This window comes from Salmo salar, chromosome 19, assembly GCF_965601325.2.
Source record: "Salmo salar chromosome 19, fSalSal1, whole genome shotgun sequence".
In the NCBI taxonomy this organism is placed as follows: domain Eukaryota; kingdom Metazoa; phylum Chordata; class Actinopteri; order Salmoniformes; family Salmonidae; genus Salmo; species Salmo salar.
This window is the reverse complement of record NC_138309.1, coordinates 6,532,748-6,735,000: the sequence shown is the minus strand read 5'-3', so window position 1 is coordinate 6,735,000 and position 202,253 is coordinate 6,532,748. Positions and strand designations below refer to the sequence as shown.

The 202,253-nt window shown below is 41.9% G+C and overlaps 2 protein-coding genes across 11 annotated transcripts; one reads left to right on the top strand and one right to left on the bottom strand.

Annotated features, from left to right (window-relative positions):
* Nucleotides 1-5,913: 5,913 nt before the first annotated feature.
* casp7 (caspase 7, apoptosis-related cysteine peptidase) lies at nt 5,914-38,014 on the bottom strand. 5 transcript variants are annotated; one of them, XM_014157062.3, is made up of 7 exons: nt 37,822-38,014; nt 32,334-32,443; nt 15,456-15,607; nt 14,174-14,302; nt 9,144-9,319; nt 8,430-8,568; nt 5,914-8,146 (listed from the first exon to the last, which is right to left on the bottom strand). In XM_014157062.3, the coding sequence occupies exons 2-7, from the start codon at nt 32,441-32,443 to the stop codon at nt 7,920-7,922; spliced, it is 933 nt and encodes a 310-aa protein (XP_014012537.2). In that variant the 5' UTR covers nt 37,822-38,014; the 3' UTR covers nt 5,914-7,919. The 5 variants fall into 5 exon arrangements, with proteins under 5 accessions (XP_014012537.2, XP_045557965.1, XP_045557966.1 ...); XM_045702009.2 differs by having other exon boundaries at nt 9,144-9,313; XM_045702010.2 differs by lacking the exons at nt 32,334-32,443; nt 37,822-38,014 and adding an exon at nt 17,401-17,574.
* Nucleotides 38,015-71,508: 33,494 nt separating this feature from the next.
* On the top strand, nt 71,509-200,632 carry nrap (nebulin-related anchoring protein). Of its 6 annotated transcripts, none has more exons than XM_014157056.3 (41): nt 71,509-71,833; nt 72,314-72,408; nt 73,347-73,428; nt 77,163-77,270; nt 79,677-79,784; nt 79,990-80,085; nt 80,184-80,291; nt 80,443-80,550; nt 84,013-84,120; nt 85,111-85,227; nt 86,876-86,980; nt 92,832-92,939; nt 108,456-108,569; nt 111,283-111,381; nt 115,100-115,198; nt 116,907-117,014; nt 117,169-117,270; nt 129,936-130,133; nt 130,528-130,632; nt 130,734-130,832; nt 130,929-131,033; nt 132,556-132,663; nt 132,951-133,262; nt 133,945-134,049; nt 137,405-137,503; nt 141,106-141,210; nt 141,383-141,490; nt 143,575-143,688; nt 144,558-144,755; nt 145,292-145,396; nt 151,819-151,917; nt 152,018-152,122; nt 159,164-159,271; nt 161,061-161,372; nt 161,712-161,816; nt 161,910-162,008; nt 162,323-162,427; nt 180,281-180,388; nt 191,603-191,914; nt 193,605-193,763; nt 197,905-200,632. In XM_014157056.3, the coding sequence occupies exons 1-41, from the start codon at nt 71,768-71,770 to the stop codon at nt 198,190-198,192; spliced, it is 5,292 nt and encodes a 1,763-aa protein (XP_014012531.2). In that variant the 5' UTR covers nt 71,509-71,767; the 3' UTR covers nt 198,193-200,632. The 6 variants fall into 6 exon arrangements, with proteins under 6 accessions (XP_014012531.2, XP_014012534.2, XP_082821709.1 ...); XM_014157054.3 differs by having other exon boundaries at nt 71,510-71,833; nt 197,902-200,632; XM_014157059.3 differs by lacking the exon at nt 92,832-92,939 and having other exon boundaries at nt 197,902-200,632.
* Nucleotides 200,633-202,253: the final 1,621 nt, after the last annotated feature.

The window sequence follows — 202,253 nt, the reverse complement described above, 5'->3', positions numbered from 1 at the left end:
CAAACACACAGGTACTGTCATGTTCGAAAGAACTTTCATTCTGGGCTGACTTTGGTGACAGTTTCCCACTTAAATTCACACAGGACACCGGAAAAGACAAGAGAAATACTCCAGATGTGACAGACTGACCCTAGCCCCCCCGACACATAAACTACTGTAGCATAAATACTGGAGGCATCAGGAGACACTGTGGCCCCATCCGATGAAACCCCCGGACAGGGCCAAACAGGTAGGATATAACCCCACCCACTTTGCCAAAGCACAGCCTCCACACCATTGGGCTTAGTGGCACTATAATTTGTTTTTCAACAGGACAATGTCCCAAAATCTCTAGATCACCTTTATTCCACACACAGAGACACATACAAAGCTCTTCCTCGCCCTCCATTTGGCAAATCTAACCCTAACGCTATCCTCCTGATTCCTGCTTACAAGCAAAAACTCAAACAGGAAGTACAAGTGATAGGCTCAATTCAGAAGTGGTCCAATGAAGTGGATGCTAAACTGAAGGGACTGTTTTGCTAGCACAGACTGGAATATGTTCCGGGATTAATTCAATGGCATTAAGGAGTTTACCACATCAGTCACCGGCTTCATTAATAAGTGCATCAAAGACATCATCCCCACAGTGACGGACGTACATATCCCAACCCGAATGCATGGATTACAGGCAACATCCGCACTGAGCTAAAGGCTAGAGCTGCCACTTTTAAGCAGCAAGACACCAACCCGGACGCTTATAAGAAATCCCACTATGCCCTCTGATGAACCATCAAACAGGCAAAGCATCAATATAGGACTAAGATCGAATCCTACTACACTGGCTCTGGTGCTCATTGGAGAGACAGGGCTTGCAAACTATTGCGGATTACAAAGGGCAACCCCAGCCTGTGGTGGTTATTACTGTATTATCAAATGAGGAGAGACAAACTTATCACACAAGTCAGAGTTATACTTAAACTGAATCTTTATTCAGTTATTAATAAGGGAGCAAGGTCACTACATGCACACAGAGTGAATGGAGTTAGAGCTCGAATAATAAAGGGTTTATATAGACACCCAAGAACTGCTTAGTCATGGGCAATATAAGCTACCTTGCTTCTTGTGGTTATGTGTATTGGGTCATAGCGCACCAACAAGTGATAACGTTAGTCCTTTCTCCATCAAGCTAGCTACTCCATCTCTTCTATCGCACCACAGCTGTGCCCTTGGAAGAGAGTAAAAGAACAGGATGGGCTGAAGAACTCTGGTCACTTCTCAGAGACCCTTTTCTTATGCAGTGTGACCAGGTTACTCAGAAGCAAAGAGAAATGGAAAGAATACAGGTCTATCTGTTCCTCAAGCTTATCTCAATCTCATGTCCTTGAATACACTCCTAGACCAGTTGCGGGGAGTGAATGTGGAAGAGATGAAACCTCCTTTCTTGGAAGCACAGCATTGGCACTAAATAAATGTCTTTACTATTGTTAAGCATATTAAATTGTTAACTATAAATATTAAACAAAAAAAGGTAAATACGTGATTTTTCTGCCCAGTGACAAGCCTACCAGATGAGCTATTCTCGCTTCGAGGCAAACCAACACTGAACCATGCATGAGAGCATCAGCTGTTACTGATGGCTGTGTGATCACACTCTCCATAGCCAATGTGAGCTAGACCTTTAAACAGGTTAACATTCACAAGGCGCAGGGCCAGATGGATTACCAGGACGCGTACTCCGAGCATGCGCTAACCAGCTGGCAAGAGTGTTCACAGAAATGTTCAACCTCTCCCTGACACATTATGTAATACCTACATGTTTCAAGCAGACCTCCATAATCCCTGGGCCCAAGAACGCCAAGGTAACTTGTCTAAATGACTAAGGTCCCGTAGCACTCAAATCTGTAGCCATGAAATGCTTTAAAAGGCTGGTCATGGCTCACATCAACACCATCATCCCAGACATCCTGGACCCAGTACAATTCGCATAACACCCTAACAGATCCATGGATGAAGCAATCTCTATTGCACACCACACTGCCCATTCCTACTTGGACAAAAGGAACACCTACGTGAGAATGCTCAGCATTCAACACCATAGTGCCCTCGAAGCTCATCTGAGACTGAACCCCCCCCGCAACTGGATCCTGGACTTCCTGACGGGCCACCCCCAGGAGGCGAGGGTAGGCAACAACACAAACGCCACACTGACCCTCAACAAGGGGATCCCCTCAGGGGTGCGTGCTTAGTCCCTTCCTGTACTCCCTGTTCACCCACGACTGCGTGGCCGCACATGACTCCAACATCATTAAGTTTGCCGACGACACAACGGTGGTAGGCCTGATCACCGGTGACGATGAGACAGCCGATATGGAGGAAGTCAGAGACCTGGCAGTGTGTTGCCAGGACAACAACCTCTCCCTCAACGTCAGTAAGACAAAGGAGCTGATCGTTAAGTATAGGAAATGGAGGGCCGAGCACAGTCCATTTCACATGGACGAGGCTGTAGCAGAGAGGGTCGAGTGCGTCAATTTCCTTGGTGTCCACATCACTAAGGATCTATCATGGTCCAAACACACCAACACAGTCGTGTAGAGGGCACGACAACACCTCTTACCCCTTAGGAGGCTGAAAAGATTTAGCATGGTCCCTCAGATCCTCAAATGTTCTACAGATACAGCATCGAGACCAACCAAGCAGTGATGCAGCCAGTCAACTGCTTGGCATCCGACCGCAAGGCATTAGAGGGCAGTGCATATGGCCCAGCCGATCTCCCTGCCATCCAGGCAGTGTCAGACTTCAGCCACAAAAACAAGATTCTCTGGTCTGATGAAACCAAGATTGATCTCTTTGGCCTGAATGCCAAGCGTCACATCTGAAGGAAACCTGGCACCATCCCTACGGTGAAGTATGGTGGTGGCAGCATTATAATGTCAGGATGTTTTTCAGTGGCAGGGACTGGGAGACTAGTCAGGATCGAGGGAAAGATGAAGGGAGAAAAGTACAGCGAGATCGTTGATGAGAACCTGCTCCAGAGCGCTCAGGATCTGACTGGGGCAAAAGTTCACCTTCCAACAGAACAATGACCCTAAGCACACAGCCAAGACAACACAGGAGTGGCTTCGGGATAAGTCTCAATATCCTTGAGTGGTCCAGCCAGAGCCCGGCTTTAAATAGCTGTGCATCCAACCTGACAGAGCTTGAGAGGATCTGTAGAGAATAATGGGATAAACTCCCCACATACAGGTGTGCCAAGCTTGTAGCGTCATACCCAAGAAGACTCGAGGCTGTAATCGCTGCCAAAGGTGCTTCAACAAAGTACTGAGTAAAGGGTCTGAATACTTATTTACATTTTAGTCATTTAGCAGACGCTCTTATCCAGAGCGACTTACTTATGTCATATTTCAGTTTTTTTTCATACATTTGCACAAATTTCTTAACTTGTTTTTGCTTTATGGTGTATGGGGTATTTTTCATTATGGGGTATTGTGTGTAGTTTGATGAGGGGGGAAAATTATTTCATGCATTTTAGAATAAGGCTGTAACAGAATCAGGAAAAATTTTAGGGGTCTGAATACTTTCCGAATGCATTGTATGTGTGGGTCTCCCAAGTGGCGCAGTGATCTAAGACACTGCATCTCAGTGCAAGAGGCAGCAGGTAGCCTAGTGGTTAGAGTGTTGGGCCTGTAACCGAAAGGTTGCTGGATCAAATCCCAGAGCAGTTAAGGTAAAAATCTGTCCTTGTGCCCCTGAACAAGGCAGTTAACCTGCTGTGCCCCGCTTGGCTGTCATTGTAAATAAGATTTTCTTCTTAACTGACTTGCCTAGTTAAATAAAGGCTACATTGAAAATAAGAAGTATTTTCACATTACTTGGTTCCTGCCGGATTTCTTAACCCGTTAGACTCTGGGGATCGTTTTGGGCCCTGACGAGTTTGGGAGCTAAAGGGTCAGATTCTGCTGGGGAAGGTTTTTATTTTTAGAACTCACAAAACAAATATGTTAGTATTGGATTCTTGTTGTCAAACACTACTGTAAACTATAAGGATTGTGGGAGATCAAGATTTTACTGATAAGTGGGACCAAATAACATGTCAAGAGGGATGGGCCTGATTTTGTATACAAAAGGTGTTCCTGATCGCCAGTGATATGACAATTCTAGTTGTAAAAAAATATATATATTCCTGTGCTTTTGTGGTTTGTTAGAGTAATGTTTTTTTTTTTCAGGTAGCAAAATAATTCACTCACCTAGCTGTAGCAGATCAGCCTAAATACATTTCCCAGAGCTTGAAACACCCACCTAATGGTGAAACTATTGTTTTTACACCCTTCGGACTTGGTGTGCAGGCCCTTAGGCATCTCTGAAAGTTTTCAATTGAACTGAATTGATAGATTGTAAATCCAGGATTAGCATGAGTATATGACATTAGACACAAAATGACAAATAACCACACTACTCATTTCACAATAGAATCTTCATGTTTAATACAATAAGTGTGTTAACATAGGCATTCATTTCATGTGAAGTAATTTAAACATTGTATTGCCCCAGATTCAAAGGGGGCTGCAGAGTATGGCAATATTTAGTAAATTCACAATAAAAACATTTTTTGGGTGGGGGGGATTCGTCTCCCTATACTATATATTCATTTTTCCAAATCTTTTAAAATATATTAATGAGGACAATAGCATTTAACACTGGAAAGCATTTTAAAAAAAAGTTACTTCTAAAAATATGATTTTTCCCTTAAATTCCATTCCAAAACAAGTGGAGCTAACACTCCTTTCAATACAGAATGGGCACTACATCACTGATAAGAGATTCATGTGTCGAGAGGATTCAAGAGTGCCATCTGTGTGATTGACAGGTATGTGTAAAATGTCTACTCGGTCGCCAGCGTACTGTTCACTACTGTGGTTCATAGAAATATGTAATCAGGTAAAAAAAATATTATAATAATATGACTGATGCAATTAAACTAAGATGGGGGGGAAGAAAATAGCAAAGCTAGCACCGGATGTTTTCCCAAAGTTACTAGCAATCTATGGTAGCAATCCTGTAAATTGCACTGGAACGTTGCAGCAACATTGGAAGAATGCAGTGTGCGAATTGGGACAGGTGAATGATAACACTTGTCACCACCAGTAATAGCTGCCGCTGCAGATGACAGAGTATTTCTGACTTTGTGACAAACATGCAGTGAATATGCCATGACAACCTTAAATATGTATATGTGTGCTTTTGAAGGCCACCAAAGTGCTGTCAATTGAAGATATTAATGATCAAATGTATGTTACTATTGGACACTCAAACCATTTATCAATTGTCATGAGAATAACATTTAACAAACGTTTTGTGTTTCAGTTGTATCAACTTTCATACATTTCAGGTATGTAAAATGTTAATGAATTAGATTTTTTAATTGAAGGACAACGCAAGGTGCCTTTAACCGTGGTAATAACTGTGACGATTTACCACACTGATATACAGTGAAACAATGTGGCCATTTGTGCTTTGAGACCAGATTCAATTCACTTATCACATGGACTTCCTCCATTTTGACAAACAAATTCACTTATCACATGGACTTCCTCCATTTTGACAAACAAATTCATTTTACAAGCAACGAAATGAGTGAATTTGTAGGCCAACATAAAGGGGTCTTTCAAAAGACAAGTTAAATTATCCTTGGCCATTGATAAGACATTGATAACAAGCCATATATTGATAATATATACTGGGTATACCAAACATTAGGAACACCTTACTAATATTGAGTTGCCCTCAGAACAGTTTATTGGGGCATGGACTCTACAAGGTGTCGAAAGCGTTCCACTGGGATGCTGGCCCATGTTGACTCCAATGCTTCCCACAGTTGTGTCAAGTTGGCTGGATGTCCTTTGCGTGGTGGACCATTCTTGTAAAAAATTTAAAAAAAAACAGCAGCGTTGCAGTTCTTCACACAAACCGGTGTGAAGGCACCTACTACCATACCCAGTTTAAAGGCGCTTAAATATTTTGTCTTGCCCATTCAGCCTCAATGGAACACATACACAATCCATGTCTCAATTGTCTCAAGGCTTAAAAATCCTTTCTTTAGCCAGTCTCATCCCCTTCATATATACTGATTGAAGTGGATTTAACTAATCAATTGGGATCATAGCTTTCACCTGGTCAATCTATGTCATGGGAAGAGCAGGTGTTCTTAATGTTTTGTATACTCAGTGTAAATACATTGCCTCCAGTGGATAAAGTTCGAATGACAAGCAATAAGTTGTTTTTTGCTTTACAGACAGCTTCATCATCTTCAACCTAATGAATAAATGTACATATAAACTGGCAAAATCTTAAATCCTCCTTGCTTGTGGTATGATGGAACATTTCCTGTGCCCTTGACCAAAATCCACATAAAACGTTTTTTTTTCTTTTCTTCATGCAACAGATTAGCACTCTTTCCTGACAATTGTGCCAGTGAAACTCAAAGAAATCCACAAAAAATAAATCTCACTCACAAAGAAACCTGAGGATGACAGTAAAATGTAATCTTTAACAGTCACTGCTGGGAGTGCATTCTTGGTATGAATAGTTAAATTATTCGTACTTGACTTTGTTACCGCTGTTACATGGGATCATATGACAAGTGATTGCTCTTTGAGTGAGACCTAATCCCTTTTGAGGATTAATGATATTATAAAAACATTAAGACAAATAGCCAAAAATTTAATTATACATTTTCCAGCCGCTACCCTCCTGATTCAGTTGAAATTCAGCATATTGCCATGATCTTTCATAAGGTAAGGTGCTTTTAAACTGACCCGTGTAGCCTACATTCTTAGACAAGTATTATGCTACTGCAATAAGCAAGTCCCCTCTAATAGTCTGATGTCCTTACACATCACAGCATTTTGACTTGAGACATGGCTCTCCCAACCAACCAGGATCCTTACAGCATAAGGGAATGTTTTATCTGGTTTCCGTGTGGTTGTATAACATCAGCAAATAATCCCCAAACACTTGTAGAACGTTTTAGTAGAACGTTCAAGTACGATGGTTCATAAACGTTCTCACAGTATATTATGTGAAATTTAGTATGCTTTAAAATGCCAAGATGTCATACTTATTTCAGCTTTTCATCTAGCCGAACTTGCTGCACACTACTTAGTAAGTTGACCATCTTTCAAGACCCACGTGTGTCTGACAACAGCTGATAATGCCAGGACTCGACGCAATTGCGCATTAGATTAGGCATTCTTAGTAGGATGAGCCTAGTATGCTGATATGTGTAGCTTACTGCATTTGTTTTTACTGAACAGTATGTTCTAAATAGTATGTAGTATGATCAGTACACAGTATGCAGCTTGAGTAGTAGGCAAGCCAGTTTTCAGACATGGCCAATGTCTCTAGAAATCGGCTTTTTCCATTTCAAGAAATGCCCCCTTCCCTCCAACTAAAATAAATGCCCTAAGGCATAAATAATGTTAGCTGGGATCTTGTCCAATCAATCAAATGCTTGTACGCATGTCCAAATTTGGACAAACTGGAAAATTAAGAAGAACATTTTCAGATATTACAGATTTCAGATATAACTGATTCCTAACTATTTAACAACCCTACAGAACTGGCAGCAAATTTCCCGGGTCAGTAAAATAACATGGATATTTCACACAGCCTGTTGACAAAAACCAGATCAAATGTGACATCATTATTCCTAGGAATAACCTGAAGAAGAGGCAAGTATCACCACCAACACATGAACGCAGCGTGCCACTGTAGAAATTCATTTGGAGAGCTTATTTTGTGCCCAGCTACGCTACACGTGCAAAACGGCATTCTCTCCCAAACCGCGCAGCATCCTGCTGGACCTGGATCAACCCTGAATTTTTCGACCGCTCGGTTAGTGCGTGGTTTAGTTAGTCTCGTCAGTCAGTGGTCAATGACGGTCAGTTAAAATACAGCTCCTTGGTCAGCATGGAGACCACGCAGGGGATCTGCTTCTTCTCGCTGAAACGTGGGTCCTCGGACCAGGACTCGAAGCTGGTGGCCACCATGTAGTTGACACGTGTGAGGATCTGCATGATCTCCAGCTGCTTACCAAACTCATTGAGGACGTTGCAGAGTGCCTGGACAAACCAGGAGCCGCGCCCAGGGTTCCTCCACGAATAGTACCCTGGAAGAGTAGTTGCGTCACTCTCTCCAATTGGCACTGATGCGCACACACACGCTCACACACTTTACAAGCGCACAGACAGATTCTCTCACACAGTAACAAACACACTATGAAAACAACTGGATAGTGGATGTGCGTTAGCAGCTACCATGGTTGATTGGAACAAGCAGGGTGTGAGGTAGAGATGGTGGCTGTGGGATTTCTGTCAGACTATCGGTGCAAGGAACATTTAGGAGCGGGCGAACTAGTTTAGCTGGAAATGTACAGGAATGCTGTGGGTTACCTGGCACGGTGGAGTAGGCAAAAAGGAAATCTGCCTCGACAGGAATCTTGTGCCTGGGATTTGCATCCGTTTCCAGGGTATCATTGGGGGGCCCGGAATCAGTCTGTATGCCATCATCGAACTCAGAACCTCGACAAGCCTGGTGAATCAAATGAAAGTTGAGATCAGGAATATCTTTTTCAAGGACCTAGTAAAAAGGGCAGTATGTCTTATTAAGTTCTACAAATACGGATGTATAGTTAGTAATCTGTCCATCAAGAAAAACAACAGTCACCTTGCATATAAATAGGATAACCATAATCTATATACATTTCTAAAAATAAGAGGGCCTGGAATTCAGCCTTGTGGAACACCATAAATTATTTACAAGTCCTTTTATTTCAAAACACTGGCATAAATGCACAGCTCACTTACAGACATTGGGTAAACTATCTAGTTTGCCCTATGACCTAATACTCTTCACCTCAAATAAATTCTAAAATCTCAAAACATATGAAAAAGAAAATCAGCATCTTGTATTCTAGGGTTAGACAACCTTTCACATTCTGGTTCCAACCAGGTGCCAACTGACAATATTTAACCATGATTAATCATCTACCTCTTCTATACGGTTAGGGAGCTAAGATCAACAATAAATGCTTTAATCAAGCCTAGCTAGAACAAAAGCCTGGGTTTTATGAAGCTGCCCAGCCCAGTGTTGGCTTTGTCCCTCACCTGAATGAAGAAGAGTTTGGGCTTGCCCACTAGACTCTTGCACATGTCACCCCTGAAGAGTGAGGTCATGCTCTTGATGGGCATGGCTCCGTCAGTGCCATAGATCATACCCTCCTCACCGTGACTCAGCAGGATGCAGGCAAAGCAGGAGCTGTCGCTGTGGTCCTCCTCTGATGCTAGGACACACACACACACTTTTAAAAAATTGCAATAGGCTTAAATAAATGTTTTAAATGCATTGCCATTCCCAGTTTCCTATTTGTCACCCTTATTTATGTGGGATGTCAATAAAAAGTAAGTAAAAGGTTGCAAAAAAGGCTAAATAGCTACTCCGATATACAGGCGAGGAGAAACCAGGGGATTTAAGCAATAGTATTAGGGCTGTCCACGACAAAAAAAATAAAATCTTTGTCAACCAAGAATCGACTATTCTTTCGACCAATCGACTGGCCCACATGTTCAAATAAGTATCTTTCCATATATAGACACATCCTTTCTGTGTAAAAAAAGAAAAAAAAAGAAGCTTGTCTAATGCTTTAAGCGAACTGTTTGATTAAATAATTAAGACACACAAATGACTAGAGGGAGTCCGACTAATTGATTTGATTGTGGTAAAAAGCGCTGTGTAAAGAAGAAGAAAAAAAAAAGTGAGTGACTGTGACTAGAACTCATTGTCTCTCTTTCCTCCCTGCTGTAGCGACCACCACAGAACAGAGTGTATCGCGCTGTCCATGTTGCTGAAGCTGCAACATAATTACAGCCTTTCTGACTTAAAAGTTGTTACCGAAATGCCTAATTTGTTTAGGAAAAACATTCCTTATTCCCTCAACCCTTGCACTCTTTACATGACACATGTACGCATCGCATGCACGTGACCAATAGGGCCTGACCTATAGCCTATCATAATAACATCAGTAAATTGATTATAACAAACTCTGAACACGTGACAGCAAAACGGATGCAGACATGACAAATAAACTCAAAACGGGGGAATGTTTACTGGTTGCTCAGGAGGTAAAAAGGGAATCTATGGAGTAAATATGACTAGTTGTGGAAAACACTGGAGATCAAGAAAAGAAAGTAAGGAGCAAGCTCTGTGTGCATATTATGTGTGCCAAACAGGTGCTGTTAGGTTACAATATAATTTTTCTGACCGTTTGAAACAATTAAACACAAAATAAATAAGTGTACCAGAGTCTAACGTTTTTTTGTAAAAACTTTAACACAGCAAAGACTTTTTAGTAGCATTCATTCGTGTATGCAATTTCTGAAATGGAACGGTTTAGGCCTATTTATTGTTTACGCTAATTATTCAATAATCGCTTTGTTATTTTAATTTAAAACTAAAATGCTTGATTGCATTTCAAATCATGAATGACTCGTATGCTGTGTGATGACATGAACAAATAAATGATTGATTGATAGAAGCCTAAGTAAATTACAGTATTAAGACAGGATTAAACAGGATGCGCTCTTAGGCCAGCAGCTCCATGGTGGTTATACAAGGCTGCTATACTAAGCTTACTAATGATGACATTACTGATTAATAATGATCATAATAATAACAATAGTAATAATAACAATAAGGAGATGATCAAGGAAAAAGGAGGGTTGTTATTATTATAATAAATACCACTTCGGACACTTTGGAACAGTGTAAACACTAAATCAATTCTAAGCAACACCAGAGAGGCTGTTCTAACAGGGAACAAAGTATAAAGCCTTTATTACAGCATAGCAACTTTCAAAAACAGCTGAATTTGTGAAATTGTATATCCGACATGTGGTTGCATTAGACTTGTTGCTCACGGACGCTATTAAACAAATACTCAAACAGGCAACATAAGTAGGATCTGTCTTATTTCTGTTGATGCACATTTGAAGTCGGAAGTTTACATACACCTTAGCCAAATACATTTAAACTCAGTTTCACAATTCCTGACATTTAATCCTAGTAAAAGGTTAGTTAGGATCACCACTTTATTTTAAGAATGTGAAATGTCAGAATAATAGTAGAGAAAATAATTTATTTCAGCTTTTATTACTTTCATCACATTCCCAGTGGGTCAGAAGTTTACATACACTCAATTTGGTAGCATTGCCTTTAAATTGTTTAACTTGGGTGAAATGTTTTGGGTAGCCTTCCACAATCATCCCACAATAAGTTGGGTGAATTTTGGCCCATTCCTCATGACAGAGCTGGTGTAACTGAGTCAGGTTTGTAGGCCTCCTTGCTCGCACAAGCTTTTTCAGTTCTTCCCACACATTTTCTATAGGATTGAGGTCAGGGCTTTGTGATGGCCACTCCAATACCTTGACTTTGTTGTCTTTAAGCCATTTTGCCACAACTATGGAGTATGCTTGGGGTCATTGTCCATTTGGAAGACCCATTTGCGACTAAGCTTTAACTTCCTGACTGATGTCTTGAGACGTTGCTTCAATATATCCACATAATTTTCTCCCTCATGATGCCATCTATTTTGTTATGTGCACCAGTCCCTCCTGCAGCAAAGCACCCCCACAACATGATGCTGCCACCCCATGCTTCACGGTTGGGATGGTGTTCTTCGGCTTGCAAGCTCCCCCTTTTTCCTCCAAACATAACGATGGTCATTATGGCCAAACAGTTCTATTTTTGTTTCATCAGACCAGAGGACATTTCTCCAAAAAGTACAATATTTGTCCCCATGTGCAGTTGCAAACCGTAGTCTGGCTTTTTTATGGCGGTTTTGGAGCAGTGGCTTCTTCCTTGCTGAGCGGCCTTTCAGGTTATGTCGATATAGGACTCGTTTTGCTTTGGTACCCGTTTCCTCCAGCATCTTCACAAGGTCCTTTGCTGTTGTTCTGGGATTGATTTACACTTTTCACTTTTTGCACCAAAGTACGTTCATCTCTAGGAGACAGAACGCGTCTCCTTCCTGAGAGGTATAGGGGCTGCGTGGTCCCATGGTGTTTATACTTGCCTACTATTGTTTGTACAGATGAACGTGGTACCTTCAGGCGCTTGGAAATTGCTCCAAGGATGAACCAGACTTGAGGTCTTGGCATATTTCTTTTGATTTTCCCATGATGTCAAGCAAAGAGGCACTGAGTTTGAAGGTAGGCCTTGAAATACATCTACAGGTACACCTCCAATTGACTCAAATGATGTCAATTAGCCTATCAGAAGCTTCTAAAGCCATGACATCATTTTCTGGAATTTTCCAAGCTGTTTAAAGGCACAGTCAACTTAGTGTATGTAAACTTCTGACCCACTGGAATTGTGATAGTGAATTATAAGTGAACTAATCTGTCTGTAAACAATTGATGGAAAAAGTACTTGTGTCATGCAGAAAGTAGATGTCATAACCGACTTGCCAAAACGATAGTTTGTTAACAAGAAATGTGTGGAGTGGTTGAAACACGCGTTTAAACCTCTTAGGGCTAGGGGGCAGTATTTACACGGCCGGATAAAAAACGTACCCGATTTAATCTGGTTACTACTCCTACCCAGTAACTAGAATATGCATATACTTATTAGATATGGATAGAAAACACCCTAAAGTTTCTAAAACTGTTTGAATGGTGTCTGTGAGTATAACAGAACTCATATGGCAGGCAAAAACCTGAGAGATTCCTTTACAGGAAGTGGCCTGTCTGACCATTTATTGGCTTTCTTTGACATCTCTTTCCAAAACAAAGGATCTCTGCGGTAACGTGACACTTCCCACGGCCCCATAGGCTCTCAGAGCCCGGGAAAAAGCTGAATGTCGTCATTCCAGCCCCAGGCTGAAACACATTATCGCCTTTGTCAAGTGGCCGATCAAGGGACAGTGGGCTTAGGCGCGTGCACTGGTCGCCCCCGTCTTTCTTTTTTCCCCCTCTATTTACCGAAACGCAGATTCCCGGTCGGAATATTATCGCTTTTTTACGAGATAAATTGCATAAAAATTGATTTTAAACAGCGGTTGACATGCTTCGAAGTACGGTAATGGAATATTTAGAACATTTTTGTCACGAAATGCGCCATGCTCGTAACCCTGATTTACCATTTCGGATAGTTTCTTGAACGCACGAACAAAACGCCGCTGTTTGGATATAATGATGGATTATTTGGGACCAAACCAACATTTGTTATTGAAGTAGAAGTCCTGGGAGTGCATTCTGACGAAGAACATCAAAGGTAATCAAACTTTTGTAATAGTAAATCTGATTTTGGTGAAGGCTAAACTTGCTGGGTGTCTAAATAGCTAGCCCGTGATGGCTGGGCTATGTACTTAGAATATTGCAAAATGTGCTTTCACCAAAAAGCTATTTTAAAATCGGACATATCGAGTGCATAGAGGAGTTCTGTATCTATAATTCTTAAAATAATTGTTATGCTTTTTGTGAACGTTTATCGTGAGTAATTTAGTAAATTGTTAGTAAATTCCCCGGAAGTTTGCGGGGGGGTATGCTAGTTCTGAACGTCACATGCTAATGTAAAAAGCTGGTTTTTGATATATGAACTTGATTGAACAAAACATGCATGTATTGTATAACATAATGTCCTAGGGTTGTCATCTGATGAAGATCAAAGGTTAGTGCTACATTTAGCTGTGGTTTGGGTTTATGTGACATTATATGCTAGCTTGAAAAATGGGTGTCTGATTATTTCTGGCTGGGTACTCTGCTGACATAATCTAATGTTTTGCTTTCGTTGTAAAGCCTTTTTGAAATCGGACAGTGTGGTTAGATTAACGAGAGTCTTGTCTTTAAATAGCTGTAAAATAGTCATATGTTTGAGAAATTGAAGTAATAGCATTTCTAAGGTATTTGAAAATCGCGCCACAGGATTCAACTGGCTGTTACCTGCTAGCCTTCCCTGTAGCACATTTGGGTCAGCCCTAAACAGCACTAAAAGACAATGTGATAGTGTTGGTGCCCCGTTTGAAAATGTATGCACTGGAACAGTAGGGGGCGATAGTGAGACAGGTTACTCTCACTGAAGTTGCCCCTAGAATAGATACTGATGTGAGTCCTACGGACAATATGTACTCTGTGTTGCTCACCCTCTCGGAGAAGACGCTCCATCTTCTCACACGTCTGGTCGTTGTAGATGCAGACGTCGAAGCCCAGGCTCTTAAAGCACTTAAACAATTCGCCTGCGTCTCGATCTGTGCCATTGCGTACATTCATCCCTGACAGACAATATGAACAGCATTCACTGTACTCTACATGTACAGTGTATAGCTTACACAGTGTTATACAATGCGTCTCGATCCGTGCCATTGCGTACATTCATCCCTGACAGACAATATGAACAGCATTCACTGTACTCTACATGTACAGTGTATAGCTTACACAGTGTTATACAATGCGTCTCGATCCGTGCCATTGCGTACATTCATCCCTGACAGACAATATGAACAGCATTCACTGTACTCTACATGTACAGTGTATAGCTTACACAGTGTTATACAATAGGCCACTAAAATCAAGCTATATCTAATGGCAGAGCTCCAGACTAACATTTTCCCCTATTGGCACTGGTGCCACTAACTTTTTCAGTTGGTGGCACGAGCCTATAATTTGGTTGCACCCAAAAATAAACAAAATTGCAGCGTCGCGCAATAGAAACAATAAGAGTAATCACATTATAAAGTCTTTCAAGGTGTGTAATAGAATACTGAGATGTTGAATGTAACAACTTATTTATTGAATACTATGTCCAATCAGGAATGTATGATTCAAAACATTTTGATATGCAACCTAATCCAGTGATTGTCATGAATTTCGAGTTGACAATTCTGTATTTAAGAAAATATATATTTTACTGTCAAAATAGTGTTTCAGAAAGCTGAGACCCTCCTCTCTTTAACAGGTAGTTACTTCCAAAGTTGCGTTTTTTCCCGCAATTGCATTTTGAAATGTTACACAATGCAGAGGGTGGAAGAGAGAGAATGTGCAAGGCTCCCGCATTACAGCAGCCGGCCGCAGTGAAACAGGCACAGTGGCAGGGCAGACACTTTCATTACAGGAATCATGACGTTAATGCACCTTAATGTTTGACCAAATCATAGTTTTATCCGCCTCAAAAAATGGAATGTTTGATTGAGGTGACCAGACTAGAATGTGGGGCTCGCACCGGTGTGACCAACTCAAAGTCAAAGGGTTGCAAAATGCGACTAAATGGTCGCAGTCTGGAGCCCTGAGTGGAAATCAACAATCTTATAAAGAGTAACTGTGTTACATAAGTGTATTAGTGTTGTATAAGTTTAATAACGCAGTGTGGATAATATAAAAGTGTTAGACAACCATGTATCCAAGTCAATATAAAAGGTGATGCCATACCCGTCTTTTCGTCAAAGTTCTTGTTGTTGATTATGATGCACTTGCCCACTCGCTGGTGGCTCATCTTATACTGGAATGTTGGTGAAACGATTCTGTAATGGCTTTCAGAGGAGTAGTCCTGCTCCCGCGTCTTGCCATCCTTATTCTTCTTACTGAGCAAGCCATAGAGAGAGAGAAAAAAAAAGGTTAATTCAATCAAATAAAATTTTATTGGTCACACTCGGGGCTCCCAAGTGGCGCAGCGGTCCAAGGAACTGCATCTCAGTGATAGAGGTGTCACTACAGACACTCTGGTTCAAATCCAGGTTGTATCACAACCGGCCGTGATTGGGAGTCCCATAGGGCGGCACACAATTGGCCCAGCGTCATCCAGATTTGGCCGGTGTAGGCCGTCATTGTAAATAAGAATTTGTTCTTAACTGACATGCCTAGTTAAATAAAAGGTAAAAAAAAAATTAAATACACATTTAGCAGATGTTATTGCGGGTGTAGCAAAATGCTTGTGTTCCTAGCTTCAACAGTATGTAACAATTCATAACAATACACACATCTAAAAAGTAAAATAATGGAATTAGGAAATATATAAATATTAGATTGCTCAATGTCGGAGTAGCATTGACTAAAACACAGTAGAATAGAACACAGTATATACATATGAGTAAAGCAGTATGTAAAACATTATTTAAACATTAAAGTTGCAAGTGATTCCAAGTCTATGTATATAGGGCAGCAACCTCAAGGTGCAGGGTTGCGTAACCGGTGGAAGCCGGCTAGTGATGACAAAGACGACACATATAGGTATCCATTGATACCTGGATAAATGTTTCAGGTAAAGTTACATCAAATGTATTTGAACCCAGTTGATGATGACTGACTTATGTTTGTATTACTGGCACCAACAGACCAACTTGTTTGGATAGGCCTACATCTATAACCTCTGGTAAACAACTCAACAAAATTCCTCTGCAAAGAGAATTTGGCATCACTTTCAAAGGGTGCATCTTAAAAAGGTAGTTATTTTTAAGCACTAGATACAACAGTACACCTTCAAACAGTACCCACATAACACAGGGCATTCTTAATGAAAATACATGCCACTTTTAAAGTCATTAGACATAACACACATGCTACTGAAAAAATACATACATTATTGACCCTCACTGTATTCAACATAAAACATCAGACCTCGAAATAAGAGCGAGATATCCGTAAAAACGGTATTCTTACTCGAGGCTATTTCTGGGGAAGTAGGTAGTGCCCCGCTTCCTTGAAAAGGATAACTTGACACAACTCCTTTGATTACTTCAACATTAGACAAGCTAACATTTCTCAAAACATTCTGCTGACTTCAACAAATCAGGAATGCCAAAAAGTCATCCAAACACACAGAATCCATGAGAATCAAAAACATCCTTGAACCACTTACTCAGAGACCATTGAGCACGTACATTTTCAAATGAGGCATTAATGTCATGGCCAAATCTGTTGAAGTAATCCACTGGCAGGTGAATTAAAGTTACATGTTGAGCTAGCTCGGGTATTAAGAAGTCATAAGTGAATCAAAGTATGTCCCCGACAGAGTAAATCTTCCCGAGTGACAATTCTCACAAACCTGTCATATTTCCATTCTTTAAAGGACCCATCCAGATAGGTAGGCCACAGTAGCCCATTGGGCTCACAATATCAGCATGTGTTCTAGAAGAGCCTGGTCATCAGGTTACCCAAGAACTGCAACAATGGGACCCCATACTCAGACACATGCGCACGTGCACGCTCACATGCACGCAGACACAGAAATGGCCAAACAGGCCATACTATACCCCACATGTGATCCAGAACTTTTCCATAGCCCCCCACCCCCTCCCTCATGGTGCCAGAATGCCTAGCAGTGGTCCGAGAGTGGGCAAAGAGCCCTGCCTCTGTGGGGGTGGGAGGGGTCCCTTACCTGGGTTCCTCATTAAGCGCCACGCCACTCTGCATCTGAAATACGTTGCTCCTCTTGTCTCGCTCCTTTTTATTTTTTTTTAGCCTTCTCCAAACCTCGAGGTGTTGATTTTTTTGGGGCGTGCGGAGCGGTTGGTGTGTACTAGGATCCTGACATGCTCTCTATAGACACTGGACTTGGCCTGCGTGCACTGGGGACAGGGGTGGCGCGCTGTAGCTCCCTGAGTCAGCAGCCACCACACCAAACCAGAGTTTTCTAAAGGCCTATTCAAATGACCCTGCACACTCTGTGGAGGTCAGGCAGGGCAGCACGTAGCCTTTATGGCTGCTGACAAGCACAGAATCTCTCTCTCTCTCTCACACGATTATTAACAAGCTATACTGTATGGCTATTAGCAGTTCCTGTATGTGTGGTCAAACTGTATAACAGACTGTAGGTTACTGTATGGTTATAAACAGCAGACTAGCTACATCCATAAATGGGGTAGTCTTGGAAATCTCACACTTAGGGAACAGCACTAGGTCTGGGTAACATGGTGGATTTTTTGGGCCACTTTGAAAGGGGAGAAAAAAAAATGGGTGCTCTATAGACAGAAAATCGTCCCAACAAATCACGAATTTCAGTATTCAGGGCTTAAAATGTGAGCGGGAATTGTGCTCTTGAAAAATAACATGACAGACGCAGATAGCTACCCAGCAAGCCGGGAACATTCCCAGGACATTAGCTAACATTCCCATTAATTTCTAGCTAGGGTTTGATCTAACATCCTACAAACATTCCAATAATGTTTTTGATAACCCTTTTTTTTTTTTTTTTTTTTACTAGGAAAACGTTTGACATTAAATAGGCTATCCTTGGAACATTGATCTATATCAACCACAGAACATTCCCCGAAGTTTATTATTAGGTTACCATGGAATGTTATAACAATGTTCCAGTAATTTTCTTAAAACATAATTTCCGCAACAAAAAGTGGGAGATATAGAAGTGGTTCTGAGAAATCATTGGAATGTTTTGCTGATGGAGATGTTATTCAAAACACCCTAACCAACCAGCAGGGAATATTCCAACAAAACTCTCAAAGTTATAGTGTGATGTTAGGACATGACGTTCAAAAACACGTTCCCTAAACATACTTCAGCGATCATGCCTGGATTCAATGAAATTGGTTCTGAGAAAACATTACTGGAATGTTCTGCTGATGGAGATGTCATCTAAGACACCTATTACAACAAGCACAGAACATACATATAATACTCTCAAACTTACAGAGTGATGTTATGATTGTTCCAATAATGTTCCCTCAATATACTTCAGAGATATTGCCAGAATACAATGAAAGTGGTTATAAGAAAACAATATTGGAACCTCCCATGATGTCTATGGATGTTACCCAACATATTGTAGCAAATCTGCCGTTCTTAAAGACCAAAAAACGCTCCACCAAGGGACACACCAATAAGTTATTCTTTAATGTTATGCTTTTACCAATAATGTTCTAAGAACATGATAACGGAAGTGGTTCTCAAAACATTACTGCAATGTCCTGTTAATATTGATGTATGCTAGTGTAACATTATATGAAGTTACTTAATTTATAAGCATAGCCTACATATGGCAATTTAATCTAAACTCATCAAAAAAAGAAATCCTTTCACTGTCAACTGCGTTTATTTTCAGCAAACTTAACATGTGTAAATATTTGTATGAACATAAGATTCAACAACAGACATAAACTGAACAAGTTCCACAGACATGTGACTAAACAGAAATGGAATAATATGTCCCTGAACAAAAGTAACAGTCAGTATCTGGTGTGGCCACCAGCTGCATTAAGTACTGCAGTGCGTCTCCTCCTCATGGACTGTACCAGATTAGGCAGTTCTTGCTGTGAGATGTTTCCCCACTCTTCCACCAAGGCACCTGCAAGTTCCCGGGCATTTCTGGGGGGGGGGGGGGGGAGATGGCCCTCGCCCTCCGATCCAACAGGTCCCAGACGTGCTCAATGGGATTGAGATCCGGGCTCTTTGCTGGCCATGGCAGAACACTGACATTCCTGTCTTGCAGGAAATCACGCACAGAACTAGCAGTATGGCTGGTGGCATTGTCATGCTGTAGGGTCATGTCAGGATGAGCCTGCAGGAAGGGTACCACATGAGGGAGGATGTCTTCCCTGTAACGCACAGCGTTGAGATTGCCTGCAATGACATCAAGCTCAGTCCGATGATGCTGTGACCCTCCACATCGATCCTGCTCCAGAGTACAGGCCTCGGTGTAACGCTCATTCCTTCGACGATAAACGTGAATCCGACCATCACCCCTGGTGAGACAAAACCACGACTCGTCAGTGAAGAGCACTTTTTGCCAGTCCTGTCTGGTCCAGTGACGGTGGATGTGTGCCCATAGGCAACGTTGTTGCCAGTGATGTCTGGTGAGGACCTGCCTCACAACAGGCCTACAAGCCCTCAGTCCAGCCTCTCTCAGCCTATTGCGGACAGTCTGAGCACTGATGGAGGGATTGCGCGTTCCTGGTGTAACTCGGGCAGTTGTTGTTGCCATCCTGTACCTGTCCCACAGGTGTGATGTTCGGATGTACCGATCCTGTGCAGGTGTTGTTACACGTGGTCTGCCACTGCGAGGAGGATCAGCTGTCCATCCTGTCTCCCTGTCTTAGGCGTCTCACAGTACGGACATTGCAATTTATTGTCCTGGCCACATCTGCAGTCCTCATGCCTCCTTGCAGCATGCCTAAAGCACGTTTGCGCAGATGAGCAGGGACCCTGGGCAGCTTTCTTTTGGTGTTTTTCAGAGTCAGTAGAAAGGCCTCTTTAGTGTCCTAAGTTTTCATAACTGTGACCTTAATTGCCTACCGTCTGTAAGCCGTTAGTGTCTTAGCGACCGTTCCACTGGTGTGTGTTCATTAATTATTTATGGTTCATTGAACAAGCATGGGAAACAGTGTTTAACCCTTTACAATGAAGATCTGTGAAGTTATTTGGATTTTTACAAAAAGTTTCTTTTTTGCTTTGTTTACTTACGTCATATTTTATTTGGCTATTGCCCAAACTTAGTTATAGCTTCGAGGAAGGTCGTCAGTGAGATTTGAACTTGTGATCTGCTACTTCCCATCCCTGTACTTAGCACACTGCACCACCAGGATGGAGTTGATCAATACACAAAGGCTAAGAATTTCAAGTCTCACGGCTATGTCTTAGTAGATATTTGCATATATCTATTGACACGTCACCACAATCTGGCAAGCAATAATTTCATGTTAATATACAGAACCAGTCAAAACTTTGGACACACCTACTCATTACAGGGATTTTCTTGATTTTTACTATTTTCTACATTGTAGAATAACCCAAAAAAAATTACAAAAAGTGTTAACCAAATCAAAATATATTTTATATTCTTCAAAGTTCTTCATGTCATCTGATGCAGCACTCCATCACTCTCCTTCTTGGTCAAATAGCTATTAACCTGTCTGGGCCAGTGGGACGCTTGCGTCCCACCCTAATCAACAGCCAGTGGAATCGCGTCGCGCGAAATGCAAAACCTCATAAATGCTATAACTTCAATTTCTCAAACATATGACTATTTTACACCGTTTTATAGATACACCTCTCCTGAATCGAACCAAGTTGTCCGATTTCAAAAAGGCTTTACAGCAAAAGCAAAACATTAGATTATGTTAGGAGAGAACCCAGACAGAAATAATCACACAGCCATTTTCAAAGCAACTAGCATGCATCACAAATACCCAAAACACAGCTAAATGCAGCACTAACCTTTGACAATCTTCATCAGATGACAATCTTAGGACATCATGTTACACAATACATGCATTTTTTGTTCGATAAAGTTCATATTTATATATAAAAACAGCATTTTACATCGGCGCGTGACATTCAGAAAATCTTTTCCCTCAAATGCTTCCGATGAATCAGCGCTACAATTTACAAAATTACTATTCGAAAACATTGTTAAAATGTAATATTGTCATTCAAAGACTTATAGATTAACATGTCTTGAATGCCACTGCTTTGCCAGATTTAAAAATAACTTTACTGGGAAACCACACTTTGCAATAAACGACGTGGTATACCCAGCAAAATAGGCTAGGCTTTACATGTTGGAGCCATCTTGGAATGATCAACCATCAAAAATACTATTGTAAATAAAACCTTACCTTTGATTATCTTTATCAGAAAGCACTTCCAGGATTCCCAGGTCCATAACAAATGTAGTTTTGTTCGAAAAAGTTAATCATTTATGTCCCAATTGTTAGCGCGCTCCGAAGGCTACTGAAAATGTACCGTGCTGAGTAGAACTTGTCGTCACGAATGTACAAAAAATATATATTTAAGTTCGTTCAAACGTTGTATAACAAATCTTTTGTGCCTTTTTCAACCAGAGCTTCAGTAATATTCCATGGGGACATTTGCATTGTCTTTCAAAACGTTTCGAAAGGGGAGGGTAGCCATGGGCGGCGGCGTCATAATGGTAAATGGCCCTCCACCTGTGACCACTTTCCACAGCCTCTCTTTCAGTCAGTTTTGATAGTAGGAGACTCAAACCACTTTGTAAAGACTGGGGACATCTAGTGGAAGCCCTAGGAAGTGCTAAATGATTCATAAGCCCCTGTGTGTTTCAATGGCAAATGTTTGAAGTGATATCCACACATCAGATTTCAGTTTCCTGTCAGGATTTGTCTCAGGGTTTTGACTGCCATATGAGTTCTGTTATACTCAGACACCATTCAAACAGTTTTAGAAACTTTAGGGTGTTTTCTATCCAAATCAAACAATTATATGCATATTCTAGTTACTGGGCAGGAGTAGTAACCAGATTAAATCGGGTATGTTTTTTTATCCGGCCGTGCAAATACTGCCCCCTATCCCCAACAGGTTATTAAGCAGCCTGGCGGTGTATTGGGTCGTGATAGTGATGATCGTCCCACTAAGCCCAAACCATATGAGATGGCGTATCGCTGCAGAATGCTGTGGTAGCCATGCTGGTTCAGTGTGGCTTGAAGTTTAAATAAATCACAGACAGTGTCACCAGCAAAGCACCCCCACACCTCCTCCTCCATGCTTCACGGTGGGAACCACACATGTGGAGATCATCCGTTCATCTACTCTGCGTCTCACAAAGACACAGCGGTTGGAACCAATCAGACCAAAGGACAGATTTCCACCGGTCTCCATTGCTCGTGTTTCTTGGCCAAAGCAAGTCTCTTCTTCTTATTGGTGTCCTTTAGTAGTGGTTTCTTTGTAGCAATTCAACCATGAAGGCCTGATTCACAGTCTCTTCTGAACAGTTGATATTGAGATGTGTCTGTTACTTGAACTCTGTGAAGCATTTATTTGGGCTGCATTTATTTGGGCTTGTACTTATAATTTTGAAAACTGCACTTGAAGAAACTTTTAAAGTTCTTTAAATGTTCCTTATTGACTGACCTTCATGTTGTTTCTCTTTGCTTATTTGAGCTGTTCTTGCCATAATATGGACTTGGGTCTTTTACCAAATAGGGCTATCTTCTGTATACAACCCCTACCTTGTCACAAAACAACTGACTGGCTTACACATTTTTTAATTTGGGTCAAATGTTTTGGGTAGCCTTCCACAAGCTTCCCACAATAAGTATGGTGAATTTTGGCCCATTCCTCCTGACAGAGCTGGTGCAACGGAGACAGGTTTGTAGGCCTCCTTGCTCGCACACGCTTTTTCAGTTCTGCCCACACATTTTCTATGGGATTGAGGTCAGGGCTTTGTGATGGCCACTCCAATACCTTGCCTTTGTTGTCCTTAAGCCATAACTATGGAAGTATGCTTGGGGTCAGTGTCCATTTGGAAGACCCATTTGCGACCAAGCTTCATCTTCCTGACTGATGTCTTGAGATGTTGCGTCAATATATCCACATAATTTTCCTTCCTCATAATGCCATATATTTTGTGAAGTGCACAAGTCCCTCTTGCAGCAAAGCACCCCCACAACATGATGCTGCCACCCCCGTGCTTCACGGTTGGGATGGTGTTCGTCGGCTTGCAAGCCTACAAACCTGTCTCAGTTGCACCAGCTCTGTCAGGAGGAACGGGACAAAACTCACCAGACTTATTGTGGGAAGCTTGTGGAAGGCTACCCAAAACATTTGATCCAAGTTCAAATTTTAAAAGGCAATGCTACCAAATACTAATTGAGTATGTAAACTTCTGACCCACTGGGAATGTGAAGAAAGTAATAAAAGCTGAAGTAAGTCATTATCTCTACTATTTTTCTAATATTGCACATTCTTAAAATAAAGTGGTGATCCTAACTGACTTCAGACAGGGACTTTTTACCAGGATTAAATGTCAGGAATTGTGAAAAACTGAGTTTAAATGGTTGTCGTGTCTTTGGGCATCATTAACTTGAAGACATGTTTATCAAATAACTCTGTAATTATTATTACGCGATTAACTGATTAATCGTGTAACTGTAATTAACTAGAATGTTGGGGCACCAAGGAAAATATTCAGATTACAAAGTTCTAATTTAACTTTCCAGATATCATAATATCTGGTCGATTTGTCTCCTCATTAATGATGTGTTAGTTTACCTCGCGTCAGTCTCATTCCAAACATTGTAAATTGTTGTTATCTGCACGAACCCAGTCTTCACTAAGTCATCCATACATCAATTGTCTTAAAATCATTTATTTACTGAACTAAGTAATTCACAGAAAGCATACAAAACAGTAGGCATCATTACAAAGAAATGATAAAGGAATGTGCCTTAGTGGGCTAAACCGGCATGGTGGCTTGTTAAACAAACAAAGGGGTTGGGGGCAGCTGAGAAGACCCTACAGTTGATAAATATTAACAATTGATATACTAATCCTTTGCACATGAACGCTCACTCATTCGGAAACAATTGCAATCAATATATATATATATATATATATATATATATATATATATATATATATATATATATATATATATATATATATATACTGCTCAAAAAAATAAAGGGAACACTTAAACAACACATCCTAGATCTGAATGAAAGAAATAATCTTATTAAATACTTTTTTGTTTACATAGTTGAATGTGCTGACAACAAAATCACCCCAAAATAATCAGTGGAAATCCAATTTATCAACCCATGGAGGTCTGGATTTGGAGTCACACTCAAAATTAAAGTGGAAAACCACACTACAGGCTGATCCAACTTTGATGTAATGTCCTTAAAACAAGTCAAAATGAGGCTCCGTAGTGTGTGTGGCCTCCACATGCCTGTATGACCTCCCTACAACGCCTGGGCATGCTCCTGATGAGGTGGCGGATGGTCTCCTGAGGGATCTCCTTCCAGACCTGGACTAAAGCATCCGCCAACTCCTGGACAGTATGTGGTGCAACGTGGCGTTGGTGGATGGAGCGAGACATGATGTCCCAGATGTGCTCAATTGGACTCAGGTCTGGGGAACGGGCGGGCCAGTCCATAGCATCAATGCCTTCCTCTTGCAGGAACTGCTGACACACTCCAGCCACATGAGGTCTAGCATTGTCTTGCATTAGGAGGAACCCAGGGCCAACCGCACCAGCATATGGTCTCACAAGGGGTCTGAGGATCTCATCTCGGTACCTAATGGCAGTCAGGCTACCTCTGGCGAGCACATGGAGGGCTGTGCGGCCCCCCAAAGAAATGCCACCCCACACCATGACTGACCCACCGCCAAACGGGTCATGCTGGAGGATGCTGCAGGCAGCAGAACGTTCTCCACGGCGTCTCCAGACTCTGTCACGTCTGTCACGTGCTCAGTGTGAACCTGCTTTCATCTGTGAAGAGCACAGGGCGCCAGTGGCGAATTTTCCAATCTTGGTGTTCTCTGGCAAATGCCAAACGTCCTGCACGGTGTTGGGCTGTAAGCACAACCCCCATCTGTGGACGTCGGGCCCTCATACCACCCTCATGGAGTCTGTTTCTGACCGTTTGAGCAGACACATGCACATTTGTGGCCTGCTGGAGGTCATTTTGCAGGGCTCTGGCAGTGCTTCTCCTGCTCCTCCTTGCACAAAGGCGGAGGTAGCGGTCCTGCTGCTGGGTTGTTGCCCTCCTACGGCCTCCTCCACATCTCCTGATGTACTGGCCTGTCTCCTGGTAGCGCCTCCATGCTCTGGACACTACGCTGACAGACACAGCAAACCTTCTTGCCACAGCTCGCATTGATGTGCCATCCTGGATGAGCTGCACTACCTGAGCCACTTGTGTGGGTTGTAGACTCCGTCTCATGCTACCACTAGAGTGAAAGCACCGCCAGCATTCAAAAGTGACCAAAACATCAGCCAGGAAGCATAGGAACTGAGAAGTGGTCTGTGGTCCCCACCTGCAGAACCACTCCTTTATTGGGGGTGTCTTGCTAATTGCCTATCATTTCCACCTGTTGTCTATTCCATTTGCACAACAGCATGTGAAATGTATTGTCAATCAGTGTTGCTTCCTTGATTTCACAGAAGTGTGATTGACTTGGAGTTACATTGTGTTGTTTAAGTGTTCCCTTTATTTTTTTGAGCAGTATATATATATATATATATATATTTACGCTCAGTGTGTCGTCGTGATCTTTGTTGGAAAGGTTCATCCTGTTGGAGAGTTCCCTCTCTCTCTCTTGGTTAGATGGATCTTTGAAAGCGACATTCATTAATGTCATTATAGAATGGATGTTTCGTCGGTCTTTGCGTTCAATGACACCGAATTTCTAGCTGCAGACTAGTAATTAATATCAAAGACTTGTTATTATTCTGTCAGTATCGATAGTCTAAAAGTTTAACCACGTGGTATGGTTAAAGTTCAGTAGAGGGATGCATGGTCAAACATATTGGCCAACTCATAATGGAGTGGAGGCCTGGTCTTCAGAAAGTAATTCTGGGTGGGGGTTTTATACTGAACATAAAAGGCTGTCACATGACGCCTTGTCCTGTCTGTGTCCCTGGGGGCGTGCCGATGACCGAGTTAAGCTTTGTACAGAAATACAATTCTCTCACATTAACATCAGTACATAGCATCTCAACATATTCCAAATAGCTTTAATCTTATTAAATCATTTTATACAACCATTAGATGTAAGTCTCATCGCTGAGGCTAGTATATAAACCTTAGTATGGTAATATGCAATATTGTCTCTATGAGTTTCATAAAATTGTACCAAGCGGACCAGTTCGTAGCTGGATTCTTCACCGATCTTTTATACCTTCACCAGAACATAAATGTTGTTCGGTTCTCCACTTCTGTGAGGTGGAAGAATCCTTTGTTCTCTCCATGAAAACACTCTGTCTCTTTATACTGGGGCCATGAAGCAGGACATTCTCCTTTGGAATTTTATGACCCCTTCACACAGCCTTGTGTCAGAAGTATAGAGGTCGGGGGATGGTGCATAGAAAACCCAGAGGGCAACGTCATGACATGGTCATTATGGACAAACAGTTATATTTTTGTTTCATCAGACCAGAGGACATTCCACCAAAAAGTACTTTCTTTGTCCCCATGTGCAGTTGCAAACCGTAGTCTGGCTTTTTTTATGGCGGTTTTGGAGCAGTGGCTTCTTCCTTGCTGAGCGGCCTTTCAGGTTATGTCGATGTAGGACTCGTTTTACTGTGGATAGAGATACCTTTGTACCTGTTTCCTTCAGCATCTTCACAAGGTTCTTTGCTGTTGTTCAGGGATTGATTTGCACTTTTCGCACCAAAGTACGTTCATCTCTAGGAGACAGAACGCAACGCATCTCCTTCCTGAGCGGTATGACAGCTGCGTGGTCCCATGGTGTTTATACTTGCGTACTATTGTTTGTACAGATGAACGTGGTACATTCAGGCATTTGGAAATTGCTCCCAAGGATGAACCAGACTTGTGGAGGTCTACACATTTTTTTTCTGAGGTCTTGGCCAATTTCTTTTGATTTTCACATGATGTCAAGCAAAGAGGCACTGAGTTTGAAGGTAGGCCTTGAAATACATCCACAGGTACCACATCTCCAATTGACTCAAATGATGTCAATTAGCCTATCAGAAGCTTCTAAAGCCATGAGATCATTTTCTGGAATTTTCCAAGCTGTTAAAAGACACAGTCAACTTAGTGTATGTAAACTTCTGACCCACTGGCATTGTGATATAGTGAATTAAAAGTGAAATAATCTGTCTGTAAACAATTGATGGAAAAAGTACTTGTGTCATGCACAAAGTAGATGTCATAACCGACTTGCCAAAACTATAGTTTGTTAAGAAGAAATATGTGGAGTGGTTGAAAAATGAGTTTTAATGACTGTTTAATGACTGTTTAATGATGTTAATATTTATCAACTGTAGGGTCTTCTCAGCTGCCCCCAACCCCGACTTCAACTGTATCATCAAAATAAGGGAAAGATATAACTTGCAATCAATGTCTAATTGTCACGCCCACTCCCGCTCTGGTGCTCGACGTCACCGGTCTACTAACCACCGGTCCTGGCAACCCACATTACCCACACCTGGTAACCATCGTTATGCACACTTGGTCTTCATCAGTACCTTGATTAGGTCTCCTGTTTAGCCCTAAGTAGCCTCAGTCTTAGGCAGTATTGGTTTTGTTTTTCTTCCCCAGTTCGCTTCTCGAGTTTTGTATTTCCTCATGTTCTTCGTTATTAAACTCACCAACTGCACTTGCTTCCTGACTCCCTGCATCTACATTACATAATACTGCCTCACCAAATGGAAGAAGCACAAAATGCAGACATCTCCCAGAGGGTCAGCGAACAGGGACAGCTAATCCTCAAACAACACAACCAACTGGCACGAGTGGTAATTGTTATGGATGAGGTCCTCTGCATTCTCCAATGCCTCGACATCATCCGAGGGGCGTCACCTCCAACTAGTGGAGGAACCTCTACAGCAATTAGTCCCAACGAGCCAGTCCCCCCAGCCCATCCAGTAGTCTGCCCAGGTCAGCGATGCCCAATTGTCCCTCCTGGACAAATATGACGGGATTCCATCCATGCTCCCTCTATTTCGCCCATCAGACCAGAGCCCCTACCAATGAGAGGTTTAAGTTCGCCACGGTCATTTCCCTGCTGATCGGACGGGCGTTGGAGTGGGCCACGGCCGTCTGGGATAAAGGAGAGCAAGAGCTGGGTTCCTATGAGAGGTTCAGAGCGCTCTTCACCCATCCACTAGAGGGCAGAGAGGGAGTTGAGTGCGTACTCAAACTCCGGCAGTGTGCCCAGACCGCTGCAGAGTACGCACTCATCTTCCGGACCATGACAGCCTCCAGCGGATGAAATGAGCCGGCACTCCGCACCCTATTCAGAAGAGGACACCGCGAAGAGATCCAGACGGAGCTGGTGTGTCGAGACAACCTCTCCTTGGAAGCACTCAATCGATGGCCATCCATCTGGATAATGTTCTTCGGGAGTGTCGGCACCATCACATCTCGCTCTCCTCCTTTGGCCTTCCTGAGACAAAGCCTGATCCCAAGGAGGTAGGGTCCACACACCTCACCGTGGCAGAGCGATGCTGTCGGAGATGGCTGGGGCTCTGTCCCTATTGCGGTCAGGAGGGGCACCAGCTTTAACGGCGTCCAGTGCGTCCCAACCAGGGGTCCACGAGGGCTGAGGGACAGCACTGTGATCATCGGTTTCCCGGGGTAGGCGTGAGTATTCCATCACTTTCCGCCAAACCCTTTCTGGTTTCAATTTCACTGGCTAGCTGGCCCTCATGTGTTGTCTCTGTAGCTCTAGTGCCGCGGGAAATTTCATTAACAAGTTCAAGCACTGGATAGTTGACCACTGGGATCCGGGACAATCTCAATTTCATCACCAAGTATCGCTACCCTCTCCCGTTGGTGCCGGCCGCCATCGAACAGCTCCGTGGGGCCCGTTTTTTCACTTGACTGGACCTGCGGAGTGCCTACAATCTGATCTGCATCCGGGAGGGGGATGAATGGAAAATGGCATTCAGCACAATGTCTGGCCACTACGAGTACTTGGTGATTCCTTATGGATTAGCCAATGCTCCACTCCACCACTCTCCTTCTTGGTCAATTAGCCCTTACACAGCCTGGATGTGTGTTGGGTTATTGTGCTGTTGAAGAACAAATTATAGTACCATTAAGCCCAAACCAGATGGGATGGCGTATCGCTGCAGAATGCTGTGGTAGACATGCTGGTTATGTGTGCCTTGAATTCTAAATAAATCACAGACAGTCTCACCGCAAAGCATCGTCCAATTAACGAAAAATATTGCCGTAAAGAGTGTGATTTGCGACACAACAAAATAAACAATAAAACGTCTACCGTTTCATATTATGCTCTCGTTTATTTTGTTGTGTCGCAAATCACACTCTTGACGGCAATATTTTTCGTTAATTGGACGATGCTTTGCGGTGAGACTGTCTGCGTTCTTCCACACGTGCCTTGTGAAAGGAGATTTGCAACACAAACAAACATGGAGGAGAGTGAACGTGACACAGAGCTCGTACCTAAAAGAGGGGCTACTTCGGTCGCATGGATGTGGTTTGGGTATGAAAAGTCTGACATGGACCAGAAAAATCATCTTCTGCAAAATATGTCGCAGGCCGGTCCCAACAACAGGCTCAAACACCACTAACCACCTACGCAAGAATCATGTGAAACAGTACGGAGAGAGTCTATAGATGAGACCCAAAAAAGTACAGTCGAGTGAGCAAAACAAACCCCCAACTCAGACGTTGCAAGAAGCTTTTGCCCGCGACACACCATATGGCAAAGAATCAAAGATGGAAGGAGATAACAGCTGCCGTTACAACTTACATCTGCAAAGACAAGGCCCCAAATTACACGGTTGAGAAACGATGGTTTCGTGAGTTGGTGCTAACACTCGACCCAAGATACCAAATGCAAATTGAAATGACACGTATTAATGCCAAAATAACTTGCAAAACAGGCAAGACCCCAAAAATAAATAAATAAAATGACCTAAATTTTGTTTGCAACTATAGTTTAAGTGTTTTCCATTTACCTTTTTAGATTTTATACATTCATATTCTGATACATGCTTAATTGAAAATTTGCACAAAGGTTCTAAATAAAATTAGAAATAATCAAATACGAGTAAGTACATTTAATTTGTTCAAAACGTAAGAAATGGTAATTAATGTAATTTTATATAAACTATTTATTAATTGAATTTACAGAAAATGTGCTATATCAATATGTATCTTTTATATGAAATGAACTATATCGGGATATGAGATTTTGGCCATATCGCCCAGCCCTACTGTGAAGCATTTATTTGGGCTGCAATTTGATGTGCAGTTAACTCTAATGAACTTATCCTCTGCAGCAGAAGTAACTCTGGGTCTTCCTTTCCTGTGGCGGTCCTCATGAGACCCAGTTTCATCATAGCGCTTCATGGTTTTTGCGACTGCACTTGAAGAAACTTTCAAAAAGTTCTTGAAATTTTCCAGATTGACTGACCTTCATGTCTTAAAGTAATGATGGACTGTCGTATAAAATGTGGCCTAACTGAATCTTAAAAATTCCTTCAACATAGCTTCTTATTTATGCAAATAAAACACCATCAACATTTTAAGGCTTTAACTTCTCTTGGCCTGCGGAACACACTCCCAACAGCCAGTGAAATAGCAGGGCGGCAAATTCAAAACGACCAAAATCTCATAATTCAAATTTCTCAAACATACGACTATTTTACACAATTTTAAAGATACACTTCTTCTTAATGCAACCACATTGTCCGATTTCAAAAAGGCTGTACAGTGAAAGCAAAACATTAGATTGTTAGGACACCACCTAAACAAGAAAAGCCACACAGCCATTTTCCTAGCACCGAGAGGCGTCACAAAAAAAATAAATACAGCTAAAATTAAGCACTAACCTTTGATGATCTTCATCAGATGACACTCATAGTACATCATGTTACACAATACATGTATGTTTTGTTCCATCAAGTTCATATTTATATCCAAAAACAGCATTTTACATTGGCTCATTTAGTCTACCGATTTGAAAATACTACAAATGTTTTTACTCTTATTGCACACTCTGTATGGCTCGAGAACAATGACGTGAAAACACGTGACGTTGTACACAATTTGAGGACCCTTTTTGGCTCTAGCGCTACTTTCAAAACTACTGGCTTAGAAATATTTTTTTTTAAACTCTGCAGCATCCCTTTCAGACAGTCATGCACTTACATGATTTTGTATGCATGTGTGGGTTCTAATTGTATGTCTCAAAGTACTTCAACTAGGCCTAGAAGTACTGTAGTTGATTTGGCCACATTATTTGAAAATACTAAAATACACAGAAAATAATACTTAAATACTTAAATATGCAAGTCTTTGAATACAGGTCTGTTTAATTGCGTGTAACCTTCACTGAAAGCAGTAGATAAGGTTTGTAGCGCCCCCTTGTGATGAAAATGAGTTGAGGGGGAAATCATATACATGGTTCTTCCCCCTTCACTAATTTATTGAAACACTAATTATATATCTTTTTTTCATTTCCACCAACAGACTTTCAATAGTCTGAACATTAACACTCAAATATTATGTTTCTACTTTTTTTTAATAGGCTGTTCCTGATTCTGGCTGTTGGTCGACCATTAAATTTAGATTTTAAATGATTACTTTCAGTTAAATATCAGTCCGAAAAGTCTGTTAATTGAATTTCATTCATGTTTTTATAGTTCATTTTACAGGCCTAGACAGGCATAATATCTTAAGATTATAAATGCCTTATGAGTTAAGTACAACTGTCAACCTTAAAACCCCAAATTTAAGATTGTATAGCTTAAATCCATTGTTTATGTATAGCTTCAAAATATGATTATAGTGAGTCCTTGCATGTACTGTATAGCTCCGCCAGGGTAAGACTGTTGAAACATGCGCCTCTTTCATGTCTTTTGGACAAGGTACTCACAGTCCAAAGAGGAGGAATCTTCCCTTTCGGTCAGGTTTGGCATCTGTTGCATCTTCAAGCTCCATGACTTCTCCCTCTAGCTGAGTAACATCAGGTTCTTCTGCCGCCATCTGTGTCACACACACAAAACATCAGCCAATTTATATAAACAGACATGATATAATATAAATTATATTTCTTACACGGCTCCAGCTGGGCCTATTCATCAAAGCTACATTCCAGGATTTGAAAAAAACACAACAAAAAACAGAATCCCCGCCACTTGGAATACAGCTGAGGGATGGGGTCAGGGAAATGTCATCTCTTCCAAATTCATAGAAAGTGCTCTAGATACAAGGACTGACAGTCTGACATCCAAGATTGGACTAATCCAATGAGTCCCACCGTTGCACCAGCGTGATCTACAACTTCCTACCCCTTTTCAACATTGTGTGTTTAAATCACACAGACTAATGGTCTGTTTCTTAACAGGGGCTAAGCTCGAGCAGTGTTTGTGAGACAAGGGTGGATCCCAAAGGGGCTCAGGCCGGATCTGTTTTTATAAAAACGTCTGTAGAGTCAATGGTTTGAGCTACAAACTATTAAAGCTATCTATGAATAGCCGAGACTCTCAAACACGCACGTGTAAACATGTTTTACTCTATGATGCTCACAAGCTACACAAGCGCCTTTAGAAGTTAAGGGGTTCTTCTACATAGAAGATCATAGGAAATCCCAGGACATAGTGTCTATAATAATCTTACAGTTGCTGTCACAAACTCCACGCTGTTGTCACTGACTAGTTGGCTATTAATTTCCCACTGAGTAAACCATTTCTGTACATAAACCAGTTTATTAGGTAGTACCGGGTCGGACCCCCTTTTGCTCCAGAATGCCAAGTCCTGACTCTGCCGTCAGCATGACGCAACAGGAACCTGGATTCGTCGGTCCAGGCAATGTTTTTCCATTCCTCAATTATCCAGTGCTGGTGATCTCGTGCCCACTGGAGCCGCTTCTTCTTGTTTTTAGCTGATAGGAACCCGGTGCGGCCGTCTGCTGCAATAGCCCATCCGTGACAAGGACTGATGAGTTGTGTGTTCTGAGATGCCGTTCTGCACACCACTGTTGTACTGCGACATTATTTGTCTGTTTGTGGCCCACCTGTTAGCTTGCATGATTCCTGCCATTCTCCTTAGACTGCTCATCAACAAGCTGTTTTTGTCCACAGGACTGCCGCTGACTGGATGTTTTTTGTTTGTCGCACCATTCTCGGTAAACCCTAGACACTGTTGTGCATTAAAAGCCCGGGACGCCGGCCGTTTGATATACTATCATACCACGCTCAATGTAACTTAGGTCACTCATTTTGCCCATTCTAACGTTCAATCGAAAAGTGAATGACTGCCTCAATGCCTGTCTGTCTGCTTTAAATAGCAAGCCACGTGACTCACTCTCTGTAGGAGGGAACCATTTTCATGAATGGGGTGGTGTACCTAATAAACAGGCCACTGATTGTACAGCATTCATATAAATACATTTTTTAATCGGGTTTTGCTTTGGCGGACCTTATTTTGTATTGACACATTTAATGATATGGATATTTCAGCTACAGAATAGATTACCATAGCTAGCGAGCTAATGTTCTATTTGCTATCGCGAACACAAGGCATTAACAAGGTATTCCGCCTTATCAATAGGGTCCTCAACTATAAACACAGCTTACCGGTGGGACATTGAACTACAATCCCGACGCTCTGTTAACATTTAGAAACGTCAATAATCATCGCTTGCGATACGGTTTTAGAAACATATGGTGTGCTGTAACATGGAGATATGGGCATGTGGGAACAATAATCCTAGCCCTATAAAAAGGTGTGTAGTTATTTAACCTTTTGTTTTTTTGAAAATTAATTATCACTGATATGAAAGATACGTACCTATGTTTCCAAAACCGTACCTCATGCAATGTGTTAACGTTCAGACCGAGCTTCGGGGCACTTAACTCCCCCGCCAGAAGATACCTTATTCTATTCTACTGTATAGTATTTTAGTCAATGCCACTGACATTGCTCGTCCTAATATTTATATATTTCTTAATTCCAGTATTTTACTTTAGATGTGCGTATTGTTAGATACTACTGCACTGTTGGAGTTAGGAACACAAGCATTTCGCTACACCTGCAATAACATCTGCTAAATATGTGTATGTAAACAATCAAATTAGATTTGAATAGATGCTAGGTAGAACTGATATAGCTACAGCGCCTTGCAAAAGTATTCATCCCCTTGGTGTTTTTCCTATTTTGTTGCATTACAACCTGTAATTTAAATCGATTTTTATTTGGATTTCATGTAAGGGACACACATAAGTCTAAATTGGTGAAGTGAAAAAAAGAAAAGAAAAAGAAAAAGAAAAGTGGTGCGTGCATATGTACTCACCCCCTCTGCTATGAAGCTTAAATAAGATCTGGTGCAACCAATTACCTTCAGAAGTCACATAATTACTTAAATAAAGTCCACCTGTGTGCAATCTAAGTGTCACATGATCTCAGTATATATATATACACACACCTGTTCTGAAAGGCCCCAGAGTCTGCAACACCACTAAGCAAGGGGCACCACCAAGCAAGTGGCACCATGAAGACCAAGGAGCTCTCCAAACAGATCAGGGACAAAGTTGTGGAGAAGTACAGATCAGGGTTGGGTTATAAAATAAATATCAGAAACTTTGAACATCCCACGGAGCACCATTAAATCCATTATTTAAAAAAATGGAAAGAATATGGCACCACAACAAACCTGCCAAGAGAGGGCCGCCCACCAAAACTCACGGACCAGGCAAGGGCATTAATCAGAGAGGCAACAAAGAGACCAAAGATAACCCTGAAGGAGCTCCACAGCAGAGATTGGAGTTTCTGTCCATAGGACCACTTTAAGCCATACACTCCACAGAGCTAGGCTTTACGGAAGAGTGGCCAGAAAAAAGTCATCGCTCAAAGAAAATAAGAAAACACATTTGGTGTTCACCAAAAGGCATGTGGGAGACTCCCCAAACATATGGAAGAAGGTACTCTGGTCAGATGAGACTAAAATTGAGCTTTTTGGCCATCAAGGAAATCACTATGTCTGGCGCAAACCCAACACCTCCCATCACCCCGAGAAAACCATCCCCACAGTGAAGCATGGTGATGGCAGCATCTTGCTGTGGGTATGTTTTTCCATCAGCAGGGACTGGGAAACTGGTCAGAACTGAAGGAATGATGGATGGCGCTAAATACAGGGAAATTCTTGCGGGAAACCTGTTTCAGTCTTCCAGAGATTTGAGACTGGGATGGAGGTTCACCTTCCAGCAGGACAATGACCCTAAGCATACTGCTAAAGCAACACTCGAGTGGTTTAAGGGGAAACATGTAAATGTCTTGGAATGGCCTAGTCAAAGCCCAGACCTCAATCCAATTGAGAATCTGTGGTATTACTTAAAGATTGCTCTACACCAGCGGAACCCATCAAACTTGATGGAGCTGGAGCAGTTTTTCCTTGAAGAATGGGCAAAAATCCCAGTGGCTAGATGTGCCACGCTTATACAGACATACCCCAAGAGACTTGCAGCTGTAATTGCTGCGAAAGGTGGCTCTACAAAGTATTGACTCTGGGTGGGTGAATAGTTCCGTTTTTTTGTCTTATTTCTTGTTTCACAACAAAAAATATTTTGCATCTTCAAAGTGGTAGGTATGTTGTGTAAATCAAATGATACAAACCCCCAAAAATGTTTAATTTTAATTCCATGTTGTAAGGCAACAAAACAAGAAAAATGCCAAGGGGGGTGAATACTTTCACAAGCCACTCTATCAGTTCATAGCTTGAAGAATGATAGCCAAAAGGCCAGCAGATGGCGAAATATTGTGTCGTGTCATTTTACCGTCCAAATGCACTGTATGCAGCCAGCAATACATTCGTGTCCCTCGTGGACCGGTTCATAGCTAAAACATTCTCCATTCAGGCTGCATAGGCTTGGATTTCCTCAACTTAATTTAATGCTTAATTCATGAATGACTTAATTATTTAATGAGCAGGCACAAAAACCTGCAGAACTATGCGTACTTTCCTTATGAAACAATTTTCCACCACCATGCTACTAGTGGCTAAACGCTAATCCCGAATGTTATGTATCGCGTTTATCCAATCAGGTTGAAACTATCAGCCCAGGGGTTCAGTTTCTTTTACGCCTGCTGCATTAGCAGCATCTCATTAGAGGAAAATAAGACTGTTCTCAGGGCAGACCTGGTTGTAGCTAGGTATGTTTGAGTCCATCTGGGACCATTTTCGCAAATATTCAACCTAGTTCACCGCAGAAACGAGGTAATTAACTACAATGACCATAATCCACTGCGCCTGTTTCTTCCAGCTCGAACATAGATGATACACTTATGCCTGCTATTTTAATTACACACAGACCGCATAGACCACATGAGAGAGGAATGTACACAACGATGAGAGAAAGGGACAGACAGTTCGTAAAGTATGCCTTATCTACTTGAAGAACTAGTAAAATGATTTCATCAGACAGCTCTGCAGCAAGCTTAGGCAGGCTAGCCTAGTTAAAGAGGATGACTAAAGAGTACAGTATGGGGAGCATAGGTGTCTGGCTGTTGAGCTGCTACTGCCTGAGCAGAGACGCCATGATGACTTAAGGAATTAAAAATAATAAAGTCCAAATAAAAACTAAGTAATTTACACCTGAAATATTGTACTATTTTATAGTAATTTCCTATGTTTATATTTATGTCTACCCAATGTGGACCTGACAGAGACAATGGAATATTTTCAATGTTTAGTAAGTTAAATATTTTGGGCTTTGGAATTTCCATTAAAAAATAAATTTAAAAAAATCCACTTTATAATGCAGTTAATGTTTAAGAAAGAAAAAGTGAAACCAAAATCAGTGATTATTTTTCAATAATCGAACCGACCTCAAAGCACTAACGTTAATCACTCAGCACTACATTTTACCTAACCTTAGGTGAAAAAAACAGACTGATTTGGCTGAACGCGATACATAACATCCGGGATTAGCATTTAGCCACTCTAGCATGGTGGTGGGAAATGGTTTCACAAAGAACTACACATATTTTCCACGTTTTGTCCACCGTCTCACCATTAAATAAAGTTGAGGAAATCGAAGCCTATGCAGTTTGAATGGAGAATGTTTTAGGTACGAAACGAGGGATACGGCTGCATACAATGCATTGGTACGGTAAACTGACTCAATATCGCCATCAGCCGGCCTTTGGTCTGGAAGAATGATTGAAGTCCAAAGTTTGCAAATCCCACACCATTACCAAAACCACAATTTGTCTAGCTAGAAATATCTGCTCTATATTTTGTCCGTCAGAGTTAATACATTTTCAGGAAAGAGCCCCCGACAGAAGTCAAGTTTGGAAGCTGGCTAGCAAGCACTGCAGTAACGTTAGTGCCACAACAAGATGATAAACAGGACAGTACGACTTACTTTTGTTTTAAGCCGTTTGTCATCTAGGGAAATACCTTGTGTCTGTCAAAGCTGGGCAGAATATAATAGCTAGTTCGCTATATATATAGCATAACTAGATTAATTCGTGTTCGTCAAGATAATACACCTTCACCTTCCGCTCACCGGAAGAAAGTGAAAGTAGCGGCATAGAGTTTCTGAACATACTGATGCCGCGTTCAAAACAACTGGGGAAAATACGAGGTCAAATAATGACGTCCGTGATCTTCAGGTCGGAATTCTAGAAAGAGACCCTAGCTTTTTACCCCCTAAAAAAATAAATTAGGCCCGAGTTGCAATTCCGAGTTGGACGACCGTTCAAATCTATTTCTCTAAGTCGGAGCTGTTTTTCCCCCCGAGATCTGTAGTCAGAGATGTCCGAGTTACGAGATCTCACAGTTGTCATGAACGCGGCATTTCTGAAACCATGGACGCAACAACGTGAGTCTTCCGGGAACGCTTGCGAAACAGACCAGACCAGGGCGAGGTTTGAGAAGTGAAACATTCTCCCTCAGTTGTTCATTTTCTGGTCATATAAAGGCATAACCTAGATTCGAGCCAATGTTATTACTTCAACCTGTGTTTCGTGTTGGCTTACCCTGGCGTAACGTTTTGATAACCGCGTAAATTGCTCTCAGACAAGGTCATTTATTTATTCGGCTGTAATTACCCACCCAAAACGAAATACTAATTAGCTGCTAATGTGGCTATTATACAGAACTACAAATCTTGTCGCAAGCTGTGACTTAATATGCTAACGCGAGCGTTGCAAAATAAATTTAAACATACATGTTATTAAATTATTGCGCAACAAAGAGCGTCTGCGTTGCCAATCGCTAAAATAGGGCTGACGGTCCAAACACTTAAGACACACCCTACCCCCTCAAATTAAGTGGACACTTAATGATGTATCAAGACCTCTTAGGAGTGTACACTTGCAAGGGCGAGGGATTATAAATATATCAACAATTTACATTGCTACATCATACAAAACAGAACGCAGGTATTAACAAGAAAATACTAAAACATATTGTAAAGACCCTGCCGCACGAGCATGCTTTTGCGGCACAGTCGATAGCGCGCTGGACTTCGGGCTAGAAGGTCGAGGGTTCGAGACCTGCTCCCTGCCTGTTTCATTACAATACAAAAAATATAAATGAAAAAAAAAAAATCTATTCTAGTGCAATTGTAATCTCTCTGAAAAAATCGCATTGTAATGATTCAGGAAAATGTTATTCTTGTTGTTATTCACTAGGGATAATGTTTTACTAAAGATAGTTAAATTCAATTAAAAATGTGTAATTTGTGTAGAATTTTGGAATTTTTGTTTGTGTATAAAGTATTTGCTGGTGACACAGTGATTTATTTAGAATTCAATGCACACTTAAGTTACCCCTCACTATAGCTGCACTTTGCCACATGGCAAGATTTACATTGGTCTTCTCCCTTTTAATGCTTCTATGCTCATCCTTGAAAAATGCCAGAAGGTCTGAAATGGACACCAAAGTCGACATATTGGACAAACAATATTATCTAGGCTAAGTAAAATCAAATAATGTTTTGATCTACTGCTCTGCTAACTAACTAGCTAAAGTGTAGTCAGTGACAAGCTAAGACAGTGAAAGGGGACCTTTGGATTGGACACAGAAGGCTGGATCGCACTGATTAACGGTAGCTGACAGTGTCTGCTAGAGATGATGTGCAGGAATTTGTAGTCTTGCTGAGGTCTTCTGTTGCAAATTAGAATTGTGCATTTTTTGTTGTTGTAAATTTAGGCAAATATATTGATCAAACTCACCTTGTCCAGACAAAATTACTCGGTTATCAAAACGTCACGCCTGGCTAAGCTTATGTTACCGGCCTCAGTCTGTAACTGAAGTGGCCTGTATTAGTAAAAGGAACGCACACAAGTTTATGTCAGCAAAGATCTGGAGCTCTCTTTATTCTGCAGAATGGTGCGATTGGGCTGATGGACTAATGCTAAAGCATGTAGAATATACAATTTAGATTAATTAAGACAAATACGTAAACAAATTGGTTTAAAAAATTATAATAAAGTGGTGTCGGTTTTTAGTGACTTTGTTTTCAACCCATTACACTCTCCCCTCTTTTTGATAACTCCTGGCATCTGTTTGTTTGTCTGTGAAGTCAATTTCTGGGCAGTGTCTAGCATGTTCAGACAAGTGGTGTTCCTTCATTCCAGTAACCTCATTGTAAAACTGGATATGTCATGTTTCCAGGCACCATGTAAGAATTGAGCACAACTGTGTTTGCTCCTTGTCTCCATGACTGGTATGACGGTTATCCCAAACTCTCTCATAGCTAAACATTTCTCTGGGCCTTCCAGTGCGCGTGGACCTTCTCACAGGTAAGTCTTCCTTTCTATTGACCTCTTGCCGCTGTACTATCACAACATCTTGGAGGTCCTCCTGCACTTCACCCTTCACTCCATGCTGTTCAGGTCCTTCAGACTGTTGCTGGATCTGTTCTATTTCCTCTGCCACTGTAGGTCTGAACTCCTGAGCAGAAGCTGGCAGTCTGGTACGCCACTCTGGTTGACTTGGTTGTGGTCTGACATCGCTCTGGTGGACCCGAGGACTGTGCTGGTAAGTATAGTAGCCTTCCTCTTCTCTGAACTGTCAGATTCTTGGTCAATCATGTTACTGTTGTCTGTTTTTGTTTTGGTGTTTTCACAGGTTTGGTTGGAGTGTCGTGATGCACTGGCAAGTCATTTACAGCTAACAGGAGGTTCCGGTGCTGCACACGAAGCGCTTTGTCTCCAGACTCTGACTGGATCTTATACACTGGACCCTCTCTAATTCTCTCCACAACTCTGTGTACTGTCTTCTCCCAGTAAGCACAGAGTTTCCCGGGGCCACCTCCTTTCCGATAAGTTCCTCACAAGGACTCGATCACCTGGCTGTAGAGTTGCACCTTTGACACCTATGTCATAGTCCTTCTTCCCTTTCACTGAGGACTTTTGACTGTTCTCAGAAGCGATTTTGCGACTAGTCTCATTTTGTGTGTGTCTTGCGTCTTTGTTGCCCACTTCTCTGTGAATGTTTGTTGGGTTCTTGTCACTGTTTCTGGTTCGAGCTTGAACAGTAGGTCGATAGGAAGGCGTGGAGCTCTGCCATACAGGAGGGAAAATGGTGAGTATCCCGTTGCGTCGTGCCTTGTACAGTTATAGGCATGGATGATGTTTGGTAGATGGTCTTTCCACTCTGTCTTCTCTTCTTACAGAGTACGGAGCATCTGCAGGAGTGGTCTATTCATCCTTTCCACAGGGTTACCTTGTGGATGGTATGGGTTAGTTAGTGTGAGATTTCTGCCTCAAACAGGTTGTTCATGAACTCTCACCCTTGGTCATGGTGAAGCTTACTAGAATAGCCAAACCGAGGAATGAAGTTTTTGAATATGTTCTCGGCTGCATGTTTTTCCTGATTTGTTCTTCGTTGGGTAGGCCTGTGCAAAGCATGTGAAATGATCTACCAGTACAATAATATATTCATAGCCTCCTTTGCTTGGCTCAAGGTGTATATAGTCGACGGAGAGAACTTCAAAGGGTGCACTGGTGGTGATGGAACCCATAGGTGCTTTCTCTGGAACACAGGGACATTTCTGCTTGATACATGCATACTGTCTGAACACATAGTCTTCTACTTCACGCTGCATGAATGGCCAGCAAAATCGTTCCCTGACTAGATGGATCACTTTGTCTGCTCCAACGTGGCCCATGTCGTTATGTAAGTTCTTCAGCACCACTGATTTCAGCTTGCTGGGTAGTACAAGTTGCTTTCGTTGTCCAGCCTGTCTGTACAGGATTCCATTTCCCATGACCAGCTTGTTCCACTCATGGACTAGTCTCATTATTTCTGGTCCCATGAGCTTTTTCTCTATCTCATTTGGATTTCATCTGTTGTTTTTCAGCGAGATGATTTCTCCGATTGCAGCATCCTCATGCTGTTCAGCCTCTGGTGTGATGGCAGGCACACCTTCAGGTGACACACCACCCTCTCTAGAGTTGACTTGCAGCGCAGCTACCCATGGAACATCCATATTTTTCACTCCTCTGCTTCCTTGCCATACCGCTGAAATTACATCTGATGGCATTGATTCTGCGTATTCACCCACGTGGTTGTGGAGAACGACAGGACAACGAGACAGTGTGTCAGCATCTGCATTAATTTTCCCAGGCCTGTATTTCAGGTCGAAGTGAAAGTCGGCCAGCTCCCCGACCCAGCGGTGACATACTGCGTTGAGTCTAGCTGAGCTCAGAACATAGGTCAAAGGTTTGTTGTCTGTGTATACGGTAAAGGTGGGTGCATAGTCTAGATAGTCTCTAAATTTGTCACATATTGCCCATTTAAGTGCTAAAAACTCAAGTGTGCAAGAGTGGTGGTAGTTTTTCTCTGTTGGAGTTAGCGTTCTGGACCCATACCCAATTACACGTTTTGTGATGACAGGTCTGATGTCATCCATTAGCTCTACCCAACCCAGCACTGTTCTCTGAGAGAGGTAAATGTCATGTTGTGTGGAATTCTGAATTGGAATCTTTAGATTGGAGGTGGTAGTTTTTTCTCTGTTGGAGTTAGCGTTCTGGACCCATACCCGATTACACGTAGTCTCCCATTCTGATGTAAACCAGGTGTGTGGGAAAACAAGACAAAACAAATGGAAAATGAAAGGTGGATCAGCGATGGCTAGAAGACCGGTGACATCGACCGCCGAACGCCGGCCGAACAAGGAGAGGAACCGACTTCGGTGGAAGTCGTGACAGTACCCCCCCTTGGGGAAGACCCGGAGGGCGAGGTGCAGGGCGATGCGGACGGAGACGGTGGAACTCCCGTAGCATTGAAGGGTCCAACACGTCCTCCACCGGAACCCAGCATCTCTCCTCCAGACTGTACCCCTCCCACTCCATGAGGTACTGAAGGCCCCTCGCCCGACGCCTCAAATCCAGTATGGAGCGGACGGAATATGCCAGGGCCCCCTCGATGTCCAGAGGGGGCGGAGGAACCTCCCGCACCTCAGACTCCTGGAGCGGGCCAGCCACCACCGGCCTGAGGAGAGACACATGGAACGAGGGGCTAATACGGTAATCGGGGGGAAGTTGTAACCTGTAACTAACCTCGTTCAGTCTCCTCAGGACTTTAAATGGCCCCACAAACCGCGGCCCCAGCTTCCGGCAGGGCAGGCGGAGGGGCAAGTTTTGGGTCGAGAGCCAGACCCGGTCCCCCGGTGCAAACACCGGGCCTCACTGCGGTGACGGTCTGCGCTGGTTTTCTGGCGCAGCACGGCCCGCTGAAGGTGAACATGAGCGGCGTCCCATTTGTCTCCTCCGCGCGCCTGAACCAGTCGTCCACCACAGGAGCCTCGATCTGACTCTGATGCCAAAGCGCCAGAACCGGCTGGTACCCCAGTACGCACTGGAAGGGGGAGAGGTTATTGGAGGAGTGGCGGAACGAGTTCTGGGCCATCTCTGCCCAGGGCACGAACGCCGCCCACTCCCGCGGCCGGTCCTGGCAGTAAGACCTCAGAAACCTACCCACATCCTGGTTAACTCTCTCCACCTGCCCGTTACTCTCGGGGTGGAAACCCGAGGTAAGGCTGATCGAGACCCCCAAAAGTTCCATGAACGCCCTCCAGACCCTTGACGTGAACTGGGGACCCCAATCAGACACTATATCCTCAGGCACCCCGTAGTGCCGGAAGACGTGCGTAAACAAGGCCTCCGCAGTCTGTAGGGCCGTAGGGAGACCGGGCAGAGGAAGGAGACGGCAGGACTTAGAGAAACAATCCACAACAACCAGGATCGTGGTGTTTCCCTGTGATGGGGGTAGATCGGTCAGGAAATCGATCGACAGGTGCGACCATGGCCATTGTGGAACAGGTAAGGGGTGTAGCTTACCTCTGGGCAGGTGCCTAGGAGCCTTACACTGGGCGCACACCGAGCAGGAGGAAACAAAAACCCGCACGTCCTTAGCCAAAGTGGGCCACCAGTACTTTCCACTCAGACAGCGCACAATCTGACCGATGCCTGGATGACCAGAGGAGGGTGACGTGTGGGCCCAATAGATCAGCCGGTCATGGACAGCAGTACCCTGGTCAATGTCCGCGTCCAGCTCCCACACTACCGGCGCCACCAGGCAGGAGGCCGGGAGTATGGGGGTGGGATCCATGAGCCACTCCTCGCCGGGAGTGGCCCATGCCGGGACAGTGCGTCTGCCTTCATGTTCTGGGAACCTGGTCTGTAAGAGAGGGTGAAAACAAAATGGGTGAAAAACATGGCCCACCTTGCCTGGCGAGTGTTCAGTCTCCTCGCCACCCGGATGTACTCCAGGTTGCGGTGGTCAGTCCAGATGAGAAAATGGTGTTTAGCCCCCTCAAGCCAATGTCTCCACGCCTTCAAAGCCTTGACAACAGCCAACAGCTCCCGGTCCCCCACGTCATAGTTTCGCTCCGCCGGGCTGGGCTTCCTCGAGAAGAAAGCACAGGGGCGGAGCTTCGGTGGCGTACCCGAGCGCTGAGAGAACACGGCTCCTATCCCAGCCTCGGTCGCATCCACCTCCATTATGAATGCCAAAGAGGGATCCGGATGGGCCAGCACGGGAGCCGAGGTAAACAGAGCCCTCAGGTGACCAAAAGCCTTGTCCGCCTCAGCTGACCACTCCAAAAGTACTGGTCCCCCCTTCAGCAGTGAGGTAATGGGAGCCGCTACCTGACCTAAACCTCCGGTAGGAATTGGCAAACCCTAGAAACCGCTGCATCTCCTTTACTGTGGTGGGAGTCGGCCAATTACGCACAGCTGAAATGTGGTCACTCTCCATCTCCACCCCTGAGGTGGAAATGCGGTACCCTAGGAAGGTGACGGACTGTTGGAAAAACAGGCATTTCTCAGCCTTGACGTACAGGTCATGCTCCAACAGTCGACCAAGCACCCTGCGTACCAGGGACACATGCTCGGCGCGTGTAGCGGAGTATATCAGAATGTATATCAATATACACCACTACACCCTGCCCGTGCAGGTCCCTGAAAATCTCGTCTACAAAGGCTTGGAAGACTGATGGAGCATTCATCAACCCGTACGGCATGACGAGGTACTCATAATGCCCTGAGGTAGTACTGAACGCCGTCTTCCACTTGTCTCCCTCCCGGATACGCACCAGGTTGTACGCGCTCCTGAGATCTAGTTTGGTGAAGAAGCGTGCCCCGTGCATTAACTCAATCGCTGTGGCGATCAGACGTAGCGGGTAACTGTACCTCACAGTGATTTGATTGAGGCCTCGATAGTCAATACACGGGCGCAGATCTCCTTCATCCTTCTTCACAAAAAATAAACTCGAGGAGGTGGGTGAAGTGGAGGACCGAATGTACTCCTGACACAGGGATTCGGAGACATATGTTTCCATAGCCGCCGTCTCCGCCTGTGACAGGGGATACACGTGACTCCTGGGAAGTGCTGGCGTCTACCAGGAGATTTATCGCACAATCCCCCCGTCGATGGGGTGGTGATTGAGTCGCCTTCTTTTTGGAGAAGGCAAGAGCCAAATCGGAATATTCGGGGGGAATGCGCACGGTGGAGACCTGGTCTGGACTTTCCACCGTAGTAGCACCAACGGAAACCCCTAAACACCTCCCCGAGCACTCTTGCGACCACCCCGTGAGAGCCCTCCGTTGCCATGAAACAGTGGGGTCATGATAAGCTAACCAGGGTAGGCCTAGCACCACGGGAAACACAGGAGAGTCAATAAGGAAGAGACTGATTCTCTCCTTGTGACCCCCCCTGCGTCACCATGCCCAGAGGAGCAGTGGTCTCCCTAATAAACCCTGACCCTAATGGTCGACTGTCTAAGGCGTGAACTGGGAAGAGCATAACCACTGGAATGATGGGGATCCCTAAACAATGGGCAAATGATCTGTCTAAAAAATTCCCAGCCGTGCCTGAATCGACGAGCGCCTTATGCTGGGAATGCGGGGAAAACTCAGGAAACGTAACAAACAAAAACATCTGTGCAACAGAGGGCTCTGGGTGAGAATGGTGCCTTCTCACCTGGGGTGATGCCAGAGTGCCCTGTCTGCTGCCTCGACCCCCAGAGGGACCAACCCGGCACCGACTGGCAGTGTGACCTCTGCGGCCACAGATGGTGCATGAGACGGAACCTCCTCCGGTCTACCTGAGCACAGCACCTCCCAGCTCCATGGGCATCGGAGCGGTGGTGCTGTGGGATGGAACCGACAGACCCCGCTCTGGACGTCCGCGGGTAGCCAGCAGGTTATCCAGCTGAATGGACAGGTCCACCAGCTGGTCGAAGGTGAGTGTGGTGTCCCTGCAGGCCAACTCTCGACGGACGTCCTCGCGCAAACTGCAGCGATAGTGGTCGATCAGGGCCCTGTCGTTCCATCCCGCGCCGGCGGCCAGGGTCCAAAAGTCCATCGCGAACTCCTGGGCGCTCCTCATCCCCTGCCTCAGATGGAAAAGGCGTTCACCCGCTTCCCCGAGAGGCACGAGACGAGTGCGGACACCTTCTCACGGCCCGAAGGAGCCGGGTGGACGGTTGCCAGGTAGAGCTCCAGCTGCAACAGGAAACCATGGCAGCGTGCAGCCGTTCCGTCGTACTACCGGGGAAGGGCGAGACGAATCCCACTAGGACCGGGTGAAGGGGGGTGAGTTGTGGAGACCCTGGTGATGCTGGTGGAGGCGCTGGAGGAACTCCCTGTCTTTCCCAGTGGTCCATGGTTTGGACAACGCGGTCCATGGCGACGCCGAGATGGTGGAGCATTGCTCTGTGCTCCCGGATGCACTCCTCGACCCCAATACTAGGGGCACCTGCTCCTGCTGACTCCATAATGTGGGTGTGAAATTATGTAAGGGGTGCATAACTGGTGGCAGGGAAGTCAGACACAGGAGAGCAGAACTGGGTAATAACCGGAGCAGTTTAATTATCAAATCCAACAGCATCCAGAACTACAAAATATGGGTACAAAACCCATCGCGCACCAGTCAAAAATGTTCATAAGCACTTACAACAAACAATTTCACACACAGACATGGGGGGAACAGAGGGTTAAATACACGACAAGTAATGAGGGAAATCTAAACCAGGTGTGTGGGAAAACAAGACAAAACAAATGGAAAATGAAAGGTGGATCGGCGATGGCTAGAAGACCGGTGACGCCGGCCGAACAAGGAGAGGAATTGACTTCGCTGGAAGTCGTGACACAATTAATGCAGCCCAGTGCTTAATTTGAGCCAGATCCTGCCGGAACAGGATCCGGCACCTCTCCATTTTGGACTGTTTAGTTCCGGAAACTATTTGGCCAGATCTGGTACCTCTCATGGCATTAAATATAATTGTCACTTTTTGCAAGTAAAAATTTGAATGAACGCGACCAATGTTCATTCGAGTTACCGCTTCGTTAATTTTCGTGTCCCCCCCACCTGTATCTCTCACAGAACTAGAATCATTTATTTCCTTATAGAGCCACGTGAACGGTTCTGGAGGAGCTGCAGGACGCCTGATGAATTAAAAAAAAGTTGCCTAAGTTAGAGTTACTGCTGTCTGTTGGCATGAGTGCCTCACCGGCGAGTGAGCTGCACATCAGTGAAACTGGAAAGCATTTTTAGGACTAATTTCGTCGCCAAATTGTAGCTTACAATACCACACACCTAGGCCTAGGCTAATGATGGATTCAAGACAAGGTCGTTTTCATTGATCTCAGATTCTCAGTTTGTCAGTGTCAAAGTGGCCTGTCATTTCGATAATTTGTCTGGTATTATGGTGCTTTCAAGACAACTGGGAACTCGTGAGAAGAAAAACGAGGTTGAATCATGGTGTTGGTGATCTTCAGGTCGGAAAGTCGGAGCTCTAGAAAGAGGCCAGAGTTCCCCAATTCCCAGTTGGATGACCTTTCAAAGCAAATTTTCCCAGTCGGAGCTAGTTTTTTCAGATTTCCCAGTCTTGAACACACTGAAGTCGGAAGTCAAAGTTTTCCTAGCTCCGAGTTCCCAGTTCTTTTGAACGCGGTGTTAGTTAATACTCAGGTTCTACATAAACAATCGGACAACTAGGGGAAGCTCAAACAAAGTTTATTCACAAACTGGGTCAAAAAGCTAGAAAGACATTAACACAAGCACATATATGTATTCCTTCCTCTTATGCTGAGTCTCCTTACACATCTGGACAACCAATACATCTCTGTTGCTGGACAGGACTTTAGTGATGCCTGTTCTTTTTCACTTCATCTGACCTGACCTTGGCCCAAATTCCTCACTCCTCCCCAACTCACAGCTGTCCTGTTGACTGGAACCAGACTGTGGCCCTTCTCTCCATAGGATACCTAACTCACAGCTGTCCTGTTGACTGGAATCAGACTGTGGTCCTTCTCCACTCAATAGGATACCTAACTCACGGCTGTCCTGTTGACTGGAACCAGACTGTGGTCCTTCTCCTCTCCATAGGATACCTAATAGGGAAAGGGGGATACCTAGTCAGTTGTACAACTGAATGCCTTCAACTGAAATGTGTCTTCTGCATTTAACCCAACCCCTCTGAATCAGAGAGGTGCAGGGGGTTGCCTTAATCGACATCCACGGCACCCGGGGAACAGTGGGTTAACTGCCTTGCTCAGGAGCAGAACAATAGATTTTTACCTTGTCAGCTCTGGGATTCGATCCAGCAACCTTTCGGTTGGCGCCTAACAATAACATGTTCTTACAGAATGTAAACTTTCTTATTCCCCTCTCTCCCTCAATAACATGAATAAGGATATTTCAAGTTCAGAAGTCAGTACCCATCAGGGGCCTTAAAAAGATTATAGCGAAGTCTCCAGTCATGCAAAATGACATTTATAAAAAGGTAAAAAACTTCTTCTAAGTGCCTCTACTCTACTGCTCTATGCCACTACTCAAATGTAGTGCATGCAATGCTTTATTATAAAAGGTGATTTTTTTTTTCTCATGCGTTCCGGTACCACAGAGCTCCCCAGGTCACCCCCCTCTCGTGCTCACTTTTTGTGCCGTCACCTCCCGATTTACAAATTAAGCACTGGTGCAGCCTAAGGATAGGATATACACACAGAAGGACCAAGGACAATATTAATTCTCCTCCAGACCCCCTGACTCTCCTAGGCCTCTGGCCCATGTCTCAATCAGACCCCCAGAAATGTTTGTGCTCAACCATGTATCTGTCAGAGCCCTTAATTTCACCAGTAGCCTCTCGTAGAACCCATAAGTCAAACTCTCCTAATGCTAACTGAAAATACACCCCATGTATGTAGTTTGATCTGTGAAGATGGTCACTCATTGGAGCAGTGTACAAAAGAAAGGAAATGCACAAGGGGAATATTACCTTTCTACAGGAAGAGGGATCTATTCTGGCTGCTCAGGAACATTGCTGCCTGCCTCTCAACCAAACCAATAGCCCTTGCTAACCATCAAACATCTGGTCATGTTGGGGCCAGGAAGCAAGTGTAAGAACTGGACACACGCAGCGAGGAAGGCACAAGCTGAAACATATCCATGTAGTGTATTAAGACATTTTCCTACTATGAATTTAAAAAATAAGCACAAAGCTTTAACTGCAAATCCTATTAAGTGAGTGCTGATCCTTAAGTTTTATCTGAGCAATTTAAACTATTTGCTAGACCAGCAGAATAACCCCCCAGAGTCAATTGACACACCGGCGCTTCAATCTAAGTAACATAACAAAAAATCCCCTTCAAAATCAGTCAGTCAGTTTAAGTTAGAGATGTTTTTTTCCCATTGGATGCGTCACACGAACACGATGGTGCTCTCTGTTTTGCTCTATGACCCTCACAAGTATTAGGAGACTTGTCTGAAGTCGGTATCCTGCACCTTCTGTTTGGTAGCATCCGAACTGTTTGGGCTACAAACTAATTGGAAAGGGGAGATTCTCATGAACACGATGGCGTTCTCCATTTTGCTCTATGACCCCCACAAGTGTCATGGGACTCGTCTGAAAGTAACCGGTACTGGTTTTAAAAAATAAATGGAAGTATGAAGGTAGTTTTGTGCCTGCCCAAAATAAGGGGTTAAATATGTGTAAAAAAAGTATAATTATGTATCTCCTAGATTTAAAGAGAGACACCTCAAAACCTTGTTTCTTATGAAAACATTTTTTACTGTCTTTTTTGCCATTTATGTGTTATTCAGTGCGTTACTACTAAAACCCATACAAAAGGCCAAAATCAATATTTTATCAAATATTTTAAAATAATGTTTTTTATAAATTCTAAATCAAATAGCTAAATGATCCATAGTATGACCATTTGAAAACAATTCCACATGCCAGCTTAGCACCCCCGTCCCCCAGAGTCTTAAACTCTAAAGAAATAAGGAGGAAAGGTAAATCTAATTTGATGCATGGAAGAGACATGAAGGAGATGGAGAGGTGTGTCAAAAACAGTTGATCAGTAACCCACACATCAAGTGGTTAATTAGAACCCTAGGACTGATGTTGCAACTGTGTTCAATGTGCAACTATGCCAGCCCAGTACAGCTTAACTTGGCTCGGTTTTTGTTCTGTAATGTGAAAATGAACCTGTTTCTGTTTCTTCCCTCCATTTTTCATACAAAATAGTATGGAACTGCTCCTCTTAACTCCCACAGCTTTGTGCTCACCTTTTTGAGTTTGTCCGGCTGACAATCTGTTTTTGCACTCCCCCTAACCCAGACTGTGATTAGCTTCTTCATCACCCCAGGCAGCTCTGGTGCATGTAGTCGATAAGGAATTGGTTCACCATATCGACTGGGAGTCAGCATAGGGTGGAATTCTGTACCAGATTCTTCATGGCTTTCCTCCATTGTCCTCCTTTAAGACTTGTCAGTTTGAAGTGTCAGTTCTTTGACTTCTGGGAAGGTCATCCTACCTAGCCAAACTACTCTTTGGGTGCATTTGTCACAGCCATTGTACCCCGACTGATGCTTTACTTTGTTCACCATTGCCTTGGTGGGGGCATCACAGATCATACATCTCAGAGCTTCAGCAAGGGTTTTGCCTCCAAAACCAATTCCATTCTGTAGAATTTCTTGCAGTTCGTTGACCATGTTATCCATAAAACCCAAATCACTGGGCTTTGATGGGCCAAGTGTTAAGGTTATAGGAAATATCACTGGAGGCTCCAAGTGAATGGCGCACAGAAAGAGCCAAAGTGTTGCTTAAATGCTCTTGAAGAGGCCAGCCATCAATGTTCAGCGCTATTTCAATTCTCAAAGTTTGCTCAGTGATGGCTTCTGGATAGCAGTCAAGGTCCTTGACCATTTCTTCTTCCATCTTGAAATGCGTAAGGTGTAAGGCTCTGATTTTCCACAAAAGATCACTATGTCCTTCTTCTGAGTTGTCTGTGTTTACTTTCACTAATTCTGGAAGAGTGGTCTTCTGGGGACAGCTAATCAGCTATGTCGTTGATCCCCAGAGTTGTGATGAGAGCAATGTAGTCAATGATAATTTAATGAGAATAACTGGATGGTCCTACTTAAATTCTCTTTCTTAGATAGAGTACTTAGAACAGCTACTCAACCGTAACATTAATTGTTAGGAGCTACTTTGTCATCTTCACCTTGTGTTGACTTTCAGGGTCGTGACCAATGTAGACCTAGCTGAATGGTCCTTCTAGTCTGGTATGTTAATTCTAAACTCAATCTTTTGTACCCTCAGGTAATAAGGGGCGTTTTCGTTTTGCTGACACGATCTCTGAGCTCCCTGGGGCGTGGCTAGTTACAAGGCAAAGTATCATCATTACTATGTTCTTGTTAGAGAACTAAAATCACATTCCTATCTTAAGAAAAATATTCTCTTCATCCTTGATATTTCCTACACAACATAAAGGATGTAAACCTAATATACACAGTGTGAAAGCTCAAAAAGTTACAATGTTTTCGTTATAACGTTTTTATACAATTTTTAATGACATCGCAAAATAGACATTCATTTCCTATTCCATCTCTCAGCATTCTTCACATTTGGATGTTGAAATATATTGTCCCAGTGTTCCCTGTTGGATGTTAGAGTTTTTGGGTGGCAAAGTCTTCTGGAGACAGAGATATTTCTTTCCCAATACTGAGGAGTAAAGGCAGAGATTCCTCTCCTGCCTAATTTACGACCAAGTGTTAAGTTGTCAAAATCGGCCAAACCCCCCTTCCCCTCTTCTGTGGGTAAGAGGGTCTGGTTGTTGTCAGCTATTTACCAAGCTGATCTGAGGCCTTTGATCCTCACCCAGGAGAGTCATGACATTACCGACTCGAGTCTTATCACGTCTGTCTGTGATTTTGCATCTGACTAGTAGTAGACAGCATCTCTTCACTATCAGTTGAAGCAGAAGACTCAATCTAACATTGAAAAACAACCAACCTTGTGAACAAAACAATATAAATGTCCAAGAAACATGAGGACAAAGTCTCACTTTGATAGACTTTCGAGTAAATTAGACCAACTTTTATGCCTGTGGGCAGCGCCCCCAAAAATGTATCAGCACAGTGCACAAAGCCCTCTAGCCAGGCAGTGTTGCTGTGCGAGTTGGGTTATAGATGTGTATTTATTTTTGCAATTAGCAGCTATGAAACTAAATGACAGAAATACTTTGAAAACAGCTACTGCAGTATTTTTCTAAAATAAATCACAACTCGCACATACTTGACTTTTTACCCCAAAATATTTTCGCAATTGCAAATGTAATGCTTGCACTGTAGATCCCTACACACTGTAGAGCGCCTATGTGGCTGGTGAAATATACATTCTTACCCGCCAATAACTAAATCTAGCCGCATTTGGCGGAATTTAATTTTATGCCCTGCTTGTATTTATTTATAACATTTTGGGGAACAAAGCCCTGCATCCCGTCCATCACACTGTTGTTCTTTACGCAATCTAAAAATGTTCCATTATAAATCGCAATCTGGGTCAGGTGGGCATCATTTGAAAGCTTATTCTATTGCCAACATGACTAGCTAAGATATAAATAAAATATGACCTTAGAGTATTAAGCTTATTATCTTGTAGAGAACAATCTAGCTAATTATTAATTGTATGTAATTTGATGACAAAGTGCAAAGAAAACTACGTTTTGACATAAATTTTGTAACACCCTCTTGAATTGCCCTGTTTTTAGTTACATTGTTGTACAGCAGTGAGTGAACACCCTATAAAATGCAAATAATGTTAGCTAGCTAATGTTAAATAGCTACTGTAGCTACCATTGGCTAGAACACTACCTAGCTAGGACTATCCAAACTAACGTTAATGTTAGCGAGATGATTGACGCTATTTATGTAGCTAGCATTATGAGGCTAACCTTACTTATGCTTTCTAACATTAGTATAGTATTTAGTTAGCTACATTCAGTGTCAATAAGATTAGGTAATAATATAATGAATTACCTTCGTCCTCCTTGTGTTGATTAGCTAAAGTTAGTGGCAGCTAATGCTTGCTGTTGTTAGCTATCCTGGCTACCCTAGCTAGCTAGCTAATACACAATATACACACACAACACACAATCAAAGATATACAATGTTATACGATTTAACGATTCTAATAGGTTTGAGAGAGATTATTTTGGCAAATTGCGGAAACATTCTAGGAAACTTTCAATGAGCTAGTAAACCGACAGTCAAAATAGTTCTGGGCCTTGTCAGTGTTCGCATGCTTGCTTTGATCCAGGTAGTTTAGCTCGCTTGATCCTAGTCCAGTCTCCCCATTTTTTGATGGACATTTCTCCCTCTATCAAGGATACGGATAGGGAACCCAAACATCTCGGATAAAACAATTTCCAGTAGACTGTCTTAATGTACTGTTTTATTGATACTTTTAATTTATTTTAAGCAATTGGCATATGTCCTCAGGATTATGTGATTGAGATTTGCATGTTAATTAAAAAAGTGTAGATGAGTGAGTGAAATGTGCAACTGGTGGGATGTGAACTGTGGTCTCAGCAAATCCATGAAGGGAAGTGAATAAATGCACACTTCAGGAGAAAGGACAGATTAATGGGACAAAGGCAGAGTCATTTTGGAGTCAACCCAGACTCATGACTATCAAATGTCATGATTTTTATTTTTTTTAAGTGCCAGGGTTAGATTTACTGTAGCTCATGTACTTTGTGATCTTGAATATGCTGCCACTAATTATGTATCTCTCTGGTAGCTTTTACCTAAGCGACAGATGTGCTCGAGCCTACCCGGTTGTGTCTGATTCACCAATGCCCTCCCTTCCTGTGACCTGACTTCAACTGTATCCGCACAGCGTCTCCTGCCCTGTCGGGACCATTGAGAGCGTCTTGACTGGCTGCATCACTGCTTGGTATGGTAACTGCTCACATCTGACTGCAAGGGATACAGAGGCCAGTGCGTATGGCCCAGTACATCACTGGGGCTGAGCTCCCTGTCATCCAGGCCATCTATACCAGGCGGTGTCAGAGGGAGGCCCTAAAATTGTTAATAAAGACTCAAGCCACCCAAGTCAGTCTGTTCACTCTGCAACCGCATGGCAAGCGGTACCGGAGTGCCAAGTCTGGGACCAAAAGGCTCCTGAACAGCTTCTACCCAAAAGACTTCTGAACAGTTAATCAAACAGCTACCCAGTGTTCTGCTTTTCACCCCTACCTACATATCCATAGTACTTCAATTTTAATTTAACTAGGCAAGTCAGTTAAGAACAAATTCTTACTTACAATGACAGAACAACAGATTTTTACCTTGTCAGCTCAGGGATTCGATCCAATAACCTTTCGGTTACTGGCCCAAAGCTCTAACCACTAGCCTACCTGATGCCCCAATCACCTAACCAAACCTAGATGTGCATATTACCTCAATCAATCCAACTACCTAATTTCTTTATTGTATTACTATTTTTATTTGTTAATTTTCTTACTTTTTAACTGCATTGTTGGGAAAAGGCTCATAAGTAAGCATTTCATAGTAAAGTCTACACTTGTTACAGTCAGGTCCATAAGTATTTGGACAGTGACATAATTTTGGCTCTGTACGCCACCACAATGGATTTGAAAGGAAACAATCAAGATGTGCTTTAAGCGTAGCCTTTCATCTTTAATTTAACAGTTTTGTCAAAATTATTGGAAAAAAGTAATTGGACAGACAAATTTAATCACAAATTAAATTGTGAGTTTTAATGCTTGGTTGCAAATCCTTTGCAGTCAATGACTGGCTGAAGTCTGGAACCCATAGTCATCACCAGATGCTGGGGTTCTTCCCTGGTGATGCTCTGCCAGGCCTTTACGGCAGCTGTCTTCAGTTCCTGCTTGTTCTTGGGGCGTTTTGCCTTCAGCAAGTGAAATGCATGCTCAATTGGATTCAGATCAGGTGATTGATTTGGCCATTGCAGAACATTCCACTTCTTTGCCATAAAAAAAAGTATTGGGTTGCTTTCACAGTATGCTTCGGGTCATTGTCCATCTGCACTGTGAAGCGTCATCCAATGAATTTCTAAGCATTTGGCTGAACCTGAGAAGATAATATAGCCCTAAACACTTCAGAATTGCAATTTAAACTCCAATATGCTGTGGTGGACAGCTAAAATAATAATTACTTGGCCAATGTCCAAATATTTATGGACCTGACTATATTCAGCGCATGTGACATACATTTTATTTGATTTCCATTCACTGTTTTAAAGTTAAGTTGGCATGCTTCTATAGTAACAACATACACAAGGGGAGTTATAGAGACAGGATTGTAGGAACAAATAAGATAAATGCAACAGAAAAGATCACAAAATAAGGTCTATTGTTTTTATGTGAATGCTTCAGTGTTTTTAAGTATATGAAGTCACTGTAAGCCATTTACCTCTGCTGTCTTGCGGTACAGTTGGGTGGAGAGATGTCTGAGACAAAATTAATCACATGTTAGCATTAACAGATGTCTAATGTATGTCAGACATCATTTGATAGGCTTTAAAGTATACAGTAACACTACAAAATAAGATCCACTGTTTTTAAATACTATCAAGTTACTGTAGGCCATTGACCTCTGCTCTGTGACACTTCCAGGTGAACTTGTTGGAGAAACTTGTGAGGCAAAATGAATCACATGTTAACAATAACAGATGTCTAATGTCTGTCACACTTCATTTGAAAGTTCTGATTCCACAAGTATGGCTCAATCTCAAATCAACCCCTAGGCCCCTCAAACTCAACTCTGGACCTCGAAGCCAGTTCCTCTGTATTTGTCTTTATTGTTCCCTTCAAATCAGGGACTGATTTAGACCTGGGAAACCAGGTGTTTACAATTCATTATCAGGTAGAGCAGAAAACCAGCAGGCTCTGACTCTCGTAGGGTAAGAGTTCAATACCCCTGCCCTAGACCCTACTCCATATGCACTTGAGAAGATCTGAAAGGATTTGACAAGTGTAAGCAATTTGGTAATAATTCAAATTAGACCTCTGATAGGCTAGGGGGAAGTTTCAACATATTGTTTAGACCCATCAAATAATCTCAGATCTCCACAAGTGCATAGGTTAGTTATAGGGGTCCATTTGGGATTGGGTTTATGACAACAAAATCAGGTCCAGGTCCATTGTTTCAATGTGAATGCTTCAATGCTATCGAGTAAAATGTAAATGTAAGATGCTGTAAGCCATTTACCTTAGAGGTTGAGTAGGTGTTCACAAGTGGTGCTGGATGTCCCACAATTGCTCCATCTGGAAAAATGGTAGCCAAGAGATTAGATAAAGTTGAAGTCGGAAGTTTACATACATCTTAGCCAAATACATTTAAACTCTGTTTTTCACAATTCCTGACATTTAATCCTAGTAAAAGCTCCCTGTCTTAGGTCGGTTAGGATCACCACTTTATTTTAAGAATGTGAAATGTCAGAATAATAGTAGAGAGAATGCTTTATTTCAGCTTTTATTACTTTCATCACATTCCCAGTGGGTCAGAAGTTTACATACACTCAATTAGTATTTGGTAGCATTGGCTTTAAATTGTTTAACTTGGGTCAAATGTTTTTGGTAGCCTTCCACAAGCTTCCCACAATAAGTTCGGTGAATTTTGGCCCATTCCTCATGACAGAGCTGGTGTAACTGAGTCAGGTTTGTAGGCCTCCTTGCTCGCACAAGCTTTTTCAGTTCTGCCCACACGTTTTCTATAGGATTGAGGTCAGGGCTTTGTGATGGCCACCCCAATACCTTGACTTTGTTGTCCTTAAGTCATTTTGCCACAACTTTGGAAGTATGCTTGGGGTCATTGTCCATTTGGAAGACCCATTTGTGACCAAGCTTTAACTTCCTGACTGATGTCTTGATATGTTGCTTCAATATATCCACGTCATTTTCCTTCCTCGTGATGCCATCTATTTTGTGAAGTGCATCCGTCCCTCCTGCAGCAAAGCACCCCCACAACATGATGCTGCCACCCCCGTGCTTAACGGTTGGGATGGTGTTCTTCGGCTTGTAAGCCTCCCCCTTTTTCCTCCAAACATAACGATGGTCATTATGGCCAAACAGTTCTATTTTTATTTCATCAAACCAGAGGACATTTCTCCAAAAAGTACGATCTTTGTCCCCAGGTGCAGTTGCAAACCGTAGTCTGGCTTTTTTATGGTGGTTTTGAAGCAGTGGCTTCTTCCTTGCTGAACGGCCTTTCAGGTTATGTTGATATAGGACTCGTTTTACTGTGGATATAGATACTTTTGTACCTGTTTCCTCCAGCATCTTCACAAGGTCCTTTGCTGTTGTTCTGGGATTGATTTGCACTTTTCGCCCCAAAGTACGTTCATCTCTAGGAGACAGAACGCGTCTCTTTCCTGAGCAGTATGACAGCTGCGTGGTCCCATGGTGTTTATACCTGCGTACTATTGTTTGTACAGATGAACATGGTACTTTCAGGCATTTCAAAATTGCTCCCAAGGAAGATGCAGACTTGTGAAGGTCTTGGCTGATTTCTTTTGATTTTCCCATGATGTCAAGCAAAGAGGCACTGAGTTTGAAGGTAGGCCTTTAAATACATCCACAGGTACACCTCCAATTGACTCAAATGATGTCAATTAGCCTATCAGAAGCTTCTAAAGCCATGACATCATTTTCTGGAATTCTTCAAGCTGTTTAAGGGCACAGTCAACTTAGTGTATGTAAACCTCTGACCCACTGGAATTCTGATACAGTGCATTATATGTGAAATAATCTGTCTGTTAATAATTGTTGGAAAAATTACTAGTGTCATGCACAAAGTAGATGTCCTAACCAAATTGCCAAAACTATAGATTGATAACAAGAAATTTGTGGAGTGGTTGAAAAACGAGTTTTAATGACTCCAACCTAAGTGTACATAAACTTCTGACTTCAACTGTAAGTGGACTAGTAGCTGTAGGAGCAATCCATTTTTGTGAATGGGGTGGTGTACCTAATAAACTGTCCGGTGAGTGTACATAGTAGTATAGTAAACCTGATCACCTTTAACTAGAGACTTTTGGAAACAATTGAGCTGCAAATGAGACAAAGAATCAGAAACAGATGAATCACTTAATAAATGTATTGTTTTATCTTATCAACTCTGTGGCCTTCTGCTAACCTGCTTCAAATACAGTGACTAGAAGATAACTCACATGGTGGGGAAACTTTCCAAGCAAGCTAAAAGTAAAACAGAAAGTGATGTTTGAAGAATCAATTTCTCTATAAATTAAACAATTTTTATTCAATTGTGAACTATTTAATTGATTACTCATGTATTTGAGTGGAAATAATGTAATATCCCATTTCATTTTTAAAAACCTCTCTTTAGTCTTTAATTGCAATCAATTCCTTATTTACATGGCCTGTCATGTGACTTGGTTACCAAAGTCAGGAACTAGCCAAGTTGCCTAGTCATTCAACAAATGAAGTCTATTGGCATCCGTTTCAAAATACCAAAAAATTGTAACCCAATTTATGACTTTGCAAGAGGGTTATCAGACCGCATTTGTCACTCTCTATGGAAACTAGTTAAAAAATGTTTTATGGTCAGACCTAGATAGCAGCCAATGTAGCTCAAATCAAATCAAATTTTGATTTGGTTAGCAGATGTTAATGCGAGTGTAGCGAAATGCTTGTTCTTCTAGTTCCGACAATGCAGTGATATCTAACAAGTAATCTAACAAAATAACAACAACTACCTTTATACACACAAATGTAAAGGGATGAATAAGAATATGTACATATAAATATATGGATGAGCGATGGCCGTGCGGCATAGGCAAGATGCAATAGATGGTATAAAATACAGTATATACATGTGAGATTAGTAATATAATATGTAAAGATTATTAAAGTGGCGTTATTTAAAGTGACTAGTAATACTTTTATGAAGTCCTTTTATTAAAGTGGCCAGAGATTTGAGTCTGTATGTAGGCAGCAGCCTCTCTGTGTTAGTGATGGCTGTTTAGCAGTCTGAAGGCCTTGAGATAGAAGCTGTTTTTCAGTCTCTCGGTCCCCACTTTGATGCACCTGTACTGTCCTCACCTTCTGAATGGTAGCGGGGTGAACAGGCAGTGGCTCGGGTGGTTGTTGTGCTTGATCTTTTTGGCCTTCCTGTGACATCGGGTGCTGTAGGTTTCCTGGAGGGCAGGTAGTTTTCCCCCGGTGATGCGTTGTGCAGACCGCACTACCCTCTGGAGAGCCTTGCTGTTGAGGGCGGTGCAGTTGTCGTACCAGGCGGTGATACAGCCTGACAGGATGCTCTCGATTGTGCATCTGTAAAAGTTTGTGAGTGTTTTAGGTGACAAGCCTAATTTCTTCAGCCTCCTGTGGTTGAAAAGGCGCTGTTGCGCCTTCTTCACCACGCTGTCTGTGTGGGTGGACCATTTCAGTTTGTCCTTGATGTGTATGGCGAGGAACTTAAAACTTTCCACCTTCTCGACTACTGTCCCTTCGATGTGGATGGGGGGATGCTCCCTCTGCTGTTTCCTGAAGTCCACCATCATCTCCTTTGTTTTGTTGACGTTGAGTGAGAGGTTATTTTCCTGACACCACACTCCGAGGGGCCTCAAGTCCTCCCTGTAGGCCACCTCGTCGTTGTTGGTAATCATGCCTACCACTGTAGTGTCGTCTGCAAACTTGATGAATGAGTTGGAAGTGTGCATGGCCACGCAGTCATGGGTGAACAGGGAGTACAGGAGAGGGCTGAGAACGCACCCTTGTGGGGCCCCAGTGCTGAGGATCAGCGGGGTGGAGATGTTGTTTTATACCTTCACCACCTGGGGGCGGCCCGTCAGAAAGTCCAGGACCCAGTTGCATAGGGCAGGGTCGAGACCTAGGGTCTCGAGCTTAATGACGAGTTTGCAGGGTACTATGGTGTTAAATGCTGAGCTGTAGTCAATGAACAGCATTCTTACATAGGTATTCCTCTTGTCCAGATGAGATTGTGCAGTGTGATGGCGATTGCATTGTCAGTGGGCCTATTGGGGTGGTAAGCAAATTGGAGTGGGTCAAGGATATCAGGTAGGATGGAGGTGATATGATCCTTGACTCGTCTCTCAAAGCACTTCTTGATGACAGAAGTGAGTGCAACAGGGCGATAGTCATTTAGTTCAGTTACTTTAGCTTTCTTGGGAACAGGAACAATGGTGGCCATTTTGAAGCATGTGGGGACAGCAGACTGGGATAGGGAGAGATTGAATATGTCCATGAACACACCAGCCAGCTGGTCTGCACATGCTCTGAGGACACGGCTAGGGATGCCATCTGGGCCGGCAGCCTTGCGAGCCCTGCCATATACTGTTCTGGAGTGTGAATTGATTACACTTTGTGACACAAAAGGGTAGGGGAAAAGGGAATTGAAATTGCCTTACCAACTAATCCTATATCCATTAAAACCTCACCACTATTCCACTACTTGGCCCTATCTGATCCTACACCAGGCCGGCAGCCTGGGAGGACAGGACACTATCGTTCAACACACCTTGTAACTCTGCAGTAAAATCTCGTACACCCAAATACTTCTCTGCAGCTGCCATCACAACATATATTTTCTGTGATTTACATTCACTTTGTGTTACAGTTGATAACCATGGCTATGAACACTAAGAAGCCAAACTTACTAAAACACATGTTATTCCTATCACTATCTATTAGCCTCAGCCTACTAACAGGGAGCCTCTTAGAATCCCTCGCCCTGGACCTATCTTCCTCAAATACTCTCTTCACTGCTTCAGCATACGACACCTTCTGTACTACTCTGATCCTGCAACTTCAACCTGTCTTTCTCTCACCGGACACTTCTTGATCTCCAGCACCATGGGTACCCCTACAGTTAACACACACAGCTTTTTCCACCTATACTACACATTCCATTGTCTCATGCCGTCCTGCACACTTCTCACATCCAGGAATCTCCCTCCGACACACTGCTGCAACATAACTATAAGCTTGGCACCTAAAAAAATGAAATGGGTTCGGGACAAAAGCTCTCACGGGATAACTGACACATCCTAACTTGACTTTGTCGGGTGAAGACTGCATCAAAACTCAGCAGGATAAACAGCGTCTTCTCTATATCACTCCCGGGTTTGCGTCGCACCAAACGGGGGCATCACAGACACCGGGAATCTTCCATTTCAATTGGTCCTCCTCAACACTTAATGCCACTCCAGTTATCACTCCTTTCAACAGCTCCCTGCTCTGGAGAGCAAAGCAAGTCACAGGTTTTTTCGCCTGAGGCGTGTGGTGCGGAGCACACTCTCCCTCTGGACGGAAGACCCCCCAAAAAATCATCATGAGTCCACTTCAAAATCAAATCAAATCAAATCAAATTTATTTATATAGCCGTTTGTACATCAGCTGATATCTCAAAGTGCTGTACAGAAACCCAGCCTAAAACCCCAAACAGCAAGCAATGCATGTGAAAGAAGCACGGTGGCTAGGAAAAACTCCCTAGGAAAAACTCCCTAGAAAGGCCAAAAACCTAGGAAGAAACCTAGAGAGGAACCAGGCTATGAGGGGTGGCCAGTCCTCTTCTGGCTGTGCCGGGTGGATATTATAACAGAACATGGTCAAGATGTTAAAATGTTCATAAATGACCAGCATGGTCAAATAATAATAATCATAGTAGTTGTCGAGGGTGCAACAAGCACGTCCGGTGAACAGGTCAGGGTTCCATAGCCGCAGGCAGAACAGTTGAAACTGGAGCAGCAGCACGGCCAGGTGGACTGGGGACAGCAAGAAGTCATCATGCCAGGTATTCCTGAGGCATGGTCCTAGGGCTCAGGTCCTCCGAGAGAAAGAAAGAAAGAGAGAAAGAGAGAATTAGAGAGAGCATATTTAAATTCACACAGGACACCGGATAAGACAAGAGAAATACTCCAGATGTAACAGACTGACCCTAGCCCCCCGACACATAAACTACTGCAGCATAAATACTGGAGGCTGAGACAGGAGGGGTCAGGAGACACTGTGGCCCCATCCGATGAAACCCCAGGACAGGGCCAAACAGGCAGGATATAACCCCACCCACTTTGCCAAAGCACAGCCCCCACACCACTAGAGGGATGTCTCCAACCACCAACTTACCGTCCTAAGACAAGGCCGAGTATAGCCCACAAAGATCTCCGCCACGGCACAACCCAAGGGGGGGCGCCAACCCAGACAGGAAGACCACGTCAGTGACTCAGCCCACTCAAGTGACGCACCCCTCCCATGGACGGCATGGAAGAACACCAGTACGCCAGTGACTCAGCCCCTGTAATAGGGTTAGAGGCAGAGAATCCCAGTGGAGAGAGGGGAACCGGCAAGGCAGAGACAGCAAGGGCGGTTCGTTGCTCCAGCCTTTCCGTTCACCTTCACACTCCTGGGCCAGACTATACTTAATCATAGGACCTACTGAAGAGATAAGTCTTCAGTAAAGACTTAAAGGTTGAGACTGAGTCTGCGTCTCTCACATGGGTAGGCAGACCATTCCATAAAAATGGAGCTCAATAGGAGAAAGCCCTACCTCCAGCCGTTTGCTTAGAAATTCTAGGGACAATTAGGAGGCCTGCGTCTTGTGACCGTAGCGTACGTGTAGGTATGTACGGCAGGACCAAATCGGAAAGATAGGTAGGAGCAAGCCCATGTAATGCTTTGTAGGTTAGCAGTAAAACCTTGAAATCAGCCCTTGCCTTAACAGGAAGCCAGTGTAGGGAGGCTAGCACTGGAGTAATATGATCAAATTTTTTGGTTCTAGTCAGGATTCTAGCAGCCGTATTTAGCACTAACTGAAGTTTATTTAGTGCTTTATCCGGGTAGCCGGAAAGTAGAGCATTGCCGTAGTCCAGCCTAGAAGTAACAAAAGCATGGATTAATTTTTCTGCATCATTTTTGGACAGAAAGTTTCTGATTTTTGCAGTGTTACGTAGATGGAAAAAAGCTGTCCTTGAAACAGTCTTGATATGTTCTTCAAAAGAGAGATCAGGGTCCAGAGTAACGCCGAGGTCCTTCACAGTTTTATTTGAGACGACTGTACAACCATCCAGATTAATTGTCAGATTCGCCAGAAGATCTCTTTGTTTCTTGGGACCTAGAACAAGCATCTCTGTTTTGTCCGAGTTTAAAAGTAGAACGTTTGCAGCCATCCACTTCTTTATGTCTGAAACACAGGCTTCTAGCGAGGGCAATTTTGGGGCTTCACCATGTTTCATTGAAATGTACAGCTGTGTGTCGTCCGCATAGCAGTGAAATTTAACATTATGTTTTCGAATGACATCCCCAAGAGGTAAAATATATAGTGAAAACAATAGTGGTCCTAAAACGGAACCTTGAGGAACACCGAAATTTACAATTGATTTGTCAGAGGACAAACCATTCACAGAGACAAACTGATATCTTTCCGACAGATAAGATCTAAACCAGGCCAGAACTTGTCCATGTAGACCAATTTGGGTTTCCAATCTCTCCAAAAGAATGTGGTGATCGATGGTATCAAAAGCGGCACTAAGATCTAGGAGCACGAGGACAGATGCAGAGCCTCGGTCTGACGTCATTAAAAGGTCATTTACCACCTTCACAAGTGCAGTCTCAGTGCTATGATGGGGTCTAAAACCAGACTGAATCGTTTCAAATACATTGTTTGTCTTCAGGAAGGCAGTGAGTTGCTGTGCAACAGCTTTTTATAAAATTTTAGAGAGGAATGGAAGATTCGATATAGGCCGATAGTTTTTTATAATTTCTGGGTCAAGATTCGGCTTTTTCAAGAGAGCCTTTATTACTGCCACTTTTAGTGAGCTTGGTACACATCCGGTGGATAGAGAGACGTTTATTATGTTCAACATAGGAGGGCCAAGCACAGGAAGCAGCTCTTTCAGTAGTTTAGCTGGAATAGGGTCCAGTATGCAGCTTGAGGGTTTGGAGGCCATGATTATTTTCATCATTGTGTCAAGAGATATAGTACTAAAACACTTTAGTATCTCCCTTGATCCTAGGTCCTGGCAGAGTTGTGTAGACTCAGGACAATGGAGCTTTGGAGGAATACCCAGATTTAAAGAGGAGTCCGTAATTTGCTTTCTAATGATCATGATCTTTTCCTCAAAGAAGTTCATAAATGTATTACTGCTGAAGTGAAAGCCAGCCTCCATTTGCGAATGCTGCTTTTTAGTTAGCTTTACGACAGTATCAAAAAGAAATTTCGGATTGTTCTTATTTTCCTCAATTAAGTTGGAAAAATAGGATAATCGAGCAGCAGTGAGGGCTCTTCGATACTGCACGGTACTGTCTTTCCAAGCTAGTCAGAAGACTTCCAGTTTGGTGTGGCGCCATTTCCGTTCCAATTTTCTGGAAGCTTGCTTCAGAGCTCGTGTATTTTCTGTATACCATGGAGCTAGTTTCTTATGACAAATGTTTTTAATTTTTAGGGGTGCAAGTTAGTTTTCCCGTCTCAGTCCCCAACCTCTTCTCCACCCATCCTGACACCACATATGGATCAGCCAGAAGGCAAGGATCCATTCTCTCCAAAAATCTCACTCCCACTGGCCAGAAATGAATCATCCTTGTCATCATTGAGACTGTCTATTTCCACATCTCCACGCTGTTTCCGCTCCTTCATCCGCTGTTATAGCAAACTGTTCAAATAGTTCTTGAATTTACCGACCATGTCGCATTGACTCAAAAAGCTCTACCAACCGCCATTACTCTTCACGGCCCAACGCCACAGACAAAGTTGCATATTGTTCAAAACTTTTGGTTCTGATTTGAGACGTCTCTCATTTAAAGTGACAGGGACACCATGCAAAACACAACCAAAGAACAATGGTCGGTGAAATAGCGTATTTATTTCAAATAATGTCTAACTGTCCGGTTGTCTTGAAAAATAAGCCTACAATTAATTAATAAATTCTCTCCTTAAATTGGTTATAGAGGTTTCCCCAAATTAAGTGTGGTTTTCTTAATTCAACCGTTCCATCAAAAACATAAATGAGGGATGAGGGACCACTACAAAGGGATCAGAAAAAAATCTGCATTACAGATGACTCAGAAATTGCAAATCAAAATCTAATTTTTTTGGTCGCATATACAAGACTACTGTAGCTCTGCTGGAGTCACTTTTATTGATAACTTTGGCACCTGGGGCGGCAGGGTAGGCTGGTGGTTAGAGCATTGGACTAGTAACCGAAAGGTTGCAAGTTTGAATCCCTGAGCTGACAAGGTACAAATCTGTCGTTCTGAACAAGGCAGTTACCCCACTGTTCCTAGGCCGTCATTGAAAATAAGAATTTGTTCTTAACTGACTTGCCTAGATAAATAAAGGTAAAATTAAAAAATAAACCTTCTGGAAACAAAAGATACTCTACAGGAATGATGGAGTCCATCCAAATCATCTTGGCTCCTGGACTCTGTCCACACATTTCAAGGCTGTGTTTAAACAATGACTGGTAAATGATCCAAGACCAGCTCAGTTAATCCCAACCATTGTGACAATGAGTTCTCATAATGCTGCATCAAATGTACATGATCTTAAGGGCATTGGCAAACACAATGTAAGTCATTTAATTTATATACCCCTAATTGCACCGAATACATCTGTTTATCCTAAAGCTATTGTAAGCAGTAATCATGAGCCTATGAACCAGAGTTACACTGTTAGCACTGAGGCGGTGTGCCCTAGTAGGAAGACCACTTCATGCAGCTCACACTGCACTATCAGCTCCAATGTAAATAACATGAGTAAGTCTACCTCTGATAAGCTTCCCAGTAAAGCATTAAAAACAATCAAGCAACCCATAAAAGTGCTAAAAATAGCCCATATTAACATATGTATCCTAAGAAACAAGGTCCATGAAGTCAATAACTTGCTTGTAACAGATGACATTCATTTCTGACTAACTCTGAATCTCACTTAGATAATACCTTTGATGATACAGTGGTAGCAACACATGGTTATAACATCTACCGAAAAGACAGAAATGCCAACGGAGGCCATGTTGCAGTCTATATTCAGAACCACATTCCTGTAAAGCTTAGAGACGATCTAATGTTAAATACTGTTGAAGTAATATGGCTACAGGTTCATCTGCCTCACCTAAAGCCCATTCTGGTGGGAAGCTGCTATAGGCCACCAAGTGCTAACAGTCAGTATCTGGATAACGTGTGAAATGCTTGATAATGAATGTGATATCAACAGAGAAGTATATTTTCTGGGTGATTTAAATATTGACTGTCTGTCATCAAGCTGCCCACTCAGGAAAAAACTTAAAACTGTAACCAGTGCCTGCAACCTGGATCAGGTTGTCAGTCAACCTACCAGGGCATTTACAAACAGAACAGGAATGAAATCATCAACATGTATTGATCACATTTTTACTAACGCTGCAGAAGTTTGCTTTAAAGCAGTATCCAAATCCATAGGATGTAGTGATCACAGTATAGTAGCCATATCTAGGAAAAACAAAGTTCCAAAGGCTGGGCCTAATATAGTGTATAAGAGGTCATACAAGATGTTTTGTAGTGAGTTATATGTTGAAGATGTAAATAATATTTGTTGGTCTGTGGTGTGTAATGAGGAGCAACCAGACGCTGCAATTGACGCAGTTATGAAACTACTTATTCCAGTTACTAATAAACACGCACCCATTAAGAAAATTACTGTAAAAACTGTTGAATCCCCTTGGATTGATGAGGAATTGAAGGATTGTATGGTTGAGAGGGATGAGGCAAAAGGTAGTTAAGTCTGGCAGCCCAACTGATTGGCAAACGTACTGCAAATTAAGAAATCATATGAATTAGCTAAATAAAAATGAACTATACTATGAAACAAAGATAAATTATATAAAGAATGAGAGTGAAAAGCTTTGGAGCAACTGAAATGACATTTTGGGGAAAAAAGCCAACTCGGCTCCTTCATTCATTGAATCAGATGGCTCATTCATCACAAAGCCCACTGATATTACCAACTACTTTAATGACTTTTTCATTCTACATATATACATACATTTTTTTCATCAATCTTAGGGATGACATGCCAGCAACAAATGCTGACACTACACATCCAAGTATGTCGGACCAAATTATGAAAGACGAGCATTGTAAGTAAGCAAGTATTCCATAAATGTATTCTATTTATTATTTTGAATTCCATTAAGTCAGTGTGGAAGAGGTGAAAAATGATTGTTGTCTATCAACAATGACAAGCCACTGGGGTCTGACAATACTGAGGATAATAGCAGACGATATTGCCACTCCTATTGGCCACATCTTCAATTTAAGAATACTAGAGAGCGTGTGCCCTCAGTCCTGGAGGGAAGTTATTCCGCTACCCAAGAATAGTAAAGCCCCCTTTACCGGCTCAAATAGCCAACCAATCAGCCTGTTACCAACCCTTAGTAAACTTCTGGGGAAAAATGTGTTTGACCAGACACAATTCTATTTCACAGTAAACAAACTGACAACAGAATTTCAGCATGCTTATAGGGAAGGACACTCAACAAGCACGGCACTTACACAAATGACTGATGATTGGCTGAGAGAAATTGATGATAATAATTGTAGGGGCTGTCTTGTTAGACTTCAGTGCAGCTTTTGACATTATTGATCATAGTCTGCTGCTGGAAAAACTTATGTGGTATGGCTTTACACACCCTGCTATAATGTGGATAAAGAGTTACTTGTCTGCTGCTGGAAAAACGTATAATAGCTGTTTAGGCGCCTTGCTTTTCTCAATTTTTTGTACATTTTTGATTAAAGCCAGAGTGTCTGTGTATTGTAAACTGTCATGGTCAAAACATATTGATCCAGTAGTAGCTAAGATGGGGAGAAGTCTGTCTATAATAAAGTGATGCTCTGCCTTCTTAACACTATCAACAAGGAAGGTCCTACAGGCCCTAGTTTTGTCGCACCTTGACACAAAAAAGGATTTAGGAAAATTGCAATTGGCTCAGAACAGGGCAACACGGCTGGCCCTTGGATGTACACAGAGAGCTAACATTAAAATGCCACCAGAGGTCTCTTCACAGTCCCCAAATCCAGAACAGACTATGGGAGGCACACAGTACTACATAGAGCCATGGAACTCTATTCCACATCAAGTAGTTTAGTAACTTGACTGCTGGCTACGTCCCTTCCGTCTTCAAGAGAGCGAGAGTTGCACCCCTTCTGAAAAAACCTACACTCGATCCCTCCGATGTCAACAACTACAGACCAGTATCCCTTCTTTCTTTTCTCTCCAAAACTCTTGAACGTGCCGTCCTTGGCCAGCTCTCCTGCTATCTCTCTCAGAATGACCTTCTTGATCCTAATCAGTCAGGTTTCAAGACTGGGCATTCAACTGAGACTGCTCTTCTCTGTGTCACGGAGGCTCTCCGCACTGCTAAAGCTAACTCTCTCTCCTCTGCTCTCATCCTTCTAGACCTATCTGCTGCCTTTGATACTGTGAACCATCAGATCCTCCTCTCCACCCTCTCCGAGTTGGGCATCTCCGGCGCGGCCCACGCTTGGATTGCGTCCTACCTGACAGGTCGCTCCTACCAGGTGGCGTGGCGAGAATCTGTCTCCGCACCATGCGCTCTCACCACTGGTGTCCCCCAGGGCTCTGTTCTAGGCCCTCTCCTATTCTCGCTATACACCAAGTCACTTGGCTCTGTCATATCCTCACATGGTCTCTCCTATCATTGCTATGCAGACGACACACAATTAATCTTCTCCTTTCCCCCTTCTGATAACCAGGTGGCGAATCGCATCTCTGCATGTCTGTCAGACATATCAGTGTGGATGACGGATCACCAGCTCAAGCTGAACCTCGGCAAGACGGAGCTGCTCTTCCTCCCGGGGAAGGACTGCCCGTTCCATGATCTCGCCATCACGGTTGACAACTCCCTTGTGTCCTCCTCCCAGAGTGCTAAGAACCTTGGCGTGATCCTGGACAACACCCTGTCGTTCTCCACTAACATCAAGGCGGTGACCCGATCCTGTAGGTTCATGCTCTACAACATTCGCAGAGTACGACCCTGCCTCACACAGGAAGCGGCGCAGGTCCTAATCCAGGCACTTGTCATCTCCCGTCTGGATTACTGCAACTCGCTGTTGGCTGGGCTCCCTGCCTGTGCCATTAAACCCCTACAACTCATCCAGAACGCCGCAGCCCGTCTGGTGTTCAACCTTCCCAAGTTCTCTCACGTCACCCCGCTCCTCCGCTCTCTCCACTGGCTTCCAGTTGAAGCTCGCATCCGCTACAAGACCATGGTGATTGCCTACGGAGCTGTGAAGGGAACGGCACCTCCATACCTTCAGGCTCTGATCAGGCCCTACACCCAAACAAGGGCACTGCGTTCATCCACCACTGGCCTGCTGGCCCCCCTACCTCTGAGGAAGCACAGTTCCCGCTCAGCCCAGTCAAAACTGTTCGCTGCTCTGGCACCCCAATGGTGGAACAAGCTCCCTCACGACGCCAGGACAGCGGAGTCAATCACCACCTTCCGGAGACACCTGAAACCCCACCTCTTTAAGGAATACCTAGGATAGGATAAAGTAATCCTTCTAACCCCCCCCCCCCCCTTAAAAGATTTAGATGCACTATTGTAAAGTGGTTGTTCCACTGGATATCATAAGGTGAATGCACCATTTTGTAAGTCGCTCTGGATAAGAGCGTCTGCTAAATGACTTAAATGTAAAATGTAAATGTAAGTAACTGACGCAAGCTGTAAAATTAGATTTTAAAAAAACGGATAAAAAAAATACCTTATGGAACAGCGGGGACTGTGAAGAACCACAAACATTGGCATAGACACACACGCACACACACACACACACACACACACACACACACACACACACACACACACACACACACACACACACACACACACACACACACACGGATTAAGTACTGTAGATATTTGGTAGTGGTGGAGTAGGGGCCTGAGGACACACAGTGTGTTGTGAAATCTGTGAAGGTATTGTCATGTTTTTAAAATTGCATAAACTGCCTTAATTTTGCTGGACCCCAGGAAGAGCTTTGGCAACAGTTAATAGGGATCCATAATCAATACAATACAATACCATTTTTAGCAGATGCTATTGCGGGTGGGGCAAAATGCTTGTAAAATCCAGGCGTGAATCCATCTCATCAGGATAAATTTCAGGTTAAATTTCTGAGCTACTGGAGTAAGTTTTTTTTATTTTTGTACTAGAGGTATAAGTTATCAAATCAAAGTAAAATAACATTTGATTGGTCACATACACATGATTAGCAGATGTTGTTGCGGGTGTAGTGAAATGCTTGTGTTTCTAGCTCCAACAGTGCAGTAATATCTAACAAGTAATATCTAACAATTTCACAAACAATACAAACAAATTTAAAGTAAAGGAATGGAATTAAGAATATATACATATTTAGATGAGCAATGTCGGAGCGGCATAGACTAAAATACAGTAGAATAGAATAGAATAGAATACAGTACATACATAATTATTAAAGTGACTAGTGTTCCAATTATTAAAGTGGCCAGTGATTTCAAGTTTATGTATATAGGGCAGCAGCCTCTAAGGTGCTAATGATGGCATTTAACAGTCTGATGGCCTTGAGATATAAGCTGTTTCAGTCTCTCTGTCCCTGCTTTGATGCACCTGTACTGACCTCGCCTTCTGGATGATAGCAGGGTGAACAGGTGGTGGATCGGGTGGTTGTTGTCCTTGATGATCTTTTTGGCCTTCCTATGACATTGGTGATACAGCCCAACAGTATGCTCTCAATTGTGCATCTGTAAAAGTTTGTGAGGGTTTTAGGTGCCAAGCCAAATTTGTTCAGCCTCCTGAGGTTGAAGAGCCGCTGTTGTGCCTTCTTCACCACATTGTCTGTGTGGGTGGACCATTTCAGTTTGTCAGTGATGTGTATGCCGAGGAAGCTTTACACCTCCTCCACTGCGGTCTCGTCGATGTGGATAGGGGGTTGCTCCAGACCCGGACTCGGGCATGGCTAATCATGGAGATCCCTCCAATCTTCACAGAGTTAGGTAAATGTTCTTTTAGTTTAAAGTTGGTGGAGTTGGTGCCTCTAGGGAAATTCAGGCGGATGTTAGAGGGCCTTTTTAATGTTTAGCTTTTTGTGTTTTGTGTCTGCTTTTCATGTATTGTGTAATTGATGTGTATATAGATACTGTATGTACAGTATAATGTAATTGTTGTTTTTTGATGTATTCATGCAGGGCTCATCTGCGAAAGATACTGTGGTCCCAGCATGACTCCCTGATTAAATGAAGGTTAAATAAAAAATACATTTAAAAGGGGGGTGGGTCCTCCTGGGTCCTGGTGTCTTGTAACAGACAGGGTTGATCTGTCTGTCACAATCGAGAGCTAAGTTTATCATTGCCAGAGAGGCACTACTACCAGGGACTGTCTAGGAGATCCTGCCTCTCTTTACTGCTGCCTGGGCTTTTGCTCTCTCTTGGGGCTAATATTCACTTCACTCAAGCTACCTTTTAGTTTTTTTCCTGAGTACTTTGGGTAAGGGGAAAGGTTACGAAGATGCAGTCCTGCGCTAGGTGTGGGTTTGTGGTGTACCCAGCGGAGAAGATCAATTGTATTGATCAGGTAAGAAAGAGTTACTCCCGACTTTACCTCTAGTTGGATTTCAACTTTATATCTGACATGGTATTGTTGTCTTCTTTTTTTAAGCCCATAACCATGTGTGTGAGGTGTATAATTTTGTTTCAAAGTAGACTTGTTTAAGACTACCAAGAAACACTCTGTGACCCTGATTTAGCCTTCTAAAAGGTTAAGGCAAAGAAAGATGATAAATATGTTAAATTCAGACTGCTATTGCTCCTTGATAGTTCATAATGTCAAGTGGCATGGTTTGCGTATTCAAGGACAGTTGAGCAACATTGTGAGCAAGTATATGTTTAAAATCGCAGTCTCTTGGTCTATGATGTCAGACTGATCCATTTAGGTCAATTCAAAGCACTCTTCGCTGTGTTTCTTTACGATAACTTAGATTGGAGTCATAATTCCTAGATCAGAACCCAGGATTTTATGTGTGTAACACACTTGTGTTTTTTCCCCTTCTCTCAGAACTGGCACAAAGCATGCTTTCACTGCGACGTCTGTAAAATGGTGCTCACAGCCAAGAACTTTGTTAGCCACAAGAAGCGGCCATACTGCTCTGTGTAAGTAGAAATGTGTTATTTCACTTTCTTACTGAGGTTCGTTTCTCTGTTTAGGGCATTTATAGGGATAGTTCCCTCCAAAATCAAAGTTTGTTAAGCGTTTTCAAAAGTGGTCTATGAGTCCACATCCCTCGCCATCGGTGTAGATACAGCCCTATGCCTCAATCCCAAATACTTTAAAGTACTATGATTATTGTCATTTGAGTCATTCCACCCCCCAAAAAATTGATTTCAACATTCTGTCATAAAGAGCACATGTTCAACTTTATATAATAAAAAATTACAATTCTAGCCTGTCTATCTATGGGTTAAAGGGTTGACATATGCTTTAACTACTCAGTTTTCCACCACAAAACACCAGTAAATGCCCAAAAAGTATAGAACCAGCTCACCTGCTTTTACATTATGATTTGACTATTTGTTCAATGTATCTTTTGAAAAAATATTTTAATAGGAATAGTTTCTCCATATTAAAATAAGAGTGTAGTTCACGTAACAGGGTTGGCCTTAAAATGAGGGATAGACATATGTGAATCACTAATCACATTAAATAAATAATCATCTCCAGAAATTACTTTCTCAAAACAACAAAAATAACTAGGGCTTTACAATGATGTTGAGAAATCTTGTGGTTAATCTTGTGCCAAAATGCTTTATTCATATAAAAAATAGGATTTATTGAATTCTCCATGTGGTCTATTTTAAAGGGCACTTAATTTAATGTAACAGGCTTTTAAAATGCAATATTGGTGCACAATATTAAAGTATGCAAAAGGCAGTCATTTTGTTGAACGACCCATTCAGTATCTTTAGCGTTCTGCTCCCATGTCACTGGAATTGTATTTGTAAATGGCTACGAGTATGGACTAAACCAAAAGTGAGATTCTTAAAAATTCTTAAGATGTGTTGATGATGACCTCTCACCTTTAATCCCTCAGACACAATCCAAGAAACAATATGTTCACCAGTGTCTATGAGACCCCCATCAATGCCAAGAAGCAAGCCATTGCCAGCAGTGAGGTGAGTAAGCAACGATGTCACCGTTACTGGGTCTAGACACATCAGGAATCAGGAAGTTGTTTCTTAGACTGTGAATGCAGGACCTTGTATTCTACTTCAACATGGCTATTGACCTTGACATGTGTGTGTCATTATTCTAGAATAGCAGTTTGAAACAGCTCCCCCTCCTCCACTCAAGTGACAGTGGAACTTAGGTGTGCTGGGCTTGAAATTACTCAATGACTCTCACCGCACATTTCACATGAGTTAGTCATTCACTTTAGCCATCATGCATGGTAATGTGGGAGTACGATTACATGAGTACACTGTTGTACACACAGCATGTGGCATTGTGAATAATGATATTCATTCCGATTGTTATGGCTCACGAGTTGATACATAGATAGACATAGATAGACACCATGGATGATGTTGGTTGGGTAATGTAATGGAAGTGTAAAGGACGTCACAATGCTTGCTTAGCAAGTACCGCTTCCTCCCGATTTGGCAAATACCGAGGCTCAAACCCAGGAACTCTGCCTCGCAAACATACGTGAAAGCCCTCCTGAAGCATCTTACCCAGTCATGCCACTCACTCCACAACAACAGCAACCCCAGCATTGAGCTGAGTGCATAATTGTAAAGGATATCACACCACTTGCTTTGTGAGTACCGCCTCTTCCTGATTTGGCTCATACCGAGGCTGAAAACAAGAACCTCTGCTTCACAAACACACGTGACCGCCCTCCTGAAGCATATTACCCAGCTGCACCACCAAAAAGCTAGCTATTCAACAGCGCAAGTGGAGACACTTCAGGCTAAGGAGTGAGTTTCACAGATCCCAATCTGCTACAGAAGCAAGAAAGTGTTTGTCGTAATTTTGAAACAACTGCTATCCAGTAATGAAGCTAATTTCAATGTATTGTATTCCCATACTTGACCGAAACCAGAGACAGCAGTATACAGATTATTATTATTTATTTTTTATTATATATATATATATTTTTTTTATAGTTGATGCATTGTAACCTGTATTCTTGCAGTGAAGGAAGAAATATGTTTTTGACCCACTGGTATCCCTGGCTATCATATTTGATTTAGTAGGGCTCAATGATCCTAAACAATCATTTTGATAAAATTGAGAACGCTTAACCTGCATTCTGCTGTTCTAAACAGAAGGGCTATCTCCTTTATACTGGTGTCCTCTATTTGTTCCAGAAGAAAACAACCAGTTACTAAAAAGAGCGACATGTAGCCACTGCATTTTTCCTGCTGTGGAACTTTCAAAGTGTGGAGGCTACAAATAGTGTGTTCACATGGAGACAACATGATATAGGCAAATATACTGTACATTTATTATGCTTGTAAAAGAGAAATGCAGTTTTCCCCTCTTTATGAAAGAAAGACAGTCGTAAGCCTGGTTTTAGGAGAGCTTTGGGCCCATGTTGACAGCATAGGTTTGGAATGGTGTGCATGACTATCTATTTCTGTGGCTGTGACAGAGACACGGCACCCCTTGCTGCCACAGTTTATGTTTCAGGAGGTTAAAATTATACCTTCAGGAAAACAGCCTCTCCTCGCCTCCTCTCCAACACCCTCAGCACTCCACCTGTCCCTGTCTGTCTGTATGTCTGGTCTGGATGTCTGTCTGGCACTCAGTCTCCCTTCAGCTTTTTTTTGCCTTTGTTAGTCATAGAATATTGCCATAGCTAACATTCCTGCTAGCAAGACTATAATGAGTAAAATAAACTCAGCAAAAAAAGAAACGTCATCTCACTGTCAACTGCGTTTATTTTCAGCAAACTTAACATGTGTAAATATTTGTATGAACATAACAAGATTCAACAACTGAGACATAAACTGAACAAGTTCCACAGACACAGTGACTAACAGAAATGGAATAATGTGAACAAAAGGGGGGGGGGGGGGTCAAAATCTAAAGTAACAGTCAGTATCTGGTGTGGCCACCAGCTGCATTAAGTACTGCAGTGCATCTCCTCCTCATGGACTGCACCAGATTAGCCAGTTCTTGCTGTGAGATGTTACCCCACTCTTCCACCAAGGCACCTGCAAGTTCCCGGACATTTTTGGGAGGAATGACCCTAGCCCTCACCCTCTGATCCAACAGGTCCCAGACGTGCTCAATGGGATTGAGATCCGGGCTCTTCGCTGGCCATGGCTGAACACTGACATTCCTGTCTTGCAGGAAATCACGCACAGAACAAGCAGTATGGCTGGTGGCATTGTCATGCTGGAGGGTCATGTCAGGATAAGCCTGCAGGAAGGGTACCACATGAGGGAGGAGGATGTCTTCCCTGTAACGCACAGCGTTGAGATTGCCTGCAATGACAACAAGCTCAGTCCGATGATGCTGTGACACACCGCCCCAGACCATGACGGACCCTCCACCTCCAAATCGATCCCGCTCCAGAGTACAGGCCTCGGTGTAACGCTCATTACTTTGACGATAAAAGTGAATCCAACCATACCCCTGGTGAGATAAAACCGTGACTCGTCAGTGAAGAGCACTTTTGCCAGTCCTGTCTGCCCATTGGCGACGTTGTTGCCGGTGATGTCTGGTGAGGACCTGCCTTACAACAGGCCTACAAGCCCTCAGTCCAGCCTCTCTTAGCCTATTGCGGACAGTCTGAGCACTGATGAAGGGTTTGTGCGTTCCTGGTGTAACTCGGGCAGTTGTTGTTGCCATCCTGTACCTGTCCCACGGGGTGATGTTCGGATGTACCGATCCTGTGCAGGTGTTGTTACACGTGGTCTGCCACTGCGAGGACAATCAGCTGTCCGTCCTGTCTCCCTGTAGCTCTGTCTTAGGCGTCTCACAGTACAGACATTGCAATTTATTGCCCTGGCCACATCTGCAGTCTTCATGCCTCCTTGTAAGCATTTCACTGTGAGGTCTACACCTGTTGTATTCAGCGCATGTGACAAACAAAAGTTGATTTGATTTGCTAACCTCACACCATTACAAATAACAGGGGAGGTTTGTGCATCTTTCTCACTGATAATTATTAATGATTGATTCATGATTATCCATTGTATCACGTTTCAGGTGTGGCCCAGATGCAGACACTGTCAAAGAAACAAAAGTTTATTTCTAAAACAGGGGCAGGCAAACAACAGGTCAAAGGCAGGCAGGGGTCAATAATCCAGAGAGGGTGCAAAGGGTCCAGAATGGCAGGCAGTCTCAGTGTCAGAGCAGGCAGGGGTCAATAATCAAGTAAGGTGGGGTAAGATACCAAACAGCAGGCAGGCTCAGGGCAGGCAGAACGGTCAACAGGAGCAAGAAACAGGCAGGAGCAGGGGAACAGGAGCAAGAAACAGGCAGGAGCAGGGGAACAAACGCTGGTAGGTTTCACGAACAAAATGAACTGGCAACAGACAAACAGAGAACACAGGTATAAATACACAGGGGATAATGGGGAAGATGAGCGACACCTGGAGGGGGGTGGAGACAAGCACAAAGACAGGTGAAACAGATCAGGGTGTGACACATAGCATCTACATGAATGTACAAGTGTTCAGAAACATATTCTATTCTCACTTACAATAAAATTGACTCCAAAGACAGTATTCACCATTCGGTTCCTTTTGGGCAAAACAAACGCAACCAAAACAAACTGCTTTTGGGAACCACTACCTGAACAGTTAGCTAACTAACTCATTGATCCTGCTTTCTGGAACCGACCCCAATATAATGATAGTTCTTAGTTGATTCTGTGTGCATTGTGATTCAACAGCAGGACTACCAGGCTAAGTTTGAGGAGCAGCAGACCTACTCGTACTCAGGCACCATCACCAACCAGGAGATTGTGAGCGTGTCACACGCCCAAAAAACCATCAGTGATGTGAGTATCTTCCTTATTTGTATAACAAACACAGGGTTGGACCAAGTCTGAAGAGTAGATATAAAACATGATAAAATATAAAAGTGATTCATTTTGTATTGAATTTCAAAAAGGAACATAGGGAAACATAACACTAAAACACATATAATAAAACACAACAGAACAAAATACTTTTGATTAGAGGTCGACCGATTAATCGGAATGGCCGATTAATTAGGGCCGTTTTCAAGTTTTCATAACAATAGGAAATCGGTATTTTTGGACACCGATTTGGCCGATTTTATTTTTTTTTTTTTATTTTTTTTTTACACCTTTATTTAACTAGGCAAGTCAGTTAAGAACACATTCTTATTTTCAATGATGGCCTCGGAACGGTGGGTTAACTGCCTTGTTCAGGGGCAGAACGACAGATTTTTACCTTGTCAGCTCGGGGATTCAATCTTGAAACCTTATGGTTAACTAGTCCAACGCTCTAACCACCTGCTTTACATTGCACTCCACGAGGAGCCTGCCTGTTACGCGAATGCAGTAAGAAGCCAAGGTAAGTTGCTAGCTAGCATTAAACTTATCTTATAAAAAACAATCAATCAATCATAATCACTAGTTAACTACACATGGTTGATGATATTACTAGTTTATCTAGCCTGTCCTGCGTTGCATATAATCGCTTAGGTACACGTTGCTCCAACGTGTACCTAACCATAAACATCAATGCCTTTCTTAAAATCAATACACAGAAGTATATATTTTTAAACCTGCATATTTAGCTAAAAGAAATCCAGGTTAGCAGGCAATATTAACCAGGTGAAATTGTGTCACTTCTCTTGCGTTCATTGTATGCAGAGTCAGGGTATATGCAAAAGTTTGGGCCGCCTGGCTCGTTGCGAACTAATTTGCCAGAATTTTACGTAATTATGACATAACATTGAAGGGTGTGCAATGTAACAGGAATATTTAGACTTATGGATGCCACCCGTTAGATGAAATACGGAACGGTTCCGTATTTCACTGAAAGAATAAACGTGATAGTTTACGGATTCTACCATATTAATGACCTAAGGCTCGTATTTCTGTGTGTTATTATGTTATAATTAAGTCTATGATTTGATAGAGCAGCCTGACTGAGCGATGGTAGGCACCAGCAGGCTCGTAAGCATTCATTCAAACAGCACTTTCGTGTGTTTTGCCAGCAGCTCTTCGCTGTGCTTCAAGCATCGCGCTGTTTATGACTTCAAGCCTATCAACTCCGAAGATTAGGCTGGTGTAACCCATGTGAAATGGCTAGCTAGTTAGCGGGGCACGTGCTAATAGCGTTTCAAACGTCACTTGCTCTGCATGGGTAACGCTGCTTCGAGGGTGGCTGTTGTCGATGTGTTCCTGGTTCGAGCCCAGGTAGGAGCGAGGAGAGGGACGGAAGCTATACTATAAGAACATCCAATAGTCAAAGGTATATGAAATACAAATGGTATAGAGAGAAATAGTCCTATAATTCATATAATAACTACAACCTAAAACTTCTTACCTGGGAATATTGAAGACTCATGTTAAAAGGAACCACCAGCTTTCATATGTTCTCATGTTCTGAGCAAGGAACTTAACCTTTAAACGTTAGCTTTCTTACATGGCACATATTGCACTTTTACTTCTTCTCCAAAACATAGTTTTTGCATTATTTAAACCAAATTGAACATGTTTCATTATTTATTTGAGGCTAAATTGATTTTATTGATGTATTATATTAAGTTAAAATAAGTGTTCATTCAGTATTGTTGTAATTGTCATTATTACAAAGACATTTTTTTTAATCGGCCTATTAATCGGCATCGTTTTTTTTTGGGCCCTCCAATAACCGGTATCGGCGTTGAAAAATCATAATCGGCCAACCTCTACTTTTGATGTACATTAAATTGTCTAAAATGGCCCCCGTGATTACTAAAAATGTAGTACAACTGCATTTGCCCTCCTATTAAACAAACTAAACATTTAAAGATTTTGCAATACAATGCAGGTACAGATGTACAGGTAGGTGCTAAATATAGATGAGTACAATATGTATTCGATTGTAAGTGGAGTACAAAAGGGGACATGAAGAAAAATTGGCACAATTACCTCTGTGGCTGACACCTCCCATATTCTACATGCTAAGACTGGAGGCTCCCTGGCCAGTGATGTAAGCACAGAACAACCAACCAACATGAAAACAACCCCCAGACAAACCTACACATACCTTTATCATAGTTATACACACACACATACCCCCACCCTGTCAAATTTGCCAATTTCAAATGGTTCAAAATTACACAGATAACACGTAGTTATGGCATAAGAAACGTTCCTGTTATTCAGTAGTGGTCTGACCGTGTTTGTGTCATAAAGTTTGGGGACATACTTTCTCCTTGATGACAGGTCAAATACACTGAGGAATATGAGCAGAGTAAAGGAAAAGGCAGCTTATCCACCATGATCACACCAGGATACCAGATTTCCAAGAAAGCAAATACCTTGCCCATCAGCGTAAGTGCAACTGCCAACAGAGCTCCCTCTATAGGGGCAGAACAGTACTTCGGGAGGCGGGTAGTGTTACCATAAAATAACGAGTTGATTTCAGCTCATGACATTAGCTGTAATTATTATAAATGTTATTATTTCAGTGTTATTGCGTGTTATGAGGGGGCAAATAATATGTTAACATTTTTGTTTTTGTTTCTCTGTTATTCAGGTGGAGTACAATAAAGGAGAGGAGAAAGTGTCAAAATATACCTCCGTAGCCAAAACCCCTGAAGTGCTTCTGGCCAAAAGCCAAGGACAGATCAAGGCATTTATTACAAACCCTACTCAATTTGATTTATGCTTTCCTCCAAATGCAATTATGTCACTTTTCGTGTGTCCATGACGTAGTATTTTCCCTCCCAGTATGTCTACACTGAAGAGTATGAACAGCAGTTGGGTAAAGGCAGTTTCCCCGCCCATCTCACTCCTGGCTACCAAGTTTCAAAGAAAGCCACAGAGATGGCCAGTGGTGTGAGTAGAGGACACACACACACACACACACACACACACACACACACACACACACACACACACACACACACACACACACACACACACACACACACACCGCAAAGTCATACGCGTACAGTACACTAATGTTGACACTGTGATCATATCTTAGGTGAAGTACCGTCAGATGTATGAGCAGGAGATGAAGGGAAAGGCCACCTCAGATGCTGGGGCAGCAGAATTCGCTTTTGCCAGAGAAAATGCTGGGAACTTCAGCCAGGTGAAAACAACTGGGTCCTTTGACCCAGAAAATAGTTTCTGCTGTCTAAAGATACTGGTCCTGTCCAGGCAAAACCCTACCTCCTTGGCACTTACTGTATGCCGATCAATTATGTTGTAGCTCTACCTTGTCCCCTGATGGGGGAAGTTTTGCCATATTGCTCTACAGTATATGCTTTATCTGACATTTTGCAGTTTCATGAGGTTTGGAGTTAGAAATGTAACATTTTAGAGTACTTAAGCATAGAATACATTGCACGTTGGGGGGATTTCACACCTAGCCGAGCTATTAGACTATCCTTTTATAAATGAATATATTTGTAGGGGTTGATGCATTTTTCATTAGGGAAAATCTGGTCTGTGATATTGAGTTAGAAATGTAAAACCTTAGAGAGAAAAATATATATCTGTTCTTAATTTATGGCTGTCACGTCTGTTCAAATGATCGGACCAAAGAGCAGCATGTTTGTAGTTCCACATCTTTATTAACCGTGAAACTAAATGCAATACATCAAACACTTGAAACAACAAAACAACAAACCGTGACACAGAGAGGAAAACACACTACTCAAAAATTAACAACCCACAAAACCAAAAGGAAAAACCCCCTACATAAATATGATCTCCAATTAGAGACAACGAGAACCGGCTGCCTCTAATTGGAGATCATCCCAATAACCCCAACATAGAAATATAAATCTAGAAAACCCACATAGAAACAGAAAACAAGAAAACCACCCAAAACACCCCCTGTCACGCCCTGACCACTCTACTGTAGAAAATTACCTCTTACAAGGGTCAGGACGTGACAATGGCGTGGTTTCTTTTTAGCCAGATGTTGAATAAAGATGCAGACAAATTAATTAATACATGGAGGATAAGAGAAATAATAGCGTACTGTCTGTAGTCATAAAAACAATTAGGCTAAATAAATTGATATTATTTTGTTGGGTAACCGATCGGCTCTCGGAACTAATTAAGAGGCGGCTTCTAACTTCAATATAATCATTCATTCAGAAGGTTAAACCCATAGGTGTTAGGCCTGCAGTAAATTAAATTAGATTACCAGGTTCATTTTTCATTAGGTTATAATAATTCATGCATTCTGGGAATGTTATAAAGTCCAAAAGTTATGGGTGGAGTTAGAAATTTGGCTGTCAGAAGTATTAAAATCAACCAATGTCAGCCTTTAAATGCTTCATTATCCAAATATTGAATGTGCGTGTGGGCGACGGAGAAAAACAAAATGGTGCAGTTTGAGGCAATGTGGCAGAGAGTGATGCGGGTGTTGGAGATGGGCGTGTGAGCAGGTGGATCTGGGCAGGTGTGATGTAGTTGTCGTTTGTTTATGTATGTTTTATATTGTCTAAAAATATAAAATAAATTCCTACAAAAAAATAGGGAAAAATGAAAAGCTTGCAACACACATCTGATTATTCATTATGAATAGGATTGATTTCATTTACATTCTTCATTGTAACCACAATGTCACAAATAATTGGTCACACACAACATGAGCAGTTTAACTTGGTCAAAACAATAAAAACATTTCTTGATTTTGATCCAAAGCCACGAATGAGTGAGTCACTCAACTTAATGCTGACACATCCTCGCTGGACTCTTTCATTACGTTTCTTCTTCACATCAGCAAAGAAGGACTCAGTGTTTCAGAAACTCACTTTATATAGAGGGGCTATCGCTCTTTCACACTTTGGTAAATAAAGCCAGTTTGTTATTTAGAATAATTTCTTTCTGTTTTTAGAGGGAGAGAAAGCAAAAGCCTCCTGTGCCTATTTTTCAAAAATCCTCAGTCCACATGTCAAGTGTAATTGTGCCATTGTATTTACACAAGTTCTCTCTCTACTCTGGGACCACTGCTAGCAAAAAAAAATGTTTTTGCCTGATGCAGGACTCTATTGTCAGAGAAGAGAGACTCTCGGACTGAAACATTCACACCTCCATTAATTTACGAAAAGATAATAATTTTGTGCCACAGTCTAGACTACCGATAGATCAGCGTTCTAACTCCCCCTTGTGATAGTGGTGCAATGACAGAATGACATAATTTACCACAATCTGACACCATCTACCACAAATGGTTATGGCACAAGTTCAAAACTTTTAAAGGACAAACCACTGTACATCCAATCCTCGCAGATCAGTGTGCGAAGTGGAAGGACCAATGAGGAATTTGATTTTGTATTGCCATTGCTACTCCCCCTTACATTTTTTAGCAGGGGATTCCAGCAGGGGATTGATAAGGCCATACAATTATTATTAACGGATTACATTTTTTTTAAAGGTGAGGCGAGCGAGCAAATTGTATATATATTTTTAAGTAGACCCTCTTGTTAAGAATACTATAGCCACCTTAGTTCAACACCTAGCGACCTAGCCTCTTGGCGAGGATGTTCAGCCAATATCTGAGAGGAAGTTGTGTATCTGTTAACTGGAAGCTTAAGTACATTATTTTTGCAATAATAATACCATTTTTCAATACAACGTTACCATTTTTCTGATGTATTTTTTTTCTTTCTCAGAAAAGTTAAGAAGGAGACCTATTAAACGTTCAATTACATTTGAAATGTGTAATTGATTATAGGGCTGCAAGTTAAATTCTACTGGTAGTGGTTTCATTGATAAATAAAACTACTAAAGAGGACTGATAGTTGTTTAACTTTACAATGCCTCTCAGAAAGACAACAACCCACAACACTCTTCCAGATGTGCTCTTCAATTGGTATAAATTGGTCTAGCTCCAAACTTATGTGGAAAAGTAGTTTTTCAGTTGAAACATCCAACACAAATTGTCCTTACAATGAGTAGCCCGATATCTGATATCTTCACAGACATGGTTGTTGTACTGTTTCAGATTCTTTAATGCCTTAGAGATGCCTAAATCTTTTAACTTCCAGTTGTTTTCACTTTCCAACCAAGCTTTCCCCATATCCCATAGTCTTTTTGTATTTAATCAAAATTCTTCAGATTGTAGTTGTCACTATTTTATATGATTTTATGTATGCAAAAGTAGGTGTAACCCATCGGCTCTGAAGTGGGTGAAACAGAGCTGGATGATGCTGGTACCTAGCTAGACAGAACATTTTCTCTTGCCTGTCAAAATGATTGCTATGCACATAATGCTTTGGAATTAGGATTACGCATTGGTGTCCATATGTCAGACAGTGACATGAGTTTAGAAGACTAGGTGAGATTGACGGTAGTGTGTGTGTATTTATACCCTTATATCATTTGCTGAATTGTTGTAGCACTGTACATATTATATGCTAACAATAGGGTGTGCAGACGTTTCCAGCCCAACACAACAATACTCAATTCAACTAATCAAGGTCTTATGAATCAAATGTGTTTGTTAGACCAGAACAAAATTCTGCCATACTCTGTAGCCCTGTTCCCATTTTATCTGTAGTATTAACTGTGTGCTGATGTGTGTTCCTCCTTGCAGATTGCCTACACTGAAGAGTACGAGCAGCAGAGAGGGAAGGGCAGTTTCCCAGCCATGATCACTCCTGCCTACCAGCTTGCCAAGAAAGCCCAGGCCCACGCCAGTGATGTGAGTAGTGTCCCTGCTGAACAAGTATGCTCCTCCCCTTTAGGGAGGGGTGTGTGCTGTACAAAGGGGTATTGTGGGTAGATTTATTGAGGTTTAACTCCTCCCCTTTAGGGGTGTCTGTTGCACAAAGGGGTATTGTGGGTAGATTTATTGAGGTTTAACTCCTCCGCTTTAGGGGTTTCGGCTGCACAATGTTGTATTGTGAGTGAGTTTATTGGGGTTTCACCCCCACAATACAACTTTGTGCAGCAGACACCCCTAAAGCGAAGGAGCATACGTTGGGGTATGTGGGTGAATTCATTTTCAATAAGGAAACACAATTGACAGGCAGTCTGATATCTATCTCATTTTGGAGCTGTATAGTCACTATGGACTGGACAATATATTGAGGAATCTAGTAAAGAGAGAGGATAGATCCCTCCTTCTATTCTTGAAGTAATCACTGATATGCCATGACTGTATTTGTGAAAACTATGTACTTCAGTGGTTCTGTGATTACTTCAATGAAGGGAGAAAGGAAAGATGCATTTCAAACACACAGGTCCAGGGATTCTCAAAACTCACAAAAAGTAGGCATTTCACTAAGGTCTGCACCTGTTGTATTCGGCGCATGTGACAAATACAATTTGATTTGATTTGATCACATTCATCCGTCACCTTATCTGGTGCTGCCGGGCGGAATTTCAGGTCATGGTCACAGGGATAAGTAGCGTTCCCCGTGACTCTCACCAATAATCCTGTGCTGTCATGTTCCAAACTCTCCACAGATCAAATTAGACTGTGTGTGTGTGTGTGATTGAGAGAGCATGCACGCATGTGTGTGTTTCACAGTTGTGTGTGCCTGTGTGTTTGTTGCCGATTGTGTACACCATGTATAAAGATGCGCTCATAGACAAGTTATGCAATCTGACAGATGGGAATGTGTGACCTAGGATTCTTCTGCTCTTTTTTAATCTTTGTCTGCTTCTCTTTCCATTTTTAACCCCCCAGCTGAAATACAAGAAGGACCTGAATAAGATGAAGGGCTCATCCCACTTCCACAACCTGACCAGTGAGGACAACCTGGCCCTGAAGAGCGCCCGCAAAATCAACAAGATCGTCAGCGAGGTGAGATAGACCTGAGAAATGAGAGCAAAAAATTGGGGCAAAAAGATGGAAAGGTTGTGGGCAGAGGTGGGCCCAAGTAATTTCTTTACAAGTTACAAGTAAGTCTCAAGTCTTAGCACTCAAGTCCCAAGTCAAGACAGGCAAGTCCGAGTCAAGTCTCAAGTCATAAACTTTGAGTTTCGAGTCCTAAACAAGTCATAATGTGCTCTTCACCAAATGTAATACCATTTCAGATTTTTAACAAGAGTAATAGTTAGTGTATTACATTTACGCAAATCATGAATGCTTTAAAATATATATATTTATTACTTTCCAAATAAACATTATATTTCCATGGAAATACATGGGTAGCCATGAGAAAGACCCCCGCTATGGGGCGCAATCGGGTGATGTAGGCTTGTACACAATCGCCCAACCTTCTCTCTCACACACTCTGTGTGGTTACAGTAGGCTAACGTATGTCAATGGTTTTAGGAACAGCAGTAACATCAGGCAGGATTTAGGCTACCAACTGCCTAGCCAGTTGTAGCTCAATCTTGGGTGCAATGATCACGTTCCCGCACTGACTGACAGTGTGGAGGCTTGTTGACTTAATGTTATGTTAGCCTACACGCTACACAAGCAAAGTTATTTAATATAGCTGTCGGCTATATTAGCCACGACTTACCGTACTTTGTGCAGCCTCAAATGTCGAACAAAGGTGGAAGTTGTTGCGCCTCCGTCTGTCATTTTCTTCCGGCATCTTTTGCAAGTTGCAATCCGTTTTTGTTGAGTACAGCGTAGTCTTTATATTTGAAAATAATAATTTTGGGTATCATCTTTCCAAGGGCTCCGACTGAATTCACCTACTGACGTTCCTCTGCACTGCCACGCACAACTTTATCTCAGCTGGCACAATTTGATTGGCTGCCGTCCAATTCAAGCTGTAATCCGTTAAATGAAGAGCTGATGAGCTGCACACTTTTTTTTTAATAGCATCATTTTTAATATTTGGGCTTGGGAAGGGTATCAAGTCAGTTCGAGTTAAAAGGCTCAAGTCCAAGTTAAGTCACGAGTCATTGGTGTCAAAGTCAAAGTTGAGTTGCAAGTCATCATATTTGTGACTTGAGTCTGACTCGAGTCCAAGTTATGTGACTCTAGTCCACACCTCTGGTTGTGGGTATATAAATGTAGTGCACACCACAAACAATGAAGATAAAAAAGAAACAGAAGAGGACAAAATCATAACAAAAGTCCACTTATTTGCATTGCCATGTTCCACAGTCATTTACATAGTGTCCCAAATGTTATGTCCGCTCGGCCCTATGGACTTAACTTAGCTCCATGGGCAGGCAAAGGTTAGCTAATTCTATTTGTCTTTGAGCACGTTGATAAATGCAACACGTTAGTTGGAGCATCTATTCTGAACCATTTCTCCTCTTACAAATCATCTCGACAAATTCTTCTGTGGAGGTCAATGGTCAGGAAAGTATCTGCAGGTGGCAGATTCATACAGAGTGACATCATCCATACACATCATCCTTAGAGGTTAAGCTTAGGACGTCAGGATCGAGCTCAGAGACACATTTGGGATTCAAGTTTGCCTAATTGTCTGTTTGACTGTGATGGAACACCTATTGTAATGTGTGCTCTGTTTTCTCCCTGGCAGGTTGAGTACAAGAAGGACCTTGAGAACACTAAAGGCCACAGCATCAACTACTGTGAGACGCCCCAGTACAAGAATGCATCCAAGGCTGCCAAGTTCAGCAGTGATGTGAGGAATACATGAGCAACACGGCAGATGCATGTGCAAAGATGCTTTTCATATGGTGTTGCTACTATATTAGTTTAAGCACTAGCTAAGCATTGCCAAAGTGTCATAGTTTAAGATTTAAACACAAAAATAGATTGGTGAGTATGGAGTATGGGGAATGAGTATGTAATAGATGCTAGAATGGTTTGTAAATGGAAACATATAACCAAATACTCTAAATAGCAGATGTGAGCTAGATGTGAGCTAGTTAGCACTAGTAACCATCGTGGGTGATGTCATCCTCCCTGAGACCTGAAGTAGTGTCGTCCTTGCCCAACCAAGACCATGGTTTTGTTAGTGGTAGGCACGCTAGCTTTGGGAGCACAACGTGTCATTGTGGTGGTTCTGCCGGAAAGGCACGGAACTCATACATCTCAAATATTTTCATTTTACCCTTATTTTACAAGGTAAGTTGACTGAGAACACATTCTCATTTACAGCAATGACCTGGGGAACAGGGGAGGATGAATGAGCCTTTTGGAAGCTGGGGATGATTAGGTGGCCATGATGGTATGAGGGTAGGGCTGTGGCGGTCACAACATTTTGTCAGCCGGTGATTGTCAAGCAAATAACTGCCGGTCTCACGGTAATTGACCATTAATTAACATAAACACATTTAGCATCTTCTAGTTCCATGCATAGCCTAAAAGCCACTGATGCAGACCTTTAGAACATCTACATTTTAAAAACGCTAATAAATACATGTAGTATAGTGATCTACACCTTCACAATTGTAACGGCTGTCGTGGTGAATGGATGACCAAAACGCAGACGGGATGTGAATGCTCATCTTTCTATTTAATTAGAATAAAATGAACACCAAAAAACAAGCAACAATAGACCGACAGGAACAGTTAGCAGGCGAACATAAAGCAGTGCTAAAACAACAACCCACAAACCCCAGGTGAAAAACACACTCCTAATATATGACTCCCAATCAGGAACAACGATATCCAGCTGTTCCTGATCAGGAGTCACAAGACTAACACAGAAACAGACTAGAAAACACATACAGACTTCCTCTGCCACGTCCTGACCAAAATACTACACAACTACTCCCTCTGCTGCTCAGGACGTGACAACAATAAATCCATTATTTATTTTAGACGGGTCTAAAGAAACATGATATGAAGAAAATATAGTCTATTTCAGAAAAACAGAATAGCATACTCTGAGTTGTCCTTATGTTAGGCCCAAAACTGGCTATGCCACATGGAATACAATTTAACATAGCTGAATAAAATAGAAAGGATTTTCTCCAAACGATTTGAGGGAGTGCGCACATGCGGTTCTTCTGTAATGAGTGGTTAACAAAGAAACAGCCACTCCTATATGCTTATTTTAGAGTTATGTATGTAACTTTAGTTGTGATAAAAATGTTGGGCTATATGTTTTGATATGTAATACATTCTAAGGCTGCATGATGTGACTCTAATAATGATTACAAAAATGTTGCATGAAAGGCATTAGCTCTGCTTAGTTTTTTTGCACAGGCTGTACACACTTCATCAGTCTCTCATTCACAATTTGACAAGCACTTGATAATGCCTTGAATGTCCCAGCTGCATCCCCTTTGTGAGGCCGTTATGCCCCCTAAAAAAAATCCATGCCTTTTGCGCCCAGTGGACGTTGTGCCCTTGGGCTGAGTATAATAATTATAATTCCCTTCTCCCAGCTGCTGAAGCTCCTCTCACTCACATGACTCTCTTTCACGTGATTGGGTCTTTCTCGCATGCTACAAGTAAAGACAGACACATTGGAGACAACTGTGTGCGTACTTATCCAATTCCGAGGCGCATATTGAAGATATTGGAAGAACTGTCCACGTTGAATATTCATCAGCCAATTTTTCAGCCAATCATCGTCAGATGATTAGGCCTAACGAACTGCAAAAGCACTAGCCTATGTCAATCTACTATCCCCTATAGTACAAAAGTTGACCTATTCTATGCAAGAAATATACAGTGCATTCAGACCCCTTGACTTTTTACACATTTTGTTACGTTACTGCCTTATTCTAAAAATGTTTTAAAAAATCCCTCATCAGTCTACACACAATACCCCATAATGACAAAGGGAAAAGGTTTTTAGACATTTTTGCAAATCTTTGAAAAATTAAAAATGGAAATATCACATTAACATCAAGTATTCAGACCCTTTACTCAGTACTTTGCTGAAGCAACTTTGGCAGTGATTACAGCCTCGAGTCTTCTTGGATATGACGCTACAAGCTTGGCACACCTGTATTTGGGGAGGTTCTCCCATTCTTCTCTGCAGATCCTCTCAAGCTCTGTCAGGTTGGACAGGGAGCGTCGCTGCACAGCTACTTTCATGTCTCTCCAGAGATGTTCGATCGGTTTCAAGTCCGGGCTCTGGCTGGGCCACTCAAGCACATTCAGAGACTTGTCTTGAAGCCACTCCTGCATTGTCTTGTCTGTGTGGTTAGGGTCGTTGTCCTGTTGGAAGGTGAGCCTTTACCCCAATCTGAGGTCCTGAGTGCTCTGGAGCAGGTTTTCATCAAGGATATCTTTGTACTATCCTCCATTCATCCTTCCATAATAAATACAAACAACATAGAAATAAACTACACTTCTCCAGAGCGACTTATAGTGAGTGCATACATTTCTTCATACTGTAATCGAACCCATAACCCTGGCGTTGCAAGCGCCATGCTCTGCCAATAGAGTCAAATGGGACTATTTGAAAATGACCGGTACTTAATGACAGGGTGTGCCTTGTTACAATTGTTCTCAGCTATTAGGTCTTAGCCTATTTATTAACCCTGGTATTACATGTTGATTCGATGTTAGAGGCACCTTGTAGTGACATGTAACAAGGTTAGAGTTTGGTTCGACTTATTAACATGGTAATTCACAGGTGACTTTCAAACATGGAATTACAAAACATTACTTACATAGTGGAACAAGATTTTTTATTAGACATGTGGAATAACCTTCAGCAAGTGGATGTGTAATTACATATTCTTTTTTCCAATTGTGTAACAACTGATAGCGCTTATTGTGTAACAACTGATAGCGCAACCATAATACCATGTAATTTCATGGTAACACCTATGTAACTACTATGTTGTCACTGTGTAGTTATAGTATTAAGGGCAATTTAATGTAGAAAGCGTTACATCATATTCCCCAGAAATTATTTAAATTAAAATAGGAATATAGAGCCAAGTGAAGTATGCAGTATGGAATATATATTATTGATCCCCACATGCACTTATGTAAGATTTTACATAAAGCTTTGGAGCTGGCAGTGATCTGACCGACAGAAGAAAAAAAAAACAGAACACTTCAACTATAATAACATTCTCAGTAATGGTTGTTTATCTACCTTAATGCACCGACTAATTTGCTCTGGATAAGAGCGTCTGCTAAACGACCCACATTTTTTCGTAAAAGTTAAAACTTGCAGAGCACACTGGGTATTATTCTAATGAGCTCCGCAGCAATACCAAATTTGGTCAGTCTGGACTGGACCAATTCTGAACCAATCATAGACGTCTACGTTTCACATGTTTGGATTGCACCGTACAGTATATCATAATACAGTAAGTAGAGCACAGAGCATTAGTGTACACTAAAGTTTAGTTCAGTAGAGTAGAGTACAATGCTCTACTTACTTTACTGTGCTATCCAAATTTGTGAAACATAGATGTCTATGGTTGGACCAAATCAAGGCTGGACCGGAACAAATCTGAACCAATTATAGATGTCTCTTGTAATGTCCGAAAATAGCTTCTGGACATCAGGACTGCGATTACTCACCACGGACTGGCAGAATCCTTTTTTTCCTTTAACGAGTCTGACGAGCCCGACGCGAACGATACACTGCTTTCTCAGGAACAGGCCCAGATCCCCGTGATTTGCGTGAAGAGGAGGCGGAGGAAAAGGGGCCAAATGGCAGGCTGCCTTCTGTGAATTCGTAAGCAATCGAATAAACCCCCACTTCCTTCCGTTCTGTTAGCAAACATGCAATCTTTAGAGAATAAAATAGAAGACCTACATGCAACATTAAACTACCAACGGGACATTCAAAATTGTAATATCTTATGCTTCACGGAGTCGTGGCTGAACAACGACACTATCAACATACAGCTGGCTGGTTATACGCTGTACTGGCAGGATAGAACAGCGGCGTCTGGTGAGTCTGGGGGCAGCAGGCTGTGTATTTTTGTAAATAACGGCTGGTGCACGATATATAAGGAAGTCTTGAGTTATTGCTCGCCTGAGGTAGAGTATCTCATGATAAGCTGTAGACCACACTATCTACCTAGAGAGTTTTCATCTGTATTTTTTGTAGCTGTTTACATACCACCACAGTCAGAGGCTGGTACTAAGATAGCATTGAATGAGCTGTATTCTGCCATAAGCAAACAAGAAAGCGCTCACCCAGAGGCGGCGCTCCTAGTAGCCAGGGACTTTAATGCAGGCAAACTTAAATCTGTTTTACCAAAATTCTATCAGCATGTTAAATGTGCAAACAGAGGAAATAAAATTCTGGACCACCTTTACTCCACACACAGAGACTCATACAAAGCTCTCCTTCGCCCTTCGCAAATCTAACAACACATCCGCCACGCTGATATTCAACACAGGCGCCCCTCAGGGGTGCGTGTTCAGCCCCCTCCTGTACTCCCTGTTCACTCATGACTGCATGGCCAGGCACGACTCCAACACCATCATTTACTTTGCCGATGACACAACAGTGATCACCGACAACGACGAGACAGCCTATAGAGAGGAGGTCAGAGACCTGGCCATTTGGTGCCAGGACAACAACCTCTCCCTCAATGTGACCAAGACTAAGGAGATGATTGTGGACTACAGGAAAAAGAGGACCGAGCACACCCCCATTCTCATCGACGAGGCTGCAGTGGAGCAGGTTGAGAGCTTCAAGTTCCTTGGTGTCCACATCACCAACAAACTAACATGGTCCAAGCACACCAAGATAGTCGTGAAGAGGGCACGACAAAGCCTATTCCCCCTCAGGAAACTAAAATGATTTGGCATGGGTCCTCAGATCCTCAAAAGATTCTACAGGTGCAACATCGGCCTCCGACCGCAAGGCACTACAGAGGGTAGAGCGAATGGCCAAGTACATCACTGGGAGGAAGCTCACTGCCAACCAGGCAGTGTCAGAGGAAGGTCCTAAAAATGGTCAAATACTCCAGCCACCCTAGTCATAGACTGTTCTCTCTGCTACCGCATGGCAAGCGATACCGTAGCGCCAAGTCTAGGTCTAAGAGGCTTCTACAACAGCTTTTACCCCCAAGCCATAAGACTCCTCAACACCTAATCAAATGGCCAGCCAGACTATTTGCATTGCCCCCCCCCCCATTTTACACCGCTGCTACTCTCTGTTGTTATCATCTATGCAGTCACTTTAATAACTGTGCCCACATGTACATATTTCCTCAACTAACTGGTGCCCCTGCACATTGACTCTGTACTTTTCTGTATTTTACTGCTGCTCATTAATTATGTGTTACTTTTATTTCTTATTCTTATCCATATATATATATATATATATACAATATACATTTTAACTGCATTGTTGGTTAGGGGCTTGTAAGTAAGCATTTAACTGTAAGGTCTACACCTGTTGTATTCGGCGCATGTGACTAACAAAATATGATTTGATTTGTATGGACTTCTGTGGACGTTGAAATCAATGCCGGTCCGGACCAAAAATAAAAATAAAAAAACCCGCTGGTCCGGACAGAAAATAAAGACGTTCATGGATGTCGCCCTATACTCAGTGGGGTGAAAGAGTGACATTTTATATTTTCCTACAGAACAAGTACAAGGAGAAGTATACCAACCACATGAAAGGGCACTATGAAGGCTCTGAGATGGACAAGAATGCTCTGCACGCTATGAACGTCAGAAAGCTGGCAAGCAATGTAAGACTTTCTTTGTTTTTACTCTGAACTAATACACTACATGACCAAAAGTATGTGGACACCTGCTCGTCGAACATCTCATTCCAAAATCATGGGTATTAATATGAAGTTGGTCCCCCCTTTGCTACTATAACAGCGTACATGCTTCTGGGAAGGCTTTCCACTGGATGTTGGAACTTTACTGCAGAGACTTACTTCTATTTAGCCACAAGAGCATTAGTGAGCTCGGGCACTGATGTTGGGCGATTAGGCCTTGCAATTCATCCCAAAGCTGTTCGATGGGGTTGAGGTATTTCTATTTGTATTTATTGTGGATCCCCATTAGCTGTTGCCAAGGCAGCAGCTAGTCTTCCTGGGGTCTGGAAAAGTTAAGGTAGATATACAATTTAAAAAATATTACAATACATTCATTTCAGAATTCACAACACACTAAGTGTGCGCTCTCAGGCCCCTACTCCACAAGCACATATCTACAACACAAAATCGATGTGTACTTGTGTATATAGTGCGTATGTTATCGTGTGTGTATGCATGTTTCTGTGCCTATGTTTGTGTTGCTTTACAGTCTCCACTGTTCCATAAGGGGTATTTTTATCGGTTTTAAAATCTGATTCGACTGCTTGCATCAATTACCTGATGTGGAATAGAGTTCCATGTACTCATAGCTCTCTGTAGTACTGTGCGCCTCCCATAGTCTGTTCTGGAGTTGGGGACTGTGAAGAGACCTCTGGTGGACACGTCTTGTGGGGTATGCATGGGTGTCTGAGCTGTGTGCTAGTATTTTAGACGGACAGCTCAGTGCATTAAACATGTCAATATCTCTCATAAATACATGTTGTGATGAAGTCAATCTCTCCTACACTTTGAGCCAGGAGAGATTGACATGCATATTATTAATGTTTGATCTCTGTGTACATCCAAGGGTCAGCCGTGCTGCCCTTTTCTGAATTTTCCTAAGTCCCTCTTTGTGGCACCTGACCACACGACTGAACAGTAGTTCAGGTATGGCAAAACTAGAGCCTGTAGGAACTGCCTTGTTGATAGTGCTGTTAAGACTGCAGAGCAGCGCTTTATTATGGACAGACTTCTCCCCATCTTAGCTACTGTTGTATCAATTGGTTTTGACCATGACAGTTTACAATCCAGGGTTACTCCAAGCAGTTTAGTCACCTCAACTTGCTCAATTTCCACATTACTTATTAGAATATTTAGTTGAGGTTTAGGGTTTAGGGAGTGATGCCAACTGTAAAGGTCAGGGCTCTGTGTATGCCGGTCAAGTTCTTCCACACCGATCTCAACAAACCATTTATGTACGGACCTCGCTTTGTGCATGGTGGCATTGTCATGCTGAAAAAGGAAAGGGCCTCCCCCAAAGTTGGAAGCACAGAATCGTCTAGAATGTCATTAGAAGGATTACTTTATCCTATCCCAGGTATTCCTTAAAGAGGTGGGGTTTCAGGTGTCTCCGGAAGGTGGTGATTGACTCCGCTGTCCTGGCGTCGTGAGGGAGCTTGTTCCACCATTGGGGTGCCAGAGCAGTGAACAGTTTTGACTGGGCTGAGCGGGAACTGTGCTTCCGCAGAGGTAGGGGGGCCAGCAGGCCAGAGGTGGATGAATGCAGTGCCCTTGTTTGGGTGTAGGGACTGATCAATGCCTGAAGGTACGGAGGTGCCGTTCTCCTCACAGCTCCGTAGGCAAGCACCATGGTCTTCTAGCAGATGCGAGCTTCAACTGGAAGCCAGTGGAGTGTTCGGAGGAGCGGGGTGACGTGAGAGAACTTGGGAAGGTTGAACACCAGTCGGGCTGCGGCGTTCTGGATGAGTTGTAGGGGTTTAATGGCACAGGCAGGGAGCCCAGCCAACAGCAAGTTGCAGTAATCCAGACGGGAGATGATAAGTGCCTGGATTAGGACCTGCGCCGCTTCCTGTGTAAGGCAGGGTCGTACTTTGCGAATGTTGTAGAGCATGAACCTACAGGATCGGGTCACCGCCTTGATGTTAGCGGAGAACGACAGGGTGTTGTCCAGGGTCACGCCAAGGCTCTTAACACTCTGGGAGGAGGACACAATGGAGTTGTCCACCGTGATGGCGAGATCATGGAACGGGCGGTCCTTCCCCGGGAGGAAGAGCAGCTCCGTCTTGCCGAGGTTCAGCTTGAGGTGGTGATCCGTCATCCACACTGATATGTCTGCCAGACATGCAGAGATGCGATTCGCCACCTGGTTATCAGAAGGGGGAAAGGAGAAGATTAATTGTGTGTCATCTGCGTAGCAATGATAGGAGAGACCATGTGAGGATATGACAGAGCCAAGTGACTTGGTGTATAGCGAGAATAGGAGAGGGCCTCGGACTGAGCCCTGGGGGACACAAGTGGTGAGAGCACGTGGTGCGGAGACAGATTCTCGCCACGCCACCTGGTAGGAGCGACCTGTCAGGTAGGAAGCAATCCAAGAGTGAGCCACGCCGGAGATGCCCAACTCGGAGAGGGTGGAGAGGAGGATCTGATGGTTCACAGTATCAAAGGCAGCAGATAGGTCTAGAAGGATGAGAGCAGATGCGAGAGAGTTAGCTTTAGCAGTGTGGAGAGCCTCCATGACACAGAGAAGAGCAGTCTCAGTTGAATGACCAGTCTTGAAACCTGACTGATTTGGATCAAGAAGGTCATTCTAAGAGAGATAGCAAGAGAGCTGGCCAAGGACGGCACGCTCAAGAGTTTGAGAGAAAAGAAAGAAGGGATACTGGTCTGTAGTTGTTGACATCAGAGGGATCGAGTGCAGGTTTTTTGAGAAGGGGTGCAACTCTCGCTCTCTTGAAGACGGAAGGGACGTAGCCAGCGGTCAAGGATGAGTTGATGAGCGAGGTGAGGTAAGGGAGAAGGTCTCCGGAAATGGTCTGGAGAAGAGAGGAGGGGATAGGGTCAAGCGGGCAGGTTGTTGGGTGGCCGGCCATCACAAGTCGCAAGATTTCAACTGGAGAGAGAGGGGAGAAAGAGGTTAAAGCATAGGGTAGGGCAATGTGAGCAGGACCAGCGGTATCGTTTGACTTAACAAACGAGGATCGGATGTCGTCAACCTTCTTTTCAAAATGGTTGACGAAGTCATCCGCAGAGAGGGAGGGGGGGGGAGGGGGAGGAGGATTCAGGAGGGAGGAGAAGGTGGCAAAGAGCCTCCTAGGGTTAGAGGCAGATGCTTGGAATTTAGAGTGGTATAAAGTGGCTTTAGCAGCAGAGACAGAGGAAGAAAATGTAGAGAGTAGGGAGTGAAAAGATGCCAGGTCCGCAGGGAGGCTAGCCTCTAAGCGCTTTGCACACCAGGATTGTACAATATTTGCCATTTATTCATCTTAAAATTCTTCAAGCTCTGTCATGTTGATTGTTGATCATTGCTAGACTGACATTTTCAGGTCTTGACATAGATTTTCAAGCCACTTAACGCTAGCGGAACGCCTCACCAATATCCAATAGTATAGCGTGGCGCGAATTACAAATACCTCAAAAATGCAAAAACTTAAATTTTTCAAACATATGACTATTTTACACCATTTTAAAGACAAGACTCTCCTTTATCTAACCACATTGTCCGATTTCAAAAAGGCTTTACAACGAAAGCAAAACATTAGATTATGTCAGGAGAGTACCCAGCCAGAAATAATCACACACCCATTTTTCAAGCTAGCATATAATGTCACAAAAACCAAAACCACAGCTAAATGCAGCACTAACCTTTGATGATCTTCATCAGATGACACTCCTAGGACATTATGTTATACAATACATGCATGTTTTGTTCAATCAAGTTCATATTTATATCAAAAACCAGCTTTTTACATTAGCATGTGACGTTCAGAACTAGCATACCCCCCGCAAACTTCCGGTGAATTTACTAAATTACTCACGATAAACGTTCACAAAAAAACATAACAATTATTTTAAGAATTATAGATACAGAACTCCTTTATGCAATCGCGGTGTCCGATTTTAAAATAGCTTTTCGGTGAAAGCACATTTTGCAATATTCTGAGTAGATAGCCCGGCCATCATGGCTAGCTATTTTGACACCCACCAAGTTTGGCACTCACCAAACTCAGATTTACTATAATAAAAATTGGATTACCTTTGCTGTTCTTCGTCAGAATGCACTCCCGGGACTTCTACTTCAACAACAAATGTTGTTTTGGTTCCAAATAATCCATAGTTATATCCAAATAGCTGCGTTTTGTTCTTGCGTTCACGACACTATCCGAAGGGTGACGCGCCGGCGCGTATCGTGACCAAAAAATTCAAAATATTCCATTACCGTACTTCGAAGCATGTCAACCGGGAGACGTTGTATCCATTCAAACACTGAAAATAGAAAATGGAGTCTTCACATGCACGCACGCACCAGTGTCATTGTTCTCAGAACGACCACTCACCAAAACCCCTACTGTTTTTCGCCCAGGGGCTGCAGAGTTATTATTCCACGTTCTGGCGCCTTCTGAGAGCCTATGGGAGCCTTAGAATGTCACGTTACAGCAGAGATCCTGTATTTTCGATAAAGAGGCTACAGAAGGCCAAGAAATGGTCAGACAGGGCACTTCCCATATAGAATCTTCTCAGGTTTTGGCCTGCCATATGAGTTCTGTTATACTCACAGACACCATTCAAACAGTTTTAGAAACTTTAGGGTGTTTTCTATCCAAATCAAATAATGATATGCATATTCTAGTTTCTGGGCAGGAGTAATAACCAGATTAAATCGGGTACGTTTTTTATCCGGCCGTGAAAATACTGCCCCCTATCCTAAACAGGTTAAATGAAAACTGTAACAATGTCACTAAGGAACATTCAGTGTTGTCTTGGTAAGCAATTCTAGTGTAAATTTGGCTTTGTGTTTTAGGTTATTGTCCTGCTGAAAGGTGAATTTTTCTTCTTGTGTCTGTTGGAAAGCAGATAACCAGGTTTTCCTCTAGGATTTGGTCGTCTGTGCCTTATAAGCTGTATTCCGTTTCTTTTTAACCAACCCCCAAAAAATCCCTAGTCCTTGCCGATGACAAGCATACCCAAAACTTTATGCAGCCAGGCACCATGCATGAAAATATGAAGAGTGGTACTCAGTGATGTGTTGTGTTGGATTTGCCCCGCATATAACGCTTTGTATTCAGGACAAAAAAGTTTATTTCTTTGACATATTTTTTGCAGTATTACTTAAGTGCCTTGTTGCAAACAGGATGCATGTTTTGGAATATTTTTTATTCTGTACAGTCTTCCTTCTTTTCACTTGTCACGTCCTGACCATGGTAAGCTGTTATTTTCTATGGTAGAGTAGGTCAGGGTGTGACAGGGGGGTTTATTCTATGTTTTCTATGTCTGTGTTGTTAGGTTCTAGTTTTGGTATTTCTATGTTGGTTTGTTTGGGATGATCTCCAATTAGAGGCAGCTGGTCCTCGTTGTCTCTAATTGTAGATCATACTTAAGTAGGGGTTTTTTCCACCTGGGTTTGTGGGATCTTGTTTTTGAATTGCTCAGTGAAGCCTACAGAATGTGACGTTCGTTTTTCCTTTGTTTATTGTTTTGTCTAGTGTTCTGAGTATAATAAATATTTATCATGAGCACTCAACACGCTGCACCTTGGTCTACTCCTTACGACGAACGTTACATCACTCTGTCATTTAGGTTAGTATTGTGGAGTAACTACAATGATGTTTATCCCTCAGTTTTCTCCTATCACAGCATTTAAACTCTATTGCTGTTTAAAAATCAGTACTGGCCTCATGGTGAAATCCCTGAGCAGTATCCTTCCTCTCTGGCAACTGAGTTAGGAAGGACGCCAGTATTTTTGTAGTGATTGATAGACCATACAAAGCCTAATTAATAACTTCACCATGCTCAAAGGCATATTCAATGTATTTTTTTTCTCACATATCTGTCAATCGGTGCCCTTCTTTGTGAAGCATTGAAAAACCACCCTGGTCTTTGTGCTTGAATCTGTGCTTGAATTTCACTATTCGATTGAGAGACCTTACAGATAATTGTATATGTGGGGTACAGTGATGGGGAAGTCATAAAAAAATCATGTTAACAACTACTGAATGATTCCATGCAACTTATGGAAGTCAGAAGTTTACATACCCTTAGGTTGGAGTCATTAAAACTCGTTTTTCAACCACTCCACAAATTTCTTGTAACAAACTATAGTTTTGGCAAGTCGGTAAGGCCATCTACTTTGTGCATGAAACAAGTAATTTTTCCAACAATTGTTTACATACAGATTATTTCACTTTATAATTCATTGTATCACAATTCCTGTGGGTCAGAAGTTTACATACACTAAGTTGACTGTGCCTTTAAACAGCTTGGAAAATTCCAGAAAATGATGTCATGCTTTAGAAGCTTCTGATAGGCTAATTGACATCATTTGAGTCAATTGGAGATGTACCTGTGGATGTATTTCAAGGCCTACCTTCAAACTCAGTGCCTCTTTGCTTGAAATCATGGGAAAATCAAAATAAATCAGCCAAGATCTCAGAAAAGAAATTGTAGACCACAAGTCTGGTTCATCCTTGGGAACAATTTCCAAACACCTGAAGGTACCACGTTCATCTGTACAAACAATATTACGCAAGTATAAACACCATGGGACCACGCAGCCATCATACCGCTCAGGAAGGAGACACGTTCTGTCTACTAGAGATGAACGTACCTTGGTTCGAAAAGTGCAAATCAATCCAGAACAACAGCAAAGGACCTTGTGAAGATGCTGGAGGAAACAGGTACAAAAGTATCTATATCCACAGTAAAACGAGTCCTATATCGACATAACCTGAAAGGCCACTCAGCAAGGAAGAAGCCACTGCTCCAAAACCGCCATATAAAAGCCAGACTACAGTTTGTAACTGCACATGGGGACAAAAATCGTACTTTTTTGAGAAATGTCCTCTGGTCTGATGAAACAAAAACATAACTTTTTGGCCATAATGACCATCATTATGTTTGGAGGAAAAAGGGGGAGGTTGCCAGCTGAAGAACACCATCCCAACTGTGAAGCATGGGGGTGGCAGCATCATGTTGTGGGGGTGCTTTGCTGCAGGAGGTACTGGTGCACTTCACAAAATAGATGGCATCATGAGGCAGGAAAATGATATGGATATATTGAAGCAACAGCTCAAGACATCAGTCAGGAAGTTAAAGCTTTGTCGCAAATGGGTCTTCCAAATGGACAATGACCCCAAGCATACTTCCAAAGTAGTGGCAAAATGGCTTAAGGACAACAAAGTCAAAGTATTGGAGTGGCCATCAGAATGCCCTGACCTCAATCCTATGGAACATTTGTGGGAAGAACTGAAAAAGCGTGTGCGAGCAAGGAGGCCTACAAACCGGACTCAGTTACACCAGCTCTATCAGGAGGAATAGCCCAAAATTCACCCAATTTATTGTGGGAAGCTTTTGGAAGGCTACCCCAAACATTTGACCCAAGTTAAACAATTTAAAGGCAATGCTACCAAATACTAATTGAGTGTATGTAAACTTCTGACCCACTGGGAATGTGATGAAAGAAATAAAAGCTGAAATAAATCTCTCTGTACTATTATTCTGACATTTCACATTCTTAAAATAAAGTGGTGATCCTAAATGACCTAAGACAGGGAATTTTCTTTGCTATCCTCAGACGTCATCAGAGCGGTCAGACGTCATCAGAGCGCACAACAGGACACTGTACTGTCTACACTTGGTTTGTTGTTTACATTAAAACATTTTCATTAAGTCGATTTTAATCCGAACTAAAGTTTTGTTACTAAGGATTCCACAACGCGGTTAGCCTTTACGGCTGGGACTGCAAGTTTGTGTTCCTTTTTTTTGCGTGGATTCCGCGAGTGCTAGCTGGCTGTATGACAGACACCTGTCGTCATCGTGGGAAAGACTCATTGTTATCTTTTCGTAAAACAACTGGTTGCAGTATAGAGCCAATCTGGATACCAAGGAGATCCTGAGGGAAATCGACGAGTACCCACAGCTTTTCGCTATGGAGGAACAACATACTCCTTCATAGAAAGATCCGACCACCTCACAAAATAACTTTAACCCGACAAAAAAAGAAAAAAAGATTAATCTACAGACATGGATGATTTACTTACCATTGAGGTAGAGGCTAGTGCTCTGGCTGGAATCCATGCAACAATAGAAAAGTTGTGTGAGGAGGTAGCAGGGCTGAGGGGGAGTTTGGAGTTCAGCCAGAGTGAAATTCTCAAACTCCAAAGAGAAAACAAGACACTCACAGCCAAGGTAAAAATACACGATTCCAACATGGATTGTCTACTCAGGGAAAACAGGGTGATGAAGGAGACGCTACTAGACATACAAAGTCGAAGCATGCGTGAAAATCATTTTTTTTCTGTTATTCCTCAGGACACATCAAATAATCCAGAGGGCGCGATCAGAGAATTCATGTAATCCACCTTGAAGCTTCCTATAGAGACTGTAAGGTGGCTTTCCACCGAGAACACAGACTTGGAGCTCAGAGCGACAAGACAGGGTCCCCGACCGATTATCGCAGAATTTGAACACTACCAACAAAAGGAGCTGATCAAAAGCAGAGGAAGGGAGTTTAAAGGGACCAAATTCGGTCTCAATGACCAATTTCCAAAGGAGATAAACGAACGTCATAAGAGACTGTATCCGGTACAAAGACAACAAAGGAAGGATGGTAGGCGTGCCTTTATCATTGTGAACAAACTCTTTTTAAAGATGGACAGCTATTCTGAGACAGCGCCATAACACCGTGGCTGTACTAAATTCTACAGGGACTTCAGGTTACAAAAAAAAGAAGGTATGGAAACTGTTTATAATATCTGAACATTATGAAGTGGATTTGAACACACATGTACTCAACTACATGCTTGCTTACACATACGGACTTATACATACACACACACACACACCTGATCTCGCTCTCTTCTCTCACTCTCTGTTTCTCTCTTTTCTCTTCTCTTCTCTCCCTCTCTCTATTGTCGAGAACTGTTTTATAATTTAATGTGTTTGTTTGTCTATCTTTTTTATCTATTTGTCTACAAGTTTATATATGTTTACAACAAGCAAGGGGAAGATATCAGAATAGGAGCATTGGGGAATAATAACATATTGCACGGAATACATTTGTACTGTAGTGAAGCCGTCTCTAGAGTAATGCAAGGTCTCTTTCATGATCATGTGAAACGTCAATTGCTATGGAAATGCTAGGATGTGTTTTTCAATTATGTTAAAGGTAATTATGATGCAACTATGATAGTGATACAATATGGATTACAATTATTAATATTAAGGCTATACACACTACATATTACACACATAGACACTCAAACATGCAAATTGGCAGAGTGATTATTTATTTGGACATCACACATTATAGCCTTACTCTTATACAGACATCATACACACTCTCATTATATCATATCCAATATTATACACATCACCCGACTCAGATTTGTTACACACATAATTTGTCTCAATTTTCTAACATCTGTGGCATTGGCAAACAGGCAAGGGAATAAAAATAATATTGCTAGAACCTATTTCTTGAATTCTAAATATCAGACATTTGAAAGCTCTAGTTTTGACCGTCATTATAGCTCTGATGGCAGTAACTTTACAAGCACTAATTATGGTCAATTTAGACTGAGAACAGTATCTTGTTATGGTAAGGGGTGAAATAACTATAGCCAGTTATAATTGTAACGGTTTGGCAGATTATAAAAAAAGATCAGTCTTTACATGGCTAAAAGAAAAGGAATATACTGTTTACATATACTGTTTACAGGAAACACTACATCCTTAGATGAAGTTGCGTGGAAAAAGGAATGGGGTGGTGAAATATTTTTTTGTCATGGACAAAGGAACTCAAAGGGTGTGATGATATTAATTAACAGAAATGTTGATCTGAATGTGCAAATAATCAGGAATGATTCGCAAGGAAGGTGGATCCTTTTGAATATGAAAGTGGACGAAAAAAACATTTATACCAATTTATTGAACTTACAGGCAACAAATGATCTAATCATTATGGTAGGAGACTATAACACAGTGTTGAGTACCTCAATGGACCGTAAAGGTATTCACTCTACAAACTATCATCACCGTGCCCTTAAGGAAATCACAAATATTATGGACACATTAGAAATAGTGGATATTTGAAGACTAATAAACCCAGACCTAGTGAGATATATATGGAGGAGACTTAATCAAGCTAGTCGTCTTGACTTCTTTCTGTCTTGCATCAAAGGTTAAAAAAGTTTTAATAGGAGACAGCATGTGATCGGATCATCATCTAATCGGCATTCACATAACTCTTATAGATTTTCCATGTGGACGGGGATATTGGAAATTTACGGGAGGACAACTTATTTTTAACGAAGACAAAATAATTTATAACCGAATTTGTCCAGTATAATATAGGTTCAGCAAATCCCCTTATTGTTTGGGATACCTTTAAATGTACCTTCAGGGGTCATTCAATTCAATATTCATCAAAAATAAAAAAGCAGTTTCTGGCTAAAGAATCAAGACAAACAAGGGAAATCCATGAACTAATAGTACGTGTAGATAGCTTTAAAAACCATACTACAGAGATACAAAATAAGTTAGAGGAAAAACAAAAAGAACTTGAGGAACTTATTCAAGAACGATCTAATGTAATCAATTACAAAAATAAAGCAAACTGGATGGAATATGGAGAGAAATGCACAAAATTCTTCCTGAATCTCCAATACAGGAACGCTAACAATTTTTTTTTGCAGAAACTCGTTACTGAAGACGGAGTCATCTATTATTCTCCAAATTATATTTTAAAAGAGGAAGCTAATTATTTCAGGCAGATGTTCTCTTTTCCATCTCATCCTCTCCCACTGAATGAAGATTGCGGTAAGGAATTCTTTCCAAATAATATAAAAAATTGAAAATTAACAAATGAACAGAAAGATCAGTGCGAAGACCAAATTACAGAAGAATAACTTTTTGAGGCTATTAAATCCTTTCAGTCCGGAAACCCCTCAGGGCTTGATGGCATACCGGTAGAGGTATATCAAGTATTTTTTGATATACTAAAAGCTCCATTGTTAGATTGTTTTAAATACTCCTATAGAAATGGTAGTCTGTCAGGTACTCAGCAGGAAGATCTGATTTCTCTATTATTAAAACAAGACCCAGATGGCAAATATAAAGGCCAGTCTATCTAAAAAAACTGGAGGCCCCTTACACTTCAATGTTGTGATGAAAAAATACTATCAAAATGCATAGCACTCCGAATTAAAAGGGTTTACCAGGTATTGTTAATCTGATCAGATAGGTTTTTTACATGGACGATACATTGGAGATAATATACGACAACTACTAGAAATAATAGAACATCATGAAACATAAGAAGCCAGGAATGGTATTTATAGCGGATTTTGAAAAGGCATTTGATAAAGTAAGACTGGATTTTATTGATAAATGCCTGGATTTTTTTCAATTTCGGTAACTCTCTTATAAAATGGGTAAAAATAATGTATAGCAACCCCAGGTGTAAAATAGTAAATGACGGCTACTTCTCAGAGAGTTTTGAATTGTCAAGAGGAGTTAAACAAAGGTGTCCGCTGTCACCATATCTATTTGTTATGGCCATCGAAATGCTAGCTATTAAAATCAGATCCAATAACAACATTAGAGGATTAGAAATCCAAGGCTTAAAAACAAAGGTGTCCATGTATGCCGATGACTCAAGTTTTATGTTAAGTCCGCAAGCTAGATCCCTGCAATGTCTCATTAAAGATAACTTTTCTGTACTCTCTGGACTAAAACCTAATTATGATAAGTGTTCAATATTACGTATTGGATCCTTAAAAAATACAACTTTTACATTACCCTGCAGCTTACCTATAAAATGGGCTGATGGTGAAGTAGACATACTCGGTATTCATATCACAAAAGATAAATAAGCTCTCCACAATGAATTTCAATAGAAAACTTATAAAAATAGACAAGATCCTGCAACCATGGAGAGGTAAATACCTGTCTATTTATGGAAAAATTGCCCTGATTAACTCCTTAGTCATATCTCAGTTTACTAACTTACTTATGGCGCTGCCGACTCCTGATGATTCGTTTTTCAAATCATATGAGCAAAAAATATTTTGCTTTATCTGGGATGCTAAACCAGACAAAATATAACGAGCCTATCTATATAATGAATATGAATTGGGTGGGTTGAGATTATTAAATATAAAAGCACTAAACCTCTCTCTAAAAGCTTAACTCATTCAAAAGTTTTATTTGAACCCTAAATGGTTCTCAAGTAGATTAATAAGAAAAGCTCATCGATTGTTTAAAAAGGGCCTTTTTGCCTTTGTGCAGATTGCCATGTCTCATTTTCGATGAATTGAAAATGATACTTTTTTCAAAGTATCTGTCTTTTCAAACAAGCATTGCAGAGCTGGCTACAATTTCAATTTCATCCCTTGAGCTCACTCTATATTTAAGACTTTGTGCTTTTCAGCTAAAATTATTATATAGAATTCTTGCCACCAACAAAATGTTGAACATTTGTGGCATAATATCATCGAAGCTCTGCAGGTTTTGTTGTGAGGATACAGAATCAATAGACCATTTTATTTTGGTATTGCCCTCAGGTAGCCTGTTTCTGGTCTCAGGTTCAGGAATGGCTGAAAATGCATAGCATTGATCTAAAATTGACCCTAGAAATAGTACTGTTCTGGATCTGGAGAGACAGGGTCAGTCAATGACTAATATACTAATACTCTTAGTAAAAGTATTTATCTTCAACACGCAATCTGTAGATTCTATTCGATTAGATAGATTGAAATTGTACGTTAAACATTATAGCATAGTTGAAAGATATGTGTTGCGTAGAAACACGAAGTGGGTGGCCAGCAGAGATAGATGGGATGGGCTGAGGGAAGCTGAGGGTTGGTATGTGGAATTGGAGACAAGTGGGAGTGGAGTTGCTGTGTGAGAGAGAGAATGATGGTCAAAAGATAAAGGGAAAAAAAGTCTAAATAAAACATAATAAAAGTACATTTGAATGACACTAAGTGCCAGTGTTTTTACAACTAATGTCGGTTTGCCTGAGGCTGATGCTGTGCAGGTGTTTGTACACATGCATATACACACACTCTCATTCAAATAAACACATACAAGAACACACATACATGTAATAGTGCCAGACATGCACACAAACATATACAGTTGGCATTGCTGTTATGATTTCAGTTGTCCTTGATGTCCTTTGTTTTAAATGTATTATTTTGTATATATTTTTTTTTGCATTGTTGTTTGCTGTTTTCTTCTGTCTTTTCCTTTTTTCTCTTTAGTTCATTCTCTTGGTTGTTGGTGCATTGGGGGGGGGGGGGGGTTCTTGGGGGTGGGGGATGGAATTAATTGTATTTTTTTTCTTCGGAGGGGACTGTGGGAGGGGTCTGGAATGGTTGAGGGACAGCTATTGGGGAACTGTGGGGGGATCTTGGAGGGTTCGGGTTTCACAAGATTGTGATCATGAAAAAGGAAACTATGACATATTTTATATCACTATCACTATCATGCACACGTACCCTCACACATAAGGATGGCTCTGCTGCGGAAAGACTGATACATGTTTGATAATGTCTTGATGCTGTATTATTTGTCCTTAATGTTCTAATACATTAATGTTACCCCTTCCTTGTGTTTTTTGTAAAAAAATAAAATTTAAAAAGACAGGGAATTTTTACTAGGATTAAATGTCTGGAATTGTGAAAAACTGAGTTTAAATGTATTTGGTTAAGGTGTATGTACACTTCTGACTTCAATTGTATGTGATTTGTCAAGCACATTTGTACTCCTTAACATTTTTAGGTATTGCCATAACAAACGGGTTGAATACTTATCCACTGAAGAGCTTCGAGCTTTAAATTTGTATTAATTTCCAAAAAATTCTACAAACAAAATTCCACTTCGATATTATGGGGTATTGTGTGTAGATCAGTGACAAAATCTCAATTCAATGAATCCATTTTAAATGCAGGCTGTAACATAACAAAATATGAAAAAATGTAAAGGGGTGTGAATATTTTCTGAAGACACTCTATATCCCATTTAGCAGACGCCTTTATCCAAAGTGACTTACAGTAGTGTATGTGTGACCAGATAGACATTAGCTACACTATGCCACCCATTAGTTTAGACAGGAGCAAAGGGTAGCTCCAAACTAAGGCTCCTAACACAGGCCTATCAAATAAATGATAGAAGTACACCAGAATACAAAAATAGCTTTTATTTAGAAAAATAGGATTCTGTTGTTGAGCAATACTAAGATTTCTTGTAAAAATATACATTGTTTCTTTAAGACCAACTCTACCACAATTGCAACTGTATTACAAGGATAAGTCATTGATTAGGTTAGAAAATAAATTGTTAGGATGCACTGCACACTTCAAAATGTACCAAATAGTCATTTGAAACTGTCACCAATTACACATGCGTGTTTACTCAATAGTCTCACTTTTAGGTTATCAAAAAGTAGGTTCACTCAATAAGTTCTACAATTATCCTGGCACTGCAATGCAACACCATGGGAAGTGGCTCTAATACTTAGTTTAGGATCGTCGTTCCACGAATAGAGTGCCTTCTATGTCTCTCAGGAATTATGCATATACATTTTGATGAAACACTTAATCTAACAGTTGGATCACATACATCTTTTCCCCTTACTAAACATAATATAACATAAAAAATTCCAATAGCAGTTTATTTATTAAATTAAGTTAATAAATTTTGCAATGTCCCTCGTTTATAATATTTTTTCAAAATTTGAGCTAGAAAAGCAGGTTTGTTATGAAGTTGAACATGTGATCTTTTTAACAGAATGTTAAAATTGCGTGAAATATAGTTATTTTTTACAAAATTACACTACCCAAAAGGCACTTTAATCATGGAATGACACATTAACAAAGAAAAAACAGAGGTTGGATAAGCAATTACAATTAGTGCATCCTTAGAGTCACATCAGTTTCACCAAGAACCACCTAGAGCGGTCTGCTTCAGCTTCACCATGATGTTCAACCTTATTCAAACAAAGCAGGCACATTAATATGACCCAAGGTAAAGGAGTCTCTCCAAGTGCCTGATTTGAATTCACTTTATATAGGGAAGTCAGGAAATTAATCAGAACCTTTTAAGGTTGACCATCTGAGGCCCTACCTGTTACACATGTACACATTTTCATGTGGGTTGTCCCAGTGCGAATAGAACCCATGATCCTGAAGTTGCAAGTGCCATACTCTACCAACTAAGCCTCACAGGACTGAGCCACACAGGTTCTTTCTTAATGAATCTTTTTCATGGTGTTGTTTATTTTATTAGTAAATGTGGCACATATAATGTCTATCAGCCATCAATACTCATATCTATGTGCTCTGTCTCATGCATGCCTGTGTGTCTGTATTGTCCCTCTCTATGTCTGCGGGTACTGCTGGGGATCAATAACGTTTATTTAAATGTTACTGTGACCTGCAGATTGCCTACAAGCAGGAGTATGAGCAGGAGAAAACTGACCATGTGGAATACAACTACCCAGCCACCATCACACCAGGCTACCAGAGTCAGAGGAAACTGGATCCACTCAAGGACGTGAGTTTCCCCTTCGCCTCAAATAAGTTTAACACGGCTCTCATACCGGACATAGTAACCAAAACCAGTAAACAGGGTGCTTTCTCAGATAGAAAAACCAAAAGCAGAACATTTTGATTGGGTTCCTCTTGAGGACTGTATAATTAAAAAGTGGGCTATTTTAAAGAGGCCAACTTAACCTCTATGGGACCCCTTCCCGTTCTCATCCCGGTAACGGGATTGCTTGACAAGATAGCAAAAATGTAATAATTTCAATTTCTCAAACAATCAACTATAAACATCTCCTTAATCCAACCACGTTGTCCGATTTCAAAGAGGCTTTACGGCAAAAGCATAAAGTTAGATTATGTTAGGCCTGCCATTGACAAAACATTACACACAGCTATTTTCAATGCAAAGACAGGCATCACCAAAAGCAGAAAACCAGCTAAAATTATACACTAACCTTTGACGATCTTCACCAGATGACACTCCTAGGAAATTATGTTAGACAATACATGCATTTTTTGTTCTATCAACTTCATATTTATATCCAAAAACAGCATTTTACAATGGCGGTGATGTTCAGAAAATATTTAGCCTCCAAAACTGCCGGTGAATCTGCGCTACAATTTACAAAATTACTATTCGAAAACATTGGTAAAATATAATATTGTCATTCAAAGAATTATAGATTAACATCTCGTGAATGCAACCGCATTGCCAGATTTCAAAATAACTTTACTGGGAAATCACACTTTGCAATAAACGAGGTACTATGCTCAGAAAAATAGGCTAGGCGATACAGACTAGTGCCATCTTGGAACCATCTAAAATCAAATATACTATTGTAAATATTCCCTTACCTTTGATTATCTTCATCAGAAGACACTTCCAGGAATCCCAGGTCCACAACAAATGTTGTTTTGTTTGAAGAAGTTCATAATTTATGTCCAAATAGCTCCTTCTTGTTAGCGCGTTCCGAAGGCTACTCAAAATGTACAAAGCGCGCGGGACTTGTCGTCACGAATGTGCAACATTTTTTATTTACGTTCGTTCAAACATGTCAAATGTTGTATAACATAAATCTTTAGGGCCTTTTTCAATCAGAACTTCAATAATATTCAAGGCGGACGATTGCATTGTCTTACAAAACGTTTCGGAACGAAAGAGTACCCACGGGCACTCGCATCATAGTAGTAATGGCCCTCCCCCTATGACAAACTTTCCAGGCCTCTCGTTCGGTCAGTTTTTACAGGAGAAGACTCAAACCACTTTGTAAAGACTGTTGACATCTAGTGGAAGCCTTAGGAAGTGCTAAATGAATCCTAACTCACGGTGTGTTTAATAGGCAAAGGCTTGAAAGTGATTCCACAAATCAGATTTCCACTTCCTGTTAAGATTTGTCTCAGGGTTTTGACTGCCATATGAGTTCTGTTATACTCACAGACACCATTCAAACAGTTTTAGAAACTTTAGAGTGTTTTCTATCCAAATCTACTAATTATATGCATATTCTCATTTCTGGGTAAGAGTAGTAACCAGTTTAAATCGGGTACATTTTTTATCCGGCCGTGAAAATACTGCCTCAACAGGTTTTAAGGGGGTCTAGTAGCTGGGTAAACCATTTTAAATGTGGATCATCCATTAAACTAGACTAATATATAGAGTGAGCTCAACCCATGATATCTAAATCATAAGCGCACCGTTGACTTCACATCTTCTCAATTCTGCTCATTTTGTATTTGTATTTATTATGGGTCCCTTGACAGCTGCTACTCTTCCTGGGGTCCAGCAAAATTAAGGCATTTATACAATTTTCAAAACATTACAATACTTCACAACAGATTTCACAACACATTAAGTGTGTTCCCTCAGGCCCCTACTCTACTACCACATATCTAATACACAAATCCATGTGTACATGTGTCTAGTGCATATGTTATCGTGTGTGTGTGTGTGTGTGTGTGTGTGTGTGTGTGTGTGTGTGTGTGTGTGTGTGTGTGTGTATGTCTCTGTGTCTATGTTTGTGTTGCTTCACAGTCCCACTGTTCAATAAGGTGTATTTTTATAATAAAAAAAAAAATCTAATATTACTACTTGCATGAGTTACTTGATGTGAAATAGAGTTCCATATACTCATGGCTCTATGTAGTACTGTATTATGGACAGACTTCTCCCCATCATAGCTACTGTTGCATCAATATGTTTTTACCATGACAGTTTAGTCACCTCAACTTCTTCAATTTCCACATAATTTATTACAAGATTTAGTTGAGGTTTAGGGATAAGTGAATCATTTGTCCCTAATACAATGCTTTTCGTTTTTGAAATATTAAGGACTAACTTATTCCTTGCCACCCATTCTGAAACTAAATGCAGCTCTTAGTGAAGGGCTGCAGTCATTTCAGTTGCTGTAGTAGCTGACGTGTCTCTTTTTCATCCTTCCATCCCTGCTGCTTTCCACCCCTTCGCATTTTATCAGGCACAATTGCTAACTTTCATAATGTGCTGCCCCTGCCCTGAACTTGTTTGTCAACTGTGTGCGTAAGTCTCACACCTAACACAGCCCACATTCTATAGTTTTGGGGGCCGTTATCTTTACCACAGGATTGAAATAACTCAGGGGTAGAAAAAAATATGTTCAGAGGCAGCACTACAGATGTCTTTACATACTGTATCTTTCTACCCTGATACATGACAAATTTATTGCATCTCTCATCTTCCCATGTAGAAGAACTATAGACAGCACATTGACCAAGTCAAGTACAGCTCGGTGACAGATACCCCTGACATCGTCCAAGCCAGGATCAACGCTCAACAACTCAGCAATGTAAGTGCTTCTTGATGCTTTTTGATGGGGCCCCCCCCCCCCCCCCCCCGACACACACACACACACACACACCCTATTGCATGTTTGACATTGATTAATAAATGTCCTTCTGACACGTTTCACCGTTAAATCATTCATCTATTTGTCTAACCTTACCTGACCCAATGCTGAACTGTGCAGTGATGTGAGTGTATACACACCACAAACTAATATACACACACACTAATAAGTAATCCCAAAGTCCCATTGAGAACAAGGTCTCTTTCACAAGGGAGTTCTGCATACACACAATTGACAAATTACTATAGAATACAAATATACAACATTACAAACACACTCAAGAAAAACAATCACATTCCTCAGCAAAGAGGTCCCCAATCAATATTTTGAACTACCTGAGTGGCACCAGTACATCCAGTTGTTGGGAACTTTGTTTCATACATGGGATGCAAAGAAACTAAAAGCTGATTTACCTAACTTTGGGGAGACCGAAGGGATTTCCAGAGTTAGCCATCCCTGAGACTAGGTATGGTACCATACGTCTAAAGGTTATTAATGATGTTAGGTACGGCGGGAGTTTTTTTAAAAGAGACATAAATAAGAAGAGAAATGAATCAACATACTTGACTTGAAAGAGGGCCAGCCTACTTTCTGGTAAATAATGCATGGATGTGCACTGAAGCTCTGGCCCGTAATAAAACGAAGTGTCCAAGCTACACATGTTTAAATCATTAGTCATTTTTGTACGCTGTAGAAAACAGATTCTTAGTTTAACCCACATTCAGTACTAATTTATGGTCAATAAAGGTGTTCAGTAAAACAATGGAATCAGACTGTAGTTCAGATAGAGCCTGGTCAACAGTGGGGGAAAAAGCATACACAACAGTATCGTCCGCATACACTTGCATGTAGGGCTGTTGCATCATGAAATTTTGTCAGCCAGTGATTGTCAATGAAATAACTGCCGGTGTAATGGTAATTGACCAGTAATTAACATAAACACATTTAGCATCTCCTGGCTTCCATGCATAGCCTACAAGCCACTGATGCAGACCTTTGGAACATCTACATTTTAAGAAGTCTAATAAATCCATGTAATATAGCCTACACCATCACAATAAATCCATTATTTATTTTAGACAGGTCTAAAGAAACATGATATGAAGAAAATGTTGTCTATTTCAGAAGAACGGAATAGCATACTCTGAGTTGTCCTTATGTTAGGCCCTGAACTGGCAATGGCTGTGGGCTACACTAGTTCATTGAGCAGTCAAGATTTGCTTAGAATTCAGTGGCATTATTTTATATTATTTAAATGTTATATTATTTTATAGTATGAAGAATACAATATAACTGTTACGTTCACTATCCTCGAACTCCCTGTCATAAATCAACCAAGGCGCAGCGTGCCGGTAATTCCACATTCTTTATTTGAAGAAAACCGAACAAAACAATAAACAGGTAAACAGAAAGAAACGTGACGCAACTGTGGCGCACACAAAACACTCACAGAAATAATAATTACCCATAAACACAGGTGGGGGAAAGGCTGCCTAAGTATGATTCCCAATCAGAGACAAGGATAAACAGCTGCCTCTGATTAGGAACCATACTCGACCAAACAAAGAAATACACAACATAGAATGCCCACCCCACATCACACCCTGACCTAACCAAAATAGAGGAAATAACATGTCGCTCTCAGGTCAGGGCGTGACAATAACATAGCTGAATAAAATAAAAAGGATATTTTTTTATCCAAATTATTTGAGGAAGTGCGCACAAGCGTCTATTCTGTGTTGAGCAGTTAACAAAGAAACAGGTAGCCTTCTCCTATTTGCTTAATTTAGAGTTATTTATGTAACTTTAGTTGTTGTGATACAAACGTTGGGCTATATGTTTTGATATTTAATACATTCGAAGGCTGCATGATGCGACTCTAATGGGGATAAGAAAAAAGTTGCATGAAAGGCATTAGCTCTGCTTAGTTTTTTTGCGCAGGCTGTACACACTTCGTCAGTCTCTCATTCACAATTTGACAAGCACTTGAATATGCCTTGAATTTCCCAGCTGGAAAGGATCCCCTTTGTGTGGTCATAATAACCCCTAAAAAAATCTATGCCTTTTGCGGCCAGTGGCCGTTGGACTGTTGGGCTGAATATAATAATTATAATTCCCTTCTCCCGGCTGCATACTGCAAATCACCTCTCACTCAAATGTCTCTCCTTCACGTGATCGGGTCCTTCTCACAGGCTACAAGTGAAGATAGACACATCGGGGACGCAACTGCACGTGTCCTTATCCAATTCCGAGGTGCATATTGAAGATATTGGAAGAACTGTCCACATTTACTTTCGGTCAGCCAACAAGATGAGTGGGCCTAACGAACAGCAAAAGCACTAGTCTATGTCAATCTACTATCCCCCATAGTACAAAAGTCGACCTATTCTGTGCGAGAAATAAATATTCCAAACATAGTCTGGGACAGTTGTGAGATGGGATGGATCCCAAATTAATACAACCACTAACATCAACTAAACTTGTTTAAGCAATGAGGCTGACGCAACAGATCAGAACGTTTAGCTTAAAATGTTCCTATAATATTAAGCTGTTTCTTCACATTGTAAGTGCAGCAATGCTCGCATGGCCGTAGGCTACAAGCACAAATGTTCCATTAGCGGGAAAACACCATTCTCCAAAGTGACGGCAAATGCGATTATGCATGTAATGTTTTTATTATAAAGGTGAATTTTTATGGTGAAAGTGAAAATTCCCCAAACTTGAAACTCACGTGCTGCGTATGTATGCCAGTTAGGCTCTACACCCTTTGTAAAGCGGATTCATGCACTTCATTTCAATAAGTTATTTTGCCACTTTAAATCTATGGGCTAGGCTACATGAGCCATTCGTTTCTTGCCTTATTGCACATGAGCTTTAAGGCAAAGCTAATATTGTCACCCACCAGACTATAATTGTTTTGGTCTTGTCTTGACAAATACTAAATAATATATGTGTGAAATTTGCTTGGTTTAGAATGGACCGTTATCATATACCTGTCTCAAAAAAGGGGCAGGGGGAAAAAATACATCATCTATGCACTTAAATAGCGAATGGAGGACACTTTTCCATTAGTTCATTTTCATGCCAGCCAGGTTGGCTATACTCCTGTTGTAAAGAGAAGCAATGTGCTTAATACTAGGAAAGTTGATAAATGTAGTAGGCCTAGCCCATAGAAAGCTGATGGGATCCTCCTCTTTTTAATAAAGGCCATCACTCTGTTTTCTGACGCAATTGCATAGCCTATAGAAATGTTGCCCAACATGAGCTCATGGGTTCTCATGAAGTGTTTGAGTAGATTTTCGATAACATTTTTATTGATGTCAGAGTGATTAGAGGGACAATAGAGTGCTGAGTACCTGGCAGTTAGCAAGTTTGGTAGACTACTATTGACCATCAGCAGCATCAGAGCTTGGAGAAGCCTACTTAGTGACTAAAGGTCATGTAAAATTTGATTGCCATCATGACTCTTGACCGCAGATGTGGCGGTAATATGGGCACCATAAATAACAGCCCTAATTGTAGGTTACAATTTTTTTACAGACATACCAATATTGTTAATGTATATAGTAAAAAGTACTGGAACCAAAACCAACCTATGCGGGACCCCTTTCATAATATCAAGGAAACCTGACTTGGTATCTCGGATTCCCCCATGTAGGTTAACTACAGACAACACATTGACCAAGTCAAGTACAGCTCGGTGACAGATACCCCTCAAATCGTCCAGGCCAGGATCAACGCTCAACAACTCAGCAATGTAAGTAGAGCCAAAGATATACTTGTACACTATCTTTCTATCACACTACGGTCTATACCAAACACTACACTCTATACAGTACATACAAACAGCATAGCTTTCGCTCTGCATTTGCATATACAGTGCATTTGGAAAGTATTCAGACCCCTTGACTTGTTCCACATATTGTTACGTTTACAGCCTTATTCCAAAATGTATTAAATATTTTGGTTGACATTTTTGCAAAGTTATTCAAAATAAAAACAGATACCTTATTTGCATAAGTAATCAGACCCTTTGCTATGAGACTTGAAATTGAGCTCAGGTGCATCCTGTTTCCATTGATCATCCTTGAGATGTTTCTACAACTTGATTGGAGTCCAACTGTCTATATATAAGGTCCCACAGTTGACAGTGCATGTTAGAGCAAAACCAAGCCATGAGGTTGAAGGAATTGTCAGTTGAGCGCCGAGACAGGACTGTATCAAGGAACAGATACAATCCTGTCTCAATACAAAACATTTCTGCAGCATTGAAGGTTTCCAAAAACACAGTGGCCTCCATCATTCATAAATGGAAGAAGTTTGGAACCACCAATACTCTTCCAAGAGCTGGCCGCCTGGTCAAACTGAGCAATCAAGGGAGAAAGGCCTTGGTCAGGGAGGTGACAAAGAACCCGATGGTCACTCTGACAGAGCTCTAGAGTTCGTCTGTGGAGATGGGAGAACCTTCCAGAAGGACAACTATCTATGCAGCCCTCCACCAATCAGGCCTTTATGGTAGAGTAGCCAGGCAGAAGCCACTCCTCAGTAAAAGGCACATGACAGCCCGCTTGGAGTTTGCCAAAAGGCACCTAAAGGACCCTGACCATGAGAAACAAGATTATCTGGTCTGATGAATCCAAGATTGAACTCTTTGACCTGAATTGAAGGCGTCACGTCTGGAGGAAACCTGGCACCATCCCTACGGTGAAGCATGGTGGTAGCAGCATCATGCTGTGGGGATGTTTTTCAGCGACAGGGACTGGAAGACTAGTCAGGATTGAGGGAAAGATGAGCGGAGAAAAGTACAGAGAGAACCTTGATGAAAACCTGCTTCAGAGCGCTCAGGACCTCAGACCGGGGCAAAGGTTCACCTTCCAACAGGACAACGACCCTAAGCACACAGCCAAGACAACGCAGGAGAGGCTTGCGGACAAGTCTCTGAATGTCCTTGAGTGGCTCAGCTAGAGCCCGGACTTGAACCCTGTCAAACATCTCTGGAGGGACCTGAAAATTGCTGTGCAGCGACGCTCCCCATCCAACGTGACAGAGCTTGAGAGGATCTGCAGAGAAGAATGGGAGAACATCCTCAAATACAGGTGTGCCAAGCTTATAGCGTCATACCCAAGAAGACTCGAGGCTTTAATCACTGCCAAAGGTGCTTCAACAAAGTACTTGGTAAAGGGTTTGAATACTTATGTAAAATGTGATATTTCAGTAGATATTTTTATTAATTTGTAAAAATAAAAAATAAACAGTTTTTGCTTTGTCATTATAGGGTTATTGTGTGTAGATTGATAAGGGGGGAAAACAATTTAATACATTTTAGAATAAGGCTATAACGTAATAAAATGTGGAAAAGGTCAAGGGGTCTGAATATGTTCAGAATGCACTGTATTCCGAAAGGGTTATACACATACCATATGAATAAGGGGTTCTGTAGTTTTTATTTATATAAATGATTCCAGATCAAATACAAGGAGGACTGGGAGAAGACCAAGTCCAAAACATGTGACATCGGCCTGGACACGCTGACCGTCAAGGCTGCCAAAGCATCTCGGGACCTGGCCAGCGATGTAAGCATTCCCTTCCTGTTGCTGGTACTCACACAGAACAATAATTTCTTATGTAATGAGAAGGAGATATTAGTGGATAAGAATGAGGGAGGGAATGGTCATCTGATTATATGTGACTGGCTGATGTGATTTGGATGGTGGCCGTGTGTTACAGATTAAGTACAAAGAGTCCTTCATGAAAAATAAAGATAAGACAAGCAATGTCAGCGACTCTAAGACCCTGCACTCTCTTCAGGCGTCCAAGATGACCAGTGAGGTAAGAATATGAAACACAATAAACATGCTGTTGCACCATATGTATTTGGACAGTGAAGCTAACATTTTTCATTTGAATCTATACTCCAGCAGTTTGGATTTGAGATCAAATGTTTCATATGATAATAATAAATATAGCTGCAAGCAGCAATGAAAGGGATACAGGCTTGTTTTGTACATAATGTTGCTACTAGTCTCTTATGACCGAAAAGAGCTTCTGGACATCAGAACTGCGATTACCCACCTCAGATTAGACAGAGTTTTTCTTCAATGAGTCGGATGGGAGGGGTATACTACAGACACCCGACCAGGCCCAGATCCCCGTCATTTCCTGGAGAAGGAAACAAAGATTTTGGGTGCCTTGTGAGGATCAGACGACGAGTGGCTAATCTGCGTTTGCCTTCCATCCTGCTAGCTAATGTTCAATTGCTGGAAAATAAATGGGACGAACTGAAAGCACATATATCCTATCAACGGGACATTAAAAACTGTAATATCTTATGTTTCACCGAGTCGTGGCTGAACAACGACATTAAGAACATACAGCTGGCGGGTTACACACTCTATCGGCAGTATAGAACAGCAGCCTATGGTAAAACACGGGGTGGGGGCCTATGCATATTTGTAAACAACAGCTGGTGCAGGATATCTAAGGAAGTCTCGAGACTTTGCTCGCCTGAGGTAGAGTATCTCATGATAAGCTGTAGACCACACTATCTACCTAGAGCAGTGGTTCTTAACCTGGGTTCGATCGAACCCCAGGGGTTCGGTGAGTCAGTCTCAGGGGTTCGGCGGAGGTCAAGACACACACCCGACTCATATGATTCGTGATGACACGCCCCGCTTGGCCATCATTGGCTGCAGGTGATCACGCAACATCGCTTGGCCTATCTGTGCTGCAGGGAATTTGGCGCGCTCAGTAGTCGAATTGTGACTGTCATGATGGTACGTCGTGTGATTTCTTTCTTAATATTTTAATCCCTTCATACTAACTATGTCGAGCAAAAAAAGAAAGTGGTCGGACGAATATGTACAATATGGATTCACATGTATAACGGAACGTGATGAGAGTCAGCGTCCTAACTGCATGATTTGCAATGCCAAGTTGAGCAATTCTAGTCTAGCACCGGCAAAACTAAGAGAACACTTACTTAAGCTGCATGGAGATGGACAATACAAGAACACAACGCTCGCTGAATTCAAGGTGAAGAGAGCCAGATTCGATGAAAAGGCTACTCTGCCTGTTCTCGGCTTTGTACCCATCAACAAACCGATCCTCACAGCATCGTACGAAGGTTCAACAGCAACTCTTCAGAACAACAACGCTCTCAACGTTTTGGTGTCAACAAATGGTAACGTACCCTGTTATTGCTAAGAAAGCTCTGGAGATTTTCATACCGTTTGTTACAACATATCTTTGCAAGCAATCCTTTTCGAGGATGCTGGACATAAAAACGAAGAAAAGGAACAGACTTTGTTGCGAAAATGACATGAGAGTGGCACTTGCCAAGGTGAAGCCGCGCATTTCTGAACTGGTCTCTGAAAGGCAACAGTAGAAGTCACACTGATTTGCAGTAAATATTCATTATTATGTTTTTGTTTTTGTGTGAAAATCATGTTTTAATGGTTTTGTTCTTTGAACACTGATGTTGATGCACGGTTCATTTTGTTCATTCAATATATACCTATGTTTTGAATTTTATTTTTCCAATTAAGAAGGGTTCGGTGAATGCGCATATGAAACTGGTGGGGGTCAGTACCTCCAACAAGGTTAAGAACCACTGACCTAGAGAGTTTATCTGTATTTTTTGTAGCTGTCTACATACCACCACAAACCGATGCTGGCACGAAAACAGCACTCAATGAGCTGTATACCACCATAAGCAAACAGGAAAATGTTCATCCAGAGGCGGCGCTCCTAGTGGCCGGGGACTTTAATGCAGGGAAACTTAAATCAGTTTAAATCAGTTCTTTACCTAATTTCACTCAGTATGTCAAATGTGCAACCAGAGGGGGAAAACAATTCTAGACCACCTTTACTCCACACACAGAGACACGTACAAAGCTCTCCCTCGCCCCTCTATTTGTCAAATCTGACCATAATTCTATCCTCCTGATTCCTACTTACAAGCAAAAATTAAGGCAAGAATCACCATTGACTCGGTCTTTAATAAAAAAGCGGTCAGATGAATCAGACACTAAACTACAGGACTGTTTTGATAGGACAGACTGGAATATGTTCCGGGATTCTTCCAATGGCATTGAGGAAATGGCAGTCACTGGCTTTATCAATTGAACTTTTTATTTTATTTAACTAGGCAAGTCAGTTAAGATCAAATTGTTATTTACAATGACAGCGTAGGAACAGTGCATTGTTCAGGGGCAGAATAACAGATTTTTACCTTGTCATCTCAGGGATTCGATCTAGCAACCTTTCAGTTACTGGCCCAATGTTCTAACCACTAGGCTACCTGCCGACCCAATCAATAAGTGCATCGAGGACATCATCCCCACAGTGACTGTACACACATACCCCAACCAGAAGCCATGGATTACAAGCAACAATCGAACTGAGTTAATGGGTAGAGCTGCCGCTTTCAAGGAGCGGGACTCTAACCCGGAAGCTTATAAAATATCCCTCCGACGAACAAACCTTTAGACTACAAAGGGAAGTACAGCCGAGAGCTGCCCAGTGACACGAGCCTACCAGATGAGCTAAATGACTTCTATGCTCGCTTCGAGGCAAGTAACACTGAAACATGCATGAGAGCGTCAGCTGTTCCAGACGACTGTGTGATCACACTCTCCGCAGCTGATGTGAGTAAGACCTTTAAACAGGTCAACATTCACAAGGCCACAGGGCTGTATGGATTACCAGGACGTGTACTGTGGGCATGCGCTGACCAACTGGCAAGTGTCTTCACTGATATTTTCAACCTCTCCCTGTCCGAGTCTGTAATACCAACATGTTTCAAGCTGACCTCCATAGTCCCTGTGCCCAAGAACACTAAGGTAAACTGCCTAAATGACTACTGACCCGTAGCACTCACATCTGTAGCCATGAAATGCTTTGAAAGGCTGGTCATGGCTCACATCAACACCATTATCCCAGAAAACCTAGACCCACTCCAATTTGTATACCGCACCAACAGATCCACAGATGATGCAATCTCTATTGCACTCCACACTGTCCTTTCACACCTGGACAAAAGGAACACCTATGTAAGAATGCTATTCATTGACTACAGCTCAGCGTTCAACACCATAGTGCCCTCCAAGCTCATCACTAAGCTAAGGACCCTGGGACTAAACACCTCCCTCTGGAACTGGATCCTGGATTCGTTTTACTGTGGATATAGATACTTTTGTACCTGTTTCCTCCTTTTGTACCTGTTTCCTCCAGCATCTTCACAAGGTCCATTGTTGTTGTTCTGGATTGATTTGCACTTTTCGCACCAAAGTACGTTCATCTCTAGGAGACAGAACGCGTCTCCTTCCTGAGCGGTATGACGGCTGCGTGGTCCCATGGTGTTTATACTTGCGTAATATTGTTTGTACAGATGAACGTGGTACCTTCAGGCATTTGGAAATTTCTCCCAAGGATGAACCAGACTTGTGGAGGTCTACATTTCTTTTTGAGGTCTTAGCTGATTTCTTTTGATTTTCCCATGATGTCAAGCAAAGAAGCACTGAGTTTGAAGGTAGGCCTTGAAATACATCCACAGGTACACCGTCAATTGACTCAACTGATTTCAATTAGCTTATCAGAAGCTTCTAAAGCCATGACATAATTTTCTGGAATTTTCCAAGCTGTTTAAAGGCATAGTCAACTTAGTGTATGTAAACTTCTGACCCACTAGAATTGTGATACAGTGAATTATAAGTGAAATAATCTGTCTGTAAACAATTGTTGGAAAAATTACTTGTGTCATACACAAAGTAGATGTCCTAACCTACTTGCCAAAACTCTAGGTTGTTAACAAGAAATTTGTGGAGTGGTTGAAAAACAAGTTTTAATGTCTCCAACCTAAGTGTATGTAAACTTCCGACTACAACTGTATATACAGGGTGTTCCGGTACTGAGTCAATGTGCGGGGGTACAGGTTAGTCGAGGTAGTTTGTACATTTTATTTTTTATTTCACCTTTATTTAACCAGGTAGGTTAGTTGAGAACAAGTTCTCATTTGCAACTGCGACCTGAACAAGATAAAGCATAGCAATTCGACACATACAACAACACAGAGTTACACATGGAATAAACAAAACATACAGTCAGTAATACAGTAGAACAAAAGAAAACAAAAAGTCTATATACAGTGAGTGCAAATGAGGTAAGATAAGGGAGTAAAGGCAATAAATAGGCCATGGTGGCGAAGTAATTACAATATAGCAATTAAACACTGGAATGGTAGATGTGCAAGTAGAGATACTGGGGTGCAAAGGAGAAAGATAAATAAATAAATACAGTATGGAGATGAGGTAGGTAGATAGATTGGCTGTTTACAGATGGGCTATGTACAGGTGCAGCAATCTGTGAGCTGCTCTGACAGCTGGTGCTTAAAGCTAGTGAGGGAGATATGCGTCTCCAGCTTCAGTGATTTTTGCAGTTCATTCCAGTCATTGGCAGCAGAGAACTGGAAGGAAAGGCGACCAAAGGAGGAATTGGCTTTGGGGGTGACCAGTGAGATATACCTGCTGGAGCGCGTGCTACGAATGGGTGCTACTATGGTGACCAGTGAGCTGAGATAAGGTGGGTCTTTACCTAGCAGAGACTTGTAGATAACCTATAGCCAGTGGGTTTGGCGACGAGTATGAAGCGAGGGCCAAACAACGAGAGTGTACAGGTCGCAGTGGTGGGTAGTGTACGGGGCTTTGGTGACAAAACGGATGGCACTGTAATAGACTACATCCAATTTGTTGAGTAGAGTGTTGGAGGCTATTTTATAGATGACATCGCCGAAGTTGTGGATCGGTAGGATGGTCAGTTTTACGAGGGTATGTTTGGCAGCATGAGTGAAGGAGGCTTTGTTGCGAAATAGGAAGCCAATTCTAGATTTCATTTTGGATTGGAGATGCTTAATGTGAGTCTGGAAGGAGAATTTACAGTCTAACCAGACACCTAGGTTTTTGTAGTTGTCCACGTATTCTAAGTCAGAGACGTCCAGAGTAGTGATGCTGGACGGGCGGGCAGGTGCGGGCAGTGATCGATTGAATAGCATGCATTTTGTTTTACTTGCATTTAAGAGCAGTTGGAGGCCACGGAAGGAGAGTTGTATGGCATTGAAGCTCGTCTGGAGGTTAGTTAACACAGTGTCCAAAGAGGTGCCAGAAGTATACAGAATGGTGTCGTCTGCGTAGAGGTGGATCAGAGAATCACCAGCAGCAAGAGCGACATCATTGATGTATACAGAGAAGAGAGTCGGCCCGAGAATTGAACCCTGTGGCACCCCCATAGAGACTGCCAGAGGTCCGGACAACAGGCCCTCCGATTTGACACTCTGAACTCTATCAGAGAAGTAGTTGGTAAACCAGGCGAGGCAATCATTTGAGAAACCAAGACTGTCGAGTCTGCCAATAAGAATGTGGTGATTGACAGGGTCGAAAGCCTTGGCCAGGTCGATGAATATGACTGCACAGTAATGTCTCTTATCGATGGCGGTTATGTCATTTAGGACCTTGAGTGTGGCTGAGGTACAGCCATGACCAACTCTGAAACCAGATTGCATAGCGGAGAAGGTACGGTGCGATTCGAAATGGTCGGTAATCTGTTTGTTAACTTGGCTTTCGAAGACCTTAGAAAGACAGGGTAGAATAGATATAGGTCTGTAGCAGTTTGGGTCTAGAGTGTCACCCCCTTTGAAGAGGGGGATGATCGCGGCAGCTTTCCAATCTTTGGGAATCTCAGACGATACGGAAGAGAGGTTGAACAGGCTAGTAATTGGGGTTGCAACAATTTCGGCAGATCATTTTAGAAAGAGAGGGTCAAGATTGTCTAGCCTGGCTGATTTGTAGGGGTATAGATTTTGCAGCTCTTTCAGAACATCAGCTATCTGGATTTGGTTGAAGGAGAAATGGTGGGGGCTTTGGCAAGTTGCTGTGGAGGGTGCCGGGCAGTTGACCGGGATAGGGGTAGCCAGGTGGAAAGCATGGCCAGCCGTAGAGAAATGCTTATTGAAATTCTCAATTATAGTGGATTTATCGGTGGTAACAGTGTTTCCTAGCCTCAGAGCAGTGGGCAGCTGGGAGGAGGTGCTCTTATTCTCCATTGACTTTACAGTGTCCCAGAACTTTTTTGAGTTTGTACTACAGGATGCAAATTTCTGTTTGAAAAAGCTAGCCTTAGCTTTCCTAACTGCCTGTGTACATTTGTTCCTAACTTCCCTGAAAAGTTGCATATCACGGGGGCTATTCGATGCTAATGCAGAGCGCCACAGGATGTTTTTGTGCTGGTCAAGGGCAGACAGGTCTGGAGTGAACCAAGGACTATATCTATTTCTAGTTCTACATTTTTTGAATGGGGCATACTTATTTAAGCTGGTGAGGAAGGCACTTTTAAAGAATAACCAGGCGTCATCTACTGACGGGATGAGGTCAATGTCATTTCACGATACCCCGGCCAGGTCGATTAGAGGCTTGCTCGCAGAAGTGTTTTAGGGAGCGTTTGACAGTGATGAGGGGTGGTAATTTGGTCGCAGACCCATTACGGATGCAGGCTATGAGGCAGTGATCGCTGAGATCTTGATTGAAAACAGCAGAGGTGTGTTTGGAGGGCGAGTTAGTTAGGATGATAACTATGAGGGTGCCCATGTTTACGGATTTGGTGTTGTATCTAGTAGGTTCATTGATAATTTGTGTGAGATTGAGGGCATCAAGCTTAGATTGTAGGATGGCCTGGGTGTCCTCCTCCCAGAGTGCTAACAGCCGTGGCGTGACCCTGTCGTTCTCCGCTAACATCAAGGCGGTGACCCGATCCTGTAGGTTCATGCTCTACAACATTCGCAAAGTACGACCCTGCCTTACACAGGAAGCGGTGCAGGTCCTAATCCAGACACTTGTTATCGCCCGTCTGGATTACTGCAACTCGCTGTTGGCTGGGCTCCCTGCCTGTGCCATTAAACCCCTACAACTCATCCAGAACGCCGCAGCCCATCTGGTGTTCAACCTTCCCAAGTTCTCTCACGTCACTCCGCTCCTCCGCACACTTCACTGGCTTCCAGTTGAAGCTCGCCTCTGCTACAATACCATGGTGCTTGCCTACGGAGCTGTGAGGGGAACGGCACCTCCGTACTTTCAGGCTCTGATCAGTCCCTACACCCAAACAAGGGCACTGCGTTCATCCACCTCTGGCCTGCTGGCCCCCCTACCTCTGCGGAAGCACAGTTCCCGCTCAGCCCAGTCAAAACTGTTCGCTGCTCTGGCACCCCAATGGTGGAACAAGCTCCCTCACGATGCCAGGTCAGCGGAGTCAATCACCACCTTTAAGGAATACCTGGGATAGGATAAAGTAATCCTTCTAACCCCCCCCCCCCCCCCCCCCCACCCAAAAAAAAGATATAGATGTACTATTGTAAAGTGGTTGGTCCACTGGATATCATAAGGTGAATGCACCAATTTGTAAGTCGCTCTGGATAAGACCGTCTGCTAAATTACGTAAATGTAATGTAAATGTTAAGCATGTCCCAGTTTAGGTCACCTAGTAGCACGAGCTCAGAAGATAGATGGGGGCAACCAATTCACATATGGTATCGAGGGCACAGCTGGGGGCAGAGGGTGGTCTATAGCAAGCGGCAACAGTGAGAGACTTGTTTCTGGAAAGGTGCATTTTTAGAAGTAGAAGCTCGAATTGTTTTGGTGCAGACTTGGATAGTAATACAGAACTCTGCAGGCTATCTTTGCAGCAGATTGCAACACCACCCCCTTTGGCAGTTCTATTTTGGCGGAATATGTCATAGTTAGGGATGGAGATTTCCTAAGCCATGATTCAGGATACATGTAGGTAGGGGTAAAGTGACTATGCACAGACAATAAACAGCAAGTAGCAGCAGTGTAAAACAAAGGGGGGGGGGGGGGGGGTGTCAATGTAAATAGTCTGGGTGGCCATTTGATTAATTGTTCAGCAGTCATGGCAGAGAGAAAAGTCTATGACTTGGATGACTGGGAACAATATTTTGGGTTTTCCTCTGACACAGCCTTGTTTAAAGGTCCTGGACGGCAGGACGCTTGGCCCCAGTGATGTACTGGGCCGTAAGCACTACCCTCTGTTGCGCCTTACAGTCAGATGCCGAGCAGGTGCCATACCAGGCGGTGATGCAACCAGTCAGGATGCTTTCGATGGAGCAGCTCTAGAAATATTTGAGTATCTGGGACACATGCCAAATCAAGTCTACTGAGGGGGAAAAGGTGTTGTTGTGCCATCTTCATGACTGTCTTGGTGTGTTTGGACCATGATAGTCCGTTGGTGATGTGGACATGATGATGTGATGTGGACATGATGATGAATACTTGTCTAGCTTGCTAGCTAAGATTCTGAAAGTATGTTGTTGACATGATCAGTCCAATCAACGCTACACTAGATATAAAGTGATTTGTTGTCATATCTGTCAATGAACTTGAGCCTTCTTGGGTGGAAACTTCTAATGTAAATCTACGGCAGCACCAAAGGGGGCTTGAACTGCATAGGTCTCCCTGTAGATTCTGTGGTGGCTCAGTGTCCCCATGAATGAAAGAACACTGAGCCAATCACAATGGCTGTTGCGCCTTCTTCACCACACTATCTGTGTGGGTGGACCAGTTCAGTTTGTCATTGATGTGTATACTGAGGAACTTTCCACCTTCTTCAGTGAGGTCCCGTCGATGTGGATAGGGGGGTGCTCCCTCTGCTGTTTCCTGAAGTCCATGATCAGCTCCTTTGTTTTGTTGACATTGGGTGAGAGGTTATTTTACGGGCACCACACTCCCAGTGCCCTCACCTTCTCCATGTAGGCTCGTCATTGTTGGTAATTGTTATAAAAAAACGTATTTAACCTTTATTTAAATAGGCAAATTAGTTATGAACAAATTCTTATTTACAATTGACGGCCTACACCAGCCATACCTGGATGACACTGGGCCAATTGTGCACTGCCCTATGGGACTCCCAATCACGGCCGGTTGTTTTACAGCTTGGATTCAAACCAGGGTGTCTGTACTGATGCCTCTAGCACTGAGATGCAGTGCCTTAGACCACTGCGCCACTGTTGTGTCATCTGCAAACTTGAAGATTGAGTTGGAGGTTTGCATGGCCATGCAGTCATGGGTGAACAGGGAGTACAGGAGGGGGCTGAGCATGCATCCTTTTGGAGCCCCAGTGTTGAGGGTGTTGTTTCCTACCTTCACCACCTGGGGCGGCCCGTCAGGAAGTCCAGGATCCAGTTGCACAGGGCGGGGTTCAAACCCAGGGCCTCGAGCTTAAACCTGTTTGGGATAGGGGTTCCGCTAGCGGAACGTTTAGTCAACATCCGGTGAAACTGCAGAGCGCAAAATAAAATAAAAAAAGACTTTCATACATTCACAAGTGCAATACACCAAATTAAAGCTTAACTTCTTGCTAATCTAGCCAGCATGTCAGATTTCAAAAAAGCTTTACGGCGAAGGAAACCATGCTTTTATCTGAGGACAGCACCCCATCAAACAAACACATGACAATCATAATTCAACCCGCCAGGTGCGACACAAAACTCAGAAATAACGATATAATTCATGCCTTACCTTTGAAGATCTTCTTCTGTTGGCACTCCAATATGTCCCATAAACATCATAAATGGTCCTTTTGTTTGATAAATTCCGTCGTTATATCTCCAAAATGTCCATTTATTTGGCGCGTTTTATTCAGAAAAACACTGGTTCCAACTCGCGCAACATGACTACAGAATATCTAATAAGTTAACTGTAATTTTGATCCAAACATTTCAAACAACTTTCCTAATACAACTTTAGGTATTTTTTATATGTAAATAATCGATATAATTTAAGACGGGATAAACAGTGTTCAATACAGGATGGAAACAAAGTGGAGCGAGCTTTCAGGTCGTGCGCCCCAACCACAACAGTACACTAGACTCGACCCTCGTTCTGAACAGCCTTACTTCTTCATTACTCAAAAGAAAAACATCAACCAATTTCTAAAGACTGTTGACATCCAGTGGAAGCGATAGGAACTGCAAGCAAGTGTCTTAGAAATCTAGATCCACATAGAAAGCTCATTGAAAACACTGTCGCCTCAACAACAACAAAAATCCTGGATGGTTTGTCCTCGGGGTTTCGCCTGCCAAATAAATTATGTTATACTCACAGACATAATTCTAACAGTTTTAGAAACGTTAGAGTGTTCTCTATCCAAATCTACCCATTATATGCATATCCTAGCTTCTGGGCCTGAGTAGCAGGCAGTTTACTTTGGGCACGCTTTTCATCCAAACATCCGAATGCTGCCCCCTATCCTAAAAAAGTTAATGATGAGCTTGGAGGGTACTATGGTATTGAATGCTCAGCTATAGTCAAGAGGAATACCTTACACAGGTTTTCCTCTTGTCCAGATTGGATAGGGCAGTGTGCAGTGCGATGGCGACTGCATCGTCTGTGGATCTGTTGGGGCGGTAAGCAAATTGAAGTGGGTCTAGGGTGTCAGGTAAGGTAGTATACGTATACAGCTCAATGACTGCGGTCTTAGTGCCAGCATCGGTTTGTGGTGGCATGTCGACAGCTACAAAAAATACAGATAAACTTTCTTGGTAAATAGTGTGGTCTACAGCTTATCATGAGATACTCTACCTCAGGAGAGTAAAACCTTGAGACTTCCTTAGATTTCGTGCACCAGCTGTTGTTTACAAATATACACAGACCGCCACCCCTTGTCTTACCAGAGGCCGCTGTTCTATCCTGCCGAAAAAGCTTAAAACCTGCCAGCTGTATGTTATTCAGGTCATCGTTCAGCCACGACTCGGTGAAACATAAGATATTACAGTTTTTAATGTCCCGTTGGTAGGATATTTTATTACTGATTGATTGTACGTTGGCTAATAGGACCGATGGTATCTGTAGATTACCCTCTCGGCGACGGATCCTAACAAGGCACCCGGGTCTTTGTCCACGAGACCCGTCTCTTTGTGTACAGTTCAATAAAAAATGAAAAGCTAAAATGTCAATTCATATTCAACCCATTTTGTTATGGCAAGCCTAAATAAGTTCAGGAGTAAAAATGTGCTTCACAAGTCACATATTAAGTTGCATGGAATCTGTGTGCAATAATAGTTTTTAATATGATTTCTGATTGACTACCTCATCACTGTACCCCACACATACAATTATTTGGAAGGTCCCTCAGTCAAGCAGTGCATTTCAAACACAGATTCAATCACAAAGACCAGGGAGGTTTTTCAGTCCCTTGCAAAGGGCACCTATTGGTAAAAAAAGCAGACATTGAATATCCCTTTGAATACGGTCAAGTTAGTAATTACACTTTGGATGGTGTATCAATACACCCAGTCACTACAAAGATACAGGTGTCCTTCCTAACTCAGTTGCCGGAAAGGAAGGCCATGAGGCCAATGGTGACTTTAAAACAGCTACAGAGTTTAATGGCTGTGATAGAAGAAAACTGTGTATGTATCATCAACATTGTAGTTAGTCCACAATACTAACCTAAATGACAGAGTGAAAAGAAGGAAGCCTGTACTGAATATAAATATTCCAAAACATGTATCCTGTTTGCAGTAAGGTAATACTGCAAAAATGTGGCAAAGCAATGAACTTTTTGTCCTAAATACAAAGTGATATGTTTGGGGTAAATCTAATACATTACTGAGAACCACACTCCATATTTTCAAACATAGTGGTAGCTGTATCATGTTATGAGTATGCTTGTAATAATTAAGGACTGGGGAGTTTTTCAGTATAAAAAAATGTATTGGAGCTAAGCAAAATTCTAGAGGAAAACCTGGTTCAGTCTGCTTTCCACCGGACACTGGGAGATGAATTCAACTTTCAGCAGGACAATAACCTAAAACACAAGGCCAAATCTACCCTGGAGTTGCTTCCCTAGAAGACAGTGAATGTTTCTGGGTGGCCGAGTTACAGCTTTGCCTTAAATGTACATGAACATCTATGGAAAGACCTGAAAATGGTTGTCCAGCAATGATCAACAACCAATTTGACAGAGCTTGAATAATCTCTTAAAAGACTTCCACAGAAAGACTTCCAGCTGTAATCACTGCTAAAGGTGCTTCTACAAAGATTTCACTCAGGGGTGTGATATATTTCTGTATTTCATTTTCAATAAATTTGCAAACATTTCTAAAAACATGTTTCACTTTGTCATTATGGGGTATTGTGACTAGATGGGTGATAGAAAACATCTATTTAATCCATTTTGAAATCAGGCTGTAACACAACAAAATGTGGAATAAGTCAAGGGGTATAATACTTTCTGAAGGCACTCTAAATTAGTTTTTTTTTAACAATACCATTGTGAGTTACAGCACACAGTTCACAAAACCCTCTAAATGATGCAGTGTACAAAACACACACATACACACCAGGAAATTCTCAACCTCCTGATTCTCAATCTCCTGATTCTCAATCTCCTCCCTCATCAGTCTATCTCTCTGTTATCTACAACAATTCCAACAGATTGAGTACAAGAAGAACTCCAAGGCAAACCAGTCCCAGTTCAGCTTGTCCATGGACATGGTCAACCTGAGCCATGCTAAAAAAGCCCAGGCCCTTGCCAGCGACCTGGACTACAGGACGAAGCTCCACCACTACACCATCCTATCCGACGACATCCAAGTACAGCAGGCCAAAAAGGCCTATAACCTGCAGAGCGAGGTGAGGCAGAGAGGGGTGGGCCATGGGCAGCACTGGTGGTGATGGAGGGTTCTATGTGTGTTTAATAGACTAAAATGAACAGCTTATCTTCTCATGCAGATAATAGAATTTGAGTGCCAATGTTTAAAGGGGTAATAATCAGAAAGCTTTGGTCTTATAATTGAACAGTCATAAGGTATGTTTGAATTGACTTGAGTCTTCAGGGTTGAGGTTAGGTGAGAGGGTCGGGAGAGCAAAGGGAAGGTGAATAGGGATTTAGGAAAATATCTATATAGGTGTTATTCAAGTTAGTGTTTACTATCAAATATGAATGAATTGTGAACTCTCTCTTTTTCGGTCTCACACTCTTTGCCTGTCCCCCTCTTTCTTTCTCTCTCTCTCACTCTCCCCTCAGAATCAATACCGTTCAGATCTGACCTGGATGAAGGGAGTTGGCTGGGAGGCTGATGGATGTCTGAATGTGACCCAAGCCAAGAAGGCTGGAGAGCTTCTCAGTGATGTCAGTATAATAGGGTAGAGCGTGTATGTGTGTGTGTGTGTGTTATTGTATTTTTTATTTGTTTCTTTAGTGTTGACTCCTCACTTTGTTTCCTCTCACAGAAAAAGTACCGTCAGAAAGTGGACAACGTTAAGTTCACCCAGGTGGCCGATACTCTCTCTATCAAACACGCCAAGAAGAGCCAGGAACTGCAGAGCAAGGTGAGGTTGGCTGTTCATTTGCTATAACCCTGTCCTGCTCTTTTCTTCTGGCTGTATTCAGTCGGCTTGTGTTTGATTGGCTATTTCTCCCGTCAGCTAACGTATAAGGCGGGCAACGAGCGGATGATGCACCAGTACACCATGGATAAAGATGAGCCACTCTTCAGGCAGGCCAAAGCCAATGCAGACCTCCTCAGTGGGGTAAGGACTCTGGCAGACTACATACTATTAGTTTATTTTACATTACATTTACATTTTAGTCATTTAGCAGACGCTCTTATCCAGAGCGACTTACAGTAGTGAATGCATACATTTCATAAAAAAATATTTTTCCCGTACTGGTCCCCCGTGGGAATCGAACCCACAACCCTGGCGTTGCAAACACCATGCTCTACCAACTGAGCCACACGAGTTAATTTTAGTATACTGTAAATAAACGGTATCCTTTCAGTTGAGCGTACTAGCGCTTTGCCTGTCTACCGGAAGTTGATGCTGTTGCTATGCAACTTCTTACTAGCTTGTTACTAGCTAGACATTTTACAATTTTGGGTGTGTTTGTAAATTCAATCTGGAGTGCCAGAGTGCGTTCAGAGTGCACTCTGGGTGTTTGTAAATCCAAAGCGTTGTCAGATTGTCCATCGTAAATTCTGAATGTTTTGCTCTCAGAGCACATCACTGGACGCTCTGGCCGAGGAGTACGGCAGTCAAGCACCCAAGCTAACGTTGGCTAGCTTGCTTGCTATTTCCAGACACAAATGAGACAACACCTCACTCTGACCATTTTACTAGCCATAGCAGAGCTTGTTAGACTGTTTTCATGTTATCCAGAGCGGTGACTAACTGTGCTGCTGGCAACAATTTAATTATTCTCTTTTTTGCTGACACCGGCCATATATTCAAAGGGTGTTGAGCGTTCATAAATTCATCAGTTATTCTGCACTGGCTCACTCAGACGAGAGTACTCTGAAATCGGAGTAGATAGACAGAATGAACAATGTCCATTGAGAACGACTATACCACTTAGCTAAGAATGACATGAATAATCAAGTCAATAAACGTTGGGTAGTTAGTTAGATTATAGTTAATATACTGCCTGGCAAGTTAACTGTATTAGTAGCAAACTAACGTTAGATAACTAGCTAACATACCGGTACATACTGCTGTTTTTGGATGCCAGGAAGATTAGCTTACGTTACGGCGTTAGCTAATGGGGATCCTGATAAAAATGAACATACTGCTGTAATGCTATGCGGTTCGTAAGGATAGCGTAGCTAACAAATTTTCAGCCAACATATAACGTAACGTAACTTATTTGGAAAGTCAATACATTGCTCAAAATATTCTTAACATTTGTCATAATTAGTTAAAGCAATGAATTTGTATCCACTCTCGTCGGACTTTGGCTGCATCATTTCCCCCATTTTCTTCAAATCTGAAAACGTTGTGAGGCCATGCCCATTTTCAGAAGAATTGCATTATGGGCCCTAAAAGCACGGAAATAGTGTCCACTGCTTGTATTCTTCGTATTTTGGTGAATTTAGTACGACATCCGGGAACATTTGGCATATTAACTGTATCCATACTATGAACAATAAGCATATAATATACTCAATTTATGTCAAACAGTGTGGTTAGTATGAGTATTCAAACACAGCTCTGGGCAATTTACAATTCTTGTCTGTCTTTTAACATGTTCCATCATTCGATCTTGTTTTCATTTCAGAAAGTGTATAAGAGTAGCTGGGAGCAACAGCGAGAGAAGGGCTTTGAGTTGCGCATGGACTCCTTGTCCATCCTCACAGCTAAGGCTAAGAGAGACCTGGCCAGTAATGTGAGTTACCCCCTTATTAATGTATTCGTTAACCTTTATTTGACCAGGTACCAGGCATAGCACTATGCTAAGTATCTCTGTGACTCACAGAAATGCATTGATACAAGAACAGCAACAACATAATCACAAATGCTAATTTTAAGTAGGATGTGGTTGGTCAAAATACAAATCAGAAAGGGTATGGTAGGCAGGGATTAGTCCCAGAAGTTAGTGTTAGGGATGGGGCTAAATATCCTTTTCAAGGATCTCTTCTAGCGGCCACTAATGAGACATTTCTGACTGGCCAGGTAAAATACAAGGAGAAGTACGAGCAGACTAAGGGGAAGATGATTGGGGTGAAGACGGTCACTGACGACTCTCAGATGGCGCACTCGGCTCTGGCCACCCGGTTGCAGAGTGATCACCATTACAGAAAGGAGTATGAGGACACTAAGACCAAGCATAGTGCCTCTTTGGACATGTTGACCCTGACCCACGCCAAGAAGGCCCAGGATCTGGCAACTGAGACCAACTACAGGACCTTCCTGCACAAGTACACAACCCTGCCCGGCGACATGAAGGTGGCCTGGGCCAAGAAGGCCTACGGACTACTGAGTGATGTAAGTTTTACCTGCCGGAACTACATTTCCCAGCATTCTCAGTCACGTAAGTCTAAGGCTGCATTCACAGCAAATCGGAGTAATAGTAAATATAAATCCCGACTTGGAAAAAACACTCACGCCAGCTTCCAAGTCGTAAATACAAGTTGGAAACTCTGGTCCCTGACTTTCCCAAAATGCTGACGTAACCTATTACCACAGAAATGACTTTGATGACAGCATTTTTTGCCAGTTAAATATAACAAAACATTTTTTTTAACACCATCATTTGATTGCGAGCCGCGTGATAGCTGTACTTTAATATTATGTTTGCTGTAGCTAGTTTGTCGTTAGCGTTCTAAACGAGTTCGAAACAAGTGAAAGCTCCCAGGTTGTGGCTCCAAGTTGACAATCGTTCCTCTGATTACTCCGATAGGGCATGAATGCAGCATCAGAACAACCAAAGCACCAGGAATGTCTGCTGGCATTTCTCTCATTTACCATAAATACAGATATCATTATATCATAGGTGTTGAAGGTTATTTGCATATGGACATTTTACAGATAGAATGCACCTTTAATGGTATTGTATTTGATGTATTAATTAACTTAACATGTGTTTAACCAGGCAAGTCAGTTAAGAACAAATTAGTATTTAAAATAACGAACGGGTATGAGAGCTGTTCCTTGTTTGTGTATTCAGAAACAGTACAGGTCGGATCGGAACTGGATGAAGGGCGTGGGCTGGGTGGCAGCAGATTTCCTGGATGTGAAACAAGCAAAGAAGGCTGGCGAGCTTGTTAGCGAGGTAACATTTAAATCCTTAACCTAGAAAAGAATGCTCAATCTTAGGTCAATGAGGTCTTTGTTCAGAGCTGGAAGTACAAAGTTGCACCAAACTTAAACACTTGATATAGAGGACATACTGTATGACTGGGTTAAGAATCACATACTTTCATACTTAAGTCAACTATATATGACGCTAAGTATATAGTTGAAGTTGGAAGTTTACATACACTTAGGTTGGAGTCATTAAAACTCGTTTTTCAACAACTACACAAATTTCTTGTTAACAAACTATAGTTTTGGCAAGTTGGTTATCTTAGGGTGACCATATTTTAGTTTTCAAAAAAGAGGACATGTCCGGGAAAAAGAGGACGTATAGTCACCCTAGTATCAGCTGTCTCATTTGGAGTGTTTTTAACTTAGACTAAGTTACTTTGCACGCCACCATTCTTCCAATCAAAATACTGAATAAGCAGAGGGAATATTTTCACAGCACCGTGTTTGCTCCCATCAGTAGAAACACCACAGTAAGGTATGTCTTCTAGTGCTTTCTGAGCTATGTCGACAGAATGTGGTGCTATCACAGCGTTAACAATTGCTTCGGTCTTAGTACGAGCGCTTGAACATTTTTGCGCAGTCTCGGAATCAGGGAAAGCCTTTTAACAAGACAGACGTGCAGTCCATTGATCTGTAGCTATTGTGATGCTTCGTGTTGTGGAATGCAAAAACTCCCACCGCAGCAGTAACAGCATCTTCTGTTTTACCTGCTCTCACAAAATAGTCAGTTAATTTACCTGAGGAACTCTCTCCTTTAGCTGCAATGTTGTGTTTTGCGGAGCTTATGTGGGCTTCTGGGTCGCTAGCACCTTTATTTGACACTGACACATACGTGCCAGCTTTGCAGGTCATGCATTCTGCTTCACACGGATCCCGACCAAGACGAAAACACGGGAATTTTCTCTGTAAATCGTCTGTGAATTTACATTTGCGTTTGGGCATTTTTACGCTGTTCTGGAGCCATTTGCCACTGTTGACAAGCAAGCTGCTGCTCTGTCTCTTGGCTGTTGCCATGGTGAGGGTAATGATTGAGATGCAGTTTGACCAATGTTTGCGTAGGCCTACATGGCCCACCAATGGTGGCGTGTGAGAAGGCGGGACCTAAAGAGAAAATTCAAAGCAATGCAAACCCCCAAAAACGCACACAATGAATGGCGACTGTAGAAAGCAAAAGCCGAATCCCGGACATTTTGGGCGATATAGAAATCCCGGCCGGACGCATTTTTTTTAGGTCCAAAAAGAGGACATGTCCGGGAAAAAGAGGACATATGGTCACCCTAGTTATCTACTTTGTGCATGACACAAGTAATTTTTCCAACAATTGTTTACAGACAGATTATTTCACTTATTCACTGTATCACAAGTCCAGTGGGTCAGAAGTTTACATGCACTAAGTTGACTGTGCCTTTAAACAGCTTGGAAAAATTACAGAAAATGTCATTGCTTTAGAAGCTTCTGATAGGATAATTGACATCATTTGAGTCAGGGACTACCTTCAAACTCACTGCCTCTTTGCTTGACATCATGTGAAAATCAAACGTTGTTGTCGAGGGGAACTGTTGGGGGATCTTGGATGGTTGGGAGCTTGGGCCAGTGGCCAAGAGTTCGCTGGTTCGGGTCCCCGATTCAACTGGGTGAGGGATCTGTCCTTGTGACCTTGGGTGGGGCACTTGACCCTGGTTGCTCCTGTTGGACGCTCTGGATGTGTCTGCTAGATGGAATGGAATGTAAATGTTGAGTGGCTTCACTGCAGGTAGATTGAATGTTTTTTTTTATGTAATAAAAACAATTTGGTTGTCATCACCTCTTGAAGAGCATGGTCAGACCTCCACATTTCTGATTATTGTATGTAAAACAATTGTGCACATTTAGCTCTATGATCAGAGTTATACAGGAATTAACTAACTGCATGCTTTTCATGATCAGTAAACATTAATTCATCATGTAATTTCAGATATGTAGGGTAGCCTCACAATGTCGCTCAATATTAGCCACCATTAATTGGATATTTGAGCGATATAAAATAAAAGTGAATTCTGCCTGACAAGTATGAGTGGTTTATTTTTGCATCTATTGTGGGCTCTGCCTGTCAAGTAGCAGAAGCGAGCATTTGCCTGTTTACTTCCCAAGCTACTGGCAGAAACTTTGTCCATAGTGGTAAGTACTGTAGACCTAATGTACTTTTTCGCCAACCAATGTAGGCCTACCTAGTGAAGTTAGCTCACATTATCCCCTTTTCAACATTGTTTTTAAGAGTGTTTAATTACGATTGCTGCTGACACATGATATAGGCTACATTGATTGACGAACCAGGTGAAATTGGCTAGCTAGCTAATAACAGATCATGTCAATATGGCTAGTAAACAAGCAAACTTTCAGGGGATAAACTAAATGACTATATCCAAATATTATTTGATTTCATTGCCATCTATAGTGGTGAAAACAGTAGTCCAACTTGCCGATGTCATCCTCGTTCCAAAATACTGATCTCTGATGAAGCAAAGCTAAAGGATGTTTGCTTAGTACATGCCAAATGGATAGGTACCTTCACGTATCTGAAATTACATTATCATTGATGTTTACTGATCATGAAAAGTTACTTACTGTATAACTCTCATGGAGCTAAATGTGTGTAATTGTTTTGTATTGAATAATCGGAAATATGTAGTTCTGACTATGCTAAATAGGTGATTATACAGTATTAAAACCAAATAGTTAACTTTTAACTATCCCTTAAAAACGGCACATAGTTGTAAATGGTTTTAGGGGAGCTGGGGTCTCCTTGCCCACAAGCAGCCAAATCGAACGTATTGTGAAGTTTTATTGAAAAATAGCTATAGTATAGCTGTCTTTGTATTGCTCTGTCCACAAAGCTGCCTCTTTCTCACGGCACCTCTTCCTTCTTGACCTCAATCCAACAGTGACATGATATGTGAAAGCAATATGATTGACCCATCTCATTATTTTAGCTAGCAGTGATCCTTAATTTCTGTCAATCTCTGTAGGGGTGATTTTAAATATGTTGATCATCAGAAGTACTCTATTCATAATCATCTTTATTATAATTTCCTTAACAACAACAACACCCTAGTCATGATTATACATGGATCTATTTCAGCTCCAGAACAGTCTAAAATATATTGACATTAACTGGGGGTAGAGTTCTTTTTGACCCAGCCTACCTCTTATTTGCTTTAACGTCTTTTATTTTGTTTTACTGTAAAGTGTGTTTAAATTTTAAGTGCATTTTTAACACAGTTAGATTTTATTTCATTTACTCTTCATTTCACATACTGTGCTTTATCTGTGGTGTTTTCCAGAAAAAGTACCGTCAACATGTCAGCGATCTGAAGTTCACCAGCGTGGAGGACACTCCCGAGATGGTCCAGGCCAAACTCAGCAATAAACTGGCCCTAGACGTAAGCCCACCAGTCATCTATACATAGCGGCTAAAAAGGGACACTACTTAAACTCTGGGCGGTTGCTTTGGACCCGATAACACATGTGCACTAACTCTGTCTATTAAGGTAAAAAATATAAATAAATGACATACCATTCATAACCTACAGCGATTTCCTTTTTGGAATCGAACTCAAATCTTACTGCTGGCAATGCCATAAGCATGCATCCCCCCTTCTTCCCACAGGCTATATATCATGCATGATGAATATAATCAATTAGGTCAAGCTCAGCAAAAATGTAAAAAATGTGGTCATCTTAAGGCAATGCATTTGTTTATCCATTGAAATGACATCACTTACCTTGTACTCGTTCTGCTTAGGTGCGGTTGCTTAATATCATTCTTTTACAATGGGGAAAACGGTTGGAATTTCTCCCCTGTCTGTTTGTTTAAAAAGAAATAACTCAATAACATCTTCGGTCGTCCTGGGAAAGACACATCGTTAAAAGATTTGTAAACAACTGCTTGCAGTTCTGAGCCAAATGTGATACTAAGGAGAGCCTGAGGGAAATCGATGAGTATCAATAGCTTTATGCTATGGAGGGACAACATACTCTATCGTGGAAAGATCCGGCTACCTCACAAAATAACTCTAACCCTACAAAAATAGAAAGGCAGATTAATCTACAGACACTGACGATTTACTAACCTTTTGAAGTAGAGGCGAGTGTTCTTGCTGGAATCCATGCAACACTTGAAAAGTTGTGTGAGGAGGAAGCAGGGCTGAGGGGGAGTTTGGAGTTTAGCCAGAGTGAAATTCTCACGTTCCAAGGAGAGAACAAGGCACTCACAGCCAAGGTAAAAACCCTCGATTCCAACATGGATTGTCTACTCAGGGAAAACAGGATGATGAGGGAGTCGCTACTAGACATACAAACCCGAAGCATGCGTGAAAATCTAATATTTTTTGGGGATGGCTGAGGACGCATCAAATAATCCAGAGGGGGCGATCAGAGTTCGTGTAATCCACCTTGAAGCTTCCTATAGAGACTGTAAACAAGGTGGCTCAGTGCGACAAGACCAACGCAAAATTTGAACACAACCAACAAAAGGAGCTGATCTAAAGCAGGGGAAGCGAGCTTAAAGGGACCAAATTCATTACCAATTTCCCCGGGAGATAAACGAACGTCGCAAGGGGCTGTATCCTGTACAGAGGCAGCAGAGGGAGAGTACCTTTCTCATTGTAGACAAACTCTTTATAGATGGACAGCTCTTCCGAGACAGCTCCATAACACCGTGGCTGTACCAAATTCTACAGGGACTTCAGGTTATGGAAAAAAATTGGAACTGTACAAATATTTAAACACTATGAACTTTATCAGCACACACACTCAATTACATACACGCTTACATATACAAACACTCGATCGCTCTCTCTTTATTGTGAAACTTTTCTAAAATGTAATATGTTTTTGTCTGTCTACATGTTGATATATGTTTAACAAGCAATGGGAAGATATCAGAACAGGGACGTTGGGGAATGAGAACATATTGTACGGGATACATTTGTACTGTAGTGAAGCCATCTCTAGAGTAAAGCAAGGTCTCTTTCATAGTCACTTGAAACGTCAATTGCTATGGAAGTGCTGGGATGTGTTTTTCTCTGAAAATGTTGTTAAATGTAATTATGATGCATCTATGATGGTGATACGATATGGATTCAAATTATCATCCTGAATATTAAGGCTATACTCCATGTTAAACACATACACTCAACAATGCAAATTGTCTGGGTTATTATTTATTTGGACATCACACGTTATAGCCTTACTCGTATTCAGACATACACACTCTCGCTAAATCACATCCAATATCATACACATAAACCTACTGTAATGAACACAAGGGGAGACAGAGAGCTGGTTTCAAGCACAGGGCGCAGCAGGTGTTTATTGTAAAGGTTTAAAAAAATAAAGGAGAGCCACACACTCTAGGAGCTCAGATGCAAAAATATTTATGTCCAACGTTTGGACAGCCAAGCTGTCTTCATCAGGGTATAATGACAAACACTGCGGGATGACTCATTTATAGTGTCAAAAGACACACACAGGTGTCTGTAATCATGGCCAGGTGTGGCCTGATATCATTGGTTAATTCTTATATATTAAAACAGCATAAAAAAAACATATGGATAACGTACGATTATAGATACAATTTGGCTACATAAGCCTACAAACATTTACAATAGCAAAATCACAATAATGGCTTCAGATCAAAGTCTACGTTGAGACCGAAGGGAGCAAGGGTCTTTAAATTAAAGATCCGGGTAGCCTCTCGTTTTAACAATAAATTGTCGAGGTCACCCCCTCTCCTAGGGACGGTGACATGTTCGATGCCAATATAACGTAGAGATGAAATCGAGTGGTTTGCTTTCAAAAAGTGGGCCGCAACTGGGTAAGTCGAGTTTTTGCACCTAATGGTGCTCCAATGCTCCGAGATGCAAACTTTTAATTCACACTTTTATTTAGGATTTTATTGAAATGGATAACACGATTGAAGAGAAACGCACAGCTCTGCAAGGAGCTGTTAATGATGATGTCATCAGTTCATTGAATATGACAACTAACCAAGCGCTCCAGGACAAGTTGTCTACAGAAATAAAGGAACTTAAAATCAACAAATTCAACCAAGACAAAAAGACAAGTCTGAGGACAAAGTCTACTTCTGGAGAAACCCTGACAAAAGAGGTCTTGCTTCTATTTTAGCCCTTGACATTGCAGACGCTCGTTGGCACGCGCACGCAATAATTGAATAACGTGGATTTCAAAATTTATTTTGCGATGCTTGCGCATGCGACGTGTCCGGTCTGGTCAGCATGTAACCAAAAGCAGGTCTTAGCAGTAACACGGTTAGTAATGGCATTGATTTTGAGAGCGGAAGCGCAGCCTATCCAGCCATGACGCACAATGCTCATGGAACAACAGATGGGCTGGTGAAACTTGTATCTATAATTAGAATCATTAAAAAAATCCCAGTTTGTTTCATTCTTTTCAAAGCCAAGGATTTTGCTTGTGAGACTGCCTTGAAATTAATCTTAATCACCAAAGCTTTATTGAAAGACCACATTTGGGAACAGCAAAACAGTACATTCCCTTTGTATTATTTTGGATTTTGTTGAAGCCATCTCGAACTATTTGGACTGCAAACATATTTATCAAAACAGGATGCATTCTACTGTTGCTATTATTAGTTACTGTATCCTATTTAATAAATGGTATCAATCCACAATGGACTAGGACAATAATATTCCGTGCCCTCCAGCTGAATTGTAGTTGATGATAACTCAAAGACCTTCAATAGCGTACAAAACTTGAGACAACCGCATGCATAATTAATCCATGAAAAACGTTGATTGGCCAGTGAATGGTCAAGCCCTCATCACACTTACAACATATTTATTTTATCAAAACCCAGCCATTTACGCTACCTGCTGTGAAAATAGCAACAACAAAGAATTATAGCCCTGAACATGTCATTTCTCACAGACAAGAAAATGTATCATTCGTTGTAGGACTGTACAATAGTTTTGTGATCACAACAAGGTTGACCTGTGTTTTTCAGAGGCTGTACAGGGAAAAGGGGGAACATATCAAGCACAACTACACACTCTCCGGAGATCTGCCTGAACACGTGCAGGCCAAGCTCAATGCCATGAACATCAGTGAGGTCAGTACCCTAGACACACACACACTCCTGCAAAGATGAAGAATGAATAGAGCACTGGTTTCACCTGGTTTTGCAGAGAAATCAAGCAAATGTGGGTAGTTTTTTTCTGATTACCTATCGTTGGATCCATTTTGTGCCGGTAGTTTACGGACTGAATGTTTTGTGTTGGCAGACCCGCTATAAGGAGTCGTGGACTAAAATCAGAGATGGTGGCTACAAGCTCCGTTTGGATGCCATTCCCTTCCAGTCAGCCAAAGCATCTGGGAACATACTTAGTGATGTGAGTTTGATTTTACGTCATATATATATATAATGTTATTATACTGAATATAAAGAAAGACCATGAAAACTGTCAACACATTTTTTCATGAATAAATGCTGTATATATTTTTGAGTGCATTCGGAAAGTTCACTTTTTCCACATTTTGTTACTTTACAGCCTTATTCTAAAATTGATTAAATACATGTTTTCTCTCATCAATCTACACACAATACCCCATATCGATAAAGTGAAAACAGGTTACTTATTTACATAAGTATTCAGACCTTTTGCTATGAGACTCGAAATGGAGCTTTTGCCATGAGACTTCAACTTGATTGGAGTCCACCTGAGGTAAATTCAATTGATTGGACATGATTTGGAAAGGCACACACCTGTCTATAAGTTCCAACAGTTGATAGTGCATGTTAGAGAATAAAACAAGATCGAATGAATTGTCCGTAGAGCTCCGAGACAGGATTGTGTCGAGGCACAGATTTGGGGAAGGGTACCAAAAAACTTCTGCAGCATTGAAGGTCCCCAAGAACACAGTGGCCTCCATCGTTCTTAAATGGAAGAAGTTTGGAACCACCAAGACTCTTCCTAGAGCTGGCCACCCAGCAAAACTGAGCAATCGGGGGAGAAGGGCCTTGGTCAGGGAGGTGACCAAGAACCCGATGGTCATTCTGACAGAGTTCCTCTGTGGAGATGGGAGAACCTTCCAGCAGGACAACCATCTCTGCAGCACTCCACCAAAGCAGGCCTTTATGGTAGAGTGGTTAGGACCTCAGACTGGGGCAAAGGTTCACCTTCCGACAGGACAACGACCCTATGCACACAGCCAAGACAATGCAGGAGTGGCTTCGGGAAAAGTCTCTGAATGTCCTTGAGTGGCCCAGCCAGAGCCCAAACTTAAATCAAATCGAGCATCTGTGGAGAGACCTGAACATAGCTGTGCAGCGACGCTCCCCATCCAACCTGACAGAGCTTGAGAAGAACTGCAGAGAAGAATGGGAGAAGCTCCCCAAATACAGGTGTGCCAAGCTTGTAGCATCATACCCAAGAAGACTCGAGGCTGTATTCACTGCCAAAGATGCTTCATCAAAGTAATGAGTAAAAGGTTTTAATACTTATGTAAATGTGATATTTCAGTTTTTTATTTTGAATACATTTGCAGAAAAATCAAAACCTCTTTTTACTTTGTCATAATTGGGTATTGTATGTAGATTGATGAGTTTAAAAAAACAATGTAATCCATTTTAGAATAAGGCTGAAACTGTCAGGTAGGAAGGTAAGACCCAGATGTAGACCACGTAGAATAAACAATAGTTTAATATTCCAACAGGGGCAGGCAATAGACAGGTCAAGGCAGGCAGAGGTCAGTAAACCAGAGGTGGGGCAACGGTACCGGGCGGCAGTCAGGGTCAGGGGCAGGCAATAGACAGGTCAAGGCAGGCAGGGGTCAGTAACCAGAGGTGGGGCAACGGTACCGGGCGGCAGTCGGGGTCAGGGGCAGGCAATAGACAGGTCAAGGCAGGCAGGGGTCAGTAACCAGAGGTGGGGCAACGGTATCGGGCAGCAGGCAGGGTCAGGCAATAGACAGGTCAAGGCAGGCAGAGTTCAGTAAACCAGAGGTGGGGCAACGGTACCGGGCAGCAGGCAGGCTCAGGGGTAGGCAGAGTGGTCAAGGCAGGCGGGCTCAGAGTCAGGACAGGCAAGGGTCAAAATCAGGAGGGTGAGAAAAGAGAGAAATGGAAAAGCAGGAGCTGAGACACAAAATGCTGGTTGACTTGAACAGACAAGACGAACTGACAACAGACAGAGAACATAGGTCTAAATACACAGGGGATAAAGGGAAGATGGGCGACACCTGGAGGGAGTGTTGAAACAGATCAGGGTGTGACAGAAACGTAACTAAATGGGTCTGAATCCTTTCCGAATGCGCTGTACATGTATATTTTATTTTGGGTGAAATTTGATTCCAGACGATATAATTTTAAAGCATTATTTTTTTAAATTCGTATTTCCAAAGTGATCCTCTCTGTGAAACATCTGAACACACAGTACATAAAACATACTGTATGTATATAAAACATTTGTTTTAGCACAAGTACAAGGAGCAGTTTGAAAAGACCAAGGGGCATATGATTGGAATGAAGGGACTGGAGAACGACATGAACATGTCTCACTCTGTGAATGCCAGCAAACTGCAGAGTGACGTGAGTACCAGCTCAACATGAGCAATGGGTTTGTGTCAGAGTAATATGGGTGTATAGGGTGTAGTATGAAAGGGAGTGATTGGAGTGTATATGAATACACTTCATACAGTAAGGCAGTGTTTCTCAACCAATTCCTGGTGGAAACCCCCAGGGGTGTGTTCTAGTCCAGCAACAATCCATCTGATTAAACTATCTGAGCATTTGATTAATTAAATCCGGTGTGTTTCTGTTAGGGAAAAATGTGCACACCCTGATGCTCAACCACAAATGGATTGAAAAAGACTGCAAAACGTTAAATGTTGAGTGTATTGAAATGGTGTAGTGCGAGTGATATATGGGTGTAACGGCTGTCGTCGGATGTAGACCAAAATGCAGCGGGGAAATGTGCACTCATCTTCTTTATTATAATCTGACAAGAAGGAGAACCAAAATAAACACATACACAAAGAAAACACAACGACTATTCACAGGCTGGTAAGGCACAAGGCTATACACAGAACAATCTCCCACAAAGCACTCAACAAACACATACCTATATATAGGACTCTCAATCAGAGGCAACTAGAAAACACCTGCCTCCAATTGAGAGTCCAACCCCAATAAACAAAACATAGAACTATAAAAGACTAGACAGAACATAGAAATACACTAACATAGAACAGTGCCCAAAACCCCCCGGAATACATAAATCAAATACCCTACTAAACAAACCACCACCCCGAACCACATAAAACAAACACCCTCTGCCACGTCCTGACCAAACTACAATAACAAATAACCCCTATTACTGGTCAGGACGTGGCAATGTGGACATGCACTGTTGGAGTATACGGCGTTATTGTATTCTCTGTCTCTCTCTAATTTTGCAGATCAAGTATAAGCAGGACTCTGTGAATAAGCGCTCTCAGTACCACCTTTCTATGGACATGTTGGAGATGGCCCATGCTAAAAAAGCCCAGACCCTGGCCAGTGAGCAGGACTACCGGCTTACACTCCACCAGTACACCACTCTACCTGATGACATGAAGGTGCTGGCCGCTAAGAGAGCCTACCAACTACAGAGCAAGGTAACAACCCCTCACCAGGGGTGTATTCACTAGGAACCAAATGGTTGAAACTGGGAGGGACCTACATTTGTCCAATAAGAAACTCTTGTTTTCATTGAAAATCGTTATGCTATGGTTTTCTACAGTGTGCACCAATGACTACACCCCAGCTAACCAGTAACTTTTTCCCGCTGTAGCTGCCATTTGCTCAGTTATTCATATTTTTATATAGAATTAAAATGTAAAAAACGTTGCTAATGTCAGAATGTTTCTAGAACAATAAGACGGTCCAATAAAAGACCTTTGTTCAGGGAACCTTCTCTCGTAGTGTTTAGATGTTATAAGAGGAGTTCTGTTTCTAGACTGGTCATTGGATGTCTCTGGATAGAGGAGTGTTATTCCCAACAGTGTCAAAGAACATTTAAAGCACATTCAAAACCCTTTTGTGTATTGTGTTCGATAGTTTGTTAGATAGCAGTGTGCTACTTTGCATATTGAACCAATAATTCTGTTTGTGCGTGTGTGCATGCTTGCGTGTGTGTGCATGTGGCCCTCAGAATGTGTACCGCTCTGACCTGAACTACCTGCGTGGTGTAGCCTGGATCAGCACCGGGGCCCTGCAGATGGAGGGCTTCAAAAGGGCCACAGACCTTATTAGTGAGGTGAGTCAAACTCCACTCTTCTCTAGCTCTGTCCTTAGCTGCCACCCAGGGGAGACTTGGTCCAGAATGAAATCAAAGACGAGTAGTCGACAAGCGCATTGTACTTGACTCCGCAGCGCTTACCATGAGTGCGATCTTGCCTTTAAAAGGTGTATTGTCAGTACCATTTAGGAAACTGCTCTAGCCCTCTGACCATCTTTCAAATGAGAGGCTAAACTGAGGTCCTGACTCTTCGTGGTCACTAAAGATACCATTGGACTTATTAAGTATAGTATGTTAACCATAGAAATAGAATGTTGAAATGTATGCAGTGCACACATGACTGAAAGTTGATTTGGATAAAGGTGTCTGCTATTATTATATATTAAATTGTTTCAACATCACAGTCTCTGGGCTTTTTCGGCTGGCGCTAAGGCAGTGCTCTTGTCAAATGCATGTTAGTTGGCAATTTTGTCATGTAACAACTGGCACTCTGGAATTTCCCACCCCTTGCACCATGTTCAGCAATTTACCTGTCTAGCATCAGCTCACTTTCGCTGAGGTGAGAGGGGTAGCAATATTTGAGGTGTGTCCTTAAAAACAAGTGACAGTGTCATACAGAGCAAATGGGGAGAATTAAGACCCACAAAAAGCATGTCCTAGCGGTAACACAGTTGGTAATGGCATGGATTTTTAGAGCGGAAGCGCAGCCTATCCAGCCTTGATGCACAGTGATTGTGATGGTGAACCTTGTATTTTAGAAACTTGTTTCCCCATTTTGTTACATTTGATTAATAACCAAGCATAGCCTCCCCTCCCCTCAATGAAGGCTGTTTATGTTATCTTTCCCAATGCATTCGCCAAGTAGCCAAGTTCATGATGCTGTTGACCTTAACAAACAAAAAGCTGATTTACCTACATCTATAGAGACTACTGTTGCACTGTGTACTAAAACTTAGGTACTTCTTCTGAACTATAACATGAAAAACGTATCGGTATTAGAATTTGTGTTACTTATGGTACTTCTGTCAAATGTCTTATGTCATTTTTTATGAACTTTTATTTAATCAGGGGAGCCCAATTGAGACAAGGGGCTCATTTTCAATGGCGCCCTGAGACCACAAAGCAAAATATTTTAAAAGAAATAACAAAATACAATACAAGTACACTACACCAGAACATCACCAATATCACAGCCATCATAAACTAGTTACTAAATCAATAAATCAAAACAATTGCACATCTCGTGAACTAATTTATCAGGGTTTTAAAGTGCCCTAGTGGGATCAGGGAGTCCAAATGTAATTCATTTTGTAAGTGATTCCAAAAATGTGGAGCGGGAAAACTAAAAGCAGATTTACCTAATTCCGTGAAGATCCGAGGAATCTGAAGAGTAAAGCAACCCAGTGAAAGGGTTTGGTATCTCATTCTTTTATACGTTAGTAACCAAGTTAGGTCAGTTGGAAGCTTGTGTACATTTTACATTTACATTTTAGTCATTTAGCAGACGCTCTTATCCAGAGCGGCTTACAGTAGTGAATGCATACATTTCATACAATTTCATAACATTTCATACATTTTTTTTCTGTGCTGGCCCCCCGTGGGGGCTTAGTAGGGCTTTGTAAACAAAGGGAGTAATTCATTAATCTTCGTGAATTTAATGAGGACCAGCCAACCTTTTGATACAGGATGCAATGGTGAGTATTAAAACTGTACCAAAGGTTTAAGAGTACTGGCTGCTGCAATCTGGTTAATGGTGTCACCATAATCAAGAACTGGCAGGAAAGTTGACTACAATCTGCTTCCTGCTATTTAGGGAGAGGCTAAATCTATTTCTAAAAAAGAAGCCCACTTTAAATTATAGCTTTTTAACGAGCTCATCCCCATCTTTTGTAAACATGAACTCTTTGTCAATCCAGATGCCCAGAAATGTATAGGTGGGAACCCGATCAATGGGAGAACCACCCAATGAATAAATACTGACAATATTATTTATATAAATAGTAAAGAGAACAAGTCCCAGTACCGATCCCTGCAGTACACCTTTTGTAATATCCAGGAAACTAGATTTAACACCATCAGAGATCACACATTGAGTCCTGTCTGACAGATAATTTTCAAACTACTTGCAAGGAGCCTGATCCAGTCCTATTTCTGTCAACCTTTGAATAAGAATGAGATGGTCAACAGTATCAAAGGCCTTGGAAAGGTCTATAAATAAGGCATCACAATTATTTGTATTATCCAAGCAATTTAACATATCATCTAAAACAAGCGTAGCAGCTGAAACTGTTCTATGTCCATGTCTAAAACCGGATTGCTTCACATTAAGAATAGTGAGAAGTAAAAAAAGTTCTTAGCTGACAGTTGGCCAGGGATTCTAACACTTTAGAAAGGCGAGATAATTTGGCTGTAGTTATCTAAGTCAGAAGGATCTCCTCCTTTATGTAGAGGGAGGACGTGCCACTTTCCAGATCTTAGGAATAACAGTACAATTGTCAAGTAAAAATTATAGGTCATGGGTCCTGCAATAAGTGGGTCAGAGAGCTGCAGTGAGAAGGGATCAAGTGAATCAACACCTATGAGCAAGGCACTTAGTACATCATAGACATCAAAGGGTTGAAATGAAAATAAAGTATGTGAGTCTGTTAGTGCATCATTCTCTATAATGTTATTTTATTCTGTTCTGTTATTTAATATTGTTTTATTTTTTAAAGACATTTTATATAGAATATAACATTTTATTTGTTATTTTAGTTCTACCAGTTATCAACATATTGTTCAATGTTAAAAAAAAGGCCCAGTGGTTATTTTGTATCGAGTATCGTGATACTAAACCTGGTATAGGTAATGAAGTCAAAATGATGGTATCGTGACAACACTAGTAGAGACCGAAGGAATTTCCAGAGTTAGCCATGCATGAGACTGGGTGTGGTAACTCGTTCGTCTAAAGGTTATTAATGATGTTCGGTAAAATGGTAGTTTTTGTAAGAGGGCTTTAAAAATGTAAAGAGAACAGTGACTAAGGCTAATGGTGACTGTTTAACAGTCTGACAGCCGGGAGATAGAAGCTGTTTCTCAGTCTGTCGGTCCAAGCTTTGATGTACCTGTACTCTCCGCCTTCTAGATGGTAGCGGGTGAACAGGCCATGGCTCAGGTGACTGAGGTCCTTGATGATCTGCTTTGCTTTTCTGTGACATCGGGTGCTGTAGATGTCTTGGAGGGCAGGCAGTGTGCCCCCAGTGACGCGTTGGGTTGAGCGCACCACCCTCTTGAGAGCACTGTGGTTGTGGACCGTTCAATTGCCGTACCAGGTGCATCTGTGGAAGTTTGGGAGGGTCTTAGGGACCAAGCCAAATTTCTTCACTCTTCTGAGGTTGAAGAGGCACTGTGCACGCCAAGGAACTTGATGCTTTTGACCCTCTCCCCATTGATGTGGATGGGGGTGTGCTCTCTCTGCTGTTTCATGCATTACACAATCAGCTCCTTTGTTTTGTTGACGTTGAGGGAAAGGTTAGATTCCTGCACCACTCTGCCAGGGCTTTCACCTCCTCCATGTAGGCTGTGTCATCGACGTTGGTAATCAGGCCTACTACCACTGTTGTGTCATCAGCAAACTTGATGATTGAGTTGGAGACATGCGTGGCCACGCAGCCATGGGTGAACAGAGAGCACAGGAGGGGGCTGAGCACGCAACCGTGTGGGGCCTCCGTGTTGAGGATCAGCATGGCGGAAGTGTTGTTGCCTACCTTCACCACTTGTGGTCGGCCTGTCAGGAAGTCCAGGAACTAATTGCACAGGGCGGGGTTTATACCCAGGGCCCTGAGCTTAGTGATGAGTTTGGTGTTGAAGGCTGAGTTGTTGTTGATGAACAGCATTGTTACATCATAGCTGTTTCTACCTCAATCACACATCAGTAGTAACCAAGGAATCAAAATCCACTAGAGAAAAACTGGCCTGTCAGGCCAGCTGTGTGTAGGATACATCTCCCAATTTGATGATTAGTTCGCTTTTTAGCAAAACATTCACATTACAACTTTTCCTTACGTCATGCAACAGTTGTTTTACAACAGCTTTTGTGAATAAATGTTATATGAAGTCCTGATTGCACCGAACAGGCAGAACTTAAAGGGTCAGTTTAGTCTAAAACGTGATTTTTCAATGTTTTACATATACAATGAGTGTACAAAGCATTAAGAACAAATGCTCTTCCCATGACATAGACTGACCAGCTGAATCCAGGTGAAAGCTATGATCTTTTATTGATGTCACTTGTTAAATCCACTTCAATCAGCGTAGATGAAGGGGTAAAGACTGGTTAAAAGAAGGATGTTTAAGCCTTGAGAAAATTGACACATGGATTGTGTATGTGTGCCATTCAGAGGGTGAATGGCCAAGTGCATTTGAACAGGGTATGGTAGTAGTTGCCAGGCGCACCAGTTTGTGTCAAGAACTGCAATGCTGCTGGGTTTTTCACGCTCAACAGTTTCCTGTGTGTATCAAGAATGGTTCACCACCCAAAGGATGGTAAACTCTTGCTTGAGAAGATTGTTTTTATTATTTATTTTTGACCACTTAGTGAACATTCACAGTAAGGTACTTAATTGTTACCCAGAAGTGATTTGATATGAAGATAAAATGGCTGCATTGGACCTTGAACATGCTCCTGCAGGTTACTGCTGGATTTCTGCTACAAACAGGAGGTTACATGCACCTGCGTATTAACAAACTTCATTACACCCAACAACACACAATAATAAACCAGCAGATCAGTTGATCTCTCGCTGTTACTATGTCAAGTGGTTATGATACTAGACAGATGTGTCTATGTGCTCTACTCCCACCCCCAATGAAATATCAACCTTTCAGGAGTATCGGAAATGTAAGGCTGATTAAAAAATATATATATATTTGAGTATGAGTATAGAAGTAATAGACCTATATTTCATGCAAATATTACACCTTAAATGGCAAAATAATGTGTGCTATTTGAAATAACTTTATTATACTACATTTTCATTTGATAAAACATTTAGATTATATAGGCCTAACTCATCACGATTGACTTGATTTATTACGCATTACAAGTATAGACATTTTACCCCCTGATATTAATAAGAAATGACCAAACTTTTGGTTTACATGAATTTGAAACAAAAACATAATAAGGCTACACCAACAGTTGTTTTTTAAACGTGGAAATACTTTATTTCAGTTGAGATTGTGAAATAGATAAATGGGTTTTCTGTAGCGCAGTAATCACACATTTGATGATTGTATATTCCAAATACAGTTATTTGCATTGTGGCCACCAATGGAATGGGTAGAGTAAAAGGCCAGCAACGCGCCGTACTATTAAATATGTGATCAATACATGTTGATGATTTCATTCCTGTGCTGTTCGTAACTACCCTGGTAGGTTGACTGATAACCTGAACCAGGTTGCAGGCACTGGTTACAGTTTGAAGTTTTTTCCTGAGTGGGCAGCTTGATGAAAGCCAGTCAATATTTAAATCACCCAGAAAATATACCACTGTTTATATCACATACATTATCAAGCATTTCACACATTATCCAGACACTGACTGTTAGCACTTGGTGGTCTATAGCAGCTTCCCACCAGAATGGGCTTTAGGTGAGGCAGATGAACCTGTAGCCATATTACTTCAACAGTATTTAACATTATCCAGATACTGACTGTTAGCACTTGGTGGTCTATAGCAGCTTCCCACCAGAATGGCCTTTAGGTGAGGCAGATGAACCTGTAGCCGTAATACTTCAACAGTATTTAATCTTTACAGGAATGTGGTTCTGAATATAAACGGCAACATCTCTACCATTTGGCATTTCTAGCTCGATTCCTCTGAGCGCACATGATGAGTATAGTTGGCGGTATTTATTATAATCATCAATGTCTTTCGAAATACATTGAGTACTCTTACAGCATTACCCAGACAACAAGAACTGTGCAAACGTTGCCCAATTCGCGGGAGGGGAAACTTCTTTGTGTGTGCGATGCTCAAGTTCTGTCATGGCTGTCAGTCAAAACCCATATAGCAAAGTGAAGTGAAGTGAAGTGCAGAGCCAGAGCCCTGACATCATTTATAGCATGTTACTGGCCAGGCATTGTATTCCAATTTAGACGCTGATCAGTGCCCAAATCTGTCATTTTCAACCCTTTACGAGTGCAAAAGGCTACACATCCTGTGTTGTGTGCTTATTCGTTTATCATTGATATGTTCTAGGCTATTTTAAGACCTTAAGGAGCATTAGGTACTGCTAGAAGGTCCATATTTTTGTGAGACATTACACTAGTCACGCAAAACATGAATAAACGATTTACTTATCCATTATACATGCTTTATTGCAAGGTGCTATTATATAGTGCTACCTAATATACTCGTATTAAACTGTTAACCTCTTCATTCTTTCCTCTCCAACAGAAAAAATACCGTCAGCAGCCCTGCTCCTTCAAGCACACGTCTGTTGCAGACTCACCAGACATTGTCCATGCCAAACTCAGCAATAAGCTTACCAACGAGGTGAGATGTGCCACTTATCATTACACTGTAGTTACATATCTTCACATAGTCCTGAACAGACATTCAAAATATCATTTTTGTAACATTTTGTTCTCATCAGCGCCTGTACAAGATGAAAGGGGTGAATGACAGGCATAACTACACAATGACATTGGAGAGTCCAGAGATAACACAGGCTAAGATCAACGCGGCTAACTTCAGCGAGGTATATCTGTCTTAGCCTTAGGCCGGGATACAATTCATTGTATTAGCCCTGTTTATACGTGGTTCTAACGTGTACTTTTGTCCTGATCTTGTCCATGTTCTGATTGTGCCCACATGTTTAGACAGGTGATTAAAACACGCATTCTGACCACCTCCGGAAGTAGACCCAATTTGCACCTTGCATTAAAATAATTTGCATAACAAGAAACTTGCCAGGTCTAAATGCAAACAATGCAATGTTCGGCATGTAAGCAGATTTGCCTGAGGACCTCCGGAGGTGGATGAGCTCGTTTTGTGTTCTGATCTCAGCTCAGTGTAAATGCAATCAGCCTGACAACATTCAGTGGGCAACATCTTGATGCATCATCATTGCATCAAGAGCGCAACAGCAGAGCGGACCATTGGACATTACAATCTGGATTTTTTATACACTGCTCAAAAAAATAAAGGGAACACTTAAACAACACAATGTAACTCCACACTTCTGTGAAATCAAACTGTCCACTTAGGAAGCAACACTGATTGACAATAAATTTCACATGCTGTTGTGCAAATGGAATAGACAACAGTTGGAAATTATAGGCAATTAGCAAGACACCCCCAATAAAGGAGTGGTTCTGCAGGTGGGGACCACAGACCACTTCGCAGTTCTTATGCTTCCTGGCAGATGTTTTGGTCACTTTTGAATGCTGGCGGTGCTTTCACTCTAGTGGTAGCATGAGACGGAGTCTACAACCCACACAAGTGGCTCAAGTAGTGCAGCTCATCCAGGATGGCACATCAATGCAAGCTGTGGCAAGAAGGTTTGCTGTGTCTGTCAGTGTAGTGTCCAGAGCATGGAGGCACTACCAGGAGACAGGCCAGTACATCAGGAGACGTGGAGGAGGCCGTAGGAGGGCAGCCCGTCGCGAAGTCCAGGATCCAGTTCCAGAGGGAGTTGTTCAGGGTCCTGAGCTTAGTGATGAGCTTGGAGGGCACTGTGGTGTTGAACGCTTAGCTATAGTTAATTGTCGAGTTGGGAGAGGGCAGTGTGGAATGCAATAGAGATTGCGTCATTTGTGGGTCAGTTCGGGCGGTATGCGAATTGGAGTGGGTCCACAGTGTTTTGGATGATGGTGTTGAAAGCATTTAAAGGCTACAGCTGTGAGTGCTACAGGGCGGTAGTTATTTAGACATGTTACCATGGCATTCTTGGGCACAGGGATTATGGTGGTCTGCTTGAAACATGTAGGTCAGGGCTGCCCAACTCTCTTCCTGGAGATCTACGGTCCTGTGGGTTTTTAGTCCAACCCTACTTTAACACGCCTGATTCTACTAATTAGCTGCTCAACAAAAACCTTAACTAGCTGAATTAGATATGCTAAATTAGGGTTGAACTGAACCTACAGGACAGTAGATCTCCAGGAAGAGAGTTGGGCAGCCCTGATGTAGGTATTACAGACTGGGTCATGGAGAGATTGAAAATGTCAGTGAAGACACTTGCCAGCTGGTCAGCACATGCTGTCTGGCCCCGCACATTGGCTACAGAGCGAGAGAGATCACACAGTCGTTCATGCATGGTTCAGTATTGCTTGCCTCGACGCAAGCATAGAAGGAATTTACCTCCTCTGGTAGACTCGCGTCACTGGGCAGCATGCATCTGGGTTTCCCTTTGTAAATCCGATTAGCGTCAGAGCCGGTGTAGTAGGATTCGATCTTAGTCAACAGTTTCCTGTGTGTATCAATCCACCACCCAAAGGACATCCAGCCAACTTAACACAACTGTGGGAAGCATTGGAATCAACATGGGCTAGCATCCCTGTGAAAAGCTTTCGACACCTTGTAGAGTCCATACCCTGACAAATTGAAGCTTTCTGAGGGCAAAAGTTAACAGATTAAGAAATGACAGGTTCACTGTGCACTTCCATGCAGGCTACACTTCCAGTCCCCCAGCACGTAGGTCAAAAACCTTCCTTATTGATCACAATGCAATTAATCATTTTATAATTGTTTTCAAGTGAGTGCAACATTCTAGTGTAGGCTGTGAACTGCACTAAATATGCCATTTGAATAACCGCTCAAAAGCCCTGCGTTTTGAAGAAATGCTTCATTACAAAATATGTCCATCTAGCCTATAGGCCTGATTAGGCAAACAATTGGACCATTATACTTAATTGATTCATTGGAAGAAGAAAAAAATCAGTGCAGTCAAAAATGTGATTTTCCCGAGCTTCATATTCTATTTATTTTTATTTCACCTTTATTTAACCAGGTAGGCAAGTTGAGAACAAGTTCTCATTTACAATTGCGACCTGGCCAAGATAAAGCAAAGCAGTTCGACAACATACAACAACACAGAGTTACACATGGAGTAAAACAAATATACAGTCAATAATACAGTAGAAAAATAAGTCTATGTACAATGTGAGCAAATGAGGTGAGATAAGGGAGGTAAAGGCAAAAAAAGTCCATGGTGGCAAAGTAAATACAATATAGCAAGTAAAACACTGGAATGGTAGATTTGTAGTAGAAGAAAGTGCAAAGTAGAAATAGAGATAATGGGGTGCAAAGGAGAAAAATAAAATAAATAAATACAGTAGGGGAAGTAGTAGTTGTTTGGGCTAAATTATAGATGGGCTATGTACAGGTGCAGTGATCTGTGAGCTGCTCTGACAGCTGGTGCTTAAAGCTAGTGAGGGAGATAAGTGTTTCCAGTTTCAGAGATTTTTGTAGTTCGTTCCAGTCATTGGCAGCAGAGAACTGGAAAGAGAGACGGCCAAAGGAGGAATTGGCTTTGGGGGTGACCAGAGAGATGTACCTGTTGGAGCGCGTACTACAGGTGGGTGCTGCTATGGTGACCAGTGAGCGGAGATAAGGGGGGACTTTACCTAGCAGGGTCTTGTAGATGACCTGGAGCCAGTGGGTTTGGCGACGATTATGAAGCGAAGGCCAGCCAACGAGAGCGTACAGGTCGCAGTGGTGGGTAGTATATGGGGCTTTGGTGACAAAACGGATGGCACTGTGATAGACTGCGTCCAGTTTGTTGAGTAGGGTATTGGAGGCTTTTTTGTAAATGACATAGCCAAAGTCGAGGATCGGTAGGATGGTCAGTTTTACGAGGGTATATTTGGCAGCATGAGTGAAGGATGCTTTGTTGCGAAATAGGAAGCCAATTCTTGATTTAATTGGATTGGAGATGTTTGATGTGAGTCTGGAAGGAGAGTTTACAGTCTAACCAGACACCTAGGTATTTGTAGTTGTCCACATATTCTAAGTCCGAACCGTCCAGAGTAGTGATGCAGGACAGGCGGGCAGGTGCGGGCAGCGATCGGTTGAAGAGCATGCATTTAGTTTTACTTGTATTTAGGAGCAGTTGGAGGCCACGGAAGGAGAGTTGTATGGCATTGAAGCTCATCTGGAGGGTTGTTAACACAGTGTCCAAAGAAGGGCCAGAAGTATACAGAATGGTGTCGTCTGCGTAGAGGTGGATCAGAGACTCACCAGCAGCAAGAGCGACATCATTGATGTATACAGAGAAAAGAGTTGGCCCAAGAATTGAACCCTGTGGCACCCCCATAGAGACTGCCAGAGGTCCGGACAACAGGCCCTCCGATTTGACACACTGAACTCTATCAGAGAAGTAGTTGGTGAACCAGGCGATGCAATCATTAGAGAAACCAAGGCTATTGAGCCTGCCGATGAGGATGTGGTGATTGACAGAGTCGAAAGCTTTGGCCAGGTCAATGAAAACGGCAGCACAGTATTGTTTCTTATTGATGGCGGTTACGATATCGTTTAGGACCTTGAGCGTGGCTGAGGTGCACCCATGACCAGCTCTGAAACCAGATTGCATAGCGGAGAAGGTGCGGTGGGATTCAAAATGGTCGGTAATCTGTTTGTTGACTTGGCTTTCGAAGACCTTAGAAAGGCAGGGTAGGATGGATATAGGTCTATAGCAATTTGGGTCAAGAGTGTCCCCTCCGTTGAAGAGGGGGATGACTGCAGCTGCTTTCCAATCTATGGGAATCTCAGATGACACGAGAGGTTGAACAGGCTAGTAATAGGGGTTGCAATAATTTCGGCAGATAATTTTAGAAAGAAAGGGTCCAGATTGTCTAGCCCGGCTGATTTGTAGGGGTCCAGATTTTGCAGCTCTTTCAGAACATCGGCTAAATGGATTTGGGAGAAGGAGAAATTGGGAAGGCTTGGGCGAGTAGCTGTGGGGGGTGCAGTGCTGTTGACTGCAGTAGGGTGGAAAGCATAGCCAGCCGTAGAAAAATGCTTATTGAAATTCTCAATTATAGTGGGTTTATCGGTGGTGACAGAATTTCCTATCCTCAGTGCAGTGGGCAGTTGGGAGGAGGTGTTCTTATTCTCCATGGACTTTACAATGTCCCAGAACTTTTTTGAATTTGTGTTGCAGGAAGCAAATTTCTGCTTGAAAAAGCTAGCCTTAGCTTTTCTAACTGTGTGTGTGTGTGTGTGTGTGTGTGTGTGTGTGTGTGTGTGTGTGTGTGTGTGTGTGTGTGTGTGTGTGTGTGTGTGTGTGTGTGTGTGTGTGTGTGTGTGTGTGTGTGTGTGTCTATATATATATGTATATGTGTATATATATGTATATGTATATATATGTGTGTATATATGTGTGTGATATATATGTGTGTATATATATATATGTGTGTGTGTATATATATATGTGTATATATATATGTGTGTGTATATATATATGTGTATATATATATGTGTGTATATATATATATGTGTATATATATGTATATGTGTGTATATATATATATGTATATATATATGTATGTATGTATATATGTGTATGTGTGTATAGATATACAGTGCATTTAGAAAGTGTTCATACCCCTTAACTTATTCCACATTTTGTTGTGTTATAGCCTGAATTTAATATTTTTCTCACCCCTCTACACACAATATCTCATAGTGACGAAATGAAAACATGTTTTTAGACATTTTAGCCAATATATTGAAAGTTAAATACAGAAATATCTAATTTACCTAAGTATTCACACCGCTGAGTCTTACATGTTAGAATCACCTTTGGCAGCGATTACAGCTGTGAGTCTTTCTGGGTAAGTTTTAAGAGCTTTACACACCTGGATTGTAGATTATTTGCCCATTATTCTTTTCAAAATTCTTTAAGCTCTGTCAAATTGGTTGTTGATCATTGTTAGACTGCCATTTTCATGTCTTGCCATAGATTTTCGAGCCGATTTAAGTCAAAACTGTAAGTAGGCCACTCAAAAACATTATGTCATCTTGGTAAGCAACTCCAGTGTAGACTTGGCCTTGTGTTTTAGGTCATTGTCCTGCTCAAAGGTGAATTTGTCTCCCAGTGTCTGTTGGAAAGCAGACTGAAACAGGTTTTCCTCTAGGATTTTGTATTTAACCTTTATTTACACAGGGAAGTCCCATTGAGACCGTGTCTCTTTTGCAAGGGAGCCCTGCTTCACAGAAAAATGCTGCAAGAAATACAAAGTAATTAGTGATACAATTACAACAATAAAGGTGACAGTTGGTCACTCGTAGCAGAGTGCACTATGATAAACAACATCTAGTGGTTTTAAAGAAGTGGCAGCTGGGTTCATATAGATTATGTTGCCATAGTCAAGGGTTGACGGAAAAGTTGACTCAATAATTTTTTTCCTGCTATCAAGGCACAGTATATTTCTGTAGAAGAAGCCCAGGTTAATTATCAGTTTCTTCGTTAGCTCATGTGTTTTTTAAATGTGTTTTTAAATTACAACTTGTCATCTCTCCAAATGGGGACTTGCTCAATTTGTGCTCCATTTAACGTGCAAATATGTAAGTCTGAATAGTCAAAGTTGTGCTCTAGAGGATATTATATAGGCTTACTTTTTTATCTGCATGCAGTACCAGTTTAAGGTCAAGAAGTGTTTTTTGTACAACATTAAAAGCAATCTGCAGATCAGCTATAGCCTGGTTCACAGAGGAGGCAGAAGAGTACAGCCCAGTGTCATCAGCATAAAAGTGTAGCTTACAGTTATTTACTAAGGAACCAATGTAATTGAAATACTGTGTGAATAGTACTGGCCCTAACATAGACCCTTAAGGAACTCCTTTTGTGACTTTGAGGAATTGCGAGATGACAAAGTCAGCAGTTGAGAGCTATCCATTAGGTCGTTTTTTTTTTAACCAAGCACATGCATTTCTATCAAGTCCGCCAGTGGACAGCTTTGTAATGACAATGAATGATCCATAGTGTCAAAAGCTTTTAACAGGTTTATAAACAAGCTAGTGCGATGCTGTTTTTTATCAAGAGAGCATACAATATCGTTGACAACAAGAGATGCAGCTGAGACGGTACTATGTCCTTGTCTCAATCCAGATTGATATGTACTGTATTTAGGATACAGTTTCTGTTGAAGACTTTGAGAGTTTATCAATAGCTCTAGTACTTTAGCCAAACACGAAAGTGTTGATATGGGGCAGATGTGAAGAGGAAAAACATGCACTGTTATGCATTCTTTAGGAATAATCCCAGAAATAAATATTACTAAGAAAATATGGGCTATGTGTTTCACAATACGATGACCAGGATCTAACTGGTCTGCCCGTGGACTTAACATCTATAGTAAACAAAGAATCAAGCTCGTCCTTGTCCGTAAACTGATTAAAGGAAAACAAGGGATCCCTAGTGTCTATTGAGCTCCACACTGTCTACAGTCTATGTAGAAACATAAGGTAGAGCTAAATTCTCAAATAATGAGAGTAAAAAGCATCACATATTTCTATTTTGTCAGTGATGGGGCCAGAAACTGACATGATTTGGGCAGCGACATGTAATTGTTTTCCAAAATGTAGATACCATCAGAAAGAGATTCTAGATAGTAAGTTGATTTTGACAAACAGCTCAGTTTGTCAAAATCAATGATGCACCTTATGATGGGATCTCCAATGAACAATTGTAACATTAGATGATAAATAATATGAATAACTGATCCAGTCTACGTTAACGCTTATGAAGGCTTTGGCAAACGAGGGCCTGGACTTACTGATGGTTTGTTTTCCTCTTCAGACCAAGTACAGGGAGTCATGGCACACTCTAAGGGCTCAGGGCTACAAACTGACCATGCAGGACATCCCCTTCCAGGCTGCCAAAACCTCAATGGCTTTAGCCAGCGATGTGAGTAATACTCCGTTTATGAATGCACTCTTTGAAAGTACAGTAGTTGTAATAGCCATTTTTATATATTAGAAAATGTGGTAGAAATATAAAGAAATTACCTGGAGAAATAATGTTTATTGAACCCATTTTATTTAGGTTATTGTACCACCTGCTGGCCATTCATGTTACTAACACCTAGAACCAGTTTATAGCTGGCAATATGGCACCATTTCCGTGTCTTTCATTTCATATCTCTCCTTATCCTTTGGCTGTTTTTGTTGGATCATTTTGTATCTTTTTGAGTTTGCGTTTTATCATCATTATCATCTTGGAATTTGTTCAAATAACCTGGAAACAACCAATGCCTTCATTACTCAAACTGAGTTCATAACCGAACTTAGTGAGTAATAAATATGTTAATTATTGCAATCAAGAAATTTACAGTTTTATTGGAAGATGAGGTGTAACCCTTACCTGTATTTTGGTGTCTAATAGAAATAGCGAATTAGAACATTAGAACAGAAGCCATAACAACGGTAGAATTTGGTTCCAAATCTCAGCTGTTGAAAACTACATTTTTGTCTAAAAGAAATGTGAGATAATGTCTAGATGCTTTTCTTAGCAGAGATCAAGTTTATAATGTGCCTGGCTGGGCTGATGAGTCAGTGGATTGCGCAGTCAGATGGAACAGAGTAAATAGGCATTTTAACATCATAGCTTTAGCCAGTGGTAACTTGTGGAATAGACACCGGCTGGAAGGCAATTTTAACCAATCGGCATTCAGGATTAGACCCACCCGTTGTATAATAGACACCAAAATAGATGTAGGGTTCCAACTCATTTCCAATTAATGCAAATCTTCCAATAAAACAACTTGAGATTTCTTGATTGTAATTATTCCCAGGTACAGTTGTTCCAAGGTTTGAGTAATGAACACCTTGATTGTTTCCAGGTTATTTGAACAGATTCCAGGATGATAATGATGGCAAAAAGGAAACTCAAAAACCGCACAAAATTGTCCAACAAAAACAGTAAATGAAAGGATAAGGTAAGACACGAAATAAAAGGAACCTTAGCTAGGAACCTTAGCCACAACAGTAGCACCTATTTGCATGTAAGTTACACTGAGTATACAAAACATTAAGATCACCTGCTCTTCCCATGACATAGACTGACCAGGTGAATCCAGGTGAAAGCTGTGATCCCTTATTGATGTCCCTTGTTAAATCCACTTCAATTAGTGTAGATGAAGGGGAGTAGACAGGTTAAATAAGATTTTTAAGCTTTGAGACAATTGAGACATGGATTGTGTATGTGTGCCATTCAGAGGGTGAATGGGTAAGACAAAATATTTAAGTGCATTTGAACGGGGTATGGTAGTAGGTGCCAGGCTCACCAGTTTTCTGTCAAGAGCTGCAACGCTGTTGGGTTTTTCACGCTCAACAGTTTCCTGTATGTATCAAGATTGGTCCACCACCCAAATGACATCCAGCCAACTTGACACAACTGTGGTAAGCATTGGAGTCAACATGGGCCAGCATCCCTGTGGAACACTTTCGACACCTTGTAGAGTCCATGCCCTGATGAATTGAGGCTGCTCTGAGGGCAAAAAGGGGGGTTTGGTATATGAGGTGCACAAAAATACAATGGGGTGGGAGGAAGTAGAAGAAAAAAAGGTGTTTTAACAAAATCAAATAATGAAATGTATATAATGAAGTCACCAATGTATGACAGTCAATTTGATCAAGTCAATCATAAGATACACTTATTGCCTGTTCACTCTTCTCTTTCCCTTCTACCAACCTAGGTCCCATACAAGCACAACCACCTGCTGGATAAGGGCAAGCACATCGGCGCCCGCAGCATTCTGGATGACCCGCGCATGCTACACTGCATGCAGATGGGCCGGCTGACGAGTGAGCAGGAGTACCGCAAAGACGCACTTTCCACCAGCGGACAGTACCACCTCAATCGAGATATGATCAATTTAGTGACAGCCAAGAACGCCCAGGCTCTGGCCAGCGATCAGGACTACAGAAATAGGCTCCATGCGTACACTGTCCTACCTGACGATATTAAAGTCCAATGGGCCAAGAAGGCCTACAACCTGCAGAGCGAGGTGAGGCAGCGAGGAGAAGAGGGGGGAGGGTGAGTGGAAGAGGAGAGTGGAGGGGAGAGGGAGAACATGATTAAGGGAAATATACTATTAAGTATTAGGATATTGGAGCAGGGGCTTTCTCCTCAAATTAATTTAACAAATCATGTCCCAGGGTGCAACGTTGTTTAGAATAGACTAGAAGAGAATACAATCAAATAGAATCGTTTTTACCATAGTACATTTTCAAAATAATTAAAGAGATCTCAACCAAAGTCTTTCTCAGGAAATACAAAGAACAATATTCCAATAAGAGTTTCAGTAAATATGAGGGTATAAATAGCAACCCTGTCTGTTTTCTAGAAACTGTACAAGTCGGATCTGAACTTCATGAAGGGCGTGGCCTGGGATGGTATGGGGGCGCCTCAAATGGAGTTGGCAAAGAAAGCCGGAGAACTCACCAGTGATGTAAGTACACAACTAGCGGCCATGTTACCTGAGAAATAAGATAGAGAGTGTGCGTGTGACTGATCCTTATGTGAAGTGGTCTTGGTCTTGCAGAAGAAATATCGTCAACTGCCAGACAGTCTGAAGTTCACCCAAGTGGCGGACTCTCCAGACATGGTTCATGCTAAGAACAGCTACCTCCAGTGCAGTGAGGTATGAGGTCCTATTCATTTTGTAAAATCCTCAGTGTCCTCAGTTGAGAAGGGCTACTAAATCTAATGGAACTTGCTATTTGAGCAGACCAGGCTTCAAATACTATGAAAATATTTAATATACAGCTGAGCTTGATTGAGCTTGCCTAGTCTCAAAAGAGCAAACCCCACCCATTTGGCACTCCAGGCAGACTAAAGCAAACGCTATAAGTATTTGAAAGATTTAAAATAGTATTTAAAACCATGTATCTCTGTGACCCCTTCAAAGGCAAATTCTGTGTAATTGTTATCAATGTTATTCTCACCACGTTACAGAGGCTGTATAAGTCTGGAGACTCGGACGCCATGCACAAATATACCTTACATGCCGACGACCCTGACTTCATCAGAGCAAGGATCAACGCCCAGCAAATTAGCAATGTAAGAGACCAACTATGCTTTTTTTTCTCTAATGCCTTGTACACACTCAGTTTATATAACTGATGTACAACAAAGACAACTGTTTTGATACAACGGAGAGTTTGTCTACACAGAAGTGTTTAGATGTGTTTAGAAACAGATCACAATGGTTGTGCAATAAACTCTCCATTGTATTACAAAAATAGTTGCATCACAACCTTGTGTCAAATGTGTTGTATATCAGTTGTCAATCTGAGTGTGTACAGGGCCTGAAAATGTAAAAAAAAAATGATTAGATGCATAATATCCAAGACAAATCCAAACACTGTGAGACTCAACATATGCAAGCATATCGAGATTGACCACACGGTGGTGCTATAACGGGAACATGTTTATTCTCATTAATGCATATAAATCAGTCACAGGTTTTAGTATTGTAACATAACTTGGTACACATGTTCCAAACACTGTGAAGAGAACATATTCAAGCACATTCAGATCCACATGCAAATTCCAGTGAGATGATAAGGCCTAGGAGGGTGCAACCTGGCATGATGGTAAAGCGCCAACACACCCTCTCATAAAATGCCTTACCAATTGGCCACATTGTGGCGCTATAACAAGCGATTGAAAATGGTATATTTGAAAGGTCACGCCCCTCACCCTGTGTTAGCTAGGGTCCAAAAAATGTGTACATAGGTTCCTCTCCTCACACTGTGGGGCTGTAACGGGCACATGTTTATATCTCTTGATCTGTTAGACTCAGAGTGATGGAATTTGGCACACATGCTCAAGGATATGAGTCTAGCTAACCTGGAAAGTATGGTATATTTTGGCTGCATGAATGTTTTTTCCTGTCCAATGCACATTAATGCAAGCTCATTGGCTCATAGCAGTCATACTGTTTCAGTTAGAGTCCTGCAAAATGTTCCGTTTAAAGACATGGCTACATAGATGATATATACCAAATTTGGTGCCAATCGGTACAGCGGTTCTGGAAAAGAAGACGTTTAAAGTAGTCAACATCATTGAAAATGGTCCAAAATACCGCAAAAGCAAAATGTTGCATGACTTGTTCAATGTGGAGTTCTGATATTTGGCAAGCATTGTAAACAGTACAGAAGTAGCTCATCCTAGTGCAATGTGTCCAATTTGTCCTGAAGGTTGCACAGTGAGCACACAGCTGAACCCCGGCAACGCTACCTGCAGCTTTAATTAATATTATTATTCCTCTTCTTCCATAAGGCAAAATTAAAATGCCAATTACAGTGATGGTGAGGCCTAGGAGGGTGCAACCTTACATGTTGGTAAAGTGCCATGGGCCACACTTTCGAATCATGTAGTAACCAAAAATGCACTAAACAAATCAAAATATATTTTATATTCTTCAAAGTAGCCACCCTTTGCCTTGATGACAGCTTTGCACACTCTTGGCATTCTCTCAAAATTTTCCAACAGTCATTAAGGAGTTCCCACATATGCTGAGCCACGTGTCGGCTGCTTTTCCTTCCCTCTGCGGTCCAACTCATCCCAAACCATCTCAATTGGGTTGAAGTCAGGTGATTGTGGAGGCCAGGTCTGATGCAGTACGCCATCACTCTCCTTCTTGGTCAAATAGCCCTTACACAGCCTGGAGGTGTGTTGGGTCATTGTCCTGTTGAAAAACAAATGATAGTCCCACTAAGCGCAAACCAGATGGGATGGCGTATCGCTGCAGAATGCTGGTTAAGTGTGTCTTGAATTCTAAATAAATCACAGACAGTGTCATCAGCAAAGCACCCCCACACCATCACACCTCCTCCTCCATGCTTCACGGTGGTAACCACATATGTGGAGATCCCTCGTTCCCCTATTCTGCGTCTCATAAAGACACAGGCCTGGAACCAAAAATATCATATTTGGACTCCAGACCAAAGGACAGATTTCCACCGGTCTAATGTCCATTGCCCGTGTTTGTTGGCCCAAGCAAGTCTCTTCTTATTGGTGTCCCTTTGTAGGGGTTTCTTTGAAGCAATTCGACCATGAAGGCCTGATTCACGCAGCATTCTCTGAACATGTCTGTTACTTGAACTCTGTGAAGCATTTATTTGGGCTGCAATTTCTGAGGCTGGTAACTCTAATGAACTTATCCTCTACAGCAGAGGTAACTCTGGGTCTTCCTTTCCTGTGGCGTTCCTCATGAGAGCCAGTTTCATCATAGCGCTTGATGGTTTTTGCGACTGTACTTGAAGAAATGTTCAGAGTTCTTGAAATTTTCCAGACCGACTGACCTTCATGTCTTAAAATAATGATGGACTGTCGTTTCTCTTTGCTTATTTGAGCTGTTCTTTCCATAATATGGACTTGGTCTTTTACCAAATAGGGCCATCTCCTATATACCACCCCCACCTTGTCACAACACAACTGATTGGCTCAAATGCATTAATAAGGAAAGAAATTCCACAAATTAACTTTTAACAAGGCACACCTGTTAATTGAAATGCATTCCAGGTGATCATCCATATTTTGATACTTTGTGCAACGCAATTGATCAGCATTAAAAACTTTATGGATGGGGCCTCCCAAGTGGCGCAGCGGTCTAAGACACTGCATCGCAGTGCAAACTGCCTTGCTACAGATGCTGGTTCGATACCCGTGCCGGCTGCAACCGGGAGACCTATGAGGCGATGCACAATTGGCTCAGTGTCGTCCGGGTTAGGGGAGGGTTTGGCCATCTGGGATTTCCTTGAAAATGAAATCTCCAAAATATAATTTTTTTAAACAAACAATTTAGAATCCTCCAATCCTTTAAATCTAATTATTGGGGAAAATAGTTGGGAAGAGATTTTCAATGTGACATTGTTTATGAATTGACATGAAATTTTCCATTCCTCCTGAACAATAGTGTAATAATTGCTATTTCTCTGTCCTGCACACACACCCCAAAAAATACACATTTTTTTTGTTTCTACTTGATCAGAACAACCTGTAACTGGACTGTAGCATATTACTTACTAAAAATGACATGAAAAGTGTACATTTGTAAATCTCAAACTCTAAAAGTAATTGGAAAGGTAGATACAAATTATTTTTGACATTGTGGTTACAATAAAGAATGTAAACAAGATGCTGTGTTTTTATTTACAGTAGTGATGGACAGCTGGAGGCATTTTGAAAACAGGTTTTCAAACACTTGTTTTTCACAAGTGTACTGTAGTACTGAAGCAGGTGTAGTCAATCATGCAAACAATGTTTCCTATTAGCAGGACAATAGACTCTTTACAGCCCGGCTACTGTAGGTGTGAAAATCCCCCAATTTGCAATGTATTCAATGCTTAACCTCTTACATCTAGACGTTCCGCTAGCGGAACATCTGCTCCAATATCCAATGAGCGAATTACAAATTCCTCAAAAATACAAAAACTTCAATTTTTCAAACATATGACTATTTCACAGCATTTTAAAGACAAGACTCTCCTTTATCTAACCACACTGTCCGATTTCAAAAAGGCTTTACAGCGAAAGCAAAACATTAGATTATGTCAGCAGAGTACCAAGCCAGAAATAATCAGACACCCATTTTTCAAGCTAGCATATAATGTCACAAAAACCCAGAAGACAGCTAAATGCAGCACTAACCTTTGATCTTCATCAGATGACACACCTAGGACATTATGTTATACAATACATGCATGTTTTGTTCAATCAAGTTCATATTTATATCAAAAACCAGCTTTTCACATTAGCATGTGACGTTCAGAACTAGCATACCCCCCGCAAACTTCCGGAGGAATTTGCTAAGAATTTACTAAATTACTCACGATAAACGTTCACAAAAAGCATAACAATTATTTTAAGAATTATAGATACAGAACTCCTCTATGCACTCGATATGTCCGATTTTAAAATAGCTTTTTGGTGAAAGCACATTTTGCAATATTCTAAGTACATAGCCCAGCCATCACGGGCTAGCTATTTAGACACCCGGCAAGTTTAGCCTTCACCAAAATCAGATTTACTATTATAAAAGTTTGATTACCTTTTGTTGTCTTCGTCAGAATGCACTCCCAGGACTGCTACTTCAATAACAAATGTTGGTTTGGTCCAAAATAATCCATCGTTATATCCGAATAGCGGCGTTTTGTTCGTGCGTTCCAGAAACTATCCGAAATGGTAAATCAGGGTCGCACGCATGGCGCAATTCGTGACAAAAAAAATCTAAATATTCCATTACCGTACTTCGAAGCATGTCAACCGCTGTTTAAAATCAATTTTTATGCAATTTATCTCGTAAAAAAGCCATAATATTCAGACCGGGAATCTCCTTTTCGGCAAACAGAGGAAAAATCACAAAGACGGGGGCGGCCAGGGCACGCGCCTAAGCCCACAGTCCCTTGATCGGCCACTTGAGAAAGGCGATAATGTGTTTCAGCCTGGGGCTGGGATGACGACATTCAGGTTTTCCCCGGGCTCTGAGCGCCCATGGAAGACGTAGGCAGTGTCACGTTAGAGCAGAGATCCTTTGTAAAAGATAGAGATGGCAAAGAAGTTCAAGAAATGGTCAGACAGGCCACTTCCTGTAAAGGAATCTCTCAGGTTTTGAACTGCCATTTGAGTTCTGTTATACTCACAGACACCATTCAAACAGTTTTAGAAACTTTGGAGTGTTTTCTATCCAAAGCCAATAATTATATGCATATTCTAGTTACTGGGCAGGAGTAGTAACCAGATTAAATCGGGTACGTTTTTTATCCAGCCGTGAAAATACTGCCCCCTAGCCATAACAGGTTAAGTACTATAAAATGTTACATTTCTAACTCAAGACCTCATGCAACCGCAAAATGTCGGCGAGCCATATAGATAGCAAAATAGACATTTCACGGCACATGGTTTATGAATTGACAGGCAACTCTTCAAAGCTCGGCTGCTGTAGGTGGGAAAATCCCCCAATTTTCTAAATAAACGTCTTTTATGCTTTCATTATTAAAATAACGAGATAAAAAACATTAAAAATGCAGATGTTTATTTAAACTACATTTTAGTTGCACTTCCCCCCAGCTCCACGACCACTGGTAAAACCTTGCTGAGATGATCAATTCATTTTTTGCATTGTTGTATCATCAATTTCTCAAGCCTTAACCAGTTAATCTTTGCTTGTAGGCTTGGTACAGTTGCAGATGAATGTTTTCAGTTGATGCCAAACAAGATAGATTGGGTTTAAATCAGGAGACCTACAGTGGGGAGAACAAGTATTTGATACACTGCTGATTTTGCAAGTTTTCCTACTGACAAAGCATGTAGAGGTCTGTAATTTTTATCATAGGTACACTTCAACTGTGAGAGACGGAATCGTAAACAAAAATCCAGAAAATCACATTGTATGATTTTTAAGTAATTCATTTGCATTTTATTGCATGACTTAAGTATTTGATACATCAGAAAAGCAGAACTTAATATTTGGTATAGAAACCTTTGTTTGCAATTACAGAGATCATACGTTTCCTGTAGTTCTTGACCAGGTTTGCACACACTGCAGCAGGGATTTTGGCCCACTCCTCCATACAGACCTTCTCCAGATCCTTCAGGTTTCGGGGCTGTCGCTGGGCAATACGGACTTTCAGCTCCCTCCAAAGATTTTCTATTGGGTTCAGGTCTGGAGACTGGCTAGGCCACTCCAGGACCTTGAGATACTTCTTACGGAGCCACTCCTTAGTTGCCCTGGCTGTGTGTTTCGGGTCGTTGTCATGCTGGAAGACCCAGCCACGACCCATCTTCAATGCTCTTACTGAGGGAAGGAGGTTGATGGCCAAGATCTCGCGATAGATGGCCTGTCCATCCTCCCCTCAATACGGTGCAGTCGTCCTGTCCCCTTTGCAGAAAAGCATCCCCAATGAATGATGTTTCCACCTCCATGCTTCACGGTTGGGATGGTGTTCTTGGGGTTGTACTCATCCTTCTTCCTCCAAACACGGCGAGTCGAGTTTAGACCAAAAAGCTATTGATGTCTCATCAGACCACACGCCCTTCTCCCATTCTTCCTCTGGATCATCCAGATGGTCATTGGCAAACTTCAGACGGGCCTGGACATGCGCTGGCTTGAGCAGGGGGACCTTGCGTGCGCTGCAGGATTTTAATCCATGACGGCGTAGTGTGTTACTAATGGTTTTCTTTGAGACTGTGGTCCCAGCTCTCATCAGGTCATTGACCAGGTCCTGTCGTGTAGTTCTGGGCTGATCCCTCACCTTCCTCATGATCATTGATACCCCACGAGGTGAGATCTTGCATGGAGCCCCAGACCAAGGGTGATTGACTGTCATCTTGAACTTCTTCCGTTTTCTAATAATTGCGCCAACAGTTGTTGCCTTCTCACCAAGCTGCTTACCTATTGTCCTGTAGCCCATCCCAGCCTTGTGCAGGTCTACAATTTTGCTCTACCAACTGTGGCTGTTGGTAGAGCATGGTGTTTGCAATGCCAGCATGGTGTGTGCAACGCCAGGGTTGTGGGTTCGATTCCCACGGGAGGCCAGTACAAAAAATAAATAAATCAATTTAAAAAAAATGCATGAAATGAAAAAATGAAATGTATGTATTCACCACTGTAAGTCGCTCTGGATAAGAGCGTCTGCTAAATGACTAAAATGTAAAAATGTTATCCCTGATGTCCTTACACAGCTCTCTGGTCTTGGCCATTGTGGAGAGGTTGGAGTCTGTTTGATTTATTGTGTGGACAGGTGTCTTTTATACAGGTAACGAGTTCAAACAGGTGCAGTTAATACAGGTAATGAGTGGAGAACAGGAGGGCTTCTTAAAGAAAAACTAACAGGTCTGTGAGAGCCGGAATTCTTACTGGTGATCAAATACTAATGTCATGCAATAAAAAGCAAATTAATTACTTAAAAATCATACAATGTGATTTTGTGGATTTTTGTTTTAGATTCCGTCTCTCACAGTTGAAGTGTACCTATGATACAAATTACAGACCTCTACATGCTTTGTAAGTAGGAAAAGCTGCAAAATCGGCAGTGTATCAAATACTTGTTCTCCCCACTGTACATGTAGAGATAAAAAAAAATGGATATACTGTAGGTGTTGTTGGTATTTTATTTATTTTTGTTTTACTACATAAAGGTATACTTACTCTGCTGGCGTCTTCACTCAGTTTATGCCCTCATTTGTGGAGAGTCAGGCGGAGAATGACGCGTTGAAGAGGGCGAGGAACGAGATGGAGTCACAATCCATGTCAGGTACACCTGTGAGCTCTGGAACTCCACCTCCAACAGGCAGATTCAACATACGTGGTGGGTTCGTCAGGTCGTCGGTTCACCCTGACATTTCCATGCATCTTCGGACAACAGAACTTGACGAACTGCTCACCAGGCACAGCAAGGGCCGTCCAGACCGTTATGCTGTTCTGCTATTCCAAGGATGTGTAACCGAAGAGAGATCCCACGAGTGGATACAGAATACCAACTGGAATTGATCCTGAGGCATATGTGGCTTACCAGTGAACCTCCAGGTGTTCATCATTAATACTGTGTCTCAGAAGTTTCTGTCCAAGACTGATGCAACCCGAAAATGCATTAAAGACAGCGTTAATGAGTACTTGAGGTCACAGAGAAAGTCTGGACATGGCCTGCTCTCCCTTATGTAAGGAATTAGGCACTTTCCCATGTTTACTACAGTATGTATTGTAGGCTATGTTTACTTGTCAGACTGCACAGTAGCCTAATAAACAAATGCAGGCAGCGTCTATCTTCTGCTTTATTATCTATATGTTTAAAGTACGTGTAGGCGACCTCATGCAACCGCAAAATGTCGGATAAAGCATATACTGTACAGTACTGTATTTCTTCATCAGCATCTTTATGCTTTTGTTAATAAAATAATGTAAAAAGTACTCTTTCAAAATGCAGATGTTTATTTCATTATGGATCCATAATGAATTACTATGGGAATAAATATCACTGAATGACAGAAAATGTTTAACCTCTCTGGGGTATGTGGGACACTATTCAATAGCCAGTGAAATAGCAGGGCGGCAAATACAAAACAACAAAAATCTTATAATTCAAATTTCTCAAACATACAACTATTATATCCCATTTTAAAGATACACTTCTCGTTAATCCAACCACATTGTCCGATTTCAAAAAGGCTTTACGGCGAAAGCATAACATTAGATTATGTTAGGACAGAGCCGAGACAAGAAAAACCACACAGCCAAAAACCAGAAATACAGCTAAAATGAATCACTAACCTTTGATGATCTTCATCAGATGGCACTCATGGGACTTCATGTTACACAATACATGTATGTTTTGCTCGATGAAGTTCATATTTATATCCAAAAACCCCATTTTACATTGACGTGTAATGTTCAGAAATGTTTTGCCTCCCAAAACATCCGGTGAATGAGCACATCAATTTCCAGAAATACTCATCATAAACGTTGATAAAATATTCAACAGTTATTCAAATAATTATAGATACACTTCTCCTTAATGCAACCGCTGTGTCAGATTTCAAAAAAGCTTTACGGCGAAAGCACATTTTGCAATAATCTGAGTACAGCGCTCAGATATCAAAACAAGCCAAACAGTCAACAGAAATGACAAAAATTACATTATAAATATTCACTTACCTTTGATGATCTTCATCAGAATGCACTCCCAGGGATCCCAGTTCCACAATAAATGTTTGTTTTGTTCGATAAAGTCCATAATTTATGTCCAAATACCTCCTTTTTGTTCGTGCGTTTAGTCCACTACTCCAAATGCAGGAAGTGCGCGCAAATTGTCATGACAAAATGTACAAAAAAGTTATATTTACGTTCGTAGAAACATGTCAAACAATGTATAGCATCAATCTTTAGGGTGTTTTTATCTTAAATCTTCAGTAATATTCCAACCGGACAATTCCAATGTCTTCAAAAAAGAAAAGGAACACAGCTAACTCACGTGAGTGTGTGCCTCTGAGCTCGTCATTTTCTCACTCATCTACTTCCAGGAGCTCTTGTTCTCTCCCCATTCACAATAGAAGCATGAAACAATGTTCTAAAGACTGTTGACATCTAGTGGAAGCCTTAGGAAGTGCAAAATGAACCCTAAGTCACTGTATACTGTATTGGCAATCACTTGAAAAACTACAAACTTCAGATTTCCTCACTTCCTGGTTGGATATTTCTCTGGTTTTTGCCTGCCATATGAGTTCTGTTATACTCACAGACATCATTCAAACAGTTTAAGAAACTTCAGTGTTTTCTATCCAACTCGACTAATAATATGCATATCCTACCTTCTGAGCCTGAGTAGCAGGCAGTTTACTACGGGCATGCCTTTCATCCGGACGTCAAAATACTGCCCCCTACCCTAGAGAAGTTAACAAAGTAGGCTAATGAAGGTAAACAAATTGTTGCTTACTGGAAAATACTCTTTCAAAATTAATGGAAGAGACAGCATTCAGTGGTCAAGACGGCGCTGCTCTGAGACAAGCATGGGGACTGGTCTTGATAAATCAATGAGATTTTTATTTTCACTGAATCTCCATTTGGGTGTTGGTTAGACAACAATTAGGGTGTGGATATGTCAGGATTATTTTTCTCTTACTGTAGTACTGTAGCCTACTCCCGACCGGTCACATTGTACAGCGCCATTGTGGGCTATTAGCAGGATAATAGACTCCTGCCAAGAAGGAGGGTAAGGTGGAGAATTGTATTGTCAAATATATTTTTTAGTTAGCTTGGCTGTATCACAACCGGCCATGATTGGGAGTCCCTTAGGGCGGCCAACAATTGACCCAGCGTTTGTTCTTAACTGACTTGCCTAGTTAAATAAAGGTCACGTTGTACAGCGCCATAAGGGACTCCCAATCACGGCCGGTTGTGATACCCCTAAGGGTTTCATTTTTTGATTTTCTTGGAATAGAAACACCATAATATTAATCACATTCATTAAGCTACATTTCTTAAAATCAATCCCATATATTATGTTTTTACAAAAATAGGTTTTATGAGGTGACGGTGGGCTTTTGGTTTATCTCCCTCTAAAACCAGAAATAAATAATTCTAAATAACAAACTGGCTTTATTTACATATTAGTAAGAATGTCTCACCTCATGTTCAAGAATGGCTTTTTTCTCAATCACTTCCAGTTACTTGAAAACAAAATAATCTCCAAAATATCGCCATAGCCATAGAAAGTTGGTTGCAATTTCAGTTTCATCCACCAGAAAAGATACAACAAATATTGTGGTTAAACTCAAATATCCTAATTGATTAAAAAACCATACATGTGGTAAGGGGGAAACGTATTATTATTATTATTATTATTTAGCTTGTTTTTCACAAGTGTGTCAGGCTGTGAATTCTGCAAACAATGTTTCTATGATGCAGGACAATATATATTGGTCATGGCTCCTGAGTGGCGCAGCGGTCTAAGGCACTGCATCTCAGTGCAAGAGGCATCACTACAGTCCCTGGTTCGAAACCAGGCTCTATCACATCCGACCGTGATTGGGAGTCCCATAGGGCGGTGCACAATTGGCCCAGTGTCGTCCGGGTTAGGGGAGGGTTTGTCCGGCTGGGATGTCCTTGTCCAAAAAATAGGCATGGTGGGCTTTTCGTTTCTCTCCCTCTAAAAACAGAAATAAATATTTTGGCCTTTATAAATATTATTTTGGCCTTTTATTATTAAATAATTTAGAATGATATAAAAGCCCCTTTTGATATTCTCAAAATTCAGATTTACCTTAATGAAAAATGCCCGTTAGATATTCATTTAGACTCCTCCAATCCTCTAAAATTAATTATTGACGGAGAGTAACGTCATTGAAAACATATTTTTAGATATACTGTAGGCCAACCGTAGGTGACATGAGTCTCACTAGTGTTGAGTAATGTGCTGTGTAGGTCTTATTTATCTAAAAAGCATATTGAAGATAGATGCAATAGTTCACCCGCGTGTGGTCAACTATTTCAGCACCGTTTCGTGCTGCTCTGAGACAAGCATGGGGACTGGTCTTCTTTTCTCACTTAATCTCCATTTTGGTATTGGTTAGACTACAATTAGGGTGTGGAAATGTTATGCTCTTAGTACTGTAGCCTACTCCCGACCGTCACGTTGTACAGAGCCATATTTTCCTAACGGAGGGTTTCATTTTTTGTTTTTCTTGGACTAGAAACACCACAATATTATTCAAATTAATTAAGATACATTTCTTAAAATCAATCCCATATTCTACGTTCTTACAAAAACAGGTTTTAAATTCTCTAGTATGGCCAATATTGAAGACTATCAAATGCTTCTCAAAGATGCTCTCTGGTGGTCAAACTAGCACTAACTAGTATTAATGGCAACAATGGCTGACAATTAAATAACGTGCCATAGAATTCTGTGGCAGCCCGCAAGGTGTGCTGCAGTATGACGCAACTTTTACAGGAAGAACCACTGTACTTAAGAATCTCAAATATAAAATGTATTTGTTTAATACTTTTTTGGTTACTAAATTATTCCATATGTGTAATTTCATAGTTTTGATGTCTTCACTATTATTCTACATTGTAGAAAATAGTTAAAATAAAGAAAGCTACTCATTCAAGGATTTATGTCCAAACGTTTTACTGGTACTGTAAGTATTCACATCCCTGAGTCAATACTTTGTGGAAGCACCTTTGGCAGCAATTACAGCTGTGTCTTTCTGGGTAAGTCTCTAAAAGCTTTACACACCTGGATTGTACAACATTTGCCCGTTATTCTTTTCAAAATTCTTCAAGCTCTGTCAAAGTGATTTAAGTAGATTTAAGTCAAATATGTAACTCAGCAACTCCAGAGTAGATTTGGCCCTGTGTTTTAGGTTATTCTCCTGCAGAAAGGTGAATTCATCTCCCAGTGTCTGGTGGAAAGTAGACTAAAACAGGAGGCTAGGATTTTGGCTGTGCTTAGCTCCAGTCTGTTTATTTTTCATCCTGAAAAACTCCCTAGTCCTTAACAATTACAAGCATACCCATAACATGATGCAGCCACCATTATACTTGAAAATATGGAGAGTGGTAATCAGTAATGTGTTGTATTGGATTAGACTTGCAAACATGATGCATGTTTTGGAATATTTTTTATTCTGTACAGGCTTCCTTCTTTTCCCTTCGTTTATGTTAGTTATAGTTATATATTATATTACAGTTATAGTTATGTTAGTATTGTGAAGTAACTAAAATGTTGTTGATCCTATCACAGCCATTAAACTGTGTAACTATTTTAAAGTCACCATTGGCTTCATTTTGAAATCCTTAAACGGTTTCCTTTCTCTTCTGCAACTGAGTTAGGAAGGATGCCTGTTTCTTTGTAATGACTGGGTGTATTGATACACCATCCAGAGTGTAATTAATAACTTCACGATGCTCAAAGGGATATTCAGGTTTCTGCTTTTTTCTTTTTTTTACCCATCTACCAGTAGGTGCCATTCTTTGCGAGACATTAGTAAACCTCCCTGGTCTTTATGGTTGAATCTGTGTTTAAAATTCACTGCTCGACTGAGGGACATTACAGATAATTGTATTTGTGGGGTACAGAGATGAGGTAGTAATTTAAAAATAATGTTAAACACTATTATTGCACACAGACTGAGTCCATGCAACTTATTATGTTAAAATGAAGATGGCGCCGGAGAGGATGGCTGCTGTTTCATTGGCTCTTAACCAACTGTGCTATTTTGTTTGTTTATTCGCATTGTTTGTAACTTATTTTGTACATAATATTGCTGCTACCATCTCTTATGACCAAAAAGAGCTCCTGGACATCAGAACAGTGATTACTCACCTCGAATTGGACTAATAATTTTTCTTTAATGAGTCGGATGGGAAGGATATACTCCAAACACCCGAACAGGCCCTCATCCCCGTCATTCGCTGGAGAAAGAAACTGAGATTTCGCGGAAAGAGATAGGGGTGCCTTGTGAGGATCAGGCGACGAGTGGTTAATCTGCCTTTGCCATTCGTACTGTTAGCCAACATTCAATCGCTGGAACATAAATGGGACGAACTGAAAGCGTGTATATCCTACCAACGGGACATTAAAAACTGTAATATCTTATGTTTCACAGAGTCGTGGCTGAATGACGACATTAATAACATACAGCTGGTGGGTTATACACTCTATCGCCAGGATAAAACAACAGCCTCTGGTAAAACACCGGGCGGGTGCCTACATATATTTGTTAACAACAGCTGGTGCAGGATATCTAAGGAAGTCTCAAGCTTTTGCTCGCCTGAGGTAGAGTATCTCATTATAAGCTGTAGACCACACTATCTACCTAGAGAGTTCATCTGTATTTTTCATAGTTGTCTACATACCACCACAGACCGATGCTGGCACAAAAACCGCACTCAATGAACTGTATAAGCAAGCAGGAAAATGCTCATCCAGAGGCGACGCTCCTTGTGGCCAGGGACTTTAATACAGGGAAACTTAAATCCGTTTTACCTAATTTATATTGCGTATTAAATGTGCAACCAGAGGGAAAAATCTCGAGGCCACCTTTACTCCACACACAGAGACGCATACAAAGCTTTCTCTCACCCTCCATTTGGCAAATCTGACCATAATTCTATCCTCCTGATTCCTGCTTACAAGCAAAAATTAAAGCAGGAAGCACCAGTGACTCTGTCTATAAAAAAGTGGTCAGATGAAGCAGATGCTAAGCTACAGGACTGTTTTGTTAGGACAGACTGGAATATGTTCCAGGATTCTTCCGATGGCATTGAGGAGTACACCACATCAGTCACTGGCTTCATCAATAAGTGCATCTATAACTTCATCCCCAGAGTGACTGTACATACAAACCCCAACCAGAAGCCATGAATTACAGGCAACATTCGAACTGAACTAAAGGTTAGAGCTGCCGCTTTCAAGGAGCGGGATTCTAACCAGGAAGCTTATAAGAAATCACACTCTGCCCTCCGACGAACCATCAAACAGGAAAAACGTCAATACAGAACCAAGATCGAAGCGTGCTACACCGGCTCCGATGCTCGTCGGATGTGGCAGGGCTTGCAAACTATTACAGACTACAAAGGGAAGCACAGACGAGGGCTCCCCAGTAAGACAAGCCTACCAGATGAGCTAAATAACTTCTATGCTCGCTTCAAGGCAAGTAAACCTGAAACATGCATGATAGCATCAGCTGTTTCAGACGACTGTGTGATCACGCACTCTGCAGCCGATATGAGTAAAACCTTTAAACAGGTCAAAATTCACAAGGCCGCAGAGCCAGACGGATTACCAGGACGTGTACTCCAAACATGCGCTAATCAACTGGCAATTGTCTTCACTGACATTTTCAACCTTTCCCTGTCCGAGTCTGTAATACAAACATGTTTTAAGCAGACCAACATAGTCCCTGTGCCCAAGAACACTAAGGTAACCTGCCTAAATGACTACTGACCCGTAGCACTCACGTCTGTAGCCATGAAATGCTTTGAAAGGCTGGTCATGGCTCACATCAACACCATTATCCCAGAAATCGTAGACCCACTCCAATTTGCATACTTCCCCCAACAGATCCACAGATGATGCAATCTCTATTGCACTCCACACTGCCCTTTCACACCTGGTCAAAAGGAACAAGTCTGAGAGTGCTATTCATTGACTACAGCTCAGTGTTCAACACCATAGTGCCCTCAAAGCTCGTCAATAAGCTAAGGACCCTGGGACTAAACACCGCCCTCTGCAACTGGATCCTGGACATCCTGACAGGCAGCTCCCAGGTGGGAAGGGTCGGTAACAACACATCTGCCACGCTGATCCTCAACACTGGGGCCCCTCAGGAGTATGTGCTCAGTCCCCTCCTGTACTCCCAGTTCACTCATGACTGCAAGGCCAGGCACGACTCCAACACCATCATTAACTTTTCCGATGACACAACAGTGATAGGCCTGATCACCGACAACGATGAGACAGCCTATAGGGAGGAGGTCAGAGACCTGACCCTGTGGTGCAAGGACAACAACCTCTCCCTCAACGTGATCAAGACAAAGGAGATGATTGTGGACTCCTGGAAAAGGAGGACCGAGCACGCCCCCATTCTCATCGACGGGGATGTGGTGGAGCAGGTTGAGAACTTCAAATTCCTTGGCGTCCACATCACCAACAAACTAACAGGGTCCAAGCACACCAAGACAGTCTTGAAAAGGGTACGACAAAACCTATTCCCCCTCAGGAGACTTAAACAATTTGGCATGGGTCCTCAGATCCTCAAAAGGTTCTCCAGCTACTCCATCGATAGCATCGTGACTGTTCAGCCTCCGACCGCAAGGCACTACATAGGGTAGTTTGTATGGCCCAGTACATCACCGGGGCCAAGCTTCCTGCCGTCCATGACCTCCATACCAGGCAGTGTCAGAGGAAGGCCCTGAAAATTGTCAGACTCCAGCCACCCTAGTCATAGACAGTTCTCTCTGCTACCGCACGGCAAGCGGTACCGGAGTGCCAAGTCTAGGTCCAAGTGGCTTCTAAACAGCTTCTACCCCCAAGCCATAAGACTCCTGAACATCTAATCAAATGGCTACCCAGACTATTTGCATTGCCCCCCTCACCTCTTCTACGCTGCTACTACTCTCTATTTATCTATGCATAGTCACTTTAATAACTCTACCTACATGTACATAATTACCTCGACACCGGTGTACCGGTACCCCCTGTATATAGCCCCGCTATTGTTATATTACTGCTGCTCTTTAATTATTTGTTATTCTTATCTCTTACTTGCTTTGGGGTATTTTCTTAAAACTGCATTCTTGGTTAAGGGCTTGTAAGTAAGCATTTCACTGTAAGGTTGTATTCAGCACATGATTTGGCTTGTTGAACACATTTTAACTCCTAAACTTACTTAGGCTTGACATAACAGAGGGGTTGAATACTTATTGAATCAAAACATGCCAGCTTTTCATTTTTTATTTATTTGTAAATCATTTCTAAAATGTGGTATTGTGGTGTAGGCCAGTGATATTTTTTTCCTTAAATGTATACATTTTAAATTCAGGTTGTTACAACAAAATGTTGAAAAAGTCAAGGGGTGTGAATACTTTCTGAAGGCACTGTATACAGTGCGTTCGGAAAGTATTCAGACCCCCTGACTTATTCTGAAATGGATTAAATACTTTTCCCCCCCTCATCAATCTACACACAATACCCCATCGTGACAAAGCAAACACAGGTTTTTAGATTTGTTTGCAAATGTATACATTTTTTTTTATATAATATCACATTTACATAGGTATTCAGACCCTTTACTCAGTACTTTGTTCACACACCTTTGGCAGCGATTGCAGCCTCAAGTCTTCTTGGGTATGACACTACAAGCTTGGCACACCTGTATTTAGGGAGTTTCTCCCATTCTTCTCTTCAGATTCTCTCAAGCTCTGTCAGTTTGGATGGGGAGCGTCGCTGCACAGCTATTTTCAGCTCGCTCCAGAGATGTTCGATCGGGTTCAAGTCCGGGCTCGGGCTGGGCAACTCAAGGACATTCAGAGACTTGTCACAAAGCCACTCCTGCGTTGTCTTGGCTGTGTGCTTAGGGTCGTTGTCCTGTTGGAAGGTGAACCTTCTCCCCAGTCTGAGGTCCTGAGCGCTCTGGAGAAAGTTTTCTTCAAGGATCTCTCTGTACTTTTCTCCGTTCATCTTTCCCTCGATCCTGACTAGCACGATGCTGCCTTCACCATGCTTCACCATAGGGATGGTGCCAGTTTTCCTCCAGATGAGACGCTTGGCATTCAATCCAAAGTGTTCAATCTTGGTTTCATAAGACCAGAGCATCTTGTTTCTCATGGTCTGAGATTCCTTTGGGTGCCTTTTGGCAAATTCCAAGCAGGCTGTCATGTGCCGTTTACTGAGGAGTGGCATCCGTCTGATTGGTGGAGTTCTCCCATCTCCACAGAGGAGCTATTGAGCTCTGTCACAGGGACCATCGGGTTCTTTGTCACCTCCCTGACCAAGGCCCTTCTCCCCCGATTGCTTAGTTTGGCCGGGCGCCCAGCTCTAGGAAGTTTCGGTGGTTCCAAACTTCTTCCAATTAAGAATGATGGAGGCCACTGTGTTCTTGAGGACCTTCAATGCTGCAGAATCAGCAGAATGCTGCAGAACCCCAGATCTGTGCATCGACACAATCCTGTCTCGGAACTCTACGGACAATTCCTTCGACCTCATGGCTTGTTTTTTGCTCTGTCAATTGCGGGACCTTATATAGACAGGTATGTGCCTTTGCAAATCATGTCCAATCACTTGAATTTACCACAGGTGGACTCCAATCAAATTGCAGAAACATCTCAAGGATTATCAATGGAAACATGATGTACCTGAGCTCAATTTCGAGTCCCATTGCAAAGGGTCTGAATACTTATGTAAATAAGGTATTTCTGTTTTGTTTTTTTATACATTTCCAACAATTTCTAAACCTGTTTTCACTTTTTCATTATGGGGTATTGTGTGTAGATTGATGAGCGGGAAAAATATCAATTTTAGAACATGGCTGTAATGTGGAAAAAGGGAAGGGGTCAGAATACTTTCCGAATGCACTGCCCGATAATTACTCCTCAGTTTGTAGGGATGCATGATTGGCAATGTGCCATTTTGTACCAGGCAAGTACTGTTATCGACTTTGTTATATACAGTGTACTTACTTGACATAAGTACAATTAAGTACCAGACCAAAACAACAGAGTAAGCCTAAATACACATGTCCATGCCACAAGAATGAAAATGTAATTAACCATGTGCTAAAACAGTGGGTGTAACCCACCCAGATCTTCATGCATCACCTACTGTGTATGAAACAGTCCATAGTGAAACACAAACTATCCTGGTTTAGTAACCATGCCTGTCTATCTCTTTGTCCCGGCCTCTGCAGAAAGCCTATAAAGCATCTGGGGACGAGATGAGGTCGGCAGGCTACGACTTGAGGCTGGATGCTATTCCCTTCCAGACGGCCAAAGCTTCCACGAATATCGCCAGTGATGTGAGTTTAGTTTACACAAGAGAAAAAAGAAACAAAAAATACTAACACATTGCTGTTTTAATTGTCTTTCTTGCACTCACACTTGTATTTTACTTACTAGCACTGATTTTGCTAATAGCTGCTTTATTGAGGAAAGTTTTTGTCTTACCTTGGACGTTACACCAATTTGTTGCCTTTTGAGAAGTGTAACTTGGTTAAAAAAAAGTTTGATTTCACCTTATTGTAACATTCTGTCGTAAAGATCACATTCAACTTCATTAAAAAAAAAATCCCATCTCTCAAGTCAGCCGTATATCCCCTTGTGACAGCAGGAATGGAAGCTTGTTGTGTGCAACAGGCAGTGGCAATTTACCCTTTGCTAAGCCCCGCCCCTCTTGGTTACTGTTGCAACCTTGGACAACATTTTCCCGGGAAGCCCAATTCCACCTTCTAACCACTGGCGAAATGCCCTCACAATGATCTCAAATGTGTTTTCAACACACAATGAAAATAAACACAGACTACCCCTTGCTAATCAGGAAACTCTAGCGTATGTTGTGGTGGACTGTCATTACAATTGCTTCACGGCAACCTGGTAAAATTATGTTTGTGCTGTGGCTAGGCACTGAACTAGCTTGTGCTCTCAAATCGTAACCTGATGTTGACAACAGACCAGATGGGAGTTGTATTCATAACATGGCTAACTTAGCTAGATAACATACATTTATAGAAAACAAGTTATATTAAGTGGCTAGCTAGCATTAGCAACATTTGGTGGTCAATGAGACTGAGAGCTAGCTAACCAGCTGAGGTACAGTGGTTGCTCAACTAAAAGTTTTGAGATTATACTGCGGGACTTAATAATTAATTGAATAGGTAATTTGTGGTTTAGTATGGTACCCTGCGTCACTGCTTCATTGCTCCAGACCAGCGCAAGGGAGAGTTAGAGCACTGATTATGCTTTTGGGTCCCAAGGCGCTAATGTCTCTCTAACTGACAATGAATGGGCGACATAAACCAAATAGAAACTGATAATTCTGCACAACTTCAACATTTTATTTCAAGGAATTGAATGATGAAGAAGGTGATTGAATTTAGAACAATAGTGTAAGAATTGCTGTTCCTCTGTCCTGCACGCACACGACCGGAAAAATACACTTATTTTTTGTTACTAACTCGTCAGTATTACTTACTAAAGCTGTTGTTACACTAAGGTTTTTATTCTAAGAGAAACAAAAATGTTCAATTATATTCCATGATATTCTTAAGATATATGTGTTGACTGAATATTAGCAAGTGATGTCTGCTAAATAATCAAGTTCATGGCGCATAGGGTTTTGCGCTGCTCTGAAACAAGCAAGGGGACTGGTCTTGATAAATCAATGAGATTTTTTTCACTGAATCTCCGTTTGGGTATTGGTTAGACTGCAACTAGGGTGTGGAAATGTTATGCTCTTAGTACTGTAGCCTACTCCCGACTGTCACGTTCTACAGCACCATATTTTCTGACTGGGAGACTGGGACGGAGGTTCACCTTCCAGCAGGGAAATAACCCTAAGCATACTGCTAAAGCAACACTGTGGTTTAAGGGGAAATATTTAAATGTCTTGGAATGGCCTAGTCAAAGCGCAGACCTCAATCCAATTGAGAATCTATGGTATGACTTAAATATTACTCTACACCAGTGGAACCCATCCAACTTGAAGGAGCTGGAGCAGTTTTGCCTTGAAGAATGTGCAAAAATCCCAGTGGCTAGATGTGCCAAGCTTATAGAGGCATACCCCAAGAGACTTGCAGCTGTAATTGCTGCAAAAGGTGGCTCTACAAAGTATTGACTTTGGGGGGTGAACAGTTATGTCATGGCTTTTGCGCCATCAGTACAGATACCAACATGAGTAGCAGCTACATTTGGCTACATACGGACCGTTAGTGACTGGATGTTAATTATTTGACTAGGCTACCTGTATTTGACATTGTGTTGTTATTTCGCTGAACACAAGATGGTTTAATTTTAATTTTTGGTAGTGAAACGAGGCTACTCAGGCGAGAAACTCACTCAAATGTAAAGCCCTGTTGGAAAATATAAATGGATAGTTTGAAAATGTGAAGAAAAAAAAGTACCTTACCTTCACATTTTTATTTGGCGTACCCCAGTTTGGGAATACCTGCTCTAGTACAGCCAATATTGAAGACTATCAAATGCTTCTCAAAGATGCCCTCAGGTATTCAATCTAGCATCAATGGCTGACAATTAAATAACGTGCCATAGAATTCTGCGGCAGCCCGCAAGGTGTGCTGCAGTATGATGCAACTTTTACAGGAAGAACCACTGTAGCAAACAATGTAACAAAAGTATATTTTCCGATTCTAAAAATACAATCAACAGGCTCTGCATTTCAAGAATCACAGTACCAAGTACCCTGGTGCACTGTTCAATTATTTAACCATTTGTGACTGACCGCCTCGATTCGGTCTTATGTAGCAACATTTTAAATTGTGCTTTTTACATTGGATATAAGTAGAGACTCAGAGCTAGAAAATGGTATATCATACACTACAGTTGAGGAACAATGGGAAAGTAATTCTGCCTTGAAATTCGATAAACTTTCGAGAAAATGGTCCTTGAATGTTTTGGTACACATAATCAACATTTATTTGTCACATGCACAGCATACAGAAGGTGTAAACGGTACAGTGAAGTGCTTACTTGCATAGTAGTAATATCAGATAAAAATATTGTATAAATATTTTATAATTACTAAATGATGCTTACCCAGACACACTTGTCTAAATTGATGGGTCATGTGAAGGAAATGCTATAACCACCCCCCAGCCACATCTATCTAAGTGGATGGGTCACTATTGTCTGGACATGTACACATGTTCATGAAATACAATAGATGGCCGTAATCAGACACACCTGGCTAATTTGATGGGTCATGTAATAATCCAGCCGAGTCTTTTGTTTAGACATGTAGCTAGCTACCTAGCTAAACAATGAACCAGCATAATCCCAACTCATACTACTACCAATACAAACATTGTCATAGCTGTAGTATGAATCTGCAGGTAGCTAAAGCTAACCAACTAGGTTCAATGTTAGCTAGCTAACTAGCAATGTAAATGGATTTCTGATTCGAAATGTAGTGTTACTAAACAGATCATACACATAACGTTAGCTAGCGAGCCAGCAAGCTAGCGTTTCTTAGCTAACTAACAGTACACTTTAAGTTGCAATAAAAACGACTTTCCGACAAAATTAGAAACTTTTATATGTGAAAATATAGCTAGACTCTTACCCCTATACACTGCCGGTCAAACGTTTTACAACACCTACTCAATCAAGGGTTTTTCTTTATTTTTACTATTTTCTACATCGTAGAATAATCATCACAACATCACAACTATGAAATTACACATATAGAATCATGTTGTAACCAAAAAAGTGTTAAATAAAATATATTTGAGATTCTTCAAGTAGACTTGATAACAGCTTTGCACACTCTTGGCATTCTCTCAACCAGCTTCACCTGGAATGCTTTTCCAACAGTCATGAAGGAGTTCCCACATATGCTGAGCACGTGTTGGCTGCTTTTCCTTCACTCTGCCTTCCGACTTATCCCAAACCATCTCAATTGGGTTGAGGTCGGGGGATTGTGGAGGCCAGGACATCTGATGCAGAACCATCACTCTCCTTCTTGGTCAAATAGCCCTTACACAGCCTGGAGGTGTGTTTTGAATCATTGTCATGTTGAAAAACAAATGATAGTCTCACTAAGCGCAAACCATATGGGATGGCGTATCGCTGCAGAATGCTGTGGTAGCCATGCTGGTTAAGTGTGCCTTGAATCACAGACAGTGTCACCAGCAAAGCACCCCCACATCATAACACCTCCTTCATGCTTGAAGGTGGGAAATACAGATGCGGCGATCATCCGTTCACCCACGCCGCTTCTCACAAAGACATGGAGGTTGGAACCAAAAATCTCAAATTTGGACTCCAGACCAAAGGACAAATTTCCACTGGTCTAATGTCCATTGCTCATGTTTCTTGGCTCAAGAAAGTCTCTTCTTATTATTGGTGTCCTTTAGTAGTGGTTTCTTTGCAGCAATTCGACCATGAAGGCCTGATTCACACAGTCTCCTCTGAAGAGTTGATGTTGAAATGTCTGTTACTTGAAATCTGTGAAGCATTTATTTGGGCTGCAATTTCTGAGTCTGGTAACTCTAATGAATTTATCCTCTGTAGCAGAGGTAACTCTGGGTCTTCCTTTCCTGTGGCGGTCCTCATGAGAGACAGTTTCATCATAGCGCTTAATGTTTTTTGCGACTGCACTTGAAGAAACTTTCAAAGTTTTTGAAATTGTCTGTATTAACTGACCTTCATGTCCTAAAGTAATGGTGGACTGTCGTTTCTCTTTGCTTATTTGAGCTGTTATTGCCATAATGTTACCCTATTTGTTAAAAGACAATCTTCTGTATACCACCCCTACCTTGTCACAACACGACTGATTGGCTCAAACGCATTAAGAAGGAAAGAAATTCCACATATTAACTTTTAGTGTGCAAAGCTGTCATCAAGGCTAAGGGTGGCTACTTGAACTTTTGACTGGTACTGTATATATATGCTTCTGAGACAAGTTTTAAACATGTTCATGGTGACACTGTGACAGCGCTCCCCCCCAAAAAATGTATGTCTGAGGTAGGGATGGGCATGAGTCCTCGACGCAAATCAAAACTCGTTCTTTAAACAGAGATAAAAAAGTAATCAAATACTGTAAAACTATTTGGTGCAATGTGCTTTTAATTTTGTATAGTGTTTTTTTGTTTTAAAGACCGTTTTAATTTGCTTTGACTCTTGTGTTCAATAGGCCTACATGTGCACACTGTGGCCCCGTCCGACAGGACCAGTCAGGCAGCATATAACCCCACTCACTTTGCCAAAGCACAGCCCCCACACCACTAGAGGGATATTACTACCCTGAGATAAGGCTGAGTATAGCCCATGAAGATCTCCACCACCGCACAAGCCAGAGGGGAAGCAAAATCGTACTCAACCCACTCAAGTCAAATGTAGCGGGGGAAAAAAGCCCAGCACGACGTGATGCACCCCTCCTAGGAACAGCATGGGAGAGCACAAGTAAGCCAGTGACTGAGCCCCCATAATAGGGTCAGAGGTTGAGAATCCTAGTGGAGAGAGGGGAGCCGGCCATTCACCTTCTCACCCCTGGGCCAGACTACACTCAATCAAATCAAATGTTATTAGTCACATGTGCCGAATACAACAGATGTAGACCTTACAGTTAAATGCTTACTTACAAGCCCTTAACCAACAATGCAGTTTAAAAAAAATACGGATAAGAATAAGAGATAAAAGTAACAAGTAATTAAAGAGCAGCAGCAAAAATAACAATATATACAGGGGGTGCTGGAACAGAGTCAATGTGCGGGGGCACCGGTTAGTTGAGGTAATATGTACATGTAGGTAGAGTTATTAAAGTAACTATGCGTAGATGATAAAAACAGAGAGTAGCAGTCGTGTAAAGAGAGGGGGGGGGGGGGGGGGGTGCAAATAGTCTGGGTAGCCATTTGAGTAGATGTTCAGGAGTCTAATGGCTTGAGGGTAGAAGCTGTTTAGAAGCCTCTTGGACCTAGACTTGGCACTCCGGTACCGCTTGCTGTGCGGTTGCAGAGAGAACAGTCTATGACCAGGGTGGCTGGAGTCTTTGACACATTTTAGGACCTTCCTCTGACACCGCCTGGTATAGAGGTCCTGGATGGCAGGAAGCTTGGCCCCAGTGATGTACTGGGCCGTACGCACTACCATCTGTAGTGCCTTGCGGTCGGAGGCCGAGCAGTTGCCATACCAGGCAGTGATGCAACCAGTCAGGATGCTCTCTGGTGCAGCTGTAGAACCTTTTGAGAATCTGAGGACCCATGCCAAATCCTTTCAGTCTCCTGAGGGGGAATAGGTTTTGTCGCGCCCTCTTCACGACTGTCTTGGTGTGCTTGGACCATGTTAGTTTGTTGGTGATGTGGACACCAAGGAACTTGAAGCTCTCAACCTGCTCCACTGCAGCCCCGTCGATGAGAATGGGGGCGTGCTCTGTCCTTTTTTTCCTGTGGTCCACAATCATCTCCTTTGTCTTGATCACGTTGAGAGAGAGAGAGAGAGAGAGAGAGGTTGTTGTCCTTGCACCACACGGCCAGGTCTCTGACCTCCTCCCTATAGGCTGTCTCGTCATTGTCGGTGATCAGGCCTACCACTGTTGTGTCATCTGCAACTTTAATGATGGTGTTGGAGTCATGCCTGGCCGTGCAGTGTCCAGTGTTGAGGGTCAGCGTGGCGGATGTGTTGTTACCTACCCGTACCACCTGGGGGCGGCACGTCAGGAAGTACAGGATCCAGTTGCAGAGGGAGATGTTTAGTCCCAGGGTCCTTAGCTTATTGATGAGCTTTGAGGGCACTATGGTGTTGAACGCTCAGCTGTAGTCAATGAATACCATTCTCACATACATGGGTGTGATTTGTACAGTCAGCCACTTGCATGAACACAGAAATTGGTTATTAGAACAGCACATGCATAGAACACAGAAATTAGTTAAAGAAAAGCACAAACGTAAAAAATTCCCATTACACACCCGAAAACATATTTTGTTTGGAATTAATAAGTAGTGATTCCAGGATATTGTGAAATGGTAGAACCTGCTTTTTTCCTGACTATTTCACATAGAGATGGGAGAAGCTAAAAAGCCTAGCTAACTTGCTGTGTTTTTAGCCAGGCTAAATCCAGCTAGCTACTAATAGCAGGCGACTGACTCTTCCTTGATTTCACAAAATGAAATAATAAAAATAAAAAACGTTGCTATTGCCCCCTTGTTATTGGAAGTGGGTCCGGTGAGCATGTCATGTTACCAAAAGGCATCCGCTGCTCCAAAATTCCCACTCCACCCACGCGTAGTTCAACGGAGCTTTTAGTAACCTTTACCCACATCATCCTGGTGCCGCCACCGCCTGCTGCTAATATTACTATCCATGCAGGCAATGCAGGCAATGCAGCCCGCTGCGATGCTTCTTTGTGAAATCTATAAACTTTAATTGAAAAAAAGTGTGCCCAGTCATAAGGACCATCCCACTGGCAAATAGTATTGAGAAAACAACTAGACTAAGCTAGCTAGCTGTTTGCAGATGTGACGGAAAAGTATAGTATTGAGAAAACAACTAGACTAAGACCTTGAGAAAACAACTAGACTAAGCTAGCTAGCTGTTTACAGATGTGATGGAACAGCTGTTGTTTACAAACGCACCAGAAGTTATTTGGGGTTCCAGGGTTCACTTCAGCTCCTCCTCAAAAAGCTGTAAAAAAGTTAGATAAATAGGGTTCTATATTATACCTTTATTTCAACAAGGACTGAGACCAAGGTCTTTTTTACAGCTGGGCCCTACGTATACATGTTTACACATACAGTTTAGGTACAATGATTTAAGAAACTACACAAGACAAACAAAACGACCACAGATAACACAAAAAAATACAGTAGGAGATTGTTACATTTACACACAGGTTATTCCCCTAACAGCACAATAACTTGCATTACCCGAAGCAGTTACAAGCAATACAAATCCTCCAATAAATGTTTAAAATGGCCAAAGGGGACAAGAATCTCAAGTTTAAGTTTAGTCTGCAGGCTATTCCATAAGCAAGGAGCCTAACAGGAAAAGGCAGCCAAACCCAACTCTGTGGAGATCGCAGGGGCCTCAAGTGTAATCCATGCTTGAGACCTGGTTTTATGAATTATAATGTTGATGATAAATAAGAAGGTAGTTTATACAGAAGTGCTTTATAGACAAACACGAGAGCATGTTGTTCTCGTCTCATGGACAGTGAAGTCCAACCCACATTTTGATATAAAACACAGTGGTGAGTTCTGTAGCTAGCACCTGTAATAAACCTAAGTGAGCAATGATAAGTAGCATCCAGCGATTTAAGTGTTGATGCCGTAGTATGCATGTAGATAATATCCCCATAATCTATAACAGACATAAAAGTAGATTGCACAATTTGTCTTCTATTTGTAGAGGACAAACATGTCCTGTTTCTATAAAGGAAGCCTAGCTTGATTTTTAGCCATTTACAAAGTTCGTCAACATGCATTTAAAAAGACAGGGAAATGGTTGGATGATGAACTAAGTATTTATATGCAGAGACCTGATTAATTCGAGGGCCATCTAAGCTCATAAGTGCAAGTGTATTTTCAACCAACTTTTTGGACCTATTGAAAATCATAATGTGTTTTTTTTGCATTTAAAACAAGTTTCAGCTTATAAAAAAAGACCTTTGTAATATCTTAAAATGTGTCCCCAATTGTGATAATGCTTGGTCAGCCGTTGAAGCAATAGAATACATGAGTGTCATCAGCATATAGATGTCCAGTTGAAGTCGGAAGTTTACATAAACATTAGCCAAATACATTTAAACTCAGTTTTCACAATTCCTGACATTTAATCCTTGTAAAATTTCCCTGTTTTAGGTCAGTTAGGATCACCACTTTATTTTAAGAATATGAAATGTCAGAATAATAGTAGAGAATGATTTATTTCAGCTTTTATTTCTTTCATCACATTCCCAGTGGGTCAGACGTTTACATACACTCAATTAGTATTTGGTAGCATTGCCTTTAAATTGTTTAACTTGGGTCAAACGTTTCAGGTAGCCTTCCACAAGCTTCCCACAATAAGTTCGGTGAATTTTGGCCCATTCCTTCTGACAGAGATGGTGTAACTGAGTCAGGTTTGTAGGCCTCCTTGCTCGCACACGCTTTTTCAGTTCTGCCAACAGATTTTCTATAGGATTGAGGTCAGGGCTTTGTGATGGCCACTCCAATACCTTGACTTTGTTGTCCTTAAGCCATTTTGCCACAACTTTGGAAGTATGCTTGGGGTCATTGTCCATTTGGAAGACCCATTTGCAACCAAGCTTTAGCCTCCTGACTGATGTCTTGAGATGGTACTTCAATATATCCACATAATTTTCCCTCCTCATAATGCCATCTATTTTGTGAAGTGCAGCAGTGCCTCCTGCAGCAAAGCACCCCCACAACATGATGCTGCCACCCCCGTGCTTCACGGTTGGGATGGTGTTCTTCGGCTTGTAAGCCTCCCCCTTTTTCCTCCAAACATAACGATGGTCATTATGGCCAAACAGTTCTATTTTTGTTTCATCAGACCAGAGGACATTTCTCAAAAAAGTAGGATCTTTGTCCCCATGTGCAGTTGCAAACTGTAGTCTGGCTTCTTTATGGTGGTTTTGGAGCAGTGGCTTCTTCCTTGCTGAGCGGCCTTTCAGGTTATGTCGATATAGGACTCGTTTTACTGTGGATATAGATACTTTTGTACCTGTTTCCTCCAGCATCTTTACAAGGTCTGTTGGTGTTGTTCTGGGATTGATTTGCTCTTTTCGCACCAAAGTACGTTTATCTCTAGGAAGCAGAACGCGTCTCGTTCCTGAGCAGTATGACGGCTGCGTGGTCCCATGGTGTTTATACTTGCTTACTATTGTTTGTACAGATGAACGTGGTACCTTCAGGCGTTTGGAAATTGCTCCCAAGCATGAACCAGACTTGTGGAGGTCTACAATTTTTTTTCTGATGTCTTTGCTGATTTCTTTTGATTTTCCCATAATGTCAAGCAAAGAGGCACTGAGTTTGAAAGTAGGCCTTGTCATACATCCACAAGTACACCTCCAATTAACTCAAATTATGTCAATTAGCCTATCAGAAGCTTCTAAAGCCATGACATCATTTTCTGTAATTTTCCAAGCTGTTTAAAGGCACAGTCAACTTAGTGTATGTAAACTTCTGACCCACTGGAATTGTGATACAGTGAATTATAAGTGAAGAAATCTGTCTATGAACAATTGTTGGAAAAGATTACTCGTGTCATGCACAAAGTAGATGTCCTAACCAACTTGCCAAAACTATAGTTTGTTAACAAGGAAATTGTGGAGTGGTTGAAAGACTCCAACCTAAGCGTATGTAAACTTCCGACTTCAACTGTATTTTACACTTTCTTACCTCATCACCGATATTGTTTATGTAGAGAGTGAACAGTAATGGACCAAGTATAGAACCATGTAGGACCCATATAACCAACTCCAATGGCTCCGACTGGATGCCGTTGACTCCAACAGCCTGACTTCTATCCTTTAGATACTCATGAAACCAACGACAGGCATCCGATCCCAGTCCTATTAACGACAGCTTACCCAAAAGTATCACATAGTCTACAGTGTCAAAAGCTTTAGACAAATCTATGAACAAGGCGGCACAGTACTTTGTATTATCTAGGGCATTAGTAATATCATTTATAACACCTACAGCGGCCGTAGTGGTACTGTGTTTAGGTCTAAAGCCAGATTGATTGCTAGAAAGAGTATTGTTAACAGTTAAAAATGATTGTAGTTGCCTCTGCACCAATGACTCTAAAGTTTTTGCCAAACAGGAGAGCTTAGAGATGGGCATATAATTATCCAATTCACTACCATCACCCCCATTGAGGAGTGGTAAAACAAAGGCTGATTTCCAAGCTTTAGGAATATTTCCTACGACTAATGTTCGATTGAAGATATGCGTCACTGCACTAGCAATAATAGGTGCCGCACACTTGAGTAAATATGGATCCAGATAGTCAGCGCCTAATGATTTATTAGAATCTATAGCAGATAGTGCAGATAAGACCTCATCTTCTGTGACTTTTTGGAAATTAATAACCAGCTTACTGTTTTCCACATCAGCTGATGGGCTGAAACAATAGACCGGTCAGGATCATGTTGGTCATTTCATTGTTTCAAAAAGAAAACCAGCAGAAATATAGCTCCAAAAAGGGTTCTGCTATCATTACAACCCTTTTCTGGTACTACAAATAACCTTTTCTTAATGGTTCTTCATAGAACATTAATGGTGCTGTAAATAACCATTTCATAAAGGATTGGTTCACTCATTTTCTAAACTGCAAAGAGTCATCATGGTTCCACAACCATCACCCTTACCAAATAACCCTTGTGTGTAGCCTGGGAACCAGTCTGTTTGTGCCATCATGCCGCTTCTTCTCATGCCAAACTGTTTGGAATGATACCACAAACAGATCTGGGACCAAGCTAAATAGCATCTGCTAGTAGAGTAGAGCCAAGTGGAATTGGGCGATTCTCTAAAATGGTCCTGTCTTTGCACCCTCAGTTCCGCTACAAGGAAGCCTTTGTGAAGGAGAAGGGTCAGCAGGTGGGGCTGCTCAGTATCGAGGATGACCCAAAGATGGTGCACTCCCTGGCAGCCAGCAAGCTCCAGAGCTGCCTGGGGTACAAGAGGCAGGCTCAAGAGACGCGCTCCCAGTTCAAGATGCATGCCGACCAGCCTGTGTTCCAGCAGGCCAAGAAGAGCCAAGCTCTGGCCAGCAACCAGACCTACCACCAGAGGCTCCATGACTACACCTTTGACCCTCAGCAGCTCAATGTCCAACACGCCAAGCAGGCCTACAAGCTGCAGAGTGACGTGAGTGTGTGTGCGAGTGTGTGTGCGAGTGTGTGTGTGTGTGGGTACCCATTGTAAATTGTAGAAATGGTTTAGAGTTTAAGGTAAACTCAATTTACTGGGATTCCAGTGCAGAGAATAATATATATATAGTGAAGACATCAAAACTATGAAATAACACATACGGAATCATGTAGTAATAACAAAAAGTGTTAAACAAATCTAAATATATTTTAGATGTTAGAATCTTAAAAGTAGCCACCCTTTGCACACTCTTGGTATTCTCTCAACCAGCTTCACCTGGAATGCTTTTCCAACAGTCTTGAAGGAGTTCCCACATATGCTGAGCACTTGTTGGCTGCTTTTCCTTCACTCTGCGGTCCAACTCTTCCCAAACAATCTCAATTGGGTTGAGATCAGGTGATTGTGGATGCCAGGTCATCTTATGCAGCACTCCATCACTCTCCTTCTTTGTCAAATAGCCCTTACACAGCCTGGAGGTGTGTAAGGGCATTGTCCTGTTGAAAAACAAATGATAGTCTCGCTGAGCGCAAACCGGATGGGATGGCGTATGGCTACAGAATGCTGTGGTAGCCATGCTGGTTACGTGTGACTTGAATTCTAAATAAATCAGACAGTGTCACCAGCAAAGCACCCCACACCATCACACCTCCCCCTCCATGCTTCACAGTGGGAATCACACATGCAGAGATCATCCGTTCGCCTACTCTGTGTCTCACAAGACACAGCGGTTGGAACATAAAATCTCATATTTGGACTCATCAGACCAAAGAACAGATTTCCACCAGTCTAATGTCCATTGCTTGTGTTTCTTGGCCCAAGCAAGTCTCTTCTTCTTATTGGTGTCCTTTAGTAGTGGTTTCTTTGCTGCAATTCGACCATGAATGCCTGATTCACGCAGTCTCCTCTGGACAGTTGTTGTTGAGATGTGTCTATTACTTGAACTCTGTTAAGCATTTATTTGGGCTGCAATCTGAGGTGCAGTTAACTCTAATGAACATATCCTCTACAGCAGAGGTAACTCTGGGTCTTCCTTTCCTGTGGCAGTACTCATGACAACCAGTTTCATCATAGTGCTTGATGTTTTTTGCAATTGCACTTGAAGAAACTTTCAAAGTTCTTGAAATTTCCGGATTGACTGACCTTCATGTCTTAAAGTAATGATGGACTGTCATTTCTCTTTGCTTCTTGCCATGATATGGACTTGGTCTTTTACCAAATAGGGCTATCTTCTGTATACCACCCCTACCTTGTCACAACAGAACTGACTGGCTCAAACGCATTAAGAAGGAAAGAAATTCCACAAATTAACTTTTAAGAAGTCACACCTATTACTTGAAATGCATTCTAGGTGACTACCTCATGAAGCTGGTTGAGAGAATGCCAAGAGTGTGCACCCTTTTGCACCCTTTGCCTTGTCATCAAGGCAAAGGGTGACTACTTAAACAAATCTAAATATATTTTACATTTTAGATTCTTCTAACACTTTTTTTTGGTTACTACATGATTCCATATGAGTTATTTCATAGTTTTGACGTCTTCACTATTATTCTACAATGTAGAAAATTGTAAAATTCAAGAAAAGCCCTTTTGACTGGTACTAGATATGCACTGTGTGTACAAAACATTAGGATTACCTTCCTAATATTGACTTGTACCCCCCCCCCCCCCCCAACGCGATCTGTTGCAGGTGAACTACAAGTCAGATCTGAACTGGATCAGGGGTGTGGGCTGGACCCCCCCTGGCTCCCATAAGGTGGAGATGGCCCGGCGGGCTGCAGAACTGGGCCTGACGAAGAGCGTGAGCACTGAGGACGCCATTGCTCAGTACCAACACATGATGATGATGGTGAGAGAGTGATTACAAAATACAGCATGCTTTTATGTATATTGTTAAAAAAATGCTATTGCAACCTATTTGCAATAAGAAATTGAGACAAAGCTCAAGAGAAGTTTCAAGTTCCTCTGTCCAGTGTCTTGTGTTCTTTTGCCCATCTTAATCTTTTATTTTTATTGGCCAGTCTGAGATATGGCTTTTTCTTTGCAACTCTGCCTAGAAGGCCAGCATCCCAGAGTTGCCTCTTCACTGTTGACATTGAGACTGGTGTTTTGCGGGTACTATTTAATGAAGCTGCCAGTTGAGGACTTGTGAGGCATCTGTTTCTCAAACTAGACACTCTAATGTACTTGTCCTCTTGCACAGTTGTGCACCGGGGCCTCCCACTCCTCTTTCTATTCTGGTTAGAGCCAGTTTGCACTATTCTGTGAAGGGAGTAGTACACAGTGTTGAGATCTTCAGTTTCTTGGCAATTTCTCGCATGGAATAGCCTTCATTTCTCAGAACAAGAATAGACTGACGAGTTTCAGAAGAAAGTTATTTGTTTCTGGCCATTTTGAGCCTGTAATCGAACTCACAAATGCTGATGTACCTGATACTCAACTAGTCTAAAGAAGGCCATTTTATTGATTCTTTAATCAGAACAACAGTTTTCAGCTGTGCTAACATAATTGCAAAAGGGTTTTCTAATGATCAATTAGCCTTTTAAAATTATACACTTGGAATAGCTAACACAATGTGCCATTGGAACACAGGAGTGATGGTTGCTGATAATGGGCCTCTGTACGCCTATGTAGATATTCCATCAAAAATCTGCCGTTTCCAGCTACAATAGTCATTTACAACATTAACAGTGTCTACACTGTATTTCTGATCAATTTCATGTTATTTTCATGGACAAAAAATGTGCTTTTCTTTCAAAAACAAGGACATTTATAAGTAACCCCAAACTTTTGAACAGTGTATACATTCACCTGTGGATACTTTCATGAAATACAGCTCTCGCCCATGAAAACCAGCACACAGTCATTGTTTTCACCTATATTAAATACAAGTCTCCTCTCCAGTATCCCCTTCCCCTTTCTTTGTCTTTTCCGGCGAACATGGCACAACCGCACATCTATTCTCTGATAGGGACGCACCCCTACCCGAATCGATCGCCTAATATGACCCGTCTGCGTTGAACGACCCTCCAAACAACAGCACGTTATGGTGAGACTCTGTATACTGAAATCCCACCTCAGTCCATACGATGATACAACCCGACCGTAATGCCAGAGCACGTATGCCCCCACCCGGAGACCTTCTATAGATCTGTGCAAGACATTCCGGATATGTCACAGTCCTTCCACCAAATTCAAAACTACTAACAATAGTCTGCATTCTTATGATGACCGGCCTCTATTTCAGGGTACCCCTCTCGCCAACAATGGTTTCACATAAACAAATTGAAACTTCACTCTCCTACAGATACAGAAAGGGTAGATGGCCCTTATGAGGCACAGGAGGTATTGGAAAGAAACTAGCTTACCTTTTTTTATTTTAGGCCAGCCACCTCCGCTACCGATTCTCCTTCCCACCAAGTCTCTCTCAAAGGTGAATCCTGTTGTTAAAAATGAAAATGCTATTGCAATAAGGAATTTATTACCAAGGATGCCGTCAGCTGAGTACATACATTTTAGAAAGTTCAAAACACATCTTATACTCTTGAGTTTTTCCAAATGTTGTAACGTTACAGCCTTATTCTAAAATGGATTAAATAAAACAATTCCTCATCAATCTACATACAATATCCCATAATGACAATGTGAAAACAGGTTTTATACATTTTTGCAAATGTATTACAAATAAAAAACAGATACCTTATTTACATAAGTATTCAGACCCTTTGCTTATGAGACTCGAAATTGAGCTCAGGTGCATCCTGTTTCCATTGATCATGCTTGAGATGTTTCGACAACTTGATTGGAATCCACCTGTGGTAAATTTTAATTGATTGGACATGATTTGGAAAGGCATACACCTGTCTATATGAGGTCCCACAGTTGACAGTGCATGCCAGAGCAAAAACCAAGCCATGAGGTCAAAGGAATTGTCCGTAGAGCTCTGAGACAGGATTGTGTTGAGGCACAGATCTGGGGAAGGGTACCTAAAAATGTCTGCAGCATTGAAGGTCCCCAAAAACAGTGGCTTCCATCATTCTTAAATGGAAGAAGTTTGGAACCACCAAGACTCTTCCTAGAGCTGGCTGCCCGGCCAAACTGAGCAATCGGGGGAGAAAGGCCTTGGTCAGGGAGGTGACCAAGAATCCAATAGTCATTCTGATAGAGCTCCAGAATTCCTCTGTGAAGATGGGAGAGCCTTCCAGAAGGACAACCATCACTGCAGCACTCAACCAATCAGGCCTTTACAGTAGAGTGGCCAGACAGAAGCCACTCCTCAGTAAAAGGCACATGACAGTCTTCTTGGAGTTTGCCAAAAGGCACCTAAAGGCCTCTGACTATAAGAAACAAGATTCTCTGGTCTGATGAAACCAAGATTGAACTCTTTGGCCTGAATGCCAAGCGTCACGTCTGGAGGCAACCTGGCACCATCGCTACGGTGAAGCATGGTCGTGGCAGCATCATGCTGTGGGGATGTTTTTCAGCGGCACGAACTTGGAGACTAGTCAGTATCGGATGAACGTGAGCACAAGATCGATCGTTGATGAAATCCTGCTCCAGAGTGCTCAGGACCTCAGACTGGGGTGAAGGTTCACCTTCCAACAGGACAACGATCCTAAGCACACAGCAAAGACAAGGCAGGAGTGGCTTCGAGACAAGTCTGAATGTCCTTGAGTGGCCCAGCCAGAGCCCGGACTTGAACCCGATCGAACATCTCTGGAGAGACCTGAAAATAGCTGTGTTTCTCATTCTCCCCATCCAACCTGACAGAGCTTGAGAGGATCTGCAGAGAAGAATGGGAGAAACTCCCCAAATACCTGTGTGCCAAGTTTGTAGCATCATACCCAAAAAGACTCAAAGCTTTAATCGCTGCCAAAGGTGCTGAGTACTGAGTTAAGGGTCTGAATACGTATGTAAATGTTATATTTCACTTCTTTATTTTTTATAAATGTGCAAAAACTTCTAAAAACCTGTTTGCTTTGTGATTATGGGCTATTGTGTGTAGATTGAGGAAAACCAGAAATATCCTTTTCTCAGCTGTTTGAAGCTTTTTTAAATTATTTTAAACCTTCATTTAATTAGGCAAGTCAGTTAAGAACAAATTCTTATTTACAATGACGGTCTAACCCGGCCAAACCTGGACGATGCTGGGCCAATTGTGGGCCGCCCTGTGGGACTCCCAATCACGGCCGGATGTGATTCAGCCTGGAATCGCAACTTAGGGAGGGGAAGCATAGACATTTTGCACATTGGTCTACAGAGGGTAGTGCCTATGTACCAGTACATCACTGGGGCCAAGTTCCCTGCCATCCAGGACCTCTATACCAGGTGGTGTCAGTGGAAGGCCAAAAATATTGTCATAGACTCCAGCTACCCAAGTCAGACTGTTCTCTCTGCAAATGCACGGCAAGCTGTACCGATGCACCAAGTCTAGAACAAACAGAACCCTGAACAGCTTCTAACCCCAAGCCATAACACTTCTAAATAGTTAGTCCGTGTAGCTATTGATTAACTATTTAACTATCTGCATTGACCCTTTTTGCACTAACTCTTTTGACTCATCACATACGCTGCTGCTACTGTTTATCATCTATCCTGTTGCCTTGTCACTTTATCCCTACCTATACGTACATATCTACCTCAATTACCACATACCTCTGCACATCAACTCCGTAGTGGTGCCCTGTGTATATAGCCACGTTATCATTACTCATTGTGTATTTATTCCTTTTGTTATTATTCTATTATTTCTCCTTTTTTTTCTTCTCTTCATTGTTGGGAAGTAAGCATTTCACAGATCTACCTGTTGTTTACGAAGCATGTGACAAATAAAATTAGATCTTAGGATTTGATCTACCACTTATCAGACTTGCTTTCAATGAGAATGACAGATCTAATACTCACATTTATATCTGAAATGAGTCTGGTCATACACAAAACTAATATGGAAGGTGTAAATATGCCCAATCTCTCTTTTCATCCACCAGCAGCAGATGGAGGAGCAGCAGCAGGTGTCAGAACCTGTTGACACCAGCAAAGAGTTCCAGCAGTCGGGAGTCAATCTAGACGCAATGGAGATCCTCCACGTCAAGAGGAAGAAGACCATCCAAACGGTGAAGAAGTCCAATTCCTCCTCCATGGATAGCAGCGTCAAGAAGTTAATGATGGCTTCCAACTCAGCCATAGAGTCAATGATGGCTTCCACCTCTGTCTCAGCCATTGAGAACACAGTCAAGATGTCCACAACGAGTGAGGCATCGGCCATAGAAAATGCTTAGACAATGTTGTGAGAAGGTGTTGCCTTAGGGCACGTATCACACTTATTCCACCGAGGGGGCCGAGTGTCTGTGCGTTTTCACTCCTCCCTTGTACTTGATTGATGAATTAAGGTCACTAATTAGTAAGGAACTCACCTCATCTGGTTTTCTAGGTCTTAAACCAGCAGACACTAGGCCCTCCATGGAATGAGTTTGACACCCCTGCCCTAGAGGGTAGGTGGAAGTTGCCTCTAACCTATGATATAGGGTCAGGTCTTTTTTAATTCACCTGATGGATGAAGTAAGGGATTGGAGTTGGATTACTTGATCCTAGATCTATTAAGAGCAATTTCTACCCCAAGATACAATTAGAGAATGTTGTGAGGGAACTGTGCATGTAGAATCAGGAAGGGAGTTCAGAAGTGCTGTAAGTGGTTTATGTTGAAGGGTACTTCATTGCTTATTCATAACCCATACACAACAAGATACAATTAGAGAATGTTGTGAGGGAACTGTGCATGTAGAATCAGGAAGGGAGTTCAGAAGTGCTGTAAGTGGTTTATGTTGAAGGGTACTTCATTACACATTCATAACCCATACACAACATTCATAAGAAGTATAGGAGAATGTCATTTATTTTTCAACAATGACAAGTTTATATTTTGCTACAGTGCCTTCAGAAAGTATTCATACCCCTTGACTTCATACCCCTCCACATTTTGTTGCGTTACACCCTGAATTCAAAATGTATTAAATCGATTTTTTTCCTTACCCATCTACACACAATACCCCATAATGACAAAGTGAAAACATGTTTTTAGAAATGTTTGCAAATGTGTTGAAAATGAAATACAGAAATATCAAATTTACATAAGTATTCACACCCCTGAATCAATACTTGTTAGAAGGAACCTTTGGCAGCGATTACAGCCATGGGTCTTTCTGTGTAAGTCTCTAAGAGCTTTGCATACCTGGATTGTACAATATTTGCACATTTATTATTTCTAAAATTCTGTCAAGTTGGTTGTTGATCATTGCTAGACAGCCATTTTAAAGTCTTGCCATAGATTTTCAAGCAGATTTAAGTCAAAGCTGTAACCAGGCCACTCAGAATCATTCAATGTCGTCTTGGTAAGCAACTCAAGTGTATTTTGGCCTTGTGTTTTACGTTATTGTCCTGCTGAAAGGTGAATTTTCCTGCCAGGGTCTGTTGGAAAGCAGACCGAACCAGGTTTTCCTCTAGGGTCTGCGTATGCTTAGTTGTATTCGGGGTTTTTTTATACCCAAAAGATTCATAGTCCTTGCCGATGACAAACTTAACAAAATCATGATGCAGCCACCACAATACTTGAAAATAGGAAGAGCGGTACTCAGTGATGTGTTGTGTTGGATTTGCCCCAAATATAACGCTTTGTATTCAGGACATAAAGCTAATTTCTTTGCCACATATTTAGCAGTTTTACTTTAGTGCCTTATTGCATGTTTTGGAATATTTGTATTCTTTACAGACTTCTTTGTTTTCAGCCTGTCATTTTGGTTAGAATTGTGGTGTAACTGCAATGTTGTTCATCCGTCCTCAGTTTTCTCCTATCACACCCATTAAACTCAGTAACAGTCACCACTGGCCTCCATAGTGAAATCCCTGAGCGGTATCCTTCCTCTCCAGCAAGTTAGGAAGGACACCTGTATCTTTGTAGTGACTGGGTGTATTGATACACCATCCAAAGTGTAATTAATAATGTGTACTTGTGTGTGCTGTAAAGTGTTAGTCCCATGTTTCATGAGCTGAAATAAAAGATCTCAGAAATATGCATACGCAAAAAAAAGCTTATTTCTCTCAAATGTTGTGCACGAATTTGTTTACATCCCTGTTAGTGAACATTTCTCCATTGCCAAGATAATCCATCCACCTGACAGGTGTGACACAGCAAGAAGCTGAATAAACAGCATGCACCTTGTGCTGGGGGCAATAAAAGGCCACTGTAGAATGTGCAGTTTTGTCACACAACGCCACAAATGTTTTTCATGTCAAATCCATAGATTAGGGCCTAATTAATTTATTTGAATTTACTCATTTGAAATTGTTGCATGTTGCGTATATATTTTTGTTTAGTATATGTGACTTGTTAAGCACATTTTTACTCCTGAATGTATTTAGGCTTGCCATAACAAAGGGGTTGAATACTTATTGACACAAGACATTCAAACGTTTAATTTTAAATGAATTTGTAAACATTTCTAAAAACATAATTCCACTTTGATATTATGGTGTATTTATTGTGTGTAAGCCAGTGACACAAAATCTAAATGTAATACATTTTAAATTCAGGCTGTAACACAAGAAAATGTGGAAAAGTAAAGGGTTGTGAATACTTTCTGAAAGGAACTGTATGTCACAATAATGATCCAATGTCGACTTGCATTCATGTAATGCAATAAAATTGTTATTTTGTACAGCGTATGGATGTGTTGCGTATGGCTTATGAATTGGGCACTGCATCGCAGTGCTTGAGGCGTCACTACACACATCCTGGATCAAATCCAGGCTGTATCACAACTGGCTGTGATTGGGAGTCCCATAGGGCGCCGCACAATTGGCCCAGCGTCGTCCGGGTTTGGCCGGTGTAGGCCGTCATTGTAAATAAGAATTTGTTCTTAACTGACTTGCCTAATTAAATAAAGGTTACATTAAAAAAAATGTCAAGAAACCCTTATTTTTTTACCCTTCAAATCAAGTAAAGTGCAAAAGGAGAGTGAGAAGGAAATATGTAGAAAGTGCTTTGAGAAAATGTGGTTTTTGCTTTGTGTGTGAGACTTCTTTTCCTACCCTCGCTCCACTTGTTGATGTTAGATATTATGCACATTGATAGCTTGCTAGCAAATGTCCACGCAAACTTATTTATTGTAGTAGCTAGCAGCAGGCAGTAGCAATCGAAATGATCAGAGTAAAACATGTGAGTAGAAGAAACCAAACTGATTTATCGTAGTAGCTAGCAGCAGGCAGTAGCAATCGAAATGATCAGAGTAAAACATGTGAGTAGAAGAAACCAGTGAAATTATCAAGCAATGAAGAGCAAGTTAATGGAGATACAGCTGCGCTCTATCCAATAGTAGCAGCAGGATCAATCTACAGCCCACCCATTTCTTTACAGGTAGAAAAACTAGCCAGTTGAGTTATTTAGAGCGCACAGCACTTAGCACTGTTTAAGGCCATGAGAGAGATGCATGCTGGATAATAAGAAAAAAATACTTGTATCATAATTGGAACGTTCTCCATATCCGTTACAACATACGCCGAGTATTGGACAAAAACCTTTTTGGCAGAGTTCTCGGCCCACCCCTATATCCGCATATGTTAGAGAAAGGTGGACTGGTGATAGCTCCACAACAGCTGCCGAGAAAACCAATGACTGTATTTAACCATTTATATATATTTATTTGATCATACAGATGTTGCAGGTACAAGATAATTACGGCTGTCAAATGTTAGAGTTAATGTATTTGTTTTTGGTCAAATTTTGCCCTAAAGAAAGATTTTCCCATTTACAAAGCAGTGCGTTGAGTTACAGGCATGATTTGGTTGTAAGGGATGGAAAGAACATCTATATCCAATTTTTTTCATAGCATTTTCACTATAAACACCACAAGTCACTGTAACATACAGCTAATAATGCTCACAAGTAGGCCTACTCTCCGTTATCAATGTTCTTGAAGTTTAATTTGCGCACAGCACACACACAATCTCTTTCTCTCTTTTTTTCTCTCTTTTCTTTTTTCTCTCACACACCCACAGCTTTAAGTACTGTTAAAGCTTCAGGTATTCTAAATGTGTGACTAGGAAAAAATAACTGGCTCCATGGATAAAAAGAACAAAGAGCTTTTCAACTTGTCCAACAATGTTATGGAAGCACTGTAACCATCTGTACTGTTCAGATAACTTTACACACATAAGCCTACACACTTTCCCCCTCTCACACACCCTCGCTCTTTCACTTACTCTGCTCACACATACCGAACTCTTGCATATGCCGCTTACCTTTGAAGCATCTCTTTGAGTAGCCTATTTATTTTCAGTTCTTCCT

Coding starts and splice junctions, on each gene's coding strand:
- nrap (XM_014157054.3), top strand. CDS start 71,768: ATGCAGTCCTGCGCTAGGTGTGGGTTTGTGGTGTACCCAGCGGAGAAG. Junction 130,833..130,928: donor GCCAGGAACTGCAGAGCAAG/GTGAGGTTGGCT, acceptor TTCTCCCGTCAG/CTAACGTATAAGGCGGGCAA. Junction 132,664..132,950: donor AGAGAGACCTGGCCAGTAAT/GTGAGTTACCCC, acceptor CTGACTGGCCAG/GTAAAATACAAGGAGAAGTA.
- casp7 (XM_014157062.3), bottom strand. CDS start 32,443: ATGGCGGCAGAAGAACCTGATGTTACTCAGCTAGAGGGAGAAGTCATG. Junction 8,569..9,143: donor CCAAACTCTTCTTCATTCAG/GTGAGGGACAAA, acceptor TTGATTCACCAG/GCTTGTCGAGGTTCTGAGTT. Junction 8,147..8,429: donor TGCCTACTCCACCGTGCCAG/GTAACCCACAGC, acceptor CTACTCTTCCAG/GGTACTATTCGTGGAGGAAC.